Source organism: Gymnogyps californianus, chromosome 13 (genome assembly GCF_018139145.2).
Source record: "Gymnogyps californianus isolate 813 chromosome 13, ASM1813914v2, whole genome shotgun sequence".
Lineage (NCBI taxonomy): Eukaryota > Metazoa > Chordata > Aves > Accipitriformes > Cathartidae > Gymnogyps > Gymnogyps californianus.
Window position 1 is genome coordinate 21,215,232 of NC_059483.1, and position 280,594 is coordinate 21,495,825.

The 280,594-nt window shown below is 39.2% G+C and overlaps 1 protein-coding gene across 1 annotated transcript; it reads left to right on the top strand.

Annotated features, from left to right (window-relative positions):
- The first annotated feature begins 310 nt into the window (after positions 1-310).
- Positions 311-137,801, top strand: SLC6A11 (solute carrier family 6 member 11). Its single transcript, XM_050904980.1, is given in 16 exon segments — positions 311-745; positions 30,015-30,245; positions 34,286-34,420; positions 34,593-34,733; positions 36,204-36,294; positions 58,714-58,846; positions 82,302-82,436; positions 117,817-117,880; positions 117,883-117,919; positions 123,760-123,884; positions 125,814-125,926; positions 127,322-127,459; positions 132,553-132,655; positions 133,532-133,632; positions 134,985-135,155; positions 137,603-137,801. Coding segments are annotated over 15 exon segments (1,860 nt in total). The 5' UTR covers positions 311-745; positions 30,015-30,025; the 3' UTR covers positions 137,756-137,801.
- The last annotated feature ends 142,793 nt before the right edge of the window (positions 137,802-280,594 follow it).

Genomic DNA, 280,594 nt, shown 5'->3' on the forward strand with positions numbered 1-280,594 from the left:
GTGCACTGCAGGAATGCCTGATATGGCCAGGGCACAGGCTATACAGTTTATATTTAATAAAGACTACAGCAAAAGAGGTTGAAATCAGAAGCCTTTTTAAAATGCATATTTCATCCATGATCCACTGTTTGTCTATCATACAGCAAGGTTGCTCAAAACTGCTATGCTGCAAACTTGTTAAATCCCAAGAATATAGAAGAAAACCTCATCTATTAAAGACTACCACAGTTTGTACATCATGGCTTCAGGAGCATTAAAACCAAAACCACCAACCCTTCATGCTCTTTCCCCCCATTCCTTAGGTTAATTGGTGTAACTGCAATCAAAGTCCTGATAATGGAGCACCAGAGGAGACCATCAAATGGGAGCACATGGCCAACTCCTTATTATCCTTAATGCACAACACATGTCCTTAAAAGCCAAAGCAACAAGAAGATAAAAACTGAAGTTGTTGCCTGCTGTCCCTCCTTTCCCAACCTCAGACCGCTGTGGGAAGAAGACTCCACCCAGCTGTGCCTGGAGGGGAGCAAGTTTGCAGAAAGCCAGCCACCAAGAAAAAAAGGACTGAAGGAGCCAACAGAAAGTTTTACCACAAAGAAATACTTGTAACTGCATATCAGGCACAAGGAAATGTTCTGCTTCCCAAGCCTACTATCAGGAAATTACCTCTGGATTTGGCACTGGGGAAACACTGCAACCAGCAAGTGACAGGAGTCATCTTGCCTCTCGTGCCCAGAGACGTGAGGTGAGTGTTTTCCCCAGTACACTCTTAGTATAACCCAATTTTTTCCCTCTGTTATTTTACACAACGCATACCTGAACAATGTTTTCCTGAGAATTTGTATTTTCTCCCTCTCTCTCACACGCCTTTCCCAGCAGCACTGCGTACAGCCCTCGGTGTCCTGCTGAGGCAGCCCCCTGTGGCATCCCCCGCTCTCCTTCTGGAGGCTCCAGGCCGCTGTCCGGAGGGCGGCTCCTGCCCAGCCCGCACAGCTGCACGCCACCTTGGCTGCGGGAGGAGCTGTACCTTTCACACCTCAGAATATAGCAAATGGGAGTTCTGATGATTATGTAGTTAGTTCACTGCAGCTGAGCCGGGTGGTTTACAGTGGCCACCCTGGTGAGCTCTCCTTACCGTAGGACTGAGAGGGTATTTTACCTCAGAGTAGTTCACCTGAGGGGTGCGGTGGGGGAAGGGTCAGTTAGTGCATGAAAGAAAATGGTGAAAGCAAGAATTCCAAAACTCTGCTCAGTTTTACGTTTGGCAAGCAGCTTCTCTTGAAGAAGGCACATTCATCTTGACCAGCAAAAATAACTTTTATGAGTTGTGTAAGTAAGCTTCTTCCCTAATTCAGCTGAAAAAAAGATAAGTGAATGCCTTGTGTATGTTTGGACTTAGTACACGTTCCTGTGTGAATGTGTATGCTTCTTTGTCTCCCATTTCCAGTATAGTTTCGATTGCCCTATTGAGGTTATATCAGTAGAACTGTGCTAAGAGATGAGTCAAATTAGGTCAACTTGGTCAAATGAGGAGGACTGGATCCTGTGGTGGTTACTTTGGGAATTTCAATTGATATTCTGCGTGCGGCTTTGCCAAATAAAGGGAAGAATGGGTGATACTTAATTACCAGCACTTACTGCTACACAAAAGCTTTTGCCTGTGTTTTCTTGTCTATGAAACATCCTCAACTTTTGATTACAGTTATTATGTAATTCATCAAAACCAAACAAAGATCCTAGTCTGACTAGATAAACAATGGGTCATCACTCTCGAGCACTGAAACTGAAAATGCTGAATCTCCTAGGCTGATACCCCACTGCAAATGTCAAAGAAAGGATGGAGGGGCAATTCTGGGCATTTTATGCTGCTGAAGTTCAAGTAAAATCAGCCTCTTCTAGGAAGACCCACTGAGGTTTCACTGCGTGTATAAGTGAGGCTAATAAATCCTTTCATTTTTATAGTAGTTTTAAATAATACTTGAACTCCTTGTTAAATTCAGTGCACGGTTTTCTAAGTATGGCCACTGGAATTCTGCTGCCACCATAAATGATGGTGAGGACTGCCAAGGACTGCCTCTCTTCTTGTGAGTGAGAGAGATCTTTTGTTCTTCATAACATTTTTAGAATTTGAGAGACTCCGATCACTTAGTCATGCACTGTACCTCTGACAAGTGGTTTGGCATTCATTTCTTAGGTATAAAATGGCAGATGATCCTTCCCAGCAAGGCTGCATAATAAATAGGTCATTAATTGAGATCTAAACATCACAGACACTTAACAAAACCCACAGGTATTTGGAAGTGTAGTGGTATGATTGTTCATTTTAAGTTTTTTTTTAACGCACTGGCAACTGTGCTGTGCATGAGCAACTGACCTAGAGCCGGAGGTGAGCAGAGGAAGTATTCCTGTCAGCACACAAAGTGAACTACCCTAATTTGGAAGGCAGTCAGAAAATTATTTTTTGCTGATCTTTGCTCATCTTGTCTGTTATTCTTTGGTATGCTGTCTGAGTGGAATAGCACTGTCCTTATCTATAGGTTGGCTTCAATAAATGGGTCTGCAATTTACATTCCTACTTTTACTACCTCATTAACTCCTCTTTAGTTATTCCGCTTTGCTTCCAACACTGCAAATATTTCATCTATTTCAAGGGGGCTCCAGTGCTAAAATTGGGGGAACAGAGGGCCACCGTGCAGTCCAATAATCCTCACAATCTCTGATCTTGCAGTCTGGAGATATGCTCCTTTCTAGTCCTCCAGCTAACCCACTGTCTGTGCTTGTGCAACACTAACACAGAGGTAGTGCTTTTCCCTGTATGTTCATTTCCTTTTACTCTGCTTCCTTTGGGAAGCCTGCAGTGACTCCTAGAATGAATTCCTTTCAAGTTTCTGTTACTACCTGCATATCCTAAGAGCAGTCCACAGCAAGCAAACAGCATACTACAGATAGTTGCAATGAAAGGGGAGCAGCGACTTCGCAACTGCTGCTGACAGGCATTATGATCTTGCTAGTTTTTCAGTCTGGTTTCCAAAGGAGAGCAGGTGTGTACCATCATGTTAGGTACGAGTCTGCCTGTCAATCATTTTCTCAATAGTTTTAAACCAATTTACTAAATTCAAACAAATTTAACTTTGAGGTAAAAAGCTAAAATACTATGCTTTCGTAAATTTCTTGAAAACAAATGGAAGAGCAAAGGCTAGAATGTAATACAGAGCTACACACCTGTGTGTGTAACTTTAAGTGGCTCAAAGATGGGTGTGAATCACTGAGGTAAGTGAGAGGATGGGAGATCCTGGCTGCTTGTATCAAAACAACAAACTTGCTAGTGTATAAGCTGAAGACATTAGTTACACTTAAAACAGTCTCAATTAGAGACAGAAATGAATAGATTCCATTAATTAATCATATGCTATAAACTAGCAGCAAAGAAATGGAAAGACAACATTTGGAAAGGCTTGTATAACCTGGACAAAGGCATGATAAAAAGTGAAATTAGAACACTGAGGATATTTGTATCACCGGAGACCTGGCAGACTCAGCAGGAGAAAGTGATAGTATTGGTGATTACAGTGGTCAGATCAACCTAAGAAAATCCAGTCTGTATATGTTAAATTAGAAATGCTGAAATATTAGTGTAGCATGGCAGGAGCTGAGGAACCGAATTAAGGACTAGAAACAGTGATGGAGGATTTGAGTGTGGATTTTATGAGGAAGCAGAAGCATGGTTGGGGGCAGACATACAGTGACCTGAAGGGTCTGCTTCAGTCAGGAATGATGTGGATATTGTTTGACATTAAGGAAGTAATAGGACATAAAAATATGAACATGGCGGGGGAGGAAGACTAAAAAGAATAAAGGGAGGTTCTTAAGTATGACCCAGTATTAAGTCTGCAGAGTTTTGCCTTACTAATACGCTGCATTAAAGATATTGCCACTGTTGCCCAAACTCATAAGAGCACCAAAGATGTTTGTTTTGCAGGCTCTGTTTTCCATAAACACATTTTTTTTGTTTTTGCAGTCTGTATTTCTTTTACATTGGGTTCTGGTAGGAGCTGTTTGGTTATTCTGACTGGGAATGATTACTGGCTACCATTTCTACAGTTGCTTTCCGTTTATTCTTCAAAAAATATTAGCACAGCTTTTTTTCCTGGTCACCCAGACCTTTCCTGTCTTTTGGAGTTACTGAAAATCTGCATTAAAACTTTGGCTTTTGTTAGCTCTTTTACGACTCCTGGCTTAAGTTTACTGGACATGCTGACTTCAAAATTCTTGACCTAGCAACTGTGACAGCATCCTGAGTTTCAGTTGTTACAGAATGTATTTCTCGCTCTGTGTGTGGTTCCCCCCACCCCAATGGCAGCTTTTTTCACAACTTGGATTCCAGAAATGCAGTGAAATGCACTTAATTCCTATCATTGTTCTCATTTTTATAATTAGCTTTTCATTCTGTGCTGGTTTGATTCCACTTACTTCACTTGCACAATTGGCTGTTTAGAAGAATCAAGTAGATAATGTTTAGAATTTTTCTCTCTTTGTCAAATCATACCAAGTCCTAGTAATTTGTAATCTCTGATACCATTACTTCTTTTTCTGAGATCAGCTCCTCTTTATCAGCCCATAATCATACTAATACTGTGATATATTGACATATTGTTACATTTATCAGTACAATTTAGCTTCAGCTCATGTTAGAGTTGATACTTTTTGAGTTTGGAAAATCTTTATTGTACTGTACATAAATAGAAAATACACTGCGTTTTTTAGTACTGGTTGACTGAGCAATTCAGCATATATTGTCCAAATCGGACAACAGCAATTCCAGAGCATCTTATCTAAGACTGCTAGCATCCTGGGTAGAACAGACAATTGAACAATTTCTCTTCACATTCATTAGTGCTGAGATTAATTATTGTTAAATATAAATATTTTATACTAAATGAGACACGTTTCTTATTTTCATCTTGCAACAAATGATACAACTTTACGTTTGTTTCCAGTTTGCTGTTCAAAGACAGTTGCGCTGGACACACATTCATGTAGCCTCATCTTCTACCCTCTAGGTCAGGCTGAACTTCTGCTAGGAGTGTGAGATGATTCCTCTCCAAAAACAACTGTGTACCTTATACCTGGAGTGCTGGGGCTGCGAAGCAAACCCTTTCAGCCTGGGAGGTTCCAACAGAAGGGAAAGGGTTTGCTCATAACAGGACTGAGATCCAAAGCAAAAATCTCAGGGGTGAGGGAAGAAGGTAACTTTCCACAGGTCCCAGAGAAGAATTATGGGTGCATTTACATTAGCAAGTCAATGTGTCGGAGGGGTTTTTGCGGTGCAAATATGTAGCCCGAGGCTGTTAATTCGTGTCTTGGTGGTAGCACTCAAATGCATTACTGTTCCACTTGAAGCAGTTCTTTTCCTTGTGGAACCAAGACTGAAATTGCACACTGGGCACCATTTTGAGTGCCTGACTTATAATGTGATTGCAAGGTCCTCCAGTAGTTACAGTTAATTTTCTTTTAATTTAATGCCTTTTCAATGATACTAGCTCCCTATCCTCTAGACGATTGCTTCTCTTCCTGCTAAGAGGACAAACTGTGTTTAAGCTTCTGTTCCTGTAATAAGCCACATTATAAGCTTCTCTGCTTTTATCTCAGTGATGTAGCTACTAGTAGCGTATTCCCATTCTGCCTTTCTTGGTAAGAAGTACAGGAATGAATACAAAGAAAGCCATTGCAACATTTTCTTTTCTCCAGTATGTTTTCTGGCTGCCTGAAGTAATATTATAGTTTGCACTACAGCCCTCCTGTTCAGCTTCAGTGCTGACATGCACAGTCACTAGTGGATCCCTGCCCACAGGCTTCAGAAATGCATCCAATCCGAGTGTGACATACCGTCTTGGCTCTGGGAATGCAGAACAGACTCTTCTGATGATATGTTCAGCTTCTAAAAATAACTACATATCAGGTAGCTAGCAATTTTTTTTCCAAGACCTAACTCTGAAATATAGTAACATGATGTACTGGCTCCCTATAAAAGCTACTCCATTTCTTTTTGGAAAAAAGAGAGATGTGGGGAAGAAAAAATTATGAAGATTAATATAGCTCTAACTTCTTGACAAATAACAACTTTAACTTCAGACCATTTCCCTCAAGGTATTTAACTTTGTAACAGGTATTTATGAACTCTGTGGCTCAATTAATTTTTAATTAAATGAGTGCAAGTAATATAGATTACTTGCTGTGCCTCATCTCTATAAAACAAACTGTTGACCAGTCTGGGAACAAAAGTCTAGAAGTTATGAACAATGCTAATAAGCTTTATTTTGGAGCATTGAATGGATGCCTGTAATTGTGTCTAATCATTGCTTTGTTTGTTTTTTTCCAGACAGTGTCTTTGGATATGTATATTAACTGTGATAATACAAGTTTCCGCATACACGTTCTCTAATTACGGAGAAGTAGCAAGGCTTTATGCTGCTTTTGAAACACCGGGATTGAATGTTTCTATAGTCTGGCCATGTGTACCAAGGCTAAGCAATAATTCCTTTGTCTTAGTGAATGCACCCTCTCACAAACTTTTGTCTTTTCTTGTCTTGGTGATTCCTAATTTCTAAGAGTTTTTTGTTTTGTTTTGTTTTTTTAAAAGGCTGTGACTTTTGATTTCCATGTCTTCCACATTCAAAGGTCAGATTATTCCACAAAGAATATTGCAAGATATTTCTTTGGTGCTAGATATGTGTATTTTCCCCGTAAGTCTACCAGGCGTGTTTATTTCCATAATGCGTGTAACCTCTTTTATTAGTTGCGAATCTTCTCCTGTCCATGGGTACACTTAAATTGTTTTTCAAATGACTGCATATTGCTTTGCTGTTCCAGAGAAGATTTCTATGAAATGTAGCATTTCTTTTCCTGGTCTATATTTAAACGCAGTCTTGACTTCTAGTTCCACAATGTTCTTTACCCCTTGTTTTTACTTCTGGAGAATCTCTGTGTGGTTTGGGGTACTGGTGCTCAGAATCAAAGACATGACTGAACCACATTGAAATATGCATACATCTATAGAGCGGCAGGTCTACTTTTCCCATATGTATGTGGAAGAAAATTGGAAAAGAAATGTTAACATTTATACGTCTGTGAAAGTTAGTCTGCATACCTACTATTACCATAGAGTAGTTCCTGCAAGCAAAATCTGCTCTTCCTTGGGCACAAGGAGAACTCTCCATGAAAAGGACTACAGACTTACAAAATAATTAAGCAAAACGCTCACATTCAGACAAAAATTCTGTTAATGAAATTTGCAAAACATTGCATATAAATAAATTGTTGGACTGTGTAAGTCTGGATATTACTCAGGAGATGGTGTGTTCTTTTCTCAGCTCACAGTGTACAAAATAAGCCCGCACCACCTAATTTGAAGACTTTATAATGTTTTTATAACAGTGGATGCTTAAAAGGAGCACCAGCAGTTTCAGAAAAACACCACAGAGAGGGAAGGGGCTCTTTTTAGCCAGGAAAGCTACAAAATATTTTTTTTTGAGAGGCAATTAAAATATGGAACAAGGAAGCTGCTCACTCAAGCCCAGGTTGAGGTCAGGGTTATTTGGGATTCACAGCAGAAGCTGCAGGTGAAATCATAATGTGCTGAATATTTTAGAGCAACATATGCATGTTCAAAAGAGACTATGAAATGAGGCTGCCAGTTCCCTCCATTGTGCAAATATTTAACCAGGCTTTGGTTTATAGTATCTTCTGATTCGCCTCTATTTTTGTGGTGGCTATTCTTTCTTATTACAGTTTATTAAATCTCCACCCACAGATTTTCTGATGCTACTACAATGGAGTATCATGGATTTCCAAAGCAATCAACGGTGGTCTGATTTCCCTTGTTAAAACTTAGCTGTACCACCAGATTCAGTGGACATATTGTTTGACTGAAGTTGAAGATGATCTCATATACCTTCTCCTTTCTCCCCAAAATGTTTATCTGTGATAGGGTATTGTCCTTACGAAGTTATACTTTCCTAATTTGCTCTAATCATTGCCTAAATAGTGCGTTAAAAAAATCTGAACAGGTCACTCTGTCTTCCAATGACCTACTACTTATTGTAGCCATTATTTATTGGCTGCAAAGAGCATTATGATGCTGGTTATAATATTTTTCTTTGTTGCCAGCAACAGAATTTAGAAATATTTCTGTAGTGATGTGAAACTAGAGATGAATTATTAAAAATCTCTCCTGCAGCTTAACAGATGTGTCACAGATCTAGACTGTATTCTATTATAGATAGCCAAGGGTCACTATCTTTCATGAAGTATTCATCATCCAAGTTATACAAGTCAACTGGCTTAATATACCTCAGCTAAATTTTTCTAAGCGGTTTGTTTTGATATAACTTCTCTACCAGGTACCTGGAAAATCTGTGTCCTAGTAGCCACAATACCTAGCGAATCCTCACTGAACAATTGTTACATTCAATCATGTTTAGAAAAGAAAAAAAAAAGCAAATTCCATTTCTTCTTTAAGCATACTTTATCCACATATTGCTATGTTTTCAGCTTTTCTTTATATATATAGAAACGTATGTTACATATATATATAAAAAAATTCTGGGTGTATTCTTAAGGATTGCTGTGTATCTCAAGTTACTGTGCTGTGTAAAAGTAAGTTTTGGTAACTTGGCAGACTATTACAAAAATAAGTAAACAAATCACAACAGAACTCAACGTAATCACCAATAATCTTAACTGTGATGTAAGTAGATAAATGTAGCCATGGAATGAAATTACAAATAGATCAAATGATTTTAATTGTACAAAAATAGTCCTTTATTGCCCTATGGAGAACTGAGCTTGATACAGTTTGGGCCAGGGAATAATTCCTTGTAAACCTTATCAAGCTACTAAAATATACAATAGGCTGAGAGTATCACAGCAAATGTGTGGATTTAGAAAGAAAATATCCCTCGAGTCCTGCTCAGCATTAGCAGGATTAGCATTGTACACGTTCCAGAAGATTACAGGAAACAAAATTCTTTCCTTCTTCATATTTTGGCAGGAAGAAGCTTACAGTTTCTGAAGCATCAAACTAAATGACTCGATCATATGCTAGTTTTCAACAATGATGTTTTCTTTAGTTGATAGTTACTGCTGGTCTTGCCTCTTTGCTGTATATGCAAACCCACTATGGCCAGAGCAGGAATGTCCCTTTTCAAACTGCATTTCGGAACTCCTCATGAGTCTCCAAAAGCACTGGCTGCTTACACAGTCTGTTGTGTGTAGCTGTCCCTGAGGTTTCTGTGAGCCTTACTTCATTTTCATCAGGCCTTAGCATAGAATGTCTAGCTGTTGATCATCTTGGAGACAATTCCTGTTGGTTGGTAGAATAGGACATGAGGCTTCCACCTGCCAGTTGATGCCCTTGTTCTGCTGCAGACTCTTTAACACTGGTCTCACTGGTTTGTTGAGTCCTTTAGAAAACCCTTCTGGCATTAATGCCTCATGCTGATAGACTGGATTTCTCCCTGTCTGGGCCATAGATCCTGACAGTATCATTGCTCCACTTGGTAATGATTTTAGCCAGCTTTTCATTCCTAGCATTTATTCTTATATGTCTTGTAGTCTACGCTGTTTTCTTGCCTATAGCCTGTCCACTTTTTGCCATTTCACTTCCCATGTGTCTGCTTCATAATATGTTGGGTAACCTGTCTGTCATAAAGAGGTTGGAAAGGTTGATGTGGGGGTTCACAAAAGTAGCAATAAAAGTAGTCAACCTAGTCAGTATTACCGGAGTTAACATATTTCTCGTGTAACAATTTTGAGCTTTGTTTGCCAAACCAAATGAAAATAAGATGCTTCAACTGAAAGTAAACCAGGGAACATTAGTAGAGGGTATAAATCCCCATCCTTCCATCAGCAGATATTTATGAGCAATGCTTGAAATACATATCATGTTTTGAGTGTTGGTCTTGTTTGACATTTTTGATCTAGCAATTTTCTCGTTCAGAAGTAAGTTTGTTCTGGCTATTTCCTCTTCTGATTCAAAGAATGTATTTTACCCTACTAGAGGTAAAACAGCTATATTGCTTATCCATAAACCAAAATATCATTAAGTCAGTTTAAATGTGTTTATAAAAATGTAATTTCTGAGAGTAGTGGAAACATTTGAGAAGAAACCTGTTATTTCTTTGTGTCGTGGTTTAACCCCAGCCGGCAGCTAAGCACCACGCAGCCACTCGCTCACTCCCCCCCCCCCCCCCCCCCCCGGCATGGGGGAGAGAATCAGAAAAAAACCTCGTGAGTTGAGATAAAGACAGTTTAATAGGACAGAAAGGAATGAAAAACAATGATAATGATAATAATAATATGACAATAGTAATACTGAAAGAATTAAACTATACAAAGCAAGTGGTGCGCAATGCAATTGCTCACCACTCGCCGACCGATGCCCAGTTAGTTCTCAAGCAGCGATCCGCCCCTCCCAGCCAACTCCCCCAGTTTATACACTGGGCATGATATCATATGGTATGGAATATTCCTTTGGCCAGTTTGGGTCAGCTGTCCTGGCTGTGTCCCCTCCCAGCTTCTTGTGCCCCTCCAGCCTTCTTGCTGGCTGGGCACGAGAAGCTGAAAAATCCTTCACTTAGTATAAACACTACTTAGCAACAACTAAAACCATCAGTGTGTTATCAACATTCTTTTCCTACTCAATCCAAAACACAGCACTATACCACTTACTAGGAAGAAAATTAACTCTGTCCTAGCTGAAACCAGGACACTTTGGCATGCAAATGAAGTCTATCAAGGTTATATAGCAATATAATACTTGGTGTTTCGTAACAAATAGTTATTCATAGGTAAATATGTCATGGCTGAGGAAATTTCTCTAGAGAAATATGATGTATGAATTAATGAATCTCTGAAAGGATTTTTCTTTTCAATAGGATGGTGAGTTTGTTAGGTACTTATATTCCCTTTGGTAGCTCTAGTGGGAAGCTCTTACTGTTCTTAGCTTTGTAAATTGTGTGTAGATATAAACCATTCTTCTGTTCATTTCTTCTTGTCAAAATGTTACAAATTTTGTAAGCAGCAACCGTGAAATTAAAATACTGTTTATTTTACTGGGTCTGGTTGGGATGGAGTTAATTTTCTTCACAGCAGCTTGTATGGTGCTGTGTTTTACATTTGTGACCAAAACAGTACTGGTAATGCACCAGTGTTTTCGCTATAGTAGCCATTGCTTGTAGACTGTCTGGGCATCAGGCTAGTAGTGTTGAGTGGTTGCTTTTGCATCACTTCTTTGTTTGTTTTTTCTTTTCCATGGTTGTTGTTTATGTTTTCCTTCAGGTATTAAACTGCCTTTATCTTGACCTATGAGGGTTTTTTTCTTGCTTTTGCCCTTCCAGTTTCCTCCCCCGTTCTGCTGGGGGAGGAGTGAGCATGCAACTGGGTAGGGGCTTACCCTGCCAGCTGGGGTCACCCCACTGCACCTGATTTAAATCTGTAAGCTATTAATGCAGGAGGACTGCTTTGACTACCTGCTCTGACCACTTTCCTTGTAATGAAACCTAGCACCAGGGATGCCACCAAGAACTGCAGCTTTGACAGTGCTGCCGAATTACTGTTTATTCTTCTTTTCAAGATATTTTAAAATTGTTTTTTGCATTTTTATATACACAGTCTGGGAGCAGAGTTAGGCGATCTCTAACTTTTTCTTACACATAGGCATGTTCTCATTATTTTGTTCCTTGTTATTGTATTGGTATTGTAACTGTTACCTCACAGTTGAAGTTACATGCTGCAGAACTGCCCTTGCATTGGAGATGAAAGCACTTTAGGAGATTACAGCTTTACCCAGTTGACCTCTTCTCAAAGTTGTTTTTGAATTTAAAGTCCAGATCTGAATTCCTAACTTCTGGTCTGAGTTTATCGCTGTATAATTGCATTTGAAATAAATAGTAATAAGCATTTTTAAAAAACGTTTCCTTTTTTCTCAATAGCATTTGCACGACACAAACTTGCCATAGGTAGATCAAAGACTTTAGGCTACAGTAGTCTGAAAAGTCAGTGTGTACTACAACTTTAATATTTGTGTGCGAACTAACTTAAACTCAACGATCCCTTTGATTGTCATTTGAACTGACACATATAGTCAAAAACTTTATTTGTTTTTGGTTATGCCAGAAGAAGTTATTTTGAAGTCTTTCTGGTGTTGTGTAAATGTTTAATCATTCATATCTGGTACAGGATGCAGCAAATAATCTCTTCCTCAACTTGAAATAAGAACAGAATGGTACAGATTGGCTACCAGTAAAAACTCATTTCCTATTTTTTTAGCACAGTGATTGCAGAGGCTACAGTAGGAATAGTTGTCTGTGGGCATTCAGAATAGGTCATGTCTGTGGGTAATCATTATATAACAAGGGACTTTTGTTTTTTACTTGTTAATAGATGTTGTCATTTGGATTTCTTAAATGTTTGAAGCTAGGCATGTGTTCTAGCCTTGGAGGCCTGAGGCTGCAGTTAGTGGTATCTTGGGGAACAATGACCAGTGAACATACAAAGAACACATGGGATTTATGCAGAACAAGGCCACAGAGTAATTTGGTTTCTGGAGTACTTGACAAATTCTTGATTGTCTTCATGAAAAGCCCTTGGAAAATAATTCAAGAAAGCAGTAAGGGTGAAAGTAATTTCTTCTTATACATTTTTTTCTTCATATATCAGTCATGTAATTGGATCTGACAATGTGTTGAAGTATGTTGTTATGAACATAAAGCACTGGGAAGTTTGACATTATTGCATTCTAGTTAATGGAATCCACGGATATGTAGTTGTTCAGTTTAGACTGTTACTAAGATTAACAGCAGCAACAAAATGTGCAGTATGGGAGCACAAGCAGAATTACTACTGTTTTCCAGTGATTTTGTTACTTGTAAAAGTGATAAACATAGAAGCAACTTGTCAGCTTGGGAATTCAGCAGGAGGTGGGAATGTTTGGGCAAAGGGACTGTCTGTACCGTAAGTCAGCAGACAAAGTGTATTTCCGTAGCAGTGTACCTACCAGAAAAGTGTTTGAGAATGTTAATGACTTTTAGTTGGTTTCATTGCATGTGATGTACTTCCTGGTCAGTGTGCAAGAGGAGGCTGGTTTCCACTTTTACATGCATTTCTGTTTATAAACGGATGTAGCGGCATCCTAGGTGGTCCGGTGTTGTGTTTGGTTTGCATTGATACTTTTATCTTCCTAGGAAGTAGAAAAGGTCAAACAGTTAATGAACTTATTTTAAGGAATATCAAGTCCTGTTCCAGCCAGATATTCAGCTCTGACAACACTGGGTTGCTGAGCCAAGGGCCCATTTTGCTGTCATACACCTCCTGCTGAGAAACCCATTTTCTAGATAATAGAGTGACCACTCAAGTGTAGAAGGGGGATGGAGGAAGGCTACTGTTTAGAAAGGTCTATCGCTGGAGCAGTGTTAAATAGCAGCATGTAGCAAATAACTTCTGCTACATTACCAGCATTCTGTGATATCTGTTAGTATTGCAGCAAGCAGTTTTCAAGGAAACAGGAGTGATATGACCTGTTTTTATAACTGTTAACTTTAATTAACTGCTGCAAACCACACACTTAAAAACAAGTGTACCTTTCCATTCTGTCAACACATGACAATTTGACGATAGGAGGCTTTTCTTTTTAAAAATGAATTACATAACAAAGATTTAGCTATAAATCGTAGATCTCAACCCTTAGAGAGAATAGTCATAGAATGAATTTTCTAAGCTGTTTCTAGAGTCAGTGGGAGATTTAGCCAGACTCTTTGAAAAAGGTAACAGGGGAGTAACATTGAGGCACTTCTGGTTCACCCAGGTAAAGAACGCTTGTGGGTGGGGAAGCTCTCTCTCCTGAGCATCCTTGCTGCTACCTCTCTCACTAATCTACTGTTGCACATTGTTTGTCCTTGATGAAGTAAGAATTCTGCTTCTACATTTGTTTTGTATCTAGGTGAGGTTTTTAAATTAGTTTAATTTTGCTATCTGATAGTATCCAAACACTGATGTGAAAACTCACGCTTCGGCCACTGAGGTGTGCCTGTTTTTAACACAGAATTTACTGCCTGCACAGATTCCCTTGAAAGGTTTATTAGATCACAGCACATCTGGTCAGAGTTCATAGCTGGTAATGAAAACAGGCAAGTTTGGCTTGCCTTCTTTTTTAACTGCCAAGATTTTGTTCAGCTCTATGAATCACTCCTTAGAGCAATTAGGTATAGTGCTCCCAAGCTAACAACATAAATAAACATAGCAAAATTTTGTTGATGAGGAATGGGCTTCCTATTTATAGCATGTTTACATTCTTTAGAAAGCACCTGTAGAAATAGTGTGGAATAGTGTAGAAAACTGTAGAAATACTCCATATACAAATAGTTACATATTACATTTAGAAAGTGGCACAAATACACAGCCTGATCTGGAATATGTTGTAGTAAGTCAATCAATATTAATAAAAAAAGACAGTGTAAATGGGAGGCCCATTTTAAGCCATGAGCTACAGAATTAATCATGTCTAGATGTAGACCTTGTATACTAACATCCTTTCCCATGCCCACAAAAGGTAGAGATTTTTTTTGTGTTTGTGAATATATTTTGAGCTAATCTCAAGTGAAGGAACTAAATGCAAAATTTAAATCCAAGCCTTCATTTAATTTCTCCAGGATTTGGCTTTGGCCTATTTGCAGTAGGAACTCGATTATCCATCTGACAAAGAGAAGTACTGCTCTTCTAATGAAAAGTACAAGGTTTTGAGCAGATTTCAGATATTTCCTAATCTTAATAGTCTAACATATACAAACCACTTAACAGGAAAGATATACCCTTCATGCCAATATGCAAAGTAATATACAAAGTAATAGGTTTTTGTCCTTAATCTTGAAATCAACTTGAACAATTAATTTCATTAATATAATTATAATGTTAGGGTTAAAATTCCAGAAAAAAATAATTTAAGGATTATAAGTAAAATTATTTTAATGTTAAACAATACATTAAACAATATTAAATAATATATTAAACAATATTAAATAATACATTAAAGTTAAATAATAAATAAAAATAATGGTGTAAGATGTTAAACAATACAAAAATAATTATGGCCCAGAGACATATTTAAATCAATTCATAGAAAAGATGTATCTGATTACATTCAGGTAATTATGCCTTGCAAACCAATATTAAAAATTGTGCTCTGAGAGGCATTATCAAGCAAAAACTGAAATGAAGGTAAAATGCTGACAGGGCAATCCAGCCTGAGAAAGCTGACCTAGTGATCGTTACTTACCATTGCTGCTGATTACGGTGGCAGTTTTTATGACTGTGCCCATTTAAAAAACAAACCCAAAGAAACCCAAACAGACAAAAAACCCCCACCCAAAACATTTACCCATTAGTATTTTACTATGTAACATTATACTCTGCTAGCCACTCTTAGAATAATGTTTTTAACTGTTGATTTAGTCTGATCACACTCTAATACGTTTTCTGTGAAATTCATCAGAAGTTTTTTTTAATTTGGGAAAATTAGTGTGTGTGTGTGTTTTTTGAAGGTGGAATGAATGAATACTCTCTGCACTGGCTATCATATTTGGGTTGATAGCTGACTGGCCGAATCATTAGGCCAACACATGAGCAGTGGTTTTGTGTACTCATACTGTTACCTCTTGAAAGGACCTGTTTTTCCAGAGGTCGTTATATGCAGCTTTTGAAATTCATTCTTTTAAAAAGTTTTCTGAAGATCTAAATGTCCTGATACTTTTGAAAATCTTTGTCTTTGATTAAAATGAGCTTTAAAAATATTAATACATCTGTAAATAATTTCATAATATTCAAACTATTTTGTTCAAAACGATGAACTGAAAAACCTTAGAAGATATTACTTGAAAAAAAACCCAAAAAACTAGTGAAAAATGAATAAAATATTCAAGGTGAAAGAAAGATGGGCCTTAATTTGTCATGTGAGTTTTAGTTGTGCAAGTTTTTTGACATATTGCTGTAGAAAATCTTGGGAAACATATCGCTTGACTACTTCTGTCAATAGAGGCTGCCGTACACTATAGTTTTGGGATTATTTTTAAATGGCGATTATGTCCTACTCTTGCTATTTAGTTTTCAGTGTCGTACTTAGAACTGGAATGGAGTTCGCAGGCACTAGTTTTTCCATACTTTAGGGATGCATCAATGAGAAAGGAAAGACTACTATTGTTATTGAAAGAGAATTTTATCAGGAGTTGCTTTTTAAACACCCTCTCCCCCAAATCCTTAAATAAACCAATTAGCATTATATTCTTCCTCTACTATAATTGTATGGAAGTCCTTTCCAATTCAGTAAGGCTCTGCTATATAGGGTTTGGAGGGCTGGATACGATAGGGTGAGGAACAATTGATGAGGAATCATTTGGGAAAAGGCATTTTAAGAATATCTTAGACTGAAAATGTAAGAGGGGTATGTGAAGAAACTAAATGTAAGCAGAATACACTATAATGCAACCCTTTTTCTGGATTTAATACAAACATAGATGCAAGACGTATCTACTTCTTCTAAAAGATCTGAATTAGAACTTGGAATACAGGAGGTTTACATACCTTTTATTTTTTGCAAAATTTGAGAGTGGAGGTTTAGCACCGTTGCTGTTAATTATTTTAATTCCTTCATAGTCGTAAAAGCAGAGTAAGAATTAACTTTCAGTCAAGGATTAGAATAGGAAGATATTTGTATAGTGGAAATTATAAATTTGGGTAGATTTTCAGGTCTTTTAGCCTACCTGACAAGAGCTGATAATAACCTTTACGTTGGAATAATGTCTTGTAAAACAATAGTCCTCATTAAGAGTAAACTATCTATGGAAAAATAGTATGAACCACAGAACTTAAGTGTGTGTTAAGCTTATTGCATTTAGCTACTACCATTTCTTCAAATAAGTTTTCTTGAATGTCTAATTTGTGTTAATATGAAACTGTAATTTATATCTGCTTCAGCTAGGAATAAAGTAGAGTGGTAAATTTTGAAGGTGGTTAAAGGAGTTCCTGAAAGCTTCTGCTCTGCCATTATACAGATGAGGTGCCATTCACCATGGTATTTTGACCTTTAACATCAGATTTCAAATGCAGCTCAGGAACTTTCTTTGGCCTCTTCATTTTAATGCAACCCAAACGCTTCCTGAGCAAGCCATTAGGCAGTAGCCAAATTTTGTTTTAATCAAATGGACTCATAGATGTGTTGTTTTCTGTGTCTGGCCAGGATTCTGATTTGCAAACATAAAAGGGGACTTAGAACTTCAGGATGCTGTTAGCAAAGTAGCACTGAAACAAATAATTCAAGAAACCATGTAGAGCCACTGTGTTTAAAAAATTATGCATACATGAGATTATACAGTATGAACACTCTCATGTAGCAATCAACACAAAATTAAATTGATGTCTTGCTGGAGGATGTCACTCCACTTCCACTGGTTAATATGCTGTGACACAATCATAGTCCTGCAATAAAAGCCAGTGCAAAAAACGTAGTGTGATTTTCAGTATATAGTAACATTTGGTATATACTGATTTGTGTTACAGTTCCCAAAATCCGTGTTTAATAGGTGCAGTCTGTGTTGCAGATTCATTGGCCATACAGCAAATGAACATACGTTTTTATTCCTTTGAGCTGAATATGCAAGCAGCACAGTAGAAAGCAGCTGCTTTGGGAACTCTCTCTCTGCCTGTATAAAAACATGTATCACACCTAGTTTTCTCTTTATTGAAAACAGGTGGAACCATCACTCTGTGTCTCAAAGGGCTGACTAGCTCAGCTGTAGAAGAGGGACACTATGCTCTGTTCCTTGGTCAAGGCTCTTGTGAAACCCAGGACTGAACTGGTACACTCTTAATAAGCTTAAACAGACTTAAAATAGAAATAAACTTACAATTGAAAATCTATTTAACACAAGCATCTGAAATGTAATACTTTCATATCATTACTAACAAGGACCTGAAATTAGTTACATTAATAACTAACTGCTTCAAACCCTTACTGCTTCTTTTAAAAACAAACCTCAAAAGAAACCCTTTCCTGATTTAAAACCTTTCTTTCTGTTATGTATGTATATTATGTCTTTCTATTACGTATGTAATGTTAGTAAAGAATTGAGGAAACTATCACACTTTCTGGAAAGATAAATGCACTTACAGATACAGAGCTATGAGATATAGAGCCATATCTCCTTAGCCTCAGCTACTTTAATCATCCCAACAGTCATTTTTTAAGATGCACAAAACCCTTTCAAACTGCAAACAACTGACCAAGTGCCATATTCTGGCCCTCTTCAGCAGAAGACAAAAGACTACCTTGGAAATTTAGCTCCTGAAAACTTTATCTTTAGGCCCCAAATCTGCAAAGTATCTATTAAGAAATTAATTTCAGGCAATAGATGTTGAATGTGCTGAAGGTTTGTAAATGATGCACTGGTGGAAAATTTCATAGTATTTACCTGCAGCATATTCTGTAGCCAGTAAAAAGTTGAAAGGTTATGGATACCTCTGCAGATCAAATTGTTTTCCTCCTCAGCATGCAATTTTCTACTCTTAAATTATATTTAATCTCAGTAACAGGTGGAGAGGCTGACTGCAAAATACAGAATGATACTCTCAAAAATGGTACACTTGTGAATACCAGGGCTAATGAAGACCTGTTATTTGTGAATATGTCACTCTGTCACTCATGCTCTTATACTTAGGACATATTAGTCTATTTCCCTTGACTCTATCAGCAAAGACTTCCTTTTTCAGTGGGACAAGTAGAGAATGTGACATGTAGTAAGGAGACCTTAAGCTGCTCGTGACAGTTTCATTCGTATTCTTCCTGTTTTAGTTAACTAGTCATCAGGACTAGTCATCAGGAAAGGATGACTAGAACAATATTCAGAAAAAATTAAACTTTTAAAAAATTGGTTTTTAAATTGATGTCTAGCATTCCTCAGCATAAGGATTTTTTCCTACAGAAAAAGAAAAATCAGTTTTTATTCTTACAGATATTGAAACAAATTAATTCTGGGCATAGTTTTACTGAAACTAATAGAATTACATTATAGTCCAGGATGAATTACAAACTAGCAAGACATTAGTCCTTTCTGTGTCAGGTGAAATTCCAAACTTTTAACCTTTTATATATTAAGTATTTAAAAGGTCCACCCATTCCCTGACTTTCTTATTCTCAAAGATTTCCGGGATTTAGTAAATCATAATAATACTTTATTTCATTCTAACATTTACATCACTCCCTCACTCCAGAAATCAATGTCCCATTATTCTCCATTTCAACAGCACAAAACATTTCCTGCAATGGTCTGTTCAACATAGTTGAGAGTGTGTTCATCACAGTATCACCTACTAGACAATGTCATGCTAACAACTGTTTCTCAAAAGATGTTGAGTAAAGCATGCATAGAGCTTCAGTGAGAATGCAACCCCTTTTGTTAAATCAGGATTATATTTGTAGCTCAGGCACCTTGCTAATAATGATAGGTATTGTCATGCTTTTCTGAGCTTTCAGAGTGTAAGAACTGCCATGGAAGATAATGAATAAAGGTTCATTTGGCTCCATATTTTCAGCGACAATCAGTTTAGAGAAGGAGTTTAAGAAATAGGATACTACTTTGGGGATTACATTCACCAGACATTGTGCCTAAACTAAAGCATAATGGTGGGAGCACAGAAGAATACCAACTGATTGTTTCCTTCCACTGAGCAGTTCTACTACCACCTTTCTTATTACAGACTGCAAAGAGAAATGAGCCAAACTTCTCATTCTTCCTCTTGTTCTGAAGCCAGAAGAACTACATGTCTCAGAAAATATGAAATGTCTCCTCTCTGTGTGATATGTTGCCTATAACTTGTCCTATAAACACTAGGATGTTGAGGAAGTCAAACATAAGCCTTTGGCACAAGTTATGCATAAAATGACCTTCTGCAAAATTTTTTCTTCTCTCATGCATTTGGTTTTCTATGGATTAGGCTCAATGTTTCTGGTACTATGATTCTACCCAGTGCCAGACATTTGGAAAAGAATTTGAGACAAGTGTATTTTAAGCTCCTCTTTTCAATGTAGTCAAACACTGTAGGATCAGTTTCAGCTTTCCTGTAGATAGGATAGGAATAGAGGATGAGATGGAGTAGGAACTATTAGAAATAGTCTGAATCACCTAAATAATATTCTTCACACCTCTGCTTTAAACATCGTGTTAAAATAACACTCTGATGACTTTCTTAAGTTTCTGGAAAGCTTTTTCCCACTCATAAGAATCTGCCCATTTTGTCTTCTGTGTCTGAATTCTAACACCCAAATAGATGCCATGCATTCCTAAAAGAGTGCAGCAGCAATTCATACACTTCTCCTGCCCTCCCACCATACCCATTATCAGGCTTCTGAAATCTGTGCCAGCAAAGTAGGAATCTACCTACTGTTCTTTGTTGCTCTAGACACAGAGCTTTGAGCATGTGAATGTGATGTATGTCTTTTTGCTGTAAGGTTCTTCTGTCATTGATTTTCTTTGCTCATTTTTAACAAGTCATTGGGGAAAATAATTGTCCAGCAGATATGAAATGATGTATAATCTGGTAGTCTTGTATCTTCTTCATTTGCCTTTCCAGTGGATTAGATTAGAGTCTACATTAACAGCTACTCCCTCTTTTAGCTGTGAAAGACAAAGAAGTCCGTGCACCAAGACTGGCACATAGCTGTACTTTTTAGTAAATGAATATCATAAAATTTGAGTGTTCTATATTTTGTCTCTTAAAACACTGAGATGTTGCTATTGCTGAGCACAGTGGGGTGCGGTTTTACAACAATGTTTTTTTCTCGTCTATCAGCTAAATTCCATTTTGACCCAATCACAGAATATAAATCTACAGGTGTTGGCTTGATGTCAATTAACAGCTGATTTTTCACAGCCATAAAGAAAATATTTTAGTAAGAGGAGTTTCTTCACTACTTAAGTATTGCAACATCTTTAAAACAAAAAAAAACTTAAAAAAAGGAATATATTTCTGATTAAAAATACGATGACAAAAAGCAAAGCAGTAAAATATCTTTACATACTTTTCAACAGTGCACAGAAATGCAACTTGGCTGAAACATCTGCAGTATCACATCATCTGCTCTGCAGGAATCTTGTTGAAGGCAATTAATTGTTAATTAGCAATGTGCCAGCAGACAGGTCAAGAAAGGATTGTTTGCTGAGTTAGTCCAAGTTGTCATATGTAATTTATGTGATAGAGCAGTTGCAGTAGCATAGTGTCTGTATGAATATAGTAGGTCTGCTTTAGAGAACTTAATACATACTACTTTCTCTAAAACTCCAGATGTTCCAGTGCTTAAATGCTTACAGTGCTAAGTAGTAAACAAATACTGAATATGATAGGGTGTGTTTGATAAGACCTGATCAAAATTTTTCAGGCAATTACTTTGTTTTACTAACATGCAGCTTCAGCCAAAAAGAATTCAATAAAGGAAATGTTCTGAAAATGAGACCTCTTTTTTAAATTTTGAAGCAATATATTGATGTTGCACTCCATTTTCAAAGATATAAAACACCAATAATAAAAGATGTGATTGAGTTGAACAGAATTTTTGGGGTAACTTGTCATATGTATTTCTTATTATTTTGTATCATGGAGAAAAGTAAATCATCCTCCTTATGGGTTGACCTGTCTTTTGGAGCTTTTCTCCTATTTCAGATCTGAAACTGAACCAAACCACTCCCTCATTCACATCTTATGACTGCATTTATTACGGGAACTTGCAGTCATACATTCTGATGTATTTTAAAACTACATTTGGCAGACTGTGCGCAGTGTTGCTGCCACCTTTCACTCAACATGAGTATTGCATAGGTTACCATGTTTGTGAGGGACAATTGGACACTTCACTGTACGTTCAAGATTAAACACTAGTGGTCTTTTGCTTCTGGGTAGGTGCTGTGGTTTAACCCCGGTAGGCAGCTAAGCACCACACAGCGGCGCTCTCTCTCCCCCACGGGGATGGGGTAGAGAATCGGAAGGGTAAAAGTGAGAAAACTCATGGGTTGAGATAAAGACAGTTTAATAGGTAAAGCAAAGCTGCATTTACAAGCAAAGCAAAATAAGGAATTCATTCACTATTTCCCATCAGTAGATAGATGTTCAGCCATTTCCAGGAAAGCAGGGCTTCATCGTGCGTGACTGTTACTTGGAAAGACAAATGCCATAACCCAAATCATCATCCTCCCTTCCTCCTTCTTCCCCCCACCTTTTATTGCTGAGCATGATGTCATATGGTATGGAATATCCCTTTGGTCTTGGGGTCAGCTGTCCCAGCTGTGTCCCCTCCTAACTTCCTGTGCACCACCAGCCTACTCGCTGGCAGGGCAACATGAGAAATAGAAAAGGCCTTGATGCTGTTTAAGCACTGTTCAGTAATAGCTAAAGTATCAGTGTGTTATCAACATTGCTTTTGTCACAAATCCAAAACACAGCTCCATACCAGCTACTATGAAGAAAATGAACGCTATCTCAGCCAAAACCAGTATAGTAGGGAAGTTATACAGACGAGTATACTAAGCTGTTGAATTAGAACAGGAGAAATTAATTTTCATCAAGAAATATTTCTGTTCCTTGACACATATATTTAAAAAAATATATATACAAAGGCATGTAATTGCAAGATATTTACATCTCCACGTTTATTTTACTTTAACTATTGATGGTTAGCTTCATTCATAAGCTGGAAAATGTTTTTTGAATTACTGTTCTATAGACTCAGTCTAAAGCCTGAAAGCCAAGTTAGGTTGTGTGAAATTCATGGATTAACATAAAGCCTGGCTAGATGGGCTGTTCATGCAAAAGAAGTGCAATGGGACCACTACCAAGGGGTTGGGGGAGATGCTTCTTCCTATCAGGTTCACTCTTTCCCACGTGAGGTGTAGAGTTGTTAAATTCTTTGAACTTTGTAAATCCTAACAGTCCCCCCATATTAACCTGGAGCGTACAGTGCACAAAGCAACTCCTTACCCTACTTTCCTCTACAGCAAGAAAGAATGTCTGGGATAAGATAAAGGACTTTAGGTGCCTGCAGAGAGCATCTATAATCTGAATTAAGTTCTGCCTTTATTTTAGTATTCACTGAGTACCTTTAATAAATTTTCAATAAATTTATTTTTAATAAATAAAATTCTGAAATCTTCATATAGTTCAAAATATGTCCAGACGATCTGAGCACCAACTTTCTTCAGAGTTCATTCCTTTTCCAGGTTGTAGCACCTCTCAGTAACCACGAGTTTGGCATACTGATGGTATGCAGAGCTGCATGAAGACTGTAAGTTCAGTTTCTGATCTGGAAGAATGAGTGACTAGTAACTGCTAGTGGTAAGGCACTTGTGGTGTTATGTATCTCATTGTCTGAGGTCTCTATTTGGTATTTCTTTTATTTGGTCTCACTTATAGGTCACATTAAAACATCATTCCATAGGTATCTTCTCTTTTAGTGCTGTCGCTTACATGAGTAGGTATTTTCTTCTCTTCACAAAAAACCAGTGCATTTTACTTTTTATCTCTGTCTTGTTGGACACCTTTGGCTGCATACATTTGCTAAACTACTGGAGGGTGGTTATTTTTTGTCAATGTGTAGAAACATTCTTCATGTTGTCTTATTCAGAAGCATAGTGCCTCAAGGTTTACAGTCAGGCTTGAGGATGCTTTTTTCATAAAAATAACTTATTGTTTGTTTGCCTGCTGCTCTAAGTGCTAGCAAAAGTAAAAAAGTGCTTTTGCTAGCTAAGTCAGCAGATAAGACTTTGACACAACATAGGAAGGGTCTCTGTTCAATCTGGATATATGACTGCTAACTCTTGGAAGTTGTGTATAAGCCTCAATACTGGAGGTTCCCTCCAAGCGCTGTCTGTAAAACTCATGTTTAGGAAGCTCAAGATACTATTAGCAACATTAGCAGAGGGGTGTCTCTGTAAAACACAATGGGAACGGTGCTTACTTGTGTGTGACAATATGAGGAATCCATGATATGTACCACCTTTTCCATGAGAGATTAGATCACCTTTGTCAAATATTAAAATACAAGCAATCACCAAATAACTGTCTGAAAAGTCTGTCTGACAAAAGGCACTGAGGAACCCTGTAAGGGAACTGAAGTTAACCCTTTCACAGCAAAATGCCTCAGAGGTGATCCAAAGATGAAGACATGTTAGCACAAGCCTGCAGCAGAAAACCCATATTGTGGAATATATCACCCACTCCTGTTTAGAAGATAAGATGGTCTGGAAGATAAAATGCCTGTAACAGAAAGAAAATATGGATCTCTGACAGCAAGGGACAAGAGAAGGCCCCCAAAGGGCAACATCAACAGATGAAAAAGTGGTTTTCACAGGTCTTTTGAACTCTAAATTCAGCATCTCAACCATTGTAAGGCATGGGCAATAAAACTGAGAGAGAGAGAGAGATCTACAATGATAGCTGTTAAGCCTTTCTAAATAAAGCCCAACAATCAGTTGTTACTTAACTTAAAGTTGTTATCTCCAACAAATAAATCTTTTTTTTCTCATTGCAGAAAACTGATTAGGCACAAATCAGACATCCTGTTGCTTTTTGACTTAAGTCCAGTCTGTAATAGCATAGCTAAAGGTGTCTTGTTCACAAACTGCTTCATGATCTTAGGCTTTTGATCCGAAATATTGTGTCAGATCACTATCACTAATAAAATTTTTATTGTATTTCTTCACTTTTGTGTAGCTATGAAGAGTCTAACTTTGCACAAGCCTTATGTAAAGATTTCACAGATTTTGCTTATATCTAAACTAAAGCTTTTAAATCTGGAGAGAATTGTTGTTCCCTCCTCCCTTCAATTAGATTGACACAGGTTCTATATTGTTGAAACGACACAGAAATCAACAGAGTTACAGTGGTTTAATAAGGAGAAGAAATGGAGCCAAGCCCAAGCCTTTTAATTTCCAAAGCTATATAACATGACTTTTTGCTCACATTAAACACTCGCATGAATGTTGCGTTGATCTCTCTATTAGGAAATTAGCTCTGTTCGTGGTAGCTTTAATCTAATGAGAATTATTTTTTGGACAGCCATTTATTGCCTTTTGTTTGTTTTATTCAGGAAAAATGCAAAAATCTAGAGGCACATATGTGGGCCAAAAGACTACACAGTGTAGCAGAGACTTCACGCTTGTCCAATTGTAGTGCTACAGAAAATGACGCATCCTAACAAGGATCCAAAGTGCAGGATAAGCAAAGCATCCTGATTTCCAAGAAAAGTTATACATCCAAAGCATGAGAAGCAAAATGTTCAACTGTATCATGCAATTTTCTTTATGTGCCTTCTGAATTTTGTAGGGATTGGGCACTAAGGAGAAAAAAGCAAAAGTGTTAATCGTCCACATGTGTTGATACGTCTTAACACTGTGTGTATTTGTGTCTTGAAAGTATGGACCAGGTAGAAGTCCCAGAATAAATGGAAAAATAGGCTGAATATGAGTTCTGGCAGTAACCAAAGAAGCTTGGGTACAGTGCGTATTCCTTGGTGCTTCTGGGCCATGTATTTCAGCATCCTGGCAGAATCCTGTGGGAATGTGTTTTTTTTCCTTGGAGGTTCTTTTCTCAAGTTACTCTATCTCTCAATTCCTCATCTTTATTAATTTTAGTTTATAAATCTAAATAAAAGTAGTCTTAGAACATTTGGTACTTCACAGCACCTTTCTCTGGCTAGCAGAAACATCTGATTTCCACTCCCACCCCTGTCTACTTTTCACACAGAGTTTTAATGGTTTCCCTTGGGAGTGTGGAGATAAACCTGAATAAGGCAGAACTTGAATGGCTTTGTTAGGTCACATCATTTTAATGTGGACTTGAGAGCAATGGCCAGGAAACTTACTTCTGGTGAGTGGGTTGGAGGCAACAATTCTAAATGCTTCTGCAGAACTGATGCTACATTATCAGGAATGGAGTAGACAATGCAGAAGAAATCTACTTGGACATAACTAGATTACTTGATGTGTGATGCTGCTAGCCTTTCTACAGAATATGTACTAATGTTTTAGTTAACTACTACTTAAACATTAGTTAATTATTGGTTTTACTAGCGACAGCCTTCTGATATTGGTAACTAACAGTCTCTTGTCTTACAGTACAGCCATGTTGCAAGGTTTGCTCTCATCCCAGTCACTGAGTTGAGCTCTGATTGCATGTCATGTGCAGATCTCCCAACAGACTGACGGCAGCAGGCATGAATTCACGATGAGGAGCGTGAGATACACTAGGTTAGTGCATGAACTGAGATGTAGCCTGTAATCCAGAGAATTTTTTTCATTGCAATAGAGGAGGCTCCACCAGATTAAAAAAACAGGGTTATGAACTTGATTTAAAATTTGGGAAGTTTTATGTTGCAAACACTGTGCTGCATTTCAGGAAACTATTCACAAAGATTAGCAGCTAGCAATTACTTCCATAAACCCATGGGAATCAGTGCAAGAACACAGCAGTGGATAAAATACTTGTCACCAGGAATTAATCATTTCAAATACTGAACAAATCAGCAGTGATTAAACACCCTTTGCATCTGCCAGTCATCCTATAGACTTCTTTGGAGCAGGCCCTTTCAATCTGGTATCATTAGTCTGTTTGAAGACTGGTCTTTCCCATGTATTGAATCATCAGTCAAATATTTACTGTCCCTTAGCTTCCCTCCATTTTTAGAATTACTCCCAGGAATGAAATGAGAATTCAGTTTCAACTTTGATGTTTAAGTGTATCCTGTTGAGCCTGCTCAGTCTGGCTGGAATACAGAAAAACAATTACTGTTTTGATCCCTGCTGAAAACTAGATGAAGAAGAGGGGAAAAAATAAAACAACAAAAAACTCCCAAAGTTGAGTTTGATTTGTACAAAGCCAGGTTGGAAAAAATTGATCTATTCCATCCTCAGTTAATGAATCCCAGCTGCATTAAAAACAAAACAAACCACAAAAAGACCACCCCAAACCAAACGCAGCTCTGGTAATGATATGTGTGGAGAATACTTTTAAAAAAAAATTATTACAAAATCAGAATTCTGCCATTTTATCATAGTTTTATCACTGGCAGTTTTTCATTTCACAATATAGGTTTGGCTAGTGCTATATATGTTGGTAACAATAAGAAAAGAAAGGGCTTCATCCTGCACCTGTTAGGTGCAAGTGTTTACGTGATATAGAATTGACAGAGAATGTAGGGTGAGACCCCAGCACCCACTCTTGCGGCATGGGTAACTTAAAAGCAAAATTCTAAAAACTTTAACCACAGTGGGAGCTTCAATGTGTAAACACACAGAGGCTGTAAGTGTCGCAGAAACACTGGACAGATAGCAATGTATTTTGAGAGTCAACTTTCTTTAATGATATCAAAATGTAACAGTCAAATTGAACAGGAATGTTATGTTGTATTGAGGTATAATGGCCTGATTAAACAGGAATACTAGGTCATAACACTGCGACGAACACAACTTATTTACAGGTTCAGGATGTCAGTGGGGAACTAGTACTACACGAACGGTAACCAAATCTAAGGTTAGAACGATGACTCAAAATGCGCAGTCACTCACCGATAAGGCGAGGCTCTCACCCTGCAGGAGTTTCCGCGGGCGGCGTCCCGACCCACGGGCAGAGGACGCACTGCAGCAAGCAGCACTGGCTCCATGTGCCCTCCGGCGGGGCTCCATTTATAGCCTAGGTCGGATCGGGGCTCGTGGTCATATATGGTCAGTGGTCTGGAAACTTCTCTCAACCGAGGGCTTTCACTGGTTGAGGTGGTTTTGGCGGGCTCGGGCAGCTGGGGTGCGTGACTTGGGGCACGGTCTGTACGTGACTCCGGTTACCGCGGCTGGCCGGTTCGACCCCAAACCGCAGCTTCTAGTTTAACTCTTTCCTTCCAGCGGTCGAGAAGTTTCGGCCTTTACCGGGCGGGTGCGCCTGCCACAATAAGCAGGGTATGATCAGGATCTAGCTTCCAAAGTCAGCTAAAGTTAGTATAAAATCTATCCATGGGCATCTTTCCCTTGTCTTCAGTAAACACTGGATAATGGTTTTCCTGGCAGTGTGAAAAGTCCATGGAGCTGGAGGGCAAGAGGGAGCGAATTCACACGGAAGAGCATGCCGTCTCTGGGACAGCATCCTCCAGCATGCTTAAGTGTAATCTATGATTTAAGAAACGGTTCCAAAGTGCGTATCCTGCAGTTGCAGAGCAAAACATTGGTGATCATAGCTGCAACTAAGAGAGTTTGGATCTGAGGGAAGATTTGAAGCTAAAACCTGAGTTGGGTCTTGCCATTTGCCAAGGAGAAGCTGCAGAGATGAATAATGCAAGAGGTATTTACTTTTGGCTGAGAAACACGGGGTGGAAATAACTGACCTACCCCACAAAAAGAGGGGAGGGGGAGAAAATTAAATGGGAAAAAAATCTCTATTTGAAATATTTCATTCAACCTGAAACAAAACAGTTTGTATTATTTTTTCCTCCTGCTTCTATTTTACACTTATTTAGCTTGAATTTTAAGCAAAACCCCGGTTAGAAATGCCCACGTGGGCCGTTTCTGCATTTTCCCAGTGTAACTCCAAAGCGCCTACATTGTTTCCACACTTTCCAAATGTTCCCCCCACATTTTTTTTTATCCCGTTCTTCCCCCCCCCCCCCCCCCTTCCCAGCTGAAGTTAATGTTATCTGTTTTCGGCGGGTTCCTTTTTTTAAGTTGCCAGGCCTGAACTCGAACCAAACACCCCAAGAAACCAACCTCCGGCTGCCCCGTGAGCAGCAGGCGCGGGGGAGCCGGCGGACAGGGCGGTGGCGGGGCCGGGGCCGGGCTCCCGCCGCCGCGGCGGCCACTGCAGCAAGGCGGCCGGCAGGTGCGCAGCCAGCCGCCGCCGCCGCTCGCTCCGCCACCGCCGCGGGCCCTCCGCTAGCCGCATGCAGGTCGCCTCCCCCTCGCGTAGGGGGGAGCCGAGGGGGTGCAAGGAGAGCAGGGCTTGGGTACCGCCCGGTGCTTGGCCCTGGTTGCTTTGCGCCGGGCGGGGGAGCGAGGGGCTGGGGATGCTCGGGTGGTGATGCTGGGTGGAGGAGGAGAAGGAGGAGGGGGAAGCTGGCGGGACAGCCTGAGGTGGGCGGAGGGGGGAGGCGGGTGTTATACCATCGCTTCGGGGAAGGCTGAGCATTTGCAAATTCCGGCTCCAGAGCGCGGGGAGCATCCTATCCCCGCCGGCCGGCCGGGCAGCAGCCGCAGAACAGGACGAGGCTTCCCGGCTCCTCGTTATCCTAACGCTGTCCGCGTTATCCCCGCCTCCCCCTGCCCGTCTCTGCCGCTGGGCGCCGGCGGCTGCCCTGCTCCTTGCCTCCTGTGCAACAGAGCGAAGAGTGGCAGCCCGCGGAGGTCCGCTCGGAGCCGAGCACTGAGCTAGCGACCCTGTCCCCCTCCCAGCCGCGCAGGCAGAGGCAGAGCCCTGGGTGAGTAGTCTGGGAGCTCCCCTACTCCTCCAGGCAGGCCAGAACCATTCAGGCCCCCTTCTCCACGTCCCTTTCTTCTTCCGTTCTCAATAGTGTGCCTGGAAGGTGCAGGAGATCTCTGTCCTCTGGTAGGTTAGTCAAGCTGGGATCCTTGCTTGGGGAGGGATTTTTGAAAGGCTTCACTATCTGCGCCTTAAAACAATGTCGTACTAGTAAGTTGTCTGTCTCAGCGTGGAAATCTTCCCTTGTACATAAGCGTCTTTTTTTTTTTTTTTCCCCTTCTTCCTTTTCCTTTTTTCCTTCTTTACAACTTTTCCAGCCTTATGGAGTTGCCTCCTTCACTTTCACCTGCAAATTTATGTAGGTAATAAGAAACCAATGATATGCTGAGGGACTTCTGTAGTCATTGAAGGTTATTAGTAACAAGTGACTTAAAACATCTGTGTGTTTTTCTTTTGCTCTCCCCTAGGCTGAACAGTCATGACAGCTGAAAAGACTATTCCTATCATTAATGGCAAGCCAGAAGATGCTTTGGACCCAGAAGCCTCAAGTACCAACCTCGTCCACAGCAATGATAAGAAAGTTCATGAAAGAGGTCACTGGAACAATAAGGTTGAATTTGTGCTTTCTGTGGCAGGGGAGATTATTGGGTTGGGAAATGTATGGAGATTCCCGTATCTTTGCTACAAGAATGGAGGAGGTAAGATGGCATCATATGTTGATTTACAGCTCACCATAACTATGTGGGAAATAAACAGTTAAGAATGCTTTACAGTGATTTCTTGCACCAGTGAGAGATAAGTATTCAGGATTTCAGTGTATGTGTGGGTAGCGAAGTATTAAACATCTGACAACTTAGAAAAAAGTTTTGTGTTTCTCTTTCCTTCTCTTTCCCAAATACTGTGTGGCTTACTTTCACAAGTTTCTTTTGTGTTAGTAAATTGACTTTTTTTTTTCTGTAAGATTTTTAATGAGGAAGACGCCAGTGTTCTGTTATAGTAGTACACTGTGTGTTTTCTTCTGTATGTGAATACAGACCCAAGCATACTTAAATAACTTTGACGTAGAAAAGAACGTAGCAATTTATTTTTCACAACAGTATACTTTGGAGAGGATGAATATTGGTTTTGATAATGCTACAAAGATTACTTTTTTTCCTTTGTCATATGAAAATTTCTTTAACTCAACCATACTTTTTTCCTCATTACTTCCCAAATCACTACAGTAGGGTTGGGGAAGATGTAAAAGCTGCCTGTTACTCAAAGAAGAGAGCAAACCCTATAAAATTTAGAATAAGAATGTTATTTGAGAGAGAAAAGAACAGACTTAACTTCTACAAAAGTATAAAGTGGCATATATTGGTTATAGTTAAGCATAAGCTATGTAAGATATGTGACAGTTAAGAATAAGCACGTCAGCTGTGACTTGCGAAGCAATGAGGACAGAAAAGTAAATTAAAAATTTAGTTTTGAATTCTGTGGACTGGATTCAATATTCTCCCCACTTAAGGCCTGAATCAGTGTTAGTGTAAGCACATAGGCTGGGAGAAAAATAATGTTCAGTGACTGATATGCAAAGATCTGTTCTTTAACGGATTTGTTTGCTAACAATGCTGTGCCAAATTTTTTTCCCTTGTCCCTCCAAAACTAGGCATGTTTGTCTGAACTCAGGGATGGCTTTGGCCCATTTTGTCTGCTGTTTCTAGAAGGCTAATACTGCTGTGGAAGATGTGTTTATGGTTTGCAGCTCCTTTCTTTATATATCTGTACTTTGGCAATACTAAGATAACAAGAATTCACCTGTTTTCAGAATGATGCTACCAAGTACTGCTGTTAATACATAAATATTAATATGCTGGATATGATATGCAGAACAGTTTGTTGTTGATTGTCAAAGTTTTCCCAGAGAAATTTTGGCAGAGGAAAAGATAGAAATATTTTTTTGGTATATAATGAAGATTTCCTTGTTCATACAGTAGCCTTTATATGCCCATTTGTATGTATATGCTAGCTTGTCAAAATGTGATGCTATCATTTTTAAGGCTATAACATTAGGTAGAAAAAATTCTAACTCTGTTTTTGGGTGATTTGGTGAAAAAGTAATTGCTTAAATATCATACTTAATCACCACTCTATTCTTTAAGAATAGAATTAATGTGTGTGGTTTAATTGGTCATGTCATGGCACCATGGGAAATTTGCCATTGACTTCAATTTTATTCCATGAGGACTTGGTCTATGACCTGTGTTTTTTGTAACTCTCTGGAATGCCCTGCTGGAATTAGACCAGAGTTGGACTTGTTTGATGTATCAAATGTAAATACTGGAAACTACTTAGTGTGTGGTAAGTGAAGACAATGGTAAGATATATGAACTAGTTATGAGATAACTTGCTAGATACAGAACGAATCTAGAAGCAGTAGGATGGAACTTCTGAGGACTGACCTCTCTCCAAGTCTTAACAGGTAGTGTAGGCATAAGCTTCTATAATTTTAATTTGTTCTTATGGATACTTAGTGGGTTTTTTAGGAAAATTAATTTCTTTGCATGTTTAGAATTAGATATTTCTTGGAATATGATCTATTTGCAAGCTGGGAAACCCATTGTCCTCTAATTTTCATGATGTATACCTGTTGTAGAACAGTGTTGGAAAAAGGGAGTCAAAGCTAATACTTTCAGTTTCAACAAGTTGCCATGTTAAACTCGCTATGATTGTGCATATGAGTGGGCCAAGCTGGATTTGATACTGGCCAGCAGTTCGCCCGGCCTATAAGGATTTTGTTCAAACCATTTGCACAGTAAATCATACAGAGAAACCATGTTTTAGATGCAAGGATTCCATTCTTTGTGAAATCCACATGTATTGCTTGAGAGGCAGCCAAGATTCAACTATAGGCAAATTGCCTGGTTGAGGGAAGAGACTACTTGTGAAGAGATCTCTTTTCATGTGCTGGGTCTGAAGAAAGAAACGGCAAGTCAAAGCAGCTGTATTTAGTTGTCTCAACTTTCTAATCGAAGTGATTAAAGCATAGTAATTGTTGCAGGTTGTGGGTGTGTTGTGGTGTTTGGGTTTTGGTGTTGGGTTTTTTTCTTTTTTTTTTTTTTTTTTTTAAGATCACAAATGGGATACCTATTTGCCTTGTAGTTGTAGAAATTTTCCTGAAGTATATTCAGAAACATTTTGTTCATAGTTAATATTCTGACAGAGATTTAGTATTGGAGAGGTAGCTGTTAAGGTGCTGTTCGTTAATGATCAAATTGATCTTCAGGACTCCCATTGAAGGAAGGAAATGCTGCTCTTGCTAGTGCTCTAAAGAACTGATCAATGTATGCAATGATGGACAGCGCTGTAAAACACATCTTCCTAGGAAAAATTGCATCCACCAAAACTTTTGTGTGTTTAGCATGTCTTGTGTTGATTTGAAATGGAATGAATGGGGGGATGCTTACATCATTTAATGGGAGCTTTAAATGAAGTTGTTTAGTGTTGTGGGATTATTTGTTTGGGAGCAAGTAGGTTGAGGCCTGGATACAGCACATTATCTATGTTGTACTAACCTTTATTTTCATAACTTACTTAGTTAATGCTTTGTAATTTTCCTATAACTTCAGATAAATTACTCTGTGAAGGACTTTGCTGCACTAGTCTGCCTGGTTAAACCAGTAAAACTTTCTTAGTGTAAGTAAAAATGGCAGAATAGGTTATTTTGTGCTTTCTGCTCAGTATTTATTTCCTTCTTTCCTTGTTTCAGTCTAAACCAATATAGTTGCTTGCTTTCCAACTCATCCTTTGACTCATCAGAAAGTCTGACTACCTGGGGACTGAGGAAAAAAATTCTTTATGCTTTATATGTTAAAGGATTCTCTACATAGTCAAAAGGCTATATTTTATTCCTTATTATTCAGGTTAATTTCTAAATGGAATACCTAAAATCTACATTATTAACAAGTGACATTATGCCTAACATATGTATCTTCTCTCATTAACATATGTGTCTTCTCTCATTTCTTTGCTTCGGCATACTTGACAGCCATATTCTTTAGGTGCCATACCTAATAACACAACCAATTGTTAAATAATACAATACTTCTGCTATGTGTTAATCGATAAGAGAAGATTTTGTTGTTGTTGTTGTATACAATGCTTCAGCATTGAATTGTACTATTCATTATCTATGCTGGAGTTCACTGTCGGCATCTAACAAAAATGTTGATGCTTTGTTATTACAATTTCGCATTAATATTTCTAGCTGATAAGGCCAAGCCCTGCTTTCCTGCTCTTGTAAGTAGTTCTAAAGTTTATTTCATCATTCCCTTTTCATGATCCTTGTCATCAGGCTTATCCAAATAACATACAAAGGACTTCTTGGATTTAATTTCCATAACACTTCTTCATCCCTGCTTTCCTGAGAGAAGTAAGGAAGAGAAGATAGTGTAGGCTGACTTGGTGATGATCAGAGCAGAACTGTGTGGCTGAGCAAGACTGTGGTCTTTTCTGTGTTTGAGAGACACATGAGCAGAATTTAGTCTATACGGAGGTACTTTGGTCTGGTCTTTTTTAGTCCATGACATTGGCTTACAGGTTAACTTTTGATATTCGCGGCCAGGAGTAAACACTTTCAGCACGATGCCTGAGAGGTGGCTAATAGGTAATCCTTCCTTTATTAAGAAATTAATTTCTCACTATGTTGTCAAGGAACTGTATTCTTTATAACCAATACCCCCTCAATGTTTGCTTGTAGGTGCTTTCCTCATCCCATATGTGGTTTTTTTTATTTGCTGTGGAATACCAGTATTTTTCTTGGAGACGGCCTTGGGACAGTTTACTAGTGAAGGAGGCATTACATGCTGGAGGAAAGTTTGCCCTCTATTTGAAGGTAACAAACAGTTCTGTGTTGTACTGCAAAAGAATGTGTTAAATTTGAAGTAAAATAAAATAAATTGTATCAAAATTGAAGTTAAGATATACTTAAAGTAGTAAGCTTTTGTTTTTAAATTACCTGAAAAGTAAAAGTTTTCTATTGTGTCTCACTTTTTTTTTTTCTCTAGGCATTGGATATGCTACCCAAGTTATAGAAGCACATCTAAATGTATATTACATCATCATTTTAGCATGGGCTATCTTCTATTTGTTTAACTGCTTTACTACAGAGCTTCCTTGGGCTACCTGTGGGCATGAATGGAATACAGGTATGACCGCAGACGAGATTATTGCTATACAAATACTTCCAAGTGATTGATTAATATATTAAAATGTCAGGAACAAAACTATTCTGGTAGAAAAGTCTGTGGAAATGGGCCAATCACATCACACTACACCATGATAAAGGAATCCTGGAGTGAAGACTTATTCATACCTTTTTGGTTTAGGTCACTGTATAAGCACTTGTTCCTGCAGAATATAAAGTCAGATAGCAGAAGACGACTGTGGATTTTGTTAATTCTGTAAGCTATTCTGGCTAAATCCCAAGACTCTCATTTGCAATTATATCTACTCTCCCTGAATACAGTAAGTGAATTCTGCTGAAGAGCTGATGACCTGATGACAGGTTACAATCTTGCTCTTTCACTCTAATGAAATCAGGAGGAGTTTAAATGGAGAGGAAAATATTAAATGTGGAACTTTGGATTTGCTCTTTTTAATGCCAGATGTTGAGGGATAATGTTCAGCAAGCTACTTCTGAAAACTTAGTCACATAAATAATCCTTACGGCATGCAAAGTAGCCTCTTACATGAAAGATGAGGTGTGTTTTTGTAAGGGTTTGCAGTATAGGGCTCTGCATCTGTCCTCTCATTGATATTTTTATCTGTAATGCTCTACTTACTGCATTTGAAGATCACAAACATCTATGGGGAGGAATACATACCAATGCCCTCATTTCCATGTTCCTGAAGTTTTTGCATTTATTCCTTATATTACTGTCTGATTTCAAATCATGTACCAATTGTACTGTCTTTCATGGATTTTATTAATTGGTCATTACAGTGTTCTTTGAGCACACCTAAAACTATCAGAAATCTTGCATTTTAGGTTATGTTAGGGAACTAGTCTTGGGCCCAATAGATGTGGAAGGCTTCAGTATCAATTTTGGCAACCCTGCAAAGGAGCTTAGCCAGTGTTGATCCCTGTTCAAATACTGTCAACTCAATGATGCTGAGTTGCTTTCATCTCTTATCTCTGTATTAGAGATAATAATAATAAGCCAGAGTGACTTTTCACTTGCCATTTTAAGGCAAAGTGGAAACTTGTTGCTGGCAGTGTTTCATAAGCCAATTGTTACCATTGGCCATTGAACCAGCAGTTGGAGTAGGAGTATGTTGTAATTCCCAATCAATTGCCTCAGTTTTTCAAAGTGTCTTTATTCTGCCTCAGATGTTTTATTGGCCCTTGCCGTTGCAACTGTGCCTTTGGAAAGTGTTCTAGGAGAATGTGGCATACTGCGTGGATATTTTTCTGGGATAGGCCTGTGATCTGGTGATCAAAATACAGTGTTGCAGAAGTAGCAGCTGTGGCATTTTAGTGTACCTAGAAATCCATTAACCACATAGAGAAAATGTATTATAGAATGGTGGCTTTACAAGATGCATAAACTAGAAGATGCACAAGAAGAAATGTACTTACATGTCAATATAGCAAACTCTTTTTTGTTCTTTTATAGAAAACTGTGTGGAATTTCAAAAACTTAATATGAGCAACTGCAGTCAAGTCTCTTTACAAAATGCCACTTCTCCAGTGATGGAATTCTGGGAGTAAGTGCACATAAACTTTACGTTTGATCAGACTATTCAGTATCTTCCAATATTTTGATCATTTACCCATGATTAGATACCTCGTAACCCTATAGCACTTAGAGGTGTGAGTTCAGCTGGAAATTTTCTCCTACAGCCAAAGAGAGTCAGGATGAGAGTTTTAACTCTTTTTTTAGAGGATACAAGGAAAGGAATTCCATATCCTGAAAGAACATAGAACAAAGTGTGCCACTTGCTTGGGAGCTTGGCTCCTGCTGCTGGAGGAAAGAGCCTCAAACCCATACTAATGAGGAGGCAGAGGTGAAAGAGAGAGGATGATTTTAAATATTTCTCATTTTTTCCCAGGATGTTTCTTCTCTTAAGAGTTTGAGAGTCGTATCTTCATCCTTGTTTGAGCTAACTAATACTTTGGCTTCTGAATCTCATTATTTTTTAAAGGACTATGTAAGTGTTAGTTATTCAGCTATAATAACGGGAGAGTTTAACTCTCTTGTGTCTCCTTGATTCTGATTTCTAGTTAGTAATAGAAAAGAATTATATCTTTACAAAATATGGTCTGCTTTTGAGATGACACATATTTTTTCTTACTGTAAATATTTAATTAGTGCATGTGTAGTTGCATATTTGTTCCTTGCGGGATGCAGTGTGTGTTAAGACGGTCATAGAAATGGAATGTTGCTTTGAATTGTGAGATGACTTAATATTAAAAGTGTGTTACAAAATTTTGGGTTACTAAAATGTCTTGAGGGCCCTTTCTAATCTCATTGATTTTATTATTAAGATAGAGCCTTATTCTGAGGCTGTATGTTCAGAGCTCTGTTTTATGTTCAGGACAGCAATAGCTACACTTTGAAAGGACCATAAATTAAGACTATCCTTGAAGGGAGAATTCTACATTGACATCATTTTCTTAACTGTTAGCATATGCTATTGTCTTTGCCTCTGAACCTCTTTGTCTTGCTACCTCAGTTACCTTAGCCTTCATGGGTGGTAGTTGTTGCTTTAGTAAATAATACGGTTTTATTTACAAATAAAAAAAACCCAAAACCAAATTAAATCAGAACAAGGCATGAAAATGCATACACTCTCTGGTTAAAATTGTCATTTTATTTTCCGTTGAAATTTTCAGTAATCTGAACACCTAACATGTTAAATCAAAATATACCTACTCTATCCACTTCTCAGCTAATGTCTCAGAATAAACAAGAGTTTCTTAGGTGGCATCTCTTATTGCTATGACTTCATCATTTTAACAAAAATATCTTACGGTTCTTTGGGATAACTAGAACTAAGATTTCATATAGTTAGAGTAAATGAACAAAGTATTTTCTCCAGTACTAGCCTTATTTACCCACCGTGTTTATTTGCTTGTTCAATAATATTCAAAGCTCAGCAATTGATGGTAACTCCGGTTATCCAGAGAAGTAGGCAACATTCAGTTGAATTATATGGAGGGCACAGACTAAGTTTTATATCCTCATGTTTCTAGGGTTTTGGCGTTTTTTTTGTTAGTGCTTTTCTTTGGATTGCCTAAATTCCCATGTCAGTGTTATTTTGACGCACATACAGATACATTTTAAGCATGTCCCCTTCTCAGTATTCTCTAAAAATGAAGCTAAAGAAGATTCTATAGGTAAACTTGGATTCAAGTTACTGTGGGTTTTAAATCCTTCAGATTTTGGACATATTTGCCTACCTGATTTTGGCTGAGTTAGGAATGAATTATGAAACTAGAAGGGATAATCAGATTTAGTCTTTTCTCTAACTTGTTTTACGGTCTTGTGTATACAAAGTTGAAAATACACACTCTAAAACTTTTAAAATCACAAAAACCAAAAGAGAAGGTAAACAAAATAATTTGTTATTTATTTGAAACCTCTTTCTTTGTTGTGTTGTGGACAAACTTTTCATAATACTAACAGTTTACTGGCCAAAATAGCTTAAGATGTTAAATTTATCTATTTCCTCTGTCCAAGCAAAACTGAATTTGCATAGCTTTTCACCCTTGGAAAATGAATGTACTCTCTTCCTGCTGAGGAAGGTATTTGCCTTGTTAAAATTTAAGTAGGTATGAAGTTGCATGGCTTCAAAATTTAAAATAGACATGACAAACTAGTTTAGAAGTGGAAGAATGAGCTTTATTAAATATCAGGGCTGATTTTGCATTAAAATAACTAATTGGAATGAACAGAAGAGTATAATTAAGTTATATGCCTTAAAAATATCAGACATAAATGCACAGTAGAGGTCTTTGTGTATAGATGTGCAGTGCAGTTCACAGAGTAGCTAATACGAAGTAAATGTATTACTAGACTAGTTAATTTGTCCAGCAAGTCATCTTCTGGTAACACTTATCTACAGACTATAAATGTTATTTCGCTTAGCCAGAGGTCTTGTTCACATGATGTTGCTTTACTCCTTTATAAATTCTGGTGTCAGGAACCATAAATTTATTGAAAGTCTCTTTTTGAAACAAATAGTAAAAGGAAAATTGATGGGGTAGACTGCACAGAGCAGATGCTCGTTGCTATTTTCAGAACTCATGTGGATAGTGTGTGAGAATCTTCATTGCTGCAATAACCAATCACAGGACTGAATTCATTTGCATAACAACCAGGTTCCTTACAATTAATTAAGTTGATGCCTGTGAAGGGAAGGGGGAGGCTCTAGGTTTCTTCTGAACAACCACACCATTCAAAACCTTTACACTTTGCTCTCTGCAGTGTCAAGTCTGCAGTTGAAATTCCTCTAAGTCGTGGCCACATAAAGCCAATTTATTGTGTAAAGGGTCAGCTAGGGGAAAAAAAAGTTTGGGGTTTGTGGGTTTTTTGGTTTGGGTTTGGTTTTTTTTTCTTTTTTTTTTTTTTTTTTGTCTGTTACCATTTACTCTTGAGATAATCTGTGAATTAGAGTGGTAATTGTGAATAGTGATCCTATTTGCTTACTGTATGTGATCTCATTTATGTGCAGAACTGAATACTGCATTTGTAAACTGTCTGGCTGATGTTACATCTTTCCTTTGGTAATCATATCACATTACCACAGTCTTTTAGAGTATTCACAATATCTTCAGATTTTTTTAATTAAAAAAAAATCAAAAAACCCCAACAAAAATGCTTGGGAAGACTCAGTATTTACACAAATACATGTTTTAGCAGTGCTGCGTGCTTCTTTCAAGCCCAGTGCTCTCAGTCTAAGAATTAATAATGCTGAGGGATGTACAGGTTGCTATGTATCACAGAGCAGACTAGACTGGCATTATGTAAATGCCAGCAGAGGTTAGTAGCAGGGGCACAAGTTGGATTTGGTTTTGTGTGTGTGCACGCACGTAAATGAATACACCAGGCCCAAAAGGATGTCTTTTACTTCCGGCTTTGAAAAGGAGTCTTCTCGCCTTTCCCACCTTTCCCTCCCTGTCTCTTTCTTCCCTTTTTTCTTCTCCCTCATTTAACTAGTACTACTAGATCTGTTTCATCATCTAGGCTAGAAGGCTCAGCTCCTATTTATTTGTGACCGGAAGCAAATCCAAATCTTCAGTTGGTTTGAGGATTGCAGATAAAGACTTCAGCCTCTCTGCTGAAATATTTCTAGCTTTTATTGCTTCTATGGCCCTGACTACTCCTAAAGCTATTGCTGAAGTCAAACAACAACTCACCCAAGTGCAGTGATGACTGAGAGGATACTTTGCAGTACTATGAAGCTTTTCTGGCATGCAGACTAGAAGACTTTAGAGATAAGTACTGCAGTACGTCCTAGATGCCATTTTCCTTTTGGTATCCTCGGAAGAATCTCATTGTACATGCAAGGACCTCAAAACTTAAAATATTTTTGTGAGCCTGTAATTGATAACTACTTATGTGTAGCTATACAGTGAAAATTCTCTGGTCCTGCTGGAGAAGCAGTAGGCAAAGTCTGGGAGTTTGGACCCTCTTTACTTGTTTTCCTGCTTAGAAGTTTCTATCCCTGTTAATGTTTTAAGACTTCATTTGAGTTAGCAGACTTGCCACTGACTACAGCTATCAGTGTTGACAACTCTGGGCAAAATTAGGAGATTAAAGGATTTCTTACCTTACTTAAAAAGACGTTGCAAGCCATAGCCTTGAGAAGTTTCACGTTTCATCTGCGTGTACAGTTTTCTAAGGTAAGCAGCTGAATCGATCAAAATTCACTTTTTATTCTTCAAACTCTCTGATGCTATGTTCCAAAGAAGGACAGGCAAAAGTCTGAAACTTCACTTTTCATTTCATACTCCTGCCCAGCATTCAGAGACTGTCCAGTTAACTACCATTTATGGCGTTTCTCTCGTTCTAATCGTATAGCTTGATTAAGGGTTTTCTAAGAAAAAATAATAATCGTAATTTCAAGGTACGGCACATGGAATTTTTAGTGTCCAAACTTTGAACAGTTTTAATAGTGGTAGCTGCAGTAATAATATAGGTGTTGATAATTTCGGATATGTTAAAGCAGCCCCATGAAAGAGAGCCATGGCCATGGATGAGGCTATATTTATAGCCTGGGAAACAGAATAGAGAGGAGAAGATACTCTACTCCATTGTTCTGTATGCTTTCCTAGGAGAGGAAATTGTCTGGCAGGTATAGGGGGCAGCAACCATGTCTGTGTGCTCTTTTGGCTGCTACTCCAGTCTGTCACCATGGTCAGGAATTTGAGGTTTCTAGTGCCTGGGAAGGGAGCTGGACAGACAGAGGACCCATGGTTTTGTGGTTGATTCCACCTCAATAGTTTTTTATTGGCTGTATAACAACAACTTAGTCCTCTGTTAAAGAAGGTCTAGTTGTTGGCCTGTCATTCTCTGGAGGGGGTGACACATCCTTAGCATTTCCAAGTAAAGCCTAGTGAGAAAAAACATTTTTTTTGTCTAGGAAAAAGAAAAGGGGCTGTTCTCAGCAAAAAGGAAAAGGCACAAACCCTTTCCTTGCAAAGTCAAAAAGAGTTTTTCCTGTTTCATTCAGGCTGCAAATGACTGCAGTAGTCACATTGTGGTTAATCCCCACTACCCTATGAAAAGTCATTAGCAAGTTGAGCCTGATCCTGCAGTGCTCAGTACCCAGAGACCTTCAACACCTCTCAGAACTAGGCCCTTTGTGCATGTCTTGTAGAACATTGAGTTGTGCCAGACTTGCTTGTTTCTGTTCAGTTCATAAGAGTCCGTGTGAAAATTGCTTTTTGTTTGGAGTCACGTGAGCTCTTCATCTGGTTTTGCCTCAAAACCACTGACTTTGCCTGGTTTCAGTTGAAAGAAGTAAATGGGATAGGTGTCAAAATGCTAAGCCGATTTCTTAATATTGAGGGATAAATGTTACCCTAAGCCAGGAAGATGAACTTCCATGGTTTTTTATTTTTATCTTGAACGTTGTACATAATGTTTTTACTATGGAGAAAAAATGACCTTAAAAGTTGCAAAGTCAAGTATTTGGGTATTAGGAAATACTAGAAGTAAGGTTGTGCAATTTTAAGTTCACATCTTTTATGAATATGTGATATGAATATTCATCTTTAGTTGAAGAACTGCCTAATATTTTTTCAATAGATCTGCTTTGTTCTTGCTAGAGGATGGATAGGGAGCAAACACTGTGCAGGTATTCACTATTTTGTTGTTCTTCTCTTTGTTAATTTTCTTATGTTTTATATTCTCATTATTATTAGGTTCCTGCTCTGCTGACAAAGTTATTAATTTAATCAAGGCTTCCTAGGGTGCTCATGGTGTCAATGGCTTTGCAATCATGGTTTTCTTGATTATTTACACGTTCAATTATCTTCACAAAATCTTGATAAGGTCAAATTATTCCCATTTTACAGAAGGGGATCTGAGCTACAAAGAGAGTAAAAGTGCTAAGTATGAGAGGCCCAAGACATTTTTTCATACTATTCAGCATTAGGGTTGCACAAATTTTATTTCAATTAAGAAACAAGAAAATGTATGCAAGTCAGCTTTGTCCAAAGATAAAGATTAAAAAAAAAATTACTTAATTGAAGACACCGTAACATTTGTTTTGAAACAAGTAATTGCTATTTCGTTCCAAAGAAAACACATTGGTTTGTGCACTTGCATGAAAATTTAAGGGAATTAGTAAAAAAAAAAAAAAAAAAAAAAAAAGTGGTAACTTTTTGTCATCTTTGCTCTAATGATTCAGTATTTAGGAGGCTCTCTTCATTGTATTTTGCTTGCAAGAAATTGAATACATATGTTCCACTTTCTTGAATGTGTTCTGTATGGGGTGGGAATTTCACCGTCTTCTCTTGAACCCGCTCTACTTTGTGTAAAAGTTAAATAATCGTGGAGTGTAGACTAGGATGCTAACATCTTGCTTCTCAGGTGGTTGCCTTGGCCAGAAGTTTACAGGATCATTCTCCCACTGTCTCAGTACTTATTTAGATGGTTTAGATCGAAGGGGATGCTTGAGGACAAGAAGGATTGAGGGAGACTGTTCTGATACTTTATAGGTTAATAGTTAGACCATCTAGTTCCAGTCTTTATGCCAATAAATATTTAATAGTTTATACACAGTACTAACAGGAGAGAGTGAAAGCTTTTTCTGAATCCACCTACTGCAGAATAGCAGAAAGCTTGATAGCTAGGGAGTTCTTTTAGTAGAAAACTTTATAGGCTTTAGGGTGAATATAGGTTTCCAGCCTGATGGGTGAGCTTTTTGATTGTTGTTCCCTATCCTAGCCTCTTGTTTCTGTTTATGAAAATCTGCTCTTCATTCCCCATGTTTCTAATCTTAGTTCCGGACACTGAAAGGTCTGTTCAGAGGGAACCTAAATGTTAGCATGCTTCTGGGACATTGATGAGCTATCTCAGTTCTTATCTTAATTCCTCAGTTGATTTGTTACTCCCTGGTCCACACTAGTGCCTGCCTGGCATCCCTACCACAACTATCTAGTTTAGTATCCTTCCCTAGGGTTACATACAATCCTGCCATTCCCACATATACTTCCCACTGCTGTCTCTTCTTTGTATTGTAATTCATCCTAGTCTCTTTTCTTGGACAGTTCAAATTGTTCTCTGACTTATCTCTAAATCAGATATATTACTGCTTCCTACTTCCAGGCACCTAGTCCCAGTCATTTTATCCAGCCAGTTGTCCAGTCCCCAAACTTGCATCTGGTCTCAGGATGGCTGCTCACTGGTCTCCAGTCTTAACTGCCTAAATATTTTTCATCTGCTCCCTAAATTCGTTGGCCAGCTAATCACAGACTGCTCTTCCTTCTGCTCATTGCTTCTCTTCCTCTCCCCATGCCTATCTGCTAGTGTGAGAAAGACTGGCCTCCTTGTCCAGACAGTCTCAGTCCAATTTATCTTCAAGTCTCCCTAATGCCCAGTCCCAGTCCTCCAGGTGTTTTTTTCGTCCTGATGTTCTGCAAATTGTGCAAAGTTAGTAAGTATGCAGCATTAGAGCATTTTGGCGGAGGAATCTAGGAAGATTTTATCTGTATCCTGATGAAGTCTGTTGGCAATGTGTGCTTTTCTTTTTTTCTTCAATGATTAGGCTGTCAGGTTATTGCAATAAATATTTTTTTCCTATGCCTGTGTTTTGGGTGCAGCCAAAAATTGCCATTAACGTTTTTGAAGCTAATTATCCATAAAAACCTTTGTTTAAACAGTAGGAGCCTGAATAAATATGTTTGTATCTGAAAACAGGATTTTATAATGGAAATTTTTAAATAATAAAAATTTGGTGTTAGGAGACACATCTTTATGTTTTCGAAAAGTAACTTTAAAATGTTACAAACTGCTCTTCAGTAGTTGTAGGTACTTAAGGTAATAATAAACTTTTATTTGATTGTGAAGGTACCATGAAGAAATTTTGTCTTTTATTTTCCTAGTTATTTAGAATGATACCGTTACGTCAGATATAGTTCATAAAACATTTATTTCACTATCTACTACTTAGAATGTCTTTTGGGAATTCGTAGCATTTGGTTGGTTCCTACAAGAAAATATGGGAAAGCTTTGGCCTGCAGTGTTGGCAAAAATAGAAATTACATTTTTGTAGCAAAGATCATACATGAGCTATTTAAATATCCTTTAATTACACAATTGTAAAAGTTCTAGCAATAATATTATTACCTACTAATAGTTGGAAAACATGCACAGGGAGCTGAGTGATGTGCTTAAAAAACTGTGACCTTTAGAAGCTGCTGGCTCAGATATCCAATTTTGCTGAAGAAAGTTAAACTTTTTTTTTTTTAAGAATCAGTAACATTAAGGGCATTTGCATTATTGTTGTTAATGTAGGAGAGTGTGTTTTAAAGACACGTATATCTATATATGCCCTTTTTGATATTATAGGGAAAGAAATATTTGAGAGAAGCACAGTTTGCTTGCAGGAAAATTTAAAAAAAAAAAAAAGTCTAAAATAGCAAAACCTTAGTTGTGCCATGACAAGCTTGGCCAAATCAGTCAATTGCAGAACATGCCAAAATAACTAGGCATGTTTCTTCTGGCTTTGCTGGGGTTTTAATTGGTTTCTGATGGATTTTTTTTTTTTTTTTTTTTTTTTGTTACTTATGTAAGAGAAGACCTTTACTGAAAGGCCTCCTTTCAGTTACGTCTGGTTTTGTGCAAATACAAAAGTGAGTTCATCCTCTTCTTTAAGAGTTATTATGCATAGCCTCCTACACTTGTATCTAAGCAAACTTTTAAATCTTCTAGAAAACTAAAAGCCAAGATATGGTTGGTGGCAATTGCTGCCTGAAACCAATTAGTCCACTTCAGTAGCTCCCCTAAAGAAGAGAGATGTCTTGCACAGGACAAGCTGAAAAGTTACAGTCATGTTTCACAAGGTTGCCCACCCCAATAAGTATTTTCTCCACCAGTTTACCATGGGAATTGGATTTGCAAGACTAGATGTGCAAACAAATAGCATGCAACTCTTCCAAAACATGGTTTTTCAATACCTCTGGAATCCTTTAAATACTCATGCAGCTTTATAAATAATAGACTGTCATTTTCAACTGTCCAAGAATGTGTCCATTAGATTTGCTCACTGATGTGTCCATTAGATTTGCTCACTGTATTGAAATTGAGAATCTTAAGGACCTTGGTGCAAGGGATTTTAGAGATGCCCAAGTAACTCTGAAAACAATGTTAAACAGCAGTCACATTCATCTACTTCTTGGCTGTCTCAGCATGGGTACTGCGTAAAGCAAATAGTTTCTTGCAATTAAGCAAGCCTGTATCTATTTTTGGCTCTTGAAAAAGTGTCATCACCAGAAAAAAAAGAGGAAAAAAAGTTTAGGCGCTTCTTAAGAGTATTTCCCAAGTATGGCTTTGAAGATGCAGGGCATTAACAGAAAGGGTGGTTGCTTGGTTTTTTTTAGTCAAATTAAATGCTCAAAGGAGAGATGTTCTTGCTGTGCAAAAAATATAGTGAACACAGACTGGGGGGAAAAAAAACCCAACACTTTTTTTTGGTAAATTTTTCACTGTTTTCCACTATATTCTTATAAGGCAGCAAGGAAATTGATTTGCAGTGTCAGGAGGACTTCCTGACGAAGACTCGTTAAATATTGCTATGGAATTTCTATAAAGGTTACAGAATATCAATCAGTGCAGGCCTTGAAACAATGATGTAGGCATAGTTGTCCTCTGCGTGGAAAGGGAAATGACTGATATCTTCCCAAAGTCCCTTCAACAGATATTTTTTAATGATTTCAGCTCTGCTGACTATTGGTTTTAGTTTACAAATGAAAAATTGAGCCGGTAGAATTTATTTGAATTTATTTAATTAAGAATCATACTGTAAGTTGCAAGTGCTACAGGAGAGTGGTATTTTATGAAGACCCAGTAGCTGTAAATGTGGACAAAGGACTTGGGACCTCCCAAAATAGCTCCTGTACATTTGCAGTTTTCTTTTTTCTCGTTTGACCTGTCAGCTGTTTTTTACTGCCCTGTGCCCCTGCTCCTTTGCAGTTTCACTTCTTAGGTTTTTTTGTAACTAGGACTTAGTACAGGGCCAGCGAGTATGAGAAATATGTTGACAGAGTAATTTTTTTTTTTTCTTTTTGGCCAGTCAGGTAATGGTTTTATGTTGGCCTGTTCTGTGTGGAAGACATAAGAGCTTACCATCACTCATTTGTTACATGAGTTTGTAGCCAAGAGCTCACTATGAAGGACTATTTTACAAAATCATGGAACAGTTCTCATTTTATGAACGTTTAATTAAGAGTGATCAACGGAGTACAAGTCTACGGGCTGTCTAAAAGGCTCAACACAAATTTTGAGAGCCATCAGGTTGACTTACATTTCTTCTAGGTGCTTTTAGCTCACAGCTGCTATTGTGTCCTGTGTGCTGAACTAATTTATGTCACTCAGAAGGTGAATAAAAAGGAGATTTTTGTCACTGCATGACTTCAGAGAGGAGTAGGGGAAAAAATGCAAAAAGACTGAAGGAGTCATTGGATATATTGAGAGAGTACCAAGAAACTATAGAGCAGAGTTGAGTGGAACAGTGCAAAAAAGTTATTTGACAGGATTAAACTCTCAGACTTGGTTAAGAAGAAGTTGCCATGACTTCAGTGAAAGAGGTTGAAGGAAAATAGGTCAGGAATGGCTAGAGGAGAAGTGGGGTTCTGTGTTTATCCAGCACTGTCTCTGTCTCTCACTGTAGATACACACAAACACATATACATATAAAAATGAAAAAAGCAATATATGTACATACACAGTAGCTGCTAAGTAGTGTCACATTACATTCAGATAACTTAAGTACTGACTTTAATGAGGCAGGGGTTGACACAAGAAATACATGTCATTACTTGCAAGCAGTACTAGAAATTTTAGAGAAAAGTCTGCTGCGGAGAGTTTAATCTTACCTTTTAATTTGATAAGAAATGTAAAAATGCATAATGAATGGAGCAACATTGAACCCTATCAGGACTCTAAGAAGAAAGAACTAGGCTGAACACCAGCAAATGTGGCTCAACTAGGAATAATTTATTCTGATATGTGTAGGTCACAGAAAATATGCTGTAAGAGGTAAATATTTTAGAGCTGTGCATAATGCTGTAGCTGAGGGATTCTCGCTAATGTGACCACGGGGAATTGTCTGTCTGCTGCTTTAGAAAAAAGCTAAGTATGGAATTAAGTGGATTTCCAGAAGAAAATTCTTACAGTTTGAGAGAATTTTATCACAGATTCTTTAATCTGTACTCTGTAGATGATCTTCTAAAAGCTGAAATACATCTTTCTAATCATTGAGCACTGATGGTTGGAGACTACAAGTGGGTATCCAGCAATATCTGGCAAGGATTATTTGTAGCATTTTTAGAAACCTGTGGATGTGTTATTTCCTGTTTTAGAGTTTACATGAAACCTTAAAAAGAGAGGTTTGTAGAGTACACAGATTCTGTATCCTTTGTCAGTTCTGGATATATAACTTTCAGAAAAGTGAAAGTGTCAGCTCATGTTGACTTCCAGTGAGAGTTCAGCACCTATACTCTCTCTGTTCATTTCAAAGAACATATACTTTTAGTGACTAAATCTGCTACAAATTCACTGGAAGATTACCCTTTGTTCAACTTTATAGTTGTATCCATGCTTGTTCTGGAGGTGTTTCAGTGATTGCCACACTGCTGCACTGGATGAAAACCTGACACAACCAGCCCATTTTTATTTTCCTAAATGTTAGAATCTAGAGGGGAAAAAAGATAGTCTGAAAAGAATCCTTTCTTTTTAAGGCATTCTCTTTCTCGAAGATATATGCCAACAATATGGTATTAACATTATCAATATGTCATTCTTTCCCATGTCATCATCATGTAACCAGAGCTCCGCAGGCTAGCAAGCAAAAGGAGTTTTCATGCACTAGCCAGTCATGCAGTGTGTCTTCTGAATGCTTGTCTCCTTCATTACTACTAAGGTTCGAGATTGTATAATATGGATGCAAGTAAGATGAGAACCAATTTAATATGCAGCCCGAGTCATATGTCTTGCTAAATTTTGACATTTGTTTAGGCAATGCAGTGTATATTACATGTAGTATAGGAGTAGTATGTAGTATATAATATACTCTGGGGCTTACAATTATAAGGGTTATCCCTGTTAAAATACATGTTCCCTTCCTGTAAAAGGGAGAGGTCTCCCACACATTTTTGTCAAAGTCCTGCATCAGGTAGGTTCTCTTCTAACAAGAATTTTTCTTCATTCTGTTGATTGTTGCTCACTCAGTGAACCTCAGAAAGTCTCCTTTGCTTTATTTGGTAGCTACCTTTTAATATATAGTCCTGTAAAATATAGAACAGGATGTTTGATTTATGTTTTAAAACTGAAAAACGTTTCACAGCTTTGATATTGCTAGTACATAGAATGTTGCTATACCTGTTGCCTAAGACAATATTGTACCATTCTGTACGTTTTCTTGTGTCAAGAGATAATGAACCATGCCAGAGAAGAGAAACCTTGGAAAACAGTACGAGTAATAAATACAGTAATAAATTGACTAAGGAAGTAACAAGAAGACTCTTTTTAGGTTCATTTTATTGAAGGATAATTTTTTTTTACCTTGTCCTATATATAATATATACATATTTAGTAAAAAGTCCTGAGAATTTTACAAAGTTAACTGCTAGCCTTTTGGGTTTGTAGAGTTTTATATCCTTTAGCATTCAGCATAGATTTTGTAAGTTTATCATATGAGTACCATTATCAAAAGTTATCATATGAGTATGTAAGGCAGTGGAGAATACTATCTCAAATCTTTAGCATCTTGTATACTCTGTTTAATACTGTTTTTTTTACTCTCTGTGAGAGAAAAACACTCTGTCTTCAAAGAAGGGTGGGAAGCAGGTAATTTTGGTGAACTCACCTTCTCTTAGCCGTTATTCCTTACTTTATGAGAGTTTTAGTGTGTCTAGTCAGTAAACCGGAGACTACTGACTCAAGCAATAGAGCCTTCTCTGAAATATCACTGCTTGTATGTTTATGTATTATTATTAAAATAAGCATTCTTTCAAAAGCTTTTGTTCCTCCTAAGCTGTTCCTTTTCCACCTTTGAGTTACGCAGTCCGAATGCATGGATCAGCCTCTCTTCCAAATTAGACAACAATTAGCACAGATTAGACAGCCACAGGGAAATGTCACAACTCCCTGAAAGGTATTTCAGCACAGGAAAGCTTCTGTGCTGTTCAGCAGAGCTTAGTGTTTTAATAGAATGAAAGGAGCAATTTCACTACCTGAGAGATCCTTTGAAGCTGCTTGCAAACGTAAGAGTTGAGGAAGCACTGACTTGAGCAAGAACTCACAGCACTGCTGCCTAGGAAGTGTGCAGGGTCAAGTGAGCCTCAGCATTCGGTTTTTAAGATTCTCTATCAGATAGTGGGAAAGCTGCAGTGATTCAGACAAGAGAGAACAAATGCTGCTGGTGGTGAAACAGCTCAAAATAACTGTTTCTAAGCCATTCCTATAGTTGTATGGTTGGCCACACTCTCATCAATAAATAATGTGTCACAAACACATTAGATAAGCAGCTGCCTCTGATCTCTGTGACAAAAAGAATGCCACTTTTTACTTTTTTGTGTGTGCCTGGCAAACATCTCAGCCTTCCAATGTGTCTGGAAGTACTGCAATCATTGTGGTCTTACAAAGGAGGCTGATTTTATGACTGCTAACTAGTTGAATAAGCATCTGACAGTGCAACAATCCACAGTGTGATTGTCTTCATGAAGATGTTTAGCAGACTCTTGGATGCTAGTAGCTCTCTGGCCTAGCAGTTCAAGCATCCACAGAGGATTCTGGTACATGGAATCTGAATCTCACCATTTTCAGAATTCAGTTAATATCTGCTTGGGTTTCTGCATGTCAGAAACTGTATACTTGCACACGATACTTGAATACATCTGGGTATGAAATACTCAAACGAATAAATTTTCACAAACATTGAAGAATATTAACTGCATAAAGTGCGACGAGAGAAAGAAAGATGAGAGTTTGGAAAACATGTCTTTGGATAGAAACTTAAACTCGCTTTAAGACAGAAATAGAGGATGTCTGAAAGATATTGATACTTTTCTGCTAAACTGATGGGAAATCTGTGCAGCACTGGCACTCAAATTTGTTACACTTTTTCTACAAGGAGCTCAGTAACAAGGTTCACAAGGTAAATATGGACTGGGCCTGAAAAATCTGCAGGGATGAAAGAAGCATACCAAAACATATAATAAGAAAGGCCTCAGTACAGTAGCACTGGTGCTGTTTAGTGGCTTCATTTTGTTTTCCTTTCATTCCCCACAGAATGCTCTGAGGACAGAGTCTGGCCCAGAGTAAAAAGGAACATTGCCACCTATGTTCCTGGCTGAACAGATACAGATGGAGAAGTGACCTCAAGAGGCTGCCTCCTCTGTTTGGGTGTTTTTTGTTGTATTTTTCTTTTTTTTTTTTTTTTTAAAGAAAAATGTCTTGGAAACGGCTCCAAATCAGAGAGGGAACATGAAGGGACCTTCCTCAAATAGACTGAATCTGTTCTTCAGCTTTCCAAATCATGAAATAATGCAATAAGTACCCCGGTACATTCCTTTCAACAATGTGTTGGCAGCAGTTAATCCTCTTTCTATTCAAGAGCCTGGTACAGCTCTGCACATTGGAACACTTTAATAAAGACGCTCTTTCCCAGGAAAATACAGTGTTCTCCCAGCCGATAATGTAGTGTTGTAAGCTTTTAAAATGTTAGTTTTCAAATTTGGATGGAAGGTTACTTTTCAGCTATGAATAGTCAGAAGTAGCAGTTATCTCATAATATGCCCCTCAATAGCAATTCCAACAATGGAGGGGCCCTTCTTCTTGTCAGATGTACTGAACTACTAAATTGAAAGGTGTTTTAGTACATTCTCAAACAAATTAAAAACATCTTCAGTAAGTATATAATACTTCTTGAAATAATTTCCTCATGGGATTTTATCTTTCTAAATTTTGCTAGGGCATGTACGTGCAATGGTGTTAATTGAAAGAACGGAGGTAACCATTAGCAACAGTATGTTCCTGGAATGTAGGTAGCAAAAGGTCATTATATGCTGTCTAATTTCTTGCTAAGTGTATTATTTTATGTGTACTTAAAGTATGCTGAAATTTTTCCATGGCTCTGTAATCTCTTCCCAACTCTGTCCATGTTTATTTGTTTTAATCCACACTTATATTTTGATTCAAGTTAAACTGTAAGCTTAAAATAGGCTTACAATGTTTGGTACTTTAAGCTGTAACTGGAATAAATCTACACTGTATTAATAATGTCATGATTTTGTTCAGTCTAGTTGTAAATACCCTTGTGACCAAACATCAGCATTTCTGACAGCTAACGGGAAACATGAAGAATGCCACCCTTCAGATATATGTCCTATTATTCCACTTAAATTTATCTTTTATCTATTAGATTCCTGTAACTTTTATCACTTTTCTTCTGTGTCATGTACAGGAAGAAAAGTAAAAATCTTTCTTCAATAATGTTTAGTCAAGCTATATATGTGTGACCAGAGGTAGTGAAACCTTCAAACACAGTGTGTCTTTGGGTGTGAGACACATTACAAATCCACTCTGGTTTAAATTCAATTTTCTATTTACAAGCAAAATATCCTGTGTAGAATTAATAGTTTGCCGCTACTGAATTAAAAACCTTACTCTGGTTTGAGTTAACCTTTGCGTTCCAAATTAACCCTAATACCAATGGAGCTTACTTCCCTCAATATTCTGTTCAAGATGCTCAAATGCCACCAGTCCCCTGGCTTCTTTCCCAGGCTATTGGTTGTTTCAGGAAACTGAACTGCTGCGTATTTTTAAACAACAAGACAAAAAACCCTAAAACAACTACAACAACAAAAAACCAAACTCGATATCTACAATAAATCTTTTCAAACTCTCATCAATTTCTATTTTCAGTGAGATCCAAGAATAGTTAATGATTTGTGTCTTCAGGTCTCTGCGCAAGACAAATTTTTTTACAGCAAAGTTTCACACAGTCTTAAGTTGTTGGCAGCAAACTCAGTATACTCAAAGTTACTCTGCTTAAAATGGCTTGTACTAACCAGTGATCTTACATTCTGTAGTAATTCAAATGGTTACCTACAGCTACCTCCAGTTTATTGTACTGGTAGCTACAGTGGTCCTCTAAGTTCTTGGGCTTTTTTCTATCAGGATTGTTGTTGATTTTTTTATTTCTTTAAATGTATGATGATTTATGGAAAGTTTAATTTATTAAGAGAACATTAGATAGCCCTCCTGAACCCTGTATCTTTTCCCCTAAATGCCCTGCAAGGTAAATCAGTTTGCAATATTTTTTTGAAGGTAAGTACATTCAGGCCTTAGGCCAGTGGCAGTAGTGAATTCTAGTGATAAAGTTTCAAGACATTCCAATGAAATGTCTGTTAGGATATTTCTACTCATTTAATTTTGAGGGATTTTACTTAAAGATCCTCAGCTTTAATAAGTCTTGAGATACATGAGGAAGAAGATTGATTTTTTTTTCACACAAGTATGAACCAAACCAGCTGAACTATAGAATTCGCTATAGAACTTTTCTTTTTCGAATGCTTGTTATTTCAAAACAGAGAGTATCACTTTCAATGCTGATTTTGCTGCTCTTGTTCTTTCTCTATCTTTCCCTGTATTAAGAGGTGAGGAGGACAAGCTAGTGTAGGGGACTTGCAGTGGTAACAGAAGAAGAGGAAGACATAGTGAAAGCTACACTATCTCTTTTTTTGTTGTCTGTGCAATTTATGCAAGCTCATGGCAGCTTTTAGATAGAAGCTGAACTACTTGAGGAGCAAGAAGCTGTGATCAACTCTGTCATCTTCTGACCCCTGAATACATCAGCCTCACTTCTTGGATGGAGAGGAGAATCATGTATTTTTAAAATGCTCCCCCCATTTTTTTATTTAAGTTGAATAATAAAAGAATAAGAGCAGATATGAGAGTATCTAGTCAGACTGAACTGAGGCTTTGTGAGAAGAATTTCATATTCTGAATGCCACCTCCTTTCAAAACCTACATCTGCTGCTGCTGTTTCAGATGGTTTCAGCACGAGAGCTAAGGCCCTGGCATTAGGGAGAGCTGCGTCGTGCCTGCCGAGGAAATCACTGCTAGCCTCTGAGCAAGACTTCCTCTTCCTTGGATCTATTCTTTGCATACATTGTATGTTATAGTTTAATTATATGTTCTGGACTTGTTGCTGCTTACTTTCTAAGGGAAACACTAAACCTTTGTTCTGCTTGAACAAAGAAAATACAAAACAATTTACAGCACTTCAGTATATTTAAATACTCATTATGGTGCTAACAGTTCAAGTTGATTGGTACCATGTGTCTTTTTTAAATGGGAGCAGCAGGGATAATTGTGTTGAGGCCATTAATTTGCTCTTTATTTTCTATGACACTTTACAAAAGAATCAGACCAAGATTTTTGGATGGGTAAGGTAGCTGTCTCTGCTATCTGAGACTTCTCACAGCATTCAGAAAAGACTGAGCATTGATTTTCTGCAGAGCGCTTCCAGAAACTGGTTGCTTTTAAAAATCCTCATCTTGAATCTTCACTGAGAACTGTGTTCTTAAGACAAAGTTGTCTTTTGGTGTGTGAAACGTTCTAAACATGAGAGAGAGAGAGTAATAACATTTATTTATTAAGAAGTTTTTACACAGTTAGGGAAGAACAGCGTAGTAATTCAAGTGACTGGCTGCTGAAATGAATTACTTTGACAGCTGGACGTGGATTATGGTGCGAGTCTTAAAGTAATTCTGCAAGCTCTGTTTGAGCCCTGAGTATGCCAATGTATCAGTCATATACTTCCATCATGCTTACTGTTTTGCAATCTGGTGGTAGCACTGTGGAATTATTATTGAAAGCTTTCCGTGTCTTTTTCCCCACAGCGTGCAGTTCTGCAACCACGCTACAAGACAGCTGAATAAAGATTGATATCTCAGTTAACACATTCGTGGGTCTGGAAGCCGAGGAGCGATTGTAGGCCTATGCATAACTGTTGGCAGGACATGGGTATTGAGAGGTACCATGAGTCTGGGCAGGTGGCATTCGTGGGAATTAGTGACTGGTGTGATGCAGTTCATCATCCATACAGATGTGCACAAATCTTCAAGTGAGGAAGTTGCCAGCCTCTCTTAAATAAATTTACTGATCCTCCAGGAGCCATTCCTGTTGCTGGGGTTTTGTCCTGTAGCAGGTTTTGTCATGAAGTTCATACCTATGTGATACAACAGAGTCTAGTGCAGAGGTTCCAGGCTGTCTGAACTGGCTAGCTCATGTACCAAAGCAGCACAGCTATATTCATGGTATATGTGTTACAGGCAAGTAACTACTTGTAATACTTAGCCTAGGCAGAGTGCTGTGTTAGCATGGCTCTATGGCATCCAGTAGCTGAATTAGCTTACAAATTTCTCCATAGCATTGATTTGTGTTACTGCAGCCATCTTACATGTGTTCACACCTCCCCATTTTGGAAAAGAAATGCTACTTATGTTTAGGTGCACATGTACATAAATATCATTCAAAGAGCCAGAAAAAAAATTGGTCGATGAAACATAAGGAAATTTGTTCATTATTATTTTTCAGTGAAAATAAAGCTAAATGAAACAAGGTTCCATTTCACAATTATTGTGGCCCAAACACAAACATTTCGTTTCATTTTTTTTGATTGTATGTTCTCTTGGTTTAGTTTTCTTTTTCATCTTAAAAAAAATACTATTAATTTTAAAATGTAGTATGCCACTTAGGTTCTAATTTTTATTTTCAAGCAAAACAACAATTAAAGTTCTTTAGGCTGCCCCTTGCTTGTCTTATGAGTTTCTCTCACTTAATCTGATTGTGAAGTTCAAACTGAATTTGGAGCAGTCTCTTTCCAACCTGGATCTTTAAGTCAGTACACTAATACTTAATTCTCAAAAAAAAAAAAAAAAAAAAAAAGAAAAAATCAATTGCAGCTATAAACTGGAAATTACAGGTAAAGTACACTTATGCGTCATTACAGAAAGGTTGGATATGTATAGTCTCACAACAAAACTATGTGATTTCCATGTTGCTGGTGTATACTGTGTAGATGTGCTAACTGTACATTATGCTATGTGCCAACAGGCTGATAATATGCTGCTTCCTTTCCATAGGGTTGCAGAAGGTCAGAGTGTTTACAACAACATTTTCTTGGTATTAGCAGCTGTGTTTGTCAAAGCTGTTCCCCCTTAATCCTAGCAGAGCAGAAATCTTACTGGTGGGTTAAGATTGTTGGTCCGGTAGGCTCTGCATGGAAACACTGGTGCCCAAATGAGGAACATTAAGATATTTATTGGCTAGTTCTTTTCCGTGACAGTAATTCATAGTTTGAGGCTTTGTAGTCCATTTATAAAATGTTTTTGGTTAAAAAGAAACCTTTTAGTACCTGCAATCAAAATAGGTCTCTTTGCAAATACCTGTTCTTTGCTTTGTCACCAGGTTTCTGTGGTGGACTATTCACTCTTAACATGTCTTTCAACATGCTTATCCATAGCCTGTTGTCAGTACACGCTCATTGGCCTTTTATTGCCTAGACCCTGTTTAATCATATTATGCCACTTTTTGTCTTGGTTCTCTTGCAAGTAACACCCTAATATTCAAAGTGAGCTAAGAATTCAAGGATTTCTTTTGCTTTTCAAATGAGAATTTGTAAAGAGGGTGGACGTCATCGTAAGTCAAATTCCACATGATATCGTCTGTCAAATTGCTCAGAAGAACTTGAATTTTAAGTATGTATTTCATCAGCCTTTCTGTATAATTATGGCTCAGTGATGTTATTTTCAGTTCTAGACCATAGATATAAAAGATATGCTTCCCCTTCTTGATTAAAATATATCCTTCATTAAAAGCGCACTCTCTGCATTTTTGAATGCATTTTGATGATATTTCTTTAGGTTCTTTGCAGGTCTTAGATAGCTGCGGGTATTCCGTGCTAGATCACTTCTCTCCCTAACTAGATGATGGCAGAAGCTTTGCAGCATAAAGCTAGCTACTGGATGAGGAGGAAATGTGGATGAGGTGGCAGTAATTTTACATTTAAGCACATAACACTTTCTATTGCAAAAAGTCTGTGTAACCTCCCTCCCCCCCCCCCCCCCCCTTTTTTTTTTAAGTGGAAAGATCTTCTACGTCTATATTCATTGGAAAATAAGAAGACAAACATCAAGCTTTAGGGTTTTGGAGGGTTTTTTGTGATTTTTCTTTAACCTGTTAAATTTTGTCCTGCCTTAGCTAAGCAGTAAACTTTTAGCACGTATGTTGTAAATGGCTGCACGCCAGGGCTGCAGCAGGAACAGCAGCTGCAGCTCTTGAAATGTGTGAGACTGAATAAGTTCTGCAGCATCTGTATGGCCATCTGAAAGACGTGGTGATAGTTAGATCTTTTCATTTTCCCACCATATCACCAGCTGTTCATGTCTCCATCCTCCTACTCCAGCATTAGAGGCTGGTGAAGAAACTTCCCTTCATCCTCAACCTACTGCTGGTGAAAGCAGAAAGAACCAGATGAGATTCCTCCCCAGGGAGTCCCAACATCTAGTTATTTTAGGCATGGCCTTGAATTACATGATCATACTTTATACTCCCTGAATTGATCGCCTCAGCCAATGACTGAATCAAACACAAAAGGAAGAATTATTTCATATGCATAATTGTAGGTTGGACTTTTTTTAACTTAATACTCAACCTAAATATATTTTATTGTAATTAATTACATTATTTATATGACTATATGCACATTAATTATATATATTACAGTGATTATTATAGGGCTTCAACTATATCAGAGTACCTGTGAAATTCAGTTCATTTGTTTTCATTCACAATGTCTCTGGGAGGGAGGGTAGCGTAAGTCTAGGGTCTCTGAGGTTGTATAGATAACATGTAATACAGATTTCAGAGAAAACTTTGCTCACGATGACTTATGTAAGGTTGAATGATGAAAATTTTTATGTGAATGTGTATATGTGTGCATACAGGTGTGCAAATTTATTTATGGAAACACACATGGAATGAGCCATGACCAGTCCCTGTAGAGATTTGATTAAGCCGATAAAAGGCATGAATGACTGAAATGAATTATTCTGTATATATAGTTAGTAAATGACTAATTCCTTCCTTTAAGTTGTTTAAAAATGATAAGATGGTTCCAAATCTCTGAATGTATGGAATTTAAATCCATATCAGCTTCTGACCTCACATACCAGTTAAATCATACATTTATTTTTCTGGAAAATTGAGGTTCCTGAAAAAAAGTCTTTTAATTATCTGTAGGGTTTCTTTCAGGCTTAAGAGCAGTTGAAAAATCTCAAGAGAATTCATGAAATCATTGAGCGCTATAGGAATAAATTTTTGTTCTTGCTTTTAACCTCTTCATCCATACAACCAGGAGTACCTATGTTTTATTTACAGGCTGGTAAATAATTTACATTTTGTTTAATCTGAGTGTTTATTTAAAGTAAAAATAAAAGGGCATAAAAGGACTGTGCATCTCCCAGATAAGAGCATCATTCTTATATAAAAAAATTGTTCTCGTGAATAAAATGCTAGCCCAGATTTCAGGAAACTAGCATTGAAGCCTGGTTCTGCAGGTTTCCTGTGTGAATACTAGCAATTCACTTGATTTTTTCTGTTCTCAAATTCTTTAAAAAAACAAAAACCAAAACTCTTAATTTTCTCTCTTTATCTTGTTTACTAAGTTAGTAAATACTTTGGCCCTGGACTGTGAGCTGTGAGGGGTGTTCCTAAAATATATGAGGACTTATGTTTTTAGAACTGAGTGGCTAGTATTTCAAATAGTAAATGCAATACATATTTTTGCTGACCACTTTTCACAAAAAAAGTTTGTTTGTTTTTAAAATATTAACATTTTAATGTTAGCTTTTCCTAAATAAAATCCATCTGGAAAATGTCATGATGTTTAACAGTTTTGAAAACAAATGTTTTAAAATTATAGTTTCAATTACAAAAGGAAATCTATGGAAATAAGTGTTACAAGGTAAAAATAAAGGTTAGAACTTTTTTTTCTGAAAAAAACCCAGTAAAATTGAAAAAAACATTTATTATTGAAGTGTTTTATTTTGCACTTATATGTATCAGTTATTAATTCAAAGAAATTTGGGGTTTTTCTTTGACTTTTACTTTATACAAAAGCTATTTTAAAATCTTTTTTATTTTGTCACAGACTTGGAAAAATTAAATGTTTGTTCATTTTTAACCAGACATAAAATCCACTGAGAATGTTTTATTTGTTCCTTCTGTCTCTTCTGTCTTAGCATGGTGCATTTTCAGTAGTCAGTAACTAGGAGTCTCCTTGGTTGAAGTTGATTAGGTTTTAGCCTAGTGTTTTATATGTTGTGCTGTTTTGCTTCAATATTATTATCTTTTTCTTTCTTTTTTTCTTTTTTTTTCTTGGAAGACGAAGGGTGCTAGCTATATCTGATGGAATTGAACATATTGGGAATCTTCGCTGGGAACTTGCACTGTGCCTCCTTGCTGCTTGGACTATCTGCTATTTTTGCATTTGGAAAGGAACGAAGTCTACTGGAAAGGTGAGGTTAAAATTCTGTGCATCAGCTGTATTATGACTCTCTTGTGCTCCAAACCTGTGTTGTCATTTATATTTATTTAAATCAGAACAGTAGAATTTCACATGCATCTTGCATTGCTGTAACTAACTATACTTGGGGGTATATAAATTGTAATACTAGGTAATTAAGAATCAGTCATCCTTTGCATTGTTTTGTTCCTCTTGGTTTTCACGATTTGCTTTTTCCCTAATTCTGTTAGATGAGGCTGGTTGGTTTTGGTTTGGTTTGGTTTTGTTAATTTAGAATACTACACTACTGGCCAGTCCTTGAACTCTGAAATAAATACTGGGTTGTGGTGATTTCTGTGCATGAGGTATCCAAAATTTGAATTTTGTCCCGAACTGACAGTTGAAACTCTCAGTGACACAAGTAGATTACACACATAAGCAGTGAGAATTTAGAAATATAAGCAACCTACAACAAATGCAAATGCAAACAAACGCAGATGGAACACCAAAAGCAGAAATAATGAAAAAACTCAAAGAGATTGTCCTGGTTTTGGCTGGGATAGAGTTAATTTTCTTCCTAGTAGCTGGTATAGTGCAGTGTTTCGGATTTAGTATGAGAGTAATGTTGATAACACACTGATGGTTTTAGTTGTTGCTAAGTAGTGTTTATACTAAGTCAAGGATTTTTCAGCTTCTCATGCCCAGCCAGCAAGAAGGCTGGAGGGGCACAAGAAGTTGGGAGGGGACACAGCCAGGACAGCTGACCCAAACTGGCCAAAGGAATATTCCATACCATATGACGTCATGCCCAGTATATGAACTGGGGGGAGTTGGCCAGGAGGGGCGGATCGCTGCTCGAGAACTAACTGGGCATCGGTCGGCGAGTGGTGAGCAATTGCATTGTGCATCACTTGTTTTGTATACTCTAATTCTTTTAGTATTATTATTGTCATTTTATTATTATTATCATCATCATAATTATTATTATTTTCTTCCTTTCTATCCTATTAAACTGTCTTTATCTCAACCCACAAGTTTAACTTTTTTCGGATTCTCTCCCCCATCCCACTGAGTGGGGGGAGCGGCTGCGTGGTGCTTAGTTGCCGGCTGGGGTTAAACCACGACAGATAAAGATGGACATATTAGGGAAAAAAAGAAAAATATCTAGTACTCTTGTAACTTTTTGAGTGAATGCCATTCCATACTGGACACCCAACAGAGAGACACTACTTCACAGCCTAAGCGAGTCATGGGATGATGGAGAGGTTGCCCCTGGAGTAGTAGCAAACGTAGTTCTGAGGAGAATATATGATTAATCAACTAAACAGAGAGAGGAAAAAAGCCATAGTTCTGGAGAGGGGGTCTAAAAAAAGCACTGATTTCTCATGTTGGAACCAAAGAATACAAGGAAAAAAATAGGTGGATTGAAACATTTTGTGCATTTAATTTTCAATTGTTTATTACTTAGTTTGGAAGTGTGGCTGGATTTTTTTGTTTGTTTCTATTTTAGTAGCCTACATTTATAAATAAAATCTTTGAAACGTAGAGTGGTTTTTTTAGTTTAGAAAATGCCAGAGTGAAATTTTTCAGCTTTCTCAACCACACACATCCTTCTTCCTATCAAAATTTTGGCTGAAACTATTTGCTGAATTCTGTCTGTATTTGCCAACTGTGTCAGTCAATCTCGTACTGCATTTTTCATCTAAGTATTTGCACACACAGATTTATGCAGCCCTACTTTTATCAAGTCACTGCAGGAAAATTGCTGAGAAAGACTGTCTAGGGATACATATAAGCATGAATAGTTTAGAGGAAAGAGGGGAAAAAAAACTAAAGAGAAAAATATAGAGAAGCAAAGGTGATATAAGGGAATGACAAGATAAATGTCCATATGTATTTGAAGCATGCACTCCAGGGAGGTACAAAAGTGGTTTAGAGTTGTCTGAGGAGCTACTGCTGGCAGTGAAGCAACGAAACTGAGCAAAACTAATTTTCTTTTTTCCATCAGAAAGAATGTCTGAAGATGGAGATCTATTCTACCGTGGTATATTCTGACCCAAGGGTGGAGGAAAAAACACGTACTGTGAATGCACATGCGTGCATGCATGCAAGGTTGTGCAAAACTGCACTGTAGTTAAGAAAAATAGTATTGGTAGAAATAATTTGCTGATAGGGAGAGGCTCTAGTGATTTTGGAAAGGATATATTTTACATTTCTGCATTTCTGTGGTTTACATTCAGATTTTTATTGTTCTTCATATACATATTACATGAGATTCCTTCAGCTTATACTATTTCCCCAAAAATAGATCTTGCAATTTGGAAGTAATTAAAGTGAAACTGGCTTGTTTGACCTTTTTTTTCCTTTTTTTTTTTCCCTGATGTCCTGGTTTTGGCTGGGATAGAGTTAATTTTCTTCCTAGTAGCTGGTACAGTGCTGTGTTTTGGATTTAGTGTGAGAATGATGTTGATAACACACTGATGTTTCAGTTGTTGCTAAGCAGCGCTTATCTTCAGCCAAGGATTTTTCAGTTTCCCATGCTCTGCCAGCAAGCAGGTGTGCAAGGAGCTGGGAGGGAGCACAGCCAGGACAGCTGACCCCAACTAGCCAAAGGGGTATTCCATACCATGGAACATCATGCCCAGTAGATAAACAGGGGGGAGTTGGCTGGGAGGGGCAGATCGCTGCTCAGGCATCGGTCAGTGGGTGGTGAGCAACTGCATTGTGCCTCACTTGTCTTTTCTTGGGTGTTACTTCTTTTTTGTTGTTGTTGTTATATTCCTTTTCATTACTATTATTATTATTATAGCTATTCTTAGTTAGTAGTGTGTTTTATTTTACTTTAGTTATTAAACTGTTCTTATCTCAACCCACGAGTTTTACTTTTTTTCATCCTCCCCACCCCAGTGGGAGGGGGGAGGGGGAAGTGGCTGTGTGGTGCTGAGTTGTTGGCTGGGGTTAAACCACGACACCTGATAGCTTAGCTAAAACCTCAGCTTATTTGTAGGTGGAATAAATTTTATTTGATTTCATTTCCGTGTGATTTTGATAACCACCTTTCTGATGGGGTTAGGTGAAACAGTCTGAGAAAGAGACATGTCTTGCCCACTTGAAATGGGATGATAAGCTTTCCAACTATGCAGAAATAACTAGCAGTCTTGCAACAGAAGTGGAAGGAAAATGGAATTAATACCCAGTATTCAGCTTTATAGGTCTCAAGCTCAAAAAAATTAGATCAGGGTCCTGTAAGAAGTAGACTCATCACATGTTTACACTATTTAGATTGGTTTACCATGAGCAGCAGTTCTGTTTCCAAAATCATGAGGAAGCAGACTGGTAGATTCCTGTGTTCCTCAGGAGACTCTGTGGTATTCAGCAGTCTGCCTATACAGAGGTTCCATTGCTTCTCAAGAAACATGCGGTAAGGATCTTTCATAGCCAATATTGATAATTTCTTTTTCCAGTTCTGTTCCCATAATCAGTGAGGAAAGCTTTTTACTAGATGAATGTGTGACATTGCAATTGGTTTCCAGTGATACATTTTTTTTCCTGGACATAACTTCATGTTTTAGATGTATTTAAGAATTTTAATATTCTTACACTTGCCACTTATTACAGCCAAAGTCACTGGAAATCTGTGCCGTCTCACTGCCTTCCGAGACCAGCTAAACAAAGGCATAGCAGTCAGGTGTTGTGGATGCTACAAAGGAATGAAATGCTCTGAAATACAGATGACAGAGCAGTCTTCTGGGCTGCAGTTTCCATTTCTGATATATTGGCATTTCGAAAGTTCATATTTAAGGTCATCGAATCATAGTCCTTCACACTAGATTGAATTTATTATATGCTCATTTCCAGGAAACATTTAAAATTTACTTCTAGATTTTTATCATAATATTAAAAGTGGTTTTAGGCTAGCCTGTTAAATTTGCTATATACTTTTAATTGGATTGAATAATTTCAATGAAATAACACATTTATTCAAAGCAGAAAACTTGTTAAAGTTCTATCACCTTTGGAAACATTTTCAAAGGAAGGTGTTTGTGGGACAGAATAGCTAGAGAGAAAGAGGACGGGGAAACAGAAAGAGACAAAATGGAGAGAGGGAGACATACCATCTTCATACAGCTGTGTTCTGTGAAATATCCAAGAGGTTGGTTTACTCTCTTCCTCTTTTTACTCTGCACCCTAATGCATGGTGAGAAAAAAAATCCAAGCCTTAAAAGCTGTCGTAAAATAAAACCATCATTCTCCAACTAGCACTACCACAGAACTCATCTACTCAGATTATGAATATTTAATATTTTAAGATATTAAATATATTAAATCTAACATAAAGTTTAACTCCAAATGAAGTGCTTGTGACTCTGTTAACGAGGTGTTTCAAACTTTTTCCATTACTGTTCTTGAAAATCCTCACTTTCTCACAAAACTTTTTAGTTTTCCATTCCAACAGATGTGTAATATCAAAATAATTTCAGGTGGTTCTGGCAGCTTTCAGGAAAAACATATTTGTGCCTTTTCTGAGGTTCTTGCCATTAATTATTCAATCTTAGATCTGAAGTTATTTCTACGCTAGCTTTCACATTTAAAATGTTGTGTATATACTAAATGCAGGGTCTTTGAATGAGAAACTCAAAACCAAAAAGAGAAAAATATGACAATGTAATGTTATTGTAATGTTAGGTGTATATTGCAACTTGCTGAGCTTGATAATACATGATGTCCATCTTATGCAGAAGTATTTTCAGTAGCTAGCATCAAATGCTTTGAAAGATGAGGTAAGAACTATGTAGAAGGCTGAAGAAAGTTAATTTTCTAAACATTTAAAGTATCATTCTAGACTCTTGATCATTAGGGCTTGGTTTAGTATCTTATTTTTCCAAAATATTTTTGATTGCTAATTATGACAATTCTGAGTATTTCTATAATGTATACACCTACATAGTTGCAGAGTCTTGCTGATTTTTGATCTTCATGTAACATTCATGAAATCTTCAGGTAGCAGGGAACCAGTTCTTTTTTGGATCTTGACTATCCATTTATTAATTTGACTAAATGTCCTTGTGCTTTAAACTTTGAGAAAGGGACACCAGAAGTTCCTAATCTATTTTTCCTAAATTGCTTGCTGAAGGAAGTAATCCTAATATTCTCCCTTTTTCTTTTTTTTTTTTTTTAATGAGAGTATGGGAGTTTTTTCAGATAATGACCACTCCTCTGAGCTCATAGTGACTCCTCACTTGTAGCAACTTCTGCACAATTCCTTTTGAAGTGAGGAGGCTGGTAGACTTAAAGAGTTATATAAAGGCATTATGGTAGTCTCTGTCTTATTCAGCAGCCCATTCCTTTTCTGTTCAAGCATCTTGCTTACTTTTTGAATGCATCAACACATCCCTGTCTGGTGCTGATATTGTTAGTTTGGAACCCTGTCAGGTACGTGGATTTATAGAATCACAAAATTGTACAGGCTGGAAGGCATCTTGGGAAGTCTCTTGTCCAGCCTCTTGGTCGAAAAAGGATCAACACTGAACTCAGAACAGTGTTCTTAGTGCTTTGACTGGCTGCATCTTAAAAACCTCCAAGGACAGTGATTTCACATGTCTTGGGGCAACCTATTCCAATGCTTAATTGTCCTCATGATATGAGTCATTTATTAATAACTTTCTTCTTACATGTAGGTTCATTCCAATATTTAATTTTGTTACTGAGTTACACATTTTTTTGCTTGCCTTGTTATATTTGTCATCCACTCCTGATTAAAACACATTTTTGTATCATCTGTGTTACTACGTAGCATGGGTTTGAGTGCCTGCAATTATTCATGCACACAAAATGACTTGAAAATACTTCTATATTAATAAGCTAAGTTAATAGCTGTTTGGGTTTTTTTATTTTTTTTCTGGAGTCTTTTTTTCCCAGTCAGCATCACTGGCCTATTCATGAATGGGAGTGGCAGCTAATCAGCACACAGTATGTCATGCAGCCATGGGACAACTGATCAAACTTGCTCATGTCTTTATAATAGCATTGCATGATGTGCTTTTGTTCTCTGCTCTGTATAAAAGAGCATTACTTCTGCCCACTTTGTAGATGAGGAAGGGTGGAATCAAAAGTGTTAAAAAGCAACCCACAGTCTTGGTATCATTTTCAAGTATGGATATTAGAACATATTACTGCACCCCCAGCTTTGCATTTTTAGGTGTGATATCTTATGTTTGAAAGCAAGCCACAAAGAGAAAAGCGTAACTCCTTGTAAAAGGGAAACTAATATAATAATGACTAATAGATTTGGATCCAAAGAGTGGTTTAGGCAGTGAGTATTTGATGTGTAATAAATGCCATAAACTGCCCTTGTCCATATGCAATATCTTTTACATTTCTTGGAAAATCAAGCTAAGACCCTTTCAGTCTCATTGAAAAGAGTTGGACCTAATGAACAAATAATGCAAAGTGTGCTGAAGACTTCAACAGGTCTGCCAAAGGATATTATAGATAAACATTGCCAAAAAGACAGCTTCCATCTTACAGAATATTTGTAACATTTAATATTGCCATATGGATTTGTACCCTAAACCATTTTCTTTGCTTTGCCATGTATTCTATGACAATAGAATACATTATTAAATAATGGTTTGGTTACAAAAAGCTGACCACAGAAAAAGCTTATGTTCCTTACAAAATAGTAAACTGCGTTCAGATTTACAGTGCATGCCAATTTGTTCTCTGAAACTCTTCCATAAAGAAATTTGGGTAACACCAATAAGTGTAATTATTTCTGATGTAATTTGTCTGGGTAACACTAATTTGAAAAAAGATCTAGATAGCTGGAGGAAAATTGCTTTTGGTCTGGGAAACATTTAGTAAACAAACAAAAAAATTAATGCCTATTGTGAAACTGTAGGTCAGGTTTTGTCATTTTATGATTCAATACAAAGTCAGCATTTTCTGATATGAAGTGTTAAAAGAATATTGTTGTGTACCTTCAAGATTTTCATGTTATTTAGTATTAGAAGATCACACTGCTTGTATGACCACTAAGACCAAGACTCATACATTTTTGGGTCTTTTTGAATGAGTTCTCATTAGTATCATAAAGACTATACTTCTGTTCTTTTGCCAGAGCCAAACCCAAATAGGTCTTCCACACTGTTTTGTACTTCTGCATTAGCTGCTGGTCAATATGTGATGAGAAATCCTTTTCATGTTGTTTCAGGATCAGCTGGAAGAGGGGCAAATCTCATAAGAGTCTGTTCTTCAAATTTTTCTGGAACTAATTTATGTATCACAGAGATAGGCTTCAGTAATCACTGAATATTATTCTATCTGATTCTGACTTCTGAATCTTTTGATCCTTTCCTACTCTTTGTGTTGAGTTCCCTGAAGTTCAACATCATCCTGATCTTAGACTGTGTTAGCTTTATGCTGTCTCTCTGCTTGATGTACTTTTAATCTACAACAGAAGGAGAGGCTAATAAAAACAGAGGGTGATGCTGAAAGGTAAGGTCAGGAGTGTTGTCCTGACTTGACATGAGAACATGCAGAAAGCATTAACTCTTTCGCAGGTATCAAATGTCTACAAAACAATCTAGAGGAGTAGACCCAGAGCTAAGAGGCTGTCCCCCCTGTAAAAAGCTGTGGATGTTGCTCTAAAACACATTTGCTTGGTTTTTCAGATCATAATCAACTTTGAAAATGTCTTGCACACTATCTCATCAAGCTTTGACTTGAAAACATGCTAGATTAATATGGTTCTGTTTATCACTTGCTCCCCCTTTTCAGTCTGTAGGTACTCTCTTAACCATAGCACAGAAAGCATTGCTGAAAGGTATTGCTGTGCTCACATCTGTTTAAGTGCTACATAAGAAAAAGCACTGATATAGCTACTCTCTCTACATAAACATGAGCTGTCTGAGATGCTTGATTAAATAGTCCTGCAAGTCAAAAGCTAAAATAATAGATTAATGATTACACAGTATCTCCTCATGAAACATTTATGACTTTTCTCCTAATTTATCTTTAGATAGCCTCATATTATCCATTGCATCTCTAAAAAGGATACTGTTCGGTTAAGAAAATAATTTGCAGTTCATCATTGTAAACTATTAGAAATGACCTTGCAAGCTTTCTTGGTGATGTAGTTATTGTATATAAACATAAAAGTATGAGGCACTCTGATTTTTTTTTCTTGTCACTTTCATTATTCATTTGAGTATTTCATTTTCTACCATGACATCATTGGAAAAGTTATAAGCACCTTAGCAAAGCAGAGAACTTTCTTTTCTTAAAGGAGCAGCAGTACCGTTTTACCTACCACAAGTAAGCAGGATATTGGGTTGAATATGTGTAAGTGATGGCATAATTTGTTATTTTACTCTTATGCTATTGAATTTTTTCTTTTTCCTGTGTATGTGCATAGTGTCTTAAGCTGTAATGTTCTCCACAGTTCTTTTCTGCTTAACAGTTCTGATGGGAGCCTGTCTCATTCTAAATGTTATGTTTGGCAGACTTGGTTAGATCCCATACGGACTCTCAGATTTTTCCTGGTTTGAGTGTTTTATTTAAGCTTTACATGTAAAACTTAGACAAGAGTCTTGTAAAGGCTGCTAAGTGCATTTTATAGCTGTGATCAATATGAGGGCCTTAAGCTGGACTTTGTGAAATTCATTTTGTAACTGCATGGCCGTTGTCCTTCCCAATGCTGCACGGTTCCTTACTTCTTAATTAGTCCCAGTGATCAGTTTGATTTGCTGAGCTGAATGCAGTGAAGGGCCATTTAAGAGTAAATTGTCAAGAAATTTTATGGAAGTTATATTAATTCTATGTGTTAAAAGACCAGAGATAAGAGAAAACAGTAAGGTACAGCCTGTTTGACTGGGGCATCTTGACATAGACCTATTAACAATAATAGAAAAATGGCTTGGTAAGTAGTTTAGACATTATTGTTAATCTGTGAATGCGATGGGCAAGAAACAATCACTGAAAACTGCAAGAGCATTTATAATGAATAAATAAGACGGCCAATGAGATGTACTAAAATATACTTAATTAGCATTCCCATTTTAGCAAGTTTTAACTAAGGGTGTAGAGCCCTGTTTTTTTCACTCTGTAGTGCTTCTGAAGACCTTCTGTCCCAGGTTGCAGTTCTGATAGGCCTGAATAGTTCAATACAAAATGGGCATCTGAGCTGTTGAGAGTTTATTCCAACAAATCAAACTCCTCGCTATGCATTACTAGAAAAATAAATAAGGCTGCAACTGTACTTTTAACTATTGGTTACCTTTTACATATTTTACACAATTTTTTAAAAATTTTTCTGTTGAGGAAAACCCCAGAATTTGTGTGAAGAGTTTAAAATGCAAAATGTAAGCTGTCAGGCTCTGGGTGGCTGAGTGTAGTGTCATCTCTCACTATTGAACTCTACACATTCCCCTCTTACCTCTCTTTTTATAGTCATGCTCCCTCCTCCACCTGCGTTTGCAGTGCTGGGGGGTGTAGGATGATTTATCGATGTTTCACTGTTCATCCCTCCCGATAACTTCATTATCCAGACTGGAGACAATAGAGGGCACACTAATAGTAAATTATTTTTAACCTTCCTGCCCTCCCCGCCCCGCCAATTTCCTTGTATTTTGTGAATGGTTTATATGGTTCTCAGATAGTTGAGATGTTTTCAATTTTATGTAGGAGCTACCCAGAACTTCAAGATTTGAAGGCTTTTCCCCTTCCTTCCAAGCCTTAGATTTTGCCAATCGTCTGCCAAGGCCGTCACTGTTAGAACATATCCCCATGGCAAAAGACCGACCCCACAGAGCTTCCCACCGCAAGAAAGGCAGGGAGGGCCAGCAGCTTCTATGCCAGCCTGCATACACCTGCTTAAGCTGGCCTGTTTGTATGCAGACTTCTTTTCTTATGCTAGATAGGGCCACGGGTTGATTTTCTTTCTGTCGTCAGACAGGTCTCTGCTTGGCCCCTCTGTAGCTCCCTTGCTTCTCTTGCATTGTGCACCTGAATAAATCCTACTTTATCACCCCAGAGTGACAGGTTTTGTAGCTTGCATGCAGGTCTGTTCTGGTTCTGGGGTAAACTGTAGTGCACTCGGTTTTAATCTAGCTTTAGTGTCTTTGAAATAGTTTATCACACTGTTGGCAGACGTGAATAGTGCTTATATTTCTGACTGTGGATAATTTTGTATTAATTGAAAGAGGACCCAATTTTACATCTCTTTCATAGCAGCGCATCTCTGTTGATGTCAGAGTGCCTTCTAATTTACAATTGTGCAAAAAGGACTGGCATGTGGACCTAAACCAAGGAAAATAATTGAAAAGAGTATATCGATCTGGTTGAAAATATGAGCAGAAAGATAACTCAGTGTATCGAGACTAATGCATGAAAGAGATGGAAAAACTGCTAGGATTAGGATGTTCTTTTTCCTTGTGCTGATTACCAGCAAGACACTGCAAGGTATCTGGTGTGCTCAAAGACCCCAAATTCAGAGATGGACTTTTCATACCTTTTACCCATCATTTTCTCTGCCCTCCCATCAGGAGTTAAGCCTTGCTTGCCAGCAGTTAAGACTTAGTCACTAGTCCCAAAGAAAATTTATTTCTCAATAGCAGGCTATATAAAGGCCTTAATGGATTCAATGAGGCAGAAAGAAAGAGTAAAAGGACAGAAGAAAAAAATAAGAGAAAGATGTGTGCAAGAAAAAAAAAAACAAAAAAACTGGAGCCCATTGTAGGAGCCCAGGAAAAGGAACTAGGCAGCAATGATTGTATCTCCTGAAGTGTCTTTTGTTTTAGCCTAAAGTAATAGCAAAGAATAGCCCTTCATGGCGAGGCTTTAACACTCTGTCCAAGAGTGATCTCTGTATTCAAAGGGGGAAAGTAGAACATTCATGAGATGCATGCAGAGTTCCTGCTATCCGCCTCCTCTGTGTGAGGTTTTAAAACAGCTACTGCGATATTTTTTTTCACTCTCCTGTGCACTGAGCATTTAAGGACACCTCGGATTTGTTGAAAAAGGAGATTTTTGTGCCCCTCTCAGTGGTTTTCCCAAAATTCTGTTTGGCAGCTGGGGGAAGTATCAAATAGTAAACTTAGAATCGTGTCTTCATGATTTCATTCCTTCCCAGCTGCACCTTAACAGCAGAGATCCACTTTTATATGAAAACTTACTTAGACTGGATCTAAGCCCTGGTCCATAGCCCAAGCAAGTCAAAAGCATGTTTCAGTGCACTGAAGGACAGCTCAGGGCACATGCAGATGTGAGAGTTTTTGGGCAGAGAAATTGCCTGATCTGTCAACCTAATGTATGAAAAGCGAGGGGGAGCAGAGGGTGGAAGGCCAGCTGTGATATTTGCAGCGGTAATGCAGTGAAATTTGCTGAAAAATTAAAGGTGAAGCCAAAAGGCACAGATTAACATTGAGGCATCTCTAAGGAGAAATGCATTGATTGGCTAAAGGTAACACATACAGGTTTATTTCTTCCATTGAGGTTACCAGGCACTTTTAGCCCATTATCAAAAATAAATACACTGACCCAATAAGAAGAGACTTTAGAAATGCAATAGTTTCAGTCATTTGTTCCTATATGACCTCTTCATACTTCATTTCTCCTTTCACAGAACCTGCCCTTCCTTATCAATTGTCTTATCCCCCACCCCAAAAAAATTATTAGTGAACAAGGTTATACAGAAGAACATCAAACAAGAGCCAAATATAAGTTGTTCTGTTTACTGTGATCATTGTTGATGCACATGTGTCAGGGCTAAAATATTATTCCTTCTGGGGCATGACACACTGCTTGTATCTGTGATTTATAACTGTTGAGCTTTTATGAAGCTGTGCTTTACAAAAATGTTTGTGTGGTTGCCCATGTCCTAGTCTCTTTATGTGTGTACAGAAATCACTCTAGATATTGCTTTTGTTGCATCTTAGTTTATGTATTTGGAATATTACTTGCACCTTTTCTTCAGCAAGAGCATACAAGGTATCTCCTTGGTCCCTCAACTCGAATACACAAACATGAGAGTTGGTATTCATTTATAGCACTGACTTAGTGATGCTTCAATTTCATATTTCTTCAGCTGAAGTAGAATAGATATAATCCCCTGTTCTCACACAGGTATGTTGTCCTCAGCTAGTGCTAATCTATACAGCTTGAAGATTGGCTCATTCTTTGCAATTTACAAAGCAGTTTATAGGTATCCATCCCCATGGCACTGTGTGCAAAGGTTAGTATTATATCAAATTCCTGCCAGTGGGAAGGCAGTCTCTTTAGTTTCTGCAGTCAGTATAGGCCAGATTTTTGGCTTTATCTACAATGTAAAAATGTCTTCATAGTAGAAGTTTTGTTTACAAGGCTGTTCTTGTGAGATTTACAAACTTTAATTCTGTATACCACCCCAGTGTCAACTAACATGGATTGAATCCAAACTCAGTCTTAAGAATGGGAAAGCTTAATGAAATAAATTGCTACATGAGCAACAAAGGCAGCTTCAGGCAGCTGCTGGTGCTATGTTGGTAACTAAAACACATCCCCGAGAAGTGAGTTGGCTGCCATGCACCTGCTATTCACTTCTGCTGCTGGGCAATTGAAAAATTCATGTGGTTAAAAAAGAAAAGAAAAAACCTCAAAACATCCCTGTATAAGCTTGATTGTGTCATATGTAGAAAGCATAAGGCACTGCTATAGTCTGACACAAAGAATTAAGTGTAATAAAAACTTCTTTGAGTTATTTCCTGTGTGTATAAAATGTGTTCATTGCTATCTGGGATAACTAACTGTCGTTCAGGTCAGTAAGTATTTTTGTGGTTCAGTTTGTATGTCATTTGTTCCTGGAGTGCCTTACTGAGGTTAGAATCTCAGTGTACGAAGTCTTGGATGAACACAGTGAGATGCCTCTCTTCCCCAGAGAGCTTGCCTTTACATCCGCATAACAGACAGTCAGAGATCTCTGTTGAACTGAAGGGATGAAGGGAGAGCAGAGAGATCAAAGCATTTGCCTAAGATAGAAAAATAAATCTGTGGCAGTAACATACTCTTAAGTCACACTGTCTTCCAGCCCAATGTCTTTATTGTGTGATTCCTCTCATTTTTCCTATGCATCGCATCACCTCTTCTTCTCAGACTGAAACTCAGCTCAAAAACACAATTAAATTGCAGCACACTGTCAGATCAGTGTCCTACAAGTCAACCTTGAGGTGATATAGGGGCTAGATTTAGAGGCTGTTTAGTAGGGATGTTACAGTGCAATAAGCCTTTAAGTAAAATAAAGATGTGACTCACTCCATTATAACAGATGTAGTAGCCATAGGGAATGGAAATGTGGAGTATGAGGGTCTGGATGATAAGGATACTTGTTAGTTTAGGTGGTAAGGCTATTTATTATATTTCTGTTATAATTATTATACTTAATACATAAGTAGTATTGCAAATGCTTTATGGTGAATACATCTCTCAGTTGTCACCATAGTGATGAGGGCCTATATTCCTCAGTGGATGACAGAAATTTGGCTATCATCCTGCGGATAGACAAACACACACCTTTTTCAATAATAAATTATAAGCTCTTTATTATCCTATAAACGTCCTGAACCTCCCAATAGAATCATAGAACAGTTTTGGTTGGAAGGGACCTTTAAAGGTCATCTAGTCCAATACACAAGACAGTTTCATGATTACAAAAATTATCGAAAGAAAGAAGAGGTATGAGTGTGCTATAGGGATGTCTTTTTTGCCTACTTGTTTACAAATCACTTTTTTCCCAGCATTTGATGCACAAGATTAAATAATGCTGTGGTACTCTCAGAAAACTGTGCAGAATTGACTGATAAATCATTTAGAGATGGCCACTAACATACCTGCTTGAGTGCTTGGAAGATTGATAGACTACCTATCAAAAAGAGGCTCATGTGTGACTAGTTTTGGTGCAAAGTTCTAGGGAAATTCCTAATTCCCATTGTATTGATGTTTCATGGTTTTAATATTTGCAATTATTTAAAATTTCTAATGTAATCATGCATTTATTTGATGACTTCTCGTCTGCTGGCTACAGTGCCTGATTCTCTTCTTACCTCCTTCCCAGACAAGGCCTTTGTGCAGATAGCATACTCTGATTGCTATATTGATCTTTGCTGACTGGCATCTTTTACCTTTTGTGGCTACTTGAAGAAGGAGGAGTTCTAGCTAGAAAGCCTCACCTATTAATGCTTTTGGTAGATAGCATAGTATCCACTTTCCAGACTGCGTGCAGTCGTCTTTTTTTCCTTAGCGGTGTGTTTGTTTGGGAGTAGGGGTGTGTGTGTTGGTTTTTTGTTTGTTTAAGTTTTTTTTTTAAAGACAAGTGAGGAAAATCAAGCAGGACAAGCAAGCAATCTAAGCTGGAGATGATAAGGAATGTTCTGGTAAAGCTCTATTTCACTGGAAAATGTTCGTTCACTGAAACTAGTCATTCTTCAGAGCAGCTAGTGATTACATGAGGACAACACTCATCTGGAAAACCCAGTTTCACGTTCTCCAGCAAGTGGTCAGAGGGCAAACAAACCTTTACTGTCCCCTCTGGATTGGAGGAATGAGTTGGCCAAAAATTTTGAGTTCATTCCAGTGCAGAGTTATGATCTTAGACATTCTTGTGTGACAGGAAAGTCATCTCCTGTCCTGTTCTGAACCTGACATCTTTATCTGCTTTACAGGTTAAGCATTTTTAGAATATGTCAGAACCTACTGACTGGTGCCTTCAGTGAGAGCTGAAAGGCATGTCTAGAGTAGCTAAGAAATGAAATTCATTTAGCGCCTTATCAGTCCCCCATTTCTGCCTGTGTAAACTCAGTAACAAAACTGGAAATTCAGGTGCTAGTATGGGATGATTCTGACCTGCTGTAAATTATTTTCATAGAAATGGGATTGTCCTATATCAGGAGTAGTCATCCCATATTAAATGTTTTTTAAGCAAACTTCAGGTTTCTGTGCGTATATGTAACTAATATCAGTATCTGGCTTGTTGCGTATAAAGGCAAACTAGATGGCATTCAGAAGTCTGAAAATCCTGAAGGTTCTGAAAAGGAACAGCTTTGATTTATAAAAGCTTGAACTTTTTAAAGACCTTTTCAAAATGAAAAAAACCCTCAGCTGATTAATTAGTCCTAATTTATATTTAAAATTCTTCCTGATTGATTTTTAAAGTTGGCTTTTACTTGATTAAATAGCAGTCTTTGATTTTGAGATATTTGTGGCTCTGCAAATTCCCTACTTGATGGGAGCTCTACATAAACACTTTTGCTTGCAGTAATGAGTTTAGCCAAGATGCTGAAGTTTGCTTCCTCCCTATCAGTCCTCCTCTCCCTGCCCACAACCACAGGGCAGGTCTTCCTCTTTGTGCACTTGAATGTTAACCAAAACAATAAATTAACATTATTCTTTTAGATATTCATAGTTATAGGATACCATTATTTCATTTGCCATTCTAGTTTGAGGCTGGCCCATTTATGGTGGAGATAAAATAATGAATTTAAATCAATAGCCTCTTCAGGGTAAAAAAAATAACCAAAACACCCCCCACCTTGCCCCCCAAAACAAAAAAAACCCACTGCACTCTATAGGTACTAGGGACAATAATACCCTGATTTTATCATCGGATTGCTTCTTTTGTATTTGCACTGGTAGAGCTGTATCTGCTTGCAAAACTGTAGTGCTCATTTTGCTAAAGGTTTTCTGCAACTTTCTGCATTTGAAAATTACACTACAGACCTTCCCTTGCTTCACAGAATTATTTTGGGCATACTGTTTTTACAACTGTTGGAATTTTTGCATTGGCAGTGTATTAACAATATATTAACAATGTGACAAGCACACTTTCTAACAAATGGATAGCACACTCTTAGGCATGTTAGTGTTTAGAATTGTTGCATCCTTTACTTTTTTATCAACATAACTCCTCTGAGAACACTCAGGCAGTTGGTAAGTGTAGGGTGAATATTGAGTTTGGACAATATAATTTCGGAGACTGAGGAACAGCAGCACTGGGAGGATGCAAGTCATTGTATTGAGTTCCTGAGATTTCTCTGAGTTGTATTCACTGTAAGTATTTATCTAGGAAGTAAGTCTTCCTGTTCTCCTCCTTTGGCATTTAATAACAGCAAAAATGTAGTAGCATTGATGAAACAGCATGACTAACAGTCTTACAGTTTCTTAGTTCAGTCTGTGTCCCTGTTCAAGCCAGCAAGGTTAGCATTGTGTGGATTTACTAGTGAATCTTTCTGTACACTTCAGAGCAGAGTCTCCAAAGACTACTATAGACCTATGCATTCATTTGTAGACTGCGTAAACTTAGGGTAACCATGCAAATAGTTTCCTATGAGCCTTAATCTAGATAAAGTGAGTCTCTTCTCTTGATGCCCTGAATCAAATTTTACTATGAGTTTGACCAAGGCCTATTCAGTCTGGAATGGATTCTTGAACTATATGGAACTGTGATTTAAAGACATTCTTTCAGGATTCAGCCCATCTACTATGATCGGTCCCACTTTTTTAGAAGCTGTTGGCACATTCTTTCTAAGTGATTAGGTCATTATTAAGCTGTGCATGCATATGGTCAGTTCAAGAAAGAATCTGGTTATCTGCATTTACCATTATTGAGTGCTTAAATGCAGGTGCTCACATAATTGATTTAAATAATGTAATAAAATTAACTGCTTCTACATGTTATATAGGCACTTCTGTGTGTTCCGGTCCTCATGACTGGGCTTTACTGATTATGTCTGCATGGAGGGGAAATTCTGTTCCAAGAAGCACTTCTTAGTTTGAGTTTTCCAGTTCTATGGATTGAGTAGTCTCTGCAGAATCACTGAAACTCACTTATGCAAGGTTTCTTTCTGAAGGAGATGTGGGGAGTTTTGCACCCTCTCATTGTATTCAAACACCGAGTTGAGAAGCAGGGATAACCAAGGAACCGGGGTGTCGCTGGGGGTGCAGTGTGAAGTGCACCAGTTCTGCAGTGTAGATACAGATATTTGTCTGTAGATACAAGATATTTGTCTTGAAATATCTCAGGCCATATTTACGACCATTTCTGTTTGGTTTCTCTTGGTAGCCTAACAAATGAATGTTTTGGGGCAGCAGTATCTGTTAAATTAGGGAATTCTTACCTAAATACATGGAAATCTAGCTTTGCATTTGATCTAGGCAGTACATTCTTTTGATTAAATATGAGGCCTGCAGACTCCATCAAAACAACCAACAATCTTGAAGAGCAATTTTAGGAGAAATAAGACAGATCTTGATTTCAATGGTCCTGGGCAATCTGGAAACAAAACCAGCTGTGGTAATTAGCTGGGAAATAATTTCAAGTAACACATATTTAGAAAACTTGATGCTGCTTGAGGAATATTTATGGGGAGAAATAGCTCATCATCTAAGTGAATTGTTCACTCACTTCAGCTGGGAATGTGAGCTGCTGCAGTGTGTTGATATTGTCTGCCTTTGGTACTTTTTCATTGCTTTCCCATTTTAGCTGTATTCCTGGATTGGCCTGGTAGAGGTTATTAGAGCACTAGGGTCCTCGGCACTGAGTCAAAACTTCCACCATATTTTTCCTCCCCTCTTTTTGGAACTTTTGACTACAGGTAGGCAGTTTTTTGAACACAGGATATGTTGTTGAAATGGAATTTGGGAAGTGCTGAAAAGTTCATAAAGTCAGACCCAATGTAAAGAATAATCCTTGCTGAAAAAAATAGGAAAAAAAAATTTTTTCACCCATTTTTTAATACTGAAATGAAGCTTATAAATAATGACTTTGGCTTATTAAAGTATTTTTCAGTCGAGAGATCTCCCTTCCACCCATTCAGTAAAAAGAATGCCAAGACAAAATGGAATAGAATGTAATTTTTTTATATTGACTCAAAATGAATTTTGGGGTTGAGTTTTCATTTCATTGTAAAGGAAACCGTTTCACCTTGACTCAGACTTTTATTTACTTATTTATTGCCTTCACCACCATGTGGATAAAAATAAGGACTTGCACAGCTCTGCTAGATAGAGATTTTTCTGTGTCCCAGCCAATGACCTCAGCGTGATGATGTGGTATTAGAAGTGTTTATTCCTTTCTGCTGTTATTGTGTCATGTAGAATCTCCTGCTTCCTGTGATCACTGTGCATTTAAGAAGGTTCTTACATACTTTCACTGAGTGTCCTCTCCTGGCCCCTATTGTCTAGCTCATCTTGCATTCCCAGTGAATTTTTCCTCTTTGATACTTATTTCTCAGCTCTCAAATCTCATTAAATTTTCTTACCTGTTGGTTTTTTAACTTCTTTCTACTCCAAGTGAAGCTGTCTGCACTCACATATGATTCATTAGTAGCTCAGAAGAAATTCTGCAGTTTGTAAGCAATCTGGTTAAGGACAGTTCACCAGATTATTCTGGAGCAAATTTCTTTCTGTGGATAAACAAGACAAACAGAAGATGATGCTGAATAAATCTATAAAACAGAGAAAATAGAAAAATCAGCCATTTTGCTGATTCTATCTCCCCCCCCCCATCCCAATCACACATCATACAAATCCACTCATCTGGTATTCTGTTGGGATTTTGGTTTAATTTCTTTTTCTGAATGTGAAATTTTAGCTTTAAAATGTAGGCAGATGTAGAATTTTTTTTTCCCTCTTCTGACATACTTTTTAAAAACTTGTGAATCAGCTGTCATTCCTTTATACTGTTTTATACCATTTGTCTTGTAAATCCAATTAATGTTGAAAATATCTCTTTTCAGTTGTCATTTGTATGTCCGTAGATGCTACAGTGTCATATCAGCAAAAGACTCTTTTTCAAACAATGCTGTATGGAAAATTTCACAGTATACCACGGTGGTTGAAAAAGAAAATCTTTTATAGTGTTATTATCTGCTGTTAACAGCTAGGAAGTTAGAATTTGTGAAATTGGAAAAATATTACTGGAGCCAAGATATCTGGGTTAACTGTGGCATGCAGAATTCTTTTTTAAATTTTGATGGAAATCATGCCCGAATTGGTAATACCTAGGTGTGTCTACAAAGACATCAGAGCAGCCAGACAGTGGTAAGATAATTATATTTCTATAGTGGTACTAATATGCCCTTCTGCATCAACACTATAAAGCAGGATAAAAATTATTCTTTTCCCTCTCACATCGCTCAGGTAGTGAAATTTTGGTTCCCAAGCTGTTTCTCCACACAGGAGTGTACTGCAGTGTGGGCATACTTTTCTTTTATTTGTCCTGTGTAGACAAACCTTGTGTGTCACTGAGGTCTGAAGATTGCTCAGCAGTCTCCTCTTAACAAAGGAAGTTGGTCGTGTCAATCTAGTTCTCCGTGGTCACAGTGTCAACTAAATAAACAGGCTAAATGACTAGACAGTAGGCTGAAAACGCTAAGTGAAAGATAAGGATGAGCAGGGCGTGGGGTCAGGTCTTATTTTCCATATAACTCTTCTAATACTGAGTTCAGGCAAATTGCTGGCTATGCTTGCATTGATACTACTTGTGTTTATAGCCTAATGGAGCAATAGAGGATTTTAGGTGAAAGGGATTAGCAAGCCAGTAATTTTCTGAAGCATCAAGTGAAATTAAACACTTTTATTCCATTTATAAAATGCAGGTGGTTCATTATAGTGCAAACAAGCTCAAACATCGCAGCTTGCAGGAAAGAATTCCCTCAACTTCCTAGCCTCAGAAAGTTATATTTTGTTCATTGAATTCTAGTTCAGTTATGTTCTCAGCAAGAGCTAAGCAAAGGATTAAAGTTCACTACTTCCTATTCCTGACTCACCCTGCTAAGAAGCTGCTGTGAGGTAGTGTGTGAACATCAGGCTGGTGTGTTATGTAGTAGCTGTAGCCAGAGAAATCTATTTTTAGGCTTTTAGATTTCTGTGGGTGTGTGGCTCAATTCATTGCATGTAGGGCTTCATCCTTATTCTCAACAGATTTATCATGTATTTCTTCTACATTTTCTCACAAGCCAAGTCACCTTCACTTGAGCCTCTGCAGCATGATCTGACCAGAATGTTCAAAAAAGCACCTTTTCATTTAGGACAAGAAGTTCAACAGTCTCAGTAGCCAAATTTGAATCTATGCACCGTATTTGCGCTTTAAAGATACTTAGGTATGAAAAGATGCAAACTGGCAGCTAGTTCACTTCTCAAGATCTTTAAGGTGCCTTACTCACGAAATCATTGCACAGATACCTAGATTTCTTTATAACTAACCTTGAGTGATATAGACATCTATGTCTCTTAAGGTTTTGGTATTTAGAGTTCCAGTACTTGGTACTTAACTTAATTCCAATGCTTTGGTACTTAAAACTCATGGCAGTCGATGAAATATCTGTTCTCAGGATCTTTGGTCCTAAGGTACTTTCAGTTAAGCACCTAAGTATGCGTAAGAGCTGTTAGATGTCCCAGTAGGTGCCTTTCCACATACTTGTATGTCTAACCATCTTTGTAAATTTGTCTTTCTATTATATTATAATAGGAGAACTTGGTGCAAAACCTAGCATGCCAGAAATTTTTATTTTGTTTCCAACTGCTTAAACACTGGCATTGCTCTGACAAGGGTTTAAAAAAAGCATTTTGAGCATTGGAATGCAAATTAACATACTAAGCAATTAAAGTCAATTAAAACAGGATGCAGTGTAATTAGAAACAGTTGTGTTCGCATTTATATTCAGAGAGGTTTGATGTGTTGAAAGAAAAGAAAACAATTTGGGAAACTTTTAATGTCTACAGATGTGATGATGATACTAATAATGGCATTTGATTTCTAAAATGCCCCATCCTCCCTCACCTCATGAGCTCTGGAGAAGTATGATAAAATGAGCAACTAATGCACTGGATGCAATGGAATTATGTGGCTCAGCATACTGGGGCACTCAAATACCACCTACAAGTGGTGGCCTTCTTTCTCCTCTCTGAACACAATACACATACCTGTTGCAGCACAAGAGAAGCTTGCAGTTTTAGCAGCCTCATTAGCTGTATGAGCACTAACACCGATAAATTGTCAGCAATGCCAATTGGCTCAGGAAGGGTGTATCTTTCCCACACGTGCTTCCTTGGTATCTCTTCCATTGTTGTTCTGGATGTCTGCATTAGTATTTATTGCCAGAAATACTGAGCCGATTGCGCTCTATTTATATCCTCTTTCTGCATGGTAACCAGAAAGGAAGCAGAGTCCTCATTCCTCTAAAGCTGAGGCACAACTACCCTCATGATAAAAAAATATGCTAGAGGTTGTGGTTCTAGTACTTGCAATAATGTTAATAGGTGTGGGTGGGCTGTGGGAGGCATTTGGAAAAGCAAACAGAAACCTGTGAAGTATAACTCTACAAGTCTGGGTGGCTGCTGCGGGATTACAGACTACTGTACAAGGGTACCTTTACCTGACCTCTCTTGGCATAGAGATGAGTGGTTTCAGCTCTTCCTTGATGGAGCTGAGTGAGGAAATACACCCAAAGGAATGTGGGAAGAAATCTGCCTCTACAAAATTGCAATCTGTTTACTGATGTAAAATGTTTCAAGGCAGCGGCAGGATGCACAAGATAACAGGCTGCAAACCAGTATAGTTAATGAAACATGACGCAATGAAATGTTATTCTTTAATGTTATAACAGATATTCAGGTGCAATACCCTCCATGTCATCAAACGTATATGTCTGCTGACTATCCTCTATTAAAGGCAACTATTGATTTAAAAGAAGTAGAGAAAAATAGCTGGCAAAGAATTAAATACAGAAACATGAAAACCAGTTGCTGGCTACTCCATCCTTTCCACCCAATATAAGACTCAGAGCAAGACCATGTCCATTCCGTGTGTTTCTTTTTCACTTCTCATTAACTGATGATCCATTTTTATTTGAAACCTAAATGTGGAGAGCAGTCTTTTTGAGACAAGGTCTATTGGAACTCAGCCAGTCATATCAGTTTGCATTTCCACTAATAGGCAATTACAATAAATGTAAGCACTGGGATAAAGCTTTCCATTTTGCATTTTATTGACCTATGAATTCATCAGTTCAGGCTTCTGAGACCTATAGGAATATAATGGTTGTCTCCATTTCCTGGGAAAATCATGGTTTGTATTTTCAAAAGGGATAAGACACCTGAAAGATATATAGATGCTTACCTGTGTTAAGGTCAGTGAGAGTGAAGTGTCTAAATTATGTCTTGGGCAGCTGGACATGTTTGAAGATCTGCCATGTGATTTTAAGTTCTTCCATTTCTGAGTGTACCAGCTGAGGGACACATGGGATGATTTCGTGTTTGGGGTTAAATACTCAGCACAGTCTGAAAATCAAATTTCAGTTAATTAGTCATGAAAATGTGTTTGAGAATCCTTTCATGGGTGCATTCTCTGATGTATCTCTTTCATTTACATAGGCATGAGACAGATAATGAACTTTTGAATTTAAAGTGCATGTTTTTGAGGGCTACACAGATTGTATTTTTCACCAAATGATTTTCCCAATTCTTGCAGCTTGTTAAGTAATTTTGACTCGTGCAAGGCACAAGTATGAAAGTATTATCTCATATTAGGATATTTTATACCTACTCTGCACAGGCAGAAATGGCTATAGAGAATTACGGAGAGTTAAGTTTAAGGTATGGTATTGTTTAAAGGAAATATTTATAGTGACATGGAATTTTGTCATTTAATCCATCTCCAAGTTTGAATAGCTATATATTGCTCTCAGGTTTGTGATTGTAAAATGGGATCAATTCTGCTCAATTTTTCCTTTGGAAAAAGTGACTTCTTGCAGGTTTCCAGAAAAGCTCAGCTGCTCCCCATGCACAGAGCAAACTGATTTCTGAAAAAAAATGTGGCCGTATATGTGAAAACAGAAATTGCTGGGCTTGAGCACTTCAGAAATTTTGCCTGAAGGTGCTTTGCATGATAAGGGTACTATAGCGAATTACAAGGAGATATACATAGCATTTAACCTTTAGGCTTGATGAAATGTTTATTCCTCAAACACAGACGTGCAGGCAAAGCAGTCTTATGAGATGACAGTTTAGTAATTACTAGGTGACTGAGAATTCGTTGCATATGTTGTAATATAATACATATAACGTAATGCAATTAATTACTTGCTGTTATGAGTTGATTTCCCTGTATCTGTGTTTGGAATAGTATGTGGTATAGTGTACATGTACACTATAGTATAGTGTCCGGTCACCTGTCACAAAGAGAGAGTAAATAATACACTTAAAGAGAATTTCCCAATCTCTCTATTAAAAAAGTGTTGACCTTTCCTACAAGACATAAATAGTTTAGAAGGGAATATGGTTGAAGGACAAAATTCACCTGCATGAACAAAGGCATCAAAAGCACTTTTCCTCCAGAAAAGGATTTGTTTTTTATCTAATAACAAAATGGCTGTGGAAATGAGATGGTTTTGTTGCAGTTGGAAGAAAATATTTTTCTAATGCTTGCTTCTTCTTGCTAGGTTGTATACGTAACAGCCACATTCCCCTATATCATGTTGATGATTCTTCTGATTCGTGGAGTAACATTACCAGGTGCTTCCGAGGGGATAAAATTCTACTTATACCCTGACCTTTCTCGACTGTCTGACCCACAGGTAGGATCATGGTCCACGTATTTATTTTCTTCTCTGACTGGGAAAAACTGCAAGAGTTTCTTGATTTTAAAGTTTGAATACAGTTGATTGCTGGATAGTTGTTCATTGTTAGAGATTCAGAATTGTAGATAGGGCTTTAAAGCCATCACTGCTTATATGTGTTGGAATATATTATTCTTTTAGTAGAAAAGTACCTTAGTTGATAAATCAGAATTTTCAGAAGTGTTCAGTTGCAGTTGCTGCTTCTGCCACTGAGGGGCAAGAGCATTGCAACTGGTTCAATGGGAACAAATTTAACTGAGACTTATCCATTTTACGGTTCTTTGCTCATTCCAAATCTAAATCTCAGTCAAGATTAGTAGAGAAATTAATCATTCAGATGACTATTGTCTTTGAAGCAGAAGTCTCTATATGCAATCAAGGAGGAATGAAGTACTCAAACCAGGAACTCTGCCTTTTTCATTGTTTCCAGAATAGAGTTGAACATGGAAATACTGGATTAAGTTGATTTTTTTTTTTTTCACTGACAGATGAATACATAATAAAATAATTATTATGTATCATTTGTCTGATATTGAAGAGGGAAAATGACACAAGCTCTACAAAACCTGACAAGTTGCAGACAGCATTTTACTTACCTGGTTTGGCAATGTAAAAGACATTATACAGTCTTAGTCCTAAGGCTATTACAATATTAAATGGATCCTGAGATGGAGATAGAAAGGAAGTTTGGGAATATTTGTCAAAATTGATTTTGTTAATCTGCTTACTGAAAATGTGTCAGCATAATTTTTTTTTTTAACCTCTGCTTACTGAAAACGTGTATTTTCTTGCAAAAGACAATAGAGGGGACCCTTCAGGTTATTTCCTTGAAGTGTCTGAAATGACTGACTCATGTAAAGTTCACTTTAAACAAGGAATATTTCTACAGAAAAAACAGCTAGAAAGAAAAAGATTCATTTAAAATATTGAAAATTTTAGATGAAAATTTAATCATATTGCCACTTTTGGACTCGACGATGTTTCCATCGTTCTGTGTCAGCATAGATGGGAAGTGAAAGAAGAGTCGTGGAAGTGATGTTAGAACGTCAGTGATGTGCTATGGATTTCCAATGACTAGCTTGCTTAGAGGTGGCCTCAGTTCACCCAAGAAATTAGCACAGTAACAGAGAAAACAAGATTCTCTTACACACTCCCAGTTATTTGTTTGCAACATATAATAGACTCAGACTGTAGTAAATATAGCAAGCCAGTCCAATTTCAAGTGAACCCCGTGTGTCTTAACTCATTTTAGCGGAGACAAGAAATTTGACTGTTGTATGCTTATTTGAGAACATGGATGGCATCTGTTTATTTTGTCCAGTTTTAACTTGTGCTTCACCCCGCTGTGTGGTTCTGAAAACTAAAGTTACCCACTGCCTTCACAAAAAGTGTTTACTGGGTACTCTTTTCTTGTACTACACCATGATGATTCCTCCACCCGTGAAGTCTATCAACCTAGTACGAATAGGAGGTAGTCCTGCTGCTTAAATGTTGATTCCTTCACTTGTCCAGCCGTGTGCGAGAGGCCTGTTAACAGGATTTTGCCCTGTGTGTGGATTTTTCACGTGCCACTGACACCCTTGCTTCTGTTTGTCGTTGAGGGAGGGCATGCAAGCTTAAGCAACATTATTGTCAGGCTACAAGGAGTTTTTATATGCCTATTTACTATACTGTTTCCATTTGTAAAGAAATACATTGTTGCCATGACAATTTCCAAAGCACATAGTATTAGTCTAAGCAGTCTGTGAAGTACAAAGCACTTAAAAGACACGTGTGCATGTGTCTGTTTGTCCCACATGTATAGCTCAGCTGATACTAGAATGTCTTTTGGGAAGGCTTAATGAATTGCTTTAACAAGCCAACTTTCTTCTCCATTTCAATGAGACTTTAACTGACACATCGCCGTACTTCAGCCTTAGTATTTTAAGCACCTTTTTGTAGGAAAGAAGCTGAAGTAGAATGGACCGTAATAGAGATTGTGAACACCAATACAGGTAATTTAACTGTAGTATGCATGATGAAATGGTTTTAGAGAATTATTTTTGTGTTGAAAAAATGCTATTTCATCGAAATTGAAATATTTTGTTGAGATTAATCAATTCAATTTTTGAAGAAAGATTTCTGAGTTATGGGTGGGATCTCTGGTCAATTTTCAAGAAATAAAGGAAGTTTAGTTTCTTAATCTTAAAAACAGAATTTGGCATAACTCACTTTATTAAAAAAAAGTAAAATGGAATTAGTTCAGCTTTATTGCAACTTTTAATTGGTAACAAGATAGATATATAGACATTTCCCATTTTATAGAAATGTAGAACTTAATAGTGTTCAAACCCATGATTTTTTGCATCAAAAAACCCCATTCCATAAGCCTCTTCTCAATTTGTTCTAGAGATTTTTGCCAAGAAGCAAGTCTAGGACAACTGAAGTAACCTTGTCATTTGTGCTTCCAGTTTTCATCTTTACTCTTGTTTATTTGGATTTACTCCACAAAATCAAAGCATAATGCATGTGTACTAGCAGAAGCTGTTTTCCTCTTCAGTTGGAGGTCTGTTTAAATAACGTTCCAGGGAGACCACTGTGTCTGTATTAGGAGAGCAGTATTTGAACCACAGTGCCAACTATGTTTACTGTGGATTAAATAAATTAAGTTTCTCTTCAAGGCTCACTTTAGTTTGAAGTTCTTGAATCTTTTGTCTTTGTGTAATTTGCATTCCATGGTTTGTTATAGCTTTCTAAGCAGCTATTCATCTGTCTTTTCAGTTCCTCTTAGCTTTCAAGTGCTGTGTTCTCTATTTCATTTTTATATTCTATCTTTTCAGCAGACTGAATCCTCTTGGTCTGAAAATGCCATCTTTTGTCCTGTGTATCTGTAGAGCTCATACCAATCGCTTTTCGTTATACTAGTGGAGTACTATGTTTAAGCTTCAGAAATGCTTTGTTTCATCAACAGTAAGGTCTCTATAGCCTTCATGCTCAAACTGGCTTGAAATATGTCCCTCTACCCCAATCTGGAAGATACAGGTGCTGTTTATATCTTAAATATGGGGTCTTTCCTGAGTTATAACTCACACAAAAGAAGTATTTTACAAAGTTAATAGGATTGTTATGGTTTTTGTGTGCAAGTCTGACTCAGAATATGGTTCTGGTTGTCCCTCAACAGATTTAAGTCACTTAATATGTATTTGTGCTTGTGTGTGGTGTGGTACTCACTGCTCCGTTTCGGGGAAAACATTTGGTTCTTCATAATGGGATTTTCCAAACATTTGTGCGTGGAAGAGGTTAAATTGGTTAGGGACTAGCAGACATACCAGTTTGATGGATCAAGGAGTAATATTATGGTCAATGATCTGGAAAATACATACATGTAAATTTAAACCCTGCTGTAGCAGCGGATTCTTAAAATGAGGAGGAAAATAAAAAAAAAAAGCCTTCTTGTTTATTGTGTGCTTGTATGCTAATAACTGGCTGAGTTACTGTTTTTTTATTTTAAAAATACGTATTGTTTTAATGAAGATATTCATTATAGCATCTGGAGGGGTGAACATGTCAACATAGCCAGAATTGCACTCTCCTTTGAACAGGTGGTGCTTACCAAAATCTTGAACAAATTTAATTAATCTGGGTTTTGTGACTGAATTGCACATGAGAATACATTTCTCTGTGAAAAGAATACAGGTTGTACTTTATCTCTGATATACTCTCATGTGAATGTTAAGCATGATAAATGAATGACAGGGCAAATTACATATAAGGTACAGGAAAATCTGAGCCATCACAGTTAGGATTGATTTTAAGTTTCTCTGATCTTTTATTTGCAGTGGGAAGTGTTAACATTGCAATAAAATTTCCGATGGCAGAAACATTTCTACAATTCACCTCTAGTAGCTCAGCTATGAGAGTTCAACTATGAGGTAGCCATGACTGTGCAGATGACTGTGCAGAGCTTCCAGGTGTCTTCTCTGGGTACTCTTGCAATGGGTACTCCACCCAATTTGAAAATGGCTTCCAGAACGTCTTTTTCCATAAGTTTCCCTGGCACTGAAATTTGGTTGACTGGCTTGTAGCTCACTGGATCTTCCTTCTTGCCCTTCTTGAAAATAAGTACCAAAACATGAATGCACAGCAATGAGCATCAACTTAACCTGAAAAAACCCTTACACGAGATAAGTCTTACAGTACAAAGATGACTCTTTTCCTTGCATTGCTCTCTGTCTCAAAAATTTCTTTCTTCCGGCATTTTCCTGTGTGGCACTTAGGCTAAGTTTTCATGGTCTGTGTGTTTACAGAGAAAAGGAACATTTTAGTACATCGGATATCTGTTTTAGGGAAAACACTTTTTTTGGTAGAAAATCACTTAGAATAAATGAACATTAAATGATGTTTTTTGCCTGAAAACTGTAGTTTTCATTACGTACTCCTTAATTTTCAGGTTAGCATGAATTTATCTTGCTAGTTATTCACTCCTTCCTTAACACCATTTTAGTATGTTTGAGCATATACATAAAATGATACTTTTAAAAAAGATGTTACTCACCAAAGCTGTAAACAATCGCCATCCAATTAGGCTAATTATAATATGCATATGTGAGAGACATTTGGGAATACTGTATAGGTGTAGAGATAATATTTTCTTAAATCCTGTTCTGAAAATCCAAACTGGAAAAGTATTTGAGAATTTATCTTCCCTTAACTTTTTATTTCCAATGTTTAATAATGCAGAGTTGTTTTAGCGACGAGAAGTGCAGCAGTAATGCCACTCTCATTCTTTACCAAGAACTCTCTTCTCAGCAGTAGCAGAAATAACCCAGATGGATTCCATTTCAGTACATGCAGCCTTGGAAGCCAGCAACTATCACAATTGTATCGCCACCTTGAGGCCGAATGAAACCTATGTTTTCAAAGGATGAAGAAAATAAAGATTCTCTCCTAGCTTTGAAAGAGGAGGAAACTGTTACATTTAAACAGAAGTGTTAGGGCTCTGTTTTCTTTAAAAAAAAATTGTAGAAGAAATTGTGATTTCATTTTTGGGTGGTTTCATGCTCAGAAAATCAAGGGAACTGTATGCATTCCTGAGTAGTGGATTTTAGACCTGTACTGTATCTATCTAAGCACACTGATCCTTAAAATTGAAACCTAGGAATTTTCATATATTGGCAATGAAATGGTATCTAATTGCTGGAGAATTTTTTGATGCTTTTATTTGTTTGGATTGTGACAAGTGAGAAACTTGCAGTCTCATGAGAAACTTACTTCATAGGATGCATTCAATACTGGATGGTAAGCCTAGTTTTTAAGCATAGTGCTCGGAGAAAGGGTTCAGAGGCAGGTCACATGTCCTATATCTTACCGGTCTTTTAATACCACTAAGTCTAGTGATACCTTCAGCAATTTACTGCATTTTTGACTGTTATGAGAGTTTGTGCAGCCGTTTTTAAAAAAACAATTAACTGGGAAAAAATAGTAGTAATGAGAGGAGGAAGATGTCCAGTTCCCATCACACTCATGCAGTTCTGTTAACAGCTATGTAATTTACTCTTCTTTTTCCTACCAATTTATTCCCATTCTCTGTATTGTTTGTTTCATCAGGTATTCACTTTCTGAACCAGGCAGTTGCGATGCACGTGCATGTGAGTTGCAGTAAATTTAAAAAAGAGTGAAATGCCAGAAATTCATACAAGGGCCATAGGTACAAAAATCCTTAGCTGAATTTACTCTCTGTATCACTACAACTCCCACTTCACGCATGTATCTTTGAACAAACACTCTTTGTTCATTTGATATGGAAACTAAATTTCAAACCATTCTTCCTATGAAAGGAAAAAAGTATTGCTGCTGATTGTGAGGCTCTCATGTTGCTGTTAAGTAGTAACCTCCTACCCAAACTTTTTAAATTTAAACTTGAAAAAGAATTAATTCTTCTCAAAGTCTGATGTTCACACCATCATTACAAATTACTGAGATTTTAAATTGTAAGGTAAGCACAGGATATAGACTGGTACAATGTTTAGAAACATTTTGCCCTACAAAGCAGTTTATAATCTCCATAATGAGAAACTATTTCATTTTACTATGTACTATGGCTTTTGCATTACAAATTGTTTATGTGGTTTTAAAGAATAGGAAGACCAACAAATTGCTGTAATGCAGTGTTCTTGCTGAAAGGGCAGAGGTGTTTAACAAAGCCATAAATCACTCCTGGGATGGATATTGTTCCCATTTTCCCCAAAGAAAGACTGAAGGCAAGCCTGGGAGCACATTTCATTTCCCCTGCTCAAGGGAACATACATACTGCTCTCTCGCCGTGAATCTGCACTACAGTGACTGGGCACAAACATTTCGAAAGACATGGGCTGAAGACATTCAGGGTCTTCTATGACAAAAAATTACTCTCTGTGATGCATGGAACAGCTTAGTATTTGTTCACCGCACAAGTCATTACATTGTGCAAAGACTTTAGGTATATGTACCTATGCTGTGGCAAAGGCACAGTCTAAATGGAATACATCATTGCTAAACTGTTGGTGTATATGAGTGAACGTGACATACCTTTTTATGCCTCAATATACAACTTTTTCAACAGCATAATATTGTGACTATTAATTTTTACGTAGCAAATGTGGTTTCAGAAGTCCAGTTATTGCTTTGGAGAGTTATTTCAAGCCCTGAACAAATAGTTTGCTTCCTTCTCCCCACGGTTTTTCCTTGTGTTTCTTGCTATTGCTACACATGCAACAGCAAGCTGAGCAGGCAACAGCAGACTTTGGCAGTTAGAAGAGACTCGTTGAAAGAATGGGGTCATTTCGTAATTTCCCTGGGGCTTCTAGGGCACATGAAATCTCTTCCAGCTATCCCTGCAACCCCTTAGCAACCTTGGCAATGGAGAGACATTATCTGAGTTTCAGCGAAACTCTAATTGCACTTTAATATTAGACTTCATGGCTAGTGCGATATGCCACTGGAGGGAGACAGGGTCCGCACATTAGCTCAGTGTATTGGCATAACAGGGAGAGAATTTTCACTGTTCACAGTGATGGCACCTGAAAAGAAGTCCTAGATAAACTTGAAGAGCCATTTTGTGCATAAATTAATTAACATTCTCAGCAACATTTAAGGAATTGCAAATACTATCAATGACTCCAGCCTGTCAGCTGCTCTAGAAGTCAAGTCTCCTAGCAAGAGAAAAGCTGTTGTTAAAAATTAATTTGTTTCAGATGAAATTAAAAATTTGTACGAAAAATACTAAGTGATATATGGATTTTAATGAGGGAATAATAGTAAGGGACCTTGTGCACAGTGAGGACAGTCAGTAAGTGAAGCAAATAAAAATTCCACGCTATTTCTGGGATATGTGGGTATATGATGCCATATAAATAGAGGGACTGGAAATATATAGTTATTTTAAGGATTGCTAACAGGATTCTTGTTAATCCTGTTATTCCAGACAAATGAGAGAAAAAAGAAAAAGAGAAGATTACTACACTAGTGGAATGATGTGCAGCTTGCAGAAAATCTGTTATTTACTGTTTAAAAAATTGAATGCTCTTAAAGATTATTCTTTGAAGACCTGTACAAAAAATGCTTGCTAATCCTCCAGGCATTTCTGAGACCCTTTTTATTTCCCTCCTAGAACTGGAATGACAGTTGAATTCTCAAAACAATCCAACAAAAAGAAGGCTGGGCAAACATCTGCAGAAGTAGTAATGGCTAAAGGGTATTGTGTACACCCCACAAGCTACCGCTGGAGAGATGCCATGCTGTAGGGGTTGACTGTGAGCCTGGAAAGGTCTCTCCCTAAGGCTTTTACAGTAAATGGAGTTGGGTTCACACACATTTTTTCCTCAGAAGTAGCCTAGAGGAGATTGGTACTGAAGTTCTCCCCTGAAGGTATTCTCTGAACTAATGGAAATACAAAATGAGGAGGAGGCAGAAAGGAACAGAAAAGGTGCCTTCCTCCAGGGTGGTATAAGAAAGTTGAGGACTGCATTGAGCTGTTGGCTATGTAGGCATCTTACAACTATATGTGCCTTACTGCTGCTCTTCCCTCTTCCTACCATGCTTTTTGTATCTGCTAGCATATAGTTTGTATGACATTTGTGCATACATATGTGTTTTATTTGCAAGGGCAATGTGGGAAAGGGAGAAAAAAGTGATAGAAAGCAAGGAGAGGGAAGCTGGGAGGAGAACGTGAGAGGTGACTGATGACAGTTGCTGGCACACTGCCCTAATGTATGTGGGAAAACAAGCTGCCTCTCTCATCATGAACTGTCACCAGCTGCCAGGCAGCTCACAGCAAGGATCCAGATCCAGGAGAGCAAATTGGAAGGATAAGGAGATGTGTGTATTGGCAGCTATGACTTTCTGATGCTCTTTACTCTGAATATCTATGCTAAATTGTTGACTATTCCTTCCTCATGGATAAAGTAACTCCTCTGTATTAGTGTGGTTTTTGTTTAGGCCGTTGAAGCTGGATTGATTTTTGACTACTTTACATAGCATTGCATAATTGTTTCTTCCTTATGCTTTATAAAATGTTTCTACACACACACACACACAGATACACATTAAAGTTATATCATCAAAATTGCCCATGAAGATAAATGACAGGATGGGATAGTTAACATGTTTTCTTAACTTCAGATTCTGCTGTGGTGCATTACATGACTTGGGGATACAGTTCATAGTCTTTTCTCTGAAATAAGAGTCTTTTAAGAAATAAATTTATTCCTGTGTTAATGTTAAATTCCAGAAAATTTTGTATTACAGGAATTCTTGCAAAGGTCATTAATGTTTTTAACGATATCTTCCTTAACTGTGTTCACAGTCTTACATTTCCATATGTTAACATATTTTCCTATATGGATGTTTATAGACAGCTACTTTAAACACTGAGGCTCAAATAAACTGAGCATTCTGTGACCATTTGCACCAGAATCCTGGCTACAAGAATATCTTTTTATGCCATCAGAGAACAGAGGCAATAACATGTGTTTTGTTACACCAGTGCCAACCAAACGCTACTAGTTCAATTTACGACTGTAAATAAGGGTAAGGAAAGAAAGCATCTGACTGCCACAAAGAGAGAGGCAATAAAATGCATTGAGTAAATTTGTGACAAACTTGGCAGGAAATCATCAGATGTTGATGCAATTTGGGATACAGGTTCACCGATCTTTCATTTGTTTGTTTATTGTCAACCCATGTGAGCTTTTCAGAGAACATTTGAATCAAGAAAGCGCAGCTGAATTTGTAAAGAATGGGAGGCAGAATATGGTTCCTGGTGATTTTGCACTTAAGTTCTGTGTTCACATATTGATAGCAGAACAAACACGAAACATTTCACGTAGACCAGAGCTTTAAAATGTGTTTTTATTTTAAAGAGGTGTTTTCCTTTATTTTTTTTTAACTATTATTATTACATTTTGAAACAAAATCTTGTTTAGGAATTAAAAATCAAATGCTTCATTTAAAAATAGAGAAATAACATTTGACTTCTCAAAATGACCTTTCAGTTTTTGACCAAATGCTTTTACTGTTTGACACAAATTTAGAAATAATGTAAATTAAACTGAATCCTCATTCTTCTGCAAAATTAAACATTTGATCAATGTCAATACTTTCAGTAGCCCCCTTAGTGTCAAGAAGTGCAGGTCCTGAATACAATTCTTAAATGGCATTTTTTTACTCTAGCGCTTTTGTTATCTTGAACTCGGTTTTACTTTAAGTTTCTGCCAGCTCTGTGGCATAAATGAAAGGTTCTTCATTGCCCAGCTCTCTTTAAAAAGGACTAGGCTCACAGCAGAATTTTAGTGAGCGTTGAGTGGCTTGTTTACTAAAATTTGCCAGTTGGGTATACAGTTCCTGTCACTCTAAAAACAACTCATGCTTTTAAAATACTCTAAATCCTTCTGTGTAAAATAATAAAACAACATGGTGACTCTGAGGGATGTTCACAAAAAGGTATAGTGAAAGGTGGTACTTTCCCAGCCTGGAGGTCTAAATGAACTTGTTTATCCATCCATGAAGGTGAGCAGAACATAGGTGGAAAATGATTGCAGCAGTTAAAGCACTGACAAAGGTATAGTTGGGGCACTAGCCTTCAGTGAGTTACTATCTTATGGAGGAACGCAGAAAATGTGGCACATGATTAGGGATTACAAACTAAAATGATCTGTTCTGTATCTTGATCTTCACAACACAGTAGATAAGGTGGTCCAGAGTCGTTATATTTAACATTACATATATAACTGGCATGTGTAAGCAAGGTTCCGACTTTGTCGATGGCTGCCTCTTTCATCAGTGGAGTGGGAAAGGTGTCTTGGAAGTGTAGTTCGGTCACCCACCATTTGCATCAGCCTTATAAATTCCTTTTTGCACTGATTCTGTAGAGCACTTGGAATGACCACAGTCTTACAGCCAGAGCAGAGACAGGTACCTCAGCTTGAGCGAATGAGGCAGAGGCTAAATAACATGGGGGCTAATTTACTCTCCTGGATATTTTGGGACTGACCCAGGCAATGATTTTCAGTATTGGTATATCACTGATAACTGTAATTCTTTGTATTTCTATAATTCCACTTACCTGCAGATTTTTAAGTAGTTTAGGTCACAAAAAGGTAATATGTATAGTCACTGAATAAGTCAGTTGTTAAAGAACCCAGTCTGTCAAACACAACTTCAAATAGTAAAATATTAATATTGCACTCTCTTTAGGTCCAAGAGAGGTGGTTTGTTTTGTTTTTTTTTTAATACACTGGCTTAAATTTTTACTTTAGCTGCATAGTCATACAGGTGCAAGTAGAAGTAAGAACTGAGTGTGTATTATCAAAATATAGAGTTGAAGAACACAAGACTAAGAGTTGGCAGCAAGCGGGAAAGGGGAAGAATTAAACAAAAAAGTGGTCCCTTTTTGTCTTCTTTCCATCCTATTGTACTGAGTACTGTAGATTGGAGGTATCAGACAGAAGCAAATTGTCCTTCAGATGGAGGGGCAACATGCAAGAAGTGATTCTGAGGGACAGACACAGCATCAAAGATGTTTGCGGGTTGGAACGACCTATATATCACTCCATGCTCCTGGCTGGGTATGAGGAAAAATACCTACCAGCACATCAGCTCTTTGAACATTTCAGATAAGCATTTAAAATAAGCCTAGGATATCAGCAGTACAACGTTTGTTTCCCAAATTAACTTCTCCAAGACAAATCCGTCACGGGGAAGAGATGACAAGCTTATGCCTGAAGGTCTAAAACAAATTAGCTTTATTACTTTGCCTTTCTCCATCCCCCCTTGCATTTATGAAAATTATCTAGGGAACTCATTCTGATTTTTGTATCTGTTGAGCCCCTTATGGAGCTGGATGTTGTTAGTAGCTCCTTACCTAGTGATGTGAGCTTCTTTAAACTGTCAGGTGGAGTCTTGGTGACTTGTAACTGAGAATAATGAGAAAACCCAAAATGCCACTTTAAAAAAAAAAAAAATCTTAAGATCTGAGATTGATTGGATAAGTTGTTGCTCTAAGCTTGCTAGAGGAATCTCAGAGATTCTTGGCACGTAACCCTGGGTAGGTGCCAGGCTCTTGGTCTGGTTCCAAGCAAACTCCAGCTACCATTCACCAGTAATTAACTCTGAGACACATAGTCAGATAGTACACACCAAGTTATCTTTGCATCAATGCAGTGGTACCATGCCAGTTGCAGAGCTATGGCCATGCTCATTCATCCACAGAATCAGATTTGTCCAAGTCCACAGAACAAGTCAACGGCTGGTCTTACCTACCTTAGGTACCAGACCAAATTCCTTCCTGGGAGCCTTGGTCGCACCCCCTTGATAGCAGTGCTTGCTGTCTATTGCAGATGCTACAAGGCTTCCCACCTCCAGCTGGCCATTACATTTAGGATTGGAGGCTTCTGACTTGCAGGCAAGTTAAGAGTATGGGGAGAGATGAATTTAAAGCTTAAGTTAGTTATTCTATGATTCTATAAGATGCCAAAGTTAATGACTATCGCTTGCTCAGTACTTAATCATTGATGAAATTCAAGGAGGAAGAGGCTACAGGACAAAGAAGTAGAGATTCTGTTTGTGAATATGGAGTCTTCGAGACTGCAGTGAATAAATATATATGGTTTGTGGCATACACTCACTGAGGAGGTAACTGTAATGCTCAATATTCTGAAAAAATTTACTACTGGGCAGTGCTGCCACAGAATTGATATTCTGAAGGTTAGCTGTGAGGTAACCTTAATAGATTCTTACTTTTGCTTCCTAGAATTGCTGTTCTGTTTTGACTGAGAAAGGTAAGTAATATGTAGCCTTTTGTTTTAACTCATTTGGGTTTGCTGTACACAGTGGGGGCACATCCATTTAGCCTTAATTGTTGCTTAAAGACATTTATTGGCTTTTCATTTCTATGTGCTTCCTTGGGCTGTCATGCAGACAGTTCTGTGTATCCTTGACTCATTCCTATTACTTTTCTTCTATATTCAAACAACTGGATAGAAATATTTGTTTGTAGTTTGAACATGATTATAGTAAACAGCAGAAAGTAGGGCACCAAACACCAAAGCTGTACCAAAGGCAAGGGCTAAGATGCTCTGGCCCCGAGAGTTTCTCTGAGAACTCCTGGGGCAGAGCGATACAGTTTAAAGCCTGTTGGTTACCCGCGACCCGCAGCCAGAAGTTACGTGGCAGGGGTGAGGGAGGTGGTGGGACTCCCAGGCTTCCTGCGCAGACAATGGAAAGAGAAAGCCGCCTTTGGAGAGCATTTCCATTGCATTGTACCCAAGTCATTTGAACAATGTTATATAACATTTTGATACAGTTTAACTAGCTAGAATAAAATTGGAATTTATTGGTTTGGGAAATGTTTGCTGTAGTCTTTCCCTGAGCATCTGATTTTGGCAACAATTAGAAGAGGACAGTGGGCTACCTTTTCACTGATTGAATGTAGCCATACTTTTGTTATGTATTTATATCCAAATATCTATCCTTTGTACATAAGTAGCTAAAGTAAAAACATGTTTGTGTTTGACTGTCTTGATAATGATTTGAATCCTTTCCATTCTATTGTCTTATGTGATATTAAACAGAAAATGACAGTTATCAAGTGAAAAGAGGTTTTAAGATGTTTTAGTAAAGTGGTTAATGCTCTAGATTAACTATATGGCTTTTCTTAGTTTTCTGGGGCCATTTTTGCTGAGTTAGCAGCCCGTTACCCGTGTCCATAGCTTTGTTGAAGGCTGAGTGACTAAAATGTGATTAAATTATAATAAAATTATATACTTTCTTGTCTGTCATTTTGGATTGACGACCTATATTGGCAGTACCAACATTTGAAGGAGTATGTTGCACAAGATTTCAGTTCTCTATGTTTTGAGATTACTATTTTTAAAAGATAATTAACTTTTAATTGTGTCTTTATTATTTATTCTGCCTAAGCATTCAGATTTTATTATGCTTGTGAAGGGCAATATTTAGATTACTATGTGGGCAGCGTGAAATCGATGCTGTCTTCAATTAAGCATTTATTTGTGTAACAGAATGATAGGTAATAAGTTGTCACTTGGCACCTTTAATTGGTTTATTAAATACTGGTTTTAGTTGAGGGATTTTCTAGAGACATTCCTGTTAAATTTTAACAACATTTTTCACTTTTCCTTTTGGTCTTCTGGCAATAAATATTTTTTAAAATAAATGAACTATAGTAGAGATACTCACTGGATATTAGCTGGAAGCTGGACCACAGTTTTGGTGGAATTGTAGACAATTAAGTAGTTAGAGTGGCTTTTCAGAGAACAGTATCATATTTGTGATGCTCCTTAGAAGACTGATCTGCTCATTAATAGCAATGGTAGCTCTATAAGGCAGTCTATAGCCAACAGTCACTGGTGGGGGTTTTGTGAAAAAGAAGAAAAAAAAAAAGCTTTCACACACTGTCAGACCTGACACTGGAGCACAGCCCTCCTGGTTCTGCAGCCAAGGCACCATTCCCTGTTGGTGTGGCAGTCAGCCAGTAACTCAGGAGGTCCTACTGGAACCCTGCCTTGGATTTGGCAAAAGTCTATAAAAATGGAGATGTAGTGGGTTTAGAAAAATACGAAAGAATGTGCTGTTTCACACAATGAATAACTAAATGGTGGAACTCACTGCTAGAGGATGTGGGAGGCTGAAAGTATAAATTGATTCAATTAATTACAGATAGGTCAATTGTGAACTATTAAACACAAGAGTCCACATATAACCTGTGGTTCCAGCTTGTTTCTGCTGGAGAATTTCTGTCAGCTTCTACTGGCAAGTTCCCTGTCCTGGGGTGTCTACCCTGCAGGTGCAGTCTCCTGTGGCCCTACTATAAAATAAGACGAAGTATATGCCAGCTAGTCAGAACAGGCTTATTTGACTAGAAAATAACACGTTAGTGGCTGACTGCTACAGATTCATAGTTTAACTGATATCTTTAATCCTTTAATAGCAATTATTCATCATTTTCATTATCCTATGCATGGATTGGTGGGGTAAGTTGTGCCAGAAGTTGTATAGGCATGGAAACATAATAGTCTTTGTTTGGGTACTGGCATTATCAGGTGAGAGATTAAGAGAATTACAGAAATGAGCGTGAGAAAACAACTAGATGATGTTAGTTAGTGGAATGGATAGTCAACTCATCATGGCAATTTCTTCTGCAGAACAGGGAGCATGAACCTAAGCATCAAAGAATATGTTATTTGCTTGAAAGTATGTAAGATGATGCTTTACATGATCTTTGTTCTAAGTAAGTTTTTATGTAGCCCAGTATGCTGTCTCCAGCAGTGGACCTAAGAGGATTCCTAGGGGGATATGTGATATTTGTCCCTTGAACTCTTTGGACAGCCAGGTATTTTCATCTCAGGTGATTTCCCGAGGTCTGTGTGGCTTTTTATGTTCAGAAATCCTCAATGGCTTTCCCTTCCATGTAGTTTTCTGATCTCTCCTAGAGCCCACGAAGACTTTTAGTATCCCCAGCCTCTCTTGGCAACAAGTTTTACAGGTCTGCTAATTGTATCAGGAAGAGCTACCTCCTTTCATTCCTTTTGAACCGGATTCCTAGAACCTTCACCTGATGATTCAAAAATTCTTGCACGGGAAGTAACAGTGAACAAAGTATCCGTACTCTTTCTTTCCTTCTCATTCACGACTTGTTAAACTGCACTGACATCCCACCTCAGCTGAAGAAGTTCTAGCCCACTCAATCTGTTCTCATACAGAATCACAGAATAGTTGAGGCTGGCAGGCCCCTTTGGAGATCTTCTAGTCCAGCCTCCCTTCCCAAAGCAGGTTCAACTAGAACAGGTTGCTCAGGACCATAGAATCATAGAATCATTTAGGTTGGTGAAGACCTTTAAGATCATTGAGTCCAACCGTAAACCTAACACTGCCAAGTCCACCGAAGACCATGTCCAGTTGGATTCTGAGTACCTCCAAGGATGGTGACTCCACAAGCTGTCTGTGGGCAACCTGTTCCAGTGTTTGACCACTCTCACAATAAAAGTTTTTTCTTATGTGTAAATGGAATTTCCTGTGTTTCAGTGTTTCAGTTTGTGCCCATTGCCTATTGTCCTTCCATCAGGCACAACTGAGAAGACACTGGTTCCCTCTTCTTTACTCCCTCCCATCAGGTATTTATACACATTGTTACGATCCCCCAAGTCTTCTCTTCTCTAGCCTGAGAAGTCCCAGCTCTCTCAACCTCTCCACGCATGGTAGATGCAACTGTCCCTTAATCATATTGTAGCCCTTCACTGGACTTACTCCAGTAAGTCTATGTCTCTCATGAACTGGGACCCCAGCACTGAACACAGCAATCTAGACGTGTCTCAACAGTGCTTGGCAGAGAAAAAGGACCACCCACCTCCCTTAATCTGCTGGTAACGTTCTTCCTCATGCTTAGCCCAGGATGCTGTTAGTTGTGTTTGCCCCAAGGGCACACTGTTGACTCATGGTCAGCTTGTCCCCTAGGATCTTCCAGAAGGTTGTCCCCTAGCATGTATGGATGCATGGGGTTGTTCATACCACAAAATACAAAGCTATTTTTGGTTACTTGTTTCATCTTTTTCTTAGTCCTTTCAAATTCTATTGTAACTTTTTTATGTGAGGAGACCATAGTGAGAACTGCATAGAGTATTCAAGATGTGGACAAACGATGGATTTAGTCAGTGGTATAATGCTGTTCTCTTCCTTAGTATTCCTTGTATTTATTCCTTAATAATTCTTAGCACTTAATTTGCTTTCTTGACCACTGCTGAGCACTGTTGGAACTATCTAACATAACTACAAGATAATGCTTCCAAATCAAAATTATCAGCTCAGAGCCCATCATTTCATAGGTCAAATCAGAGTTGCTTTTTCTTGTATATATTACTTTAAATGTAATTGAATTTTATCTGCCATTTTAAAAAAATTTTATTTTCCAGTCACACCAGCTCATAAGATCCATCATCACAATTAGCTGTCATTCTTGCGGGTCTGGGTAGCTTAGTGTCACTTCTTTTTTAACTATCAACTTTGTTAGTCTAACTTTGTGTCACCCCTTCTTTCTCAGTGACTTGTGAAGAAACTGAACAGCAGAGGCACAGGTCATTGTAGTATTCCATTGGTGGCCTCCCTCCACTCTAAGAACTATTCCTTCACTCTTATCTGATGTTTCCTATCTTCTCATCAGGTATTTTTCCAGCAACGACTTACTTTCTTAAACCACAGATGCTTAGTTTCCTAAAGATCTTTTGGTGACAGATTTTTCCAAAATGCTTTTGAAAATCAAAATAGGCTTACATCACCTTCAACCACATGGTTGCTGACTACTTCCAAAAAATTTAGGAGCAATAATCACTCCTGGTTGGCGTTTATCTTTTTTGCCGTTTCTAAGCTTTACCAGCAGCTTCTGTCATGTTTCCAATGCCAAGTATAGAAGGAACAGAAGGAGCAGAGGGAACAGGCTCTGGAAATAGAGAGAGATGAATTCTGCACTTGTAATGCTATAGAAACTTGATTGATTTCTTAATTTTTGAAATGCAGCTTCCAGTGGCACAATTCCAGCAGCTGGGCCAGAATCCAATGTTGAGGTGCCCACCCGCGGCACTATGCCAGTGTAGCTGAGAAAGGGAAATATGTTCTTCACCTCTGGGCAAGTCAACACTGCAGACTTTTGCTTAATTTGCCTTTGGGCTTTTACGCTTTTGGCAGTGGCTGGAGAAAGGCAATGCTGTGGGTTAGAAAGCTATGCTTTTATGACTGCTGCTCTCTGCTTTCCATGAAGAGTTGAGGCAGAACATTTTCTTACAATCACCTGCTGACTGCAGTCCCTGAAAAAAGAGGTTGTATGAGTAGAAACTACAGCCATAAAAAAGATTACTGAGACTCAATGCCATCTTCCCCAACACAGTGGGAGGAAGGCCGTAATGTAATCTGATCTAATCTGAGAAAGTGTGAATCAAATGTTTAGTGCATTGATTGCTCCAAACAGCCTTTAATGCTGGTGCTGCTACTGTAGAAAATGCAAGAACAAACAAACAAGAAAAATATATGCAAAAATGAAAAGCACATTTTAAGAGAGCTGTTTCCACTCTGCTCTTTCTCTGTATTGACAGTGCCTGTCAATCTCTGCACACCCCACTCTAAGGAAGAAAGTAGAGTTGTTAGATCTCATTGCAGAATGCAACCTGGGAAAAAAATTATAGTATTGGTACATAGAGCCAAACCACTTTCATATCTCCCTTGACACAAACTCTCCAGTCAAAGACAGTTCTTTTTATCAGGAGTTAATGAGATCTTTGTGTGCATATGCAAAGACGGAATTAAGACCTTGGTATGCATTACATTCTAAGTCTTAATCTCTCAGATCTGCGAATCAAGAGTATCTTCAGCCTGAATTGACCAGATAGTGTAGTGACCTAAACAGGGAACTTCTCTGTCTTTGCAACAGTTTATACAAGGGTAGAATCTCTGTATATGCTTAGTTTACCGTATTTCCTACAATTGTCCTGCTACCTAACTGCCACCGTTAGGGTTCCTTCTGCAAGATATTTGCAGTCAGGAAAATCTTGTGTGTCATGAAAGGGATTTCTGAAGTGAACAAAGACATAATGAACATAGATAAGCTTTTGTGAGATAAACTTTTATTTACTGCTTAGAAAATTTGAATACATTCCTGAGGGGTATTTTTTATTTAGATGAGAATTTATATCATAAATTTGATTATTCCAACCAAGCTCAATTTTAAAGTCTTTATAATGTAAGGGATGAGTATCTTTTTTATTTGCCTCTGCGTATGGTGTCCTCAAGCCCATAATTTGCCAAATGCTACATTAGAGTAGTAGAATATATATTAACTCTTCACATATTTCAAACTGTAGCTTGATAAATATTTCTGCAAGCAAAAAAAGCCAATAAGCAAGATTTTTACTTGCATTTCTTGTTTTCACAAATTCCAATTCTATAAAAACTAGCAAGGTAAAATCTTGGCCCCTGGAAATTGATGGGAAAATTTCCGTTAAATTTTGTGCCCTGACATTGCAGAATCTTTACCTGTTTAAAATGAACTGTAAAATTTTAAAGCATTCAGTAGTGAGGTAGCACATTCTTTTTCTTTTGTTTTGAGTTTTCTTTTCTTTTTCTTTTTTTAACACTGTATAGTGCTAAATGTAGGTTTTTCTTAAACAGAGGCATTTTCACATTGCGAAGTAGACGTTAAAAGATGTTAGAGGTGAACTACGCAAATCAAGTAGAACCTTCAGGACTCGAAGTGGTCTGGGATCTTCAGTTCCCACAGGTCCCACTGGAAATCACTGGGGACTCCTGAAGATCAGAGTTTGTGCCATTTGTTATTAGGTACCCTACTGAAGAACCTTAATGTAATGCTTTTAATTCCCCATATGAGCAACAGAGAGAAAATAGGCTCCTCTAGAGGGTAATTTATCCCACTTAATGATTGAGTAACTTTCAAGGAGGGGCCAATCTCTCTCCTTTGGCTACAGGAGAACTCAGGAGAGTACACTCTTAATTTAATCACCCTCATTAGACTCTAACCTAGGTGGCAGACAGACTCTGGCATCATAGCTATATTATATAATCACTAGTTGGAAGGAGCAGGACCCTTGACTGACATAAGAATCCTGAAAAAAATCCCAATATAGTGGTAGCTTTTCTGGGAAAATGGTGCTTTTGATGTGACGCCTTCTTTGATGGTGCAAATGGTTTGTTCTACAGGCAGAAGTTCTGTTTTCCTAACATAAACTGAATCCACTCTGGGAGTATCTTTCTGGCATCGTACTAGGCACAGATTTACTGAGCAGGGAGAGGGACTGTAAGCCACCTTTTTACCTGCTCCTGGTAGCAGCGTTTCGGTTTTGTTCCAATTCAGGCATGCCTGCACAGCTTCTCCTTCCACAGCACAGCTGGATTCAGCCCTGTAGCACAGCACCCTCCTTGCGTGGATGGAATAGTTGTAGCCTGCCTATGGCCATAGTGGTTTTTTAAATGCTACTTTGTTGTGAGGCTGCTTAACAAACTAGTACAGACTTGACTATATTATGCAGCCATATCGCATGACCTTGCTGTGGAACTGTCTAGTGTATAAACATTGAAAATGGAACAGATCACAAGTATGCTACTGCCATGTTCTCAGTACCACAAGAGTTCCACTTCTGCCTAAATGAAAAATAGTGTTATTTGAAAATAATCTTTAAGGTGTGATTTTACAGTCTGTCTGTCTTTGAGTTGCAGGTTTACACAAACTAAAAGGCTTTTTGTCGGTTAGTACAGTAGTCAAAAATGAGGAAATACTTCTTTCAAGAAATCTAGCCTCTATTTGAAGAGTGGTTCATACACAGTTCAATATGATTATATCAGCTATTTTTAGTAATATTTAGTATGTGTTCTAGTTATTACTGGGTAGGAATAATACATGGCACTAAGTTACTTCATCAATACATCTGAAACCTTTGTATCAGCATTCTACAGCAGTAACTGTTTAAATAATATCACATATACAATACACAACATTTTACTTCTCAGTCAAACTTTGCTTCAGTCAGGGTTTATGTCTCATTTTAGCATTCATCATTGGGTACTTGGACAGTGTCTAAATTGCAGAAATGAATGGAAATCCCCTTGTGGAAAACTTAGTTTAGTATGAGGTTTAGGCTGTTTTCAATAAAAGGAAGAATTTAAGATCAAATAATTCTCATGCTTCTATAACTGTATTTTCTTCTGTTTCCAACTGTTCTTTTTAGATACTTCATTAAAAGTACAGTTTCTAAGATAAGTGATTAAGAAGATTGCTTAAAAAGAATTCTTGAGAATTATGATTTTTAAAGAAGTTAGTTTGAATAACATTTAACCTAATGTTATATAACCTAAGTATAGTTTCCTCTTAATTTCTGAATGAAGTGAATTCTTTGAATAATGATTCATGACCAAAACATTTACCCTTTTTTGAAGTATTTGCAGTCAGGGCTCAATACTGTGTTTAATATCTCCAGTGTTCCCTAGGCTTCAAGGATGCTGAATGAGAATCTTAAGAAAATAACAGGAATAAACAAAAAAGCTATCAGAGAAGGATTTATTTTGTCACTGTGATATTACAGTCAAGCAGCTCTGTAATTGCAATTAGGTACCTTGAAATGATCAACTTGCTGAGAGGATATGGAACCCTACTACATTTGCTAAAACTCCTGCCTCATCCCGCCCCTGAAAACCTAAAAGCCAAACCAACCCCAGAGCCCTACTTTCTGGCAAATGTTATGCAAATAGAATATTTGAAGAAAAAAGACCTTAAAAACATCTTGGTTTGGATTCAGAATACTCCAGAAATTAGTCAGGATGACCTCTCTCATCAATCCCCCAATGCAATTGTGTGTAAATATTTTGAAACGCCTCTGACTGTCCATAGGCATTATAGTGTATGTGGGAGCAGCCAAATATCTCATTCTGAGAGCATTTGGTGATAGTGTCTTAGTCAGTAAAGAGGAACACTAATCAACACCCTCATTTTAGAAATTAGTTGACTTCACTTCCTGCATTTATTTAAAAAAATTGAACATCTTTATTTATCATTTATAGGAAATGACATTAAGCATGCCTCAACCCCAAACATGCCCCCAAAAAGATCTGGTAAAGTCTGGTGTCTCTAGGACACTGAAAATATACTCTCTATTGAAAAGAGAAAGAAAGGCAACGGCTAGTTTTTGTGCTTGTTCATATCACGCACAGAATGAAAAAAAATTAATTTTATTTCCAAGTGCCTGAAGCTTTCTATAGTGCAAGTGTATGAGAAGGCAAAACTTCTGATGCTTTTAAGGCATGCTACAAGAGGCTATACAGCACAACTGGAACATGTGGATGCTCTAGCAGTCAATGACTTTACCTTTCCAGAATGATGGACAATTTTCAGTAACCAAGAACTGTCAATACAAGCAGGCTTCATCACAGGGGAACGATGCAGACCATCCAGCTGATCTGAACTCTGTGTGCATTTGGTATGCAGTTACAAGAAATGAGTCAGTGAAAAAACAGATGCTGCTCCCAAGAGATATTGGGATTTAATGGTATTTTTGCCTCTTATCAGTACCTTTTTAAAAAAGTTTCCAGCTTGCCACATTCCCAAATTTAAGCTACCAATCTGCTGAAGACAATTTTCATTTCTTACCACTCAGACACAAAAGGACAGCTACTCAGTAACTTTTTTTTCCCAGAAATCGTGTTCATCATAGGGGCATAAACGTTTTTATACGAGTAATATCTCTGGAATATTCTGTATATCTTATGCTGTCAGCCATGTCCTTACCTTATGCTCCAGAACTAAAGTAATGGAAAACTGGTATATATTTCAAGGCAAAATTCTATATTATGAGATAACCCTTTCCTTACATGTATTCTAGGCAACTGTTGTAACTATTGGCTGTAAATGAAAACATGCAAGTTTTATCATAAAGATAGTTTAGAGAAATTCTTGGACTCATAACTACCATTGTAGACGGGATTTTTCCTTTGGGCAAAGTTGGAATGTTAGTATTGAATTTCAGATAAAGATAGGCCTGGCCAACTATTTGTTCTTTTGTTAGATTTTTTCCTTTCTAAATATGGGAAAAGTGCTATGAAAATTATTCCTGGGATTTCGTGTATCTGCACAGAAGAAATCAAGTAAGGCATAAGGTAGGTTGATGCTATTAATCAAAGTAAGTTCTTTAACAAGGAACATCAGATAGCCATCTATTCTTTCTTTCACACCTTTAAATTTCTTGGATGGTCAGGACAAGATGACTAATAGCCATTGAAATACCAGTTGGAGAGAGCTGCTCCAAAGGGTTATGGCTTAATAATGCTATTTTACACACCTTCAATTGCTCTTTGTGATGTAACTTTGTGACAGACTAAATCTCTGAACATGGTAAGCTGAAAGGGTGCTTTCATGGCCATAATAGTTTCCTTTTACATCACTTGCAGGCAAATCTGCCCTTAGGCATTGCTGTTTCTGAGTGAAGTTGGGGATGTAAAGACACTGGGACAACCCAGAAGTTACAGCATGCTCTTACCTGCGTTGCCACGCCTGTAGTGGCGCAGGCATTCTTCTGAGCCTCCAGGTCTCCAAGGCGTCATTGTGGTGACAACGCCATGCAGAAACAACAGGCTTTCAGGTCTGCCACTGTGGAAGGCTGAAGTCACCTGAGTATTCAATGTCCTGGAATTCAGAGCCATCTTGAGGTCTGAGATGCCAATTAGAAATGGAGATAATATAGAGGTTAGCCGTGGAAGTAGACAAACAAGCATTCCAGCACTAAATGCATCTGAGCCTTGTACCTTTCAGAGTGTGGGTGAAGTAGGAGGCAGAGATTGCTCTTTTAATAAATTAGTTCACTGTACGGCAATTTAATGAAAGAACAGATTTACAGCTGGGAGTTGTTACCTTCTGTTGTTTCTGTAATGATGTTAAATTTGGAAGTAGAGTTGTGTAGATGTGTGGGGCACATGGAGTGTGCAGCTAGCTGTCCTCAGCCATTAGCCAAGTTAAGGAGACAATTGGTAAGAAACTAGTAAAATAATGATGCAAAATGCAATATGTTTAGCACCTTGGTTCTTGCCAGGTTGGGATTTCTCTTAACTGGGGTGCTAGTTTGTGTATTTGAATCCTGCCATCAGAATATGCTGGCTGGGAAGTGAATCCAAAGCCTCTGGTGTCTTTCCTGTCTGAAGGAGGTAACTTAGAGGATGTCAACTGACAAGTCCATAATCAAAGTGAATTGCAGGCTCAGAAGACTGAAATCAGAGTTTGGAAATCAAAGACACTTTTTAAGAACCCACAAAGCCTTGCGCTTGGTTCACTGCCCTTCCCACAACCACGCACACATACCTGCTATCTGAAATGAGCGTTCAAGCACTTAGTTATCTCAGCTAGCACTCTGCAGAGAAGAGTCATTTTTGGATAATGTTTATTTCTTTTTTAATGAACATACACCCTAACCTATATGAGTGCACTCATGATTATACAAACAGGGAAGTACAACAGTACTTTGTGCCTGCTCGTTTTGGAATCATGCCAAGGCAATCAAGATATCTCCTAAGTTTTGGGTTAAGGAGTTCAGGAGAGTAGACCAGTCTCATAACAAACATTATTTCAGCCATGAAAAGCAGTCAGAGTGAGTGAAAGAATTCTTCCTCTAAGTCCCAGAAGGAACTCAGTACGCTTTGCTCCAGCACCTGACTTTCAACATTGGCTGGCAACACAGAAACATACTACTAGTGTGGCTCCTGTATTGAGGAAGGTCCTGTTCCATTTTAGCAGGGTGGTACTTGGCTAACAATTGTGCCTCGGAAAATTAGCATTTAAATATGTGTAAAGTAATCTGAGCTATAGTGTTTGTCTCCAAAGGCAGCAATGAATAAACAAAACTTCAAGTATTTAGGTCCTTCTCCGCCTCAGCTCACCATTCTCATAATGAATATACTGTATTCATCCCGTCTGTAAGTAACATTAGCAGAAGGTAGGAGAGAGACTGCCTAGCAACCCACAGAAATCCCAAAGAGGGGTGGAAAGGAAGTGATTTTCATGTAATTATTCACTTCTACAAAAGCTGTTGTCAGGTAGACACTAGAAACATAGCTGTTTTATTATTCGCCTAACCTACTTTTAATCTTTTGAGAATCACTACCATTAAAGAGAGGGGAAAAAGAGCTTAATTCAGCCATTTTCTGCCTGGCCGTTTAAGTTGTGTTTTCCTGCTCTAATGAAGGCTCTGCTTTCAGAAGCTGTGTTGTTTAAAAACCCCTGGGTAGTAAACTTCAGAAACAAACTAAGTCCTGTATCCAAAACTCAACATATTTTTTGCTGCTTCTCCACAATACACAGTTCATATTTTGTTTTGGTTTAGTTTCCCATTTAATGACATTTCCCATTGAACTGAGAGAGTAACAAGATAATTTTCTCTCTCTCTTTTTTTTTTTTTCCCCTTTTTTTCCCAAGAAGGCGTTTGGGGACAGGGGGCAGGGGCTAAAGAGCTTATTTACTTTAGGTAACACAGTTGGTGCCAGCATACTTGGATCCAGCAGGTTTTTTCACTTTACTTTTCTGAGCACAGGGACCCCAGCTTTGCCCTCGGCCACGATTCCTTGGAGTTGACTGAGGCTGCATGGAGATAACCGAGGGATATTTTAGTACTATTCTTGCCATCTGGATAAGCCTAGAGGAGTTGTGCTTCACTTGTAAAACATCACGCTAAACTCTCTTTTACATCCATGACTGTCTGAAGAGTTGCCACTTTCAAGTAGCCTGAGGACAGGCACATTTTCAGTGAATAGTCTGGTTTATATCCTTATTTTTCTACATCACACTTGTAGCATAGGTTCAATAAATGTAGATTGGATAGCTTTAGACGTTGAAAGTTTTCTTTTACAGGAGTATATTTAATGGAATATAAGTATATCAGAAGTATGTTGAACTACTGTTGAAAGTATATTTGTTGAGGCAGCGACTTTCAGAATGGTTTATCGTGAAGGTCGTCATATAAGTTCTCAGAAGCTTTAACCCATGTCTTTAGTTAAAGTAATATTCTACTCAGAAAAGTTACTTTAAAATTGCATTGCAACAATCTGTTTTGCTCCCTGGTTGCTCCAAGATTTGATTTTCAAGCAGGAAACTGTATTTTCCTAGTCAGCAAAAAGGTTTTCGTTGTGACCCCTGGCATTAACTGTTTCGTTTTGTGAAATATCTTTTTGTCTGATTTCTAAATAAATGTGTCTCTTTAAATTAACTCTGTTGAAAAGATTTGTAGACTTCTTTTTAACTAAACATATACCAAGATTAGAAAATCAGTCTTTTTTTCTGTTTTATAGTCAAACATAAGAAACTATGCAGTTACAATAACTGTGTTAATTAAGTGGGAAAATAAAAATAATAAAGTTTATTCTTCCATGTTTGGTTTTCTCTGCAAGATTCATAGGAATAAGATACATTATCAGTGTACTGCTAGTCAGGAGAAGAGCAGAATGCAGGCAAGGAGTGGATTTATTCACTTTGAATGTCTGCATCTTCTAAGTGTTTGGGTTGTTTTTGAGAATAGAAGAGTACTTTGAACTGAAATATGTATTTTGTGCAGTTGCGTAGCACAGACGTTCAGCTGATTTTTGTGTTAGCTGCTATTGAAGAAAAAAATTCAGTTGATTATGAGAGAGTGACTAGAGAATAAATGAAAACTGGTTAATTTTCTTTTTCATGCCTTTGAACAAAGATTTCAGTTGATGGCAGTGAATTGTCCAGAGTATAACCTTTTGCACTTTTTGCAACGGGATCTAGAACCACTGTGCGTTCCCGCTCAGTATGGCCTCCGGGGCAGATGGAGGTGCTTCCCCATCCATCTGACAAAGCATTCTGCATTGAAACTGAAAATACCCAAAATGAGTCTCTGTCTTTTCTGGTGGGGTGTCATGTGAATGTATAAAATTCTTCACCTTGGTTAGCATACAAGCAACATAGGAAGTGTCAAAAAAAAAAAAAAAGCAACCCAAAGCCACACATATACTTGTTGCTTTCCTTCCAGTGTATATATATCCAGCCTTCATCCAGCAGTCTACTTACCATCCTGGGGCTCTCTCCTGCTATTCTCAACTATGCTACACCATGCCAAACATAGTAGTTTGTGATATAGTTGAATGTTCTTCATAATGAGAAAGCTGGAATATAATTACTTTAATTGGAATAAGATCAGAGGTGAAATGCTCAGTCCTCCACTACTGCCTCTCCTATCATTCTTCTTAGAAGATATATTGATATATACATAAAAATGTAACTTGTAGCAGAGGAATGTAATAAACAGCAATTTAAGAAATGTTCTGGGAATGATTTTTATAGTTGCACATTACCCTACGCTGTGTTGGCACACTTCAATCAGTAGAATAATTCTGTTTCCTAGTGACTTCAGAAGTTCATCTTAGTGATAATATTGTCATTTACTTAAGAGGCATGGGATCTAAGACTGGAAAAAATAGTCTTGTAAATAAAAAATGGTAAAGCTCACTGCCTAGGAAACTTCAGGCTATGTGGTGCTTTCCTGTGGCAGTAGAGAGTATGTGCTCTCTATGTTCTTAATATCAAAATATTATTTTGAGTAGCGGAGTCCAGCGGCCCTGGAGTCCTGCTGTTTGCTACACCAGAGCAGTTAGTCAGGAGCCTCTGCATGTGCAGCATTTGTGTGTTAGCAAGTATGTCTGCAGGAAAAACATACCATTATGTATGAACATGGTTTGTTTAGCTTAATACAGCTGAGTTATTCATGTTTGTTTCATATGTATGATCACAGCTCTTTTTATTGGTGTTGATGTAAAATGAAGGCCTATTAATTATGAGAGGAAAGAAAGGTTCCAGTCTGACCTTGAAACAACATCAGAATATCTTAGTAGCATCTGTCCATCCATCTGATTGTCCTCTGAATTGTATGTGTAGGCTCAGAGCACCTGCTGTTTTTCTGTGGGGTTACAGCAGAAGGGTCAGCTTGGTTTTCAATTTCAGCTCCTGTTCAGTCAGATATGTTAGCTAGTGACTGAAAGCAGCCTTTAATGACGAACTGATAGAAAAGAAAGACCCAGACTATCTGAGATGAAAGGACAGGGTGAAATAGGGACTTTGGCTTTTTCCCATAGTCATTAGAAAACTGCATTTTTTTCATCATATTTTGCTTAGCATATATTTTGGGTTTTTCTACAGTTTTATGTCAGAAATTATTAGACCTATTCTGACCTGTTGTAGCAGTGCTTGGAGCCGCAGTTGGCATCACCAAAGGCAGCAGTCCCTTAAACACTCTTAACTAATTCAGGTGGCAGGAGGAGAGGAAGGAAGCCTATGTTAGGGCCACAGCTGGCAGATTCTTTTGACATGGTTTGATTCTCCAAAAGCTTCTATTAGTGCTCATAATTAAACATGTTGTTAATTCCCTCATGTCTGACGGGAGTACTCTTTAAGTGCGGGTGCTAATTCAAGATTAAGACCTAACCTTTTTATAGTTTCTTACAGTCCTGTCACATCTAAACCTATACGATAATGAAAGAATATACAGTAGTTTTTCCCAAAAGAAGAAGCTAAGATTGTTATCGTGACCACCCTATGTGAGTTCCATAGCTGGTTTTCAGTCTCTGCTCTCCATCTTCTCTTCTGTTTTCTACACTGCATATGGAGTTTGTTTTTATTTTTTTTTCTGATCTTGGTTTAGTCCTCTCGTTGTGGCCTCCTCCATTCATTGAATTTGCATACCTTTTATAGTACATGAAATACCTGCATAGCTTAACTGACTCCCAGGTCGCTTGGATGTAAACCATGCTTTGCGACCATAGACTCACAAAGCATGTGCTTTAGAAGCCAACTTGAAAATGCTAAACCTTGTGGTCTAGTACAGGTGGAGATGTTCCATAGCTGACATGACTTTTTGACGTTTTCCGCACACTCCCCACATATTGTGAGAGACACTGGCACATGAACGTTAAACCTGTCATGATGTATAGGACTTAAACTCTAGTAATGCTCCTATGTAAGTCTATTTGGCAACAGGTTGTTTTATTCAGGCATTCTTACTGTTCTAAAAATCTGCAACTATTCTATGCCTTTACCTTGAAATTTCATTTATTATATCCTGACAGCAAAGGCTTTATTTTTAAAATACTTATTTGAAACCAAAGGCAAACTGCTTTTAAAAATACAAACACTGCTGAGATTCATCAAAAAGTAATGAATAATTTAACGAAAACTCTAAAGTGCTTACTCATTCTCTAATAACAAAATGGGAAATAAATGACTATCAACATTTGGAACATCATGTTTTAAAGAGTGAACGCAGCATTTAACCAGCCTATGAGATCTCCCATATTCTCAGACAGGGTGCTTCATTATGGAATTGTCATTAACCACTCTGTAGTTAAGGATGCTTTGAGCTTTGCAGCTGAAGTGGGTGTTCAATCTCACTGTTAAGAATGAAAAAAAATGTGCATATTTGTGAAACTACACCACTGGGATGCATATTTCAGCCAGTACTCAAACACCAATGTGAAATTAATTCCATTGATTTTGATAGAAATACTCAAGGAAGCAAACTTAAGTGTGTGGGTACAAATATTAGCAGCCCTTACATGTTTATCATTCCTAACAGATCTGTTAACTGTAGACTACAGGAAAGGTAATGGAAAGACAGATAAACAATATATATGTTTTGTTTAATGGAGGAATCCTCATAGTGCTTGATAGTTGTTCTAGTTATGTATAGAGAAACATGGATGTTGCAGTTCTTTTAGATCAGCCATTACATTGAAAACTCTCTAAACTGTCACCTGAACCAAAGTATCACAATGATTTGGTACCGTTAAGAAATCTGTGAAATATAATTTACAAGATTGCAAAAAGAGACAGGGTGATGTGTTTCTTTACAGACACAAATCTCTGAAACTGTAATACACAGGCACCTAATGCCTACGTGTAAGTCCAGACTAGTATCAAGAACCCACAGATACTGCCTCAACATCCTTGTTGATTCTGGGAGTTCAGAGAGCAGTACCATTGGGAGGAAATCACGACATCTCTCCTGCGACAGGCCAGATACAGCTCTTAGGTCACAGCCAGTTGTAATGACATTGACAATACTGGTTTCCTGTTCGGTATAAAGCTGTGAGCCTTACTCTATAGCAGCTTTATTCATTCCTGCTACTTTTCTTTGTGTGTAATTAGGCATATACTTTATCGTCTAGACACTGCCTGCTCTTTAGAGCTTTTCTGGGTTTTTTGGTGTAAATTCCATCGTATCTTTCAGGCCCATATACGGTCTTTCCTACTTAATGCCACAGTGACAATAGCACTAGTGTTATACAGTGGTTATTCTCATCTGTTGACTTACAGTAGAGAAAAAAAAATCACCTTCCAATCACAGTAGATCTGTGAATCAGCAGTTAGAAGGCTGCTGTTACCATGTGCAGGGTGCTTGTGAGGCTGTACAGGTACACACACAACTGAGTGTAGAGACAAACATTTGAACAAGGAGTAAGTATAGGAAGTGGTTGAGATGATTTGGTGCTGCACTGGGCCATTTCTAAAAAATCATATTCTCTTTCATCTGCTTTTCCCATTTTTACCATTATTTGAGCAACAGACTGAAAAATTAAACCATAAACTGGTGTTTATCCCAAGAGCTTGTCTATGCAGCCCACAGACTTCATCCTCACAGCCAGAGGCAATGTAGGCTGACCAGGTCCTGTCTTCCTCCAGGGCCCAGGCACTGAGGTGCGAGATGCCTGGCTGTGGATTTGAACAGATAACCTGCCACAAACTTAATTTCCGAGTATCACATTTTTAACAAACCCCTCCCACGTCTGCTCAAAATATCCTCAACGTTCATTTTAGGCATCTTGCATTTTTCCTACAGACTAATACGCAGAGACATGCACAACAAGACAGAATAGTGAAATTTCACAAGTAGCTTCCTAGCTGAGGTGTAAAATGAAGCTTTTCAGGTGACAACATAATATATTTTTTTAAAACTACATATCTTTTAGGAGGATCAGACTGAAAATAACTACTTAATTTTCCCATGTTCCCCAGACATGAAACAATTTTATACCTTTTGAGTTACATTCAGCTGTTTGTCATGACTCTGAAAGCTTGTGGAAGTGCCAGTTAAAGTCAGTTTATCCTGGGAGATGTTTCCTGCAGTCATGGGAGGATTCCATAATAGCTGCGTAGTAGTGTTTGCTTTGCTTTAAGAGCAGTAAAGGACTTGGGGAATGAGGTATGGCCTTAAGTGGTGAACAATATTCTCCCAGTTATTTGATATGTGGAAGTGATACGGACTAAAGGTGGCAAGGCCTCCCTCCTGAGAGAGGCTGCTGCAGGAATCCCCGCAGATCCTGATTTCTGTGGTTGCCCTACCCCAGCACAGCGAATATGTCAGTATATCTGTGCAGACCTTCTTGGGAAGACATGAGTTCACATGACTTGTGCTCGGAAGCAGTTAGGAGCTTGTTCTGCCTGCACCGAGTCTGCTGAATGCAAATCACAGGTAACACGTAACCGTACATGTTACATGAGGCTGTCACAATATGTGCTGCACATTTCTTGTAAGGCAGCAGTAAGTACTGAGACACAGCAGTAGTGATTCTATAGATGGAGATATTGTCTGCCCAGCTGTCTAAACTGTGTACTTACATTTTCTGTAGTTCTGTACTGTACCTATACAGAGAGTATGGAAAGTAAAGGGAAGGTACAAAGTTAGAGGAAAACCTGGAATCTAATGATAGTCCTTCAGGTGAGCAATGTTCATTTTTATTCCATGCATTATGGAAATAATAAATGTCAACATATAACAGGTTTTCCCCAAGGTCTCTGCTTATTCAGGTACAGCATCAACTAAGCTCATTTCAGGACAGTTATGTAATATTTTGCTTTATCCTTTTCACTCATTGCTTGGCCCTGTAAATATACTGCATATTGTTCAGACCTCGATCGCCACAAAAAATGGCTCAGCCTTTCAAAGTGACTTATTTCTGCACTGTTCATGTGCTTCATAAACCTCAGTTATTTTGTTTTCAATGTATGGCATGACCCCATCTATATAAAGAGATATATAGTGAGACTAAAATGAGAGGCTGGCTGTCATTTTGGGATTTTCAATTTAAAGTTGGTAGACCTGGCTTTTTAGACTGTGGGTTTTTTAACTTGTTCCGTACATGTCTTTTGTTCACCTTGGTTGCAACAGTGAACGCTCAGTAATTTTGTACTTCACTCAGACACCCATTAAATGAGAACTACCCAGTTAATGAACATTTGAGAAAGGGTTGGTTTAAGTGATTTATGGACATAACGTCCATAGAAACTTTATAGCAGAGACATGAAAAGAATCTAATTCTCCAGAGCAGTATTCTGTTGTCTTCACTACAGCACATCCCCCTTCTTCCTTCTTTATCCTCCTTCATTCATTATGTGTGCTACAATCGTGGCAACAAAAGAGGCAAGGGATCCTCCAGACAACAGGATCCTCTGTTTGACTAGCTCGATTCATCTCCCTGGGCAGAAAGATGAATAGTTGTGTAAATGAAGATTGTGTCCTAGACCTACACATAAGAAGGCCAAATTAAGATTATTTATACCCAGACTTAATATCTGGGTATTGCCAGCTTTTGAGAGCTGGACTTTGCAAAACAGCGCTTTCCATTTTTAGTAAAACATGTCCTTGTTTATTCTGTTTTGTGGAATTGTGTTTGTACCGACATAAGTTAGTTATCAGCAGGACACAGCAGAGACCACTGCTTGTGAGCTAAGGAAAGCAGTAAAGTGAAGTGTGGGAAAGCCTCAAAACGGGGATCAGGGCACAGGGAGCTCTGCTGTTCCCCTTCCCACTCAGAAAATGGAAAGTGGTGAGACTCACAATCTCTCACTGTCATGCCTCATTTCTACTGGGAGAAAGCAGGCAGTGCCATAGAGTTGAGGCTTGTTTACTTTGCTTTCTCCCTTTGGGAACAGAGCTTCATTACATGGGCTCATTGAACAGCCCCTTCTTCCTAGCCAGCAAGCATTATTTCTGTACAGGAGTCAGAGCAATAACGGTGCTGCTGTATTCTGGGCTGGCGTTTGCATTCTTCTAGTTTGCCCATACTGTCGCTAACGTAGCGCTGGGCCTAGCATGTCTAGAAAATGGCTGTAACGTGGGTGCAAAAATGTAAGCACAGTAGATGTAAAGGTTCTGTCCTTTGGCATTTGGATTTTTTAAATATTAGGGTATAATAAACAAAGGTTTTGTGCTTTAATTTTAATCTTGTTTTGGCATGAAAACATTTTAAATATGAGATGAAAAAAAGTAAGAAGAAACTTAGTTCTATCTTTTAAAGTAGGAGCTAATTGAAGACTATAAAAGATTTTCAGTCCCCAAATTTATGAATGCATACTACTGAATTGACTTAATTATCACTAACCAAAGGATTTTCAAGGTACAAAGTTTATAAAGCATGAACAGGATGTTCTCTGGTACAGGTCCTTTCCTCTGGAATCTACTCATGTCAGAAAGGTATCAAGCGCTGTCTCATTTCAGCAAAAACATAGTCTTTTTCTCCCAGCCTTTCACCAGCTGCTGGCTCCGGAACCCTTGGTTTGCAGCTTACTGGCAGTGTTTTCTTTGTCTCTGTCCTTCAGAATTTCATTGTTCTGCAGAATTGTGCTACATTCATTCCACGTACTTGGAAAATGTTACAACTTCTAGTCTAAGCCAGACATTGCAAATTCAGCACTCTCAGAAATAATTTATAATGCTTTTGTTGCCATAAGCCACGTGGATGACACCTGGATTTGTGAGTGGTATCTACAAGAGCCCATCTGTACCCACTAGAAGTTTTAATGAGAACAACTTGCCCTGAGGTACAGTTTATGAATGACTAAGACTGTGTGTGACTAATAACAAATTTGTGTACCTCAACAAATTCTCCAACCACAAATGAGTACTGCAGTCTGATGCTAAATGTCAAATGGTCACTAGCTGTTGGGGCAAGAATATGAAGAACTGACCTGTAATATCAACGGCATGGCTTTAAAATGTTGACATGTCTAGGCTTGTGACAAAAATACAGCAGAGTTAGTCCATCTCATGTTTTTCCAGCTACCAAAAATCTACCTGTGGTTTCCAAATTCATTTCCCTATTTGCCACTTCCTTGATCAGTTGTAGATGTTTTCGCCATTTCAGAAACCTGAAATTGAAATATTAATGGTCATCACAAATTAAACGTTACTGGTTCTCTGAGGATACAACCCAAAAGAAGCTACACTGATTCTATTATTCCATTCAGTAAATAAAATTACTTCCTCCTTTCTGTTTAAACATTAGCTGTAAGTTCTGATGGAATTTCTAGATTGATGTCCTATAGTGCAACAAAAACAAAGGGCTCCTCAATCTGATTCAACTTTTATAGAATACGTAAACATTTGCTTACAGAACATGTTTCTCATAAAGTATTTGCCACTTTTTATGTTGAAGCACTGCCAGATGTCATGGTCTTTAGAGGAGACTTGTTTTCTTTGAAGGAAATAATATCACTTATGGCCGGAATTTTATCTGTTTTTCTGATGAGGTACACAGGACCTCCAGAGGCATGTGCTCTCTGCTCCTCTTCTCAAGCAGCTCTGAGGTTTCTCACTTCAGAGTACAATTCTTCTTTGCCCCCATTTCCACTAGGACTTGCTGTCCAAGGAATAATCAGACTTCTGCGGAGCTGGCGTATGCCAACTGGCGTAGCCAGGAAAGGCTATGGCTCATCTAAGCGCTATACAACGCACTGCAACAATACATTGTGCAAAAACTGAAATGGAAGGGAACAGCAGATTCCACATTTGCTGATCGAGTTTCCTAGCTTTTGTTTATGCTTAAGAAGACCGTGCATTTTTAGTTGACCTATGCTACTTACAGCTTTTGGGAGCTTCCAATCTTGTTAAAGAGCCTGTCTGTCAAAAGGCTTTCTCTGTGCAGTTTTTTCCTTACCAAGTGGTGAAACTTTGAGATGTAATCAGCTGTATCTTATTCACTATGACAGCAATGAAACCATTTAAGCCACTGATGCAAATCAAATGTGATCTTAATGTTATTCCTAAACAGAAACACTCACAACAACTCCAGAGACCAAGGTCTCACTTGATCACATGTAAAACAAATACATCCCCTTCATATATTTATGAGTATTGGATTACTATTATTAGTATTACTATTATTAGTCATGAAATCATTACCTGCATTACCTCTTTCCTGTCTCAAACTTAGAGTAGCTAATGGCTACGCAGCTATTGCCTCTGGTTAGCAGTCAGTGTTTTATTACTTCTCTGAAAAGCACTAGGTTGCTCTGCTTTAAAAAAACAAACTTACAGAGCTCATTTATCCCAGGAAACCAGGAGTCAGAATTTATTGGATTGGAAATAATAGTGCAGCTGTGTAGATGTGGGTTCTTCACATTGCTCTCATGGCAAAATCAGGAGTTAAAAGAGTATATTCACCTGCAGTAATAACCCCTCAGACTCTAGTCGAATAAATGAACTGTTTTGTTGGAGTATTTTTAAAGTAAAAAAAATTGCATGTTATATTAATGTTCTGAGATTGCTGTGAGGAGAGTAATCTCACTGTGTCGGCTCATGCTTCCTTTTTTTTTTTTCTTTTCTCTGATTTAGAATTTAGTATTTGTATCACTTCAGGATATAAGTGTTACGATAAGGATGTTATAAAGCTACTTACTTGCTAAGCTCTACAGAACTTTTATTTGTTAATTGTACAGTGACCAGAACAACCATGTCCTGGTGCCTAACTGGGGCCATTAAGTACTGCTAAAAAGACACCCTTCACCTGGATAAGTTGTCTCTTCTCTGTCCCCAGCTTAATTTGTATATTATCTACGAATGGCGTATTTTGGCTTTAGAGTATTTTGTCACACTAAATTTTTAAATTTGAATAAATAATTATCAAGTGAGAATAAGATAAATGCAGATGATTCTATTTAGGTTGCAATTACTAACACCTTATAGTGTTAATAAAACCATTAAAGAATTTGTAGTGGGTGAGGTTCTTCTCCAGAAACTCTGTCTCTCTTTCTACTTAGATTAGGTTGAACCTGTAAAGACTAGCTGAGTTACTCCTTGTTTATACCACTGGGAAGGAGAGGGGAATTTATCTCTCGGCATATTTTTTTTAAGGTTGTGACTTACAAAAGGTTTGCCAGACACTATTACCCTGTACAGTTGCCTCTGCCAATTTGCAGTCAATATACGCATAAAGGTGATTTCTTCTTGACCTTTTTTAACCACTCAATTTCTTTTGTCTTCAGGTGTGGGTGGATGCCGGTACACAGATATTTTTCTCTTATGCAATCTGCTTGGGGTGCTTGACAGCCCTGGGAGTTACAACAACTATAATAATAACTGCTACAGGTAATGTCTTCCACACTTTATTTTTACATTTAGTTTCAGTGATAGAAGTGTCCACATACTTAGCTTCATTCAGAAGTACTTCCCTTTTCCTTTAGCTACTTGCATGAGTAATCATAAGCACATGCACATGTTTTTGTAGAACAGAGATCTGTAATGTTTTTTATAGTTGTTTCAGAGGAACTTTTTTCCAAAATTTGGTGTTTTCTTCCCTTTTGATCATATCTGACCCTTGCACAGTCACAAGCCACTCAGTACACACATGTATACACAGTTGTATGTATAATATACTGAATTTCATACATGCATAATTGCATATGTGTGCACTATTTGATTTTTTAACTGATAGTTGCTTAAAAAAAAAAGTCCTACAAAAAGTTGTTATTAAAACTCACCTGAATTTGGTCTATGCTCTGAATGTCACTTTTTTCCATAGTTTACTGGGTCCTAGCTAGAGCACAGTAGAAATGGATAGCATTACATTGCTTATCTTTATAGAAATCAGTAAGGAGATTGCTAATGACTTCAGTAGGTTTTAATCTTTCCTGAGTCACTGTCAAAAAGACATGACTCACACAAAATCCTCCTTCCATTTTACTGCCATGGGCAGGAATGTGAGCACTACTTTTTTCTTCTGGTATCAGCAGTTATTGAATTAGTTTTCCTACTATTCAACAGCCTTTAATACAAGACAGTAAATGACAGTTTGATTGTACTGACTCTATTATGATCTCCAGAGAATTAAAATTTCATTTTTCTATAAAGGAAATAATACAGTCCAAAAGCAAAAGAACCCTAAACACACCACCCCCAAAACCCCAAAAGTGTATTTAGATTCTAAATTGCAGTTTTACTTGGAGGAGACAGTTTTAGGAAATGCTGCCTTCTTTCAATGTCTTAGCAACAACTTGCTCTTCTGTCAGAGAAACATCAAACAGTAGGACCCTCCAGACAGAGAGGGAATTGGGGTACTGGAAACCAGAGACACGAATGTATCCATCAGCTGAATGTCTGCAAAGCTGTCCAGCGCCAGCTAAGGGTACTTTGCCATCTAAACATGCACAGTAACTTAGCAGCAACATAAGTTACTCTTTGCTCAGCTATGACAGCCAAAATTCCAAATGTTTTACTGCATAAAGCAGTGTAAGTCCCCTACAATCTTCAGTGCTGACTGACATTGTTTTCAGAATAACGATAAAGATGCCCCAACAGAGGGTAATGAATGCCCCTACAGAACAGTGGGTAATGAAAGTTTTCCCTAATTAGCATAAGTGATGCTTTAACAAAGGCGCTACTCCTTTTCTCTCTAATTTTATTTTTATTTTGTTCCAGTTGCATCCCATCTAGAAACTATTCTGTCACTGCCTCAAGGACTGCAGTAATCTTTTTACTATGGTTTTGTAACTCATTACAAAAAGCAGGAGTTTTGATGTGTGATCAGAGAGCTTACGTAATTTTCGTTCACAACTCCTCTAACAAAATGTTTTCACAAATTTCCTGAATGGGACAGATTTTATTGTGTCCCGAAGTATGACTCTTAAGGAATCTGAGGAAGGGAGTAGGACAGAAGTTAACTGCAGAAAGCAGCTGAGTTAAACAGGGCTCTTAACAGAGCAAGACATACAAAGCAGTTATGCAGTGGAAAGCAGAATTAAATTTGTATTCTAACTAGTACAGAAAAAAATTAAAATCAAGCTATGGATTTGCCTCTTGCAATGCCCGCAGCGTATTGTCTGATACATTCTTTTTGCACTCTGTTTTACTAAAATTTTTTTTCTAAGGGAAGGATGCAGTGGAAAATAATGACGTTAGGCATTTTAGTGGGAAAATGGGAAACTCTAAACTACACGTGGGTTTTTCTTATTAGCAACCTGATCTAATTCATTAACATTGTAAACGAATTGCAAACAAGTCACTTCACATCTTTGAACAGGAAATGAATTTTTATTGTCCTTACTTATCTTTCGTTGTAATACATTAATACAGATCCTCCCTGGACTTACAACAGTTTATATCAAAAGTGACTCTTAGGAAAAGATGAAAGTAATGGCGGTACCATCAGCAGGCAATGTTTTCCCCATAGAAATAAAAGAAAGGTGTACTGATGTGTCCTCTAATTTTTAGCAAGCGGAGAATTCCTAATCCACTCGGATCTTCTTAAGGGATGGATTAACTTCAGACAACCTCAGCAGACAGAAGAGGAAAATGTTCTTGCTCCTGCTTCATGTGCTCTGTATTTGCAGAAGTGATCCAGCTCCCTGCTGGACACTGCGCAGTTCCCCACCAGGGGAAAGGCCATTTGGTTTCACAGCACCACTCCTTTGTACTGGCGGCTGCACCTCAGCGGGACCATTTTTATGTATGAGCCCCATGGACAAATCAGGGGTTAGCTGCCGTGGTGCCACTGTGGTGCAGAAGATAAATGAGTGATTTCACACGCTGTCAACAAATGGACAAACCTTTTAAGAAATGAAGATGTGGCCTTTATCAAGCTTCTAGTCTAAGAGGAAAAGAGGAATGGGAATTGGGCTTGAGGGGATCCATGAAGGCAAGGAAGTAACCGGAGGGATGCAAAAGGCTCTGTGAGCTCTTCTCTCTAATCAGAGAAGCTCCTTAAGGAAGGCAGAATGAATTTTCAGCAGTATCCTGCCTGTCAGGCAGGGAGAGGATAAGGGATGCATGTCTTGAATTATTCAGGTGATTGGCAAGACATTAATTTCGAAGAATGTGAAGTTTTCATAAAAATTGGAAGTTTTCCTTTCATTTGAAATCAGTTTGGGCTTCAGTCAGGCTCTGATGCCTTCCTACCAAGGATGCTTATAAAAAATTGATGGAAAATTAGATAAACTTCATGTTCGCCTTCCAATGGTTCTTGGGCATTTGTGTTTCAAAATTCATTAGTTTCACAATCAATGGATCCAGATCCCCCTCTCAGTTTTCCTTCCCATAGCAGAAAAAAAAGACTGAACTACAGGTTACACACTTCTATCTAAGGGAAAAAAAACCAGGAGGAGTTGAGGAGTTAGTAGAATTCCTGCAAAGATAAAGGAAGGATGGAAGTTAAAATCGGAGGTGTTATTTTTATTAGGACAGGAAACACTGCTAGGTCCCCAGAGAACCGAGTGTTCAGTCTGTGACTGTCTAACCGGGGAAGAAAATGATGAAGTTGTGGCTGTGTTATGTGCAAAGAATAGGTACCCCACTAACTGGAGATGATGAAAATCCCCTTAGGTTCACTTTTGCCCATTTCCTTGGAGGAACGCATACCCACCCTGTAACTATTTTGTACCACGGCACTGTGGTTCGTGGGTCTTTCCTGTAAGTGGAGAAATGGCTGTGCTCCTCTTGTTCTGTCACAGATCATCTAGTTATATAGGATTGTCCAGCTTAAGCCACTTGGGCCCTGCCCTAGGACCTTCCTTCAAGAGGTAGCAGCAGAAGCTGCCAGGGGCTCTGAAGGTGCACAGGGAGCAACGTGTCTCCACCTCAAGCCTTTTTCTCGTGGTTAGGAACCAGCAGCTCTCAAATGCCCTGTGCCACACCATTCGCGACAAAAAAAAAATCTTGTTGTTTAGACTGCATTTGAAGCCTGGGAATTATCTAAAATAAATCTTATCTGCAGAAAACAGGCTGTTCCAAATGGAGGCATCGTATGACTGGTGAGCAGCCAGATCCATCCCACTGAAGCAGTATCTCTTTTTCCCCCCTCAAGGATTAAAAAATACATCTTTCTGACATCTCTTATCAACAGGGTTTCATCACATTTAGTTTTAATTTCTCAGCATTGAACTCACCAGTTTCTTAGGCGAGATATGCTGGGGTGAGAATCTCTCCAGAGCTACTTCCATGCTGAAATACACTGAGAAGAATGGTTAGGAAGATGATCTTTTTCTTTGTTTTATTTCTCTGCAAAGCACAAAAAACTCCATCCTCCTGGTTGCTTTCTTTTAGATTGCTCTTTTGCTTTAAAACATCCAAAGTGTATAACTAGCCTGGCTGTGCATAACTACAGGAAGCGATTTCGTATGAAAAGCAAATAAGTAACAGGTTAGAATTCTGACCATTTTCAGACTTTTCAGAAAGTATGTTAAAGGACCTATTTACCCCTGCTAATGAACAAACGGTGTTAGAGAGAGTCCACGCATGAAAGAAATCTGAACATCGCTGGGCTTCTCCATGCCTGAGTCTTGATCTACAAATGGGAGTATTCATTCTTTTTCATTTCTGGACAAATCTTGGCAATTTACAGATGACATGCCATATAGAATTTTTTTACTACGAAATGAATATGAAAACATAAAAACATTCTCAAAATAACGGTTAAAATTAACTGTAGATAAGGTGATGAAAGAGAGTCAAAGCCTCCCATGGCCCAATGGCCACAGTTCAGCTGATCACTCACTTGGCAGTATTGAAATGTATGCCTGCTTCCTGCCATTTAGAATGTATGTGCCTGATGCTACGGTGAGTCAAAGTCAGTAGCAGGAAGAGCTTTGAACATAGGTGGGATGCAGTGCAGGGCTCATTAGTGAAAGAGTAAGGTGCTGGAACTGGTCACCTCACTTTCAACTTAATAAACTGAGATTAAGTTACAGGATAAAAATACCAAATGAAACAAGCAACAGGACAGAGAGATTACCAAAGAAGTTTTGCCAGAATATATGCCAGGACTTCAAAAATATGAATTGTCTCCGATTCTCAAAAAGTCACTACAAATCTGTGACAAAGATGGGAATCATTACTGAAGATGTGGATTCAGAACCTGTTAGATTTTACAGGGTCATTTCTTCTCATAGATAGCTTGCACAAAAATTTGCTTCAGAGCTGTAGCAGGATGGGAATAAACCAGACTAAGGTATAGGCTTGACAGAGCTACAGGCTTGCCTTGTGTTTCAGTGTTTTAGAATCCGAATTTACTTTCAGGCATCCAGGTTAGATTATTACTTTCTCAAGTACACAGCTGTCTCTCGTAGCAAACAGTCTTAAAAGACTGACTGTCATGATAAATCATTCCTACCTCATCATCTGTCAAGCCTGAAGTGCTGTCTGAAAGCAGGATGAACAACAATATTGCACTGAGCTCTGGGGAAAGATCGTACCTTTCTGCAAGAGTATTTTCCCTTTTTTTAAAGTGATTTACTATTGTGATATTTCCAATCTGGGAAACGAAATATTTCTTCACCTTGGCCTTGTAATTGACATTGTTTGATGTGTAGGATACATCGCTCTGAGAGATCAGTGTCCCCGCACTGTCTTTGCCTACTTGTTAGGCACTTTTTTAGGCAAGTACACACTTCTTAGGTTATGTATTGTGCATTTCATTACCATGGTTTCTTAAAATAAGTTTATAAACCAAACTGGAGTTGTATTTCATATGGATATATATTGCCGATATACTGTAACTGGAATAGACTTAGCTAAGATCTGACCATAGGATTTTTTCCCAGGAAACAAATTACTACCATTTTTATATAGTTTATAAAGGAGTTCATATCCTCTGGAATACATTATTACAACTACTGTAGAAAAACTGTTCTTAACACCATTCTTACAGTATTTTTACATGTTTTTTAAAGATTCTATTGAAAAACAGTAAGTGAGTAGCAACAGGTTTGCAATTCAGCCAGTTAAAACACAAGCAAGGGTACTATGATGGTATCTTCCTGCAAATGCTTATGCCTGACTGATTTCTCTCAGGCATAATATCAGTTGGGAGCTTACTCTTAATGAGCAACTTAATGCCCATTCCTGCAGCGTGGGGTTCTGTTAGTCCTATGGCTCAGTATATGAAGGAAACCCAGGCTCTGGAGATCAACTGCAGTGTTTTTTATTTATATTTTCAGAGACTGCATCATGCTCTGCTGCTTGAACAGTGGCACAAGCTTTGTTGCTGGTTTTGCTATCTTTTCAGTTCTTGGATTTATGGCTTATGAACAAGGCGTGCCCATTGCAGAAGTTGCAGAATCAGGTAAGTTCCAAAAGCAGTTTTCTGAGTTAACAAAAAATGCCCACAGGTTGCTGTCAGAATACTTTGTGCCATGTCTTATGGATAAGTTGACTGTTTTGCAGATAGTTTTACAAAACTCCTCTTAAAAACCTGTTACCCAACTCATTCGTATAACTGTATAATGAGACAGACCAAAATCCACACAAACATTTGTTCCTTCTGGGGGGGGAAAAAAAGAAAAAAAGATATAGCTATTAAAGTAATGAGAAATCAGCTGTTTAGGAGAAATCTTTGGAAGTCCTCTGAAGTCTTGCTTAATGTATACTATCCAAATGCAGATTTCTAACAGTCAGACAGCTAATGCCATCTCCTAGTGTCACTAAGTTTTTCTCCCAGGGACATACACTGAGACACTCTGGATGATAATGTATAAAAGTTCTTGTTTTGAGTCCAGAAAGGCACAAAGGCCCACCTCTACGAGAAAATAACCATCTAACGTTCATTACCATCACTTGGAGTTCGGCATCCAATGGAAGTTAATTGCTCTTTAACACCTTTGTGGATGTAACATCTTTAAGCATCATGTAAAACTCAACAGAACAAAAAGAACAGGAGCGCTGCCCAGAAAGAAAAGCAGTATAATGCTGAACTGTTGAGAAAGAGAAATGAATCTCATGAAGTTAGTCAAGGTTAGCAGGAAAACTGCAAAGCAAGTAGAGCTTCACTGATACTGTCATAGAAAATATTTCTCTTTTCCTAAAGCTCCCAAGACAACTGGCTTATACTATTACAGAAACTATATAGAAAAAGGTTAAAAGACTACAGCAACTCTGGAAACTATAGGAGCTTGTAAATACTGCATTAAATGAAAAAGTAGTAGTGTGTTGACAAGTCTTCACTGAAGTTATTGCAGCAGCAGCACAGAGGTACTCCTTTATCAGCCTTGTGATACTGCCTTTGTATCCCTGCTTTAAAAGCTGGCTAACTTCAATAAAAGCTGTTATAGCATGAGAGTTTGCAGCAGCTGAAAAATGGGCACAGGTAAGTAAGAACAGGAAAATATGAGCTAGGTGAGATGGTATTTTAGCAGATCTGAGAAGTTACCAGTGTTGTTGCAAAAATGTTCTATTTTAAAGATTTCTGTAAATATGCAGCCAATGAGTTAATGTTATGTACCAGCAGCAGCACTCAAAAATGCAGAGCAGATTTTCAACAAACCAGTAGACATTTGGCTTGCACCATGTATGGCTTCCAGGCTGCAGCTCTTGCCATTGCCTGCACCCTTGCACAAAATGTCAGAAATAGTGCTGTCTTAGGAAAAAAAAACCAATTCCAGAATATGTTAATAAGTTACATAAGGCAATCGCAGGACCACATGCTATTATTTATTCAGGTATGTGAGTCTTGCTGTATATCCACACAAAGAAGAAGGAGAACGTGAAGTACAGTGATGTCTTAACAGAAGTCTTGACCTTCAAACATTTGGACAGGATGTAGGCAGAGTTGATGTGCCAAGCAACTCTTCATTACTGATTAGCCTCATCACCAAATATTTAGACTATTAGAGATGTAGAGTTTGTCAAGTTTTTCAATCTTGTATTTAGGTCCTCTTATCTGCCATAAAAGAGCAATCGCGTTGTGGTGGGTTGACCCTCACCAGCAGCTGAGCATCCACACTGCTGTTCACTCACTCGCCCAGCCCAGTGGGATGGGCAAGGGAACAGGAAGAGAAAAAGTGAGAAAACTGGGGGGTCCAGATAAAGACAGTTTAATAAGCGATGCTGTGCAAGCAGTGTTCAGCAATAGCCACAACGTTGGTGTTAGCAATGCTGTTCTATCCACAAATCCAAAACACAGCACCCTACAGGCTCTTACGAAGAAAGTTAACTCCGTCTCAGCCAGGCCCAGTACACAAGTATAAACTCTTTTCTTTCTTTTCTTCCTTTTCAGGACCAGGACTTGCATTCATTGCTTACCCTAAAGCTGTTACCATGATGCCTCTTTCTCCTCTGTGGGCAACCCTGTTCTTCATGATGCTCATATTCCTTGGATTAGATAGTCAGGTGTGAAACAAACGCTATTTAAATATTTTGTCAGATTCCCTAGCATGTGTATATCAGCATCCTTGATGTAAACAGCATCTAACAACCTGATGAAAGAATGAACCCTCACTTAATTCCTTGCTTAAAAACCATTGATTCAAGTTCCTTATTTTAAAGCTTAGTTATGTCATGCTGGAGATTCCTTTATGATTTACTGTGAACACTGATTCAGCCTGAATACAGCTTTCATTATTAACATGGAAATCAGTTTGAACTTAAATATGGGTGATTAAAATTCACACTTCAGTAAAATACCAGTCTTCTTTTCCTGTTTTTAAAGCACTTTGCAATGAATTTTGAAACTGAATATCAGATAGCGATAATATAAGTTCCTATGGTGTATTTATACTTCAAGATACCACAGCAAGAAATGTGTAGTCATACTCTGCAGCAAAGTGACAGCATAGAAGTTGTCCGTCCTATGTGACCATAAAAATTGTGACAGCTGTTTGATGAAAAACGTAAAGTAACTGGCATTTTTAGCATGCAGCTCAGCTCTCGGCATGATTTGGTTCAGAAAGTTTATAATTGTATACTGTATAATAAAGCTCTTCAGTGCTTATTTTGCATGACATTTCCAATCATCAAACTTAACATTTTAATAACTGCTCTTTTTTCTGATCTAACATTTTTTTAAAAAGTCTTTTTTAAAATGAGTAATTCCTGAATTCTACTCTTGACTGTTCCAATGAAGCAGGCTTTATATTGTCTACTTTTGGGCATTAATTTTGGTGCCTATTTTAGAAACCTTGCTCCAGAGCCCTGAGTCAGAAGCTCCAGCCTCTTGCTTTCTGCTGATTTTTAAAGTTAGTAAGAATGTTCCTTCCCTCCTTCATTAGATGTACTTGGCTTGGGCACTTAATAGCTTTGTGGAATTTCTCTCTTCTGTAAAATGGAGAGAACTTCTCCCAAAAACCTGCAGTTCATTTAGCTTGAAGGTGCATAGCACTGCATACCATTCCTTTGAGTGACAAAAGCGCAGGATGCTTAGAGTGAAATTCTGCTGCAATCCTATGAACAGTTTGTACGTTATTTAAGTCCCATTCGAGCCACATTTGAAAGATTTAATTTTTATGTAATCCATCTGCTACAGCGCAAATGCATTCTGAGATAATATTAGTGGATTCAACTATTTGAATTTGGTGGTGGACCAGAAATCCATAGCTTTGGACTTTTTAATTCTGAAATGATGTTCCTCTCAGTTTGAGCTTCTGCTTATAGAGTGTCCTCAGGAGCCATTCAGTCCCTATGATGATAACACAGAAGGATATTTGAAGTATTTACCAAATACAAATCCAAATCCCAACAGCAGATGAGACACATATTTCATTTGTACTTTCCTATCATTTGTTCTAGTTCGTGTGTGTTGAAAGCCTTGTGACAGCTGTTGTAGATATGTACCCAAAGATTTTCCGAAGGGGCTACAGAAGAGAACTGTTGATTCTCGGCCTTTCCGTTGTGTCATACTTCATTGGCCTAATAATGTTAACTGAGGTAAGACGTGCTTTGTTGTACTACTGCAGAGAAAAGGAAATGGGTTTCTGTTTATAATCGTAACAGATAAAATGCAAGAACATTTGCCCTAGACAAATTTCACTGTCAGGAATATGACTGCAAAATACTTGAGAGACTGTTCTCAACTACTGTGTAACATTTGAAATGTGGAATGTATCCTCAGTTTTTCAGCTGAGCTTAGGAAATATTTAATCAAAGTTACGTAGCCAAGGAAATTCCATCTGCTTTGCACCAGCCAACCAGATACACTGATCATGTATCAGTATCACTTGATCAGTATATCTGGTTCTGCTTACTGCTTACTTGCCTCTGGGCAGACCAGTCTGAAAACAACTACATTTTGGATGAACAGATCAATAAAGAAGATGAAGTAAAGTGAAAATAGAAAACTAAAACGTCTTTGATTTTTATATCACCAGGCCAGGTCAATCAATACAGCCAATCTCTGAGCAGAAATTGCTTTGGTAAGAGTGGGGGTGCGGAGGGGGAGGGAAAGAAAGAAAAAATTATTTTCAAACAAACCAGGGTGTTTGCTTTCGGATGTTCTAAACCAAAAAATCTGAGGCTGTCAGTCCATCCCATCAGTTCGTGATACAACATGTGTGCCACTCCTGTGTTTGGTACCCAGGCTGGGGAGGGATCCTTTGGTACTTGGTAGGAGTTTAGTGCTTGCTTTACAGAATGAGTTGTATCAACAGTCTTCCTCTCCTTCACTTTACCCTCTCAAGACAGGAAGAAGAGGGGCAGAATCCATGCTCTCCTCTGCCCATATTCTTCTGCTTGCTGGGCCATTAGAGCCTCCCTGTACCGGGGAGCAAGGCAAAGAAAAAAGTTTCATGTCTGAGGAGCTGTAGAATTAAATTTCTGAGGAAAGTTTATCTGAGGAAGCCTGGCTGTATTAACTGTGAAGGGCCACGATGTGTCTCTGTTGTGCAGCAGTCTCAGGCAGGGTTTCCCAGTGAAGCAGCCTGCCAGGGCTTCATGAACTCATCTGGGGTCACTTAAATTCCCTCTACAGAGATCCACAGTCCTTAGACTACGTGCTTTTCAAATTGCTTTGTTACTGAAAATGAGCAAATTTCACACAAAAAAGGTGTTAGGCAATTGTAAGCATGTTAGTCTGTTGTCCTCACTATGCAAGCTTTTACAACGAATAGAATAAATCAACTAATCACAATATATTAGCTTTAGATACACTTTCAAGGAAAGAATAACTAAAGATGGGGAGGAAAGTGGAGACTAGGACAAAATGAAACTTTTATTATTTTTTTTTTAGTGACAGTTTGTGCCAGACTAATCAGATAAGAGATATGACACTCTGTATGAAGCAAATGCAGTTGAGCAGAAGTTTTATATACTTCAGTGAAGGAACTGAAAATTCACCACAAGAAAAATTACTAATTTTATTCAAAAGACAAGGACTTGTACAAGTAACTGGACAAAGAGGAGATAACTGTGGGTGTTAAAAGAGATTCTTAGTGAAGTTACACAGACAGCTCTTGGTAGCAATTTTATCTAGTATCTGCAGTTGGCTTGCTATGGAAACAAGTCACATATAGTCATTGGCTACATGAGACGCTCTCTGGCGATGTACTCCTTCATTTTAAGTTTTGAGCCTATTGGCAGATTTCAGCCAATTTAACAGAAGTTTCAAAGATAAGTCCTTTTTCATGAAAGTTCAACGTTCATGAAAGTTGGCAGCCAGATAGAGAAGTCCTAGAAGTGTCCTTATTGTTCAAAAGAACAAAGCATGAGTTCAGTCTTTATTAAAAAACAGAGAATTCACAAAAAAGCTGTAGCCTAATGAGTGCATGAAGTATAAGGGCTCACAGTCATCTCTAAGATTTAAGTCCAAATCAAGCTTCATTAACTCTGATGTTCCTGGGTCACAGAAGGCGGCACAATGATAGGGAAGGACTGGGTGACTGGAGTATTAAAGATGGGGTAGACTATAGTAGCACAAGGTATAAGGTCGTCCATATAGTAGTAAACATTTCTACTAGGCATTGAAAACAATTAGGAAAGAGAAGTATCTGGATGTGAAACTAAGCATTACAAATATGCTGTAGACATAAAAGTATGTTTCTTAGATGTTTCGTGAAGGTATTTCCAGTTGAGAGATGGGAATAGTCCCATGACTGGACAGGTAATAGTCCCACTGAAATATTATATATGACACTGGATTCAGACTGGAACAGCATGCAAAGCAAGAGCAGTGAGGATGATCCTAGGAGTACAGAGCTGATTTTACCAGAAACTAGCAAAATGATGATAATATCAGCAAGGATGTATGATGGTTTTCTGTAACTAGATCATAGATGTAACAGCAAGTATAAACATTAACTATTTCTGAAAAAAGAATGGCTCCCTTTCCCTCATCCCCAGTCCAGGGTGTATAAGCTGGCCATGAATAATTAGGCTGAAAATTAAGAAAGGATTTCTATCCATCAGAACAGTGACATTCTAGAAGTTTTTCCAAGAAAATAGTTCTGGCTTTAAACTGGAATTCAGATTGTCAGTTAGTTTATGAAACGTATTATGTGACATAGTTCCCTGTGAGAACAGAGGAATTGACGCTGGTTGATTAAGAACTCCTTCCAGAGGTGCGTCCCTGTAAGTTGAGCATTGGAGCAGAGCAACCTTATAGGGACCAATTTGCCTGTAACCATTCTTACCCTCGGTAAGATAAATTGTCTTTGCTATGTAAAATGGGGAAATTTTGGAATAATTCCTCCCACAGTGCAAGTGTTAAGCAGAGCACTGAGAGATACATTATTGAGATGTACAGGCTAAAAGAAATATAAGCGTGAAAAGTGAAGAAGCAGCAAGTTCTCCAAAATGACAGGAATATTCTTGCAGGAGTTTTGTGGAATTGTTTTCTTTACATTGTGTTGTCTTGGTTGATCTCTAAGTTTCCAATTTGCTCAGATATTTGCTGAACCTCACCATGAGCTCTTTGCAGTAAAGATGTTCACTTGTGAGATTTTGGGGAGGACTCAGCTGGCAGAGATGACTAAAAGCAGTGTAGCTAATAATCAAAAAAGCATCGGCATTAGGAGAAAAAGAAAAAAATCTCATTTAATTAAAAAAGTTTCACTTCAACATTTGCATTCTGGTTTGGGAGTGCTGACATTCCACAGTGCTTTTACTATAACTTTTTACTCAACAGAAATCTTAAAGGACAGAGAAACACTTTTTTCTGAGTATCGCTAGAGAGACATAAGTTATTACTAAGAGACGTGACTTATTTGCATCATCAACTAGGCAATCTAAGTAGCTGTGATCCAATGCAGAAATGACACACGGGTGGAGAGCGCTCCATTCCATGCTACTTCAGTAAGGCATCAGAGCATTATGCGTGAGTGAGACTTCCAAGCATAAATACATATCCCAACTCTGTCCTTATCCTCTCTGGCGTTTCTAAATACACATTCCTAGATTTTATTCAGGCTTTGGATTATTCATAAAAGATATTTTACCATATAGGAAAACTTTCTCATTCAGATATATGGTCATTTCCTAACTATCCAGCACTAGTTTTGCCAAATGCTTGCTTGGACATCAATGCAGTTTTATATACAATAACTTCAGAATATTCTTATGTTCCATAAGATTTAGACAGGATTTCAAGTTTACAGAGTCTATCTTAACTTACCTTCAGTCAGTTAATGCAGAGAAAAAAAGGGGGAAATTCTAGGTATTGTTTTTGATTTAGTTTTCTTTATGTTTTTAGGGTTCTCTTCCATTTGCAGAAAATTGTCTGAGATGTAATGGATCATATGTACTACCCAAATAGCATTACATTTCAACTGAAGAGATGATCTCAAGCCCCTATTTCCTTCACATAGCTTTCTGCAAAGAGGGAAGTCTTAGGATTCCTTTCTATTGAAATGATCTTTTGTGAATCTCCTCGTTATTATTTCAATATTGAACGCATATGTGATAAAAGATTAAGTATCTTGCATAGAAAGTAGTATAATATTATTCATATAATTTTAATAGTCAGGTTATCCATAATGTTATTAATTGGACTTCATAGGTTTTCTTCTCATCTCGCCTTGAGGCAAAGGCTCTAGAAAGCCAGCCAGTTCTCTGAACAGTTCTGACTATTGTAAGCAAGAGAAAAAATACAGGAAAAGAAGAAAAGAACTATGTCTTTGCTAGATGTGACAATTGATATAGCTGAGTCATAGTCAAACAGTAAGTGAGGATGTCTGAAGCACATTTACCTTTTTCGTACTGGTTGGTATTGTGGCACCACTGAATGCAGAAAATTATGGATCACTGATAGCATAGTGTGCACTGTGTATGGATGCCCTGCTAACGTAGGACACTGCTTGGTTTTGGTTGCTCTCCTTTCTGGAAGTGCAGAGGTTGCTGTTTTAAAGCCATCTGGAGAACTATTTTTAACATGTTAGGAAAACATTTTAAAAAAGCTTGCTTGGAGTCAGGGTGATTTTTATTTCTTTTTTTTTTTGGTCAAATAATAATGACTCTTAAGTAATGTGGCTTAAAGGCTGTGAGCTACAGTCAAACTTTATAGGTCAGTTTACTCATTTTACAGTCCCTATGCCATTGGAAAGTGATTCTAGTAGCTACAGATTTTGCCTTCTTTCCCCACATTTTAACTAATTCTTTTACATATTAATAGCACAGACACAAAAACAAGACCTTGCATCTTCATGTGCAGCGGTCTGGAGATCAAAAGCACCTGTAGATGACTACAGCTTGATGTGATAACAAATGAAGTTGAAAAAAAGCATGGAGGTGGGAGAGCGTTTTGGAAACAAGTCAGATGTAGTTCTGTCCCCTCCAGGATTTACTACCTTAAAGCAAATGCACAGTGTTCAACTGGCATAGGGAATAATCTTAAGTGCTATGGAAGAAAAAAATCTTTCACAATAGAAATCACTGAGAAACGAATATACTTTGTTCACGAAGGAACCAACTTAGTAGGAAGATTGCCAGGGAACCAGCAGATTGACTGTGTAATTAAAGCCATATTTGCTATGAAATATTCCTACTGGTGCCAACACAATATTTTTTTTCCTTTTTCTGTTTTTGTCTTTCAGGGTGGGATGTATGTCTTTCAGTTATTTGACTCTTATGCAGCTAGTGGCATGTGCCTTCTTTTTGTTGCCATATTTGAATGTGTCTGCATAGGCTGGGTTTATGGTGAGTTGCTGAAAATTGCTGTGGTTTTGAGTTGTTATGAAAGTTTTCTATTTGCATAAAAACAATGTGAAAGCCTTGTACCCTTATGGAGTGGGGGCCTCCACATTCCCATGCCCTACCAAAAATCAGGAATGCCTTTTTTTCCACTCTAAATAACAAAGATAGGGGAACAGATTTTTTTTTTTTTCCCCTTGGTCCGTGTCAGGACTGACCTCCACCGTCCTTCACCAAGGAAGTCCTTAGCTGCCTTAAAAAGTAGTGGTGGCAATAAGTCTTTCTTCTCTCACAAAGTGTCTGTGCAGGGCATGTTCCCTGCCACTTCTGACACTCACAAATAAATCCAGGGAAGTTGGAGTTCATGCCTCATTAACACAGAAGGGACATAGCAGTGTCCCTAGCTCTGCTGTTCTGTCAGCGAAGTCAAGAGAAAACCACCGCTGGATATGTTCATGGTTACCTCCTCAAGCATTTTTTGCACACAAAGGACTGACAATTTTACTTTGTAAAACAACGTATGAACTTCAGATCACATATGTCCCCGGCTATCTAGGGATTTACACACGAGCTTGTAGCGTATGTGTACTGTTTAACTGGGCTTGCTCAGACTGTTACTGACCAGAAGCCATTTCTGTTTGACAGCTTGCCTGCTCCTACTCTCTGTTCATACTGGTCAGATACAGATGTAGGCAGCAATCTCTGCCACAAGTACGGAGCAGATGACAGAGATGTATGTGTCGGGGAAAGAGATAGCAGCTTCAGTCTTTGCAGCTCTGTCAGAACCTATGTTTTTCTCTTTACTGTTTTAAATACTGACCTATACGACCTCTTACATGTACATTCTACATCTGCTTTTCATTTGCGTTTTTTTGGGGGCAGGCAGCAATCGCTTTTATGATAACATTGAAGATATGATTGGATACAAACCACTGTCATTGATTAAATGGTGCTGGATGGTCTTAACTCCAGGTATTTGCGCAGTAAGTACAGAATATCCACATAAATTGTTTTAGACATAAAAGAGGGTTTTCTGTGCATATTTTTAGAATCTTGCTGCTACTAATAGTTCACAATGGTTGAGAAAAACGCCTATTGATTTGTAGCATATGTTTTAATTAAAAAAATACTTTGTAGGATCTGTAAAAATTGTTAAATATTCTGTGAATTGTGAGAAATCTTAGTATATACAACAATAGGAAATAAATAAGCTCAGGGCCCTAAATGAACATTTGCCAATACAATGGAGGCTTTTTTTCACTGCATTGCTAGTGTACCTTGTGTCTACCCAGCATAACTCAAGCTCCTCTAGACTTGTGCTGGTTTCCTTGCTGCTCCAGCCTCCTATTTCCTTCCCTCTCTTTGGGTGAGTAGACATTTTTCAAAGAAGACAGGACATTTTTTCTTCTAGTAAAAGTAGTAGAAGAGGCTAAAAGCCCATCTCATATGCATGAAGAAGGGGAAGGAATTTGCCTTACCAGAAGCTAGCAGTACTGGTGCCAACTCTGGTAAACTGCTGTGGCTACGTAACAGGGACAAAATTACCAAAGGAGCATGACCAGATTGCCCATAAATTTGATCCACAAATGCTTGAGGATTAGACACTAAAACCTTCCAGTTGTCCAATACGTAAATGATAGCAACTGCAAAACCACAGATGCTGGGGCACCTGGAGATCCAGGTTCCCTTGAGCTCTGCCAGTTCATTTGCAAACTTGGGAAAATTTCTCATTCTCACCAACTCTGAAATGAACTTAATATCACTTGCCCCTGTACACTCTTTTCACCACTTTGGAGAAAAGTACATAGTAGCTTTTCTATATTTCATAAATTTAAATGGTCCAAACTGCTTGATTAGGCACCTGCCGAATTTAGACAGATATGTTTGAGCTTTTGTGAGGATCAAAGAGTTGGCCTGCAGAACTGCAGATACAGACAGCGGAAAAGGCAACTTTGAAAATTTTGGCTTTCCTTTTTCATCATGACAGGTTGGAGGGAACGCAGCTTGTGTTACTTAATCACAGCTGGTTCACGGTAGCAAAACTTAATCTTTCCTGCCCAGGTACTGTTTGTCATCAAAGTGCAGGTTTTATTGTCATCGAGAGGTAAATAGGATTTAAACTTGAAAGGTTGTTCATTTCTGTGGAAGCTACTGAGACGTTACTTAAGCTGCACATAAAAGAAGATATTGCTGGGGTTTTTTTTCTCTGACTGAAAAGCTTACCTCTACTCTCCATCTTTAGGGAGACTGGCCTTGCCTAAACAGTCAATCATTTTCTTGTTACTTAGGTAGTGTTTTTTCAAATACTGCTAATATGTTTCTCTGCTTATTTCAGGGAATCTTCATCTTTTTCCTGGTGAAATACAAGCCTTTGAAATATAACAATATATATATATACCCTGACTGGGGCTATGGCATAGGGTGGATGATGGCGCTCTCTTCCATGATCTGTATCCCTTTGTGGATCTGCATTAAGCTGTGGAAGACAGAAGGCACTTTCATAGAGGTAAGATAGATTTTCAGATTAATGAAACTGAAAAAACAAGTGGGAAGGGAGTGTGAATCCTCACCTGCATGAGACTAAGCACAGTTTAATCAAAAAAGCAATGCCACGTACCTGTTCCAGTGGCAGCTTGGGGTAGGCCTCACAGTCACTGGTGGAAAGAGAGATCTGAATCTTCTCTGTTTTCTTCTGAATGTCTGGGGGGTTTTTTTGCCTTCACTGACTTCAGCCTGTGGTAAACTAACCAATACTATAGCTTTAAGGTGCTCTGTTCCTGCTCAATTTGTAGCTTAAAATGTCTGTAACATCAGCTAAATCCCTCAAGAAGGTTTGTACCAGCCATTCATTCAGGTCAGCTGCCTTCTCTCCATGGTTTTGGTAACTAATGTTTGTGCTGCCAGGATCTTCCTCCAGGAGCTGGGTAGCAAACACTTACATATGTCTTCTGGACAGTTTTCCTGATTACAGTTCTCTAAGTGAGAAATACAGGCAAAAAGAAATATTCAGTGCAATTTACTAACATTTGGTATCAGGTTAGCTCAGGTCTATGCTGAGGTTAAGATTGTTAAATATATGACCTTTTCTCCCAAGAAAGACAGTGAAGATGGCTGTAATGGAAGAAACAAGAATATAAATTTTATTCAGCCGTTTGGGATTTCTCATATTCCAGAAAAGCCTAGTTCTGTCATCTCGGGTTCCTTAGATACTAGTCAGTAAAAGCAGGTATCCCAGTATGGCCTCCTCCTATCTCAATACATATATGGAAGGGACTTTATTCAGTCCCTTTCATGCTTTCTCAGTCTTTCTGATATTCTCTGGGATAATGCCAACATGAAGAACAAGACAGTAGGAATTTCTGTATCTAGGGTGCCTGGGGCTCATTAACTTATCTAGCACTTTTGAAAGATCTGTCTCACAGTGTATACCCACACTTTCAAGATTATCCTCCATTCAGAACCAAAGGGTATGACATCTGAATATATCTGAGTATATCTCAGTGTAATAGGTACTGCTTTCTTGAATGAAGAAGGTAACATACACTTTATTGTGCTGGCTGATGGCAGTCCCTATTGAAATGACTCCATTAAGCTGATTAAATACAGCCTGGAGACTACCTAGGAAATCTTTACTGTGGGTATATAAACAAAAAATGAATTGTCCATAATATAGTTTTCTTAGCATGTCAAAAAAGGAAGTTTTGCACAAATCTTAACATTAAGTATTTCCTTAATGCATCAACCTTACCCTGTCTCTGCAAGTAAATAGATTTTGTTTATAGTCTGAAGCACTGCAGACACGTCATTCTCTTTTCCATACATGAATGACGAGAGGGTATTTTTTATTACAGTTTGGAGCTTCACAGGAAGCCAACTTCCTGCAAAATCTCTGCTCCCCAAGCTGTAAGCAGCAACATTGCTATTGATGTTATTGCTAGGAAAGAGAAAGTTCTCAGATGAACACATATATTTTTTTTGTTCTTTATTGTAGCTTAATACACTTTGGCAGTGTCGTGGTTTAACCCCAGCCGACAGCTAAGCACCACGCAGCCGCTTGCTCACTGCCCCCCCACCCCTGGGATGGGGGAGAGAATCAGGAAAAAAAACTCGTGAGTTGAGATAAAGACAGTTTAATAGGACAGAAAGGAATGAAAAACAATGATAATGATAATAATAATAATATGACAATAGCAATACTAAAAGAATTAAACTATACAAAGTAAGTGGTGCACAATGCAATTGCTCACCACTCGTTGACCGATGCCCAGTTAGTTCCCGAGCCGCGATCCCCCCTCCCAGTTAACTCCCCCAGTTTATATACTGGGCATGATGTCATATGGTATGGAATAGCTCTTTGGCCAGTTTGGGTCAGCTGTCCTGATGGTGTCCCCTCCCAGCTTCTTGTGCCCCTCCAGCCTTCTTGCTGGCTGGGCACGAGAAGCTGAAAAATCCTTGACTTAGTATAAACACTACTTAGCAACAACTAAAAACATCGGTGTGTTATCAACATTCTTTTCCTACTAAATCCAAAACACAGCACTATACCAGCTACTAGGAAGAAAATTAACTCTGTCCTAGCCGAAACCAGGACAGGCAGTCTCTCATTTATTTATTTTTTTAAGTGTATATCCTTTGACTATACCATGAGAAACAAAATGTACCCATACAACAGGCCTTACCCAGAGTATTGTGCTGAGTTTCTTCATGGAAGGGGATGTTACTCTAAATCAGCATGAAAATACACTTTGACTTTGTCTTCACCTTCATTCTCTAGCTTTTGGTCTGGTGTGATTTGTAAAGAATTGTGCGGCATGCAGTTTTATGGATGTACCTGTAACAGGGAAATGAGAAGCAGACATGCAAGAGAAAAGGGGTTTGTAGTCAATCTGTTTAAGAAATGTGTGTCTGTGACCGAGAAAAAGATAATGATTTCCATTTTCTCAAATTTTCTAGAAATTCAGGAAGTTGATTACACCTAGCTCAGATCTGAAAATGAGAGGGAAACTTGGAGGAGGAGCCTACATTGCAGCAATAAATGACTGCGATGCCAAACTGAAAGGAGATGGCACCATTTCAACCATTACAGAAAAGGAGACACATTTCTGAAAGAACTATGTTTTTTGTTTTATTTTTTGTATAAATAAATAAATAAATAAATAAATAAATTCACTTAATTATAGAGGCTGGCTTGTTTTGCACAAAATTTTATTAACCAGTTAATTTTAAAGTGAAAATTGTATACTTGTTTAAAAGTGATTTTTTTAAATTACTATATAAGTAATGATTATGTAAAAGAAAAAGAAATAGTATTATATGGTATGTTAGTGATGACTTCTTGTAATATGGTGATTTCAGTAAATGGTTTTTTTTAGAAGTTAGAGGGACCTGTATAATGTGCTGTAAAACTTTCCTACTTTGATTTATGGCAGGTGTAATGTTGTATAGATGTATGCATTCTAATCTGTAAGCATTTCAGACCATTTCAGCTTTTAATGTATGTATATAAAGGGGACCAGAATGTCCTTTTGTTTATATTGGAAGAAATTGTGAGGGGATGGGGGGATGGCTTGTAACTGCTGTTGCATATTACTGTCCAAATGTGGCCTGTATCCAAAGTCCACTGAAATCAGAGGGAGCCTTCCCAGCTGAGGCCAGTGCCTTTTGCACCAGGCTGCGTGCGAGTCAGCCTTTCCCTGGGCTAGGGCAGCTGCAAGCCTGAGTTCTGCACCTAACAAAGCTCCTCTTTCAGGGCAAGTTTCGTGAAGCCGACAGGAAGCACCACCTCAGCTGCTCTTAGCGCCTTCCCTCCACCCTCCATTTGCTTCAACAGGTCTAAAAATGTGGTGGAATGGGCCCACTTCTGAGGCACTGTTTTGCTGGAGATTGGATAAAGAGTAATTCTTAAGAGCTATGAATTTTGCTGCTCTTGTAAGTTAATGGTCTCTAAGATGACGTGTACTGCTTCAGGAGACCTCTAAAACTTTTTCATTTTCTTTAGTGTCTGGGTGGCCAGTACTTCGTTTTGGTTGACACTTTCCATCCCCTGAAGTGAAATGTGTTTGTCTATGCTTGTACAACAGGAGATCAAGGTTACTTTATAAATGTGGAGATGTTCTGAAGGAAAAAAGAGCAGGTTTAGAGCTCTGCATACCTTGGCTTCTCCGTCTGTCTCTCTCTCTGTTTGCCAGTCTGTCTGCCTGTACATCTATTCATTCCCCTCAAAAGAAATCAAGGATCCTGTAATGACAACGTGTAGCACTATACAGCTTTTCTCATCTTCAGGGTACTTTCTAGATACTCTCAGATTAGGCACTGATTCTTCTACCCTGAATGGTATCGAGGCTTGCACTGAAGTCAGAATAGGAGCTTATTTGGTGGAAGGCTAGAGTAACTGGTCCTTAAACTCTACAAGAATTGGAGGTAATTTATATATGGTGCAGATGAAGGAATTAAGACAGGGGTGTTGTGACTTCTCTGTTTCGCAAAGGGAGCAGTACTGGGTTTGTGATATCAGGCCTTTTTATTCTATCATCAATTGTATGAACTGACTCCCTCTGCTTTAAAACAGGTTTTGTATGTGAATCCAACTGATGGATGGCTGTTACCATGAGGTATGCAAATGCTAGTCCCACTCTCAAAATCTCTAGACTGTCTCTTGGGTTGGTTTTTTTTTTTTCTGCCAATACTCCAAACACTATTATTTGTTCTGGACAACTAGTTTTTTTTCTTGTCCTGGTTTTTTATTTAATGGTTGTATGAGAAACCTGTGGAGGAATACTGTACCACACTGCACAGTATTTGATGGGGAGAGACAAGCAACAGCCTAAGACAGCTCAGAAATGTCACAAAATCTGCTGTCTTCTCTGCAATTCAAAATCACCAAAGCTCAGATACCAGCATCTGGAGTTATTAGAAACAGAAGTGGCTGCTGGCCTTCTACAGAGGAAAACATTTCACTAGAAGTCACTAAGTATATCTTAATACTACATAGAACTGTACATGTAGTCAGCATTTCTTTGAGATTTTATGGTTACCTCTTAAAAAAGCATTTTCATAGAATCACTTTGTCTCAAGTCACATCATTAAATCTAATAGATCTATTGAATTTTACTTTATCTTATTTGGGGGTTTTTTGTGTGGTAAGGTGGAAGTCTAAGAGGGAACTTCTCTACCACAATTCTACTTCAAATATTTTAAGTCCTGCTTGCCTTTGCATGTCTCCATCGATAGGTGCTTAGGAAAGGATATTTTGAAGGAGCCTGCCTTTACAAAGGCACAGAACCATCATCTTGTGAATGCTGGCCTCCCTCAGAGGGAGTTTTCAGCTTGGCATCCAGAACTGGAGGTTACCAATGAAAAGCACAGTCCCATTGGAAAATGATAGTTCTGGAAGAGAAATGCTCCCAGAATTGAAACCACAGATTGAGTTATGTACAACGAAGCAACTGAAAGCTACATATTGGCATTGAAAAAATGCCCACTCCAAAACCTAGAAATTAACATTTTTGGACATCCTAATCAGTCATAAATATTTCTAATCTAGTGTCCCTTCCTAGTCTTTCTCTCCACCCACCAGAGCTGCAGAACTAAGGCCCGAAAAGCAACATATGGGCCTTGGGATGGATTATGTTCCCTCCCAGAGTAAACGTCAACACATTTTCTTGTCAGTGAAGGATGTTGTTGCGGTTTAACCCCAGCCGGCAACTAAGCACCACGCAGCTGCTCGCTCGCTCCTCCCCCCTCCCAGTGGGATGGGGAGGAGAATCAAAAATAAGTAAAACTCGTGGGTTGAGACAAGATCAGTTTAATAACTAAGGTAAAATAAAATACAATACTAACAATAATAATAATAATAATTAAAAAATAATAATAGTAGTAATGAAAAGGAATATAACAGAACAAAAAAAGGAAAAAAAGAAATAAAACCCAGGGAAAAAAAACAGTGATTCACAATGCAGTTGCTCACCACCTGCTGACCAATGCCCCAGCAGTGATCTGCCTGTCCCGGCCAACCCCCCAGTTTATATACACTGGGCATGACGTTCCATGGTATGGAATAGCCCTTTGGCTAGTTCGGGTCAGCTGCCCTGGCTGTGCTCCCTCCCAGCTCCTTGCACACCTGCTTGCTGGCAGAGCATGGGAAACTGAGAAATCCTTAACTTAGGATAAGCGCTACTTAGCAACAACTAAAACATCAGCGTGTTATCAACATCATTCTCACACTAAATCCAAAACACAGCACTGTACCAGCTACTAGGAAGACAATTAACTCTATCTCAGCCAAAACCAGGACAGATGTGCAAATGTAGATGCACTGTTAGGTTACACTTGGCGTTGATTTCAATGAAGTTATCTTCAGCAATCAGGACTCCTCGTGAACGTTTACCGTAAAGTGTGCCAAGAGGTGGAACCCACACCACTCCACTGGTCATCCATTAGACACAAAATGAAAATCCCAGACAAGTCGAGATTGCCCTTTGAATCATAACACACACTGCTGTGGCAGAAAAACTTGACTTGTGCATTTTAGCTTGTCAATGTACTTTGAACTGTTGCACTCATCCAAATATCTCCACAGGGACTATGTACTTTGTATGGAACATGCTTCCTATTCTGCTGCTATGAACCATTTCACCTGTAGCTTTATACACATACATATGGTTTGGCATGGTCTAAAGTATTATACAGTATTACTAATGTGCTGTACTTGTAAATGTGTGCATTTAATATCTGTCTTGTTTAACACTTTACTGATTTTTAAAAAAATATTTTTCTTTTGTGGGGAGGGATGTGGGAGGGTAAATTTCCTAATAGTATCTGTGTTTTGTTTGGGTTTTTTTTTAAACAATATGAAGGGGAAAATGCAAAAACCAAGTATATCGTGATGATTTTTTTATGCAGTAGAAACAATATTGCCCTTTTCTGAAATATCTGCAGTATTATTAAAAATAATACAATAAAAATGAACAACCACTAAGGTTTATGTAACATTTTACACAAAGAAAGATTCTGTTTGGTTTTGAAGGGCACAAGATTTTGTCTACTTACTTGTTTTCAAAAATTAAAGGAAATGGGCAAAATCCATTCTGTGTATTTTAGTTTATATCAATGTATTTTATATGAACCTCACCTAACAAATTAAATAATCACAACTACCCTGTTAGGGCAGACATATGTCCCTTGATTTTAAATGGGGAACTTAGAAACAAGAGAAGATTTAGTAACTTGCTTGAGCTCATCCAGTAAACTTGTGGCTGAAACAAACTGAAGTTTCCTGATATCACAACTTCATGTTACTGTTACTTAATATAAACCCATGTTGCCATGGAAAAGTGCAGACCTGCTGCCACTTTCCTCCCCTTACCCCCATCCCTCCCCACTTCTGGCTGTGTTTTGCTGTGGCCTGCTTTGTGTCGCTGGCAGTGTTAGCAAAGCCACTTAGAGAGCCACCTCAGGAACTGGTCTGGCTGAAACTGCACCCAGCAAAAGCCTATGGTTCGTTCTCAGTAACTCCAGCTTATTGCCTGGCCACACAAATGCTAGTGCTGAAGGGAGACACCGCAGGAAGGTGAATTACGTTTTCCAGCTGCTATATACATTATGCTGGATTAAAATAACCTTCTAACCATGGCCTCAGTCACAGGCCAATGCTCTGTCCCTTTGATGATCTTTTGTACCACGATTTTTGGCTTTTACACTCTTCTATATACCTGGAGTACTGCATTCAGCTTTGGGGCTCCCAACATAAGAAGGACATGGACCTGTTGGAGAGGGTCCAGAGGAGGGCCACAAAGATGATCAGGGGGCTGGAGCAGCATTCCTATGAAGACAGGCTGAGAGAGTTGGGGTTGTTCAGCCTGGAGAAGAGAAGGCTCCAGGGACACCTTACAGCAGCCTTCCAGCACCTAAAGGGGGCCTACAAGAAAGCCGGAGAGGGATTTTTTACAAGGGCCTGTAGTGATAGGACAAGGGGTAATGGCTTTAAACTGAAAGAGGGTAGATTTAGATTAGATGTAAGGAAGAAATTCTTCACTGTGAGGGTGGTGAGGCACTGGACCAGGTTGCCCAGAGGGGTGGTGGATGCCCCCTCCCTGGCAGTGTTCAAGTCCAGGCTGGATGGGGCTTGGAGCAACCTGGTCTGGTGGAAGGTGTCCCTGCCCATGGCAGGGGACTTGGAACTAGATGATCTTTAAGGTCCCTTCCAACCCAAACCATTCTATGATTCTCTGATTCTTTCTTATGTCAGTGGCCCATGTACAGAGAAAAATGCTTGCTTTAGTACATGACACACGTGATGAAAAATTCTGATATTCTACCCTGAGGCACCCTATTATATAGTAGCCTGCCACAGAGGAAATGAAGCTCTTTTCTTAAAGGCTGTTTCTCATGTTGATTAATGATGCATGGCTATAATAAGGAAAATGTGCTATGGATTTTGACAAAGCCTTTCAATTCCCCTCTGACTGTACCAACTACTCTACCCAGCAGCAAAGATACCACAGGAAGGGCGTGCACCCTTTTCCCAGGGTTGATGTCCTTGCACCTGCAGCAGCAGCCCATGGCAGGCCTAGGATCCAGCCAGGTAGCATTACAAGGTTCTTGGCCCCATCTTGCAACTAAATATTGAGTAAATCTGAACATATCGGGAAATTTGGCCTCAGATGTTGGTAACTCCCCATTCAGGGGAATACCTGAACTTGGTTATCCACAGTGCAGCAGCAAGTCTAGTGAAGACTTACTGATTTCTGACTAGATCAAAAACATCCTAGTGGATTATATACTTGCACATTTGGCTGGAAGAAGATGTGAAAATTTGCACAAAAAGACAGACATAAAAAGGAGCAAATTGGCTGGGATTCTCTTAAAGAAGGTTTGGAGAAGGCTGAAAAGCTTGAGAAGGCATAATGCACAACTGCTCAGACTCCCCAGATCTGTATGAACACTAAGAGGTGAGTGCTAACAGTGCAAGACAGTTTCTGGCTCTTCTTTCTAAACATACTCTTAAAATATAAACTATTCATTACAATGTAATATAGCAAAAGGGACCAAGATTTGGGTGCTGATTTGAAGTAAGAATCTGAGGGAAGAGTTGCACACCCCTTTTCTTACATACCCTAATTTTAAAAGGATCAGCCTCTTCATCTTTTTTAACCTTTGCTCTCTGAGAGCTGCAACCAACCTCAGCCATGACCTGCACTCCCTCAAGTCATCCTGAATTTCAATCACACCCACCCCTTGTTGGCTGGCTGTGCTCACATTGATTGCAGAAGGCTCTTCTTGGGCTTTCAGGCTAACTTTCTGCATCTGCCCTCCTCAGTTGCCTTGATCATCATCTGTGCTTGCCCATCCTGCAAACAGAATAGCCTTGAGCTATATTGCTGGTACTGCCAAATCAGAAGCCCAAGTATCACACATTGTCATAAGTGGAAGGAACAAAAATCTTTGCATGTTCCGAGCAATGTCTTGCTTGGACAATTGTTTCTAATGCTATTACAACGCACGCTAGAAGCCTCAACCAGGCCCCTGTTTCTCACAAGATGTTACTGTCAGCTGATGGAGAGGGTCCTTCTACATCGTGATGAGGTCCATGGCTTTTAAAATGAGAGTGTCCTTGCTACTGTTGTATTCCAGTTAAACAAGAACAGAAGCATAAAGATAGCAAAGAGTTCCTTGCTATAAATGGTTAGTGACAAAATATTGGGGCATGCTTTCTATTTCCATCAGCTTGCTGTTAATATAGTCCATCAGCCAACTCCACTATCCATTCCTGGCACTTACTACAGCACTATATAAGAGGCACAGCAGCTTTTCTTTAATGTTGTTGTAAAACATCTTATCAGAAACACTGAGAGCTCTGGCTGATCCCTTTTTATTTAAATGAAAACACCCACTTATTTATCATACTATACACAGATGAATCATTTCTCTCCTCTTCCCAAAGGGCTAAAAACTGTCTGCAATTATGGCATGCCATGCTCGAAAGAGCAAACTACAGCTATTCAGGCAGACACCTCCAGGGCCAATTCTAAGTTTGGTTGCAGCCAGTGACATGGAATTTAGCTGTGCTCTGATCAGCACTGGTGTCAGGAAGCCCTGGCACCCACATGCACAAGTGAGAGGTAGAACGGATCAAGACAACACAAAGCATGGTAAAGGGACACAGTCAAGACATTGTACCACTTGTGCCTTCACAAGCCTTATGCATTTGGAAAAGGTATTATGTGGTTTATTCATATGTGACAGGAGATGTCAGGGTTATTTTGTGTTTACATCCTTCCATCTGTGAATCAGCACAACCGGGCTTGTCAGCAGGAGCAAGCTGAGCTGCGTGAGTAGTGGATCAGAAGCTGCTGCAGAGCACCACCTTGCTTCGAGCTGTTTAAGTAGGCATGCCAAAACACTGTGGTTCTTTCTAATCAAGCCCTACTCTTAGGTTGCTCCCAAATTAATTTGGAAGAACAAATGTGTAAACTTCAACAGAAACATGCCCAGGAATTATTTTGGGCTTTATCAGGTTGCTTGGGTTTGGTGTTCTGGTTTGGTTTTTTTTTCTCCTTTTCCAGTGAAATTAGTTTTGTTGTCTGTGTTGAAATGCAGGCAAAAATTACAAGCCAAATAATGCAGTACCAGGTCAGTAAGCAGAAATCAACAGAAGAATAGGCTATTAAGACAAGCAAAGGACAACCAATCTCTGTGTTATCTGCAGGGATGAAAGCATGATGTAGTACAAGTGACATTTAAATCAGCTTTTAACTTTTACTGCTTATTTTCAGATATTCTTTCCAGAAAACTAGCCCAGGTTATGTTTAAAAGTCTCTGCTTGTTTGCCAAGCTTTTGCCTCAGACTTCATGGAAAACTTGTTGGGTTCTTGTGGCACAGCCTTTGCCTTCGCCTCCTCCTCCCCAAGCTTTAGGGCCTACTGTTTCTGTAGGTACCACTTTTCTCCTTCCCCTTCTATACATCTGTGCTTCCTCTTCAATGCAATTACAGAATACAGTCTCTGCTTCTGCAGTAGAGGAGGAAGTGGTGGTGTTGGAGGCTATTAGCTGATTGGATTAATTAAAAGTAATTGACAGGACATTGTGACCATGATTGGGGAAGGGAAGGAAAGTGATATAAGAGAAGGCAGGGAGAAGCTGTCTTGGGAAGAAGTGTTGTGGGGAATGCTGTTATGGATGGCTGTTGGGTATGATAGTTTTTGTCTGTTGGAGCTGCTATCATGAATGTAGTGACTGGTCTCTTCTACCTTCCTCAAGCACACAACAGGTAGGGATTGTGAAGTGTGGGGTGGGTGACAGAGTTTTGTCTCAACTAGTTTTCTAGCATTGTAACTTTTGGAATTAGTCTGTAGTTTTTCATGTATTTCTGGATTGTCTTGGAGGCCTTTGTGTGCCGTGATCTGAATTGGTGAAATTGTTGCAGGATTTGGGCTAGCAGAATGTGCAGGTTGTTCCTCAATTATTCCTACCCTTGCCAAACTCAACCTCCACAAGCTCCTGTATTATCTATCTCACCCATGCACAGTTTAAATTGTAAGCCTCCTCCATGTATTATATGTGCTGTTGCTAGTTAAAAAATCCTAATTATTTAGATCATTCAAGTAAGATGGTTTAAAGTTCTTTGGAGTTAAAGGATTTTTTCAGCAAATGTTCTCAAAACCTTGTATGTTTTTGTTGGGAACTGTAACACCTAGTCTGGCACGGTCCTATTGTACATCACTAGCCTGTATGGGCTTAGATGTCCTTTGAGTTGGTATATCAAGGTAGGGTAAACACAAGCTTTTATCTACTCAGCTGAAGGAGTTTAATTTACCTATATTTTTGTAGAGTTTTGGAGGTTTGTGTGAAAATATCAAATGATATAATAGAGAGTTCTGTATTGGAAGCTATATTGTTAGTTCTGTTTTGGGAAATAATATGCAGGTAGGATGGAGTGAAGATACAGCATTGAGGGTGGTAAATTTGGTACTGCATTTCTGAATTGGTTACTAAATAAAAGCTACTGTGGTAACTTCATGGACTAATAGAACTGTCTGAGGAATACTTAAACTTAGCGAAGCTAACGCTCTTTGCACACTGGAATTCTGCTTTCTTGCAGCAGCTACCATTCTTCATTTACATGCAATTAGCTGAAACAGAGAGACTATTTCTTATTATTAAGATGGAAATAATGAATGAGATCTCTGACTTAAAAATTGGATGTCCCCCAGCTGAAACTTCCATTTCAGAACTGAAATCGGAGAAAACAGCTTATGCTGTTTGCAGTCTCTCCACTGTGCTATGCAATGATGTAGAGGAGTCCCCTGGGAAAGGTTTCGCTTCTCGGTGGGGTGGAGAGTTGAGATATCGGCCAGCAGCCTCCTTGGCTGTTAGGTGCTCCAGAAAGATACCTTTTAACAGCATTTCTGTGGTGCAGTGGGGACACCTTTTGGTTAGAATCGGTCTAAACCTGATGAACGTACAGGTTTGTATATAAAAGCCATCTGCATACCCGCTGTTTGCAGCAGGCAAGTAGAGGTCAATTCTATCATCAGCTTTTCCTGGTTCTTTAAATGTACTTGACATGCACCATTTCAGGTAACTAGATTTGCAAGTCCTTTCTGCAGTTGCACCATTTTTGATGCGGTTCTGATTCTTTCCGTCAAAAGACATGGTTTCCATATCATTAGGTGGCAGCACATGCCAACAAAAAATCAGTTTGTCCCCGTAGCTCAGCAACTAAACCAGGGGATATGGAGTCAAGAGAGGTTTCCTTAGACTCTAACCGTCATGCAAAGAATGCATTTATAGTCTTTACAGAGAAGCTATAAGAAAATTTGGTTTTTATTAAATATCCCCGAAGGTTCATGCTGAAGCTGCCATTGTGGTGTTAGAATTGTCAGTGAGACTGCAATGGTATAGATGTTTAAAATAATGGGAAATAATGTGTGGTATAAGGAAAAATGATGACCTACAACATATCCTGTGGAAAAGAGAAGGCAGATGTGCACAGTAATATTTTTTCCTCAGTGATTGAGGCATTACTACCATATCCAAATTATTATCTTAAACAGTTGTAGTGTTCTCAAGAAAAAAACCTTTCATGCCATTTTCTTTGGAGCAGAATTAAATTGTTATTTCCATGTGAAATAGAGAATACAAAGAAAAAAGGGTGTAATATTTTGTGTTGAACAGACATATCAAGCAAGGAATCAACTTCCCAGAAAACAGGCAGTGATATGACTTTTTGAAAATATATGAGGAAATATTACCAGTGTGATCACTCTCAAGTGTTTATGCTCTTATCTGTGTGTGAGAGATGGTCTAGATCATAACACATCTAACCCTTACCTGAGTTTTGATGAGTAATTCTCATGATTAACTTTATCTTCTCAAGGCCACAAAAAGGAGGCATTTGTAAATATTTGTGCTATGACACACATCGCACTAAGCTGTGGAAGCAGGTTCTGCAGCTATACTGTGAGAGCGATGAGCTATTCAGTACTTCCTTATTGGCCTTCACTGAAGGTATCTTTTCAAAGAACGCTACCAGAGATCGCTGCTTGTATGTCTGTGCATACCTAAAATGCAGGTGTCAACTGGAACTGTTAACCAGTGTTAGCTGCTGCAGGGATTTTTTTTATTTCCACTTCCCCAAAACCTCTGCTGTCAAATAGTCAAAAACACTATGTGTAGAGACAATGTAATTATTTGTAGTCCTCAAAAATTCTCATATTTGTACTGAATATAAAATAGATGGAATTAATTGCATCCTACATGTACGTAATTTTACACCAAAGCAATTTCTGAGTTCAGGATTGTATGTATCCATAGATACTCATGGATGTTGATGTCTACAGCAGTTCACTGACATTGCAGGACCACAGCTTTCTTGTTAGTAGCTGAAACAAGTGAACTTTAGGCTGTATCAGCCAAAGTGTAAGGGAACTTAATTTGGATTTTCTTCAGGTTGTTATATTCCTAAATGTAATAAAATAAGAGTTGCTTCAGACCTTTGGGAAGACTTGTAGAAAACTCTTATGGATCAGTGGATCTGAGATGAACCATGTTTCAATTAAAAACAAAGAAACAAAACCAACAAGAACAAAAAAACACACCAAAAAAACCCCAAACAGCCAGTTCACCCAATAAAACCAGTTTCATTCCAAGGTCATTCTGTCACATAAATTCGATGTATGGATCTGTTGCTCAGGTCTAGTTACTTGAACCTTGAAAGTCAAATTCAAATTTGACTTTTTTTAGTCCCCACATTATTCTTGCTCTGTCTGAATTCTGTCAAATATTTCTGAAGAACATCTTGGAACATACAGTCTACACAACTAAAATGTCCCCACTGTCAGCCAATCCTCAACCATGACTAGGGTTCCTAGATACTTCATTGAGTGTCTGGGAATCAGAGAATTAATAGTTTAAGCAAACCTCCTACCTCCTATTAAATTAGAAGAAGGTATAATTAGTACCTGTAGACACAGTTTTGTATACAGATGTAAGGTGATGAGATGTACTTGATAAGCAGTAGGCAAAGGAAAATGGGAACAAGGTGCAGATATGTATTTGTGTGTGCATGTGTACGCATATGAAGCAAAGCCTTCAGTATCTCTACATAATTCTTTGTGAACAGACCTGAAAACTGGCTGTCTGAGAGGAAAAAAGCCACCTGAGATTAGGCAGGACATTACTAAAAAAAAGTCAAGCAAGGAACAATTCATGTTGAGGCTTCAGCTGCGAGACCATGAAAGTTAGTGGGAGGTTTCTCATTAAAGCAGCTGTGCAACTGGACCTTTGGTGGTCTGTCAAGGTCCTTCAGCTCTAATTTATGAGAGTTCTTTGAAACAGTTGATTAGAAACTGAGCTTGGACCATTGAGGTTTGTGCTAGGGATTCTGTGATTCTTCAAAGTAGCTGCATTGTTGAGTTTCTGTCAATATCAGTTAAAATTGTTGTTCTGCTTTCTCAATCCCCCCTGCCACCCTTCCTCCAAACCTTGTTAATGCTTCCAAGTTTAATCTTGGATTGGAACCCTAAGTATCTTCAAATAATCTGAATTGTTTTGTCACCTCTGACTAGGATTTTTCTTTTTCACACATAAATATGTATTCCTTACAAATTTCACATGAAAAGGTAATTACAGTGCAGTTCTGAATAAAGAGCCTGATTTGCAATCATAAGGAGGCCTTCCTTCCATTACTGCTAATAAACAACTGTAGAAGATGGTGGCTATTTAAAGCTCCAAATTTACCCTGCCTTTCTCCTGACAAGTTTGCACATTGATTCTGACATGCAGACTGACAGCTTCACGGCATTTTGGAATGTTCCAACTGCACTAAGTATGTGGTACTGTTTATTTTAGTACCCCCATTCCCACAGCAGCCACTGACTCACAAGAAAAAGCTAAGAGCAATATTTGGCATTTGTTTCCTGTGCAGTACAATTTGCCTGGTTCATTAACCTTCTTTATCTAGATGTAAATTCTGAGTCTGACATGGTTATTTTTGGGGTGCATGTCAAAACTAGATTTGTCTGAGCAACATTTGCTTCTGAAAACATTTAAAATTGCTTCAGCAATTTTGTCTTTTAAAGCAAACTTTGTGTTCTATGTTAAGCTACATCTATGTTGTACGTTCAAATCTCTAGCACCATTAAACTTGCAGAAGAAAAGCAGGAGACAAAGGAAAGTGTATAAAGCACCATCTGTGTGACATTATCCTGTACCTGTTTTACTAGAAATAGTTTCTTCCTGCTTATACGACACAGCATTACTGCAGGTTGATGGAGGCTGAACACAAATTCTGCTGTCACTTGTAAATGGACTGGATTGGTTGTACACATGAAAGCATATATGAAGGGGAGAAGTTTATGTTCTTGTAATCATATGAGAAAAGACTCTAATATGTCTATGCTTTTGTGTATGTAATGCAAAATACAGTGATGACTAAATTAAGTCTCCATTTCTGCTACAGATTCCTTGTGTGATGCTGGTATACACAGTAGTGCTTTTCCTGCTGCAGTAAGAAAATTTGCAGAGGAAACTCTTAACTATTGTGAAACTGCTGCATGCTGTGCAGTACTTTCCCCAGGATACACCAAGGCCTCTTAATTCATACAAAAAGATATTTTTTTTCTAGGCCTGCATGCTGAAGGCATGACACAGCTTATGAAGGTGCTGAAAGCCAGGGTGTTTTCTACTAAGTTAGTGGCAGCGTAGGGGTCTGCCCATTAGCATTCTAGCACAAAAGCTTGGCTTGCATTGTATTTATGATTTTTTGGTAAGAATGAAGATATTGGTCTACAGCTAGAGTCTGTTTGCAACTGATCTACCATCACATAAGCAATGTTATGTATCAAATGTTATGAATAAAATGCATGCCAAGAAGAATGAGATGTGAACACTTGTGAAAAGTCAGGAATAGTAAATTAACTGAGCAACTATCAGCAATGAGCTTATTCACTGAAACCAATTTGCTTGGTAACATGTTAATAAGCATAACTTCTTTGTCTTTTAAAGCACTTTTTCCAGTTCCTCTCCTCTGTTAGCCAAGTTTACCAGGAGAAAGGAAACACTGCACTCTAGGACTTAACTTCTGTAAAACTGTCAGCACTGAGACCTTACTCTTTGCTGGGTGAAAAACTGGCTGGATGGCCGGGCCCAAAGAGTTGTGGTGAATGGAGTTAAAGCCAGCTGGTGGCCAGGCACAAGTGGTGTTCCCCAAAGCTCGGTACTGGGGCCAGTTCTGTTTAATATCTTTATCAATGATCTGGATGAGGAGATCGAGTGCACCCTCAGTAAGTTTGCGGACAACACCAAGTTGGGCGGGAGTGTTGATCTGCTTGAGGGTAGGAAGGCTCTACAGAGGGATCTGGACAGGCTGGATCGATGGGCTGAGGCTGACTGTACGAGGTTCAACAAGGCTCAGTGCTGGGTCTTGTACTTGGGTCACAGCAACCCCATGCAATGCTCCAGGCTTTGGGAAGAGTGGCTGGAAAGCTGCCTGGCGGAAACGGACCTGGGGGTGTTGGTCGACAGCTGGCTGAATATGAGCTGGCAGTGTGCCCAGGTGGCCAAGAGCATCCTGGCTTGTATCAGAAATAGTGTGGCCAGCAGGACTAGGGGAGTGATCGTCCCCTTGTACTCGGCACTGGTGAGGCTCCACCTTGAATACTGTGTTCACTTTTGGGCCCCTCACTACAAGACAGACATGCTGGAGCATGTCCAAAGAGCAGCAACGAAGCTGGTGAAGAGTCTAGAGCACAAGTCTTATGAGGAGCAGCTGAGGGAACTGGGGTTGTTGAGTCTGGAGAAAAGGAGGCTCAGGGGAGACCTTATCACTCTCTACAACTACCTGAAAGGAGGTTGTAGCGAGGTGGATGTTGGTCTCTTCTCCCAGGTAACAAGTGATAGGACAAGAGGAAATGGCCTCAAGTTGCGCCAGAGGAGGTTTAGATGGGATATTGGGAAAAATTTCTTCACTGAAAGGGTTGTCAAGCCTTGGAACAGGCTGCCCAGGGAAGTGGTTGAGCCACTGTCCCTGGAGGTATTTGAAAGATGTGTAGACGTGGTGCTTAGGGACATGGTTTAGTGGTGGACTTGGCAGTGTTAGGTTAACAGTTGGACTTGCTGATCTTAAAGGTCTTTTCCAACCTAAATGATTCTATGATAGTTCTATCAGCCCCCAATACCTTTTCTACATTTTTTCCCCCCTATTGTGCCAAGAACAGTGTGAGGAAGGAGGGAGGAAGAGAGAGAAATACATTGGCCTGTTTTGCTGTTACTTTTCAGGGTTTTGTCTCACCAGTTGTTCTGATACAAACTCTGTCTCTACACTCCAGTGGCTTCTTTCTTGGAAAAGTCGATGCTCAAAACGTGCAACTTTCCTCCTGCCTGATGTACACTTGTTTGGCCTAGGGCTCACCTCATATGCACACTTTTCCTCTCCTCCTCACAAAAGAAATTGCATTAAGAATTGGATCCTCAGTGACCTCACTCTCAGCAGCACCACACAGTTCAGCAGATGTATCCGTCCTCTGCTATGGTAGACTTGAGTCTCCAGCTGCTGCCAAGGTGCAATTGGATTTGTTTCATCTCATTTTCTATCATGACCTTAAAACTGACCCCTTGCTCAAAGTATAGACTCATTTTGGTTTCTCTAGCTGCCTGGAAAAAATGTTTTCAGAGCATTTGGAGACCAAGTTAGGAGGAAAATGTCCCCCATAAGCCTAGGAAGGATGTAGTTTCCTCTGTGATTTAATACCTTCTCAATGGGAGAAGTTAGTGACAAAGATCAGAAAAGTTGGCAATATATGAAATATGAACATAGGATGACCTCTGCCAGTCTTGCATACTGAGCCAGATACTCCCTTTCTGTCCTTTTTATGTTGTTCTTGGGACCACCAGTTTACACTGAGGGTCTGGACTCACATGGAAGTATATTCTCCATATCAATACAAAATTTGTTTCAAATAAAAAATATTTGCTGGACAGAGCATGGTTCTGCCATCCTGCTCTACAGAAGGATGTTTAAACTATGACCTAATGTTGAAATTGGTTGAGAGATTGGACATGTCTGTTCACATATGCTAAATAAAACAATGAAGAAATCTTAAACATAAGCATGCAGAAGAAGTAGGCAGTAGTACAGCCTGTAATTCCTATTGGAATGGCAAAACCTGTCCAGGTTGGTCCAATGCCTCTCTTCTGGCATGTGACTTCTACCTCAAATTTGAGCCTTTCATATTTTTAGTGTGCGCTGTGTGGAGAAGGGCAAAGATGCCTTTGAACTGTTGTTGTGTCTCCCTTTTGGTTTTTTGACCAGTAAAGAATTAATTTAGGTAGGCTTTCTCTACTGCTGAAGACATGGTGGCTGCCTTCTACTGATAAATATTAGGTTGGCCTGCAATCACCAGCATTTTTTCCTGTGACACTGAACCTTCCTTCAAGTCTACCACCTGACTTGCCCTGTTACATTCCTTTTTGCAGGACTTGGAGAAAAGATGTGTACAGGGATCTGTTTTTTAGGTTCTAATGCCTTCTATGTCAGAACAGCTGGATTAAAAAAGCTGCACCAGAAGAGATAATGTTTTCTCAGGTTTTAATTCTGCAATTCCCAGCAGAGTATCTAGTTATTTCGTAAATGCATACATTTAGGAATTTTGTGAGATGGCTGTCTTAAAGTGGCCTTTGAAACCAACAAGCTGGGATTTTCAGAAGTGGGTACTAGATCCATGCTCTTCAGAAGTTTCAGGCATCCACAAATTCCATAACAAAAAGTGGAGTGTTCTGCTTTTCTCAGCACTAGCAGGTCATTTAGATATGTTAAAAATCAATTTACATATCCTACTTCAGGCAACCCAGTCTGAAGACTTCAGCTGATGCATTTCCTTCTAATGTCTCAGTTACTTTCATGATCATGAAAAGAAATGCTTTTAAAGCTGGTAGTACACAAACAGAGATTTATCTGCTATATACTGCCACAAGCAAGAAAACTTTATATGCCACTGGATGTCAGTCTAACAAAGCTCAAAGTAATTTGGCAGTACAAATCTTTACACTTCCATTATAAAACAGTGTACAGCCTATTAAACTCTGGATTCCTCTGCAAAAGGAGGGCAAAATAATATAGAAGTTGCCATTATAAGCTGTCTCATGAAGAAGCCATTGACACCTCAGTGTTACATTGGGCAAAAGACAACTAGGTTTCTCTTTTTTTCAGTAAACCATTGGGGATGACAAATCAACATTGAATCTATCATCTTGAATTTTTCAGGATTTCTTTTCTAGAACCTTACTTTGTTGCATGGGTTGTTTTGCACTTAGAAGCCAGGCGAATGTCAACTCAGACTGTTTTTCTGTCCCATGTCCATACATCTTTGAGGATTTCAGTAGAGAGCATGGAAGCTGAATGTTCAAGTCCAGTTAAAAGTCAGTAGAATCTAACCCTCTCCTCAACTTTCCGTTTTCAAAGAGCGACAAGAAGCTATAGGTCAGTAATCTGCCACAGGATAATTTAGCTCAGGGACCAAGAATGCTGCCATTATCAGCTTCATATACAAAATGTCTCAGTAGAGAAGGGACTCATCTGAGGACAGAACAGTAAGTAATGGGGTTAAGTTGCTGCATGGAGAACTTGAGTCACAAATCAGCAAAAGCTATAAATCGAGGGTAGATGCTCTTAATAGAGATAGACAAGCATCCCCTCAAGATGTTAGGGAGGGTAGAGAAGCACTAAAGTGCACCAGTAGAGAATCTCCATTGCTGAAAGACTGTAAGAATAACTTAGTATGTTTTAAATTATCCAGGTACAGCTGATCCTTCCTGAGGGATCCTGATCCTCAATTGACATCTTGATTTCTGCTGAACATGTTTGTTATGATTCTACCACCCTTTATATTCTGGCTAACCTGCATAAAACACTGATGATGCTCACTTTCACACAGATTGGACTAGTTCTCCCTACTTCTTTCACCTTAGCAGGGGCAAAGTAGCTATCTTCCACCATGCTTTTACTCTTGGTATGAAAAGAGTCCTGAAATGTTTGCACAGAGGCTGCTGCCACTGCTTAAAATTTAAATAGACTTACTAATTTCTCCTAAAATATATCTAATACCAAATACAGATAGCTAGAAAATCCAGCAAGTGCTACTAAAATATGTACTTGCTATAGCAAGCTGGATAATTTTCACATGTGTCACACAATAGAACAGAATGTCAGGGCACTGTACAAAATTTTAATTGCGTAATTAGTTGACTGAATCATACAACTTTTTTCCTTTAATTTGAGCCCTACTATAGATGGTTTTGGCATGTAGGAAACTATTTCCTGGTTGAACTTATCTGGGTTGTTGTTCCTCACAAATTTTGATACCAGTAGAAATCTCAGAGGGACCATCCTAGAAATTGTAGCTTGGGGCTCTTTTTGAAGAGGTGATGCAAAATGAGGTCACGGTGAGATTTGCATTAGTGATGTAAACTAGCTTCACATATACTGCCTAAGTGCACTGGGATGATTCTTTTTTGTAATTAATGACCTGCAGTTGACTTAGTGGCTACAACTGAAAAGCTCTGAATTCCATTACCCAGCTCATCTGTGTGAAATCAATGAATGTTTCCCTGATGATACATAAATAGCTCAACCCTTTTAATCAGTGTCAGGAAGGGGCCTTCATTTTCCCCATGTGCCTCTTTATCATTCATTTAAATGGGCAGAAAAATAGAGTACTCGGATGTTTCCAGGTTTCCAAAACCTCATTAATACAAAATGCAAGACACAGACTGACCTCTCTTCCCAGGCAAAAACCCCAACTAGTATCTCTCGCCATTGCATGGGTGATGGCTGCCATTGAAGATGGGACTTGCATGCTATTCTGAAAATATTCCCACTGAGATTTAATATTATTTCTCATTGTTAAGATTCTGTCAGCTCATGGCCATGAGATGCCTCTTAAGGAAGCTATCTGGATTGATACAGTAGTCTTTACAAAAACACCATTTACACCCATTTAGGAGGATTGGATATGTTAGGCTCGGTTTCAAATTTAGGTTTGTGAGTGAATGTGATAAGAAAGGAATGCTGGGAACAGCAAGATCCGCATGTCACAGTCTTGTCAATCAGAGCAGAAATGTGCTTTGTGACTTGTGAATTTTATGTGCTACCACCTTCTGCCCCAGGTGGGGAGAGATTTAACTATTTAACCTGGAAAGAATGAAAGGTCGCTGGCAAAATCCTCTGAAAGGGGTCAAATATCAGTGACACTTTTTTCAGGGTTCTATGATACTCTCTTCCAAACACTTAACTGCTGGGCAGTTGGGGGTAATGGTGGTGGTGGTAAATACAAGTTCTTGTGAGGTAGCAGTGACACAGTGCATGCCTTTTTTGCAGTGGATCCTTGATGGTCTCAACACCACAGAAGTGTCCTGTTTTATTCACTAAATAATGTTGGCCTCATTTAGTCATAAATGTATTAATACCTCGCCTCACTTTGGCAACTTTCTCTCTAGGGCATTAAAAAGCTTCTATCTTTCTTCTACTGCACCTCACCATAGTTTGATTAAAAGAGTAATAAAAATAAAATAAAAATTAATTTGTAACAGGTAGTTGTGGTCTATTTTAAGGTATCATCTTGGTTACTTTCCTGATTAGAACCTTGGTTATTTTGGCTGATTGTTGGTGCATTTAACTGCAAGTGTTACAAACCACAGCTGGCTCAAACTAATGGTCATGAATATCATTATCAAGTTACCTGCCTAAGGCAGTAGCGAAAGTCCTTACTAGCAGTTCTTTTAGGAAAAGGATCAACTGCTTGCATTATTATGTCATTCTTGCCATGCAAAATTTTAAAGGGTATGGGTTGTTCTTTGTGCTACATAGTCCTGGTTGAAGTCTTAATGATGCAAGAGAAACACAAGAGACTGCTTGTCTGAAGTTTGGTCTCCTCAGGTCTAGTCTATGCATGTGACACAATCTGACAAAATGACAATCACGTTCACTCCAGAAGGCCTTATTTAAAGGGCTTTATGCAACTGAGTGGAGATTGTCATTGATCCTCTCTCAAGAGAGGTAGCTCAGTTTTGAGTTCTGGGGTGTGTATTGTGCTAGCCAAGATTTTTATCTAGCTTCTTGTATCAGCTTGGTAACAATACTAGAGCCTTGGGCCTGTGCAAATAGCTTAAAGCCACCTCAACTCCATCTAAACAGGTTTCTAGTATATATAAACATCCCCTGAGCTGGAATTACGAACAAAGCCAGGAAGGAACCAAGGTTCCTCCCAAGATGAGGCTGCTTTCTGCTTTAAGTGATGGATTTGCTAGCTCTGCTAGTGATACCTGTCCTCATGCATATATTTATTTTTGTAACTCTCACAAATCTGGATGAACAAATCTCCTAAAGAAAGTTGTGGGGTGAGTAGTCTAGAAAGGCTTTCCATGAAAAGTTCCTGGTGACTTCATGAAAATCTGCTTAAGAGATTTCATGAAAATCTTCCTGCTTAATCTAACAGAGTTCTTAAAGCAAAATAGTGAGAATGTGCTTCTGGGCTAAGTTTAATTTTCTGTCTGCAGTGGATTGTGAAATGTTTGCAAGTGAGAGCTCTCCTGAATACAGGTGAAGCTAAAAACTCTGCCCTCAGCTCAATGTAGTTAAAAAGTTATCAATTTCTTGTGCAAATTGAAGCTCATGCTCATGTGGACTGAGATTATGATGATTATTAAATTTGCATTGCAATGTCAGAAGTCAGTCAGATTCATAGACCAAGAGCCTATTGTGCACAATGAATCATAGAATCATAGAATGGTTTGGGTTGGAAGGGACCTTTAAAGGTCATCTAGTCCAACCCCCCTGCCATGAGCAGGGCCATCTTCAACTAGATCACGTTGCTCAGAGCCCCGTCCAACCTGACCTTGAATGTTTCGAGGGACGGGGCATCTACCACCTCTCTGGGCAACCTGTGCCAGTGTTTCACCACCCTCAGCGCAAAAAATGTCTTCCTTATATCTAGTCTGAATCTACCCTCTTCTAGTTAAAACCATTACCCCTTGTCCTGTTGCAACAGGCCCTACTAAAAACTCGGTCCCCATCTTTCTTATAAGCCCCCTTCAAGTACTGAAAGGCTGCAATCAGGTCTCCCCGGAGCCTTCTCTTCTCCAGGCTGAACAACTGCAGCTCTCTCTCCTTTTCTTCATAGGAGAAGGTCTCACCAGAGGGGAGTAGAGGGGCAGAATCCCCTCCCTCGACCTGCTGGCCACACTGCTTTTGATGCAGCCCAGGATATGGTTGGCTTTCTGGGCAGCGAGTGCACATTGCCAGCTCACATCCAGCTTTTCGTCCACCAGTACCCCCCGAGTCCTTCTCGGCAGGGCTGCTCTCAATCCCTTCATCCCCCAGCCTGTATTGATACTGGGGCTTGCTGTGACCCAGGTGTGTGGGACCTTGCACTTGGCCTTGTTGAACCTCACAAGGTTCACATGGGCCCACTTCTCGAACTTGTCCAGCTCCCTCTGGATGGCATCCTGTCCCTCAGGCATGTCAACTGCACCACTCAGCTTGGTGTCACCTGCAAACTTGCTGAGGGTGCACTTGATCCGACTGTCTATGTCACCGACAAAGATATTAAATAGTACTGGTCTGAATATGAACCCCTGAGGGACACCGCTCGTCACCAATCTCCATCTGCACGTCGAGCTGTTGACCACTACCCTCTGGATGCAACCATCCAGTCAATTCCTTATCCCCTGAATAGTCCTTCCATCAGATCCATATCTCCAATTTAGAGAGAACAATGCTGTGGGGGACTGCGTCAAAGGCCTTACAGAAGTCCAGATAGGTCACAGTTGTAACTCTTCACTGATGTAGTCATCATAGAAGGCCGTTAGGTTGGTCAGGCAAGACTTGACCTTGGTGAAGCCAAGTGTTGGCTGTCTTGAATCACCTCCCTGTCCTCCATGTGCCTTAACAGCTTCTAGGAGGATCTGTTCCATGATCTTCCCAGGCACAGAGGTGAGGCTGACAGGTCGGTAGTTCCACCATGCTATACAAACTGAACAAAACTTCCATGAAGGGCTAGGTTTGCAAATGGTTTGCAGACTTTCACTGCTTGGACCAGGGCTGTAGAAAAGGTGGGGGACGGAGCTGTACTTTCTGTAGTTCACAAGGCAATTTTTATTTATATATATATATATGCCTACACATGTATAGGTATGTGGGAGTGTGCATATAAACAGATGGCCATGTGTGTATGCATATGTGCTGGGTGGAAATGTAGTGATTTCCTATCTGTACTTCTTTTCTTTCTCTTTAATGATGCAAGGACTGAAACATTTCCCACTCTTGTTTGTTTTCTCTCTTTTATTTTTCTTAAAGAAATCCAAAAGCTTAACACTTGCTGCTTCAGGGTTTGATACTGATGATTCCCACTTGGGTGAGATCTGCTCTATATCCAGAGTGACTTCTGAGTGCACTCTGGAGTATCCCAGGGTCAGTGAGCCCAGAAGTCATGAGCACTTTAAGAATGCACTGGAACTTTTCTGAGTTGGTTCAAATCTGACATAGGACAGCTCTGCTGTGTTTAGATACCCCATTTCCAGTTAAAAGCAGAAAATGAAAGGCATTAGGAATTGAAATATCCTATTTTCAGATCCTTGCCATGTACACCTATTGAAAAATACACTGTCCTTTTAAAATCTTTCTGAATATCAGTAGAAGCCTAAACATAGGTGGAAGGTTTTGACTGGTTTCTTGTCTTGTTGAAATGGTTTGCTCATATCTAATTGTCCTGTCACTCTGATGTGATAAAATGGGAAATGTGCTGAGACATACCACAGTAAATGCGAGGTTATACAGCATGAAGTCTAAACTGAAAACCATGCAAGTCTAGGCCTTGAATGCCTGATACCAGTTCAGGGAGGAAGCATTTAGCCTGATTTTTTTCTTTACTACAAGTTTCTGGTTATTTGTGTGTTTAGATAAAGATTTCACGCAGCTCTTATCAGTGAGAGGCTGGCAATCATAGATAGCACACTGTGTTCTCCCAGAGCACAAATATTGGTTTTTTGGTAAAGCATTTTGTACTGCTTGTATTGTATTTTAACACTTCAAATTAGAGCTGCTTCTCTTGATATAAGGAAACAGATTGCAGCCATCTTTTCTCCTTTTCTAAAACTTCTTTAGTGAAAACCTACAAAAGAAACTTGATTGACTGCATTGTGGTAAAATTTAGATCCTTAGTTTACTTTTGCTTGCTGTCTGAAGCCCATACCAACCTGTAACTTTAAATTTTACTGCTGAAGGCAATAGTTCCTTTAGGCTGTTCACACTGCCTGAGAATCAAGCCTTTAAACTCATCATGTTGACCTGTTTAGATGTCTTCACGTCTTAGCACACTAAACTGTTGAAAATGAAGTGATAGCAAAAGATGCCTAACCAGTCTCCTTTGTAAGATTACATGCGAGATGCAAATTTTGCTTAGGTAAAAGGATACTTGATCAATGGAAGTTGATCACTTCTCTGATGACCCCAAGTAATTTTGTTTTTTCATTTGGTCTGAGCCAGCATATTGACCGCATTGCCATCAGTTCTCTAACATATTCTCATTCATGTTGGTGCTTAAATTATAGTTGTTTGCAGAAACCTTGGGCCTCTCAACCTGGGGTAGTGTCAGTACTGCTTTGCTGTGTAAGCAGTTACATGCAGTTTTCACTGGCAATACTTGAGGGGTTTCTTCCTTTCTTATAGGAAGTCTTCCAGTAGTTTCCCATAAAAAGACAGTTGCAATCATCATCTGGCCTCTGCCTACCACAAACCAGATATTTCGTACAATGATTGCTGCGATAAGTCTAATAACTTCTAATGCATGATTTAGAAAGATGGTGAGGCTGATTTAAAGGCCCCAGTGAAAATGTGTGTGTGTATTACTTCCCTTGCTAAGCTATTCTAACAGTTGATTACGCTCTTATAATCTTAGAGTGTAAAGTAATATGGTTGTGGTTACACCTCACAATCTAATTATAGGAAGGAGCATTTATAGCTCTTCAAAGTCCTTCTCAAATAAGATTTCTTTGCTCTTTGAAGGATTGATTTTTCTTTTTAAATCGTTGAGATTTTAAATTGCAATTGACTTCAGATTAAATGACTTTCTTTGTGGCAGGTCTTACATAAAACTAACACTGATCACTTTCCAGCAACAAATACTCTCATTTCATCAATACATCTCAGCTCTGTTACAGGAGCCATGCTGTATGTATAAATGACGCCACTGCAGTATTCAGGCTACCTACCAATATGCCAAATGTGTGTCAGCATGGAGAAGAGAAGCAAAAATCCTAATGTAATACTTGAAAAGAAGCCAATAATTTAATTGCTACAGAAACCATAATTACAAATCATTAACTGTTAATAATGTGTTTAGAAGACTCAAAGCATTACTGATGGTGAACTACCATCCACCCAATTCATTTACATGCTAGACAAGCTTTAAGGATTTATGCAAGAAGATTCAAGGTGACAGCAGAAAAACTAAGAAAATAATTTTCTAATCCTGCATTTTCTGTCATTTTACCACAGTTGTTACCACTAGCTTTTTAGTTGGAAAGATTCCTTTTCCAAAATTCGAGTGATTCATCTCTGGAGACTGAAGTAACAAAGCAAGCCTTCGCTAAAGAATATTTGCTGCCTCTTTATTAATACTTGCACTTCTTTCTGCATAGCGCGTAGTTTTACTGATGCATCTCCACTGCAACCTGTAGGTTAAATCTTGAGCTATGACAATAGGAACAACTACCTGTATCATAGAAGCATTTAGGAGTTTGTGCTGGATCTTCTATGGATTTTTAACAACATGAAGTTATTTTAGTAAATTATGTTCCCTTAACTGCAGAAGTCTTTGCTGGGGAGAGCTGGAAGGAGATGTAATCATTATCCTGATTATAGAGTTAGATAACTGACCCTAGACTGCAAATGTAGAACATAAAAGCACCCCCCTACAATGGGGTAGATGAATTTCTACACATAAGCTTATTGTAGACCACAGACACCTCTTCTTCCCTCACACTAAACACAAAATACAAATTTCAAATTCACACATGAAACTAAGATTGTAAACGTACTGTTTTGTCTGTGATAGGAAGTCTCAGAAGTAGTCTAAGCACCTGGGCCCAAAGTCTCTTTGGAGGAAATACAACCTAGGACCATATTTCTCAGTTGCAGCTGGGAAACACAGTTGAAGGCAGGTGTAAATACCAGACACAGTGACCACGAATGTTGGAAAAATGATGGGAGGTATGTAGCAGCAGTCTTCAGGTGCCAGTGGCAAATATGGTCACCTATACACATTACTTAAACAGGAAATAATTTTGCATTCTTACTCATTTCAAGCTGAAAAAGCACTAGATTTAGTAGCCTTCCTATCTAACTCAAGTTTTAGTCAGAATAGCTTCAGAGCAATAAAGTCAGAAGAATAATAAAACCATGTAAGTCACTGGGGTTGGCTGCATGTTTCTCCAGTTCTTCTCTTTACAAGATGGTAACCTCTGCAGTAATTGTTTCTTCTGTGGCTGCTCTTCTGATTTGATACACTGTTGTAATGCACTGATATTGCAAGGCTGCACATACAATTTTCAAAGTAGACTTGTCTTGTATTAGCCTTCCACAGAATTAAGATGTGTTGCTAAATCTATTGCTAATATTAATGAAATAGTTGAGCAGATGCTTTCGGTTTTTTCGTACTCCTTACTGTCATTGCTTATTTCATTATACTTTTTTCTTCCATAGAAAGTGAACATAAATATCCTTCTATCCAAGTAGATGACGATATGGGGGGAACAAGAGATTGAGTATTTAAACCTGGATCTCCTACTTGGAAAAGAAAGGTTGTGAATTGTCCTGCCTATCAAGTCGACAATAAAATGTCTGAGTGTGCCAAACTGTTAGTCACATAGGAAGCAGCTGTTAGTATGAGGAATCATAGAACTCCTAGGAAACATGTTGCTTATTGATGACAAAGCAATTTGTTTTAAAAAGGTTGTTATTTCAAAAAGCTTCATCTGGTAACATGTTCAACAGATTTAAACCTCCCCTCTCTGTGTATAAATGTTCTGCTTATGAGAATCTTAGGAAAGCTTCAAAAATGCCATCTAAAAATGCCAAGTAAAATAAATATATTTTGCTTCTGGAACAATAACTGTCATGAAAACTAGAATAAAAGAAAGTATAAAACAAAGATTATAGCTGATCTGATGATCAAAAAAGTCTACCTGAATGACTTAACATCTACAGTGCCTCTTCCAGTGAAGAAAACGCATCACAATTGCTCAAAGCAAAGTAAATATGGCATGCCCTTTTTGCAAGAGAACCAAACCAGTTAGTCAAAGTCTTCAATTGCAGCTCTAAATCATTGCTAGAAATAATGAGTTGAGGACTGAGAAAGATGTAATTTAAAATACATAAGGCCAAGGATGAAGGAAACTAGCAACAAAGCACCAAAAGTAAATACAGAAATTAACACAAGATCATAACAACCTGTTATATCTGGAAAGAATGATGCAGAGTGAGCCAATCCTTAAATTAAATCCATCAGTATCTAACATGGAGATCCTACACAATGTGTGTATATGAATAACTTAAGGCTTTTGAGGTTATTGGCAGTTTCTCAAACAGAACAAAAACCTCATGCAGACATGTGGTCTATCTGAACTGTAAAAGCAAGCAGGCCTACTGTTGACCAAGAGATGAATTCACTTGTACTTAAATGTTTTACCCAAGCTGTGTCTCTGACCTACAAACAGCTTTTGACAGATCAGTTGTTGCATTAAGAATCCAGTGGTTGTGGAGAAAATTATATACTAAACATTCCCTAGCTATAGTTTAGAGAAGTGTTGAAGTAAAGCTTTATTTCTGGAAATGTATAATCTTCTTACATTAGCCTTCTGCCTTTGTGGAGAGGATTACTTGCACAGAGTAGCTGGGTCTGTGACAGGTTTGCAAGAAGAGAGTGGCAAGGGTGGTGTATGCTCCCAAATTGCCTCCCCAGTTGCTAAGTAACAGATGTTCAGCTCTCAAGTGACTGGAAGCAGCTTGATTGTCTGGCTGAAGGAAACTGCTGACTTCTGTACAGTGTCCTTGGACAGCCTTTCTAAAGGGTTTAATAGTGAGGAAAGCCAAAACCTACTGCTCTGAAAATAAAATGTTTTAGACGTACATCAATATACCATGTTTTGAATGTGTTGTTTAAGATATTGTATATAACACGTTGTTCAGGCTGAAACTAATCAACCGCACCAGGAAAACATGGTGTTTCCTTGCATGGGAGGGAAGCAATTCTTCTGCAGGGGAGATTAGTGGTTGTGCACTATGTTCTCCGTAGGCAAGTCTTAGATGCCAGGCAGGGCTGGCAGCGCTACCTTTATGAAAGCTGGGAATGTGAACCCTTTGCTTGCTAGCACTTTAGCTCTTCAACTCTGGCCTTGAGTCATGCAAAGTATGAGGGTTCTTACTTGCCATGTTGATGGGTAGCTAAGCTGTTCAAATTTATTCAGAAAAATGTGTATTGGGCCATAGTTAAACAATGGTTCAGAAAAATCTCAAAAAATGTGATGAGTAAATTTAGAAATCACATTCTTTGGATGTCATTGATGCTTGATGCTCTTGATTAGCTTAGATTAACTATCATTTGTAACATCTTTGGCCGTATGAAAAAAACCCACATTTCTTTTACCATCATCCATAGCATATGATAGTATGGCATCTTCCTGCATCAGTGTGATTCAGCTGGTATCTCTCCATCTCTGCAGGACACCTCTGCAATTGCTAGTCTCATCAAATTTCCATTGAAGGCCACAGGTATTGTTCAGTGACTTTAGTGGGCATCAGGGTCAGCTCTTCCTGAGGGTCCCCATTTACAAAAGGTAATGAGTGTCTGTGGATTTTAGCAGAAAACTTTTCAACTCAGAACATTTCTTGGGTTTGTGGTATATGAATGCAAAACTGTAACTTCTGAAGCTATTCCAGTAGGTAGCCACCTTACCAAAACCCAATATAATTTAGATCCCAAGTAGAACAGCAGCTCACTACCCAAGGTGATAAAAGCTTCTACTGTTGCACTGACTTTGCAGCTAAAGAGAATTAAAGACTATGGGGTTTTGTGAAAAGGAGTGAGATTCATCTAATCCTTTTATCTCAGATTGAAATCTCATCCTGCAGCACCACTCAGATGATTGAATCAGACACAGCTGAAAAAGGAGGAATGTAGGAGCTTTAACTCTGTGCTGGGTAAACTCTGAGGTTTTCAAAGACATGCCATGAGTCCACCCCTAAGTGTATGTACACCAAATAAACAATCAGCCACTCCAGAAGAAAAACAGAACTCAGCTTTGCAGACCTGTTGTCCTATTGCAAACCCCATGAAAACAAATACTGAGTATAAATACCATGTACACAGAACAGTACGCACACTTTTTGCGGTGCAGAGTCAGCTATTTATTCCAGTTTAGTGAAACACTTCAGCCAGCATCTCATCAGGTTTGATGTGTATGTGAGATAAAGGGTTTTGATGTGCTAGACTAGAAGAAAAGCTAACCTATCTACTACTGTAGTAAATTGATCTACACTTAGAAATATATGGTAGACTAAGATGCTATGGACACATCCTTCTTGCCTCACCTGTAAATCACACTGGTGAATGCACTTTGGTTCTGAAGGCCTAATGTAAAGTACATTGAAATCAGTGTAAGGGAAGTATTTTCTTTGGGCTGTAGTCATGCAAGTATATGATCAAAGTGCTCCAAAGAGAGCATGCTGTTAGCTACTTGAGAGTGAAGAGATGGAAAAATATATTTTTAAATTAATCCATAAGAGAGCATTGTGAAGGATGGACATAACTAACTTGAGCAACATGATTGCTCTATTTCCATGCTCCAAAAGAAAGATAGAGCATTTCTTAGTGCATGACTTGAACATGAAAACAATTTCCAATAAAGCTGTCACTCATTCTGGCTTGCATTAGTTACAAAGGATATATATTTACCTGTGACACGAGGGATGCTCCCTATTGTTATCCTCTTGCCCTTCAAAAACTAGTACTGACTGGTGTTTAGTTCCATCTTTTGTTTAATGGCTAAGCAGGAGTAGCTGTCCCTATAGCACTATTCAAAACCCTGAGATGCCCATTCGGACATTAGGCATGGAAGTGTATACAACCTGTAAGCTATAACTTGATGCATCTCTTGCTCCAAGGATGCTGTAGTCTATTCTCTAGCATACAATTGCCTTTTCTTTTTTTCTCTAGACATCTACTGAGAAATTGCTTCCAGATCTTGGGTAAAGAAAGGAAGGGAATCCAAACACACTGAAGAAACAAGTCTTTTGTGAGAACACTGGTGAATAAATTATTTGATAGTAACAAAAAGTTCTGATCTAACACACACATCGTGAGATGAAACATTTTGTGGCCATTTTTGTATTGGGAAAATAAGGACCAACATTATTTCACAGGCAAAGTATCTCCAGCTGAGCAGAACACTTGAATATGTTCTTAATTTTAAGCACATGGATAGATACATAGCCCTTCAATTACTGTTCTTTATTACTATGTAAAATCCTGAGCTCCTTTCTCAGAGCTTTTACTTCTTATTTCTTCTAATCAGGCAAAACTCCCAATAATTCCGTAATACACTTGAGGCGTTATGCAAGCTATTTATAGATGCTTTCAACAGAAATAACTTGGACAAATCTATCATGCAGAGACTTCCAAGCAATAGCAGCAGGGTGCAAAGTTCCCTCTGCATCTTTTCTGTGAATCCACACTAGAAACTGGAGGGGCAATTTAGGCAACTTAAAACCTCTTAAGTATCTTGTGTGCAGCTGACAGTAGCATGCTGATGAATAGAGTCAGGTTTGCTGGTCTCTGCCTGAATTGCAAATTGTATTTGCAAAATACAGCCTGGTTTGGAATGAAAAGAGAAGGTTCATATATGCTTCCACATATAATATCTTCAGAAGATGATGGATGTATTTAGCTAGAACAACCTACTATAAAAATAGATTTCTGGTTCTTTTATTTGGCACAGAGACAATGAGATGTGGGAAGAGGAGAAAAAGCCTGAGAAACTCTGTATCAACTGCTCTCAGCTGAGCCTAGAGGCAAGCCTGTAAACTTGTATCCTCCCAAGTTCTCCAACCAGGGTGTTATCTAAAAATGTTTGAGAACTTATTTATCTTCATCTTAGATTCCTAAGGAAATGCATCTTACGAGGTTTTGACACTCATTTTCTCATCGTGCCCTCAGTAATCTTTGTACTCGGTAAAGTTCAAGCGGATATGATAGAGGAACAAAGGGCTTAAGACATTAAATTCCTATAAGGTTCCTGAAAATAAGTACCCAAGGAGAGATGAGCCAACCTATATTTATAGAATGCTATATTTATAGAATTTAATCTATTTTCTCACAGAGCGGAAAGCTGCACTGTCATGTTTTGACATAAGGAAACCGACATGGAAGAAAGATATTAAACTTCCAGTCATGAGAACCTTGAATCCTTTTGTGGTATCAAAGAAGCCAACCCTGAAACAAACTCTTTGGAAATCACATCCCTAGAATTGCTACCATCTTTGCGATAGGTCTTTTGATGTTAATTTGCCACCAGTTTCAATCCACACAATAGTATTAGTAGGAGAATGGGGATATCTGTTCCACTGAATAACCTTTCCTTCTTATTCTTTACATAAATAAATCACTTCTAGGAGGAAAAAAAAAAAACTTCTCAACATCTCCAGTTCTAATACTCAAAGGATACATAAAAATGTGGACTGGGCACAAATGGTCTAGTTTGATTCAAATTCTTTTGCACTTTTTCAAATTCCTTTGTCATTAATGCAGTCATATCAAGCAATGAAATGTGACTGTGGTTTTGCTTTTTCAAGCATTTTGGTTTTTTCTCTAGCAGGCTCCTTGGGCAGTATCTGACTGAGGCTTTAGTTTGGTTGCTAGATTTATAGTCTCAGAGTCAGTGTGAAATGCATGCTTAGCGCAAATTTAGACAACACGGTCACGTTTTAGAAAAAGATGGAAAGACAGAAAATGTTTGCAAGACATATCACTATAAAAAACAATGTTCTTGTTAGGCTAATTTCACTAAAAATAAAGAGGCAGAGAAGGATCTACGTTGCTAACTTCAAAGCAAAACTTGAGCCCCTCCATAATAAAGGGATCTCTGGACCCCGGCTCTTTGTTCAGCTGCCTCACTCCAGAGAAGACTACCATTTATGATACTACGTTCTGCACAGATGGTCATCCAAAATGTATTGAAAATTTCTGATGTCGTTCAGCTACTGGTTGTGCATTCATACTAGCTGTATGCATCACTGTAGGGCTGTCCATGCTGGAGCAGAGCAGTAATTTATCTAATTTAGTATCTTTCTGCTCAGGGCAAAGCAAAGTATAGGAAATTCCACAATAGACACCTACTGATGAGGGTAGTAGAAAGCATTAATTACGAAATGAAAAGGATAATAACTAATTTTCTCTCATCATTAGCCTTTGCTTGTATGAATTGGGAATAATTAAAAAAAGGGTGGGAACAAGAACATAGACGGGCTATGTATTGACACAGAGAGTTCAGTGTGCCTACAGCTTCTGCACTTGAAACGAGCTAACTAGTCATTACCTGTACCTACAACTTTGCCACTAGAAAACGATCCCAAAGGAAATCTTTCCTTTTAATCTTCCATCCTTACATATGACCAGATTAGCAGTCTGAGCTGAGCTTCAAGAATAAGGGCAAGCCCTTGTTCCTAGAACTGATTGTCAATATTATGTGCATGCTAGTTTCCTCCTGGGATTCCATCTGCTATGAACTCAGTGCTGCCATTCAAGAGCAGACCCAGGCACAGACCATAGGAATGAGTTCTTTCCAGAAACTACTCCAGTAGTCTGGACACAGTCCATACCCTGCTTTGAGTGCTTCATCTCAAACAATCTGACATCCAAAAGTCTTTAGGCCACTGCATGGCACCCATGTCACGCAGTATGCCCGCAGCACTGGTCTGTCAAACAGCATTTCACCGGGCAGCAGCACAGCAGTCATCATTATTTCAGTCCCTGTGAACTGAAAATGAAAATCAAAAAAAGACTAACAGCCATTTTAGTTACTTTGCTGAGATACATTCCAAGAGAATGTGACCTGAGTAAGCGTGACAAAGGAAGCTTGGTATGTGAGAAGGATGTTTTTGCTTTCTCAGGAAAGAATGAGATGAGAACTACTATTCACGCAGCTGTACAGCAAGTGAACAGGAGTGATGGGACTAGGGCCCAGATCATCTGCTCTCTGATCCAAGAATCTATGCAGTGGAGTTCTAGTAGTCGCACATCTAAAGATCATCATAATGTGTTTGTGGTAGGTGCAGGCATAATCTTAGGATACCTAGCAAAGTCTATCATATCATTATAACATTGGGATTACCACAGCAGGCAGGATCACATATTTGTTGTCTGATATGTGAGCAAGGCTGATGTGTCCTGATTGTGCCAGACTTCTGCATAAATGCAGTACATGTGCCTGCATTTTGGCTCTGCTGGACTTGTGTATGTATGACTTGGTGGTGTGTGTGTCCTAAGTCCAGCACATTGCACCTGCTACTTCATCTGTGAGAGTCTTGTTGGGCTTACTGCTTGTGTGTTGCATTCTTCATTTGCACGTATGCAGTGGCTATCTGCTAAAGGACTTGGGCAGCCTGCTCACAGGATCTGCGCTAAGGACATTTCTAAGGAAAGAAAAGAGTAATTGTTAGGGGAGAAATCACCAAGTGCTTTTCAATCTAATCCAGTACCCAGAAAATCCATACCTGTGTGTTCACTTTGTGCAGAAGTAGACACTCTGTGAACTAAAGTAGGAGTTGGTCTTGTTTGTGTTTGGATGTAGAGGACTGACATGTGAGGCGTCCAAACTGCCTTCTTTTCACCCAGCTCCCACTCAGGCAAACTTAGTTTCTCTATTAGTCTCACTTTTAGTTCCTCGCTTCGATGAGCAGTATGCTAAATTGGAAATCCTAGTTAAAAAAAAAAAAAAAAAAAAAGAGGCATCTGAAATCGGGCCACTTAACTAGCAAACACTTGGTCCCATTGCAAGCCTGAGTTTTGTGCTACAGTGTGTTCTTTCAGACCTGAGCTTGCATTCTATGCCTCCAGGGCAGTGGAGACTGAGCATTAGTTGTAGCATAGTCTGACCTGACAACAGCTGACCCTGCAGTGATGATGACAAGCTCCTGCTAACCATGAGCAGAAAGTGACAGGCTGTGGCACTGATCCTGCAGTCCTCAGTGCTTCACCAGGAAGGCAGAGTCAGTCCCTGTGTTTTTCATGACTGTGCATTTCGAAAGCATTAAAGAGGTGCTGGAATCTCAAAGCAGCTTTTCTCTCTCATCTCCATAGGCAGACTCTCTCTTCTGTGTGCTCCTTACAAATTATGTGCATTTAAATATGAATTGTACTCAGTGCATTACAAGAAAATTCTTTAAAAGCCATGAAACAATTCATATATGCATGCATGTGTAGGAGCACATACACACGCCCAATCACACGCATACACCAAGAGCCCATTTTACTTTCCAAATAATTTTTTAAACACAAAATCAAGCGTACATTTTAGTCTCCACTGTAATTATAATCAACGTCTTCTTCTAGGAAGATGAAAAGAGAAAAGTGGGAATCAGGAAAAGGGAAATGTTACAAGCCTTTTCATTAGGGTTTTATGTATTTAAAGAATTTACATTTTTAACCAGTGGCAAATTTATTTCATACTACATAAGCTCTGAGGGTTCTTTGGGATAAACAGCATGAAAGCTGTCATTTTAGAACAATCATCTATTTTCTGTTTATTGAAAGTTTGCTTTTTTTGCCACGGTGTTTTGCGCGTGGCTGGAAATATTTGTTCAAAATGATAATTGTCAAACAGCTTGTTCTGTTTGGAATTGATTTGTTAAAGAGAGCTGCTTCTGTTATGAAAATAGAGGGAACAGTGCCAGTTGATGTCTCTGGGCTGCAGGTTGCAACCTGGGAGATTGCCTGCCTTCCCTAAAGCTAGGTGTAAGGTTCCATAACAGTGTGCCTACCAGCCACATGCAACAGCAGAAAAGAAAACCTGCCATGATCTTCAGAATTTGAGGAGAGGGAGCCCGAAAGCTGTGCGTGGAGAGCTGTGGAGATCATGACTTCAGTGTCTGTAATTCAGGTTTAAGGTCATGGATGGCCAGTCATTTTCCATGGGAACTAATTGATTCCCATGTGGAATTCTGGATGGCCTCATTCTTCTTCCCATCAAACAATACTTACATCATAGGTACTGCAAAGCCAATCTAGACCGGATCTTTGGGGCTTTTTGGTTTGGAATACTCTTTAAATTATACAATCTGACATCAGCTTGTAGAGGGGCGTGTTGGCAATTTTTTATCCCTAGCCTTAGTCTTGGGTCAGGAGCATGGTAGCCACCCAGGAACTGCATTTGACAGGGTAGCACAAAGTAATGCAAACTGAACTTTTACCTTTGGCCCATGGTGCTGAAGCTCTAGCAAGAGTCATCTTACCATTGCAACTCTTCTCAGATACTGTGTCAAGCTCTCAGGCCCTGTCTGTGCACGTATTCCAGTACTTGCTGTCAGGTACAGGGGCTGAAAAATTCTAGTTGATGAAAGAAATGCCCATCAGCAGATTCTAACCTTCTGAAAAAAAAGAAGCCTCCTGACTTCTGAAACAAGACTGCTTCTTATGTGAACAGTCACTAGAAGATGCAGAAGTATGGATGTTCTAAAACTTTGCTCAAGCACAAATTAAGACACAGTGCTAGGATCTACTTTGCATCTTGCTGGTTGTTTAAAGATCTATAACTTATCTGTCTCTGTCTGAGTCCTATTGATTCTTATTGTGTTGGCCACGGGAGCTGAGAGCACCAAGATTTTTGTCCATGTTTTGCATTTTAATATTAATAGCAGAAAAATATTTATTGTCTCAACAACTATGACTTTTCTATTCAGTCCAGCAGAAACAAAGAGGAATAAAGTCCCCTCCTCAACTCAGTGATGGCTTTTCAATAGGGTATTAGTATATTTGAGATGGCACTGCATTAGGGCTGGAGCAGGATAGAACATGACTTTGCCACTTCGTAGTCCCAGAATAACATTCTGCTTTCTTAAAGACCCAAATTATTTCTGTCCTTGCCTTCACTCTAGATTTAACGTAAATCCATTTGTATGTCAATATGCAATTCCTGGGCCTTACGGTCATTGTAAGACTGTTGTTACTGTGGAGCAGTATTGATAAAAAAATTATCATTGAGTTTAGGTGTCCTTGGAGCAATCCCCTTAACCTGAAATGCTTACTAATGTGTAGTCCTTCCTCCTCCAGTAAGTGTATTGTTTGCTGTCCAATTAGTTCAGCTTCTTGTTTGTTTGATTTTGGATACTGTGAGCTGTGATAATTCTTTCTTTAACAGTTTTCTGTTTAACTAGTAAATGTAGAACACAACTATTACGCATAGTGGTTGTTGATACAGACTTTCCAAAAGTCACCAGCAGAGATTGCGTATAATTGTTCTTGTTCTGTGAACTCAAAAGTCACACCCAGCAATAGTTTCATTGCAAATAGTGACTTTTGTGTAGATTTAAGAGGATCAGTAAGATCTCCAGATGCTGTTTGTTTGAAACCTGTCATTCTTTTGATGGACCCATTGCTATGTGTTGCTCTTAAATGCCCTAAGAGAGCTGACAAAATAGTTAGACATCTTGGTAAGCAGTGACTTTCACACCAGTAAAAGCATTAATTAAATTCTGAGGTAAGAAAACAGGGTTAATAGTGTCTTTCATTATTACAAAGCATCCTTGGGAACCAAAATATCAATGCAAAAAATCAGTAGCAGGATGATCCCAGCAGGCTTAGTGCTGTTGCTAGGCAACCCTTCACATTAGCTTTAAGGCACTGGTACTGTGATATGATTGGGATAGAAATCAGAGTTGCTGCTTTCTTTAGAAAAAATAATAATGAACATGTTTGTTGGTGTTTTGTGGGAGAGGGGTAAGGAGACTGATCTAATATGTACTGCAGCTAAACACAAGGCTTGAAAAGAAACATAACTATCTTTGTCTTCAGATATTACTGTTTTACAAAAGAGTTGGTGTGTAGCCCTTGACTTGTCCTCATCTGAATAGTACTGAAAACAAGACCACTTTGTTGCTTTCAAAAATAAATGTTTCAAAAGTTACTTCCATGGAGGAAAATTATTAGTCACTATGCTCTTCTTACCAACAGACTGATGTACAAATAGAAACTGTAGATGCTGTATACTTGTAGCTAGATGCATTCTTCATGGAGGAGATTATTCCAAACAGTCATTGCTAGGTGACAGCGAAACTGTGATTTAGCCCTGGACTGTAGCAACTTGTACTAGTCACATGAAATGTACACTGTAGGCAATGTAATGACTGCAGCCTACCTTCCACTTAACACAAGAGTAAGATACTGCTCTCAACATTTAATGGAACTATGGAAGGGTGAAGTTGAAGCTAAGTTAATTAACAGCCCTTTTCCTTCATCCTTTTAATATCTCATATTTTCTTTTGTCACAGCTCATTTATGGTGCACTCTTAACTGAGTTTTAGAGCTGGGGGTGTATTTTATTGCAACTGTTAATCCTGTAAAAATGTCATCCTCAGCTAGTTAGAAAAGCTCTGCTAACTGTTGTCTTAGAGCAGTAATAAAATAGGTTTTCTGCTGCAATATATAGAAAAGATTGTATGTCAGTCTTTGGGTATGCATGATGAAATCTTGGATCCACGGACAAGCCAGAAGATTCGAGTCATAGGTGACAAGTAACAGCACATAGGAATGCTTCAGATATTCTCTTCTTCATCCTTTTAACCCCAAGTCTTTAAATTCAACACTATTTGCTACACAGACACCCTTTTACTGGAAAATATGAAGGGTTTTGCAAATGAGATTGAAAATCATTGCTTCAGTGAATAGGCCCAAGCCACTTCTGCACTCTCTTGCTCTGCAGAGACAGTACCTTCCACATTGGCTTCTTCTGTTGCTGGAACAATAAACATTTTGTTCCCTACCTGGTGATTCACGAATCAAAAATGATCACAGGAGGCAGTTATAATATCAGATGTTACCTCTTAAATGAAACAGGACAATACACATCACCAACCTAAGAAACAAATTGGAAGCTATTTCTGACTTAATTTTTTACTTTTTAAGGAAAGCATGATCAAAGGAGCATCTATTTTTCTGTTTGCACTATGGATGGTGCTTTGGAATTAGGGCTGGTGAGTCTTTGGAATTGCTTTGCCAAGAGGCTGTGACATGGGTCCGTAGCCAGCTTGCTCCTAGGGTCTTTAATGAGATTGCCACCATGCCATTTGCTGCAATGATCTTCACATGTGAACAGAGGATTGCTCCTAACTGAAGCAGATCTGTCCATTGAATGCTGGAGATCTTTTCCTGTAGTGAACTTTCAGTTACTAGAAACATATGTTGGAATTGAAGCTCTAAGTTTGTTACAAAAGCCTGCAGTCATCCCATCTTCTGTAACCTTAAGAAAATCTTCATTGCATTTCCTTTGAAAAAAGAATAAATAAGAATCCTTCCAGGGGCCGTAAAATTGTGGTTCAAACCGTAGAAACCCATGAGTGTCAGACTGCTAATGGAGCAGATCTAGCTCTATGTCCATGTCACGGACCTGATTCTTTTACACAGCTAAATTTCTGTGATTTCTACTCTTGCTTTGTCACCTATAAAGAATGAATCCATTTGTCAGTGGATTACTGTTAGCTGATTTATGCTGCTCTTCCCAACACATCACATTTCAAAATAGAACATAGCTGTAAGGCTTCATAAGGACAGCCATGAAATATTTCTGTACAAGATAGGAACATTGTTAGGTAGCAAGATTTCATGTTCGTTTCCTGACCTTCATCACTTTTCTTCCCGGCTTTAATTGCACCAGATAAAATCCTCTAGTAGCACATGGAGGCCCAGCTATGCCCTTGGCATTCCCCGTACACGGCTCTGCTACTAACAGGGGAGTGACACTGCTTTTGACAGTTTTGCCCTGTAGGCTTTTTTTCTGTGGACTATATTTGTACAATCTAGTCTGTAAGCCATGAGAATTATTTGCAACACAAAATTCTCCTTGACTTTCTCATGTAACAGAAAAATTAGCAAAAGTCTCAGTTCAGTAATTTGAAATAAAGACCGAGTATCCCATGCCACGCTTTAAAAAGAGTCAGGCAGGCAGACACTCAAACAACAAACTGTCTGGCTCAGGCATGCATGCTGCATTGTATTTTGTATTTTTATACACAGCACAGCATACTGTCATGAGAGATGAGTGGTCTTGGCTCAAGCAATCCTGCAGGCCAGTGTGATGTACTGTAAAAGGTCATGGCAAATGCTAGTGACACTCTTGTCAAAGGACAAAGTTCAGTGACACTGTGCTTTTCAAATGGGACACTCTAGTGTGGATATCGGATTTTGAATGAGGTGGGATATGGGGAGTTCTGTGTGTGAAATGAAAACAAAGACTCCCACGTATCTTCACGTAACTGAAGATATCAGTACAGAAGAAACCTTAAGTAAAACACAACAGGCCTATACTAAAAACCTTGCTAGATTTTCATGTGAGTAAACCTGTTGGTCAGAGCAACTTGTAGCTTTTAAGTTGGAAGAAGCTCTTTGAGCATCCCTGCTGTTTGAAAGGGATGTGACGGGGAATGGGTGTGCACTCACGTATTGCCAGCATTAAGATAACATGAGATAGCTGGAGCTGCTGAAATCAACACTGTTGGGCTGCCCAGAGACCTTCTCCCATTTCTTCAGCATAACCAAGTAAAGTATAATAGCATATCCAGAGATGTACTTTCTTCTCCAGGTTTTATGAAGACCGGCTATGAAAAGACTTTGATGGAGATCACGTGGCCAGGAACTGAACTCATATAAGCCATGCAGCTACAATACATAATTTTAATTTTTTCCTGGTGCTTGAAACTACTCTGGAGCAGCAGCAGGATAACTGATATTGCCTCTCACTGATTGATTTCAGTCAAGGTTTTATCATGATATGAACAGAGTGAAAATCGAATAAATAGAATTTGTCTCAATGTATGACTAGGGGCAGATGAGTTTAATGGGATAGAGTTTATTTTTAAGCTACCTTCATATGCCACATGGACAATTTTCTCTTCTCACTCCTACATAATACTTCTACTTTGTTCCTACCAAATTGTGAAATCTCTTTGTTCTGCACCTTCATCATGTCCTACGCTAAAGTGCAGGCAGGACCTACTGTACACTTTCATTTGGACTATAAAACTACAGAGTAGAGACCCTTTCTCTTCTCTGTAAGCAGCTGAGCCAGTATCCCCCGTTCTCCAAAAGAAGCCATACACACCAGTGTGCGTTATCGCTTCAGAGTTTCGCACACAGAAATACTTAAGGTTAGGTGAAAATACAAAGATGGTAGGCAGATGCATGGGAAATTGGTATACAATGATTTGCCAGGCACACAGAGCACTTTTCCAAAAGTCTCTTTCTAGCTATAGGGTTGCTTCTAGAAGTAGGGTCAACAGGTGAAGCTGGAGAGAATAAACTGAGGAATTAGAGTGACAAAAGAAGTAAGAGGAAAGGAATATATCAAAGGAAGAGCTGATTTGTTTAAAATTGGATTGAAGATTCAATCAATCTTATCCTATTATCTATACAATATATGCAATGTATGGAATTTGCTAGGCCAGATCTTGTGGTCTGGTCTCTAACTTTTCTCCAGCAAACTGAGAGAGGGCCAGACTTCTGCATTAATTACTAAGCATAATATATGCAGCACCTAGCAAAAGAGAACTCTATCCACTTCTCAGGTAGTAAATGAAAATGTTCCTGTATCTCCAAGTATTTCTCTCAGGTATTAAAAAGAAAAATAAATCCATGAATAATAAAGCCTTTCCCTCTGTAACAGAAGCAAAGCTTCTGTTACAGTCCAGAGGTAGCTTATATCAGTTCAGCTCTGCCCTGTTTTATTCTCTGTGAAGTGCAGAAGAGTGGTAACATTGCCATCAACATTTGCCAGCCTCTATGCTTAGTTGACCGGCAATTAAAAGCAGATCAAGCCAAGCTTCTTCATACTGCAACAAAATCCACAGTGCATTAGCATTCTGACTGCAAAATTTAAGAGAAAAGGTTAATATTAAACTCACAGTTGAGATAGCAAAGAATATTAGAGGTGACATGTTGGCCATGAGCTCTGCTTTGGGCTCTGGGGAAAAAAAATAGAACAAGGTTAGTTCTAACCTTGAAATTAACCTTTTTCTATTTTTTTCTTCAGCCGGAAGAAGACCTACAGGCCAAGATGTCGCCTCTAATTTTTTGTGTGTATTTCAAACATATACTTTGACCCCATTTTTATGGTTTAGTCTTTGGAGTTATCCAATATAAAGTGGCCGCTGTGCTGATTACTCTGGTTTACAGGGACTAGAGGAAAGATTAAATAATATTTGTGGGCTGCTTTAGAATTCTTGCTTTGTTTCAGCTGAACCTAATTCAGTTGTCTAGCATTCACCATGCTGTTTTTTCCTGTGGCCCTACTATTTTTTTTTCCTGGCTATTTGTTCCTTGTCATTTGCAGTAATCTGATTTCATTTGTTCAGCTCTTGGCATAGTATCCTAATATAGTCAGCTGCTGCAATGAATATGTGGAATTTCTGCAATCTGACTAAGTATCAATAGACTATTGAACTTTTATATTATGCATACTTGTAATCAAGTCAACTGCTTGAGAATTTGCACGTCTATGCATTTAGATGTGGAAAAAATAGTCTGTGTTCATGTAATTAAAGTCTATATCATAATACTTATGCACAAAAGGGCCAAATTAAGGTTTTGCAGGCAAGTTTAATTCCAGCACTTCCTCTTTGTTTAGTGCTTGACTTTGCAACCTGAAAGCGATTTGTAATGTCATTTTTTTATTCATAATATCTACAGAAAATTGAGATGCAGAATTGTCTGTGGTCACAGTTCCTAGCTGGTGAGGTATTATTCGTTAATAAGGCACACAACTATTAAAGGTGGAGTAAGGGAGGGGAAGAAAAAGCTACTGAGCTTTCTCAGCACGAACTTTGTATCAGGATAGGAACTGTGAGGAGGTAATATCAGGGGCCTGAGGGAGAGGAGGAGGTAGCACCAGGAGGCATAAAGAGTCTAGGGTTAGAGCAAAGTGGGGACTGAGGAAGTGTAAGTCTGGATAGAGAGACAGGTAAGGAGAAGAGAAGATAGTATCAGCGAGGTCAGCCCCCACCCAGAAAGTTACCTAGGTTAGTCATATTCTGCTTCAAACTCTGATAGTGCTCTGCTGTGTCACCTTCCATGCCTGCTCTTCATCTGATTTTAATTGTGAGCCACTGAGAACAAGGACTGTTTCATGCTGTTCGTTTGGTGCCTTGGAACCCCAATACAAAATCATGTCTATCACACTGAGATGCAGCGATATTGTATATGCAAGACAGAAAAAGAAAGGCAGGTTGAGACAGGTATGACTGAGCTGTGGAACCTGCTGGAAATAATGAAATGGGTCTATTCCCAAATAATACAGTCAGAGGCACAACATGTGAATTTTTGAGACCAGGGGGTTTTTTGTGATATCAGAAAGCTTCAGGCTAGCTTCAAATTGTAGAATTTCATGAGCTTGGTATCAATTAGATGCTAAGACAGGAATTAAATTGTCAGATAGAAATTAAATTGACTCCTTTGAGTTGAAATTCAATGACTGGAGTGAAAGGAAGTAGCTGGAGAAATCATAAGCAATGTGGAAGACAAGATCAATATTAATCAAAGAAAAGAACATGTCTATGTCAAAAACTGACTTGGTCAACGTGGGGACTGAGAGGCTGAAATCAGACCAAAGAGGCACTTTGATGAGAAAGTGTTTGCCACTATTAGAATATGAATGATCAGAATTGTAGCTGAAGAAGGATAATTGTGCTAGAATTGGGCCATTTAAAAAAGGAATTTAAAGTTGTAGAAATTATAAGAGAAATAATAAAAGAAAAGATGAATTGTAGAAGGGATTTGACTTTTGGATGTGTATCATTTGTTGCTAATACTGGTCTGGGAGATACTTGAGCAATTTTTCACCAACAGGTTTATGGTTTTTGCTGATCACTTCTGCATCAGCTGCTTACAACAGCAAAAGGCAAGTCATGAGTAGTTTGTATTCTTATCTCTCTCCTTCTGGGGATGGAAGATCAGACAAAGAGCACTTGTTGACCAAAACACAGAGACTAGAGTTCTGTTTCTCCCTCTGATTGCTCTTGGATGTGAAGCAGTAGCTTGTGGTGGTGCTAGTTTACAGTATTTCATGACATGCTGTGGTAGTTTTCTGGGGTTTTTATCCCTTCTTGCCATGCACCTCCTGTTTCCTTCATGAAGACCCAAGTGAATAGGCATCAGCTAATAAACATGGACAATACCCAAACTCCTAGCTGGGCAGAATATGCAGGGATCCAATACATCACTGGCCTGTGGTACTGCAGCTCCACAGGCACTTGACAGTTTTGTTTGGTTTTTTTTTTTTGGTGGGAGGTTCAAAACCAGGGTAATTTATCAGAAATAAATCCTTCTTACCAGCTACAGGATCATTTCACTTGATTAGCATTAGCATCTATTAGTGGTTACTTGCACCATTTGTTCTACCGTTTCCTGCCTTTCAGTGTGATAGCCTCTATTTAAAATACTTGAGTCCAGGAAGGTGTGATCAGCTTCTCTCCAGTATCTGACACACTTGCTCTCTTCCCCTTATTTCATGCTCTAGTTTGTTTTCTAATTCAGTTCTGCCATGAGGAGCTACTTCCTCCTTGTGATAGAGAAGCTGTAATGATAATTGTCTTTTGCAAAGCAATTCAAGGTAACTAATCAGAATAATGATAGCAGCAGCTGCAACTTCTAATGAAGTTAGAAACTGTCAACCTCACAGTAATCATTGTCTTAAAGAAAAAATTTCAGTCCAATAAATTATCATAGTCGGTGCCCAATGGGCCCTACATTCTTTGCCGCTTTGAGGGAGATGCATAGGAGTTCACTCATTTGCTGGTTGTCATATCAAAGGGCTTATATTTAATATTTGCAGAATTGCGCCTGCTGTCTGAAGCCTTTGCACTAAAATACCATCCTTAAAGCAGTGGACCATGGGCTCTGCCAAATGTACTGTGCTAGATAGTTCCAGCAGCTCTCACCCTCAGAGGCTCACAGAAAAGCATGCAATACTTTCAGCCTAATTACTTCAAACACCATGAGGACCAAACTTATTTAGGACACACATGAAAAGCTGACAAAGGATCAATTTTTTAACTGGAATAACTGGTAGGTAAGGTAGGAATGGAAACAGGCAGACTGAAAAAATTTACCGAATTTGGAAACTGTTATGTCTTTGCATTCTGGCTTTAAAAGTGGAATGATGTTGATAGTATCACCAAAGAAAAGTGTCCTCAAACTTGTTAAGAGTCTTATTTTGCGCTTAGATCTTGGACCTTGTGTAACTTTGTTACATTTTAATAGCTGTCCCCACGTGTTACCAACCAGCTTTCCTGTAGCTCATGAAAGCCACACAGGGCATTTGAAACGTGACCTACTTGCAGTTCAGAAATGTGATTTCTCCCAAACACTGGAGCAGGCTAAGGGACCACAGCAAGAATCCCAAACACTGCAGTCCCCAAATACAATAGTTCACCAGCACAACTGCACTGAAAGTTTTCCCATGATCAGCAGACCTGCAGAACTGCTGCTTTTGTGGGTGGCATTTGATTCTTCTCTTGGTACTTCTTTTTCTGCTCTTTGTTGTATGGGGCTTGTTTCCATGCGTGTCAGGAACATGGAAATTCTGTATCTTCTGTTTGTGTGTATTGCAAGATGTCTCTAATTTACAGCCCAGATTGCCATAATAAATGCTTCATCCCTGGGTTATGCATTAGGCGCTGCCCTTCTGCATGATGCAGCTTAGGATGTTCTAAATGCACACAAATAGAGACATTTGCCTGCTTACTGGAGGCTCATGTGAGTATTTCTTCTGCATTGCCTTGTGATGATGAATTTTCTTTGAAATCCTAAATGAGGCTGTTTCCAGTGTAAACAATCTGTCTTTAGCTGGAGGTACATACAAAAATGCTTTGAGGAAGTTCCTACTGCTCTTGCAGTATCATGCTGAGAATATTTTGTGCTGTTCCCAGCAGATCTTACTATTATTTCTGTAAATATTTGCTCTAAGGAATAGCAAACAAAATTTTGGAAGACTGTAAAAGCATTATTCAAAATCATGGTTAATATTCAAGGAATGTCCTCTTGAGTCACTATCTACTCTCCCCCAGCTTCTTTTTTTCTTTCTGGCAAAATTATGTGTGAATCTGAATTCAGTTTCTGTATCAAAAAATACAACAGGTGTACAAATGCCCATGCAAGCATATCTCTATTATTTTTATGGCAGCTACCTCTAAGGACTAAATGTTCTGTTAGCTGCCATACATGAACAGAAGAAAGTACTTTTCCCTGAGGATGTACAATGTAATGATTAAAGGTAATATAATGATTAAACAGTAATCAAGAGACAAAGTGGTCTCCATTTTCAAGCTGACGAATGAGAAGTAGCTTGCCCATGGTTATACCAGTAATCTGGCAGACCTGTGAGCCAGAATTCAGTCTTCAGTTAAATCCTCTAATAGTCATACCTGTTTGTGTTAGGACACTGCTTTCTGTAGCAGGCACATTGTGTAAGCGAAGAAAAAAAAAAAAAAATCTAATGCATTCTATTCAGCCACTCTGCAACATATTGTGTAAGAGATCACAATAATCTATACGCTTATAAGAGGTTCTTTGATTTATATTTAGCTTTAACTTAATTTTTTAAAGTATCATGTCTTATAAGCATGAAACTGTTTTAAAAATGAAAATAAATTCAATAATTGCTACTCTATAATTTAAATTAAATTTAGACATAGGAAAAAAATAGATCATCTCAGATGGGGTGATCCAGCCAAAGAGCATCAGTATTTGAATTTCAAAATCCTCAACTAGCCACTCCCCAACATGCACATCTCAGAAATTAGATTCTAATAATTTTAAAAATACTATTTGACTTGTTAGGGGTGCAACTTTTAAAGATCATGCTTTCAAACTTTTTAAATTGCAATTATCATGGTTAGAAATTCATTTAAAGTCTTTAATGAAAGCTGAGATTCCCATGTAATCACTTAGCTCCAGTAGATGGGCTTTAAGAATGATACTGTAAATGCAAAACTCATGGTATACCATGAAGCCTGGTAAGGCTTGAGAATTAATCAGAGAGATCACTGATAAACTGATTGCTATTGCTTAATGTTATCATTGTTTATCTCTTTGCTGGGAAAAACTCACTTCAATGGGAGGGCAGAATAAATTTAATTGTTATCTGAGTAACTATTTCTGCTTACATAAAAGCTAATGCAATGCTCTGCCTCCCGCTTACTTTCTCTTTAAAACAGGTTGAGCTCCATCTAAGTTCTCTGAAATATTTCCTTTTCTGAGGTCTCTCTCCTCATTCTTTCTGTCCATTCTGCAACTGCTCCCATCCAGGCAGTTGTGAAGTCCTGTTGGGGAATGGTGGGGAAAAGGATTTGGTAGCCTAAATGGACCTTTTTACCACTACCATCTGTGATTCTCATTTTGTCATCTCTCTCCAATTCTTATAGCAGCTCCCTAATTACAGCACTGCTGTTAGGATGAAGGTTTTTTAAGTATTCTGACATCTTCCCAAGTCTGGTGAATAGATTTAATAATTAGACAATGGGATTTTTCTATGCCTGCCCACCCGCACCCCCGTCACTGACTGTTGCTTGTGATTCTATTATTATCTGGCATATTCCAACAATGTTCTTCCTTTCAAAGGATTTTGAAGAGTGCAGCAAAATATCAGAGAAATAATTCAAATGTATGAGCTAAAGTCAGAAAGGACGGACAATGGACCTTATGTTCATTTCACCACATAAACAGTCCTGAAGTGCTTTGTGTCTTAACATACCATTCTCTAGTAACATAATAATTTTACATGCCCATATTCAGAGCTGGAATGAAGTCTCTTCTTTGTTGTTATTCCTACACAGAGATTAAATTGGAATAATTTCTGTGGATAAATAAGCACTGTGTTAGTGATTTCAAATGTTTTTTTCAATATATGCTGTGTGGATTCCACTGATCTGACTTCTCATCTGCTTACAGTGCTTATCTGAATATCTTCTAACTCAGAATCACAGTCTAAGTTTTCCAGACTAGTAAAAAGAACATACTGCATCTGCTACATAAATATTAAACATCAATACCTGTGATGCACATTTGATTTGAGAAGGTAATAGTTTGTAAGACCTTCCAAAACATATCATAGAGGAAATCAAACACATAAACTCTATGTCTTAATGTTGTTTCAGTTGTTTAAAAGTTGTTTTACTTTATAAAATAGTTTATGCAGTGAAACAGATAGACAGAAGTGTATGGGTCTACACATTGCTCTTGTCCGCAACAGTGCCACCTCGTCATCATCTATGTCATCTCTGGATGTGCTGAATCAATACAGGGAAGTTGCACACTCAGTCACATGTCAAGCTTGTAATTCCTCCACACATCAGCGTAGGAGGGAAATTAAGTAAACTCCAAAAGTAGGAGTATTTCTTGTTTTGGGTGCTGGCATAGCTAAAAATATCATCCAATATAACTTGTAAATAGTAAAAAATATCAACCTGTAGTGCATAAAACACAACTGCATCCTCTCTCCCTTCATTGTACAGACAGCCTAAGCTGGCTAAAATATTAAATGTAAGGAAGAGAGTAAAGGTTTCCTGAGTCCAGGCTTATCCTTATTTCAAGCTACACAAGTCTGCTCTAATTCCACAGGCACAAGACGAGGTTTTTAGGATGCAAATTACAGGAAAGATCAGAGGTCAAAAGAAAAATTCACTTTCCTCCAAAACAAAAATCTGACTCATATAGGTGTCTTTTTCGTATAATTTTCAGCAAGCTGACTAGAAATTAAGAATTACATTATGGGGGCAGGGGAAATCCAAATATGCAAAAATTTCTTTATATTCCATATACAGATGAAAGAGAGACTATTTTTGAACTAAAATGTAAGAGAACTTCCCCCACAACAAAAGGGCTGCTAAGTGATGCAATTAATTTCTAACAGCAGTTTCTAGAGCCTAAGTTGTCTCTGACTCCAGTCTGTCTAGAGGACAGAGGATCATGTTGTGGTTCTTCCAGTTTTGTTTATACGCATATGTGCTTCTCCTCCTTTGAGTCTAAAAGGAGGAGGACTTTTCTCCATCCTGACAGAACTTTGTGTCTGAAAGAGTTCTCTGAACTTGTGACCAGTTGCTAGATGTAAGTAAACAAATACAATTGCTCTTCTTATCATTTTTACATCAAGCTTTCAGCAGAAATTGAACAATTCCTTGAGTTTGAATTGTTCTAGTCTAGGTATCATCAAAAGAGATTCTTCTTTGACAGGGCAAATGCCAGCAGATACCAGATGAGGTCAGTTCCCTTTGTCTGTTTATATCAATAACCTAAAAATGAACATACCACTATAAAGAGTTATTGATCAGTAGAGATGAAGGCACTAGTTAAACTCTCATTGAATTCACTGGTGTGAGATTTTTTGAAAAGCTGAGAGGAGACTGGCACAGAGAAAATTCTTTACGCAATTTTTGTAGCTCACTTGATCATCCCCAGATGTATGTTCAATGTGCTAATTAATCATCATTCCAAAAGCTTTTTAACCATGGCAAATGAAGGATATCACTTTGTATTCTAAATGGGATACATCATCCCCCAGAAGATGGACAAAATTCACAAAATTGATTGTAGGGTGTTTAGGAGTTAATATACAGCAGGTTTAAATATATGTTCTGTTAAATCATGCTCAAAACAGCCCGGGGGGGGAGGGGGGGCGCGGGGGGAAGTAGGCCCTTTCCTAGCCTGGACGTTAATTATCTACATGATGTTAGTAAGACTAGATCCAGTACCACTGGCAAGTCAACATCTGAAGCTGACATTAATGGATTTGCAAGGAGCTGTGGGTACACTCAGGCTTATTAAAAAGGGAATGTATTTCAGTATTTTGGAGTGGAGGAGCTATACAGAGCAGTATGGAGCAGATAGTTGGTAACTGAAAGAAAAATAGTTCTTGATTTGTTTCCCTGAATCCAAGAGAAGCACCAGAAGTACAATCACCAAGTACCTCTTAAAATGGTTTTGTTTATTTTTCCAAGACTATAATTTTCTGAAACATTAATATAAGTTCTTTTATATATATATATGTAGAAACTGAGCCTATGTTCTTGAAGTTGAAACTAGGACAACTCTTCTGGAGCCAGAGGCATTTTGGATGCAAATTTTCTGTTAAATAGTCGGAAAGGGTGTGAACACTGGACTTCACAGTATCATATTCAGATCCAGCATTACCTATTTTACATTCGTTTGCTGCTTTTGATATGTTATCTTCTGAAGATAATTTAGCATTTTGTTGGTGGTTATCATGACAGTGAGCCGTGTATTCTAATTTTGCAGACACTTTAAAGGGTTGTAGTTGTTCAGTGGCTCTCTAGGGTAGTCACTTAAAATGCTGTTTCTCATATTTGTCCTGTGACCCATACTCTTTCAGGGCTTTATGCTTTGTAACTTCAGCTTAGACTGCAGCAAAAGAGCGGATCCTTTTTGCTTTGATTGCTTTATTGAGGGTACATACATCCTACCCCTTCTTTTCAGAGAACTCAGCAAAATTTGCTTTCCATTCTTCTCTTTCATGCTTTGCCTTCTTAATTAAAACCTTTTACAAGGCCATTCTCTTTTTATACTTGTTTAATTCTGAAACAACCATATCAAGAGAAATTACTAATGCACTTGGATTTGTATCTAATAATGAAATTAAAACCTTTCTGCTGTGGTGGCCTTCAGGTCTCTTAATTTTCAGTTTTATTAGGAGAAGAGCTAAGCTACACATATGAGGTACTGTTTCTCCTTAGATAACAACCCAGCATGACTGCAAATGAAACTAAACTCTCTCTCTGAGTTTTTCTGTAAAACATCTCAATCTTACATTCTAAAAATAACCCTAGGAAATTACTAAGCTATCATCTTTGGCCACCTTTATGGACTATTTCTTTAATGCTTTGGATTTGAGAAAGTCAAAGGTTCTTCTAAGCATTATCCAGCTGGTGCAGATAACCCGTTTGCAGTTTTTCAAGGTTTTAAAGTGAAAAAGTGCATGTAACCTGTCCTTCCCCTGCCCTCTCTTGAGTATATACACATCCACAAAATGTACGCTTTCCACTACAATGGCAATACTCCAAGGGAATAAAAATACAGTCTCAGGGGTTTTGGACTGTTTGCTCAGGTTATGCTTCCAAAGTGATTTCTGTATTGCATTCTTTTGCTTTGTTTTGTTTTTTTTCCTCTATCATCTAGATTGATCTGAACCAGGATTCATTCTTCTTCAACAAACAGCAATATGATTAAAAAGAAAACAAAGCCAAAACCTCAGAGCTCTCACTCTCTCACCAATGTTTCAATAATCCTTATATAGTTACAGTTATACAGGAACTACATGTGAGAAATAAATTGCTGGGGCAGTAGAATGAAGTCATTTATGTAAACACACTGGTAGATGCTTTGTAAGTAACATGCTTTTTTATCTTAGTGCACTGTCTTAGGCATGGACAAACGAGAAAGGTGTACCTCAGTTCAGACAAATTTCTCATCTAGTATTTGATTAAATTCTGTGCCTTTTGTAGAGGTATTTTTTAGTTGTGGTGTATGATTTGAGTTGCCAGTCTTCATTCTTTAAATTACCTACCACTTTACCGTGAAATGCGATACCGAAACATCTTGAAGAGGTTTTGGATTACATAAATATCTGTAGTGCTTTGTTTATTATAGAATACTACCACATTAAATACCATGTGTTGTATCCTTGCTTTGATGCTACGCTTGTGTAAATCCAAGGTACTCTTCCAAAGTGAATGGAGAAAGCATTAGACTTATACTGCCATCATGAGATCAGAGCCTTGTCCAGTTGAACCATTTTAAAGAGATGATTTTATAAACGAAAAGCTAGACAAAACTTGGAAGTGTGGTCTTAAGAGATATGCAGAGCAAAGTCCTTCAGTCAAGTCTGCCATGCATTTGATGAGCACCGAAATGCCCCCTGGTTCATTCCAGCAGTACCTTTTTGTTGCCCACACTCCCCTAGCCCTCAAATCCCTTGACAATCAATTTGGTATAGTTCTAACTGCATGTGACCTGATGATAGGTGAAGCTACTTCTCTGGTATTTGGTCCAGAAATGTATTTTGTCTTTGATACTAGGTGAAAAAAGATTGTATTACTGCATGAGCATCTTGGCTGATCCAAACTCTTAAGAGCTCTTCCGAGCTTGGTGACTGTCTTTCCAAACAGGAGGGTTAGTTTTCTTCTGCCAGATAGCAGATTTAGCATGTGCTTTCCCTGATGACAGTCTACTGCAGATAATGGAGCAAAATCTCCTGAGCTGACTAGCTCTGAAATACATGAGATTCAGCACAAAGAGGGAGCTTTCTTTTGGCTATCACTATGCTTCAGCAATTTTCTGTCCAGAATTTTTTTTTTTTTCTGCCTTCGGTTCATCTACCTGCACTGCTGTACAGATTGGTGCTTTGAGGGAAAGTTTTGCTCACAAGTGTAATCAGCATGTTTTTTGTTCCAACAACTGCTTGAGCTATTCTGCACTGTGTCTTTATTTTGCGGCTCTCACCATAAAAATCAACACGTTACTTTGATTCACGGCTCCAAATAAATAGTTTTGCTGTACTAATTATTTATACATTGCCACAAGCTATGAAGATTGACTTCTTATCTCAGCTGCTTCAGCAGTAACTTCCACAAATAAGGATGGCTTTGCCTCTATATAGGATGGAAGAGACTTATTTCATATTCACATAACCTTATTCATATTATTAATATGTAACTCCATGGTATATGGTTAACACATGGCCTGCCAAAATTTTTATAGGCTGATACGGTCCTTGACAAATAATAATTAAAAAAAATGCTCTTCACTCCTGTATAATTTAGAGAGGAAATGCATGTCTCTTCTTTTCAAGACCCAACATCTACAGGGTCAAAAGCAGGATACAGAACAACTTGACTAAATCAACAAAAAGTGTACTGAAAAAAAAATACTAATATCAGATATACTTGCAATGTAATTTTAAAGCAATAAGCTTTTATCTGTGTAAGCCTTCTGGTCACCTAAACTGAGAACAATGTATATGAAGTCTTTTTCCACTTATATTTAAAAGAATGCAAAAGGAAAACCAGCTTACCAACTGGAAAAATTTCCAATTTAATTTTGCTTTTAAGGCCCTTGTGTAATTTTTTTCTTCTAGAAGTACAATTACCATATGACTGAGGCCTGCTGAGAATAAAAATGTTTGCTTTGGAATATTCAATGACCTGTTTGTGCTGAGATTTTAAACAAGACAAAAAAAGAAAAGAAATGCCACCAGATATCTCGCAGAATGAACAAGATGCATAATGGGACGTGACACCGTTAAATGACTTCATGGTGTTTTGTGAGGAAAGTATTCAGGTATACTGAGGTCAAAGAGGAAATATATTCCCATTCTCTCACATCGTGTATATATAGATTTCACCTCAGACATCTTGCTGTATATTACACACTGGCATATACTTATCTGGCTTGGCTTTGAGTCATTACACAGTGGCTCACATCCAGGAAATTACTTGACTGTGGTGGGATTCATTCCCTCTCAAGTTCCCTTAGGTACTAGAGCAAGAGGTGAAACAGCAGTCCCTCGTGGAAGTTGTCAGGAGGCTGTGCACATTTCTTTTCAGCAATCCTCTGGTCCAAAGATTACATTGACTTTATTTTGCTGCCTAAACATTCGGATTCACTCCCATCTAAACAAACACGGTGTGCAGTTTATATGTTCTGATTGCATGGAGTTATTTGATTACGTTTGAATAAGAATCCCTTGTTATAAATCTCAGTTCCAAGTTCCAGCTGTTTGCTGCTGAAGTTCTCTCTAAAATGTCAGTGTACGGGCCCTTGTGTTTTAGAGAAGGGAACCAGCATTGTTACCTTTTGTATCTTTTGCATAGAGCATCTAAAGTTTGTCCTTTGTACCAGTTAACTCAATGTAACAGACACCAAAAAGCATTTGTAATAACACCAAACAAACCAAAGGGGTGACAGAGAAACATGAACATCTGTGTGTGTTCAGTTTAGCACCAAACCACCTTCACACAGTACCAGGGAAAAGATCATTGACTGGGTCTGAAATTCAAGCTCAAAATATTGAGTGCAAAAAGGCAGTGGACTCTAATTTCATTCACAGAAAGTGTTACTCTAGCTAAAATTGACATGTTCAGCACAAAGATTTGATTGGTATATTGAATTTCCACTTTCTATTTGCCAAACACCAATGTGGAAAATTAATGATGAGGAAAATTGTCTATCACCCTTTCCCATTAGCAGCCACTATCATGTTTCAGGATGTCTTTGGAGAGACTGTTTGTTTGCAACTTGTGTATCAGCCTAGTGTAATAACCCAACACCAGCTGTATGTACCTTATTGGGCCTGTTTCTTTGTTGTGCTATGCCTTTTGCAGGCACTGGCACTGGTACAAGTCCAGATCAAGATGATAATGTGATGCCAGTGTTCAGAGACAAATAGCTACAGAAAATGCCAAGAAACAGAAAATCAAGTCGTTTAGTCCCCAATTCTCACAACCATGCAGAGCTTGCAGATGCAGCTATATAAAATCTCAGTGAGAGAACATGAAGCTGTTTGTTGTTGTTGGTTGTGGTGGGTTTTACTTCATAGTAGCCATAGATAAGGAAAATCAACCTGGTTGCTTAATGTTGCTCAGTGTACCTGCTCCTGTATTTGAGCTCCATAGTGGTTACACAAGGCTACGGCCTTCTGTGGACATTCTCATTTGGGTGTAAAAGTAGTCTGAATTTGCTTTAACTTTAGGCGTGAGTATAATCTGGTTTAAATATATACCTTCTGTGTAAATGTTCTTCTATGCAGAGCAGGTTTCAGCTGTCTTTTGGAGCTAGGAAGGATATTTCATTGCTTATCTGGCCTTCCTTCCTGTCAATTCTTGCAAATATATCTGCATCTTACTGTGTCTCTGTAGTGACTCCCAAGATGAAATTTAAAAAGTTAGAGAATTACACAGCTAGTGGTAAATTGAGAAAGATACAAATGCCTTTGAGCACAGAAATAATCCACCAAGACCAAGTTAAGAATCTGGCTCAGAGTTCAACAAGACTTGACTAAGAAAATGTCATTTTTGATACTTTCAAAGTGATTCCGTGGATGTGAAAGCCTTGAAAATCACTTCCTGTGGGAGCATATTGGACAATAAAGTGGATATAAGTGAGGGAGAAGTTGAGTGTGAGGGAGATCTGACCACTACACTTAGTTCAGGTCCATTAATTTCTGAAAAATAATTAAAAGTGTAGTTCGATTCCCCCCCCCCCCCACCTCTTTCCTGAAGTCAGTTTGCCTCACAGTCAGGCTATGATCCATTGAGCTAACTACTGACTACCTATATGTCCCTAATAGTTTATCCTGGCAGAATACATTCATTCAGCTGTCTGAAGCAGTGCCCATGTCCAGCTTCAGGAAAACAAATCTGTTCTCATTATTTCCAAACTAATAGTCCTGATCTAGATGACTGGTTGCCCCTTTACCTAGTGTGATAGTTTTCTCCTTCCTGTGACTGTGGCATTTGATTATTGTGTATGTGTGATGATAGCCTTACTGCTACCCTATACTTTGTAAATTGCTCTAATATAATTAGCAGAGGTAGGTGAGAAGAGACAGGAGGAGTGGACTGAGTGCTGATTACAGACTTGTACAAGCTCTGGCATTGACTATACTTAGGAACCTAAAGCAGCTACAAGAACAGGTCTTCCCTGAACTACCTAGGGCAGAGCTTGACAACACAGGCATGTTTAAACGGCCTTTGAGGCAGATGTGAACATTCTCTGATGTAACTGGAATCTGAGTTGCTGCTGTTAGCATGGCACGGATCCAAGCTCATTAGACTTGCCAAGCATTGGGCTTCTTATTAGCTCCAGCCCTGTACTGTGTTAATGCAATTGTACAACTTTTAGATTCAAGCTGCTTCTCACATCCTGTGGCTCTGTGTGCAGGAACAGCACATTGGACTCTCTCCGCACAAAAGGTAGTGTACGTGCACCAGCGGAAGAGTTTCTGACTGGGTCAGCAGAAGCAGTTTGGGAGAGCAGAGCTCTGACTTGGGCAGTCTCATGCAGAATCACCGCATGTTCTGGAAGCCTCAGCAACTGCTGAGCATGTTTCAGCACCAAAGACCATGGTGGGACACAAAAGGCAAAACTGGTTTATTTGTTTACTGTTGGAAATGAATGTACCCACCTCATTTAGATCTGCTCCTTGCCTTGATCGTGATTTCCCCCCCCCCCCAACTGTTTGTCCTTGACCATGTTAATGGCAAGTTATGGATATTTTGTTTTAACTGTGAATTGAAACATATTATACAGCCATTAAAATTCAGTTTTGTCTTCAACACTAGGAAAGTATTAAATTAAATTGTCCTCATCCTTGATGGAGTTTAATTTTTTTTTTAGTCTATCAGTGTTTCTCAGACAAGCCAAGTGTCACATTGAGGCATGATTTACATATTTATGAAATGATTTGTATTCAGAAGCATTGTTTAATGTTTTCTGGACAGTTTTTCATACTAATAAGTGTTTAACTCAAGAGACTATGCAGGTAACCTGAAAAACGAAAGCCTACCATAATTTTTGCAAAACACTACTTGTAAGTCATAAATAAATAAATAAATGAGCTCTGAATTATTGCATTTCTTTGTTTTATCAAACAAGTTACTTGCACAGCAATGAAATATACTTTCTACAAGAAAGTAATTAGGAATGTCCTTATTTCTCAGAGGCATGTTTACTTTCCTTCTGCTTCTTGACTGTAGATCAAATAGATATTGGGCAGTTATTTTCAAGTAATAGTAGGGTTCAGTTTTAAGTTTGATTTATACTAGTATTTTTCATGCATTGAAAACGTGCACTTGTGCTCCTCTAGCTAAATTAAATTTTTATTTTCAATTTATATATTTGTCATTCAATAAATGTTTGATGGTAGTAAATAGACTCTTTCTCTCATTTTTGTATGTTAAATACTGAGTTGAGTACTCAACTGGTAATGCAAGAGCCTGAAGTCCTAGCTCTCCTCCATGGAGGCTGCGTGAATTTTAAAGAACTAATGGTTACTACTAGGTATTACCCTGGTAACTGTCCAGTGAAGCCTGGTGTCTGCATCCTCCAGAGCCCCAGTGGATTTGCTGGGAATGTGACTGAGGCAGTGCTGCCAGAGCTGACTGCAGGGCCTTTACTCTTACACCTGGTGATTTCCCAGTGTGCAACTGTGTCTCAGTCAAGACCCACAGCCTCAACCCTGAAAACGAAAGAGTAGTTCTCCCATGTGTCTAGTCTGTCCAGCCTTACTCTGAGCCATACTGTTACACAGCGATAGGTTCATGAGCAGTAGAAGAAAGTTGTTACATGGACTCTCTAAGGTTTTCTACTACATAGTTACAAAACTATGCAGTAATGTGGACACATCTGTGCAAAACTGCACGTTATCATGTGGGCGTAATATGATAATAAGCCCACAAGGAATTGGTGCTTTGTGAAGGATGTTCTCTCTACTCTTTCTTTCCCTCTTTGCCAACACATGTTAAAGGCCCATCCTTGCCCAAGATTCTCTGGGTGGAGCAGTGCCAGATGGACAAGGTATGCCACAGCATCTGCATGCAGGTGGGTGCTGCCTGGGATGGCCAGGCAGCAAGGACCAGGTCAAGGAAGCTCAGCAAAGCACAGTAATATGCATGCGGGGCCCATGCAGATTCCAGCACAGACCAGCTTGTCATTTCACCATGACAGGCGTTTCTGACTTTGGGCTGGGACATCAAGAAGTCTTAGGGAAATGAGGGGAAGAGGAGTAGCACTGCAAAGCATCTTGACTGTGAAGACAATGTGCTGTGGTAGAGGAAAAACCCTGGGCTGTTCCTTGTACCCTAAGAAATTTTCTAAGTACAATCCATTTTAAAGAGAAAACAAAAAAACCGAAGTAGTTTAAAACATATAAATTAACAATCTTTTCTGTGACCCTGTCTAAAGGCATCCCCACTATGCATTACTCTGGTTTATGGCTGCATCTTTTGACAAGAACTCTACTCTCTCAGGATATTTATCACGTGCAATCCAGGTTGCTGTGAAGTTTTATGGTTGACGCTACCTACACTTGGCACAATGTGTTTGAAGAGCCATTTTAAAAACAGAATGAACACTTCCTAATATTGAAGTTGAGAAAGAGGTCTGTGTGGATCCTTGGGAGAAAATAGCTTATTCCCAAACTGATTCCACTGACTGGTGGAGAGCATAAGAGTTGTTTTCTATGTTTGATGGAGCGTGAGTCTTGCTTACTCAGTTGTGACTAGTGACTAATTCCTACTATGGCTAACAGTTAAGTGTAAAAGTAGCCATTCCAGAAAAGCTAAAGCACCCCTGTTGTTCATTGTTGTTCATTACAGAGGCACTTGCTGAGGTTCCCAGACTCAAGCCTTTCCTTACAAGACTTGTAGGAAATTCCTTGTTTAAGGAATTATCTCACACTGGAAGGTTCATAGAACAGTCATTAGTAAAATACATTCAGCTTGAATAGATAGGACAGCTTTACAGATTCCATGATGTTGCTGAGTAACTGTCAGAAGACTGGAAAGTGGCAAATGGGACAAGAAAACAGGTGCCCTGCTCAGAGAACCCAAAGAACCATTTCCTACAACGCATAACTCTGCAGTGGCATTTGCTGCTGTGGGAGGCTGAGCAAGTTGGGCAGAACTCCTTATGGATCCACAAACGGACTAGCCAAATTCACAGAGAAAAGTTGCTGACCATTGAACAAACTGGCTTCATACAACCTTCAGTTCAAGATAGACCAAACCGATTTTACATATCTGTCTTAAATATCCACTGGATTAGAGGGATCTTTGGTCTGACTCTGGGTAGCAAAGCACATAAGGATATTTAAGGTGTGTATTGGTGTGTGTAGATATATAGGTCTGCCATGGGTTGCCATTCATAGAGTGAAGGGATAGTGAGGACAAGGGGTCTCTTGATATATTCAAAAGGTCAGACTGGGCACTGTATAGATTTTGCCAAAATCACACGTATTTATGTATGTACACATGTGATTAAATTCAGCTACCTTCAGCAGCAATGATTCAATTTGCATTTGCAATTATATTGATTTTGCATGTAAATTAGATACCTGCTTTGCACATACACTCACAAACCTATTTTTTTCCTTGTGATTGACAGAAAGTGGGGGCCTCCTTTCAGAAGCAGGTTAGTGTTAGAGGAGGAAAATGCCAAAAGTAAAACCTCTCAAAAGCCTTTTATTTGGTTGCCTTCCAAGCCACAACAGCTGCAGAGGGTGATTAGCTTCATGTGGTGTCAGTTGCATTTTTATCCAGCTTTATTCTGTTTGTTTTCTCTTTCAGACATTTGTCCTTGCTGAGACTACAGCTGTGTGTGCCCCACGTGGACCCACCACTGCAGACATTTCCCCTGGAGGGAAAGAAGTCAGCCACCCAGGAAGGGTAACGTCTCTGCCCTTCCACGCCTCGTGGTGTCTGTCACCTTCTCCATCATGAGCTCACTGAGCTTTGCTCTGCAGAAAGCACAATTAAACGCTGACATCTCCACTCTCTTCAGGTGAGACCTCTCCAGAAATGTATTTGGTGGCCCATGGAAACAGACGGCAAGGCAAGCACTGTGTCTCTTGGGGTAGGAGGGAGGAACACTGTGGCACTTGTGACCTCACTGCAGTCAAAGGATTCAAGGGTACAGGTGTCATTCGGCCCAGACCCTGAGCTGCATCCTAGCTAGTTGTACCACATGATAAAAGATGATACTATCACCTTGAAGAAGAGGTTAGAGCAGTTCTCTTTTTATTACAACTAGTGGCTGATTTTCTAGCCTGGGTTTCTTACTCCACATCCATTCCTTTCTTCAGGCCAATATCCTTTTCTGTAGTTCTTGCAGAACTATGATGTTTCATGGTTACAGTCATACTCGCCCTAAAAAAAAGCTTTAAAAAGCTCCAGGGGGCTATATGGGACTGGGCACCCAAAGACCTGGTCTGGTTCTGGGCTGGGAATAGTACTTAACTCATTAACAGCTTTCTACCTCTGAAAAGGAAACAAAACACAGATCCTTGCCCAGGCTGTTCTGAGCACTTTGGAAGCTATGAGAATATTGGTGCTACACTGTCAGACTGAAACAGATAAAGCAGCACTGGTCCCAGGGTGCCATCAGGTCCCAGACGTGACAGTAGTGTCATGTCCCCATCACCAAAGTCCCCCGTATGTGCCTAACAGCTCTCAAAGATAAAACTATGCCCTGCTTTTTGTACCCAGTCGATGTTCCCTGTTGCAACTTCCACTATGACTGGGTAGGGATAAGGAAGTGGTAGGTGAACTGTGTCAAAATGACTGTGTATATGCACAGTTACCCAATTTGCTCATGGATTGATGGAGCTTTCAAAGTTTGATGTCCAAGCAGTACAGCAGTTATATAGAAGCAAGCTTGTCAATCAAGTCCTGTATTTTTTTACAAGGGCAACTCTGACTCTTTCAAATTGCTGTGCTTTTCAGTTCATTCTGCATTAAATGAAGTGACAGGCTACTGCTTTAAAAAGTGGTACAATATTCTAATTTATTCTTCTACCCCAGTCTGTCTTTCATAGCCACACCATGACTTTGTTCACCTCATCCTTTTTCTTTGTGACTATAAAATCTTGTCACTGCAGAACAGAGAGCAGGACCCCATTCTCCACAGCAAGCATATATTTGAAAACATGGCTATTTAATGACACCTTCATCACTGAACAAAAATTTTTATTTCAACTTTTGGTTCAGTTCAGAGAGCTCCACATTTTTACAGTTCTTTTGTCAACTGAACTCCTCAGCACAACCCCCGCTGCACTCATACTTACATTCACCCACTAGTCTATTAACATCTCATTAAACTGCACCCCAACAGTGGCTTTCTCCTTACTGCTGTAAGGACAAACGTTTGGAGAATAATAAGTTATATTTGCATAACTCCACTCATACAGACATCTTAGATAAGAACTGTTCAGAACAAACTAACATCTACCCAGTCCAGCTGAGGTGGCAGGGGAAAATTAGGTGGGCACAATTCAAGACACAGGGATGGTCAGAGACTGACTCAGAGCCTGACACTAGTAATTACTCTACTGGAAAAAAATGCCACTATAAGGTTTCTAAGGGCATCTTGCTACACCTAAATTAACTCCTTTCCTTCCATGTTTCAACTTCACTTATCCTTACTTATTGATCTAAAAAACGTTTACTGGATTTCCTTTAAATGCCCTAATGTTTCAGATAATTAATAAACAGCAAATGTTTGCCCTGGCACTGCCAACTTCTCCCAGCCTTCCATGGCTGCCATGCACACAAGTCTGGGGCAAAGTGTCAATCAAGAAGCACAGCAGTACCGGCCTGTGGCAAAGAAAGCAAGAACTACCAGAGCCCCGTAGGGACAAATATGCTCTACAGTCCTGTCTTGCTATGGATAGACAAGACAAGAAAATATCTTTTCTCATGCACACCTGCCTTTTCTATTTTTGTCTGCTCATGAGCAGAACTGCCATAGCTGTGAGCATGAACTCTGAGTTCACAATAGCCACTATCCAGGAACACCACAAATTCTGGTGCCCAGCAGGCGCCATAGGTTTGACTGGGGGTTTGGGGAGTATTTTTGTTTTGTGTGAGGACCTTTAGGAGCTTTACTTAGCTTTCTCTAGCTCCTCCACCTTTTTACAGTAGACCAAACTGTTATAGCAGAGTACCTGCAAAACCAAGGAGAACTGTAAAACTGGTTAAGGCCATCCAATGGCCTTACAACTGATAGACGGCAATGTCATGCCAGGCAGTGCTGGTACCACTGACAGTACCAACCTGCATTTAACTTGGCTTTGCTCTGGCATGAGTTGAGCACAGTGTTTTGTGAGTATGTGAAACACACTAGTGCCTTCAGTGTCATGTCAGTGCTTTCAGTTGTGCATGTCCTGCAAGACTGTCCTACTAGGTCAGACTGTGGAACCCCTTCAAGGAGACTGGTGCTGTTTGTCTCATTATAAGCAAATGGTTACACAGAATTAAATCCCTTGTACAAAACTTTAAGTCTTTTAATTTTTTTGGAGTTTCCTATTCCTAAGTCACTGACTGCCTATTAGGCACTATGGTTTGAAAGACACGCAGGGTGTGAAGGCCTCATCAGGTGATCCTCAGAACACTAAATTAATCTACACACAGGAAGACTTCTGTAGAAATCAACCCCAAGGAAGCATTTTCTTTGCTAACTGCTATGGAAAGGGCCACTGCTTCTACTGTAAAAGTTAACAGGATTTACATTCAAAGATTTCTCTTCTGCTGCCTGCCTTCTAAGCTGTTCCGGCTTTGCTTCCAGTTCTCTCCATCTTGCATCTGTAATGCTTAAGCTTTCCTAATTCCTTCCTCTGTTATTCTGGCCTTCCCTGCAGCACTCTCATCTGCATGGGAGTGAAGCTGCCTCAAAGCCTCAGGAATCATAAAGAGCAGGCAAGCCCTTAAAAGAGTATGCTTTACTAAGGGGCCAATTTCATTGCTATCAGACATGAATGAGAGGCTGCCTGCCTCACTTGTTACCTCTGAAATCACCACAAACAAATGTGATCAAAAAGCCAAAAGAACAGGAAAAAAAAGGAAGAACCATTTTGACTATAACTGTCAGTGGTCAGGGTATGTAGGATTACTGTGATACAGTGCCTCCAGAAGACAACATTTTCTACCATGGAGGGTGGGTCAATATTTGTCGTCTTCTTCAGCTTGACATTTTCTAATACTGATTAGGTCTTTGTCACTTGCTCCTTTTCCTCAGTCACTTCTAACTCCTGAAAGTACTAGAGAAGGAAAAAAGCTACAAAAAATGGGATTTCCCATTCCATCTCACATGATTTTCAAATGCTTCAACTTTGATTCTTGCAGTAACGATAGTTTATAATTATGGAGTTATTTCAGCCAAATACATTAGTGTGCATTAAATCCTCCAATCTCTTATAGCCCCTTAGGGGATGCTGCAGACAATGTGTTTCATGGATGGGTAAACTGAAGCTGTGGAGAAGGAAGGCAAGCTGTACAGTTGAGATTATAATGCCAGTATCTTAGGTTCCTGCTCCTTTCTGGGACTTTGATTCCTTTTCAGAGCATGAAGTAGATTGAGGGAAAAAGCCTTGCCTTTCACACTTTTAGAAGTAGTTTGTATTTGTAATACTGAAGACCACAAACAATAGGGCAATGCAGGGCAAAATGCAGTGAAAAGCAAAGGCACAGGACATTGACTTAAAAAACTACCTCAGCGCCAGAAAGCAGAAGAATATTTCTCTGCTGTTTCATTTTGACTTGATTTGACAACCTCATTTCATCCTAACGTCACAGGAAATCACAGTCCAATTTTTCTATGGCATAGTGTTAGATATAAAGAGCCCTATATACGTTTTGCATGTTTTGCTTCAGAATAGAACAGAGTTAACATTTATAGGCTTTGCCTAGCAGGGGCTGCATAGAGCACCAAAACTGCCTGTTAAGTCCCCTCCCAATTAAAACAAAAATGGATAGGTTTTACTATTCCTGTGTTCTTTTGCCTTTTCACTTGACTGAGCATTACTGGATGCTGTCTCTCTGTCAGTCACATTTCATCTTATCCTATTGCCTCTAGCCCTTTTGGTCTAGAATTTATTTTCTCACCACTTTAAGCAGAAACTGTGAGATCTGTATATTGGCGCATTTCTTAGAGCTTTATGCAGTAGTGGCAGTGGGCTGCATCCTACATGCAGCTGCTGAATATCTTTATTCCCCTCTTGAAGGCAACGGAAGTTACAGACACTCAATAATTTTAGCGGATGTTCAGAATTTTGCATAATCAAATCCATTCTTGATGCTTCTAGCAAATGTTTCCATGAATGTGTACGCATACGTATGTATAAATACATATAAATGTGTGCAGGCGTGTGTGCATCTGCATGTATATATGCACATGTTTTCCGACTGGAAAATTTTGCTTTATAAATAAGTTTGTCTCTCAGCCGTGGGAAAAATATTAAAAGCTCTCAGTCCTTTAAACAAAACTTAACAAAACCGCATTCCAATCATATTCTGTCAGTTTATTTTCTAAATAACTAAAATAACCTCTGATTTAATTTGTGATCTGAATAGAATAACTAATTTCTACACTATCCTTCATGTGAGTAGCTCAAAGCCCCTGTATTGCAGTTGTTAGTTTGCTCAGGTAACCTGTGCCTTAGACAAGGGACACTTAGGATGCTTCACTTCCTGCTGAAATCCCTTCCCTTCTTGAAGATAACCAGGGATTACAGTGTTGTTATGGCTTCCCTTTGATATGTTAGAGAAGCTGTGGGATTTTAGGTGGTTTCAACACTGTGAAGGGAAGCAGAAGACAGAGGCTAAAGGGCAGAAATGGACTAATATCCCTCCTCGGACTGAGTTCAATAGCCCAGGACACTACACCCTTACAGTTAGAGTGGGGTTGCATCCACCCCTACACGTAGATATAGGGATTTATTCACATAGTATCCTTTAAAGAAGTGGGTCCAAGATAGAGTGAGGATTTGGGGTTTATGTCCACTTCAAAACCATGGTGACTTATTCAAATATTTGAAGTAAAGCAAAAGGGAAAGCAGTTTTTTCTCTGTTTGAATGCCTGCATTCTCATACCAGTATGTATAGGTCATATTAGTGCAGAGTACCATATATGACAGTGGTTCTGCAAGGAACCAATAAGGTAAATACAATCCAGAGGGGTCAGAGACAAGCAGCAACTTGGGGTAACACAGAGAGCCTCACTTGGACATGTGTTTCAGTATGGCATTCCAAGGGAATAGCCTTTACGCAGAAAGTGCCCATAGGATGATGTCCTGAGCTTTTGGCTTAGTAAATAAAGAGAAAAGAGAGAAAAACAAGCAAGGAACATGTCTTCCCATCATTACACGGTGCGAACTGGTGTGTCAAACACAAGGAATACTGAGAAAACAAAAGGCAAGAGGAATCTTTCTTTTTCTCCCATAATTTACAGTGATTTTTCCACTACCTGACATACAGTGTATCAAACAAGAGTGGTGGCTGTGCCTTGAGCTTTCAAGATCTGTCTCATTCTTGCTGCCAGAAGCAGTAATAGCCCGTTCCGGCTCCATGCTAATTTAGACCTTCTAGCTACAGCAATAGTGGCAGAAAGAACAGCTCCTGGCTAGACCCGTGCGTGTACATATGAAACAGCATCTGGGCATGTGTGTAAAACACAGATTGTGTGTGTGTGTGCACATAAATGCATATATAGTTTTAAAAATTCCACATTTAGTGGAACTTGCAGATATGAGGAACAGAGCAGGCAGAAATATTTGCTGGTATGGTGTGAAAAGAACAATGCGAGTACCTCTCAGAAGCCACTTCCATTGCTTGAAAGGGTGTGTGATTGCTCTCCAGCAAGAAATGTTTGCTGTATTTGGCAGCTGATTTATCTGTGTCCCACTGTTTGACAGCACTCACCCAAGTTGGAATACTTTCCCATACATTTGTTCTAGATTCATCATTTTGACATGCAATAGCATCCTTTGAGAGATATCTGGAGTCTGCTTTCGAGAATGAGTGAAGATTTCTGTGGGCAGCTGGAGAGTCTGTGGGGGAGGATCATTTTTGTTTATTGACTTCTCAGTGTGCTGAGGCTTAGCAATGCCAAAGGAAAAATATTACCAAGTGTAGGGAAGGTTTGTTGAACAAAATGTATTTCCCTCAACTTCATGTCCCTTTTTTCAGTTCTGCATGTAACTGTCTTCACGTATTTCGTTTACAGTTAATGCCACAGGGGTTTGGGCCTTACATTGCTACTACTGTGTAAATTTGATCACTCTAATGATCTCTTGATGCTGTACATTAATTTCAAGCATCTCTTTGGATAGTGGAGCAGAGGAAACTGTCCTTTCCCAGTTAAGATGAGTAGCAATAGGGTTTTTCTAGAATCAAATATGTTCACTGCAGTGAATATTATCTCATAATCATAATTTTCAGTTATAATTACTCTTCTTACAGAAATCTTATACAAATGATCTGAAGATAGGAAGGGAATATTTGAGAATAAAATCTCTGATAAACAACAATAAAATGTAAAGATTGCAGTTGAGAATGTTTATATGCTTCTAGTAAGTGTTTCTGTGCGTTAATCTCATTCAAAATGCATTTTCTGAAGAAAACTGTAACATTGATACATATATTTTGCCTTTCACTACAAACATGTACTTTCTACTCTAACAGCTTATTGTTTGGCTGGACAACATGAAACGCCCAGGTAGATCATCATTATTCCTGAAGAATTTTTAAACCATTCTTCCCCACTTGTTACTATGTAAGGTTAAAGTCAGAATGCGTTTTGATTTCTGCGGGATGGTATTGTCTTACACAGTGTAAGTATTTTAAAATATTTATTAAATAGATTTGTAAATATTGTAATAGACCAGGAGCTTTTGTTCTACAGCACATTTAAGAAAACTAAAATTTCTCATATCTTAGCACCACAGAAAAATCTTCAGAGTTTAGGTGCAGCATGTCTTTCAGTTGCTTATGACCATACAGCCATGGCTTTTTCCATTTCAGGAAAGAACTGTTGTAAGACAAATGCTCCCTTACCTCCCCCCCGCCCCCCACCTGAAAATTCATCTCATGCAATTGATGCAACTTCCCTTGTTAGCAGCAAAAGAGTTATCTCTTTTGGTACTGGTCTAACTATTGCTTCAGCAGCCCATACTGTTATCTACCGTCAGCACAGTTTGACTTGGCACCAATTGTGCCATTAGGTCAAGTCACAATTGACCTCTTTCATTTACTGAAAGACATTCATTAATAAATTTTCTCAGCCAGACTGAGTAAGATTTGTCTCACTTAATTTTACAATATAAATGTTTCTATATCAGATAGTCAATCAGGCTTTCTTTGCAAGGAATAAATGGTCATTTTCAGGGCAGGTTTTCATTGGACCTATTTTAAACATGAATCAGGATGACAGGAACTGGCTCCTAGATTCTATTAGACTACTTAGACTAGGTTTCCACTGACTATAAAGGGATCCTGGGTGATTCTTCACATGGAGATTCCTACATTTAGTCAGATCAATGCCCTCATTTGTCTCAGAAGTAGCATCTTGCATTCTCTTTGCTGCATATATGAATGAGAAATGCCTTTGGTCTGGATGAAGTAAAAACTGAGCTTCCATGACAGATACATTGTTTCTCCTAGGGTTAGTTGCTTCATATGTGGTTCTTATGATCCCCAGATGGTATGAAACTAACAAACAAACAAAGAAACCCCACAAAAACCACTAAAGCACAATTGAGTCACAGAAGCATGAAAGTAATAACCTAACAGCTTTAAGTATTTTTACTGATGACACCTGCCTATGCAATTGCCATGGCTGCTGCCAGTTAATGTACAGCCTGCTCTCACGGAACATAGGTCACTTAATCCAAAATCCTGCCCTCTGTAACTCTGTATTTCATGGGTTTGTTCAGAGTCTGAATTTGTTGATGAGAACCTTTTATGGAAGAGGAGAAAATTGTACTCAAAAATAGGAACCATAAGAATGATTGCTTCATGCCATGAGAAAAAGCCTTGCCCCAGGCAGCATCCATTCTATTATCTCTGACCCCATACAAAGTTCAGCATATATTACAATATCTCTAAAACTTAAAATACTCCAGACTCACTAGCAGTTCAATTAAAGTTCATCTTGTGGCAACTTGAACAATATACTATAAAATAAAAAATAGCTCCCATCCTTTCACCATGTACAGTCCTTAAGGGGCGTTAGGATTTAAGCACCAGTTTCAGATACAAAGTTTTAAAATACCCTTTTTCCTTTAGCAGATTCTCTGATGGAACTTTCATTATAACTGTTTCCTGTATCCCACAGAAAATACCATTTTTCACTGCCTATCCCTAAGTAATTGTCAAGCCAACAAACACAATGTTCCCAAATGAGAAGGGTGGGTGTTTTTTTACAATTTTATTGTACATTAATGTAAAATAGCATTTAAATTTTCATCTGAATTAAGTAATACATTTACTGCACTTTTTTCCTAAGCCATGCAGAGAAAGAAGAGAGACACTATTCCCTATGCCAAGACACTTTAGGCCTTAATGGCCCTGTCCAGCTTCACCTGGAGCCTCCACCCACATCCTCTGCCCCTGGGCCAGGGAGCCCCATGACGTGGCGCTTAGGGACATGGTTTAGTGGTGGACTTGGCAGTGTTGGGTTAACGGTTGGACTCGATGATCTTAGGGGTCTTTTCCAACCTAAATGATTCTATGATTCTATTTAAGCTCAGCTTAGACATAGGAGCTGCACCTTGTAGGAGTATGAATTCCCAGCTCAGTCACAGCCATGCTTATGCCAGCCAATGGACCTGTTGGTCTTTACTTGTTAAGCTCACTTCCTAGCTTGATCTCAGACCTGTCTTACACCATGAACTTACCTGATTATCTGGTCTCTTGGTTGACTGGCTGCCATCCCCAGGTCTGCCCTGCTTGTCTCGCTCGGGTACTGTGGGCCTGGGCCCTGACTGGTGAGGCCTCTGCCCTGCTGGCTGTTATCCCTGTGGGCTCCCAGCTCTTTGGGAGCAACTGGACCTCGCTGTGCACTGGCACGCTGAATGTTGAGTGTTGTCTCTCTATAACAACAGAAAGAGACAGATAAGAGCTATACAGAAAACTTTCCAGTAGAAGCTCTACTAAGACAAACAAACAAAAAATCCTTTGGGTAAAACTATGTGAAGGCTAGGTAGCTTCAGCTTAATGCATATGTGATTGGAAGCAACATGTATAAACTGTTATTTTTCAGTTCCATCTCTCAGAGATACTGGTGTGTTCCACAATAGGATAAGCTAGAAACTCCAGCAACTATTCTGAATGTTGCCATTGCAAATACCTCTGGTGTATCCAGGCCAGTTCAAGACCACTGAGAAGAAGCCTCTGGTGACCATGCTCTGTGTGCCTTTTCTGTAGGCCAGGTCTAAACAGGGAACCTCAGCATTTGAATTGGTTTGATCACACATAAACATATGGGCTTACTGAAAGAAAAGGTTTCTCTCAGTGATAACAAAGAGTGTGCTGGATGTATTCACCTGCCTGCAGTTAGAGCTTACTGTCCCTCTGTGTCTGAGCACGAGATAGCTGTGCCTGAAGGAAGGCAGCAGCTCTGCTTGAGGGGAGGCAGCTCTCTAGCCTTTCTGCAGCACAGGGAGGTGCAGGATGTTTGCTGATGTCCCTGATATCTCAAAAGCATTCAGTGTAAGTCTATGGAGTGCACGTATGCTGACTGGCACTGCCTCAGTTTGTTTTGTTGTCTGGAAGATCATCATCAGTTACTGTGAAGGAGGTTACTGGCAGGTAGAAAGAAGTGAGAGTTTGAAGGAGAAAGAGAGGAAACCTGTTGGGAAGGATGAAGTTCAGTTTCAATTGGAAGTCTGTTACTGACCTCTCAGATTCCTCTGTCCAGCTTGAAAACTTCTCACATCTTTCAACTTATTGCAAATTTAATAGACTTTTCCAAAAGTTGGACCCCCTATGATGGTTTTCTACCTTCCCTCCCTTTAATGTACAAGGCTCATATTAACCTTTGTGGGATTTCTGTATTGTGCCATACCTAACAGTTTTCCAGTATTTGTTTTCTCAGAACATATTAAAAAGGAGAACAAAACCAGATCTATTTGAAGTATTTGAGGGTGGGGGTTTGTTTGTTTGTTTGTTTCCACTGGAAAAGAAATTAAACAGGAGAAAGGGATGGAGTTAATAATGGAGAGAGAGGCAGGGGAAAATAAAGGAAAAGAGCCACCTGAAAGAGTACTATACTGAATTTGAAACTGTGCTGCTAAGCCTTGCAGAGCAATTTCAGAAGTTTTCTACAAAGAAAGCTAGTTTGATGAGCAAGAATTATTTTGTTGTGTTTGATAGATATGAGCTGGTGTGTATCAGTAATTCACATGTATCTACCTATTCCTGGGATACAGTTTAAAGCCACAGTGACGCACAGTGTAGCAGGTCTCCAGATCCTGCACTGGGAGCAGGCAGCCTTCCAATGCAAACAAGGAGCTTTAAGTAGTGGTGATCAATTCATCAACCCAACAAACTGGAAAGCTGGATCTCACTGAATGGCTCATTAACCTAAACCATATTAAGCTGCTAACACTAGTTAAAGTCACATATAATAGTGACTGACACTAAAGGGAACACCAACTGGCACATTCACCCCTTATTCACTCCTTAAATACTTGTGCCTGAACAACCTGATGAAGCATGGAGGGGTACATAGGCTAGCTTGGAGAGGCCCCCTCAGCAATGCATAGAAACTAAAGTTGAGCCTTTCATCTCTGCAAAGCAGAGCAACATCAGACATGCTGTGAATAGTGAAATCAGATGCATGTATAATTCCTAGGAGATCAAAAAAACCTCACATGCCAATCAAGCATGTCTCTACCTCTGATACACAACCGTGCCTGAATTAGGGCTTGAATTAGAAACCTGTGAGACTTACTCATGGCATTTCTGTGCTTCCCTTAACTGTGGCCAGAACAGCAAGGAAGAGCCGTTTAGCTGCATTAAATAGTGATTATTCCAGTTGCTATCCATGCCTGTGTTCTAGCAGATACAAGCCATTGCTCAGGGCAGAATGCCGGTTCTTCTGCAATTATTTCTTTACCATTCCTGTTCGCAGCTGAGTTGATACAAGAGTTGACAAGTGGTATATACTTTTGGTATGTAATTGAACTGAAATGCAGTTTAAAATACATTCTTCTAGAACACCTCTTAGAACAGCTTCTAGAGTTCTTTTGCGTACTAGATTTTCCATAGACCTGACTGTTTGGGACAATGAATTTTCTTCATTTAAACCAAGAATCCTGTACCTTTGTCTTCTGTCCCTTTGGATAAGCATTGCTTCTGTGTCATGAGGGAAGTTTAAAAACATTCTATTTGCCTTTTTTTGCTTTTGTTTTACTTCAGCTTTTTTTTTTTTTTTTTATTCCCACTGGGAAAACCTAATTACAAATACTATTTCTTTCTTCAGCTGTACTGGTTCAGTGTGTGCAGAATTAGACATGAGAGTCCCATTAATGCTAATGGAAAATTTACACCTTAGTGTCCTTTCCCATCACGCTGCAATTTGTTCTGTCCTTTTGAGTCTTCCTGTCCATAAACTCTTTGCTTTACTATTTAGCATTCCAAAACCCAGCTACCTGAAGCTTAGTAGCTTACTCGCCATAGTTAAATTGAATTTGCAACTAAATATGCTTGTAGTTAGCTCAACTGCAGGCTTGCACACAGAATTCTGCTATCTTCTTTTGACATAATATGCTGCTTACATTAGCAAAATCCCTGCTGTCATACCACCATTCTTTCTAATACTGCTTATTGCCCCCCCGCCTTTTTTTATCTCCTACTCTTTCTTCTCAATAAAGCAACGTTTGCCCACCAGCAGACTTCACTTAAATGGGTAGGATATCAGGTTTGTTCACATTTTTAGCTACCATTTAAAATAAATATAAACAGTTAAGTTATTACCTGACTGTAAATGATTGCAATTAGTTCTGCACTGTGTTCTGGTTATCAAGACTTTTGCTCGTTGCCTTTTAATCGAGTGCAGCAGTCTCTCCACAGCTAGGCTCTTTGGATAACCACTTGTGAGCAGTATTTGCCTGCATCCAACTCCATTTAGCAGCCAGTGTTGGAAGTGGCTTGAAGGTGGTCTTCTATTTTACAGACTAGGCACTGATCTAGCACCTGCTGACTTTCACCGACTGGGTGGTTTTCTTTTCTTGCCAGCAATTTCAAGGCAGTATAAATTTCCAGTAATATGATTCTCAAGATAAATCTGTGGAGGTTCTCAATGTTGTTCTCTAACTAAAATTCTTTGGCCTTTGAGCAAGTGAAGGTCAACAAAGGAGCTTTCTGTACATTATGCCTCATGTTGGGGGTTGTGGGGAAAGAAATTACAGGTTCACTTTGGTTAATGGCTGATAAAATATGAACTTCCCTTTGTTGGTCATCAAAATACATTGAGCAAGACTAAAAGGCAAATGGATAAACAAAAGCAACATCTGTATCTAATTACTCTATGAAAACAAGAAGAGTTAAAAAAACAAAAAGCAAACTGCACAGGAACAGCAGATCTATTGGCAGGATGATGCTTGTCTGTCCCTGTTTGCCCTGCAAAGAGACAGTTTCCTGGCAATTTAAGTCACTGTGGGATTGATACTGCTTGTCAACAGTGAATGGAAAATGCAAACATCACTTTCAGTCAAACTGTATTTTTGTTTGGTTGTATGGGTGACTTGCTGCAGTTTCCATGTAACAATGTCCCCTTCATCATGAAGGATTTAGGGGTATTTTTGGCAGGTTGTCCTACAGCAATGCTTTGTTCTCTGCTAACTCCAGATGTGTCTCTGTAAACTTGATATGCAATGTGGAGAAGGAAAGTGTGTGATTCAGAGGGATTTATTTTTCCCTCTTATTTCCCATCTGTTGTCTTTCTTTCAGTACAGAGGATAATGCAAGATGCTATTCTGCATCACAGAACTCCCACATCCCAAATGTATTCCCTGGGGAGTGCAATTTACCAATAATATTCTATGCAAGCACACTCTGAGGGGTCAACATGACACCCCTAGTAAAGCAATCTGAGGTCATAACTGTGTGATGGTTGGAATACAAGCTGCAAATCACCTGTACCTTGTAGCAAGGTATGTTCAGGTTTAAGGAGAAGGGTGGATGATCACTGTGCAAGGATTTGGGAAGGAAATGTCATCAAGCAACATTCACAGGCAAAATACAAAGTAAAAAAAAAAAAAAAAGACTACTGAGCACTGCTGATGGCAGATGCTGGTTGAGCAGGATGCAAATTGCAATCAACCCCTTACAAAAATAACTGGAACAGACTTTGTCTTCTATTTGGAGAATTATCTTTTTGCATTTGCTGCTATCTTCCCCCCCCCTCCTTCCTAGGATTTTTTTTTTAAATTTATTTTCTTATCAGTACTTCAGGATGATCCATGCTTTCACAGGTCAATCAATAGGCAAATGTAGGCAAAAATCCTCTATAAATTTCCAAGGAGAAGTGCAAGCAGGGTGACTTTGCTTTTTCACTCTTTATATTCACCATAGAGTGAAAGAACCAAACTCACTTTCTTTCAGCACCAAATACCACTGACCCAATAAATAAGTTTAGAAGCACTGAACAAGAGTCAACAAATACTCAACAGGAGGACATGAAAAGTGTAATGCTTCCAACAGAAAAGGCAGAATTTGAAGCTAATGTCTAATTACTTTAATTTAAAAAAAAAAAGGAATTCTTGACTTTAGATGTTTTAAACTCATGTTTTTGTACATAGAAAAGAAACGTCTGCAGCTTGCTGACTTGCTAATTGCAGCTTGTTTCTTTCTCCCAAAGTATTAATTCAGAGGATTAACAGGCTAGTTAAGACTTCTGATTTCAACTATTTAAAAGATAATGATCTAGTGCCAAAGCATCCTCCAAAGTCACATTGCCAGTAAACCATCTACAGGCCCCAGGTTGGAGTTTATTTGCAGGGAAATTGTGACTATTTTGGGACTCTGTTAACAAGAATGCAAACAAGGTCTTTCAGCCACAACTCTTGGCAGAACACATCAGGTCTTAGCCAGCTGCCAATCAAGTAGCATCATTTAATTTGTAATCATGAATGTTCTAGACAAGGAAGAGAACTTTCTCTACAGACTAAAGTACAAAGTAAGTTTGGGATGGTGTCATGTGGCAGTTGAGAAAGGGGCCAAGTTCAGGTCAGCACTCGAGATAGCTCCTAGCAGAACAGTGGAGGGAATTCAATCACTGAGCTTTCCACTGAACTAGCTGTTACAGATCTAGCTTTTAGGCAGATGGTGTTGTCTGGAATAGATATACTTGCCTCTGCCTGAGTTCCTCATCATCCCTAGGAGCAGTTCTGCTCTAGCTGTGACCTTACTGCATCTGGCAGAGTACAAGAACTATTGAGAGGCATGACATTTTAAATAGATGATCTGCTTGTTAGTGTTTTGCTCATTCTAAAGCTACTTGTAAATTTTGCATAAAATTTGGCAAGTAGATTATTTTTTCTTCCACAGGTTAGAGGAATTGAATTCTGACAAAGTCATAATGTTTGATTTTGACCTTTTCTTTTCAAAAGGTTTCAATTAGAAGCTTTAGTTAGATTTGTAAAGGGTGCTTAAAAAGCACACAAAATGACCTGCCCAGACCTAAAAAAAAATAGTTTGACCTAAAACAGACTTCCTTTGCTGAGTAGTGCAGGTATGTGGCTCAGAAATTACTTGCAGACTCTGTAAGCAGATAAGACCTCTTCACATTCATAATGCTTTATATAGCACCTGCTTTATACAGCACCTTTATATAGCACCATTTTGGAAGACACTATATCCTTTTTACTAAAAGCATTGGTGATGTAAATGAATAGCAACCAATAGCAAATTATGCTGAGTGAAAGCAACTGTCTAGCAGGGGGGCAGAGGGGGACAACAAAGCAAAGGGAAACCGAAAATCAAATTCCCTCCCCAACTCGTGTCACACTGTGTCTTGCTGCCAGCTCCTGAACTCTCCTTACTACTATAAACTGTGCTTTTTTTGTATTCTATTTCCTTCTCTCTTCCATTACATTGCTTTAGATGGTGGTTCCTTATTGAGTACATGTTTTTGTAAGTATCCATGATGTTAAGAGCACAGATTGCATTCGCTTTAAATAGGAACTGCATGTCCCTAAACTTCTCGGGCTTTCTAGGAAAACTTCCTACAACATAACTTCTAAATAGGCACAAAAATGTAAGAGTTTTGTATTATCTCCTAATGGAATGTGCGGTTAGTTTGGAATTTGAACATGACAGCTGGTTATGAATGCACTACAACTAATGACAGGTTTATATTTATATAAAGCTTTTTATCTGATCTTGGTGTCTTCTGCAGTATCTTGATCTCCCAGCATATTTGATAGGTAGCTATGTATGGATTACCTTCATGTTCTATACAGCCAAACTAGCAAAAAGCTAAGTGACTTGAATAGCAATTTGTGACAAGTGGAAATACGATAAGGGACTCGAAAGATTAAATCCCGCAAACTTTATTTATGTGAGTAACTCTAACTGGTCTGGATCCTAATTTCATGCCTTACTGCCTTAATGACAAAATGAGCCTTTCTCTGGGCAACAAAGCAGCTCCAGAGAGAAAAGAGAAACACAAAGCCTCTCTTACAAAAGTCATAACTTGCATACTGACAGCCCTCCAAGGGAGAGGGCTTTTAGCCTTACTTTCCTAAGCAGCCATTTTGGGACCATAGTTGGTATTCACTCAGACAGCTACTTCAGTCTTCCAGCAGGGAATGTTTTATCTTTTGGCTGTTGGTTTTGCTGTGATTGTGCACAGTTTGTTTTCAAATGAAGTTCACAATGTGGAATTAAAATACAGTGTGTTCAGAATGTAGGACAGAATGGTAATTTAAAGGCAAGAAAAGGTCTGGAAAGCCTGTAAGGGATATCAGAGAGGAGAAGTGGTTTCCATGACAACAAATCCACCAAAATCTTTGCATTCATATTGATTCTAGTGATGGATGAGCCAATCTGGGGGCAGGGAAGAAAAAAAGGAGAAAAATATTTAACCCTGATGAAGAATGCATTTTCCTTGGAAAAAAAAATTACAGAAGTCTTTCTTCCTGAACTCTTTAACTCGGATCCCAGCTACAAGAGACTTAATGCAAAGCATGGGTAGCCTGGCTTATTTCCCTGTAGTCTGGTTCAGTTTGTAAGGTGTTTTGTTAATTGTGCCCCCCAGCTGAGCTAGGGAGGCGTGAATGATACTGCACAAAAAGGGACTGAAACTGCCTGAATAAAATTATAGGGGACAAGGGGGATATGTCTCCCCCGAGTGTGACAGAACTCAACACTGTGTGGCTCCTCTGAGCAGCGAGTGCTGGTGCAGGCAAGGAGCAGGGCAGGAATGAGCTGTTTGTGCCGCAGTGGAGCAGCCTTAGGACAGCTCTCTGTTGTGCTCTCTTCTTCATAGAAGACCTTCTTCCTTTTTCATCTGTGTCTTAGCTGTTTTTGCAGCTCATGCCAGGCAGTGAGCGACACACTTCCCCCGATGCCAATGCGAGTATTTATGTGGCTTTCATGATGCTCTATAAGACAGGTAGTCAGAAGTGCTTTAGGAGCAGAGACTTAGCTGCTTTAACAGCTTTTCCATTCTTGAGTCATGATGTCATTGGAAATTAGCCCTTTGTAGACTATTACATACTTTAGTGCTTTTTAAAATCTTCACTGCACACGCTTTTTAAAAAGTGTGCTGCTCTAGGTCGTAGTTTTGTATATGAGGGGAATGAAACAAAGGAAAACAGACCAATGGGTCTCGAGCCTTCAAGAAGAAACTTATCAAGGGACAGAAAAAGTATTTTGTGCTGTATGATCTCATGTGGATACCATATGCATTTCAGATAACACATCCTTCTTGCAGTCACTGACACAAAGCAACCTGAGTTTCATTAACCTGCATAACTATAGTTATGCTGTAAATCTGTAAACAACTTCGAAAAGAATCCTTTAATTATGATCATTTACTCTTCAACATTTTACTTTCTGTGCATGCCTCAAACACCATTGCTCTTTTAAAGAAATGGCCATATTATCTTTTTAATGTATTAAATGCTGTTGCAACCGGACTGAAACCTTCTTGCAGTCAGTGGAGCTTTGGGGAAGACTGCCTGGCTTATCATTTCCACCCCATGTAGAAAAGGCAGGAAGAGGTTTATTCTGCTGTAGTACTGAAAGCAAAAGCAGGAAAGCAGAAAATAGCGCTACTATTGCCCAAAGCATCCAGCAAAAGCCCAGTGCAGATCATGCAGCAGTTCATTGTCGAGATCTCTGACATCTCCTAGAGCAACACTTGCCAGAAATCAATGCCCGGTTTCTGATCTTATTCTGCACACTAACATCCATTTCTAACAATTGCCCTGTAACAAGGTGATATATATACAGATTAAGGGAACTAATTTGTGGCTACAGGCTGCTGTGTCAGCAAGAAAAGGCAAAGGTATAAACACAAATGCAGATGCACAAAGCTACTATGCAGTGAAGCATTGGGCCACAAGGAAGCAGGCTGTCTGGAAAGATTTTAGGATTTAAAACACTCACCAGATTTCTCGAGGATGAGAGTAAGGGAGAGACATAAGAGCTTCTGCCAAGAAGCAATTTGCTGAAGACTGGATTACCAGGAGCTGAGCAGCTAGCGGTTGTAGGGACAGTGAGAGGCTTTGTTTCCAGAGAGGCATGGGGTCTGAAAGATCTGGTGACCCAGGCCCATTTTGCTTGCAACGTGGTTAATTCATAAATCCTACTGTCTTGAGATATTTAATTTCCAGGCTGAATTAATTTCAGTCCTTAAATAGATAATGAGCTGAGACACCGATATGCCTTATTTTAAAGTTATAGCTTCTAGATGCTATTGAAAAAAATATGGGGACATGAAAGGTCTTTAATGTAGCACTTGTCATTTTTGTTGCCATAACATATGTTGCCACATTTATTATCAAGACTGAAACTGTAGAAAGAACCTCTTCAGTCCAATAATCACTGTGGAATGGCCTGTGGAAGTACATGGTGGGATTGCCCTGAGCTCTTTGCTAGCAGCAGCACAAATGCACCAACGATGCATCAAATGAGACTGCTTCCTCATGCAATATTCTGGCTCACTCAAACTCAGGCTAGATTAATCTTGGTTGGCGTCTAATGGAAACATGAGGGACACTGTTAGCAAGCAGCTCTTCAAGTTCTTACACTCTTGCCCTCGCTGCTCAAGGTCTACTTACGTTTTGCGGCTTAATCCGATTCTCACCATATGCACTTCTCTAGCTTGAGCTAAGGAGTGACTTAAAAATGAAGCTCGTTTGCCCATGGAAGTAATGATGAAACTCATGCTATTAACGTAGCCAACAACAACTAACAAGAAGGGTGACAATGATGGTGAAAAATATGGCTTGGCTTCCATACAAGAACAAGTCATAGACTAGACTTGGAAAATCTTGGAAAAAAAACAAAAGAGAAGTATGATATATCAATAAAATCACAGATGGTGTGGAGATCAACTGAGACAACAAATAAGCATTCCCATAATGTAAGCAAGCAAGGGGCAACCAAGGAAAATAGCAGAACGCAGGTTTAAAAGCTACCAAAAAGAATACCTTTTTGTTACAGTCCATAATTAGACTTTGAAATGCCTCACAAGTTGAAAAAATGTAGATAGCTTTAAAAACAGGAGGACACGTACTTCCTTCTCTGTTCCTAGAGAGCGCTTATAGCTGGGATAGGAAAGCAAGGCCTGAAGCAACCATGTCTCACAGGAAGCACTACTTCCCTTGGCTGGCTGGGCAACTCTTGCCTCTAGGCTAGGTAGTAGCATCTTGGTTCTATTAAGCTAACTGCCAAACCTGTCCTGTTTGCTTTGTCCTCCGCCCCATTTCAGGCACAGTTGTTTAGGGGTAGAAAAAGCACTGTACCCTGTTGAGAATCAATGGATGGAAACATTACTATTCTGTGAAAGTGTTAACTTTCCATTTTCATTTACGTATTTTGGAGGTCATGTTGGCTTACAGTCTTACCACTTACACAGTAAGTGAAGCTTCAGTTGCATCTATAAAGAAACCAACCATCAAGTCTCTGATTTTAAATTTATATAAGCTTTATTCCTATGGTGGACTTGGACAAATCTGGGATTTAAATGAAAATATGTCTTATTTAACTTTTACGTCCTTCTGAAACCCACTGAAAGAGCTGAACATAGCATTACGTAAACAGCTAGCATTACATCTACTCTTCGTAGTACAGCAACAGTTAATCAACATTATTTAGATTTAAGCACAGAATATGTTTTAAGTAGCTGTTTGCAATATTCTTTCTGTCTTCCTGCAGTATTCTTCCAAATCTCTAGACAGCCTCTGTGGATTAACTAACAGTTTCACATCATCTCCTGTTATAATAATGGAAAGGAAACAAAGCAGGTAGATGAGGGTACTTGTTGAATACCCCAGTGACAAGTCAATGTCAGTGCCCTGCTTGCACCATTTGGTTCATTTTTAGGATGAACAGTCTTCCCCTTCGAACAGGGAGAGCGAGCTGGACAAGCAATTCAGGTCCTAGGTACAAGAGAAGAATTCAATGCCTGGACATCCAGTGTCTAAGTAAAGTTGTGAATAGGCTTTTTACTGTCTCTCTGCATACAGAGATGTTCACCATTAAGTAACAATTTCTCAAAAAGTTTCTGATTAAACAGAGCAGAGAGCTCATTTGCTGTAACTTGACACAGTTTCCTTGAAGTCAGTGGATTTAACTAGGGGAGAATCTAAATCACAGTAGTTAGCACTGCTTTGATATTCACAAATTACGCTCTTGAAATGGATACAAAAATCACAGTTATCCCTCATGAGAATAAACAAGGGCTCTCAAAACTCAGCAGGCATTATGCAGTGTGTTACAGTGGTTTCAAGCACACTGCTGAACCTAGCAATGAACTGGCTCCAAGTCGTTCTTCATAGGAGCTCTAGAAAAAAATCACGGCAGAGGTTTGTCCCAGAGATAACTGGAGCAGGCTGTTTAGCCGGTTGTTTTGCACCAGCATAGTAACCTGATACTGTTAGTGGAGCTGACTCTAGAAAGTGATCAACTTATTAATTCTTAACACTTACAAGAATTAATACTTTGTAGCACGCCTTACATCTTAAAGCACTCCTGGAAACTGAGGAATCCTCTAACTTCCCTGTGAGGCAGGTGAACAAATATTAAATCTCCATTTCACAACTCTGAAAATTGGGTCACAACCATACTGACTGGTTTGTCGAAGCCTCTCAGTTGACTAACGGCAGAACCCCTGCAGAACTGAGAGCAGCTGCTGACCACTGGCCCCACATGCAACACATGGCCATGATTCCTCACACTGTAGGAACTGTATTACTCACTTGTTTGGGCTCCATAGTGGGAATGAGTCTTCCACTAGTACCCAAGCATACCGTCTCTATCATCCCAATTTTATTTATTCTTTACTGAAACATTCTTCTGCAGACCGAAAGAGTATATTCTGTTATTTATTTACCTACAAATTAGACATATTATAGGAAGCCTAAAGATAAGACTTTGCTTTAACAGCCAATGTGGGAAAGATTTGGCCCTAGGGAATTCTCTGTCCTCATAAAGACAATACAGCTGTGTCCTTCACCAGCTTCTGTGTGGGAAACAGCATCTGAGTGGGAGGAGTTGGGGGGAAGGTAAAATAAGAAAAAAATATAAACAGAATAATTTGAGACAGCCTTAAACTAGTGACAAACAGACATCAGAATCAGGAGCTGGAAGTCTGCAATCCTTCACCAGTCCTGGAATTAAGCAAGGGATGCATGTAAATTGTTGTCTGGTTTTAGGGACAATCATGTATGAGACAGGAGGTCCGGTCTCAGGCTCTCAGGTGTGTGCTCTTATCTTTCCTTGGCAAATCATTGACTCCAGTGAAAATATTCTCATCGGTAACTGTTGCAGGAACACTAAGGAGAGCCTGGCAGTCACACAGACCTTCAAAAATTTCCAAGTATGACGAAAACGTGTATGCAAAATACCTAAATGAAGGTACAGCTATGTCAAAAACATGCCATTAGGAGTATCATTTTTATATCTATATATATAATGCTGACTGACCATGCGATACTAACGGTAAAATCTTAGATATTAAGCCAATTACTAAATTACATTTCAAAAGCTAAAAGAATTGACCCTGAAGAACTTTGTGGGTTTATAATTTAATGTAGATACAATGTTCCTAACAGACATGTTTGAGCTGATATTTAATAATTTTTACTTTTCTGTACAAAATATAACAATATAAAAAGCAACCCCTTGGACACAGTGCAAATATCTCCCACAGTAAATCCAAAATGTAAACACAATGCCAAGTCGAACCTAATTAAAACAAATCAGGTATTAAAACACTTTTTTTAAGCTAAGTGCTAGTGGATTTTGGAGTTTTGCTAGTGGATAATGCTAAATGGATTTTAGTCCACTATGCTTACTGTTTGTTATTTCAATATAGAAACATCTGGCTAAGCGAGGCATTAGTGAGATGTGCTCTGTGCATAAGAGTGTCCCTGCCGCATGTGTGCATGTTAAATACAGTGTACTGGGATTTTTTTTCAAACAGTCAGTCCTGATGCCAGCATATAGCTTAGGGAATGCTACCAGTGTTATGAAAAAAATAGGAGGAAGAAGTCTGAACATACTGCATTACCAAAAGGAAAGCAATGCACATAAGAAATATAATTTTGATACATAAAACAGTATTTAAAAGTTTGAAATCTACAGAAACAAAGCCCTGGATATTAGTAGTAATAATGAGAGGTTGTCAGATGATAATACTTTGAATCACTGTATTTATAAATACTTTGCATCTCCTTTAAAAAGTGGGATTGTTTTTTTTGTTTCTGCGTGTTACCATTGGTATATTCCAGAATCACTCAGCAGTTGACGTGTTGACTATTTATTTAGGATTTCCATTAAGCCATGCGGAGCCAAGTGCATATGTCAATATACATGTTGATTGGATTAGCATGGAGGATAATGGATTTATGAGAAAAGTAACCAGAATTTGTGTTCTTTTAAAGTGTATCTCAACTGCTTACAGTAAAGGAAAAGGGAATAGTAAGTCATGAAATTTCAGGGAGCGCTGAAATCAGAATAAGATAACAATATCAGGGCTGATAGCTTTCAGGAAACGGCTACTAAGCAGTGTGCTTTGCAGCTTTCTGCAATAATAGTGTCTAAAGCCCCCAGGCAATGAGCACCCTGTGAGGGTATGTAATTGCTACCTTCTGTGGTCCCTGAGGTTTTGATATCAGTTGAGCAGTCATGTGTGCGCCTCAGCCTATTGCCAGGGACTCAAAATTACATTACAGACTCAGAAATGTGCAGCACTTTGAGTAAATCCACACCCAAACCCTGGAAGACTATTTGAGTGTAAAGGCATTCCAGATGGGAATTTAAATGCTAAATTTCATGTCATATTATTTAGCAGGTTAGTTTATCCCTCATTTGTTTGCCATCTGTCATTATTTCAGAAAAAATGCTTGTAACTCATCAGCCTACAAAACCAGAAAAGATTGCTACCTCTAACCAAAGATGATCGCTATAAGATGCAATTTCAGAATAACTACAAATTATAATGACGCAATTAGGGAAAATTTTGCTTTGCAGTTGTCGTTTTTAGTTAGTAAAGTCAAAACCACTACTCCAGCCTTGATTTTTTTTGTTTTGTTAGGGGTTTTTTTGTTTGTTTCTGCACACACAACTGATTAGATGTGAGAGTGGGTACATCTGTCTGGCAATCCGTGTTATGAACAAATCATAACCACTAGGCACAAAAATGGACCGAGACTACAATATATTCGCTCCATTGGCAAACAGTGTTTTCAACTGCATTTATGGTTTAATTTCTGTCACTACCAATTTGGGAGTGAAATTCTGTACACAAAACCTTAGCATATTTGAAAAAAGGGCAGCTATTTATCTGCCAAAGAATAATGAACTGCTCTTTGCTCACCTGAATTTCATTAGGGAGGGAAAATATGGTGACTTTTCCAAACAGAAAAAGAATGGCAAAAGCCCAAAAACCAATATAAAAGAAATGCAATGAAACAAAACATAGTTTCTATTCATAGGTATTCCTCTACTAACAAAAACGAAATACAGTAAACGTCAAAAGTTATTACCTGTTTTGAAAATTTAGTTAAATAAAATAAGCATTCTTTTACTCTCCCTGTTTTCCTACAGAATAGGCATGGACGAGCACAGTTTCACACACAGTGAGGTCAGTATGTCTTTTTACATCCTTTATTCCACCAATCAAATGTGAGAATCCTGCTGCATTGAATTATGTTCTTGTCATTGGTCAGAAAATTCTATTAAATTTATAGGACTTGTCATAGGTCTTGTCATTGGTCAGGAAATTCTATTAAATAGAGGGACTATTATGATAATCTCATATGCAATTTTAGATTCCACGAGTTGATTCTTATTATTTCTTGGTCTGCTAGATAAAAAAAAATTTCTTCTCAAATAGGCCATGGTCAAACTGCCAGCATCACTGTTGTAGTCACATGGTAACACTTGTGCTTCCTGGCACAACACATGAAAATGTTTTGGTATAATTTTTTTTTTTTTTCAGTCACTTGTGCCTGTTCGCAGTGAGTAAATATCAAAGATACCAGGAGTAATGTTTGACAGCAGTAGAGGAGAGGATGAATTTACCATAAAACAAAGCCGCCTCTAGAAAGCTGTGAGAGATTTTGGAAGTACACGTTCTTTAGTAAAGCCTTTGACACCATTTCCCACAGCATTCTCCTGGAGAAACTGGCTGCTCATGGCTTGGATGGGAGTACTCGTCACTGGGTAAAAAACTGGCTGGATGGCCGGGCCCAAAGAGTTGTGGTGAATGGAGTTAAAGCCAGCTGGTGGCCAGGCACAAGTGGTGTTCCCCAAAGCTCGGTATTGGAGCCAGTTCTGTTTAATATCTTTATCAATGATCTGGACGAGGGGATCAAGTGCACCCTCAGTAAGTTTGCAAACGACACCAAGTTGGGTGGGAGTGTTGATCTGCTTGAGGGTAGGAAGGCTCTACAGAGGGATCTGGACAGGCTGGATCGACGGGCTGAGGCTGATTGCATGAGGTTCAACAAGGCTAAGTGCCGGGTCCTGCACTTGGGTCAGTACAACAACCCCATGCAATGCTCCAGGCTTTGGGAAGAGTGGCTGGAAAGCTGCCTGGCGGAAAAGGACCTGGGGGTGTTGGTCGACAGCTGGCTGAATATGAGCTGGCAGTGTGCCCAGGTGGCCAAGAGCATCCTGGCTTGTATCAGAAATAGTGTGGCCAGCAGGACGAGGGAAGTGATCATCCCCCTGTGCTCGGCACTGGTGAGGCCGCAGTGTCTTTCTCACTACAAGAAAGACATTGAGGTGCTGGAGCACATCCAAAGAAGGGCAACGAAGCTGGTGAAGAGTCTAGAGTACAAGTCTTATGAGGAGTGGCTGAGGGAACTGGGGTTGTTGAGCCTGGAGAAAAGGAGGCTCGGGGGAGACCTTATCGCTCTCTACAACTACCTGAAAGGAGGTTGTAGCGAGGTGGGTGTTGGTCTCTTCTCCCAGGTAACAAGTGATAGGACAAAAGGAAATGGCCTCAAGTTGCGCCAGAGGAGGTTTAGATGGGATATTAGGAAAAATTTCTTCACTGAAAGGGTTGTCAAGCCTTGGAACAGGCTGCCCAGGGAAGTGGTTGAGTCACCATCCCTGGAGGTATTTGAAAGATGTGTAGACGTGGTGCTTAGGGACATGGTTTAGTGGTGGACTTGGCAGTGTTAGGTTTACGGTTGGACTTGCTGATCTTAAGGGTCTTTTCCAACCTAAACGATTCTATGATTCTAATAGCGAGAACATATTGCAAGTGGCAAAAATGAATTCAGAACTATTCAGAAAATGCAGCTGCAGGGAAAAAAAGAGGCAGAAAAAGAAACAGTGAGATTTCATTAGTTGTATTTGTGGTGGAACATATGTAGTGGTTTATCCTTTGAAGAGATCTTTATCTTCAGTGCTACTAGCTGGATACAAGAGCTACATGCTGAGTGCATTACTTCGAGGTATATTCAATCTTTGCTCTCGTATGCCCTAGCTTACTCTGGCTGACTCTGTCTCCAGTTCCAATCTGGCAGAATTGTATTGTCTAACCTCTGCATTTCTGACCTGTATTTAGAATAGGTGTAATTTACTTTGGGTTGTAAAGCCTGTGTGTATTCACCAGTCCCACAAAGCTCCTGCTGTTAAAATTGAGGGAAGTCAAAATGCTGGATTTATTATTAAAATCTGACTTAACACTATCTGCAAGGGATGAAGATGTCATGCATCAGTCTATGCCAATGTCAAGAGTACAGAGACTTATTGCTTATAGAGGAATTAATGGGTAGGACTAATTCAGTCCCTTCATACTAATGGTCAAATCCTTCTCTGTATCACACCATTTCAGGGAAGAGGAGAACATAACCCCAAGAATCAGAATTTCACATCTTGTCATTTAACAGAACTGCTTTACTCACTTTCCTCTTCTTTGAATCACCTATTTTGACACTCTGAGGGTTCAAAAGGAAACGAAGGAAGACTTCCGGTTCATGCATGAAAAGCAGTCTTTTCCTGGACCTTTGGATCTCAGATCCGCAGATATGCATGGGGCTATGTGTTAGAGCAGAGCACACGTACACGCAGGGGATCTGGCCTTCCTGGGTAAGGAACTCTCTGGTGCACGCACACAGTAATCCCTATACTGTACCCATATCCTGGCAGCTGCTGGCTGTTGTCATTTCCCTCACAGTTTGGCAGCCAGCACAGGTTAATGTAGAGCTGACCCTGTATAGAATATGCTACATAGCAGGGCCTTATGCCTGATGACAGACAGACAGTTCCTTCTCCTGCCTTCCCAGCTGTGCCCAGAACACAGCTTCTCCCCCATGAAGATGCTTAAACTTCTACAAGTCCAACTCCTCTTCAGCAAATTTCTTTTCAGGATCCTGGTCTTTAGGTTTGCAATGACTTAATTAGTTTAGCCTGTGCAAATTCATAGGTTGCTGACTCCTTAAGCCTAATTTTTGTGCTACTTAAAAATCCTAAGACATAGATCTAAAATGAAGAGGTTATTTTAAAACAGTAAGTAAAAGTTCTTTACGTTTTACATTATTTAAAAATAATAAAAAACATAACAAGAAAGGGTTGATATTACATTTGCTGGAGAACTTGTGTAAGGATATGCTGATTCTGCCATTCCTATCAAAGCAGAACTCAAATGATGTCCCTGGGAAAGGAGAAATGGCTGTAAGGACAAGAATCTGAACAAGAACTAAGAGACAGGGACTCAGATGTAGACTCTCCCATGTCTTTTTAATTCCTCAGTGCCTCAGTTTCCCAACCTGTAAAACACAGGGTTACAAAATTTAGCTGGATCAAGCCTAAGGAATGGGATGCAACCATACCGAAACAGGCAAAATAGAAATCTCTTCCTTGGGGTTTTCATCTACCCAGTCATATACATTACAGTAATTTCTAAATTAGGTTCTTGAAAAGACAGAAATGAGTTGATAACAGTAAGGCATTGTCAATCCATTATGCAAATGGCAAAATAAATGAAAGGACCAGAGGACTGGGTAGAACATAAAGTGATTGCGGTTTCACGAGACTAAGCTATTGCACAGAGGGATGCAGAATTAGGGTGTTGTATTATTGTACGAATAAAAAGGCAAAGAGGGAGGTCTAAGTTGTAATGGAAACAGTGTTTCAGGGCCAAGGACTGCTGTGACTCCAGATGTCAGTAGTTTGTTAACCATAATACAAAACAACATAAAATGTAAAAAATGCAACTGGAACAAAAGGTTAGGCTGTCTCTCTCCATGCCTCAGTGAAAAGAATGAGAAGAAAAACAAAGTCACTTGGCAGCTGGGGTTTCTCAAATCTTGCCAGCGCTTCTCAAATCTTGCTGGTGCTCTGCGATCTCCTCCATTGCCAAAGCAGTTGTATCACTACACAAGCAGCACCCTACCATTAAGCAAATAGGGTCTCTCTCATCCCACCACAACATAAACAGTCCCCTACCATTGCAAAAGCATCCTTTCATTACCATACAGCATCTCGCTATTTCAAACACAGCATCCCACTACTGCATTACAACTCCATTACACAACGACGTGTCAGCAAACTCTCTCATTAAGTGGCAAGTTTAAGAAAGCATTACTGAACTAAACAAACAGGCCTGCTAGGTGTTCTTTTTTTAAAGCATCTCCAACTTCCTTTCATCTTCATACTTTCCATCAAAGGGTCAGACTGACTTTGTGTAACACCACTGATAGGGGAACAACATTACGGATGAACTTGGGGTCACTATGTTCAAAGGTCCTACCTGGTGCCCTGGGAGAAAACAGACTGCGTGGCCTAACTGTCCACTTTGCTCTTCCTAGCGCTCATCTGGGGCCACTCTGATCACCCTGAGTAAGAACATTCCTTCCAGGAGAATGAGGGTCATCCCATCTCCATGCTGTTGGACTCAGCTCTTTTAACAGAGCTAATACTGTTATCTATAGTCTGGACTGTTAGTGTGGACCTAGTTTCTGGTAAAGATACATCAAAGACAGTCTTAGAGATTCCCCCAGTAAGAAATCAGGTAATGAGGTGAAAGGAGCAGGACTTAGATTCTCTGCTCTGAAGAATAATGAGATTTCAAAACTTCAGCTATATTTCTAAATGGAACAAAATCCTCAAATTTTGAAAATCATATTCTGAATTTGGCTTTTTAAAAATACCTATTCTCTTCTAATTCAACTAAAAAATAGTAAAAATTCAAAGCAGCAAGTCATTGCAAACTGTGAAATAAAAATCTAGGCAAGCTTTGGAGGAAACGGCAATAAATTTTATTATACCAGCTGCTACTATTGGTAAACAAGTCAGGTTTTGGGGCACGCAGCTCCTGCTTCAGGTCTGAAGCAGAAACAGTCTTTGACTCCTTTCCAGATGCATCATCTGGTCTAATAAAAGATATTAAGTCTCCCAGCATGCCTTGCCTTATTCATATGTTTAGGCCTTTTCTGCTACAATAAATAGTAATAATAGGATATTTCTGTAAGAAAATGACATTTCAACAGTGTTAGTACTTCTTTCATCAAAACATCATTCAAGAAAAGTGGGCTGGTTTTGTCAAACTATCTTTTTCAGCAGGCACAGACTTCCATATTCTGTAAAACAATTCAATTTAGCAAAAATTATCAGCGTTCCAAAATAATACATAAACATTGGTAAAATGTGATGATAACTTTCATTTGAGAAAAGCTTAAACAGGCTGGAAATGGATCAGAAAGAAGAATAAAAACAGATACAGAAGAGGCATTGCATAGAGCCTAAGATCCTATGGCAGTTACAGCCACAGGACATGGCTGAGACAAATGGTATTATGAGTCAACTGGCAATTTTTAATTTGTCAACAATGGAACCATCTATAGCTGAATTAAAAGAGTCACATATCTTTGAGCACAATTGAGTCACCAGCTGTGATCACAGAATGATTGCACTGCAGTATATCACAGAGAAATCTTTTCAGTTTTCCTTAGAAGTATCCTGCATGAGTGACTGAGTACTTCCAGCACAAGGTTATTTTGTTGGGCTATGTTGCTATGTACTACATGCAAATAGACATTGGCTTTCCTCAGCTGTCACTTGCATGCTCCTAAAGGTGAAGGGCATCCTTTTTGGACAGTTGTTCTAGTATTTAAGATTTTGTGACTAAACATTAAAAAAACCCAATACATAGGGCACTTCCCAGTTTCTGTTGGGGCCCTCTATACTTTATGTCTATGTTCATTTTTCCTGGGCTTCTACATAGACACGGCAGGGGATCTCTGTTAAGATCTGTTTGTTCTTCCTGACTTTGTTTTTTGCTCCTGCACTAGCAGCAGTCACCTCTCATACCCAGACAACAAACCCTTCCACACCGCTGCTCTCCACCTGAGCCAGAGACAAGCCTCTTTGGTGAAATTTAGTCTCCTACATGAAACGTTGCAGGACTGGATCAAAGCTAAGTATTCGGTTAAATTTTAATACTGCCTATAACCAAATTCTAAGGAGCTGCTGTACTTAATCATCCGGGTAGCTAGAGCCTGTTGTGAGAGGCACACCTGCCCAGAAGCAGCAAAAGAGACTCCCAGCAGATATCCCAGTAGATACCTGCTGCACAGAATAAATCATCATATCCCTTCCTGTATTACCCTCTTCTCTCCAAACCAGCTGGTCTGGATGAGCAGGGAGAGCTATAATCCAACTGCCTTCTTGCTATTATCCCCCTCAACTCTCCATAACAACATGAGGTGGAAGGAGAGCCAGAGCTGATAGCAGCCCTGTTACTCACCCGAACAGACATCCAGAGATTGTGTGGAAATACTAAATGCAAAGCAGCCTGTACTGCTGAAAGAAGGGACCTCACAGCCAAGCCTATGCTCTCACTGAAGTTTTTGGTCATAAGTTTTGGTCTGTTTCCCTCTATGGACCCTCAGTTAGGGTGTCTTAGACGTTCCAAAGAAGTCATCAGAGACAAAATCAACAGATCAATAACTCTAGTTCAGTCACCTCCTCCTGCTCATTCCATATGGCATCAAATACTTCTAATATTAACCTTATGTAGGCAGCAAGTTATTCATTATCTGTGAATGCTGACAGTCTAAGGAAATTGCAAGATAATCAGGTTTTTTCATATAAAAATATGAGTGTACATTTTCCCGAAGAACCAAAGGACAATACTGACAACAAGAGGCTAGATTTGGAAAAGAAAATGAGCTCTGAAGAGGGTAATTGGTTCTGTTGAAAAAGCATTACCAATCTGCAACTAATAACAGAGTTTTCTCTCATATAAGGGCCAGCAGAAAATTAAGAGTAGATATTTTCCACCTGATAGTAGATATTAAAACCATGTCTATGTCCCAAAACGTTTCACAGTAAAACTGTATCTTCTATGACTCCTATGACTGGAGTGTTGGAATGGAAGGATACAGGCTCTTTAGGAAGGACAGGCAGGGGAGACGAGGAGGAGGTGTTGTCCTCTATGTCAATGACCAGCTGGAGTGCATGGAGCTCTGCCTGGGGATGGATGAAGAGCTGACCAAGAGCTTATGGGTCAGGATTAAAGGGAGGGCAGGGACAGGTGACATTATAGTGCGGATCTGATACAGGCCACCTGACTAGGAAGACCGAGTGGATGAGGCCCTCTATAGACATATAGGAGCAGCCTCGTGTTCACAAGCCCTGGTCCTCATGGGGGACTTCAACCACCCTGATATCTGTTGGAAGGACAAGAGAGCAGGGCATAAGCAATCCTGGAGGTTCCTGGAATGTGTTGATGACAACTTCCTTCTCCAAGTGACAGAGGAGCCAATGAGGAGAGGTGCTATGCTGGACCTTGTTCTCACTAACAAGGAGGGGCTGGTGGGGAATTGGAAGCTCAAGGGAAGCCTTGGCTGCAGTGACCATGAAATGGTGGAGTTCAAGATCCTTAGGGCAGTGAGGAGGGTGCACAGCAAGCTCACTACCCTGGACTTCAGGAGAGCAGACTTTGGCCTCTTCAGGGATCTGCCTGGTAGAGTACCATGGGATAAACCCCTGGAGGGAAGACGGGCCCAAGAAAGCTGGTTAATATTCAAGGATCACCTCCTCCAAGCTTAGGAGCGATGCATCCCAGCAAAGAGGAAGTTAGGCAAAAACGCCAGGAGGCCTGCATGGATGAACAAGATGCTCCTGGACAAACTGAAACACAAAAAGGAAGCCTACAGAGTGTGGAAGCAAGGACAGGTAGCCTGGAAATACAGAGAAATTGTCCAAGCAGCCGGGGATCAGGTTAGGAAAGCTAAAGCTCTGACAGAATTAAATCTGGCCAGGGGCATCAAAGGCAACAAGAAAAGCTTCTACAGGTACATCGGTGATAAAAGGAAGACTAGGGAAAATGTGGGCCCTCTCTGGAAGGACACGGGAGACTTGGTTACCCGGGATATGGAGAAGGCTGAGCTACTCAATGACTTTTTTGCCTCAGTCTTCACCGGCAAGTGCTCCAGCCACACCGCCCAAGACGCAGAAGGCAAACACAGGGACTGGGAGGATGAAGAACCACCCACCGTAGGAGAAGATCAGGTTCGAGACCATCTAAGGAACCTGAAGGTGCACAAGTCCATGGGACCTGATGAGATACATCTGCAGGTCATGAGGGAACTGGCGGATGAAGTGGCTAAGCCACTATCCATCATATTTGAGAAGTCGTGGCAGTCTGGTGAAGTTCCCACTGACTGGAAAACGGGAAACATAATCCCCATTTTTAAAAAGGAAAAAAAGGAAGACCTGGGGAACTACAGGCCAGTCAGTCTCACCTCTGTGCCCGGCAAGATCATGGAGCGGATCCTCCTGGAAACTATGCTAAGGCACATGGAAAATAAGGAGGTGACTGGTGACAGCCAACATGGTTCCACTAAGGACAAATTTGGTGTGGCCTTCTACAACGGCGTTACAGCATTGGTGGATAAGGGAAGAGCAACAGACTTCATCTACCTGGACTTGTGCAAAGCATTTGACACTGTCCCACATGACATCCTTGTCTCTAAATTGGAGAGACATGGATTTGACGGATGGACCGCTCGGTGGATAAGGAATTGGCTGGATGGTCGCACTCAGAAAGTTGCGGTCAACGGCTCGATGTCCAAGTGGAGAGCAGTGATGAGTGGCATTCCTCAGGGGTCGGTATTGGGACCAGCGCTGTTTAACATCTTTGTCAGCGACATGGATAGCGGGATTGAGTGCACCCTCAGCAAGTTTGCTGACGACACCAAGCTGTGTGGTGTAATGGACACACTGGAGGGAAGGGATGCCATCCAGAGGGACCTTGACAGGCTTGAGAGGTGGGCCTGTGCAAACCTCATGAAGTTCAACAAGGCCAAGTGCAAGGTCCTGCACATGGGTCAGGCAATCGCAAGCACAAATACAGGCTGGGCGATGAGTGGATTGAGAGCAGCCCTGTGGAGAAGGACTTGGGGGTATAAGTGGATGAAAAGCTGGACATGTGCCGGCAATGTGCGCTCACCACCCAGAAAGCCAACCGTATCCTGGGCTGCATCAAAAGAAGCGTGACCAGCAGGTCAAGGGAGGTGATTCTGCCCCTCTGCTCCACTCCCGTGAGACCCTACCTGGAGTACTGCGTTCAGCTCTGGGGCCTCCAACAAAAGAAGGACATGGACCTGTTGGAGTGAGTCCAGAGGAGGGCCATGGAGATGATCAGGGGGGCTGGAGCTCCTCTCCTATGAAGACAGGCTGTGTCTTCATAGACCCAGCTCTTCCTATGAAGAGTTGGGGTTGTTCAGCCTGGAGAAGAGAAGGCTCCGGGGACACCTTATAGCAGCCTAAGTACCTAAAGGGGGCCTACAAGAAAGCCGGAGAGGGACTTTTTACAAGGGCATGTGCAAGACAAGAGGTAATGGCTTTAAACTGAAAGAGGGTAGATTTATATTAGATATAAGGAAGAAATTCTTCACTATGAGGGTGGTTGAGGCACTGGAACAGGTTGCCCACAGAGGCTGTGGATGCCCCCTCCCTGGAAGTGTTCAAGCCCAGGCTGGATGGGGCTTGGAGCAACCTGATCTAGTGGAAGGTGTCCCTGCCCATGGCAGGGGACTTGGAACTAGATGATCTTTAAGGTCCCTTCCAACCCAAACCATTCTATGATTCTGCAAGTATGATTGGCTGCTTTGATGTTGGAAAATTGGGGGAGGGGGGAAGGGGGGGAAATCTTGTCTATCTGATTAAAGAAAATGCTGTTATTTATGTTAGAAGGACACAGACTCAGAACCAACCTTTCTGTGGGAAAATTAGTTCCATCTCTAAGTGAAATTCTGCCAAATTTCTGCATCCATTTCCACTGGCAGAGGACCTTGGTTCTCCTTTTGCAAGACAACAAGGTTGTATAGACAACCAATCCTCTTATTGTAAGTCTTATATTAAAGGGCTCCAGACAGTATCTAGAGTGAAAGGTACCCTTTTGTCAATAATAACCTTGAGAGAAATTATTCACTAAACTTTTCTTTCTTTTAAATAACAAAAAAGATGACGATGAACATCCAATCGGAGCAGGTGGGATTTTTGACTAGTTCTGTATTATACTACCTGCTGTTACTCGTTCTGTATCTTACAGCTTGATCTAAGCCCCGTATAGATTCACACGCAGTACCCTCAATGTCCATGATGAGCCTTGACACCTTGCTGGTGCGTACAAAATCCACATTCTGCTTGCATGGATCTCTTGAGACTGGAGAGAAACAAAGTCATTTAGACTGACAGCTCAAAAACAGTGTGGTTAGGGAATGTGTCCTTTTGAAAGCAAAATATTCCCAAACTTGGCTTGCTTGAAATAAAGCACAGACATTCTCCTTTTTCAAAGGGATTCAGCCCACATTATTGAGGAGTAGCTTACTATTTAGATTTAAAATGGGATTTTGTAATGGATTTGAAATGACAGACTGACTATTAGACACTTGATCGTACATTCAAAGAGATGGGTGAAGCACTGCTAAATTTCTTATCTGTGTGATCTACTCTAGTGAAAACTTCCAAGAGAGGAAGCTACATAATCTGCTTTAAATAATTCCATTAATTTGAATAGTAGGTGGCTATCTGGCTTTCTAAGATTGCTTTGAAAAATTCCAATTTTAATTTCAGCATTTAGAATTTTTTTAGTGGAAAATTATTTCATGTATCTCACCAAACCTAAATCAGAATGTTTTCACAGTTCTGCAAGATGCCACCCTTAGAAATTGTATTTCTCTAGCCTGTTTGTGTTATCTAATTGCATTGCTCTACACTTTCCCAGGAGATGCTAACTACGGAACGATCTCTCCAGTGAAGCCATGCAATGCTGAAGCATCTGAGTATTATCTGAAGCAATACTCAGTGTAATCAGAAGGATACCATCCTCCTGAATAGGTAAGTGCTTGCATGCTCTTGGGCACTTCTCCTTTGCTTCAGGAATATTGTAAAAGTGCCATGCTCAGGACAGTTTCCAAGGCATCTTTACAAATGTGATACACAATGTACCACAAATACCGACATGACCTTTACATTATTAAAACATCTTCTGTTGTAAAGCTTATGAGTGCTATTGTCTCAAATGACAGTGCCTGTCAGGACTGTATGATTGCTCTTTATTATTATGTGTCATGATTTTGCATCTCCTCCTCCACATGATACTTTCTTACTACAGTAATGCTAAGTATTTTAATGCTCCCATGCTTTTGCTTACAGCCCTCAGATAAGCATTTCTTACTTGTTTTTTACTGGTACTGTTCTTGCAGTCTGCTGTTCCAGCCATTTATTTCATTTAAAACATTTCTTACCTGCCAGCTTATTTATATCATGCCTCCAAGTGCCAAGACACCTGGAGAGGAATTCACAAACTTCTGACATCCAGTAAAAACACTATCAACCTTGACAATGTTTTTTTAAAACTACCACCTTCTCACATTTGTTTTTCCATCACACATGCATGTACGAGGGCATCTGTGCGTGCAGCTGCTGAGGTCAGAAAAGGGGAAATAGAAATTTTTTAAACAGCTAAATATCTCCAGTTCCAAATTCCTTAACTAAAGACAGTCAATCTATATGATGGCAAAATAAAGGAAGATAAAGCAGAGTATCAACATTGCAGCTGCACTGCTTAGCGGTAATGGAAGCAGCAGGACAATGTGAATTCATTAACTGACTTAGTGGGGACTGCCTTTCCTTATCACAGACAGAGGTCTTGGATGGACCCAGCCTCAGGACAGTTTTCCCTAGGGAGGGGCATTCAGCAGCCTTAGCTAAAAGCAGGTGATTTCTTTCATCAAATAGTTTCTTTAACGAAACTTAGGGTTTCAGTCATCCAAAATGACTCCTTCATCTGGGATGAACTCAAGATATTTTCTACAAAAAAACTATATATGAAAATAAATGAAAATAGTACTTTGATTTTCCTATAATGAATCCTATTGGACACTTGAAATAGGCTAGTACACAAGAAAAAGTCTAATCCATGAGCAGAAATATTGACTGCCTACCAGTAACTGCTGATATTTGCAAAGGTTTCTAGGGGACCTACATCTCTCACCTTCCTCACCTTCAGGTCCAGAGCTCCTAGTCAGTAATACAAAAAACACTAAGAATTGAAGAGCTCCCTCACTGACACCTCTTACAAATGAGATGATGACTTGCAACTACATCTGTTTAAGAAAATGCCATCACCTATGTCTCGACAGACATTTTCCACAGAATAATGCTGGCAGGTAGGAAAGTGCGCCCTTCTGTACAAAAGCTGGTATGTGATCTTAAATGACATCTTAGTAAGTCTAAGCCCAGAAGTAAAATTAAGACAGCTGCTAGTTACAGTTCATAAGAGTGGCAAACCCACCTCAGGACTGTGAATTGTGTCTCTGTGCAGAACATGCATTCCCACCAGAGCTACAGGGCAGGAATACTCTAGCCACTAATGCACTCTGAATGCTATTCTTTGTCTAATGCTGCCACCCCTGAAGTCAATGAACACTAAAGTGGAAATTTAGTTAGTACTTGTGCTCTGTGAAAAATCCTTGTCCAAAGCATAAAGGAGAAGTGCAGTACTTCTTTAGTCTCCTTCTGATCCTACTTCCTACCAAAAGTAAAGTTAGGTTCCCAGGTTAGCCTCAGGAAAAGGGGAGGCTGGTTCATCTATTTGATTTTAGAGGAGGGTGAATATTATTTGTCATTATTATGTTATGGGACTAGACTTCTTGGCAGCTGGCGTTAGACATCATTTATCAGAAACACACTGAACAGTCTTTTTAGAAAGTGGTAATAAACTCCTGCAGACAATAACCAAGAGGTGCTTAACGTTATTTAATCTTATCAGAGAGCACGTGCATTTGCCAAGTCTTACTTTTATGACTGATGAAGACGGAAACAAGCAGGAGAATGGAGGAAAGACACTAGAAAATTAAGATAACATCAAAACAAGATTTAAAAAGAGCCAAAATTATTCTGAACTCCAAACGTCACTGGATAGGAGAGGCCAGACACATTACGTGTAATATAATTTATGTTCACTTTGAATCTGTTCTATGCTGCCACATGAAGCAAGAAGGCATTAGCAGAAACAGCTGTGCTGCCTTCATTCCCTTCACTCATCCTTCCAAGGAAATAATTGCAGTTACAAGATCTTTTGGGTTTACAAGACTTTTGTCTATTCCTGCCCACTGGTAAGGGTACAAACAATTACAGTATAAGATACACCATGTTTATATATCTGAGGGATAGGATCAGTCCCAAACTATTTGACTTTCAAAACCAGAACCACATTGTTTGTTTTTATCTTAGTTATCAGTTTTCAAACACACTGGTCTCATGAGAATTTTATGCCATCCCATCAAAACTTGAAAACAGTTTGGAATCTCAAACCTATTTTTATGTTCAAGTTATGTGTTCTTTTTCTTTACGTGAATAGCTAATTAATGTTATCAGCCTAGGTTTCAACTTATCTCTTACCTACAGGACATTCATTTAAAATGTTCTTATCAGAGCAAACCAGAAATGATCTTTACATTGGCAATCTCTTCAGTATGGTGAAAACACTTCTATTTTCCTACTACAAATAACTTTCAATAAGTTGCATTCTGACTTCCTCAAATAATTCCTAACAACTACCTTGCATCTGAACTTTTGAAAGTCATCAGATGTCCGTCCTCAAGAAAGACATAAATGGATACTCTACAGCCATGTGTCTCACAGACTGCAAGCCTTTTTTGCTCTTTCTAAAACAACATGGGAAACCTTTTCAAAAGAACATAGTAATTTGGGGCGCTCAACTTGAGACTAAATAGGTTTTCAGAGCACTGCTGCTCAGCATTTCCTAGAGCGCAATCCTTTTCTGATTTGTTGAGGATAGACACTTGAAATCATAAATCCCTTTTAACAATCTTAGCTTGTTTTATATCTCACTAATAAATCCAATTTGTATTACAGCTAGTGTCCCACTGATGCTTCTCTGGTAAGAATTAGAATAAATGCCCATTACTGTTTGAAATCGGTTAGTGATTTATAAAAAGGAGAAAGTATAGAGTTTTAAGATGAAATTACTTTAAGTGCAATGTAACCAAGTGGCCAAGCTGCCAAGCAAGATTGAGTAGTCCCAGTGTGTCCCATGCCACAGGGACTTCCCATGATCAGCAGCAGGGCTGCTAGCTGATCTGGCTGTTGGAGAAGTCAGCTAACAAGGTATTAACTGGATTGCCTGAGACCCAGCCAGAGTCATGTGGCAATGGATGGCTGAGACTGCTGGAAAGCAATGCCACACCTCACCTGTGACAACCACCTGGAGTCTCCTTCCACATGGCTCTCAAGACATCTGGCATGTAATCTGTGGCTGCTGCCCATGTAAAGACTGTGCTGGATAGCTCACAGGACCAGGAAAGCTGGCCCACCTGCAGTGTGGTAATTAATAAATATCTCGGCATTCTTGGTGTTGCAGGAATATAGTTTGGAGATTATCAAATGAATGTAAGATTGTTAATAACAACAGAGGAGAATGTCAACCAGCACTGCCTCAGTAAAGAAAATACACTGCAACTGCTACTACTAGCTGATGTGTGTGTGAAGAGAAAAAGACGAAATTGGTCTAGGAAGAGCTGGCTCCTCTTACCTTGTTTATGGTGATAGTCGTGATTCAGTGTTTTAACCTATTCTAGCTATTTTCATGGCTTGTTTATTCCTTAAGATAATTGGTTTCCCCACGCATTCAACTGCTGTGATACCTGCATGAAATCTGTAGTATTAGTAGCATAGTGTTGAACTCTCTAACACAGGTGGCTTGGCTATTGTGGGTGAGGCTGATGTGGTTGCACTATGGGTGCATAACGCAGGTCAGAGGACATACTCAAAATGTTTATGGAAGACTGCTTAAACAAGGTGGGTTTTACACCTTTATTTCTTTCCAGAAGCCTACTGGATGAGGCTTCTCTGTGGCTGCTGAGTGGCACTGACTGCCCTGGCAAGGGCAAGAAAACTAAAGACTTGGTACACCTGCCTCCATGAAGGAGGGATTAAGAGAAGCCACTGTTTGGTTGTGAGGAAGCAGGTTGGAGGCCCTTCTCCAGATCATGAGACTACACCTCTCCCCTAGGCAATCTGCAGAAGGAACACAAAGACTGGTGAGTGCTAAAGAGATACTTTCACTCATTGAAGGAAAGGCAAGAGGAAGCACATTAAGCTCTACTGCATCATTTTCCTCATAGACTGGCAAAGCCTACCAAGTTCAGCAATAAGCACTGTACCAAAACAGACTGACAAATACTGGAGCCCCCTGGGTATGTTTGTCGGTTCTGCTCAAACAAGCTGCCTTGGCTGGGATTTGAGAACTCTCCCTTTTTGAATGAGATTTCTGAGTTATTGGAGAAAGTTGATAGAGTTCCCTTCACCCTGAGCTCCTCACACATCTGCAGGGTATGCAGAGATCCATGTGGGCATAGTCTGTTTCCTAGCACTAGCTATGCGTGTCAGAATTGCACTGCACTGGTGCTACCTGCCCATGCAAAACAACTGGTGCTTTCCAGAAGCATTGGACAGAACTAGTGTGCATGTGTAAGCCAGTTGCATAGCTGTCAGACAGACAGACAGTCCATGTTCCACAAAGTCTGCACAGGCACAGACCCACGCATTTCTGTCTGCAAATTTCATTCAAAAGTACTCTTGCCCTAGAATAAGATACTGGTGCCACTTTGAAAGAGTTACTCACACATCTGTACTGGACGCTTGCTCTTTTTATATCACTAGCTTGTTCTTGAGTTAGGATGACAAAGTGGCAGAAGGAAGAGAGAGTTCCTTTTCCAGATTGCTGCTGCTGCTGCTTTTCCAGACACTGCTACAGGACTGGAGTGTGTGGCGACCAGGAAGTTATAGGGTAAGGATTGAAGAGACTTTTTAAAATTCCTTTTCTTAGCACACATAGAAAAACAGTGCTGGCTTCCTATGTGCTTTTTACATTAATTCTTAATGGGATATGCGTGTCTAAGTGTGTGCACATATGGTGTTTGTTTTGTCTTGCGTTTTTTTTGACATATGAAATTCTTTTTTAACAACTTTATATAGACATTAATAAACTAGCAAAATGTGAGACACTGCTAACAGGACCATACAATCACCATCATCAGTAGAATCCAATTCAAAACAGGAACACATAATACCTGCTTATTCTCCCAGTGAAAATCAATTCTCTTGTAGCTGCTTAATTGCTTTTCCCCTCTCCCTCCTGTTCTGCCAGCTAAAATTGATTTTAGAACTGCTTTTGCAAGGGGTGTCCCATTTATCAGGCACCCATGGCCAATTGAAAAGAACGTCAGTAGAACAGTCAGGCTGTTCATAAAAAGTTTTGTTGGTGGGCTACAAATATCACATTTGAGGTTAGAGTTAGGTCCCAAAATAAACTCAAACTGAAAATTCGTTATGGAGGACTTCAATGTCTTTGCAAGGATACAGCTTTGAAAACTTCAGAAGAGGACAAAAAATACTTTAGCACATTTTTGCAAAATGATAGTGTCTCACCCTCTCCCCAGGAAATTAATCAGAGTGTAATCAAAATATATTTCCAGCTGCTGAAGTTCACTTCCTCCCTTGTAGATTTTCCTCACATAAATCGAACCTCAAATTCAAAGTCATGTTAACTGGACAGTTGTTCTCATAAGCTGCATGAAGTGGCAGTATCTGCTCTAATCTCTGTTGTGCTTTCTGTAGTCCTGCTTGATGGGACTTACTTATACAGAGATCACAGATATTGGAGAGAAAAAAAACCAACACAAAACCCACTGTAGCTAATATTTACTACAAATCCAGCAGAAACTTCATAAGTGACAGTGGAATACAGTCCTCGCTTACTCAGAATTGTGACTTTTGCTGTGGTATTCCCACCCTGCAAACTGGGATCAATGGAGCTTACCAATCTAAAGTGAGAAAATACATGGGTTGAGATAAAGACAGTTTCATAGGTAAAGCAACAGCTGTGTGCACAAGCAAAGCAAAATAAGTAATTCATTCACTATATCCCATTGGTAGGCAGATGTTTAGCCATTTCCAGGAAAGTGGGGCTTCATCATGCATAATAGTTACTTGGGAAAACATATGCCATAACCCCAAATGTCCTCCACCCCTCCTCCTCCTTTCCTCCAGCTTTTATTGCTGACCATGATGTCATACGGTATGGAATATCCCTTTGGTCAGTTGGGGTCAACTGTCCCAGCTGTGTTCTCTCCCAACTTCTGCACCCCCAGCCTACTTGCTGGCAGGGTAAGAAACAGAAAAGTGTGAGAAACAGAAAAGGCCTTGATGCCGTGTAAGTGCTGTTCAGCAATAGCTAAAACATTCCTATGTTATCAAAACTGTTTTGGTCACAAATCCAAAAAACAGCACCATACCAGGTACTATGAAGAAAATGAACTCTATCTCAGCCAAAACCAGTACAGTAGGAAATTAAGAACAATTACAGCTGCAAGGAAAATATAGGGCAGGCAGAATGTAATTAGCGAGGCTGGACTATTGCCAGAACACTGGGGCTTAATGTTCTTACTCTTGTGAAAGGAACAACAAAAAATACTTGCACCGCAGCAGCCAGGCTCTCTAGTTTTGCTTTATCTGAACCACAGCACCTCCCATGGCACTGTTCCCAGCACTGTAGTAGCCCTAGGCTGGTATTGCTCCTAGTGAACTGGTCCCCTTTGCCTTCTGATGTTTATTGCCTTAGGTATGAAGACTGAGGAAAAAGCCAAATCAATCAGAGACAAAAACAAAACCATCTAAGTAATTTAAAGGGACATGCTGTCCAACTGCAAAGCACAGCACCATTGAAACAGGTGGCTGCTGGGAATCCAGATTCTTCAGGTGACTTTAAAAGTTATTTGAACATCCTACTGGAGGAAAAAGCACACTAGAGAAACAGTAATAAAAAGAACCATCAAAATATTGAAAATACTGCACTGTTGAGCTAGAACTAATTAATTTGCCTAACTATCCTGAACAGGCATTACAAGTACACCACTGAATACAGTCACAGTGCCAGGAGAAAATGCAAAATGCTGGTAGGCTCCTAAAATGGTACTAAGTCCATTAAATGGCTCTGCATACTAAAATCACAGTTAAGATTTTAATATTTGTATTTTTTGAACTGATGTTAATGCCTGACACATGGATGAGGGTATCCCAACTCCAGAAATAGTATACCTAATTACCAGAAGAAGATGGCAGAACTTCCACTGTGGAAGATTTTGTCCTGATAATTCAAATTTAAAGCCTGAATTAAATCACTGACAGTTTTTAATCTCTTTCAAAACAGACATATTTGTATGTTTGTTTTAATACTGTGAATATTTTTATCATTCATATGAATGTCTAGTATTGCTTTGACTGTTACTCAGTTCATCTCAACAAGTTCACACAGCACAGCATATGTGTTCTTTGGTGAGAAAAAGATTGCCTTTTCACAGATTTGAGGAATCCCTTTTCAAAGTTCCTTTTAAAACTTTCTGATATGAGTGATTGTGTTAAGTTGGTAGCTTGTTAGGAGATAAGTGGGGGATGACACTACCTTGAAGCAGTCTTTCTTTGTAGAGAAAGATTGAAGTTTTGTTTTGCTGAATAACACAGAACTCAACAGAGACTCTATTTCTTGTTCTGCTTTCAGCTATCTTGCACTTTCTAGAATGTCCCCTCTGAGTTGGTAACAGAAATGTTCGTTCTCACTTCTCTTATTCACACAGCTCCACCGAATAGTGCCATAGTTCCTTGAATTTACTCCCTAGAAAATGCCCTTGGCTCAGAAAATCAAGTCCTATGCATAGACACGTAGTTGGTGATGCTCCCTTTCTTTCAGCAAACTAGTTTGAAACAGAAACTCTTACATTTAGCCTCAAAGATTATAAGCTTTTGCATCACCTGCTTTACTGTATCTCAAAAAAAAAAAAAAAGAGATGACACATTGAGAGAAGAACTTGATTTCTTTTCTATAGTGATGCCTAACTTCTTGAGGTGTGAAATCTGGAGGCAGATTTGTCAGGTAATAGTCATGCATTGGACAAATACTACCTTTGTCTTCAAGGTACACTAGAAACTGAGGGCTTGGATATATAGAAGTGTTACAGGAATGAGAAAAGGTTTACTTTCCTCTCATAGGGAAGAACATACTTCTTGACAGAGGAAAGTGTAATGTTGCTACTTGCCTCCTTTAAACCTGTTCAAGAGTGTGTGAAGGATGGATCTTGTGCTTATACAGTCATCCTTCCAGGGTTTAATTCCCCTCTGTATGAGAAAAAAACAAACCTCATTCACACCAAGCAATATATATACACAAAGCTTAAGATTCTGCTCAGCAAGTCACACTGCCTCAACACAGCAAGGTATCCGTTGCACAAACAGGAGAAACATGCTGATGAGATTCAATTAAGCGGTATAAAAGAACTCACTCAATTGACTTAGTGCATTTCTAAGCACATTCCCACAGACAAGATCCAGTAACCCCCAAGAGTGCAATGATCAATGAATTGAGTACAAAGTCCTTTGGATTTCTCAAGTTCTCAAAATCTGAAACAATCAATTCTGAAAGATTTTTTGAAAAAAAAAAAAATATATTTTCTATAGACTAGAATGGTAGGCATAAGCCCAATTCCTGGTACAAGTGCCCTGCAATCAGAAAACTATATATTTCAAGCAATGTGTTTTGTGTGCCTCTACAGAGAAGACTGGTATAAGGTCTCACTAATTCCTTTGTGCTGTTCACTGATAACTTAAGAAGCAGTTTAAAGGTAAAAAAACCCTATGAGGAACTGCTCTCTTCTTCCCATGACATACAGGAGTGAGTTCACCCTGTGCGCCATCCATACAGTCTATGAACCAGCTTCTCTCCCCAGGATTTGTGTTATTGCAGGCAGCACAGTGGTACTGGGGCCATGTGAAATATCCCCATGTAGCAAGGCTATGTGAGATAATGTGTTTCTGTGCAAGATGTCTTCCTAGACAGCAAGGTGGTGTTCTTTCCAGAAAAGCACCCAACACATTGTTCTCGTAGGAGGAAAAAAACATGGCGAGTCCCAGATTAATTTGACATGGTTTGCAGTATGAAAATAATGTTAATTGCATTTTAAAAATAATCTCTTTAGCTAATATCAATAAAATTTAAAGAGCAGTCTTAATGCTAGGATCTCGGTTGGTTTGAAGCACAGTGTGTTGAAATTTTGAAAACTTTTTTGGATGACAGGAAATGTTGGCACTGCCACCATCTTCACAGCTATTGTCCCTGATGAAACTGGCTTTTGCTACTTCCTCAGCCACACAAGGCCCTGTATAGTCTCTTTTCTCCTTTAGTTGAATGCTGTGATGAGAGGCTCAAATCTTTTGTCCCTGCTATACTTAGTATCTGCCCTTGTATGCAAGTTTTTTTTCCCTTCCAGATGTTATCAAAGTCCAATAACTGCTCTTGAGAGCCAAGACAGATGTAAGCTATTTTTTAAAACACAATTCAAGCCAACTTTCTTTCTTTGAGATGTAAAAATATAATGAAACATTATGAATGCCTTCTAATGCTATAGAAATGCACAAAAAAGTGCTATAATAATCATTAGATTATTTATCATCATCTGTCAAGGCCAAATCCTAGCTCTAACAGTAATCGCCATGGCTAGGCTCCAATGCAATTATTATCAGGGACCTGCTCCAAAGACCATTCTCAAAGTCAATGAGAAACTTTTTCCGACTGACTTCAGGGTACTTTGTATCAGGCTCCAAACTGTCTAAGCTTGCAGAAGCTGCCTTTGGTCCTCCCAAAGCCAACGCTCATAACACAGAGGTTGCTGTTGGCGGAGATACTTCAAGACAGCAATCTCCACAACACTGCCTGGGGAAGTCTGGCCAACCAGCTTTAAAAAATAGCTAAGTCCTTTCCTTTGTTACCTCTGGTTGCTGTATCCCTTAGTGTGACCTTAACAGTTGAGGTGATGCTGATCAGTCTCAGTATTGTTGTTCGTGCTTGAGGATCCTTCAAACAAACAATGACTATTAATTGCCCTATATTGACTTGGCAGGTCAGAAACGCATTGCAGCTTGGACAGCAACTTACTGAAAAATGGCAGCAAGACCTTTTATTTTCCCAGCTTCTCCACTTCATGCTTCAATAAGCTAAGGCATAAGGAGCACAAGTTAAATTGTAACAGCTAAATACTTCCAAATCAAAACCAAGTTTGCTGAAGCAATATAAAGTTTTCATTGCTGTTTGACCCTGTGAAAAGGGAGATATGGGTAGCTTTAGTAGTGACACACATTCCTGCTGGTTTCAGTCAACAGATAATTAATAGCAAATTATAATCATAATAGCATATTTCATCCCAAAGGCTCCAAGAGCTCTTGATAAAAAGTTGGCCGAATGCTGTACTTAATTATACTCATGCAATTGAGTTCAAATGAGGGTGGACTTTCTTTAACCTCTGTAATGCAGCCACTTCCAAGAAGGAACACAGCACCTGCTCATCAGAACACATTGCTCCGTGCAATGAGAAAGGGCAAGAAGTAAAGACTCTCTGAAAAAGTCAACTGAAACACTGAGGAATACTTAGCAATTATTACTCAGATAGCAACTGGGTGAGGGAAATGTGAGTTAGTATTACGTTAGCTAGTACAGACAGAATGCTATGGGATCTTGCATGAAAAATGCTAGCCAGAACGTTAAGATTCAGCGGATCCATTTCCAACACTCGATACAAGCACCTTTCTGCTCAGTAAGTAATGTTACTGTGCAGCACCTGTGTGATTACATTTCTTATCCAAGTCCTGGCTAGCCATAACCTTGCTGAGCTTTTGAGATCTGATGACTTATAACCAAAAGGGTAATGACCACAAGCCTTGACAATTTAGCAAATTATTGGCAACAAAGGCTAATTGCTACTGCAGGATATGGTGCTTGAATATGGTACATTACTCAGCGCATGATCTTTATTTGCTGTTAGTTCCTACCTGATATCTAACCAGCAAAAGCTGCAATATCAAAAGAACAAAAAGCAAAAAAACCAAAAAACCACCAACACTGACCATGGGGATGTATTTTTCTTTTTGCAAAAAAACAGCAGTATAAATGCTACCTTTTGGAAAGATTACACTCCGGAATTGTTTAAGCAGTTGACAAATAGAACGATCAGAGCAACAGTCTGTTTATCGTGTCATCTAGAATAGCATTAAAAATATAGCACTGTAGCTTGTAAGGTTTAGCAGTATTAAAACTGGTGCAAACACAGCGACAGCAATAGTTCTTAAACCTGCCAAAACAAGTACTGAGTTGCTTTGTACTTATCAGTGCAACTGTCTTCTTCCTTCAGGCCTGCAGAAAACAGCTTCCAGTTTACACTCATCTTCAGTTTCCTCAACTGGACTATCATGTTTTGGGTTTCAGCCCTCAAACCCCTAATATTGCCTTTCTTAGGTTGCTAAGACAGTACCTCAGTTACATTTCTTGCCAAATGCACACTGTTAGACTCTCCAGATTAGCCAGGTTACACTAAATTCCTGGAAGTGACAGTTCAGTCCCATTGGCAAGCTTGTCCCACACGTAAATCTTAGGTCTTTTCTCAAAATTGACTAGACAGTGGGATGCATGCCCTTCTTTCTCCCGGAGATGCCTGTGTTAGCACATGCGGCCAAGCCCATGCCCCACCCAATACGTCCTTCAAGGGAGTCACCACGCAGTCACACCCCTAGGGAGACAGGTCTGTGCATCCAGGAACCATACATTCAACAGATTCCCCTAGATATGTGCTTCTGAGTCATCAGCTTGCCAACACAGCAGGCGAAGCCTAGCACATTTATAAATAATCTGTGGGAAATTCAGGGGAAACCGTAGTTTTCCTCCCTCACAGGAGCTTCTTTAAACAGGAGCTCCCTTTTCTTAGATGTTTGTAAGGAATTCTGCAGCATACAACAGCACTAAAAATCAGATAGTAAGTTCAACGGACAGACAGAGATCTTTACGTGTAGGTACCAAGAGCAGCACAAGTGTCAAGAGCACCACAAGCTTGTGCAGCCTGTGCTGAAATCCATGCTGTATTCTCATGGCTTTTAGTTTAAAGTTAGCTTGGACACATCTGCGTGCCTTGTAAGTCAGTATAACTGCAGCCCCCCATATCTCTGAGTTATGATGGAACAGTAGCAGATCTTTTTCAAGTCAATGAACTGTAGCATGACATCCAATTTTAAGTAGAACTCTCCACTGGACACTGTCACAGGTCTCCTAGCAGCTAAAGCTTCAATAGTTAGAGATTATGACACTGCCTCCAAAACAAATCACAGACTTCTTCCTTTCAGGGGATGCAGTCAGGAAAAAGCTGTAGATAGGAAGGCTGGGAAGGCAGGAAGGCAGGAAGGAACTATGGGTTAGCATTTTGGCTCTGTGATACTACAGGACCAATTTCCAAGCATATTGGATCAGTAGGGTAATTTTAACTTTCCAAATCTCTCATGGACCATAATCAGATCAAACTGAATTGAGGTGATCTTGAAATCTACTGTCTTAATATGGGTGCACTGCTGAAATGTAGATCACACGCAGTGACCAGCAGCTCACGAGCAACAATTTGGGAACCACTGTGCTACGGTTTGCTCTGCACAGTGTTGGCTATTAATGGAATTTGCCACAAAATTTATTCTCTTAATGTTGAGTTACTCTGCAAAATTGGAGCTTTCAAGTAAAAAGAAACACATCTAGGCTAAAGCACCTCATTCAAAAATGTGAGGAGAAGTGGTACAAAATCTTCTACCTGCAGCTGCAGATGGCTAGGTTCATGTAGCTACTTTTGAGATGGTAGTTTTGACCTTAACAAGGCAAATTGTCATGGAGGCAAAAGACAGCCAACCCCACTCCATTGTAACCAGTGCAGAGGAAATCTAGACAGTCACGTGGCCACAACATGGCAGCTAACCCACAGATGTCTTACCAGACAATGCCAACGGAGCGGGGAGGGCTGTAGCCTCTTCTGTACTCATGGGACATCCATGCCCAGAGCAAGGTAGCTCTCCTGTTTAAAATCCAGCTTCAAGTGAACTGAATAGTCAGTTAGTACTACTCTGGGAGCAGGTCTCAAAAACTTAATATATCCTATATTTTAAAAAAGCCAAGTCAATCAGAACCAATACTTAGCCTAAACACAAGGACAATGGAACTATGATGAAGACAAGGGCTAATCAAGTGGTAATCAGTAGCAAAATCTATCAACCTGAAGTAATAGTAGAGATGCCAGTGCAGTAGTTATTCATTGACACTGATAAATTAGACAGCTAGAATATCATTAGCTATTACCTTTCCAAACCACATGGGCAAAGAAAATTCCTGATTATTATGGTGGATTACAGGACAATCCAATTATTAGTCTCAGCATAAATACTCCTTGTAATTAATGGGCAACAGTGTTAAACTCAGCTAACGTATTTTCCACATTAAAACTCACAAGCAAGTCATTGAAGATTTTGAGCAATCTGGCAGCCCCTGCACAATTAGCTGGGTTTCAAAATGGTAATTAGCCAATTTTATGAGATGTATCCTCTCTATCTGCATGTCCTTGTAATAAACATCACTGTTTATATTTCTATTGCTGTATGATTATCATGTGTTAAACATTAGTTCACATATCATCCTTAAATTCACATAGAGCAATGTAGACATCAAGAAGATAGCCAAAAATTTGGAGTGGGTTCATAATCCACCAACGGGGTAAATGATAACCAAAAATTCCCTCCAGACCTGCTTGGGAGGAAATGGAGGAGGCTAGGTCTTCCTGACTTCACAAGTGTATGACAGTGCAATGCACGTTGCTGGTTTTGTTACCTATTTTGTGTTATCGTAAGACAACAAATGCTAGCAGAGATTGTGAATGTTACTTCATCTTCTAAATAACAGAGGCTGTGTCTTAATGCAGTGAAACAGATAGGAAAAGACACAGGATTGACTCTTCTACTATGGTGATGGCTGCTTTAATCCTGCCGCAGAAGAAACCAGCTTACCTTGAAAAACTTTCTAGAAGGTGTTCTTTTGGTTCAGTCCTCTGGCCTGTTGTCACTGCCATTCACTCATTTCAGAGAGTCACCTGGGAAGTCAAAGGTGCCAATGGTTTTTCTTCTAGCTGTTAACGTTCATCGGCTATCTGGGATGCGTCTGTCCTTGGTGAAACACTGTATGACAGGGGAGAGCATCTGCTCTGCAACCCCTGGGACAAGGCAGTGTTGCTCCAACCTGTCACCACTGTGGTGATCTCACCCCGCTCTTGCCTCTGCTGGGGAATGTGCCCTCTGGAGAGACGGCCAGGGATTTCTGACTGGAAATCTTGCACTGAGAAAACGCCAAACTGAAAAGGATCCCAGGAAAGGGGCAATTCTGGCCATTTCTTTTCCTACACGTAGACATTTTTGAGGAAGTTTGGAAACGTATCTATGTTCCAGCACTTTCAAAACAGTTCTAAGCTTTCCTGCTTGAAATAACTTTCCACTTGGAAACACACACCACTCAAACTCGGTCAGAAAACTGTTAGTTCTTCTAGCAGCTCCCCAGACTCGTCATTCTTAACTTTTTTGAGCAACTTTTGTTAACTCAGGCCGAGGGGAAACCGGCAATCGCCAAACTGCTCAAGGGAACTGATCTCCGGCACGGCTCTGCCTGACAGGGTCCTGGAGCCTCCCCGGAGACGGACGAGGGGGAAAGGGTGGGTTGGTAAGAGGTGTCACCTCCACGCAGAGCCATGGGATCTCGGCCTGCGGCCAGGCGAGGCGGGCCAGGCCTGAGGGGGGGGCCGCCGGGGCCGGGGCCTGCCGCCGCCTCCCGCCGCCGCCGCCGGGCCCCACCGACGGCCCCTCTCCTCAGGGGCGGGCTGGGGGCGGGGCGGCGCGCGCCCGGCCCCGCTGCTGCGCGGCCGCTGCTGCGTGGGGAGGGCGCGGCGGAGCGGCGGGCGCCGAGCTTTAAATGAACATTACTATCGCTCGGGGAGGGCAGCGCCGGTGGCTCGGGCCGATTGGCGGCGGCGGCGGCAACGGCAGCTCTTCTTCTTCCTCCTCCGCCACGGCGGCAGGTAGGGTGTGCGCGTTCGAACGCAAACTTCAGTCCTTCCCCGTGCCCGGTCCGCGGCCGCCGCGGCGCTCTGAGGCGAGGCGAGGCGCGCGGCGCTCTCCCGCCCCGCGGTGCCCCGCGCCCTTCCCCGGGCGGGCTGCTGCCGGCGTCGCGGGGCGCAGCGGGGGACGCGGCCGCCCTCGGGGGAAGGAGGCTGAGGCGGCGCCGGCGGCGTCTCCTCGGAGGGCGGCGGAGCCCTGTGGGGAGAGGGGAGACGGCCCCGCGGAGGAGTTGGGGGCGGCCGCGGGAGCCGCTGAGGTAAATCGCCCGGGAAGCGGCCGCGGGCGGTCGCCTGTTGCCGTCGCGCTGGTGGCGGCTCCGGGTGCCGAGGAGGTTCGCGGTGACGCTCCGTTTCTTTCAAATGCACGGGCAGTCGCTGCTGAGGTCTGTTAAGCCTTCATCTATCCGTGCGTGCGTTTATACAGGCACAGATATCTGTCTAAATGAAGAAGGGAGCGCAGAGGTCTGCGTGACCTGCTGGGCATTCCTCGGCTCTCTCGGGGAACGCGGAGCTCTCGTTTCAGTGGAAATCTTAAACAGCCTCATCCTAATAAAAGTTATTTCCAGAAGGTGGAGTGTTTTATTTTCTTTCGTTTAATATTAAATATGTCCCAATGCTCTGTTAGTCTGTAGCCGAGCATGGATTTGAAAACATGAAGTGTCAGTCTAGTGCTCTGTTTCTAGCTTGTTGATAATGGATTTAAAGATTTAGTTATAATTTCAGTTTATGTGTTATCTTTGCTCAGTTGCTTTAGAACTCGTTTAAACTGTGTTTTCAACAGAGATGAGTGAACTTTAAAGAAAATCAGGTCAGGCATAGATTCCGGGCATCAAACCCTTTTGAGGTCTCAGAAATAGCCACAGAGGTAGCGTGACCAATTCTTTTTTTCATGCACAAAGCTTTTTAATTTTTATTTTTGTTGGAATTTCTGACAGATACTGGAGCTCATCAGCTGGATGTTTTCAGCGTAGTTTATTGAAATAAACATGCTTTCTAAGCTTGCACTCTTATGCAATTATATTAGTCTCCCTTGACTATATGAGGTTTGAGTTTCTGATAGAGATTGTGGTTCTTAAAATAATAAAGTCTGTTTAGCACAACGTTTTTCTTTTTGTATTTTTAAGGTTTAGATCTATGAGAAGATGAAAAGGAAGATGACTGTGAGGGAATGTGCATATTAGCTGTTATGGGGTAAAAAAAGTACTTGATATTAATAAAAAAGGTTCAGAGAGAATGTTTTATTTCTAATATTCTGTACTTGAAACAACAGGATTCTTAAGTTATTGTATGTCTTATAAAGTCTTGAAACAAGAATTGACAAATATTTATCTTGCAGTAAATGGGTCAGATGATAACATCTTCCACTGGATCTCTTACTTCTATATTGGACAGCTTTGGTTGCTAAGTAGCTATGAATTTCTAATCCCAAAGTAAATGATGTCATAATGACATCATCACGTCCTTTCACTTGATTGATTCTCATAAGAGAACAGTAATGAGATTTGATATACATGTCCCATCTCTTTAATGTTCTTCCTCTGCTTCAGGGGATTTCCTGACCTGCCTGGCAAATTCCAGTGAATCACATTGAGCTCTAGTAAAAAGACGTTCCTTTTGGAGATGAGGTGGAACATTAAAGGGACAGTGGCTGATCCTGGTCTCTTCAAAATCTGAGGAACTTGACCACTTATGTTTTAAATGTGGAGATCTAGATATGAAGGGCAGTGATTTAAAACTTGGAGTCATTAAATTCACGTGCAGGTGCACAAGTGACTTGAATTTCAAAGACACTCAGCTTGAGCTGTTCAAATTGACTTTAATTGGGTATGTGGAACTTCAGCACTGTTGCGGATCAAGTCACGTAATGTGTATGAATCTAAATACTTTAGGTGGGGGCAGGGGGAACAGAGAAAACATAAGCTGATATCTTCCTTCAGTTGCCAAAATAAATTTCAGTCCTAATGGTAAATGGATGAAATCTGTCAGAAATTGCCATGTTAATACTGTATTAAGAATTGACAGCTCAATTTTTTTTTTTTTTTTCCTAACTAGGTAGCATAATTTAACCATTGATAAGTTTGAAGTGTTTGAATATCAACACTGACATCGTAGGGAACTCCTTTTAAGAGAGTTCTAAATCTTTAGAGTTTATAGAATGTGTAAGAAAGCAACTTTTTTTGTTTCTTCTGAGGTTAAAGGTACAAATGATGTCATTTGGTGATGATCAGCATGGACTGCTAGTTTTTACAGTTTGTTTTTATCATGTGTGTGTTCATATGAGCATGGGCCTGCATAAATGTTAGGCAGTTGTTTTCGTGATAAATAGTTGTTTTGTGACCATGAATTTCTTCATACCCAGTGAGTTTGAAATATTCTAGACAGGGCTGTGTGTATTTTATGTGCATAAATCTTACTATTTCGTATGCATGTGGAAAAGGGAGAAATGAAGCAATTTTCATGTCTGCTTTATTGAACATGTAGTTTCGTTTGGTAAAGTTAAAAGCTGAGTCTGTCTCATAACATTCAGAGGTTGCATACACCAATCTCACTTGATTCATGAATATCGTGGGTTGCTAAAATGCGTTTCAAGAGTAAACAATGATTTGTTAGCATGGATGAGTTGGTGGTTAATGTATTTACTGAAGATACTGACTGCTGATGTGATGCTTCTATTATTGCTAAAGTACTGCAGCATTGATGGCACTATTAAGTATAACAGAGTAGTAATTGAACATGAGGACTGGGAACAAGTAGGAAGGTTGTGGGGGAAGATGTTTTTGACTGTATATTTGAATCTATTCACCATGTAAGTGCAATCCAAGCTACAGATGCAAAAAGGAAATTTCTAAATAATCTGTAAGAATTCTGCACTCATCATCCTATATGCAGTGACAAATTTCCACAAGCTTTAGATCCTTTCTGGGATGACTCAACTACGAGCAAGTGATTTGGAAAAAAATATTATCTCTGAAGAGAATCCTTGGTGACAATTTCTTTTCAAGTTAACTTAGGATTTTCTACTTACCGTGATTTCTTCTAACTCATGCTTGCCTTGAATGTTGGAAACAAAAAATGAATTTGGACTTGGGGATATATTTGTGCCTTTCAACTGCATGTTAGATGGTCATCTGTGACATTTGCATGGTTGTGCTTTTAATAAGGTGACACATTTGATTACATAAAATGCAGAAAGCAGTGCACCTCAAAGCCTTTCTGAATGCTTGTAATGGAAGGTTGATGCTGCAGTCCTGACCTCTTTGAACAGGCGATGACAGCGCAGACGTGGCCAAATAGAGAAAGACAGTGAACACTTTCACAGTCGTGACAGATCTCACTTAAAAGACAAGGTCAGTTGTTACAGTGGCTCAGTAAAACAACGGACAAGGCGACGAAGTCTTTTGTTGTACGAATAGCAGTAAGAAATGCAATCTTTAGATTTTTGTTATCTACTGCAAGACTAAGCTGTGTTCAGATCATGGGTGAATTACCTGGCATCTGGCTTAAAAAAATACCCCACAACTGATGTGCTTCAGAACTTCTAGCGACTGAGGTATTTTGTTCCCCTGCTTCCAGAAGCATGTCCGTTGACTGTCAGTGTGAGGATAGCCAGCGTTTCAGTCCCAACTTCTGCTTTTGTCATAAGCTCTGTGTGAGAACAGAATGCAATATCAAGTGGATTATTGGATTTACTTTTTTTAATTTAGATTTTTAAGGGGAAAATAATATCTATAAAGTCTGAGACTTTCTCAGGCCACTTGTGTGAGGCTTTTATAAGGGCAGCACTGGCAGCTGGATATTTGAAATGTGTTTTGTTGTCAGATTGGAAGGTAACCTGATAAGTAAATTCATCTGCACCTGGATCTTCTTTACTGATGAAAAAAAATCTGCCAGCTGCATAAAGAGTGCTGTTTACAGAATGCAGACAGGATTTGGTCCGTCATATACTAGGAAGTAAAATAATTTAAAAAATGTATTTTTGTATATGTACTCTACCCTTCTTTCCGTTATGAAGGAATTTGAAGAAGGAAGGTCACACGGTGTAACATGACATGAACAACAAATTGTTGCTCTCCAAGAAACGCTTTGGTTTTTTTTTATTTTTGCAGAAATGTATTTTGCAATCATTTTAATTGTTCAAGATCTGGCCAACATGCAAGCTTGTGAACACAGAAGACGCTGACCACATCCACAATAGAGCTGATGTAATCTGCAAACGAAGGACTAAATGCTGCTGTCAGTTGCACTAGTGTAGTTGGAACAACATTAGCTTGAGAGGTCATGCCTTCGCTTTTCCCCAAGGAAACAGACCCAAACCATTTACATTAACATTCTGATATTTCCATGTTGCTACTCTGTTCAGACTTAAATGTGCAGAAAATGCCACTTTTTTAACAATAATTCTGCTTTGTATTGGGTTAATGACAGCTCTGTTACAAAAGAACCCTGTGGGTTACAGGCAACCCACAAGGTATAACACACGTAAGTCCTTTGACTTCAGCAGTAACTGATGCACTGCTTTGAGTACTCACTTTGGTGTCTCAGAAGTCCTGTGTTTGTCTTACTCTAGGAATTCTGATGTGCCACTGTTGTCTGTTTAAAAACAAAACACAAAAACCCCAACAACAACCAAAAAACCCTAAAAGAAATAAAATCAAATCCAGATGTGGGCCTTACACGCTGGTAGCTAACATTTTCTATTAGATATGAAAAGGCTTTCTATTTAAGACTTAAATTAAGCATATTTAGGTATCAATTGTTCCAAAATCACTTTTCCACTCAAAATTATTTCTGAAAGAATTAATCATCCAAAAATAGAAGTTATTTAAGAATAATTGAGTGATCTGTTAAGCTGGAAAATTTTGATTTTATTCCAGTTTTGATCTTTATATTTTAAAAGATGTGATATGTTGTTAGCAAACTTAATGATGATTTTAGTCTGAAGCGCTGTCTTAGAATAATCTGTGTAAATTGAATCTTTTTTGTGTAAAATAACAATTATTTGAATGTTTAATTAGAATGATGTTATAATGAAAGGCATACAGTGAAAAATCAGTACTTCTGATACCAGTTGTATTCATATGCTTATCAAGCAATGCCTACACAGTTGAGGTTCATTCTGTAACTTTACAAAATCGTGTAACAAGACTAAAATCTAGGGCAGAAGAAAGGAAGAAAAAGTCATGTCAGTGGTGAATAAATACATCACAAATTTTTCTTTTGAAAAATACATGCCTTCATTTACCAATCAATGTATTCCTTTCAGTACAAACTAAAAATTCGTAAGTAAATTGTCCCAGTCTGATCTTGAATTCTGCTTATGCAAGAAATTCAGATTTTTTTTTTTCCCCTCCCTCTGAAGTAAAATGGATAAAACTAAGCTCAAGATGCATACTGTTTTCCCAGAGAAGTTTGCTCAGCGTTTTCATCACTTCTGAGTAGTGGGTGTTGGAGGGGAGGGGGGGAGTTTGCACAGTTTGTGCAATCACCTTTCTTCTGAAATATGACTTACAATATTCCCTTGAAGGTAAAGGGCACATACCACCAACTTTTCACCAGTCTAAACCCTAGAATTAGTTAATTTGGGGGTCCTGTGATATAGCTCAAGGGAATTGGTTTGCTTGTTGGTTGTTTCCCTGGCTGAAATGTAGTGGAGACTCAGTCTGACAACTGATACAGTGCTCAAAGAGAAAATATTTTTCTCTATCAGGGTGATACTGCTACTTAACATATCTCTTAATTTCAGGCTACGACAACTGTTTCCCCACTGTATGACTGTTTTCTTAGTGAAGCTGAGATGAAATGAGGCAGCTGTTTTAAAAAAAAGTATCACAGGAATAAAACATGGCCTCCAGTTGTGGATACAACAAGGGAGACACTGTTTAGTATTCTTCTCTTCCTCAATTGTTTTTAAAGGCTAATGAAAGCCTAAGGAGACACTCGGAGAGTCACACTAGCACAAATCCCTATTATTGCTCTGATGATGAGCCTTGATGCTGGAAATTTTGCATGCTGCATCTTTGTTGCCTTCTGTAAATGCTACAAATAGCAGGAAGGGATAGATAAAATGACACAGATGCTTTAATTATGATTTGATTACAGAGCAACCAGAGGAGTCTATTCTGAGGAATATGCAATTAGAGAAAATTCTGAGGACTATCTAACCTTCCGAAATTAAAATTAACTGGGATTATTTGAACATTTCTGAAAGAATATCATTCCTCAAGGATCTTGCTGCTCTTGTGTGATAGATCCTCTCTAGCTTAGCAGATGGATTTCAGGGTAACACAATGTCATCCTCCTCAGCTGCATCTACTGGTTTGCTTCACCTAGCAGTCCCATCTTAGTATCCCTTGCGGGTCACGTACGGGAGGGTGACACAGAACCTGCATTTGAACTGGAAGTAAGGTGCCATCCCTGGGTTGAAGTACATAAAGAAGGAAGAGCAGCTTAAGCATTCCTGGATCATCTCTCCATATCTTCTCTGTGAAAACAGAGTTTTTCAATATCATGAGCAAGAAAATTAAAGTTGTGCAAACTTTTTATGCAGGTTCCAAAGGGAAGGCGTAGATGGAAAATTCCATGCCTTTTCCTCTTGCAAACTGTTTAATAGCAGAAAGCTATATGATTAAATATGTTAAGCTTCTTTGTGGGCTTAAGTGGCACAAATGACTTGAATTTAATTCCATCGATTTCACTAGCTGTCAAACATAAGCAGAATTCAGAATCTGTCCCAGAGTTGGATGGCAACATGCCTTCAGCCTCAAATGTAAAGGCACTTAAACCTTATAAAAGTTACATTCTCAAATAGTAATCTTGCTTTCTTCACTTTCCTGAAATGGGTTCACCTATTTGGAGAGGCAGCATCAGCCTGGAGACTGATAGCAGGCACAGAGCTGACAGAACCATGGGTTGCACCTGCTAGCTGCAGGAGCAGCGAGGTGAGGGCACGAGCAGGTCAGGAGGCTTTCAGGTTGCAAACAGCACCATGTACACATAATGATGACAGTAGCTGTGAACGAGTAATGTTTTACTTACTTTTCCACAATGCTTAGCATGTTCATTTACCAGTAGTGGAAGTTTGTATCTTATTTTCTGTAGAACCTAATATTGAAATATTTATCACTAATGCTTGGAAATCATTCTTCAAGTGTAATGTCAGTTACTGTCCCTGAACTACCGCTTTCCAGCCCGAAAGAACAGGACTTGCCAGGGGTTCTCCTGGGCTCTAGTTTGGGATGCAGTGTTTGCTTTGGAGCTGGAATGTGGCAGCAGTGGAAGGGAGAAAGACTCCTACTTCAGTGAGCTTCATGAGACCTGCTATTCCAGCTGTTCATAGAGGCCATGTGAAACTGGGCTTTGTTGATCTTGATGCCTGGATGCTCTGTGAATGGATAGGGGGTAGTGAGAGTGGCACCAGCTGGTTTCATTCATCTCCCTGACAGGTCTGCCCTGAAGACTGACCTTGTTTTTGACCTTGCTTACCTTCAACAGCAAAGGATACACCTGACCTGACACTGAATGTGGCCAGCGTAGCTGAGGATAGATGGTGTTCAAGACACTTAAAGAATTACTGTTCTTTCTGAACAGGTGCTGAGCACAATTAAGCTAAAGATCAGCTGGATTCAGCAGCCTGTCAGTCTCCTTTGTCAATTCTAAGGGCATTTTCTAGTGTAGTGCCTTCTTTATTTATTTTAATATTTCTTTTTAAGAGCCTTCAAACCGTCCAACTTCAAAGCATTTCTGTTCCTGCTGACCCATGTGTATATCACAGGGATAAAACCTCTAGCTAGCAACTTAGGGATGATTTGTCAAGGGTCATTTTAATAAATTAGGTTATTTATTTTCTGCCTGAAATTCCCTGTGGTTGATTGGTGGCTAAGAGAAACTTCATATTAAGCTGTGCAAAGCATAATGAGGTTGCTGTAACGCTTTGATGTGGAAATGCTTAAATGCCAAAAAAAAAAAAGTTGTGTTATTGATAGAGAAAGCTTACTTAAAGTATCTAGGGACCATTTATATAAACCAAATATAGATTATACTATAAAGATTATAGATTTTGATAATAGCTCTTTAAAACTTTAATATCAGACATCATAAAAAGGTCAAAATCAAATTGTTTTCTTGAACTGTTCCGCAGATAGTTACAAACCCAGTCCTTTTTAAAAATAAAGATATATTTGATATCAATGATAGAGAAATTAATATTACAGTAGATGTACAGTAAGATTTTTGTTTCCTCATACCTATTACAAAGCCATTCTTCATCAACAAACTTACTGAGCTGACTGTTAATTTTTGTGGAATTGAAAGGCTATAGTGAATTTGCACTATGTTCGTCTCGCTTAATTAAGACGGTTATATAAGAGTTGCTTCCCCTTAGCTGATCGAATTGTATTTCCCATGTCATTTCTTGCTTTCCATGTTGCTTATAGATTAGCAAAACAGAGTTTGCTGTATTTTCTTCTCTTCTTCTTGTATCTATTCTTGAGGCTTATTAGCACAAAGTAGCTCTGAGCCATGGCTTGGACACCAGAGATTCTGAAAGCCTCAAATAGCCGTAATAATGGAGTTGGATGAAGGATGCTGGTTGCCATGGGAACAGTGCATGTGCCACACAAGATAATGTAACTGCTGTAGTGCAGAGATCTGTGCTGCATATTGATTGCAAGATTTCTTGAATTCCTTATAAATTTTGTGCTTTGTGCTGTGTGTTCCACCTAGCAAGTGAGAGAAGCTTGTCAGCTGGACTAAATCCAGAGAGATTTTGCTGATTTGAAAAAAGTTGACTTTTGCATGTGAGGGGAGAAGAAGGGGTCAGAACTACTTGAGAGTATTGTTAGGTTTGCAGCCTTTCCTTGTTGAGTTGACAGTGTCCTAACTGTTGTGTTAAATCAGAGTTAATGAAGTATTGGAACTGAGGCACTATGGGTGAGTGCCCCGAGTTAAAAGTGACAATAGAAGGCCTTAGGAAACAGAACTTCCACCTATATAATGTTTCGTATGGTGGCTTGTCACCTGGACGCCTGCACAGTATCACAGTTCCCCGGTGTACCTCTTCATTGCTCTTGTTGGCATGCCACTGAAAAGTTCATTTTTGTTCCACCTTGTCAAGGACGAATCTAATTAGTGGCATAACTGTGCAAAATACTGTGATTAAGAAATATCACACTCATTGACAGCTAAGAGGAAGAGTGCAGTATTGGTCATTTCACCAAGCTGGGGGAAGGTAAAACATGCAGGTTTTAATTTGGAGGAATTCTGTGTGAGCAGCACCGCACTTGGTTCTGTTTTTCGGTGAGGTTGGGCTTCTTTTTTCTTTACATGTATGAAAATCACACCTTTCAGAGTGGCAGCATCTACCAGGTTAGCATAGTACTGGTGGGCTGCTGAAGTTGTCTGAAATCTTGCATAAAACGGAATGAAGCAGGACTGGTTTTGCTATAATTCTGCAGCCCAAGTTGTCTGGGTCCTGGAATAACACCACAGAAACTCTAGTTATTGCCCCAATAGCCCAGATCCTCACCGGCATAAACCAGCAAAGGTCTATCAGTGGTCTACTTGGTGAAGCGCTGCTTTACTGCAGGTAAGCCCTGGCATGTGATCTCAACAGAGGCTCATATTCTGCTTCAGGATCCTGCTTCCTTGACTCAGATGAGATCTCTAGGCCACATTCATGCCTTGATGAAAGGCAGTTGGGTCCACTGTTGCGCAGGATGATTGTGCAGACGAGATAATGCAAATTAAAACTGTCCTTCTAATGTTACCCTCCTGGGAAGGATGATGCCAGAAACTCTTGCTTGCCTTCAGCAGGATTGCTGGCAATTGGTCACTTGTCCTCTCTCTAAAGGTAAAAGTTGTAACTTGCCCGGTGCTAATGTTACTGGATCAAACCTGCCACTCCCCTCCTCCCAAGTTATATGTGGGGATACATACCCTTTAAATTTTTTCTTAGATCTGCTTTCCCAAATTTTTCACTGAGGAGTTTGTGTCAGAACACAGATTTCTAGCAACTATTAAAAAACCCCACAACAACAACAAAAAAATGCTGTTGACACCTGAGACTTATTGGAAGGTCTCTGCTTTTCTGTTTTTATCTTTTTTTAATCCCTGGAAAACCTCCTGTTAGAGAAGGTACTGTGTAATTATTGATCTTACAAGGTTTTTGGAGATGATGTATATTGTTTCATACCTACCTTATGCTGTTTGAATCTCTTGGTGTTGTCTGAACCTACCTTAAAAGTATCAGAACTTTAGGAACTGGGAGTTAGTGAGGTTTTCTGTGTCTGCTCTAATAAGATACTTACCTTGAGGGAGAGATGGGTAACTTAAAATATATCTGAGGTATTATTTGTCAGAAATGTGTCTGAGAGGACATATTTAGAAATGCTAGGCTATTGTGCCCTCTGGGCGTTATTTGCAGGGTTGTGTGACTCTGTTCGTCAGTACGGGTCATCTCAAATGTGGTGCTCAAATACCCATTCAGTTTATTCTTGACTACTATTTCTGTTTTTTCTTGACTGCTATTCCTGGTTTTAGATCCTACCACCATATCCCAGCAGACTACCTAGTTTTATTGGCAATTCAAAAAACTGATTGTACAGGATCAGCTTCTCTGGAGTTCTGGGGTTTTTTTGTACAGCCAAGACAAACTGAGACACCATCTAAGATACTTGTTTATAACCAAGGCACCTGCTTTGTAATGTATAGACAGTTACATTTTAGACCACTTAAACATAGTAAGGGACTAGTGACACTGCACTCTGATATGTTTAAAGCCATTAGCTTGTCATTTCTTTTGCAACCCTTTAACATTTTCTGGGATTATGTAATAATTTGTGGGTGAAATCCTTAGTCTTTTTTGAAATGAAATATATGTTGAATTTACTAAGTGAACTAATTAGTAAACTTGGACATTAGGCATCGCCTTAGATATTGGTAAAACTCCTGCCTGAGTGAAACCTGACTTTAGCAGTGCCAGTCATCCATCAGTTTGGCTAAGCCCTTCCTGCTGCACCTCGTTGGAGTAGTGCCTCTCGTGCCCTGTGGTCCCTTCGCGTGCAGCTGTTCTGCCAGGTGTGCAGGTATTAGTGCAAACACGGTGTGTTTGTGTGTGTGTATATATATGTGTGTGTATATACTCTACAGTTCTTATTTTTTCTACTGTCAGTTATGCTCCTGCTGTCATTTGACGATGTTTAATATGATTGCTTGGTGTAGAAAGTGCTTCAGTGAGGATAAAAGTGAACAGACTAGAACTGAATGTCAGTTGTAACTTTTGTTTTGGCCTACGCTGTGCACCCAGCTGGAAATGGCTTGTCACTGTAACAAGGTGGTAATATGGTTCTGGATGAACGTGTAGCAGTGGCACAGTTATTGATTGTCACTTGTTTGCCCTTGGACTATCTGGTACTGTCCTGGTACTATCACAATTTTAAAGAAATACTCAGCTTTTAAGTATGGGCATATGTATGAATGTCTATAAATACATACAGTAGCCTGGCTCGAAGTGCCCATGAAGAATGCCAGTGAATATGCTTACTCTTTGTGGTGATTGCATTGCCCCCAGGAATTTTCAGTGTCAAAATGGTGCTAAATTTGATAAAGGCAGGGACTGAGTTTATAGTACGATATCTCTTCAACTTATGTTTTTTCTGAACAAAGTAGAGTTTGAGGGGCTAGATAACAAACACATGTGAAAGGGAATCTGCTGCTGTCATTCTACGGAAAACCATCTAGGTTACCGAATGTACAACTTTCATCTTATCCCTTAGGTGACTTTTCTTGGTTGAACTCCACTGAATCTGAAAGCTGCTGCTGATTGCTAAGGTCTTGTGTAGCATCTAGTGTACAATATTCTGTAAATCTACTTTGTTTACTGTACTGTAGGAATTGAGTGATCATAAAGTAACGATTAACACCCTGTAGCTGAATGGATTTTAGGAGTGCAGGTCTGATTAGAAATGCAGCTGCTGCCCCCTCCCCTATCCTGCCAAAAACTCCAAAACCCACAAAAACTCTGGCATGTGAGATGGTTGCTGGATTGAGTACAGTAACGTTCCAATAATTAGCACGTGTAGTTGAGAAGGCAATAAGAATGAATATTTCTGAAGAAAACAGCAGGAAAGTGAGCCAAATGCTTACCTTGGAAAGGTCAGTGACTTGCATGGATCAACAGTAATTTTTACTAGTTGTGAGTCTGGCCTTGGCATCCAGGTCCCCTAAGGAGTAGAGGAAGGGCTTTGCGTGTTTTTCGAATACAAGCAAATGGAGACTGTCTATGGTTTGCCATTCAGAACTCCCTTTTCAAGTGCTTATAGCAGCCTTTAAGCCTTCAAGAGGAGGCAGCAATACTCTGACAGTGCATAGATACATGTGGTAGAACTTCATCTTCATGGCTGGCTGAAAAAGGAGATTGATGGTTCTGCTTCACAGCGACACTTGGAGGACTGTGAGGAAGATTGTTTTCCCACATTTGCATTCAGCTACTCCAAGTACATCAATTTCCTCTGAGCGTAAGGATCATTTCGATTTTACACAACAAGAGTTTCCAAGGAGGTGCTAGATTTACAAAAGCGGTTGCCAAGGGTCTCCAAGGGACTTGACAGATTTACAGACTGATGACATACTACTGGTGTAGTCTCAATGGAAATTGGGTTTGATATAAATAATAAAGAATGGGAGGTGCTCAAGGACAATATTCAAAAGCAATTTAGCAAGGCCATGGAACATTTTGATTTGTCTCAGTATAATTCCTCCCGCAAAAGGGAGTTGAACTGTGACTGGTGGAATTTATTTATTATAGCTTTATACTTTTTTTATATTGAAAATTTAGCTTCAGCATTATATTCCACTTCTGTCTCTCTTTATGCAGATTACATAAAAATAAATGGGTAGTTTATGAAGGTAAAACCTTTGGGGTGGGGAAGGTTTAAATGAAAACTATCAAAGAATGTTTTTTATTTTAAAAGAGTATTTATATCTTAGCCAAAGTGGTTTAATAATGGACAAATATGGGCTTGGGAAATGCTTAGATGAACCTTTGAAAAACTTCACAAATTTCCTAGATTTTTTTAAAGTCTATTTTAAAAAAACCACACACTATTATTTGCAGATCACATCTGTGCCAGCACTGACAATATTAGAAAGGCAACCGTATTTAGTTTGTTCTTTTGTTCTTTATCTAAGAACTTGCTGCCTTGTCTTCTGAGTAACACAAAAGCTATTTTATTTCTGAGGAATAAATGCTTTCAGAGTGAATCCTGTAAGATATTGGTTTTCTTTCATGAGGCCACTATATTTTCCTTTTGCCGCTATTTTTGAAGTTTTAGAAAATTGCAACAGAATTGCATTGCAAAGGCAGAGCTGCTTACGTTGTGATTTGCTTCAAGTGGTTAAAGAAAAGAATTGCTGAGAGGTGCCTAAGACATGGCAGCTAAATATGTGAATGTCCATGTACCTGCTAGTTAAAAGCCATGCGTATTTGTGGCTACAGATTTAATTCTTTTCATTTACAGATATACTGATGTTAGAGGTGAAATGGAGGGGCAGGGGAATAATCTTCCTTCTTTAAAGGTTATATAGATGTTGTCTTGAAATGCATTGTATTCAGGCTCCCTCAAAAGCTATTGCAAGTTACTTTTTGCCACAACATATTGTGGGGATTAATCACATTCACGTATTTACAGTCGAGATTAGCTGCTTCCTCGCTCCATGCAATCCAAAAATCACATTGGTGATGGGTAACACTGATAAACACATAGTAAAGCAAACAAAAACAGTGTGCAGATTTATGGGCAGTTTTCTTCCTAGGGTGTGTGGATTGAGGACAGCTAAGCTGTTAGCAAATGCACTCCTATTGTTGAAGCACAGAATGAGGAAAAATAGCTGTAATTGCGCAAAGATGTGTCGGTTGTACTTCCCTTGTGGGTAGAAAGACATGTAAATAATTAACACTACAAAGGAGTAGCCACAATGAAAAGAGTCTAGCATTATCCTCTGGTGTCCTCTTTGGAAAGCAGATGACAGCTATCAAGGCCCAACGCCCTGCCTGCCTTGCTGCACATAGGAGACTTTCGGCAACAGTGGCAGAAGCGATGCTGAAATGATTGCTACTTGGTGCTGCAAGAGTGGTTGCTCCTGCTTGGACCCTTTGGGATTAAAGAATGGCCAAGGAACATAACTGTGGGCATTTTTTGTCCTTCATGCACGATTTTATTCCACTTGGTCTGCTACTTTTTGGCTGGATGGTAACAAGCAGGTCTGCTTTAAGTAATCCAGCTTTCCCCAGCAGGTGTGGGATTTGGCACTGGGCCCCTTGAAGTTAGGTCTGAGAGAAGAGCTTGCAGCTGAAGAGCTTTGAATAGGAGCAGGTAACAACCTCAAATTGCAGTAGCTCAGACTTGTCACTGTTTCTTGCTTGCTTGTGGATTAGGAGCGTAAGCAAGCAAAACATTCTGAGGAATGCTGAAGCCATTTAAAAAAAAAAAAAGCAAACAACAAAAACCCTAAGAATTGTTGTTTAAGAACTACCATTGGGTCAGAATGAGGAACACAGGTGATTATTACACTTGGCATCTGGCATGTGTATCAGCCTATCTTGTGTCTGAAAGCAAAATGTATGGCTGTCTCTGGATAGTTTTATTCATCAACGCTGTATTCATGCACTTCAACAGAGGACGGCTCGTGTAAGAAGATTTACGTGGGTACCATACATTCCGCTACACTTACATTATCAATGATTATGCTGAGATGGTTTCTGTGTGAAACACATTGTGAGCCTATCTGTAGATTTGCTGCATTCACTTGTCTTTTCTACTGGGCTGGGCTAGTTAAGATCACACTGCTTTGTTTATTTTTTTTTTAAAGGCATTTGCTGTGTTTGTGTGTGAAGTAATTGCGTAGTTGTTTATCTTCTGTGAGTGTTTGTAACAAGATTTATTCTGTAGTCCTAGCTATGAATGTTAGCTGTATAGCAGTTTTTCTCCATGATGTTCCTACTTTCAAGATGGAGGATTTATGCACAGCCGCTAGAAATGAGTGTTGCTTTTCCAGCAGGAAGCTCTTGTAGTGGAAATCAAGGAGCTGGAAGAGAGGTTGGAAGTGTAAATGAGAAAGCCCAGGGATCTTTGCAGAAAGCCATAGCTCCACTGACCTTGATACACTTACAGTAGTGGACAATGCAGTCCTGTGCATTTAGACATGGTTATGGGGAGCATAAAATGTTGACTGGATGGCAGCTGGGCTGCTGTGACATTTTGTGGGCAAGGGTCCTTATTTTCACCAGGAAAGCTGAATCGGTTATTATTCTGTGTGGAGGATGGGTATCACAAAAGAATGCTGCTTCCATTTATTTTTTATAGGATTAATTGAGTCCCAGCTACCTTATGTCACTGTTGCTTCCAGAAAATATTTCCAGTTGTAGAACAGCAAACTAAAATAATCTCAATTCAATTTAAAACAAGGCTCTATGTTTCATTTGAATAATGACGGCAGCTTCCTTAAAATCAGAGGTGAAATTGCATCACTGGTTGGATGTGCAGAGGAATCTGAAATGCATAATATACCATTGAATGAGTTGTCTTTCAGGATGTCTAAACTGTCTTGCAAATAAATGTCTCCAACATCATGGTTTATTTCTAGGGAACTTTATTTAGCAGGAGCATGAGTTATCTCTGCCATGTAGCAGTCAAGATTCACAGCTTTCGTGAAAGATCTACTACTACAGGAATAAAGACTTCCTTTGTTTACGGGGCGGGGGGGGGGAAGCACCCTTCAGGCTGTTGTTTATATCTGCTGACATGTGATAGAACACGAATATGCCTTTGCTTGTAGAATCTCAGATTGGCATCTCTACAGGGAGGGGGAATCTTCAAGGGTAGCTTAAAGCTGACATTTTGTCATCTTGCAGTGATAAGCCCTAAAAAGAGCTGTTGTATGCACTGGAGTATGTTATGCATAATAAAAATTGAATACTGGAAGAGTTAGAAACAGTAGTTTATATTCAGTAGCTGAATTATGCAAGGTATGGAGTGCTGTCTTGTGTGGAGCATTCTCAGTTAATGGGAATTTCTTTGCTAATAAAAGGCTTCAAGATTTGGTCCAATGGATCTTAAAAATGGTAGTGCTATTTGTGGATATGATTGGCAGATGTAATCCCTTTCCTGCTCTCATCTACATCTTTCCTTTCCTAGTCTGTGCCAGTCATTAGACCAAAACATAATTAAATCTAGTATTTCAGAACCAAAGTAGACATTAATCATTCAGACTTCTAAGAAAAAGTACCCTAAGAAAGATAGACACCTTAATCCCACTGAAACGCACACATATGTATTTTTGGCTCCTTTGAAAAATTCAGCCACATTATTTAATATAATCCAGTGGTGATCTTTTATCAACACTCTCTTAATGACCTATAAATCTTTGACATTCCCATTGCGAATATTGTGAATGAATTGGACACATCATATATTGTTTAAAAAAATAATGCTAACACAGTTGTTTTTTCTTGTCTATTTCTTACAACTAATAGATAAGTTTTACTCTTTTCTGTCTTTTTAATTGTACCACTTGATACCCACAAATGCTTCCATAGCATGAGAGAAACCAACTTTCCTCAGTTTCCCCTTATCTTTCATTGAGGTAAGTGATGACTTGCTGATAGCCATTGCACAAGCTTTCTTTTTCTGAACAAACCTGAAAAAACAGAACAGACTATAAAAATGTACAAAGTAGCATTGGCCCTTCTAAAGTGTGACAAGCAAGTAAAAATTTTGCCGTCTTAAACAATGTACCAGCCTTGCCCTGAATGTAGTTATCCCATAAGGTTATTACGAGAGTTTGATACACATGCTGGTGTGTCCCTTTTAACAGGTAGCCATGTAAAAGGCCGTAGATAGGAACGATGGAAGTCTAAAACTGGTGATGTCTTCATGTAGCCTATCCTACTGGTTGGAGGCACTTCAGTGAACGTTTACACAAGTAGGAAACAATATTTGGAGTTTATTTGCTCTATTTATTTGTCTACATTTGAACAGCTTATGGAAAAAATTTAACAAATCAAGAAACTATATGCATGTCGCTCAGGTTGCTCACTTTCTCTGCTTCTTCCAAGCTGATCATTGAAAGCAAATTTTTATAGCTATAGGGAGATGAATATTTCTCTCCTTACTGCAATAACTTCATAGCATGGTGTGCTGTTCGTTTGTTTAGGCTTGTTAAAATTTGCTCCATTTAGCCAAATGCCCTTTTCCTTCAAAGTAATGTGAGCTCCCAGTGGAAGCTGAGGATATTCACCACTTAACAGAACCAGGCCCTCCGTTTGCACAATCCCTGCAGCCTGGCAGTATATTTGGAATCAGCCCATTATGACTGCTTTAGATGGGCTTAGAGCTAAATCAGAGGAGAGAACACTTCACTCTATCTATGCTATGCAGATAAGAACTAATACTTGTCTGTGAAGAAATCTGACTTGTTTTGCCACTTGTTATTTTATTACACTCAAAGGGGTATACAGTTAACTGCTGTGCTTTATTCTTTAGGAGTCCCCATTTCCTGGTTAATACCTGGAAGATATGGCTTCAGAGGAGCCAGGATATGTTGCTCATATTCAGTATTGTGTAATACAGAAAGATTTCTCTTCTTGTGGAGAGAAGATGCAAGGAATCGCTTATTGTCTAATAGGCAGAAACAGTTTTTGGTTTTGTTTTTTTTTTGCTTTAGGAAAATGAATGCATTTTAGAAAGGAGGTGATTAGTAAAAAAATAAAGAAATGTGTAGGAATATAAATCATAGCTTTATTATTTCAATCCAGTTGTTATGGTATTGGGTTCTGGGAAAAATAAAATAACTTACTGTGTGTGTGTGTTGGTATGAACAGGTGCAGCAATTGCTTTTGAAATGAGTCCAAGCAAGTAACAATAAGTCCTCATTTTACACCTCACTGAATGCTGTGCAAAGAGCAGAACTTCCCAGCAGCATAAGCAGATATAATTCCATTGATAGCTTTGGCGCTGAGCCTATTCACTTAAATCAGTGAAGTAGTATCTGCTCATGCCTCAGTAAACAAAACCTATTATATTATATAGGTCAGTATTTGTTTGGGGACAGTTCTCAGTCTTTTGTATGCTTTCCCTTCCAAGGTTAATGCTGTATTTCCAAAAAGAGCTTGTATTTCTTCAGCCTTCTGTTTCTGAGGCTGGAAGAATTGTGGGACCAATATTGTCTTCCTTCAGTTGAGACTTTTGTGGCCTGTATAATGGGAACAGTATTTTACTTCCAAACTTTTGGAGTTTCGGTCAAGCTCTTGGTGTGAGGGGAAGGGCTCACAAGATGGATGGATGAATGCACTTGCAGGAGTGAAGCCTGAGGGACAGTTTTAGCTCCTTTAGAAATACTGTGGCTCTGTAGGACCACAGTGTTGCCAGCTTGAAATCTAGAAACAATGTGGTTAGGGAACGTTCTTAAAGCCAAATGCTACTATGGTGAAATGCAGACAGCTTTGCTTCTCTCTCGGTAGATGAACGAGACTCACTGGAAAATTGTCTGTGTAGTTACCTTTAATCGATAATTTAAAAAACATCAATATTGAGTTCTACAAACTCATTGTTCATGGGGTAGAGTGGTGGTTTGGTCACAAAGTTACAACAGCGTCTTGTGAATGAAGAGCTGCCTTGGGATTCTCTGTGGCAGGTAAGGAGATACTCTGCCTGCTGTCTACTTCTTCCTGTCCTTCTCTTGCCATCCAGGTACCAGGGACAGTGGAGGGAGTGGAAGGGATTTTTCTGCTGCATTCCCTATGCCTGTAGCTATTATCTAGGAGCTCTGCAATGAGGGGTGTGTTGCTGGTCAGTGGTCTTGCATTAGGCTCAGCATTTTTTTCAGAAATGTTGGCACTGAATATTATCTGTTGTTTTATTTTAGAATTCATTGAAGTAAGATCATCTTTTGAATATTTCTGTTAGTTTTCCTAGTAACAGAAAACAGAAAAGTTAAGTGCTTACTAGGCTTCTCTCACTTAATTGCCGTGAAGCCTTGAACCAGTCGTTAAGATCTCTGCTTTTTTCTTTTTTTTTTAATTGAAGCATTTGTAGTGAGGCAAAAAAAGGACATTTAGCCCTCCCCAATAAACGGAACCATCTCCTCCCTTGCAGGTTTCTCTTGAAACCATGCCTCTTTGCTTTTGTGAACGCTTTCCTCCTGGTATCACCACAGCATAGATAGAAATTTGAGAGAAGAAGCAGAGCTATTTTTGGCTTGCTCATGAACAACAGAATGGTTAAGCAATTTGTATGCAGACCCAAGTAAAACAAACAATACAGAACAGCCCCCAGCTAATATTATTTTCAGCTATACCACATAAGTAATATAGGTCTGAAGAGAAAAACTGTGGGAGAGGGTGAAGGACCATACTTGCCTTTTTTCAATGGGGTCTTGCTCAAGTAAGCAGCTTTTTGATTGCTGCAGTCAGACAGCTAATAACAAAAAGGAAATAAGACTGAGGGACATTTATGATGTCTCTAACCTATCTTAGGAGACACGTAGCAGAGATGACCATCCAGCCCACATCTCCTGACGCTCAGTCTTACTGGCCAGAGTGACTTTGTCTTGTATATGGCCCTCATTCAGCTATGTTAAACTTCTTGGGTGTTACCTTAATTTCAAGCTTGTGCTTAAATCTCACTAGTTTAAAGCAAATCTTATCTGCTTTAGTAAAAAAATAAGTGCAGAACTAGATTTAAAGAGGGAAAATATGTAATTCTCATTAAATATTGATTTAAGTTATGAAAAAATACCATATTTTGCCTGTGCCATAACTGCTGTATATATTTAATAAAAAGAAAAGTAATGCTCTACTACAGAAAGCTGTGTTCTCTTAGAGCTTGAGAAGGCAGCAGTTATTTGCCTCACATTTGGAAGGTGACATTCCCAGCTAGATGGCCTAGAAAATTGTTTTCAAAAAGTATGAAAAATTAGTTCAGGAGGGCTGTTGAACATCCAGCACTCTCCTTGGCAACAAATTGCCGAGTATGTGGCAATACATGACACTATGACAAGGGTTCAGCCTGGGGGGTGGTGACAAGTGATGAGCTATTCAGAACATCTCTTGCCTTTCAGATCTCAGGTGAGCTTGCAGAGCTGCCACTACTAAATTCACCTTTGGGCCTTTTTTGGAAATTGATAAACTGAGCAAGGATGTTCCATTGGCATACAATAAACGTGATACCTCATAATACTGCTGTCTTTGTTTTTCTGTTTTGAAAGAAGTGCTTTTCATAGCATGTTGTATTCATTTCCAAATTGTTTGAAGTTAATGGACCCTGAGACATAACCCAAGGATAGAAAGATGTTTATGTCATTTGGGGGGCTTTTTGTAGCAGTTTTCATGTGTGTCAGTTTCTCTTTTTTTTTTTCTTTTTTTTTTTTTCTTTTTTCCTAGGGGAGGCTGTTATGTGACTGGCTTTTGCAAATCAATTTTTTTGTTTTACTTTTGCTCTTAAATATGACAATGCACCTTATAAAAGCAGTGCAAAGGGAAATGATGCCAAATTCATTATCCCAAAATATATAGGACTTTTTGCTTCCCTTTAGATTTGTCAGAAGCTAGAATTTGGCACTATTACCCATGCGGCTGTGGGACTTCCTTTTCAGCTAAGGGTTGGAAACTTTTAAATAGGAGGTAACTTAAACACTACCAAGTTGCTGCTGTAGGCTGAGGGAAATGAGCTTTAATGTGCCATTGGTATTCTCTCTGGGTTTCTGACCAGCATTTCAAAGAGAAAGTGTCCTCAGAGATTTATTCCTGTGATTTCTGTTGAGTCCAGCTATTGTTGTGATGGGATTCTGGGAGCTAAAAAAGAGCATAAAAATACCTGTAGAGCAGATACATGAGAAATAAGGCTTATAATTATGTTCCTCATTATTAAGTTTGTTCTTTGATTTAACAGCTTCCTGGAACCTCGGATATGCTACCAGTCACATCTGGGGTAGAATTCATCAGCTATTTGTAAGAAAAGAAGAACTACAGATAGACAGAATGCAATTACCAAAGCTGAAATTTTGCCAAGACTGGATTTACTTTTCAAAAGTGACAAGGCATCTTTCACGGTCATAAATTATGACACTTACCTTTTGGATGGGACACAAAGATAGGCTTGTTGTGAAGAATATGGTTGCAGAAATAATTTGCCTAGCATATAAATAGCGTCTGCATGTGGTAGTATTTCTCAAGAGAAGAGAGAGAGACAGTTGAGCTGCCAAGCAGTACAGATAAATTGTATCTGAAAAGAAAAAGTATTGGTTACAGGAGGATATAGGTAATTGGTACCATATGTTGTTCCAAGCTTCTTTCTTCAACTGAGCAGTCATGTATTACAGTGCAAATAACTGAAACTGCTTCAGACTCATCTCTAAGTTATTTTGCATGTTCAATGACAGCCTTGAGTTCTTTGGGACTGTGAAGGCCTTTGTCCAAAAATCTTGGTTGTTCACTTTCTCAGGTAGAACCAGTGGCATTGACTAAGCTAGAGAAATGATAGACAAAGACAAACTCCATGCTGTTGAGCATCATGAAGCAAGCGATACTTTGAATGTTGATATCAAATACCTATATAATATTTAGTAGGTGGCAACCGTAAGAGAAGATTGTGATGGAAATAGGAGTTTCCTTCAGTTCTACAGGAATGTATGCTACTCCAAGATCTCTGTAAAGAAAAGAGTGTGAAATGGGATAAGAGGCAGAAATGAGGAATGCTTGAAGAAGCACAGGAGCGTGTGTGGTGCATAAGGGATGGATTGTTAAGCTATGCTGCAAAGAAAAGATCTTTTCCAGAAAGCTTAGTCAAGAATAAAGTGCTTTTTATCAGTAGGCAGGGAATGCTCAAATATGAATGAGTATTCAGATTTTTATATGTAAATTTGACCTCTGGCTTTCTGAAGGCCAACGGAACAGGACTTTGCAAACCCCAGAAGGCACATTAGCAGTGAACAGTATCCAAATGACATTTCAAACACTAAATACAGTAACTCACTCTTCTCTTATATCCCGTCTGTCATTGTTCTGTCTGTCTAGCTCATTTACTGTCATATGACGGTGTATTTATCCTCATCACAGACTTATTTCACTTATCTAAGATTTCCAGTTTGGATAAGTGAAGGAATATTGCTGCAGTGTAATTCTGCACTGTCTAAGAGATAAGCTTCCAAAATCTCAATGTGCTCCCCTAGAGCAGTTAGGGTAGTATCCAGGACCTCACTTAGAAATCAGTTCTTGACCCTGTGCCTTATCATTAAAAGCAAAAAATAATCTGTTTTCAGGATTTGAAAACTGATAGTCTGTGCTATAGTAGAGGATCCATCTTGCTTATTCTGGCACCTGTATACCTCTAATCCTGTTAAAATATCATTCTTCTTTCATGGTCATTGCACATGAACTCCTAAATTACTTTTGTTCCCTTTCCATAATTCTTTGTTGTTGTTGTTGTCTCATCACTGTTTCTTGTAAATTTCTCCCACTTGGCATGGCATCATAAAATGAGCATGTTCTCAGGCTTCACAAGGGGATGACATGATCCTTCCAGCCTGGGAAGAGCACAGCCAGCCGGTGAGCTGTCTGGAGATACGTAGTTGTTTCTGTTGCATTATCTACTACCACACTTGGACGCTGCTCCTCTTTGGAGATCTTCCCAAATCCAGCAAGAAACAGGGACAAGCTAGCACCTTTTGAACAGAACCAATAGGTGAATAAGTATATGCAGGCGCTGGAAATTCAGGTGCTGGAAATTCAGAAACTAAGGGATTTCCTGCGCCACAAAACACCAGCTCTTACTACAGCATATGGTCATCTCTGGTTGCTGCCATGGCTGTCCTATCCAAACATGGAGAGGATGTCTGTATGGATATATACTCTGCCTCTTAGTATTGCTCTTGCTCACTTTTTTCCATCACTTCAGGATTTCCAAACAGCAAGGGGGGTGAAGAATTGCAATCCCAGCTGTCCCAAGAAGGAGTTAATCTTCTCCTACTGTGATGTGTTTCAGGGGTACGAAGTGGAAGACGGGAAGAATGGGAGCTGAGCTGAGTTTCAGAAATGCTTGTTCTTTAGACTTTTATCAACAATGTAGGGTTTTTCTGTTGTGGTGGTTTGTTGGGGGAGGATTTTCCCCCATTTCCTCCACCAGTACTGCAGGCTGTTGAAACATGACGGCCTGTGGGAGTCTTTTCATGCTTAGTATTGGTGCTGCTCTCTCTGAACTGCTTTATGTTGTTATAATTACCGATTATAATGATTTCTTTTATCATTAATCATTACAATGATTTCTATTGGGGTCTGTAATCTCTCAGATAGGGCAAGCTTGTAAATGGAAACTTTGCCTAGGAGTGTTCAAAGTGTGTCTGGCAGTAGCCTTTCCATCATAAATAATGAACATTTGCCATGATAAATTTTGAAGAAAGTGGGTGGTGGTGATTTTCTGGACTGGGGGGAGGAGGGGTGTCTGTGTATGTTTGTTTTTTCCTTCGCTGCTTCTTCAGAGAACTGCACTCCCTAGCTGGAAGATATAATGGCTGTATGAATTGCTATTTAATCAGGGATGCTAATTAAGTCTTAGCTCTTTAATGCTTTCATGGGAGAGCTATATATGATTTGCAGTGGCTGGAATTGCAATTGCAGGCAATTAAGCTGCTCTTGGCTTGGTAGGACCTGAAAGTGCAGTCTTATGAGGGATATTCGGGACTTGGAGAGATCCTGCCACCTTCAACATTTTCCTTGGTCTGAAGATAGTTGTTGTTTTTAAAAGGAAATAATCTAAAGCAGTGAGGCAGTGAAGAAATACATTCATTTCAGATTTTAAGTAGCCTTTTTTTGTGTGTATAATTACAGTAGTACATCCACTTTTATGACACAGTTAATGTAATTGTTGGTTAAATATAAAGCCCATTCTTAACAGAAATCTTACTCAGCTTTTCAGCATTGCTTGTTTAGTTTTATAATGCAATTGAGAAACTAAGGTTCCTAGCCATGGCTGTCTGCTGTCTTATCAGATGCCAACAAAGGGTTCCTACTCGTGGGTCTTGGCAACACTTTTCAATCAAGTGGGTCAGACTTAATACAGTGGATGGTCTTAAATGAGAAATTTTGCAACGTCTGGCCTAAAGAACTGCAAGATCTATGAGCTAAAGTGGGAGAAAATGTGTGGAATACGTGTCAGGCTTATGTAGTACTGACAAAACCAAACCAGGAACTAAATACTGCAACAAATAGCATGCAGGTCTGCTTAGTGATTAAGAATAGGCTGGGATTTTTAGGTTTTGGGTTTTTTAATCCCCCAAACATTGTATCTTGGTAGTTGATATCAGTGATACTTTGCGGTGGTCACCGTAATCGTTGGTCCTCTAGGAGTTGGTTCAGTAATCATGTCATAGCCTTGCATCCAATAATATGCCATTTCTACGTGGCATAAGGGACAGAAGGGAGATGAAAAATATTCTTCATATTTCTTTTACTTTATCTGAATAGTGCTTGGAAGGGCACACTTCTCTTAGGAAAAAAGAAATTCAGAGAAATTTCAGATACTTGAGGCAGGAGAAAGAGAGCACAAGATGGACTTAAGAGGTTTTAGATAAAAAGTGTGGTATGTAACCATAGCCTGTGAGACTGGAGGAGTTTTTTGGCTCTGCTGAAAGCAAAGTAACTCTTTCCTTCCCCCTTTCTCCCTCACTACTGTGGCAGTCACTTCTCAGTAGGGCAGGAGCTAGTCAAAATGGAAATGTGAAAGTGATGAAATAAACAGTTGTCTGTGAACGGGCACAATAATGTCATAAGGAACAATGTCAGATCTCACTGAGCAAAGGTCGAATGGTTGGTCTTTACCTACTCCATGAACACAGGTTGGGAAGCTTCCTTTTCCTTTGGCTCAGTATATTAATGTAGTGTTTTGTATTGTTTTTCAGCTGTGTACCCCTCAATTGCATCACTAAAGTATACTGAACTGTGGCACTGTGATGATAAACTGACAAATATTGAGGGCAACAGAAGCCACATACTGCAGTGATGCAAATAGTGTTGAAATTACCAGTGCCAACATAGTCAAGCAAATAAACCTAACTCAGCAAATTAGCGTGGGTACTAGAAATGCTACAGTGGGTAAGTTGATGAGCTTATTCAACTGGGCTGCATGCAGTAGCTGAGCTAGCTTTTTCAGAGCCATTTTAACTGTCTTGGTGCTGGACTGCATTGCTTAGTGTAGATAAACAGTTTCTGTAGCTTGTGCTGATGTGTTATGTGATACATGGAATCTTTACCACTAGCACTCTGAATTTTCCTTGTCTCTGCTTAACCACAGTGAAGTAGTCTGAAGTGGTACCATCCTGACTTTAGTCTACTCTGAACTACTTTCAATTAGCTACGTTAAATAAACGTTAGAAAAGCAGAAATGGTGATTGTAACAGTTGATAATAAATGGAGGCTCTTTCTGCTTTGCGTTTGAAACCTGTTCTGGAGCTGGGATTAGCTGACTTTGTCCTTCAGGATTCTTCCAGGTTTATTCTATGCTGTTGTGGTTTAGGCCCAGCTGGCAACAAAGCACTGCGCAGCCGCTCCCTCACTCCTCCCCCCCCGGCGGGATGGGGAGGAGAAAATACAACGAAAGGGCTCATGGGTCGAGACAAGGGCAGGGAGGGATCACTCACCAATTATGGGCACAGGCAAAAAACAGACTCGACTTGGGGAAAAAAAAGGAAACCAATTTAATTTGTTACCAATCAAATCAGAGCAGGATAATGAGAAATAAAACCAAATCTTAAAAACACCTTCCCCCCACCCCTCCCTTCTTCCTAGGCTCAACTTTGGTCCCGATTTTCTCTGCCTCCTTCCCCTCAGCGGCACAGGGGGATGGGAATGGGGGCTGCGGTCAGTTCGTCCCACATTGTTTCTGCCGATCCTTCCTCCTCAGGGGCAGGACTCCTCACACTCTTCCCCTGCTCCAGCGTGGGGTCCCTCCCATGGAGGAGTCAGTCCTCCGTGAACTTCTCCAACTCAAGTCCTTCCCACAGGCTGCAGTCCTCCATAGACTGCTCCAGCGTGGGCTTTCCCACAGAGTCACGGCCTTCTCCAGGCCCAGCCACCTGCTCCGGCGTGGGCTCCTCCAGGGGCTGCAGGGGAATCTCTGCTCCGCCGTTAACCTCCATGGGCTGCAGGGGGACAGCCTGCCCTCTCACCACGGGCTGCAGGGGAATCTCTGCTCCCCCGCACCTCCGCCCTCGCCTTCCTCACTGACCTCGGTGTGTGCATGGTTGTCTCTCTCACATCCCACTCCTCTCTCTGCTGCAGGTATTTCAGCAATCTTTTTCCCCTTGTTAAATATGCTATCACAGAGGCACTACCACTGTCGCTGATGGGCTTGGCCTTGGCCAGAGGGCAGTCTGGGTTGGAGCCGGGGAAGCTTCTAGCAGCTTCTCACAGGAGCCACCCCTGTAGCCCCTTCCCCGCTACCAAAACTGCCACACAAACCCAACACATATGCAAAGCTTTTACTACATACTGGTTTGAGTTTTGCCTTACTACCGTCCCGCCCCTCTTGCGATCAAACTCCACAGGTGAAAAGGGAAGTTGTTTACGGCAGAGATAGTCAGACTTCAGATGTTAAAAGCTCCCCAAGAATCTGGACACCCAATTACTACTAAAGTGCTCATTCAAATACACGGGAATTGGTGAGACAAATCTTTTGGGTACTGCAAATTGCACTCTGATTTTGAGAGAGGAAAAGGACAGGCGTTATATAAGCTATTCTTTTTAAGTTCATAGTCAACAAAATTCGTGATCTTTGAAAACTTGAACGTTACCCATCATAGACTGCCATAGTGACCTCTGTATGGGAAGAGGTTGCGCTTTGAAATGTTTACAGCCGCTCAACCATCTGATCCTGTGGTTCCAGAGAACGTGCGTTTTGAATGATGTGGAAATCTTTGCGCTATAGAGCGAGATCTTCATGAAGAGGAGTAGGTTCCAATTCCAAGTTAATCGGTTCCTGTTAGATGGTTGTGGCCAAGTCGTCTTTCTGAGTCTCAGTTTATATTTGCTATAAAACAGATGAGTGATCCTATATTGATTTTTAAAGTTTAAAAGCTGTTACATGTAACATTCTAACAGCAAGGAATTATTGCTGCTGAGAGAACTCATAGGCATCATGCAAGACCAGTATTTCCCTAATTTGTTCCAGTGTGAAAATACATGTTTTTCTAAGATCCGTTCCACGTGTTTACCTAGAAATCTGCTCCTGCTTTGAAGGGTTGTCTGGGCAGTACTAAGATGCTAATTGAAGTAGAATGCATCGATCCTGAGGAGCCCCTGTGGTAGGATTAAGTGAAATCTTTGCAGGGAAAAGCGTGGAGTAGAACATGTACTATGGTGTGGCAGCAGAGGAATAGATGTTAATCCAGCCTAAATAACACTGGGAGACTGGAAGCCTGCTGGTGAATAACATTGCTCATCTATTATCCATAAGGAGCTGAGAATACAGATTTTCTTGATTGGCAAGAAAATATGACTGTCCCAATTTTCAGGCTGTTTTCTCAAATAAATTAGGAGAGAATATTATTGCATCTGTGATTGCCTGAGGACACTTTTGTCAGATCTCCACTTGAGAAATTCTGGCACAATAATCTAATTTGGACACACTGAAAATAGGGGTCATTTGTTAATACTTGAATACTAGAAACGTGCTCTGTAGTGTATGTATACATGGCTTTTTCCAGTGAAGGTCCTCTCTGCCAGTTCAGAGCAGAGCTTGGTGACAGGCATATTTTACAGGTAGTTAAGAGTAGGATTTCCAGATGTGCTTAAGGATCACACCTGAAACTAAATTCTTGCTGATTTTGGAGGGTTATTGGCTTAAATATCAGTTATAGATCTGACCCAAAGCAATGTTAAAACACAGACTTGAATACTATAGAACTATTGCTGTTGGGTCACATTGGGGTTTTTTGTTTGTTTATGTCCTTTACAAACACGTCTCATCCACATATGTGCTTTTATCTGTGTTGGAATTCAGGGGGCTTCAGTAATCTTAAAGAGAAACACTAAAAAATTTGGTTTCTTGGGCAAATCTGAAACAGACTCCACTGATTGAGAAGTAGATGGCTTATTACTCCTCCTGTTGTAAGGGGGTGCTTGAGTGATTGCTACCTTAAACCAAAAGTTAGGCTCCAGCTGGAGTTCTTGGAGCAGCCCAGCTAGGGGGGAAGTTTGAGCTGTGTTTTTTATTACTGTTAATTTCATTGATAATAGAGCTGTTGTCCAGGAAGAGACTAAATTCTTGAACCAGAAATATGCACAGGCTTTAAGTGCTTCGGTTAAAAGGTGCTTTTATTTACTCTGAGAATGTATTCATCAACATAGCTTGTGTTTCAGATGTCGTTTTTATACATGCTTACAGTCATTAGTTTGCAAATGATGATTGAATTAGCAAATTAGATTCCTTCACCCTTTGCAAGTGCCACTAACCTAGCAATTGGAAGGCTGTAAAAGTCTGAGGGGGAGAAAAAGCAGTTTCCAAAAAGGGGGAAAAAAACATAGCAAATTATTTGCTGCGGCAAATAAGGTTTTGTCTGATATAGTTAAATACATATAACTGGGTTTTTTTCTAGACAGTCAAATGGGATTAAAGTGGTACCAGTATGAATGTTCAAATCCCCAAGTGTGGATCTGGAAGAACGTTTTTTGATGTGCTATTGTTCAGGTCAGGCAGATGGAAATAAAGCTGTCAATCTTGCAGATTGGTGCAGGCTCATCCATTTTGAGAACAAAGTAAGCCACATATGCGCTCTTACCTGATATGAAAACACATTTTTCCTTTTTAAACGTCTTCCTGATGAACTGTGTACCTTTAGAAAAGGGCAAGCTTAACCTAATCCTCTCCAGGGAAAAATCAGCAAAATCATATCTCCCATGTTATAATACTTTTGCTCAGGTGGCTTACTATTCAAACAAATGGGGGGGGGGGGGAAGACAACCCTCTCCTTTGCCTCCTTGAGAAAGGTGTTTGCCTTCTAAGACTTCAGCTTGGACTTATACTGAAAAATATGCCCCTTGAGATCAAGGAAAATTGTGTCTTGTAGTGACTGATACTAAATAATTAAATTTCTGCCTTCGAATGAACAGCTGTCCTCTTAGAACATAAATGGTCAGTGGGTTGAAAGTGAAGATTTAACACTTTGTTTTTGACAAGGCCTGACATATTACTAACAAGGTTTCTCAAGCACCTCTGCTGTCTCTCAAAACAGCCTATTTGCCTGGCCCTTGTGAACAAGAAACCTGACACTTAACTTACCTGGATGGCATATTTTATCTGGGACTGGCGGGTTTTCTACTTCTCCTGCTTGTTGGTCTGGACTCCTGATCAGCTTAATTATCTCAGTTAAGTACTGGGCCAGTGTGGCATCAGCGTCATTGACAGAGGTCTTCCAGAACTGGCAAGCAGTACTTCTGAGGCATAGACTTTGAGGGGAAGATTGTCCCAGATATTGACTGTGGTTTTCAGGTTGCACAGTAGCCTTTGGTTCCAAATTGTCTTGTGTTCTCCTTGATGCATTGATGTTTACCAGATGGTGTCTTATCTTTCTGTTTGATAAAAGTAGCAGGCTTTGATTCATGACAGAAACCAACATTTGGTGTTATCTGGCTTCATGACCCTATCAGTTGGCTTTCAGTTATGAGTAATGTCAGTGTTGGTACATGAATATCTTCTGGTAAGTTTACTGTAAAGAAAAAAAAAAAAACAACCCGCAAATCAGTGCCTTCATGAGGTAGAAAACTCTTAGCCTATGTTTATACTGCAGTAAGTAAAGTGGTTATTTTGTCTTATATTTAAAATGAATTACTTTGTGTGAGAGCTAGCCATTCTTAATGGTCTCAAACAAGAAGAGTTATTGGTGGGTATACAGGGGATGCCTAAGGAGATTGCTCAATCTGTTTCTTTTGACCAAAGCAGCAAAGCTTTGAAGCTTCTTAGTAGCTAGAAAGCTAGAGACAGGTAAAACCAAAATTATAGTGATTAGTTTACAATGCGCGTCCTCCATACTGAAAACCTTTGTACTACATTTCGATGTATTCAAAATAATTCTATGCTAAAAGCTGTTTAGAATCATCACTGTAGTCAAAGGTAAAAACCACCCAGGTACGCTATTAGCCTTATAAATAAAATGCCACACCACACAGATATGACTGCCCTAGACCAAGGGATCCCTCAAGCAAAGGATTCCAAGCTCTCTCAGCCCAGGGCCTGCAGCTGACGTGCCAGCAAGATGCGCAAGAAACGTATATGAGTAGGGACTGCACCCAGAGCCTCAGGTTCGGTACCTTGCCAGGTCCGAATGTGAGCCCCATTGTCACGTGTAGAAGACTTGCTACCATGAGTGTATGGAGAATATAAGAGAAGATTTGCATTTCTTAGAGGATATTTAGTTAGAAAGTTGAGTCTGAGATGCTGCTGAATTGTTGTTAAGGGAACTGAATTGCTGTTAAGGGAACTAGGGCTTAGATACACAGCTGCAAAATACACAGAATGCATTTGTGTTTTGTTCAAAGCGATGCCAACGTTTTAGAGCATAATCTGACCCCACTGCTTGTCTTGAGACAGGCTTTCAATGTAGGCTTAAAATAATTTGGGACAGGAGTGAAACCTTGCCCCGTTGGTATTGTAATGCAATTGAGCCATCAGTTAAAACCTACAATGACTGGTTTTCATGTGTTGACCATTTGCAAAATTCTCAAATTTATCTTGAGCTTTTTTCCTTTTTCTTTTTCTTTTTCTTTTTTTTTTTTTAAGTGAAATGAAAGCAAATTGTTCCATTTATCTCCTGCCTTCAGAGTGAGTTTCCTGATTGTTTGTCCTTATCACTTCAAGCCAGAAAGTTTTATAGATTTGCTAGGCACCTCAATATTGCAGCTTCAAATTCATGATTTGGCAGGAGGAGAGGGAGGAGAATTTCTTGTTTCCATTTAAACTGCTTTTAGTTCAGAATGAAATCCCATTTAAACTTAAAGGTTTGATTGAAGTTTGAGGATCAAAGAAAATAGAACAGAAAGAAAATGTGGCTTTAGCTTGGAGCTGTATCTGAAAAGGGTAACCTCAGATTCAGGGCTTTTCTTTCTCTCCCTTCTGCACCCCCCTGCAAAAGGGTATGTTTCTTCTAGTTTCTCTTGCAAGAGTCTTAACTGCATTAACACATGCATGTGCCTGCAGTCTTGGTTTGGTTTGGAGTATATGATAACTGCATGTAAGAATCACAAATGTAAAGTCTCCTCTTATTCAGAAAATAGGGCTATTTAAAATAAGCCGTGATCTGAAATGTAGAGGCAGCACCAAAATTAGAATCATTTGGAATTAGCAGTGTTGGCAGCTGCTATTGTCAGTCGATAGGTTTGTAAACTAGGAAACAGAGCATCTGCCGTAGCTGCCTCCTCTCCACCAGGCTTGGGGAAGTTCAGGCCTGTGTTATGTATGGCTGCTAAAATTGGATAAGGGGTTTTGTGGGAGTTGTGGGGGGAAAAAGAATGAATTGCAATAAAGTGATACAAATTGAAGGAAGCTTGACTTGCATGAAGATGGCATACTCAGCCTCTAAAAATATGGACCATTAGCTCTCTGTTTGTCAAAATGTATTTCTAGCCCTGAATCTGATGCATGGAGCTTTGTGGATCCTGTCTGTTGGGTGGGTCTCTAAGCTTTAGACAACGTCCTACTCTGGATGTCATCCAAAGCAACTTGCCCAGTCACACAGAGAAAATCTGATCTCAGATATGCCAAGATGTCATCCGGTGAAGAATAACTTGGCCATGGCACATTTAGGCAATGTTTTCAGATTTAAGACAAACCCAAATATCCCCAAATTTAGAAGCTGGAGGTGGCAGAAGGAGTACATTAAACCAAGGGAAACATCCAGCACAAAAATGCTGTATTTTTGTTGCCCAAACTCTGTTGTTTTTATTAAACCACAGCTTTTGAATCTTTGTGACTTTTACGTTTTCTTCATCATCGTTTTACAGAAATTATTTTTCTAGTCTTTTTGGCTTCATAATGAAGCATGAAATTGAAACTTGTGTATTTTTTTTTTAAGGCTAATAAAAAGAATTGTAAAGTAAATAGTACAGTTTACTGTAAACAGTAAACACTGTTTAAGTTTTATTTCTCTCTCTCTCTCTCTCCTCTCCCTGCCCCCCCACCTGGTGAAGATATGCCTTTTCAACTGTTAAGAGTTAACAGCCTTTTCAGATTAGATATCCATTTTAAGACAGTATCTGGTCTAAGTCTGGCCTGATTAGGTACTGGGAATTACACGGGAAATTATAGGTTGAGGAACACTGTGCATTTAGTGAAATTCTGGGTGTTTGGATCAGATTCTGTGAATTTTGGCTTTGAAAGCTTGGTCAGGGCATACAGGTTGCAATAGGTTGCGTTGCCTTTGCCACAGCTCCCCCCTCCAACAGTGGGCTTCTTGTAGCAGCGCTACATTGTGAGTGTTGATACAAAACAGGAGTCATTCAGAGGTTGGTGATCAATAGTCAGTGCCTGCATTAAATATGGGAAACTTTAGACTGGAATGATGCTCTTTCTGATGTATTCTGACATGTGGAGCATCATGTTTCTAACTACTCTTGCCCAAAACAATAACACTTCAAAAAAAAAAAAAATTTACACAGTGACAGATGGGAGATGCTTACAGACCTCAAACAAACAAAAATCCCAGGAGATTCGATCAGCACATGCAGAAGGAAGGCAGAGTGGTTTATATCATGTTTTCACTGAAGGAAATGTGTAGGTCTTTGGGGACATAGCAGCTCCCAATGAATTAGGCAGTGTGCCAGTTTTCATAGGCTTCTAACAACATTGGTAACCCCAGTATGATGGCTGCCCCAGGACTGGCTATGGCAGATTTGCCTGAGCTAAGGGGCACTGGCCTGGTAGACCAGTTTCATACAGTTCTTCCCTTGTGTGTCCACCAGCCTGTGCAAACTGCAGACCCCTAGCCGTCTTTAAAGGAGCAGTTCGAGCAGCTCTCTAGTCTCACTAAGAGGGGTGCTGCCATGCTCCAGTCCAACTCGCACAGTGACACCCTTCCAGCAACACTGCAGGGACCACCTCCTCCATCGCTTTTCCCTAGTGGAAGGCTACCTGCCAGCAAATGTGGCTATAGCATGTCAGGGTATTCTCTTCTTGGGAAGAGAAATAACATGCAACTTATGAGATTGGTAAAAATTAAATAACAAACACTACTTCCAGTTATGTACACTGAGATTTTTTTTAAATTTTTCTTGCATAGAGGGAGACTGTCATCTTTGCTGGAGCCTTTATGTGCCTTTATTTGCATTCACAAGGCAAACAGTCTTTCATACCTAATCATTTGTACATGCTGGAAATGAAAAGAGGCTATTAGAGAAGTGTAGCAATATTATTATTGAAGGTTAGGGGATTGCACTGGCACTCAAAGAAACTCTGCTCTAAATTCTGCCCCAGCCTACTGCTTGGGCAAATTACTTTGCCTTTCTGTTGTACTTGCTGCTCCCTTTTTCTGTCCTGGCTTCCTGCATTGGTGTGTCTCCAAGGTCTCGTCTTTGTGCAACGCTCTGAGCCAGCAGAAGCTGAATGCCTTTAAGGCAGGAAGTCAGAACTGCCCAACTCCTGCCTGCAGCAGCTCCGTGGAACTGCTCTGGCCAAGGCAGAAACTATTGGGGCAACTGTCTCACAAATACCAAATAAGGGTGCAAAACAGGGGCCAGTGGGGAAGAAGTAGATGGGCAGGCTGTTTACCACCCTCATCTCCTCCCAGGCAAAGGGGAGAGGGGTGGATGAGAGAAAGGGGTGTGTAAGAGAAGCAAATCATGTGATTGGCAGTACATGTAAATCAGAAGCATGTTTGATCTCTGCAGTTCAGAGCAGGACAGTAATGCACTGCTCCACTAAACTTATATTTGGCTTGTTTCTGTGGCCAAGAGGGACCTGGTATGTTGGGTTATTTCCTGGATGTCAGCAAGGGGATACTGGAACCTGTCTTAGCATCAACCAGGATGCTGACTGTCACCAGTCATGACCTTTTTTGAACCTTTCCATGTTCCCTAGCAGTTGCATTTTCTACACTGAAAACCAGTGTGGGCTCTGAGGGAAGGCCTTTGGGTTTGCACAACGCAGATGCTTATTAATACCAATTAGGGCTAAAGAATGATACCCAACTAATGTGAAGAACAATGGGCAAAACCATTTTTATACAGCAGTAACTTAGATTATTACCTTGCTCTATAAAACTTCAGATGGATGGGAGTACAACCAGTAGACGAGAGTCCAAATAAGTATGGGAATGCTGTCCTTAGCTAGACAGCTTCTCTAGAGCAAGTCTTACGGAGTATCTAACTGTGGTGAAGCCAGAAGTGAATGTGTGGTTGCAGTAGATGGTAATTATTATATTTTGTTGCAGCAGTCAGTCTAGAAGCTAATAATAGAAATTGTGACAAAGACTTTATTGCAAAGAAATACAACAACGGAAACAACAAAGACAACATCATTCAATAAGGTAGGAATCACCAAAGTGTTTAAGCAAGCAGGTACCCCCCACTGTAAGAGCCATTTGGTTCTGTTGTAAATTGCTAGAAATCTATTCAAAGTTTGGCCCAGAATTTTTTTGATGTGTAAATATAGAGTAGTAGGGGCAGATTGTGCTAATGTGAACTGAGCAATAATATACTCAAATAATGTATGGCTACCCACAGCCTTGTTAAAATTACCAGGATTGACTGGGAAGTAATGTTAGTCAGTATAAAAGCCTTGTAAGAGGCTGATTATCAGTTACTCAGTTTTGATATAATTTCATGATGAGTGGAAAAAGCTTCTCTCTCCTTGCATCTCCCTCCATGATCAACTGTCTCTTTTAAATAAAAATGGTACAGGGTCCAGATGGGAAAACCATTACAGGCTTATAAGAAAATACTGCAATTTTTGAGACAGGCTTCAAGCAGACTCCCAAGATTGTCAGGATAATTTTGCACTTGTGGCACAAGTGTGTTTTGCTATATCTTTACTTTGATGTTAACAAGAGAACAAAATTCATTGTCTTTCAAAAATAACCTTGCTACAGGCTATATGGCCTGCACTTTTCATGATTCTGCATTTTGTGTTTCTTGTTTGTTTCTCTTTTTTGTATTTTATTGTGGATTTTTCTGGATAGTTACAGAATCCCTTATAATTGCACAGGTATATCTTTGCTAGTAAGTTCTTTTAAAAGAAAGATGAAACATTTTTGTGGAGGGTAATGTGATAAATGTTTATTTAAGGATCTGAACATAATAGTCCTGATAGCAATACTGTATAAGAGACAAGCTCTTTCTGCAGGTTAGATCTTCATATCTTTTACATCAAGAGTGAATTTCACACCAGGAGAGCTCTGTGCACTACAGAAGATGAATGTAAGTCTCATTACTGAACTGAAGCTGGACTTAGGGAGTAAAATGCTTGTGGTTTGGGCTCAAAATTACATAGGTATCTCAGCAGGGATCTCTGTCTGCCACAGAAATGTGAGCAGTTCTGATGATGTTGTTTGGCTTTTGTTTTTCATCTTTGTTTCTGAAGTGCTGAATTATTCTTGCATGTGAAGATTGGAAAATTGAAAAGTTGCTGGTTTTCCTTCTTGGTGGTTGTGTGACTGTCTTCAAGCCATAGTTATACATGCCATCCTTATCACTGCTTTGGATTCTTGTGACAACTTGTGCATCCCATGAGAGACAGGTAAGTGCTATAGAAATGCTAGCACACCTTAAGGAGAGGCAAGACAGAATATTTTTAGGAAACTATTTTATTTCTTTCCTTCACGTGCAGGCTCTACTGGGTAGCTAGAGAGAAAATTTGTTCCTTTAAGGGTAGCTAGAGCTGGGAGCAAGCAGATGAGTTTTCATGTCATGTCTTAGAGCCTGAAGGACTAGGTGTCAGTGTTTCTTCAGTATGGGCAAAATCTATCTGTAAATGTTTACAAACGGGCAAGGGAATGAAGCTCCTACCACTTCCATCCCATTTCCCCTTCCCCCCAGACTAATGCCTTCCAGGCATGTGTTCTAGTCTGAGGTGTGAGAGATTGGTATTTTAGTGGTACTTAAGATATTGTAAACCTATAGTTTGCATCTCTTGTGTCATCCAACTTCTTCGAGGAAGCAAGGCGTACGCAATCATTTGACAGCCTGTTGCCTGCTGCTTTTGCTCCCAATAACTTCTGAACCTCTTGATCAGGGTCAGCCATATTTGACAGAGAAGAACCTAACATCTTAAAGACTTCCATTTATAAGCTTCATAAAATCAATTAGAGGCAAGAGATGAA